Genomic DNA, 252,395 nt, shown 5'->3' with positions numbered 1-252,395 from the left:
AAAAACACTTTGAAAAATTTTTCGCAGTAGATGGTGTATCTTTTGCAAAACAATAAAATTTTTTGCGGAAAATTTTTGTAAATGCTTCTTTGTCTCGAAATCTTCAAAATAGTGGTTTTTCATCAATTTTTCATTTGGATTTTGCTTAAATAAACAGTCATAACTTTTGACACATCTTTTTAGAAAGATGTTCCGCAAAATTTAAAATAGTTCAATTCTTTGCGGACAGTGTAAAGAAATTTTGAAACAAAAAGGTTAATTACCCATTGAAACTTAGCTATTTAAAAATAAATGACATCATTCTTCAATTGCGCAAAAGGTTTTAACAATTTTAGATTTAAACTATAATTATTCTTAATGACATCATTGCATAAATTAATTAATTTTATGATCATGAAAGTAATAAATGATTCATTGCTATTATGGGAATTTACTTTTATTAATGGTGAACACTGTTTAACTTCGAAATGCTTGGCTTGGCTTGGCTTGTAATTATTCTGCCGTAATTAGCTTGATGCATACTTTATAGAGAGTTTTGATTTAAAAAGATGAGGTTTTAGATACCCAAAGTTTGATACTAAATATCTGACGAAGGAATTAATATTTCAAAATTCTGTAAACGCAGTTTTTTGCTAGTTCCTAAAAGGAACCTTCAGCCAAAATATCGACATTAAACTGAAATACTGATTTTTGACTATGGTCAGAGCCCTTAATAGAAAACCAATCCGAATACCAACGACTCACTTTCATAAGCGAGAGGTAACTTTCATACCCTCCAAACCACAGATTCATCTGGTCAGTAATTTATAGATCATATTTTCATCACATTATCACGTCACTAAATACAAAGCGATAAACTTGCATTGCCAAAAAATTAATCCATAGTATAGATCTAGTTGTTGTTGAGCTTAAGCTGAAATAAATTTGTCGCTTGGTTGCGAATAAGTCTTTGTCAATTGTATTGCAGAGATCATTTTTGCACCATGAGACCTAAAATCGAATTGAAACTCATTGTAATACCCCTGTCTATTTGACCTGAGTTATAATTCTTCAGCCAATACACAAATTTCCTATATTAGTAGATCAATGTTAAAAAAAGTTGTGAAAAAAAGTTGAGTGAAGCTCTGCTTGCCTGAGACATACAAACATTACCTCTATACATTTTGAAAAAAAATATGTTAATGTGTGCTTTCAGCACAGATCTGTAAAGCCCGAAGGGCTAGAGTTGCGGCTTTTATCGAAAAGTGAAGCCTAGGTTTGGAAGGATTTCCTACCAAAGTCACATGACTAAAATATGCAATTTCACTGGTTTGAGAGATGTGAAATAGCGTTTGCCGCCTACTTTTTTTTATCTCGCGCTCCGAAAACAATTAAAATGCTAGATCCTATCCATCGGCACAAAATTTAAAAAGTCAAATTTTTGCTTCACTTTTTTTTGCTGGAGAAAGCTTAAAGTTGCCTATCTAGCCCTTCGGGCTTTACAGATATCTGTGGCTTTCAGCCAATCAGAGCTTTATTCGGCGGTTTTTTCGTGACTTTTTTACCATGAATCTGCTAATAGGAAAATTCGTGTATTGGGATAAAATAAATGGGAAATGGACTTACTTCCAATATCGGATTAGATTTTGGTGATTTCAAATTATTTTTCTTTACAGCTCCAAAACACCCCTTTCTCACAGACCCGGTCGAGTGGGACTCGCTCCCACTGGAAAAATTGGCCAAAATATCGCCCCCGGTGGAAAATTATCTTCCAATTTTTGTCCCTACCGAAAAAAAATCCAATAAACCAATCCTCACTGCAAAATAATATGCTATTTTTCCCATCCGCACTGAATTTCCTGACTTGAAAACAACGGGTCTGTGAGAAGTGGGTATTCCAAAAAGCGGTCAGTGTGATTTCTAAAATCAAAGCGTCTTACCTTACCCTGTAGAAATAGGCGTGCGACGATACAGGGTGTATTTTATCAGTCAGTTCAATGCGAAATCTCGTATTACCATATTTGGAAGAAACCATTGTGTAATGTTATATAAATGTTCTACATCACATATAATGCGCATGCGTAAAGTAAAATATTGTTATGGCAATTTCCTGTATGTATACATTTGTAGCATTTCAGTGATAAAACTAAATCAAATGAAATAGATGCAAAATAGAAATAGAAAATGATCTATGATGAAATGAGCTCCCCAGATCGTTGTTTTCTATCAGACCTCTAATTCAAGGTCCATAGTATATAGAATGATGACCTTCGTAATGACATTTTGGTCTTCTTAACCTTTTGGCGGATAATCACCTCAAAAATAATTTTGAGGTATTCTTCGGCTAGGATCATGACATTTTTGTTAAATTTTTGAGCCTTAACGAGGGGTGATTGGCAATTTGCAGGTAAAAATGCTCTTAAAATGGCAATCATAGGTTCAGCTGCTAAACTCCATGATGCTAATATTCTTAGTATATTCTCAATGTTTTGGCCAATTTCTTCAGTATTCTTATACACCCCTGTCTCACAGCCCAGTGGAATTTTTTTTCTCAGTTTCTCAGTGGGGATAAAAATTCCTATTGCAATCCCAATGGGGATAGCAATTCTATTGTTCTAAGGCTGAAAAATCCAATGGGGATCATTTTTGAGTGCAGTTTTTAAACATTCAATTTTGAGTGGGGAGGAAATAAAAGTCATTTTTCCAGTGGGGCTGAAATTCCAGGGTATTTTCCCACTGGGGACAAAATTTTGGCTAAATTTCCCAGTGGGGCTGGGGTCTCAGCGGGTCTGTGACAATAAAGTATAAGCCCGAAGGGCTAGAATCGAATCTCCTTGGTAGGATTTGAAGCCAACAAATCCTACCAAAGTTGCGCTGCCTTGAGCGGATCGCCTGGTTTTTACACAAATGACAGATTGAAACTAAAATTTACCGCTAAATTTCGAAAAAAATATCAATCGTAAACAAAGGAATTGCTAGATTCAATCTGTCGTCAAAAATACAGTGCATTTTTTAAGGCTTCACTTTTTCTTGCCTGAGAAAGGTTAGAGATTCTATTCTAGCCCTTCGGGCTTTAAACTCAATGGTCTGTGACACAGGGGTGTTCTTATTAGATATATATAGAGTATGTAGATTCTTTTGAAAACAAAGTGTCTAGGTGTGCCGTAAATAAGCACAGAAAATTGCCAGCCTTACCTCTCGACGATACATTGAGTAGCACCAACAGGATATTCACCAATCTTCGTCTCATACTATTCCATCAAGGGGAAGAAGATTACCCGCATCAGATTTGGAATTATTCTTTAATTCATTTTCTAGCCATTCGTAAAAGTTCCATTAAAAATAAAGATTTCAGAAAAGCGCGAAAGTGTTGTTGAGTAAAATTCGTGAAACTTAAATTTTTTTATGATATTTTATAAGCTCGATAATCGTTTCAAAACGAGGTATGAGTTTTCAGTTTTTCCTGCGCACGAAACAAGCAAAATGTCTATGCTCCTTTCAACTTTCGTATTATCCTAGACTATGCTATATAGTCTAAAACAAATCACTATCTAAGAAATAAGCCCAAAGCCGAAGAAAATTTGCAAACGGGCTTTTTGCCGAAAATAGTTTACAGCCGGTAGAGTTTGCCAGTCGTTTCTTCAAAACTCTCCCGCCGATTTTTTCCGTATACCGCCATAACGCCATACCATAATGCCATACCACCATATTTTTTCCGCCTTTACTATCACTGTAACGGACGATAACATCGTCTAGTATATTCCCTGATCTAACTTAGCTAAGATAATTTTTAATAATATTGTTATCGATATCAAAAAAGTTATACTCCTATCAGGAATATCCAGACGACCTGGACAAGACAACCAATGAGATAAATGAAAAATAGTAACAAAACTACATTTCTATAATCCAAATTAATTTTTTTTAATCATCGAAATTTCAGACAGTGACCTCATTTATCACACGCTAGCACAAAAAAAAAATTCTGAGTTTCCATTTTAATATAATGAATATTTCATTTCTACTTTTTATTTTACGATATGATTAAATATAAAGTTCTCACGCGGGTACTTTTAATTATAATTCATTGAAATTCATCACGAAGATATAATTTTTACGAAGGTCTTGTCCGTAATGAAACCATCGTCAGGTTAAACCAAAAATGACCTAACTGCAAAATAGAAAAATGTCAATGATGGATGAAAAATCCCCTTTTCTTGATGGATTTTTTTTTTCTTTTGTGCACTTTTAAACTATTACCATCAAAGTTTAAGATGGTAACTTTTTCAAGTTCCAGTCCCTGTCGATTGCCAATTCTTAGCTTTTTCGTGTTTTATATACTCGATACAACCTTTATATATTGACTCACAAATACCAAATAAACACCTGTGTTGTGTTTTGTGCATTGTCCATTTACATACCAAGTACTTGTTTTTGTTTACGTCGTTGCCATGCCAATTTAATGACGTCAAAAAAGAAGAATAGAAATTCGAATCCGGTGATGAAACTGAATCCGAGACCAAGCCCGATAGCTCCACCCATGGTCGCTGAAAGAAAGATTTTGAAAAAAATTCCATAAGGGAACATTAGAGAAATGGCCCATTATAGTAGCCAAGCTTGTCTACATTTTGACATTTTAAAATCGTTTAAATAATTTTCATGAATGTTTTATATTCATTTCAATATCTTTATTAGTTTTAAACCTAAAACCCTCTTAAACAAAACTCAAAACCACACCCACTTCTCACAGACCCACTGGAAAAATTGGCCAAAATATTGTCCCCAGTGGAAAATTGAACCCCAATTTTTGTCCCTGCTGAAAATAATTAGAAAGCGAATCCTCACTGCAAAATATTGTGCTTTTTTATCTATCCCCACTGAATCTTCTGGCTAATATCAATCCCAATCGAGTTTGGGCTGAAAAAATCCTGCCGGGTCTGTGAGAAGGAGGTGTTCCTAAATGCGAATGACCAATATACAATTAAGTAAACCACTATTCGCACCATAATATTACCCGAAAGAAGTCTAAGGGTACCAGGGTGTGACGCAATAAAAGGTGAGAACGAACACATTTTGGGCAATTTTTCCAGTGGGAAGAGGTTCTTAGTGGGCCTGTGAGAAGGGGGTGTATTGTTATATCTCAATAGAGAAAGAAATCCTATTGATTCCAGGTCAAAAAGTCTACTGGGGATGGTTTTCAGTGCAGTTTTTTCATTGAATCTCAAATGGGCGTAAAAACAAAGTCAACTTCCCAGTGGGTCTGAAACTGTGGGGTATTTTCCTCAATGGGGATGGGGACGAAATTTTGGCTAGAATTTTCAGTGATGTTGGGGTCCCACTGGGTCTGTAACACAGAGGTCTCTTTGAAATAATCATTTGATTTGTTGAAAGGTAAACTACACAATATTCGTAGCGAAGAAAATTGATTACATTATCGGCCAAAAGTGACTAAATTTTGGCTTGGTGACTAAAATTAGGGCCAGCTAAAAATTTGGGCCAACTAAAATTAAGGCCGACTAAGTTTTGGCCGATAAGGTATAAATTTACCTATGAGAGAATTCCAAGAGACGGCTGGTTGCATTTCCTCTGTCTCAACCGTGTTGTCGAAAAACGAAACATGGATTTTCAAGATATTATCACTAGAAAAAGAATAAAAAAGAATTAACAACTCTTTACCAGAGAGTACTGTCACATGCTACAGGAGTAGTATCACACGCTACAGGATGTAGCAGCTAATTTAGTCAGGAAAGATTAAATCTGACTAGAATAATAGATTAGGGTTTTTGTTCAAGTACATAACAATCTCCAGCCTTCCCCTTATCCTGTCTCCAAGGAAATAAATATACGGAAAATCCGGAACAAGTAAAATATTTCCATATTTTCCGAGCAAATGTCTGATGACTGGTTTATCGGTGACCCAAAAATGCACTTTTTGTGTTATAAAAGCGCAGGGCACTTTTGTAGCAAAATGGCGTTAGATTGCTGCTATATCTCTACATGCAACAACATCTTCTCGTCAATTTATATTTTGTACATGTAAAATACGAGATGTATTATACTCTTTTTAACCAATCAGATTGCTGATATTTTTTGGATCGCCGACATGATTATTATCTACCTGACCTGATATATTTTTCAATCTCGTTGATACTTCTGTTATTGAACTTTGGTATTGTTTTCTTCATTTCTTCATATACAGATTGACTTCCGATTCGGTATGTAGATTTTCGGACGGTGTACGACTTTCGGACGCATTCATTCGGACATGTATGGTAGCAAGTGTTTTCGAGAACATCGCCTTCTTCATACAATTCATCTATGAAGGTGATGAGTGAGAGTAATAGGGGAACTTTTAGGTTCAAAGAATGTATAGAATATATTCAAGAAAGTGTTCTATACCATCGGTAGAGTGGTATATCAGCCAAGAATAAAGACAAATTTTTTTCCGATACTCGGAGTTTTGTGCCGTTTCAGGCAGTCTTCGGTCAGTATAGAATACACGCTTTTCTTTTTATAAGAATAGTAATTTTTGGCTGAGGGTGAGCATTATTCTTATTTTTCTATTGTTCTAAACAATAGGCCTATTGTTCTAACTCTGAAATCTCACCTTGATATTCTTATGGAAGTTATTCTTTTAAAAGAAAAGGCGTGCATATTCTGTATTCTCTATGAAGAACTTGCATTTCTACATGGATATCAAATGTGTAAAATCACTATTTTTTGCGATTCGCTTTGACAGTACTTGACAGTGTATATTTTTACAAGCCATGCTTCTGCTTGTCGTCTACACGTTCCTTTTATATACACGTTTTTTTTATATAAGGAACACGTTTATAAGGAACTCGAGGCTCAAGATGGTCCAAAAAATAAGGAATTGTTTAGGAACTGCTCAGGCTGAGAATAAGAAAACAAGTTTTAAGGAACAGTAAGAGATGGTTATCCAAACTTAGCAGCTATGTAAATAAGGAACTCGATAAGGAACTTTGAGGCTGAAATTCTCTGTAAAAATAAGGAACTCCAGGCTCAGAGCAAAGTTAAGGTTCCTTATAAAAAAAAACGTGTAATAACATCAAAAAATTTTGAAGCCTTCTGATATTCTTAACTTATTCTTAGTTTTAAGCGCCGTAAAATGTTCTTGAAATTATTCTCAAATATCTGTTTTAGAGTATTTTGTACAATTTCCTAAGAAATCGTTTTTTTTAGAGTTCTTAAATTCAAAGTCTCGAATAGTTCTTACATTCTTAATATTTTAGCCATCGAAGGCTTATGTTTTTGTGTTTTTTGTTCTTATAAAAAACGTATAGCAAATAATAGATGTCGAATCAAACCTTGAATGATCTAGAAATACTAAGAATACACGTTTTTTTTAATAAGAACAAACTTTATAAGAACATAAGGCTTCGATGGCCAAAATGTTAAGAATAAGCTAAGAACATTTTAAGGCTTCACAGACTTTAAAACACATAATTTCTTAGGAAAATTGACAAAAATACTATAAAAATGGCGAAAATACAGTAAAAACATATTACAAACATTTTTAGGCTTAAACCTCAAAAAGTTAAGAACATCCGAAGGCTTCAAAATTTTTGGATTTATAAAGGAAACGTGTACTTACTCAGAACTTGATAGTAGGTTGGAAGATCTTTAAGCAAACAAAAGTCATAACCTAAAACATATAAGCATGGAAGTTTTATCATAAACTTTTTTCTATAAGAACAATTTAATAAGAACAATGAGGCTCAAAAATGCCAAAATAAGAACAATTTAAGAACAGTGGAGAGGCTGAAGTTAGAGAGTTATAGCAAAAAGAATCACTGGTTTCTAAAATCCTCTAAATAGTAAAGCAAAAAGCCAAAACTTGTTTTTAACCTTAGAAAAAATAAGAATAAAATAAGAACATTTGAAGGCTCAAAGTGCCAAAAAATAAGAACAGCCGAGCCTCAGCAAAAATTTACTGGTTCTTATAAAAAAAAAGTGTAGTTTTACCACAATGGGTATTATAGGGACTCGGTAACATTTTATTCTGAAAGAGTAAAGAACATCGAAATTACTGTTCGTCCAAGTTTTGATCCCATCATCCTTTGCATTAATTGCTTTTGCAAGTCAATTACACTTATTGACAATACAAAAGTAATAACTTGCACGCATTACAAATCAAGATGAAAAGGATTGTAGGATTGAATTTCGGTCAAATGTTAAAAGTAATAATCATGACGTTTGCATAGCGGTGTGCTATTTAATTAATCACCAGAAAATTTAGACATTTTCATAAATTACGTCACGAACATCACTTACCTCGTATCCAGATAATTTCCATGGTGATCATATCCCTTGAGACATTAAATGATCTTTTTTATGAATAGAAAGTAATTGTAATAAAATACGCTGGGAGTTAATCACCATGGCAATAATTTCAAAACGAGGCAAGTGATGTTCGTGACATAATTTATGAAAAGGTCTATTTAGACAGAATTGCATAATTAAGATCCACTGTTAGAGACCAAAATAAGCTTTGTCTGTATGTAGAATCATATTTTTTAGATACTTTTAAATTATGTCTAGTAATTTCAAATGGTTATTTTCACAGAAATCTGACAAACTGCATAATTCATGGATAGTAGTCAAAGCTTCCAAACAAAACTCTAAGCATAGAGGTATAAAGAAAGACAGGAGATGAATTTGTCGGTAATTGGTCGTTGAAGTCTTTTGATTTCTTTTATGTAATAAATCAAAAGAAATTCTAGGCTCGCCCGACGAAATACGACTTTTTAGTAGAACTCAAGTCTGTTCTGAACATTCTTACTATCAGCATCGAAGATTTCTAGCCTTCTAATATACGAGAATAAAATAAAATTTAGCTCCACGAAATAAGTTTGCGTTCAATTTTGGCATCCATTAAATTTTGTTTTGAAAAGATATTTTCTCCAGCCAGAAAATAAAAAGTTCTTTATAAGCACACACAATTTCAGACCAAATTTGTAGACAAAAAGTTGCTGGAGAATTTTGGAGGAAAGTATTAAGCAATATGGTTCACCTTGAAGAAAATGTTGATCGAAAAATCTTGTCATTTGATGAAGGATTGCAAAGTTTACAGGCCCTTTTTTAGTCCAAATATTTTCTTACACCAATGTCAGAAACAATGAATCTCGTCTCATCTTATTTCCAACACTTAAGTTAGCCAATAAGATTTCACCTATCAACAAAAGAGCTCATTAAAAATGCACGATATATGAGATTATGAGCATGCATACCTCGTAATTTTTTTAATCGTAGGGCGAGCATGGTTACAATAGCATACTTCTCCTGTTTCTTTATACCTCCATGCTCTAAGGGAGAACACTGTGTTTTTTTTACCCCTCTATTTAAACAGAATGGAAGAAATTTATATTTTTAAAAGGCTTAGAATTTATCACTAGGTTGGACCCTTGCTTCGAATTGTTTTGTATCTTTAGCAACAGAGCAACAGAATATTCACTACCATAAGCGTCCACAGTATAGCTGGCACACAACGTTGTTTCAACGTTCATCTAACGTTATATGGACGTTGTGAACGTTAAATAAACGTTGAAACAACGTTGTGTGCCAGCTGGGAGTATAACCGACGGACTATAATTAAATATTCAGTTTTTCTACTATTCTGCTGAGGCTTATAAATAATATATAGAAATTAATTTCCTTCAAGTGGAACCCCATGGGATCCTCGCCCAGAAAGATGGGGGGATCAACTTTTGTCCTGGTGGAGGGGAAGTGGATATTTTCACCTTGATGGGAGGACTAATGCAAATGGGGGATCTCAGGATATTTTATGGGAAGTGGGGGTAGAAATTGCAGAAGTTAGATATAACATTTCAAATAGATGATTAAATGTTGGGTCTCAAAAATATTTTTTCCAATGGGGGGAGCCCCGGAAAAAGAGTAGGTGGGGGAGAATACCAAATGGGGGTTTTAGGCCCCAAATTAAGATTCAATACCTCTTTTTCGGTGATCTTTGCAAAAAGTTTTGTTCCAGTGGAAAGCTGGATAACTCCATTAATAGGTATGTGATCATCACGTGTCCCGAAACTCTCAAACATGGTAATAACAGCATTAGAGTAGGAAGGGTTTGCTATCATGGCTTTTCCAAAGTCCAATACTAAATTAAAACCGTCAAAGTAACCAATTCTTTTCGGTGCTTTTAAAGACAGCGATAATGACGATTCCAATCCATTGAATTGGTAACAAGAACCTAAAAATTAAAGAACGAAAAAATTAATAAGAAAAACCTGTATTTGGAACACTCAGAGCTCTGGCAATAGACCTTATCGGAGTTTTTAATTTTTCTAAAACAGCGATGCATTGTGGGATTGTTTCGGGGGTATTACAATAGATTTCCCTCGAGGAATTCTTAAGAGATTTCTATTGTTATATTATACCCCCAAAACAATCCCACAATGCAAAAAAATCTCCGATAAGATTTATTTTCATAAAATTTACGGGCTACTTAGGCAAGTGCACGGATAGTACGGATGTGCTGCCCCTTGATGCTTTTTTGGAACGTTGCAGTACCTGAAAGGGTAGGAAAATCAGAAACTTAGATTTCAATCCCAGGAAAAATAGGAAAATGTTTAACTTTTTTTCCCCAGAAAGATCGAAATTTGGTCAAATAAGTCTCAATAAAAGTATTCGAATTCAAAAAAATTTCCTTTTTTCCTCCGTTTTAGTCCTGCTGTAAGGATCCGTCGGGAAGCACAAACCGGTTAACTTACAACTACGGAAGCCCATTAGTGCCATTTAGATTTTCCTTTAATTTTTTAACGACGAAACTAAAAAAATTGACGACGAACTTAAAAAATTGCACTGGGCGAAATAAGAGATTTCCAATCCTGGAAATATCTTGAAAATATGATATTTCCATATACTTTTGTAAATATGGAAATATGACTTTTTTATATTTCCAAAGTTGTGGAAATATCATATTTCATGATATTTCCAAATCTGAAATTCATTGAAACATCATATTATCAAAATATTACCAAAAGTTGGAAATATTTTGAAAATGTGATATTTTAGATTTGGAAATATCATGAAATATGACATTTCCACAACTTTGGAAATATAGAAAAGTCATATTTCCATATTTACAAAAGTATATTGAAATATCATATTTTCAAGATATTTCCAGGATTGGAAATCTCTTATTTCGCCCAGTGTGACGACGAAACTGAGAAATTGACGACGAAACTGAAAATAAATTATCATTTCGTTTCGTCGTTGAAAAAACTGACAACGAAACTAAAAAAAAATTGAAAATGGTGGCCCTAATGGTTTCAAAATGCAAATATCGTTGATTCTGGTGGATTCTAAAGATGGATTTGATAGTTCTGGTGAATGCAATGCTGGTGAAGATGGTTCTTATGAATGAGATGCTGGCAATGACAAACTAGAATAAGTATGTGATGGTGGAGATTGTTGGAATCACCAGTGTCATTGGAATCATTGGAAATAATCAATGATGAAATGAATAGTGCAAATGATAAAATCAATGGTTGGTTCTATCACCCGCACAATGGATTCCATCATTTGCACCATTGATTCCATCATTTGCACTCATTGATTCCATCATTTGCACCATTGATTCCATCATTTGCACCATTGATTCCATCATTTGCACCATTGATTCCATCATTTGCACTATTGATTCCATAATTTGCACCATTGATTCCATCATTTGCACTATTGATTCCATAATTTGCACTATTGTTTTCATCATTTGCACCATTGATTCCATCATTTGCACCATTGATTCCATCATTTGCACCATTCATTTCATCATTGATTAGTTCAAATGATTCCAATGACACTGGTGATTCCAACAATCTCCACCATCACATACTTATTCTAGTTTGTTTCTCATTCACAAGAACCATCTTCACCAGGATTGCATTCACCAGAACTATCAAATCCATCTTCAGAATCCGCCAGAATCAATGATATTTGCATATTGAAACCATCAGGGCCACCATTTTCAATTTATTTTCAGTTTCGTCGTCAATTTTTTAGTTTCGTTGTAAATTTGTTCGACGACAAAACGAAGCAACAATTTATTTTTAGTTTCGTCGTCATTTTTTTTAGTTTCGTCGTTAAAAAACTAAAGGATAATCTAAATGGTACTAATGGGCCTCCGTATACAACCCAAGTATATGTGAAAGCTGTCAAAAGGCCAAAGGATGATAAAATGATTTCGTTCTAATTGGGCTTTTCCAGAAAAAAACCGTATACCCCCTGTTGAGGAGGTCCATTTCCGTTCCAAGGGGGTAAGGTTTGATGTGTGGCGGAATTCCATAGGGAGATACAAAAATCTGTCAAAAATAACTGGAATTCCATGGGGGTAGCCTTTTAAATCCTACTAAAATTCAGAATTCCAGAGGGGTTTAAACCTGAAATTGCCTGGAATTCCAGAGGGTTACAGCATTTCCAGCCACAAAATGATGGACCTCCTCAACAGGGGGTATACGGTTTTTTTCTGGAAAAGCCCATTTCCTAAGGTGAGATAAATTTGCCTTCTAACTTCTGATTCGGACGGATTCCACTGTGTGCAAGTCATTTTTCGTCTGAAACGTTCCAAGCAAATATTGTAAGGTGAGCTCAGATTTTTATTTATACTTCGTCTTAATCATTTCTAAGCTTTCTTGGCTGACTTTCCAGCGCAGCTGGTTTATCCATCTTTAAGTCAGAAGAGAATTCACACAAATTTAACACTACCAACTTTTCCAGGGCTAACTAACTTGAGAACAGATTGTGTATTTTCACCTCTACATAGATCGTCAGTTAGTTCAGCATCTTTCTGAAATTCAATGTAAATGTTACAAAAACTCCACATCTGTTATCAGGTTAGTAACTATTTCACATACCGCAAAAAAAATTGTTACCTCCTTGAATGTAACGAGCTGTGAACCAAGAGCTGTTACATTTTTGATCATAAAAGTCACAGCTTCCTGCTGGTTCTAAATGTTCCAACACGTCTGATTGGAAAATTTCTTCAAACGGAAGATTGTAAGAGTTGATAAACTTTGTTTTCGTATCAATCCCTTTTTGAATCAAATCCTGAATGAAACGGGCTGTGTTGCTGCTGTTGTGGTCCTTCTCCTTATTGCCTGACGAAAGATATCTTTTCAAATTTTTAAGATCATCGATTCCAATATCAATTGGATAGTTGTCATATTTTGTTGATGATATAGCCTTACCTAAAGGGCATATAACGATAGTTGGAAAGTCAAACTTTCCAGTAGCGTATCTACGGCTAATGCTGGTATTAACTTTATGAGCAAGGTAGTCATTTAGAAGACTTTCGAAAAGGTAAATTGAGAAAGCAAATACTGCTGAACAGATTATGAACCAGGTGACGCGGCGATAGTTTGTACCTTCAAAGAGAAATCGAAATCCATGAAGAGTTATGCCAGAGTAAAATTCTTCCACTAATTCTTTATGTGTTTTTAATGGTTTATGATGGATGCTTATATCCGCTTCTGTCTTCATTTTTTCTCACTGTCTTTTGGTTCTAAAAAATTCAAACAGCTCTTTATTGTAGCCTGGATATCTAGGTGGGAACCTTTTTTTGATATAACCCTGTGTCACAGACCCGCTGGGACCCCCAACCACCGGAAGATTACCTTAATTTCATCCACATTCGAAGTTAAATGTTTAAAGATATTGCACTCCAAAACCATCCCGTTGGATTTTTTAACCTTGGTACAATAAAATTTCTATTTACAATTGGCGCTGAAATATTTGGCACAAAAGGGAAATTCCCTTGAAACTTAACAAGATTCGCACAAATGCGACTAAATATTTCCCCTTACACTTGCAGATGGACTGCCAGATCGAAAAAAAAACGTTTCAACTTGAGGCCGTCCAGGCTTGCGCACCGCACTGGGCTCGACTTCAGTAACTTTCGAATTATTTATTATTTAAAGGTCTGATTGTAGCAGTTTAAGATTTTGAAAAAAATGAAAACTCGACCCCAGGCCCAAAAATCAAAATTTTTAAAAAAGAAATATGGTTTGTCTCTTAGCCAATCAGATTGCTTATATTTTTCAAGTTCAGGAAAGGAAAACAAAATTCGAGTTATGGAGCCAAAAAACGGGAACATTCGATATATGGAGGTTTTTTTATAAGAGTTTATTAGGAGATTTTCATGCTGCCAACGAATTTGTTCGAGTTAAGGAGACGTTCGAGTAATAGAGGTTCGAGTTATGGAGACTCTACTGTATTTAAAAAAGTAAGCTCATCTCCAGGATAAGATGATAAAAACTTCGGGCATTACGATACGCTTATAAAAAAGTGTAAGCTAAAAAAATAGAAAAAAGGGCTCGGTACTGAAACGGTTAACAGCATACACTCTTTTTTATAAGAACAATCAGGCTTAGACTGAAACAATAGGTCTATTATTCTAGACAATAGAAAAAATAAGAACAAGCCTAGGCTTAACTCAAATTTCATGGTTCTTATAAAAAAAGAGCGTAATGAGGGTTCATAACAAGAAAAATTCAAAGTGAGAAACGTTGCATATTGTAGTCATGTGTTTTAAAAATTACACTGAATGTAAACCTCAGATTAAGCACAAAATGTATATTAATATATAGAAAATATATATATATGAAAATATAAATGTTTTCTCCTGTCAGACCTACAAACAACAAAGAGTGGCCGAATTCTTTTTCCTCTTGGAGAGACGATGTTACAATGAGAAGGTAGCCAGAGGTAGCAAATCTTCTCTGGGTCCCTCTGTCTTTATCCTGGCTTGGGACAGGCTGACTGTCATTTAAGATATATATGTATATAATGTATATTAAAAAATGTATAACAAAAGAACAGTAAAGCTAAGTTTGTTAAAAATCAAGGAAACCAGCACAAATGGGATAGGCCAAATCAGCAGTTTTTATTGGAGTCATAAAGGCAAAGGTCAAGGAATTGCATTGTGACCGTTTTGTCATTTTTTTGGCAATGACTTCTTTAAGGGGCCATTCAAAAAGTACATTCGTCGCTGAGGGGGGGGGGGGAGGGGTCAGCCAAAAAGCGAACGAAAACGAACAGGGGGAGGGGGCCAGAAATCTAAGATTAAAAACGAACGTTTCACACATTTCGTGTGCTTAGGTTGAAATTACCTTGGATTAGCTTCATGTTTATATTTATGTGGAAGTTTGTTGATATATGAATCTCTTGACACCAATCTAATCCACAAAAGAGGAGATGCTTTATTCTATCGACCTCTTTGTCAAGAATATATGTCAACCTGAAATATTGGACAATAGCTTTTCTATCGACTTCTTTGTCGAGAATGTAAATCAATCTGCTCAAGCAGACAAGGTTTATATTTTTGCCGTGTACGAAACATTGGAGCACTAAGAGGTTACTCACATATCGATTCTTCCCACGACTAACGTTAAATTGACGCGAAGGGGTGGGTGGGTTAGAGTCTTTGATGCTAAGAAATTTCACCAGAAATATTGATTTTTAATACGTTTATTCCGTAACAAATGTTACTTTCCATATTTCTTTTCCTCCTTTAACATACCTAAATATTCGTTCACTTCGCTATTTTACAGAAATTTTAACCAAAACAAACGGCCCGATGTTTACGTCTCGAGTTCCTTTTGTTCAGACGGTCCGCATGGCCCTTGAATTTCGCCCACGGTCTGTCTTTTTTTGTGAAATGCGGCTTTTCTGTTGATTATGATTATGGAGATAATAATTCCGGCAACTTTCTGAAAACAGTTTAGAAATTATCTGCCTGAGCAAGCCGTAGCGAAATTAAAGATGGCTGACGACAAAACAACGATGAAAGTGAAGGAGAAAATTTTCATCGATTTTTGATAATTTTTGAACTTTGACGTTAAGAGTTGGGGGTGGGGGGGGGTTCAAATTAGCGTCAATTTGACGTTAGTCGTGGGAAGAATTGATATGTGAGTGGCCCCTAAAAGATAACACTACAACAACAATCCAACAAGAAATGACGTTGCCGTTAAAACATTCAAAAATATACTCCAAGCCAAGATGCAATATGTTTATTAAATACACGCTCACAATATCTCTAGTCAGGGAAAACAATCACACATTCAAAGTGTCTTTAGCCAGGAAAACAACCAAAACAATCACACAAGTTTCAAAAGTTTAGAAAATCCACAAAACCTCTGACCTCATGAATCATGAATGTAAGAACCAAGCACTAAAGACTTTGTTTTGGGGTCACTTTGTAAACAAATCTCATATAACTTGTTCCAGAGATATTGTTCATATAAGAGTTAGTATTTCAAAGCAAAAATATTTCTCGTACTGCCAGTTTTTCTCATCAATTCTTCAACTTGAACCAGTTTCACATCTCAATAGAATGTTAATACCATTTGGCAACCATTTAATGTCCAAAGTTATTGGGATGTAGCGTTTTCTTCATGTCAAGCAAATGTCTCTGAAAGCTTTAAGTTGGTTGGTGTTGGTTTGGTATTCGGAAGAGGTAATCCATGGATATATTTGTAATCAATGATGAAAAACTCTTGAAATTACTGATGATTACAGTTGAAGTGTTAGCCTCACATTTCATGTAATTATTGGTCGACAATTTAGATGAAAATTGTATGTTTTTTGTTCGTCAGAAAAGAGTTATAACTTTTAAAAAGCCAAGAGTGAATTTTCGTCCATCTTGTATTTTGATCTGAATTATTCGTGTCTTGATTACTCAAAAACATGCGCGTAACATCAAGGTAAATCCGTGCGATTTTGTCTGAATAACTAAGGCAAATGAAAACAAAAACAAGCTTCGCAATGTGGTGGCGGATTGCCCCTTTAAGGGCGCAAAAAGGGCGTAAGTAGCCAAGGATCGGAGAAATGCCTTTTTAACTAATATTTCCCCTTATAGCGGGGAAATATTCAATAACTGCAAGTGATTTTTAAGTGCTTTGAAGCGGAGGGGCAAATCACTAAAATAAATCTCGTACAAAATTTTATAAATCAAAAATAAATCAGAAATAAATCAGAAATCAAAAATAAATCAAAAATAAATCAAAAATAAATCAAAAATAAATCATAAATCTCGTACACCATTTTTCGAGTGATTTGCCCCTCGCTTTGAAGTACAGTTCGGAGGTACAGTTTTAACTTTGAGTTTTAACATTAGACTTAAGTCTTGAACCTTAGAATATCAGGATCTAAAAGCTCAAAAATGTTCCAATAAGGCTGAGAACATAGCCTGGAAGCCACTTAACCCCTCCCAAGTCGAAAAATCCAATAAAGCAAAAACTGAAACTGAAATTCTCGCCCGACCTTTAACCTTTTCGCTCCTAAGGACGTATATATACGTCTTTGATACGTTCCTAAGGACGTATATATACGTTTTTAAGGTGACCTTTATATTTGATCGGATTACGCCCCAACCGTCAGAGGTACGGTAAAACCGATTAAAAAATCGGAATCAGCGTGAAATTTCCGATAAGAAACAATCGGGGTTTGTTTTGGTATGACGCAACATTTTTCAAAAATAGAAATGGTAGACCAAGCTGTGTTGCGTGATTTTGTGAAACTGGAGGAGGCAGAAAGTTAGCTATGAAAGTAAGGGTTTATAAAAGTGTTTTAGAGTTTTATTTGGCTTTTCAAAAGTATGGAATTGTATTACCTAACTATAAAGAAACCTTCTAAAGAAAAAAGTAAGTGTTTTTATCAATTTTTCAGTTCTCTATAATTTTTTGAAGTTTTGCACCAAAAAATGACTTTTTCGCGACATTGTTTTTTCATATACCTTTTGTCTGGCTTCATAATTTCTGTCCAAAATTGTTTGAAGTACTCAGTTAAACATATTTAGAAAGGGGAAAGGTAGGGCTTTCCAAAAATATAAGGGTTTTTTTCTGAAGTTAATTTTTCAAAAAGTTATAACGGTTATCGTGAAAATTGCATTTTCATCAAAAAACGTTGCGCGCAGACCGCGTAAAAATATAAAAAACAGCGGAGGGGAAAGGTTAAATGCTTAAAAACGTTAAAATACCCCAAATTGCCAATATATTCCGGCACTGACTGTAGATTGGAATTTCAGTTAAAGAAATGATCCCCGCTTGTGGGAAAGATTACCACCAGGGCTGTGAGACAGGGTGTCTTAATATTTTGTTGTTTCTGGTTTACCGCCTTGTCTTCATATATTAAAAATTTTGAAGGCCTTTGATTCGCGAAAATTAGTCCACTCAGAATAAAAACATACTGGTTTAAAATATTTCGCTCTCTCTTAGAGCATCTTCAGTTTTTTTGAATAACAAAGACGTTTAACAATAGGCCATTTCACGGTCGAAATGGATCATGGGTAATCAGGACTGATTGCGCCTCCATTACGGCTTCCCGTTGGCTAGACGCAAAAATCTTCAATTTTTTTCAAAACTTTGGACCAATAGTAAGTCGTTATTAGCGCGCAGTGGTCCTGATTACCCATTACGCTTTGCGACTGTGAAATGGCCTATTATATTTAACGACGCTAGAACGGCATTACAATGACTTCTTCAGTTTTTGACGTCACGGAACATCTGGTACACTTCTTTCGCGAAATATAATCCACGTGAAATCTTTAATTTCTCGTCTTGCGAAAATTAGTACACGCGAAAATTTTTCCACTTGAATTCAAATATTGCAAAAACCTAAAGATCAGCTAACCCTGGGTTTACAATCATTTAGGTAGACCAAGCTGGCTGTAAATAGCAGAAACATCAAGATAACGATTAACCGCTTGGATATTGAGGCTACCATTACTGAAAAAAAAAAATAAAACGAAAAAATGAAATCTTAACACTTCTGTCGAAAGAAATGTTATGTCAGACTAATTGACTAAAGTGAATAAAGGCGTGTTACATGACTTTTGGGACAGCTTTCGTGTGTCAAGCTAAGAACTTTTAATTAACTAAGAGCTCTGTGGAAATTTAAAACAAACGAGTCAGGGTGATTTTCAGCAATATAATAGAATCAAGATTAAATGTTTTGAAAAATTACATGGGAAACTATATAACTCCTATCAATACTAAGTACTTTTAGGGGTGGGTTCAGAACTATAGGGGACTTTTTTGTACAACCCCATTAATTTTCGTACTTTCAACTGTCACACAAAAATTGTAAACCTATATATAAGGAACAAAATGACATAAACATTTTCGATGACGTCATCAATGGTAGTAGGTACGCAATGCATACACCTTTTCGATCGTAGCCGCCAATTGCCGCTCGGGCATATTTTTGTCAGTTTTACCAACCTAAAACCGTCCCAGTCTAGACAAAAGAAAAAGGTGTAAAAAATGATCGGATCGAGTTTAGTGGGATAATTAAATAATAAAGTGGCACGCGCCTGACGGTCAAAAAGGTGTATAAAACATGTTAGTAAGAAACCATGCTATGTAAGACTAATTAACTAAAACTGAAAGAAACTTTTGCATGTTACATGATTTTGATTGGACAAATTTCGTGTGTCAAGCTAAGAGCTTTTAATTAACTAAGAGCTCTGTGGAAATTTAAAACAAACGAGTCATAACCTACAGGTTGATTTTCAGCAATATAATAGAATCAAGATTAAATGTTTTGAAAAATTACATGGGAAACTATACAACTCTATCAATACTAAGTACTTTTAGGGGTGGTTCAGAACCATAGGGGACTTTTTTGTACAACCTCATTAATTTTTGTACTTTCAAAGTGATGACGTTCTTTAAACAGTTAAAAGTCGATCGTACACACGAATAAAAGAAAGACGTATTGATATACACTTTTTTATAAGCATAACGTTTATAAGCATACTTAGGCTCAATTCCGGTAAAACAAAGGACAATGCTAAACTTCCAAGCTGAAATGCAAAAAAAAAATCGTGAAAGCTTTTCTAAAAAGCTGACCTTTTTAGGGTTACTTGTTGAGCTTTTTTTGACTAAAGATGAAGCAATGTTCCGACTTAAGAATTCGAAAATTTTCATGAACCCAAAGAAAATCAACAAATCGAAGTCTAGGCATAAAAATAAGTATAAATTAAGACTGAAAAATAAGACATTGCTAAGCATATTGAGCCTCGACCCGATTTTCCTATATGCTTATAAAACAAAAGAGTGTATGTGGACAAACAATAACATATTCTGGAAGGCGTGTCCGCCCAACAAACAATCTTATCGCTCAAAATTGAGATCGAAATCCCCAAATTATCATTCACGGTTTAACAAAGATATGAGATATGTACCTGCTAGTCACGTGTTTAGGCGCAATTTACCATCAAGTCCATCGTGGAAGTAGAAGTCTAAAAATCACCTTGATGGACCTAAAAAGTACCACGTCATAACAGAAAAATTGGATGTTCTTATATCTGTTGATGTTCTTAACTTTTTGGGTAAAATCATCCGCCTTAAATTAGTAAGCAGATGGTCTGTTGATGTATAGACAGTATGTGGTCCCCAAAACGTCGATTAAATCTAAAATTTCTCTCAAATCTAGAGGAAAAGAAGTTTTCAATTTCAACAATATTCTTCGATCGCTTAAAGATAGGAAACTTCTAATAAACCCCCCCCCCCCCCCCAAAAAAAAAAAACAAAAAAAAAAAAACGTAGGTTTGCAATTTTAACGATTTCTTTAAAATATGAACACAAAATTTTGACCATATAGTTTGGAAATGTGATTTAGAGGGTTTTGGGCATAAATTTGTTTGATAAGATTTTTAACAGTATAGCCCTGGTTGTTAAAAACGTAGGTATGGGCCCCCGTAAAATCTAATCATGAAGCCCGGTGGTAATATGGTGAGAAACTATGAACATATTTTTGTTTTCCCTTTAATTTACGTCCCTGTGGATGTAGAATTTATGACTTTTATAAAATACTTCAAGATTTTCAGTGATGTAAAGTCCAAACTGAAAATTTTGAAAATTTCAAAATGACATTTTGATTGAGGACGTCTTAATCAAATTTCCTTGCAAAATAGATTTGCTGTCCTGTGTGATGATAATGACAATATTGATGCCACCCAGCGATACGACTTCTTCATTCAAGCCAATGATGAGGCAACCAAAAGCCTTATACCAAGAAAAAGGAATAAACACAAAAATGAAACATCCTCCGACCCAAGAGTAGTTCAGGCCAAGAAAAGATGTTCAAGACGCTTTCAAAATCTTCCAAGAATCTCAAACTCCAAACAATAAATGCAAACTTCAGAGAAATAAAGCGGCACTTCAAACAGCTTACGAAGCAGTGATGGGAGACGAGCTTGCCAACGAAATCTGTCGTCTTGAAGAGATGGACCATTCTAAAAAGCACCGTGAAGCATGGAAATCAAACAGCATCTCCGGACGTAAGAAAGGGAAATCGGGCATTCTTGAAGGCAAAAATAAAGAGGAACGTGTGAATAATTGGCATAAGCACTTTAAAGATCTGCTTGGACGTGAGCCTATTATAAATGACGATCAAAGCGAAATCAAAACCATTCTCAGCGATCTACCTTTCAAAACAGGAGCATTTACACAGGATGAGCTTGTTAAAGCCAGATCAAGCCAGTCCAATTAATTCATGATATTCATGATGTAATCTTTTCGTTGATTGACACTCCGAATCAAAACATTTGGCTGCCATTATTGGTGGCAAAACAAATGCATTCCCCAATGTTTTCCAAGCAAGGACCCCCGGAAAAAAATAAGAAAAGATTAATACAGAAGTCCAAATACTCCAAATCAAAGAAAAAACTCTTTCATTGAAATTCTTTAATTATCTGCAATAGATTTCCAAAAGATATTTAATTCTATTATATTACGTCACAAGATATTAAGCTTTCTTTTTCGTAAACCCCCGGTTTCAATACAAAATAGGTTAGCGGGACAATTTTTTTGCCACCAATAATGGCGACAAAGTTGTTACGTCACATCTATTGTTTAGGCTCAAAGATTACATCGTGAATATCATGAATAGACAACATCCCTCCTGAAGTAATGAAGCTCTGCAATATTGAACAACCTCTTCTAGACTTTGCGAACGATCTACTCATGAATGCTAATAAACCTGATCAATGGTCAATCAGTAACATTATCCCAGTACCAAAGAAAGGCAATCTCAGCAAAGGTGGAAACTACCGTGGTATATCGTTAAAATGCTATTGTCGCCAAACTGGTAAACCGTATGATCCTTAATCGTATCCAACCAATTCTTGACCCCCATCTAAGCCCAAATCAAAACGGATTCAGACCAGGTAGATTGACAGCGTCCCAGATCCTTGCATTGAGACGACTTATTGAAGGTGTGAAGTCAAACAATCTACCAGCAGTACTACTTTTCCTAGACTTTCGGAAGGCCTTTGATAGCATACATAGAGTCGGAATGTTCAGTATATTAAAAGCCTATGGCATACCAAACGAGCTTGTGCAGGCAATCAAACTTTTTTACAAGAACACAAGAGCAAAAGTTCAATCTCCTGATGGAGAAACAGAAGAATTTTCCATCTTGGCTGGAGTACCTTAACTCTTCACTATCGTGCTTGACTATACCATGCGAGAAGCTACATCCAAAACAGGGCATCTGGGGTTCACCTTAACCAGTCGCAGAAGCAAAAGACACCCTCCAATCAAGATAAGTGACCTGGACTTTGCAGATGATATAGCACTCACACTCGATACTTTGCAAGAAGCATAAAACCTTCTCTCAGGAGTGGAAATTGAAGCCACAAAAGTTGGTTTACACTTGAACGCTGCCAAAACTGAAACGATCATTTACCATCAGCAAGATATAGTGGGTGTCAGTTCATTAAATAGTGATCCGATAAAACATGTAATTGACTTCAAGTACGACTCGGCTCTTGGATTGATTCAATTACAAAGGATATCAATGTCAGAAAAGCACAAGTATGGGTTGCATGCAATAAACTTCAGGATGTTTGGAAATCTAATCTCGCCAGGAACCTAAAGATAAGGCTGTTTGTGTCAACCGTTGAAAGTGTACTCCTCTACGGATGTGAGCCATGGGCAATGAATAGGACAACAACAAAACTGATTGATGGAACCTGCACTCGACTACTAAGATCTGCATTGAACGTCAGCTGGAGGGAGGTAGACCCAGCAGAGGTAGAAGACGAATAACTCCCATCGACACATTGCTCAACGACACTGGCTGCAGTACAGCACAAGAACTAAGCACTGCAATGTTGGACCGCGAGCGCTGGAAGTCCCGAATTCATGAAGTCCGGGCTGGCGCCCGGCAGAGGTAGGAGGTAGGTTAATCAAGTTTCTGAAGACCAATTTCTTTTAAAAATCGTTCCATTCACTCATGTATGGAATATGCTGTAGAAATTTCAGAAAAACTGAAACTGAAAATATTAAGCTATAAGGTTTTGTTCTCCTACATTTTGCAAATAAATGACAGGATTTGCCGTTTTTGCTGATTCAGCGAAAATCTTTATACATAATGTTAATTTTTTGTTATAAACTATTAAGTCAAGCTAGAAGGAATTCTAAGATTTTTTTCTGTTACTCATATTTAGAATTTTCAGTTTCATCATGCTGATTCTCGGGCCCCCAAAATACTGGTTGACCTTTAAGATGCTATATCTTTTACTCATCTTCTTAAGTCACAGATCTATCTGTATTTTCTGAAAATTAGGTGTAGAAAGTTTTCTATATCCCATTTTCATAACTTATTTTCAATATCCAAGGAGCTTTAACGCTAGACTTAAGTGGATCCAAACGTTCAAAAATGGTTCGGTAGGGCTTGAAATATAGCCTAGAAACCAATAAATCCCTCCCAGATCGAAATAATCGATGAAATCAAGTTGAAAGCCCGAAATTAACATTCTCGCTCGAACTTCAATTTTCGAAAAATGGTAAAATAGCCAAAATTGCCAATATCTTTAATGGGATAAACTTTCGCGGGGATTAAATTGTGCGGATTTCGCGGATTGGGTGTCATCCGCGAAAATCCGTGAAATTAAGTCCCAATGGAAATTTGGAAGGGCCTCATCCGCGAAATATTTCTAAACAATATTCAAAATATATCAAATAAATACTATTTGAATGGTTACTTGCATTAAAGAGGCGCAAATAATGTGTATTTCAACAACCAATATGCATGATTTGACAGTATAAAGATACAAAATCGTGAAAATATTGCCGACCAATAGTGCCACCCGCGAAATTAAGTTAGATAGGCCCAACCGTGAAATTTAATCCCCACGAAAGTTTATCCCATTAAAGTATGGCACTGATTGTAGAGTGAGTTATACACGCTTTTTTTTTTATAAGAATGGTGTTTTTTCATTTCATCATGGATATTCTTCACTTTTTGGAGAAAATCATCCAAAAATATTCTTACGGTATTCTTAGGTTAAGATCGAAATTGGCAATCTACAGGTTAAAATGCATTAAAAATGGCATTCTTAAGTTCAGTTGCTAAATTCCATGATGGTGATATTCTTACCATATTCTTAATTTTTTGACCATTTTCATCATGGACATTCTTATAAAGTGTATTCTTATAAAAAAAAAGCGTGTATGCGATTTTTATCTAATTTTGGTATAGTAATATTTCCTTCAGACGCAAGCATACTCATTTTAAGTATAACCATCATCAATCAATTCTCTCTCACAAACTTAAAGAACACCCTACTATTTTCAATTCCTCTACAATATAATCTGTTTCAATTTCTCGGTCCAACTAAATTTTATGACTACTGTACACTCATTTTGTTTTATAAGCATAACGTTTATAAGCATACTGAAGCTCGAATTTCCAGAAAAATTAAGCATGTGCTAAGCATACCTTAAGGCTCAGCCAAAGAAATTTTTAGAATCGTAATTTCCAAAACTTTAGAAAATAACAGAAGAAAGAATCATATATCATATCATATATGGTAAACATTCGAAAGCATAGAATGTCTTCATTTCTCTCAAGATTAAAGAGAGGGGAAAATGCGCGAAAAACTTACCCCCCCCCCTTCATATTTTTTTTACCAAGCATAGGGTTAAGCATAGTCGAGGCTCAAAATTGAGCTTTACTTAAGCATAGTGAGCTTCAGCCGAAATTTACCGTATGCTTATAAAACAAAATGAGTGTATTATATTTTCTTTCGTTTTTCACTAAAGAATAAATGACGAAAGAAACTGATAGACTCCATACAGAAGAAAAACCCTCAATTATTTTTAAACATATAGTCAGCTCCAACCTCAGATGTAAAATAGATAGAAAATAGCCTTACTAGAGAATCACTCTTTACCCATTTTCGTCTTTATACCTTATTCGAAGAAAAAAGTTCTTTATCATAAATCATATCTCTATGTCTATGTTTGGAGACGAATTTAAACGTTGTCAATGAGTTCATTTTCATTTTCAAAAACCTTGTTCAGCATAAAATTTGTTTTTCTAACGTATTGCAAGATGAATTTAAAAAGAAATCTAAAGCAAAATGTTGTCAATCCTTTCATATTTTTGAATAAGAAACTCAAGATTTTTGCATTTTGGATAAAAGCTAAAATACACCACTTCAAAAAAACTCATATTCAAAAATACTCAATCTCAGAAAAATGACACCTGGCAACTGGCTTAACTGTCAATTCAAGGCAAGAAATTGTATTATGTACAGATAGAGAACCCCACCCCCCATTGTACCCTTTGTTCTAGAATAAAAATGACTTATAGTTTATCGTCAAAGTTTTTGAATAGATTGAATCAGAATTCGCAAGTAAATGTGTGTAAAAAAAGGAGAGCGCGACAGCAATTAAAAAAGGGAAAAATTAATGATCGGGAAAAAATCAGACGATGAGAAGTTTTCGTCACAGAAAGATTTTATCACTTTTTTAAAATTTAGTCACTTTCGCCCAACTTTTCCCAGGAAAGAGACCCTATTTTAATGGGTCAGGATTTGGAATTCTAAAATGAGTAGGTCAAGTGCGTCAATTTTTGGTAGAGAAATAAATATGCATATCTATTGATTATAATAAGAAAATCTAAAAAAGGTAAAAACCACTATGTACAAATGTCTCTGAACTTATAGAAAAAGGTTAATAAAATTATCTTACAAAATACATGTACATCAATCTATTTATTTAGTACACATCTGAATAAATTAATTTGCAAAATATCTAAAAAGCAGTACTAGGTATAAAAATATTAAGGTTTGAAATTATAAAACATAATTTCTTTTGCTCCTTTCAGCTTGGTTGGGCGATTAGTGTTGTCCCGATTTCTCGGATGACTTATGATGTTTGTCCTTTAATCCATTTCGTATATTTACTAACACGTGCAAAAACAGTATAACGATTCAATCCGTTACATTGTGGTGATCCCCAACTAGTAACACCGTATAATTTCCAGCTTCCGTCAGTTTGTTGACATGCAAGTGGGCCACCAGAATCACCATGGCAACCAGATTGGTAATTCATTCCGTCGTTATATCCAGCACAAATCATACGATCATTTACCGTGTGACTATTAAACGTATTACGCTCAACGCAATGTTGACGGTTGACAATTGGTAGAGCAACGTGTTGTAGACGTGTAACAGCGCTGCCACCGCTATGTAATTTTCCCCAACCTGTCAAATAAAAATAAAAATTATGAAAAAAGGCTTTTTCGAAATTTGTGCTCGCGTTGCACCGAAAGGGGAGAAGATTGTTCTTTCTTATGTTTAAAAATGCTTTGTAAGCAAATGGTAGGAGATTGGTTAAATAGTATCCTTTAAGCTTCGTTTTAAGCTGGGATCCTCTTTTATATAGAATATTCAAATCTGGTTTCAAAAAAGGAGTTAAAATTTAGATCTCATAAATCTACGTCACTCTTAAAACTGACAATAACAAGATATATGCCAAGTGAGGTGAATCCATAATGAGTAGTGGAGACGATAACCAATAGAGACACATAATTCAAGACCATGCTAGGTTTACTTTCAGAATTGCCTGGTTGTAAAGAAGTCTCGACATACCTGACATGAAACATTTGGTTCCTTCTCTTAACACTTCATTTTCATTTGGTAAACAAATAGCATTGATGTCAGCTCCAAAGACGACTTCTTTGTTCATTTCCATAATGGCGACATCATGAGTATCTGATTCGTATTGGTAAGATTCGTGTTGTGTGATACGTGTGACCTGGCGTTCTTCTTCTGTACCTAAAATTTTAAGTTAGGTTTTTATGTTAGATCATGACGCTGTATGACGTCACGCTACAAAAGAAAAAACGGATCGAAACGGTTTTGCTTCACTTTTTTCATCGGAACGGAACTGCTCCGAGCACTCTCGATCCGTAACGGAAACCATACCGGAGCGACATGAAACCGTAACATCTGAACATGGTCTAAGTCTAGGTCCTCTACTGGAACTTACTTGGAAACACAGAGTTCAACTAAATAATTCCTTTAGTTTACTTGACCATACCTTACATGAAAAGAGGAGAGTAAGCAAAACGCTCATATTTTGAAACAATCCCCATATTTTGAAAAATTCGATCAAAAATCACAAGTTCAAATCAAAGTTGTCAAAAATTCAAAATTCATTAATTAGAAACACATCTTACCTTCATCTGCATCACGATTATGTTCTCCGAGGACGATTTTATACAAAGTGAGATCTGTACTCAGGTATTTGAAACAATGAGCTGCAGTTAGGACATGTTTATTATCAATGAGTGAACCACCGCATAAAAAACTTCCATCGAAATAGATTGCCGCTTGCCATGGGTAGTGTCCCTTCTTTGCATCCTCTCCTCCAACAATTGGATTATCAGCCTTTGATCCACGTCTTTCAGCAACACCACAGGCTAGCGTCTCTCCACAGAGTCCACAAGTAGCCGGGCAATAGTTTGTCATGTAATCTTTGTATTGACTGTAACTGCAGTATTTTTTAAGATTTCCGCAATTGTATTTGTCTTTGCATATTGGTTCTGGCTCCTTTGCTGTAATGTAAAAATGAAAAGTGTTATGTGAAAAATTTAAAAATGGTCTAAATTTTTACTGGTTGTCTTCAATTCGTTTTTTTTATCATCCGTTACAGGGATAGAAAACGAAGGAAATTAAAAATACGAAGATTTAAGAACTGGTAATGGCTTTAATGAGCTTAGAGAGGATAATTAGTAGGAGAAAAGTGATGAGACTTTTCGGAAAGTCAAGAAGTTTTCCCCGGCCAAAAAACCTTTCTGGTTCCAAACTTCAAGGGAGTAATGACAAACAACGAGAAGTTTAATCAGACATACGAAGACCTTTGGAGAGCAAGAAAGGAAAGAAAGAACGACTTCCCAAAAAGGGGTAATAAACAAATGAGGAATATGAACTTACGACAAGAGCCACATAATTTCTTGCAGTACGTTTTAACGGTCGGATGTGAACAATGGTCTTTGTAATAACTACACCAATCATATTCATCTCTACATTTTTCTAAAGGAAAATGAAGATTTTTTCTTTAAAATGACAATAGAATTTTATTCTCTATTATTCACAGAAGGTAAGAATTAAATCCAAGTCCTGGTAGCTATAGACGGATTTCTGAAGCAGTTCAAAATTGTGTAAATTAATTGGTATAAGAATGACCATAAAAATGTATACAGCATTGACATCAAAGAATTATCTAAAGATAGACAGAATGGCTATAAGTAGACCAACGTAGCTAATACAGGGGAGTCTCCATAACTCATAAGCTCACGGGAAACGCAAATTTGTTCGAATCATGGAAATTTCGAATTAAAGAATTTTTTTTATAAGTCATTGTTGAAATCTGTTCACTTACCGGTATTGACTTCTCCAATTTTCCATGGGTTTTGTGCATCTTCCAAATTGGTCTTAATTACTCGTTGCAGGAAACCTTTCAAATCTGTTCAACAAAAACAATAACAACAAAATTAAGATAATGACTAAAAAACAAAACACTTTTCTCAAATTTCAAAACAAAATACAATAATAAACTCTTAAGTGGTACTTATTACAGTGCAGTCTCCATGACTCGACCACGCGCGGGGAATCAAAATTTGTTCGAGTTATTGGAATTTCAAGTTAAGGAGACATTTTCGAGATTTAGAACTACGAATAATAGAGACTATAAAACTAATCGAACTTTGAACATCGATTTTATACTACCTTATCGGCCCTTTTTACACCGGCCCTTATTGGCGTTATTTTTGGGCTGTGGCGTAATAAGGGCCGGCGTAAAAAGGGTCGATAAGGTATTTAATAAATAATCTACAGTATCGAAAATTATTTGATTTGTGGAAGAAATGTGATTGGAATCAGTTAAAACTCAAAAGCCCTCTCAAAAGAGATTATGTTCTTACCGAATTCTTTGATGGTTCGAGCATCTGTAATGGCGTAGAGAGTGATCACCAGTAATAAACATATTAAGTTCTTCATTTTCTTTTTGTTGTGATAGATTTTTAAATCTTCAATCTGTGGATAATGAAAAAAGAAACATTTCAAAAACAGACCAAAAAAGACAACGGTGACATAGACCTTTTGCAAGTTCGGATGTCATGTTGAATAATTAAGAAATCAAGCATCAAAACAATGATGAGAAAAAATTAAGACACGCTTAAAATAATTTTGGAGAATTTGATTATTCAACATCCTCTCAAAAGGTCTATTCAACTTCAAGCTTTGCAATGATAAACATAGTAACCATATTGCAATTATCAAACCATAATGTAAAAGTTTTCAAGTATTGCTCTTGAAGCTCTTATCAAGCTCAAGTTCTTATTGATAATGAGAAATCAAATAAGGAACCATGGAATTTATACGGTTAGAATCCAATTAAAATTGTTTGATGATATCAGCATCAAAATCATCATTGAATGAAACTGAAACTATTTGACGCAATAAAGCGAAGCGGAAAGGACGCCAAGTTTTTTTATTTCGTGATGTGACAAGACCTTTAAAAACATAATTGTTATTTGAATGACATCTTATTCCATTTCCTGTTTTTTTATTACAATGTGTTTAGATTCTTGATTGTTGAAAAAACCGCAAAACATATTGGCTTAAGTTCTTAACTTGCATGCTCGACAGCATTAAGTTAGTTAAAGCCAGGAAGCATATGTTTTGACTAATTTGCAAGCAGGAATAATTATTCTGGAGAATGAAAAAGAGGCGTACTATACATCCTGACGTAATACGTCTGTTTACGTTTTTTTGGACATGGCATACATGATTTTAGAAAAAGCAAAGATTTCAGCATTTATACCAAAATGTAGGAAGATTTTTAAGAATAACACAGGAGCTTGAAACAAAATGATTTCTCATTCACATTAAAAGTCTTACAATAGAAGACGATGATAATCTTTCATCAAATATGTAGGATTATATTTCAAGATGGGCGGGTAATCTAATGTTTTCTTCTTTATCCCTTCTATAGGTCACTTCAAGGTCGAAATGAATCATGGGTAATCAGGACCGATTGCACCCTAATACTGGCTTTCCATTGGTTAGATGCAAAAACATCCACAATTTTAGAACGACAGAAATCGTTATCAGAGCGTGGTGGTCCTGATTAACTACGATTTCCTTTCGACCGTGAAATGTGGCCAAATCAGAATTACCGATAAAAGTTTTCCAAATGTAGGAAGGTTTAGTCTACTCTTATACTGGAGGAATAACTTACAAACTGAAGAAAAGTGATACTTACAAGTTCAGACAGTTATATCCAGGTGACTCTGTTCTGCTCTTTTCTTCTCTCTTTAGTGTTTTTCCAGCTGTGCAGTTTGCTGTGCTGTACTTGATTTAAAACTGACAAACCATTCCATCCGGCGGCTATTTATCTAAAAACGAACATGTTATCGCTCTCCATCGCAGTGATTGAAAAATGATGATGTCATCATATGTCAAGAAAAAGTTATTTCTTTTGGCATAGAAATAAGAAATAGATATATCAAAAGAGAAGAAAATATTTATTCCTTTATTATCATTAAACGCGGTATCAACTTTCTAATAAAACCGTATTAGATATCGCTATAATACACGTATTTTAGATGCGAGAACAAAGAACATAAGAACATAAGGCTTCGAAGTCAAAACATTTATGAGCTTTATAAGAACATTTAATGGCTTTGCAGACTCTAAAAATGCAATTAGTTAAAAATTTAGAACGAAATACTTTCGCATGGCAAAAATGCTGAAAATAAGACCACTTTAACAATATTTCTACGCTGGAAACCCAAAAATTTACGAACATCCAAAGGTTCAAAAACTTTGAGACGTTCTTATAAAAAAAACTGTTTAAAGAAAAACTATTTTCATGTAATTAGCCTACGCGGTGAACGTGGGACGCAATTAAAGCAGCAAATCGTCAATTGGTTTTGACTGTCCCTCGGATAAAAGATAAATTAGAGAAGCCCCCAAAGGAGTAGAACGGAAATTTGGTCATTTAATCAAATCAATAATAAGCAATCTGATTTATCAAACCAAATTTCGCAATGAAACGCCTACAAGGCTTTGGTAGTGTATAACCATGGACGTGGAACCTTGTGGAAAATCAAGACACTCCCTATGTCCATAAAGCAATAGAAACTAAAAATCTGTCAAAGAACCAAAGAGTATGGTATAACGATTACCTTATATGGTTAATTAGCATTTTTGTCATAATTAATGAATAAAAACAACAGATGTATGGTTTTCGCTTGATGAGGTCATCTCTCTTTAGCAACAGACCGCAAATATCGATTTCGTATGTTATTTTGACAATACGCATAATCCCTCTAATTAATGTTTCTCGATTCTAGTTTCTCTTTTCGAGTGCTGAAAGTAATAAATAACTACAAAAGGGTAAATTTTGACGAATACGAGGCAAAATTTATGTCAGCCGATGATATGATCAAACATCTGTTCATGTTACAAAAGTTCCATCGTGAAATCGAAAAATTAAGCTTTTTTGCGTAAATTTAATATAGTGGAGTCTCTTTAACCTTTACCACGCCGAAGCCGTAAATTTACGTTCTAATATATAGCCGAAGCCGTAAATATACGTTTTTCATGGGGTGTTAAGAAAAGCCGCCCTACCGCCTTAAAGACGCCTTTAAATCCCGGGAAATGTCTTATATGACGGAGAGAAAATGTAAACAAACTATTTTCAGTAGTTTGAAACCACCTACTTTCGATTTTAACTGTCAAAACAAACTGGAAAATCAGGCAAAATATTCTTTTGGAAATTATGAGCTCATTGACTGCTGTAACTAACTTTTTATGTTTATTTAGTGGAAAATGGTTTGTTTTATTGGTTGCAAATGTTATGTATTGCTTGTTTGTAGTTTAGTCAGTGTTTGAGGTAAGTTTCTGCCTCCTTATTCTTTAGTATGACGGTACATTAAGGGTGAGGACTGGAGGCTTGTCGGCCGTCACCGACCGTCACCGAAACTTAAGTTAAGGCTTCTGATAAGGCTGCAAAGAGTTTCAAAGTGTATATACTATGTTATTTCTATTGCTTTCATGCTGGTTGATGATAGGAAAGTCATTTTTAGCTGTTTTTAGTGATATTTCCCATAAAAATTACCTCAAGGGGCCTCTGCCTTACGTGCCTCTGATTTACGTGGAAATTTTCTCGAAAACCAAGGTTTTCTAAAAATGAATTCTGCCTTTTCTAGTAAAGGTATGATTGTGATTTTTTGGCTAGCAGTTGTAGTTATAATGGTCGAAACAATGAGCCAGAAAATTATGGTATCGCAAATGTTCTCCCCACTTTTTTTTTAACCGAAACGTAAAATTTTGAAAAATATGACAAATTGCGTTTTGAATTTTTTTCAACTCTAAGGCAGAAGACTACTGTGTCCCCATTGATAGAGGAAAATCCTTTATTTTAACATTTTTGGAAAGCAGGATAGTTGGGCTTTCCAGATTGGGCTTATTTTTTTTAATCGGTTTAGTAGATCAAAAGTTATGACGGAAAGCGTAAAACTGTCATTTTTCCCAAAACGACAAGGCGTGCACGGGGTGAAGTTCCCAGAGAGAAGGCGTGGTAAAGGTTAACTCTCAAAGATTTATAGCTCCATAATGTCTGTATAACTTGAACAAGGTTTATGGTCAGTAAAAACGATGTCTCATAAACCTTACTACATATCTCGAAATTTCCTTAACTCAGACAAATTTGCATTCCCCGCGCGAGTTATGAAGACTCCACTGTATTTAAATAAAGTTTTATTGCCAGATACGATTTTCTCTTTTCTGATATGGGGTTATGAACAGTTTATTACTTTTTAAATTCAAAGGGAAATTTGCTTAACTAATAATGTACTTCTTACGTTTAAGGTAATTTCAGCTCGGTATTAAACAGGGAGACCATCATTCACATATGAAAATAATACGAGATCCGATTTGCCTAAGATAATTTCAGCTCCGTATTCAAGTGGGAGGCGATCAAAATATTTGAAAATAATACAAGATCAGATTTGCAAAGTAATGTAAAACTTTAGGACAAAAGCAGAGGAAACAACGAAGATGCTCTATATCAATATCAGACCTAAATAAGAGGTGTTATGTGGATAGTATCAAATTTTGACAAAAACGTCCTCCACAAAACTAACCACGTCAATAAAATTTACAAACAATGATGGTTATAAAAAAAGTGATAAAAATAAGACAGAGGTTGTCATCAGTCATCAGATCAAGGGCTACAATTTGGCTAAAATAACAACTAAGTAACACATATTTTGTAAACAAAATTCAGTACAGTATTGAAAAATAAATCAGTCCGTAAAAAGTGTAGCAAGACTTTAGCGTCCTGAGGACGGGGAGAGTATTGTCTCTAATACAAATTTCAGCTCAATCTTGACTGTTCAAGGTTGCGATTTTCAATAGGTTTTGGCGTTAGCTCAAATATGAACAGTGGCAGATGGATGCCGTAAAAAGAGTCGGACAAGTTAGCTAGGACAAGTTTGCCGCGCATATAGAGATGCCATACTACATCTATTGTGAGAACAATTCAATATTGATAAAACACGCACTCACTGTCTTGAATATCAAAAGTCTTAATATCAACAATGCACTTAAGCCCATGATGGTGATCGAAAACACCCTTCAGTCTTCAATCAAACTATGTTACAATAGAAGCCTCTCCAAAAGCTCCAGGTATCATGGTCTTGAGGCACGTTTACATTTTCTTGTACAAGCTGTGAAGGTTTAAAAACCTTCTCACTGTCAAACTGTCTTTAATTGTAACGGTCAACTATGCATTACCTACGCACATTCAATTACTGTGAAAATATTCAAATCAACTCAGTCTTGCAATGAATGGAATAAAACTTAGCAATGGAGGACCTGCAAAGAGAATCGAACACAGAATTTTAGTCAAAGGACAATGGACCTAATTCACTTCTGATCATTCACTAAATAAAAAGGGCAAATTATTTTAGTCAGTTTTGGCTTTTATAAAAATAATAAACTGTTAAAGCGACGAAGGGTCTACTGAAGTTATCTCGATTATGTGATGAGAGGTTTTAAAGAAAATATTGCACGGTGGAAATGCCCATACAGTAGAAGATTTTTATTTCTACAGCAGAAAGCGGATATAAACTATCATGTATTCACCCCGTCTCTTTCAGACAGTGTGACCTGATGAAGGAGCTAAATACACTAATGAAGATTTAGAAGTCCTAGTTTTTAATGAGGGGGGAAATGAGGCGAAATTTTATTGGATTTTCTTAAACTTCTGAATCGGGAAGTTTGTCTTCTTTGTTTACATCTTTTTATCTTCCTATTTTTGTTTTGGAGAAATCAAACCTTAATAAACCGGCAGATCTTCCGAATTGGGAAGAATTCTCTAGCTTCCCGTTTGGGTGCCAAGATATTTTCGAAACCTAATCGGGAAGATCTTCTCCCGTTCGGGAGTCAATTTAACTTTCCGTTCGGGAAGTTTCTTTCCGATTCGGAAGAATCTTCCCGATTGGGTTAGTGGCGTAGACTGGGAGGGTTATCTTCAAAATGTCGTATTCATTCCGGATTCTCAAAATTATAATGACATAAGTATATGCTCAGGTCATCGATGGCAGAGAAAAATTCAATCTTATATACTGTTGACAATTTTTTTCAAAGGGGATGCACCAGTACTGGGAGGGGCTAAGTTGGGTTTGTGAAACGGACTGTGCTTTTCTTAGTTGTGAACATCAAGCTCCAAATATCCGACAGTTTTCCCAGCTCGCACGCAACGTTGTTTTAACGTTAATGTAATGTTCACGACGTCCATATAACGTTAGATGAACGTTGAAACAAAATTGTATGCTAGATGGGTTGATAATGTAACACGTATTTTTCATTGAACGTGGCGTAGTTGCGTATACGTGAACAATGACGCTGACAAGCTGACTATGGGTTTTCGGAGACGATATTTTCTTACGTCATTCTTATATAATTCATATAAACTGAGAGCATGGTCATTGTAAATGACTGATATTAAAATGATCACAATAGATAAATTAATAAATCAAATCAATAACTAAACGAGCATGCATAATAGTTTATTCAAAATTTCCTAGTTGTCTTGACCGAGTAATATGAGTGATTGAATCAGTTCTTTAAAGGAATAGTGTATTGCTACAGTTGAACTCGACAGCAAAGAAACTCGCTCATGTTTTTCCCGCAAAAAGTAAAACTACCCGAGTGAGTATTTCCCGTCAAGGGCGCGAGAAAACCGAACGAGTGTCTAGTCTTGCTCAAAAAACGAGCTAGAAGAAAATGGCGACTGGAAAATCTTTATTGAGAAAAACTGTAATGTTTACGAGATCTTTATTGATCATTTTATGGCTGAGCAGTGTTAATATTAACTGAAATAGGTCATATTATTATTGAACTATCATTATGGAAAGTTTCAAAGCATATTTTTCAGTGATGCTCGAGATTCAGCTGGATATGATTTTTAATGTGAAACTTTTAAGTGTCAAGCAAATAGGTAAAGCACCAAAATCATAAAGTGTTTTTATTCAACTATCTTTGTGCAAAGTTTCAATGTTTATTTTTCTATGATGCTGAAGATACAGGAAGATATTTAATATCAAGATTGAATTCTTTTGCTAACCAATTTATACAGAACTATCTCTTCTCTTGCTTTCAGTTAAATAACAATGTAGTCAATTTTGAACACTCAAGAGGAGAAAGAGATTTCTATTTTCTCTCGAAAAAGTGTGCATATGGATCTGAGAAGTGAAATGAAACTCATCAAGACAAGAAAGTCTTGTTCAAAGAAGATTTTCATGGTTCGTACTTCAAAATATGGGACATTTTTGTTCATCCAATGACTTGAAAAATCAACTCTGGAGACTGTAGTCTACATAACTTCAGAATACTTCGATAGAATCATGGAACGCAGGTATTATTTTCTCGATAAAAGCACTGTATCATGAGATTTTGCACGAACCAAATAAAATGAAGCAAAAAGTAACTCTCCGAATCGATGAACGAAAAACTCTGGTTCTGAGCATCATATTGTACTGATTTGGAATTTTATGAAATAATGTTGAGGAAGTAGCAGTAGGACACATTGATTTGATTAAATTTAAAATCCTGTAACTATCATTGAAAATTAAGATCAAACCATCGATCAAGGGACTTTGTCTTCTTGTGCTTCTGGCATGGTTCGACTCTGAAGCTACATATCTCTGCATCCTTTTTGAAAGTCCTCGTACATGCTATGATTTGGGAACAGTTGAACATATTTTTCATGTACCAGTTTGTTTCGTTATGGATGGACATAGCTGCATTTTTTACAGTGGTATGGATATGCTGCTGTAAGAAGAACTGTTTACATTTTATTTACGTTGTTAACTTGAGTGAATGTGGAATATTGTGACTGGTGTTGTATGAAGTGACGATAAATACATATACTCAATGATAAAATTTTAAGATATTAAAACATTTTCTGCTAAAAAAAGGATGTATTTTTTCACCAACAGTTTTGATAAAATTTTATTTTCTAGGTAACTTTTTTCCCTATGAAGTGCTACTGTGTGAAAAACTCTGAGGGTGCTTTAATTGAGAATTTTTTTTTGAACGGAAAGAAATATTTTGGAAGGCAACTTCAAAGAGGAGGTCATATTATTATTCAAATACTTTTGTATCACTCTTGATAAAAGTGAAGCCATAAAGAATTTGTAAATACTTATATAGTTTTCAAAATCCAAATGTATATACAGGAATTTTGTAATGTGATGTTATTTTTTTCAAAAAATGTTTTATGCATTATTTACTATTTGTTATTTTGTTCATCTGCTCTTGATGAAACACAAAGAACACAGGAAAACAAAAAAGAACTGTTTGTATCTTCTCTTCTCATCTCACAATCTCTTTGTGTATAGAAAAACTCTTGTGTAATATTTACATTTGTGAATCAATTTTGGCATAGCAAAACAGAAAATTGCCTTCATATAAGTATGATACAAGACAGAAGAAATTACACGAAAGATTTTTCATTCCCCTCCCAACTTTTTTATGTCGCAAAGTATTTTTCGGTTTGTTTACATTACAAAAACGAAAGTGAAATCCCGTTCGACCAATCAAATTGTAAACTTTTATCGCGCTCGACCAATCAAATTCCAGACACGTGACCATAATATTTTGATTTGCGTAGCAATACACTATTCCTTTAACTTCTTGAAAAACTATTTTTATAAATGACTCTAAAACGAGACGGAAACCATGTCATCCAGGTTTCACTTTTTATGTTTCGATCATATGCAGCTTTCGCAAAATAAACAAAATGAGTCATCCATCAAAAAACAGTATCGCTAGACCTATTTTCCGCTATAGCTGGAAACCACCAATTTTTCAGACCTTATTTAGGCTATAATTGGAGTCATGACTAATTAATTTCTTTGATAACCGCCAATTGCTGATCTAAAACAGGAGTAAATGAGGGTTAATACTGTTGTCTCCTCCTTCGTTAGGGTGATTTATTATTGACCATAAACTTTTGCCTTGCTAATTGTGCTTATGACCACAATCTCTTTAAAAGCCTAATCCGAATTTCTCAGAAAGTACTTTAGACGAGTTGGTCAGAATTTTATTACATCTCGTGTCACAGACTAAAAAGGATCTCTCCCCACGGGGAAGTTGACTTCGATTTCATTGACATTTATAATTCAAGGCGAAATTGTAGTTCAAAACCATCCAAATAAATTTTTTGAACTAAGAACAATAGAATTTCTATCCCCATTGGGACTTCAATAGAAATTTTCATCCAGATTGTGAGACAGAATTGTTTTATTGGACTTGGAAAGAATCATTCTCTATAAAGAGAAAATGACGTAAGTAAACACTAAGTACTTTTGGATAAAGTGGACTTATTTCTCAGAAAATCAAAGGACTTTAAATTTTCTTAGAGAAGCTGTTTATGGACTCAAAAGCAAAAACAATGTTTCACCATAAAATTCCCTTACTATTTATCAAATCTAAATTTCTGTGAAATTCAACATAGTAGAGTACATTGACGACGCTTTCCTTTCAGTTTGAACTTAAGACATTTTCTGTGGTTACATTCATGTTTTGACCGTGTCGTCATAATTGGCACAGCTGGTGATTGTCTACAGAGATCATGAATGACCACCCTAGTTTTGCTATCAGAGCCATACCACATGGTCTTGATGACTGGTAATGGATATTCCGTCACTTATTACTCTAGGGAACTACATCAAATCTAACTAAGATGTGAACAACCACACTTCTTGATTTCCCCCATAAAATATACAGACCAGACCAATAAACTGTAACAGACAGGGTTCGGAAGATCATACAAAGTGGCCCTCCTGACTTATGCAGCTTTTTGAAGAGCACAGGGGCGTTTAATCGAAGTAAGAGAGTAATTCAAGTCGTCCTCCGACAGCAAGTTCTTACTCAAAATAGAGAACATTTTAAATACATAATACATTTCCCATTCACTTTACAATGTTTATGAGGTCATCATCAACAACAAGACATCATCACCGGAAATATCAATATCTTTCGTTTCGATCATAAGTCCTAACACTGTAATCAAAGTAGACCCCGAAGAAGACTTTCGACAGCAAATGCTAAGCGGACATAAAAATAAAAGGACATAAAACGAGAATATTAAGACCATGTTCGCACGTAATGGTTTCGTTTTGCTCCGAAACGAAATGAAGCCATTCTATCGGTTAGAATTGACGTAAATCTTGAATTCTAACCAATAGAATGGCTTCATTTCGTTTCGGAGTGAAAAGGAACCTTAGCGTGTGAACGTGGTCTAAAACGTGCTAGATGAGATATATCGAGCTAAGTTCCTTTAAATTTTGAACATTCTTTCTTGAACACGAGTCATATTATCTATATGGTTTAGGCTGTTCCAGAAAATGTTCGCACATGGAGGTGGAGGATAAAGTATCCAGGGGGTAAACTTGCTCTGTTTGGGGGTAATTTTGCTCTGTTTTGAGGGTAATTTTGAATGTCCAGGATTTTCACCGTTTTGTGAGTAAGAAATTAGGTGTTTTGGTGTCTGTGGGGGTCTGTGAAGCCTTAAATTGTTCTTAAGTTGTTCTTAATATTTTGGCCATCGAAGCTTTTAGTTTGTTCTTATAAAAAACGTGTATTAGCAGCAGATCGGGATGTCAAACTCAAATTTACATTCTAATATCCTGGTACTTGCTAAAAATATTGAGAACAGTTACGTTAGTTCACAAGCTTTTGAAAAGCACTTGTAAACATAGTGGGATAAGCTGCTCTTAAAAGATTTGTCAATCGCGCATTACTAGACAGTTATGTTAAGCTTGACGTAGTAGCGTAGTAGTATAGTGGTTATAAACCTCCTGTCTGGGAGGTCAGGGTTCGATTTCAGTCGGTGCTATGATTCACTTGGCAAGTGAATGTACCTTCGCCCGGGTCGACCCATGCCTTGTGAGGGGAACTGATTGCCGTCACTCTGATAGGATCACCTGGGATTTCAAACCTTAATACTCTAAACCCTCAGTGTCAAGTAAACGCCCCTGTACTTGTTATGACGCATTACCGGATTGATCAAAATTTGGGCAAACTGGGAAGGCAATTTTCGAAAGTTTTGATTTTAGCGCCCCCTTTTAAAGTAAAAGACCTTTACAAAATAACGCGAGCGAAGGGAACAGTTATTCATTCCAAGAAATAAAAAAACGCAAAGTGGGGCCAATATTAGCGACCAGAGTGCGCCCTATGGTCCCTACATCGGCCGCTGGGGGGGGAGTTGCCCCTCCCCCTGCTCTCTCAGCCAGAACGCTACTTGTTATAAGAGAGCTCTAGGCAATCCTGATTTCCAGTCCCTTTCTTAAACGACCTGTCCTTTGTTACTTTACACATCTTCAGGGAAAACTAGTCCTCTCTCCGTTTTTTGAAAATCGCACCCTCTAAAGGAAGAGAAGCTTACTTTAACTACAGTATGATACCCCGTGAGTCCTGCATCGAAAGTGAGAAAAAGAGGGGATGGTCCCAAAATAGTTAATGTCAATAATATATAGAAGAAAATTTGATCTTATGAGACAAATAGTTTTGATAGTCGGTAGAAGGCTTTGAAGATCTATTTGCAGTAAAAATACCAGTGAAAAGTGCATCAAATTGGCAGCTTGCACAGATAAGCTATTAGTGATAAATTGAAACTTTTTGAAAACATGTGTCATATAAGGTGAAAAAGGGCGGACAATAAAGTATGACGTGAAAAGCTTCCAAGAGCTCTGAAAGCACGTCAAACTAGCGAAAATATGCTCTCCTAGCAGAATAATAATCTGTAAAAGTTATGACTGAGACAATTTCTAGTTACACAATCATGTTTCTAAAGAGACATATTTCACTTCAATTTCACTCCTATTCTAATCCGTTGGGCGCACATTCCTGAATTAGTTTTTTTCACAAGGGATGCGTATGAGACTCGAAAACGCTTCGCTTTGCAAAAATGTGGTGCGAAGTTATATGTCTATAGTCTAAGACAAATCACTATCTAAGAAATAAGCCCAAAGCCAAAGAAAATTCGCAAACGAGTTTTTTGCCGAAAAGAGTTTACAATCAGTAGAGTTTGCCAGTTTCTTCGAGACTCTCCCGCCGATTTCTTTCCGTATATCGCTATAACGCAACACCGCCATATTTTCCCGTCTTTACTATCACTATAACGGACGATAACATCGCCTAGAGTTTTAATCCAAACATTAGAGTTCTTGAAAGTGCCAGTCCAGTGCTGTATTTTGGCAGCTACACTTACTTTTAAACACGATCGTTTGGATATAGAACATTATTTTCTTCTCTAAGGATTTTGATAAATCAACATTTACTCCAGCTTTCTAATAATAACTCTTGATACGTTTAAGGTAAAAATGCCTTTACAATGCTAGGTAAGCTATTTGGCAACAAGGTTAAAATTCTGACGTGACGGCCGACGACTACAGGACGATAAATGACGTCATTTTCTCAAAATTCGGCATGTTTACAGAGATCTGTATCTCTCTTTTTGAAAATAAGCAAATTGGAATGTCATTTCAAGACAAATACAGTTAAGGAAATTGGAACAATGCCAAACATTTGGTAATTAGAAGGATGCAAGGTATTTTAACAGACATAGTAGCAGGGAGTTATGCTTTGAAGAGACAAATTGAAAGTTTCGAAAAGGAGTTTATGGCAAGCCTATAGGAAATTTTAATAGTACAACATAAGGTACTAGCCCTTTGAGTGCCAGGGTCCTTTTTTCTAAGTTTTTTTTAAAAAATCGCTAGTACAAACTTTAAGGGCTTATATCTCCTGATCTAGAAGGAATTAGAAGCTCGTATATAGCTCGTTGGATAGCTTAGAGTCTCTTCTTTCTTTTGGGCGCCTTCGGCGCCGCCCGATTTAGGAAGGGCGTGGTGGGCGGCGGCCAAGGGGGGGGGGTAGGTTAGGGAATTAAAGCAGTCAGGCCCGCTGCGCGGACCTGACTGAACTGATGAAAAGGTGCCCAGTGATAAAATTTCAAATCAATTCACTAGAAGACAGAATAAAGTAAAACAGGGCCAAATTTGGAGGTTCTTGGATCACTCGTTGACCAAAAATAGTCAAAAAACGGTCAGAATCTCAAAAAAGTGAATTTTTGTCAATTTTTTGCATTTTTTTGACTTTTTTGCTTAAAATTTCGCTGGAAAGACTCACTTTTGAATTTTTTTTTGCTTGACCATAAAGGACAATCTAATTCCCACGAGTTCGACCAAAAATAACGATTTCTAACTCAAACTGGGCATTACAGGAGGGCTTCGCCCTCCTATATAGCCCATGTCGTATATATACGACATCGGCACTTAAAGGGCTAGAAAGACATTTTCAAAGGTAATTGATACGGATTTCAGATTTCGCAATAATGGAAAAAACTGAGAATTGCTTAAAAAACGTCATTAATATAGAAACAGGAAGTAAAGTCGACTTGACTTCAGCTCATTAATTAGTTAATCATTTATTGAGTTTTAATTAATCACGACACGGGTTTAATTACGTCTCCTTTTTAGTTTGAAAGGCTTTTGAGAAAGGTATTGCAGACGCTTTTCCTATGAGTGGGGTGGTCTATCATCAGGTTTACACGTATTTTTTATAAAGAACAAACTATATAAGAACATAAGGCTTCGATGTCCAAAATAATTGAGAACAAGCTAGATACTGAATGGACCTACCTGACGATAAAAGTTAGATAGCAATGCAAGGAGAAAAAAATCAGTCAGAAAATATAGCGTTTAGCGAAAATGCATAACGCAATAAATTCATCATTGATTGTTGATGGGGGGAGAGGGAAGGGTTGTAGGGAAAAAATAAATAGAAAGTTCTGGTCGCAAAAAACAGTTTTATTGACAATTGAATCATGCTTGATGGTGAGCATTATTATCAATAATGTTTTAGTGTGAAAAACATAGAAATTCAAGGAAAAAATCTAATGAAAGTCTGCAAAAACGGCGATTTCCGGCATTTTCAACCGGAAAAAAAAATTTCTCAAAAATCGAACTCAGCCATGTTTTGAGCATTGAGAATACGCATCTTTCTGCAAAAAAAATCAGAAAAAAATAAAGGTGAAAATGCGAGAAAATGTAAAAAACCCGTTTTTTTCGGCATATTTCCGGCATTTTCGGCCGGAAAAAATGTTTTTCGAAAATCGGGCTCCGTCACATTTAAGGTATTGTCATATTGCATCAGTGTGCAAAATTTCATAAAAAAATATAAAGTACAGCTCGAGAAATTCAAGAAATACCGTTTTTCCGGCGAAAATCGGCTGTTCCGGCGATTTTTAGAAAATTCCAGCTTCAAAAATCAGTTTTATCGACAATTGAACCATGCTTGATCGTGGACATTGCTATTAATAATGTTTTTGTGTGAAAAAACAACAAAATATAAGGAAAAAGTCCGATGAAAATCTACAAAAACGGCGATTTCCGGCATATTTCCGGCATTTTCGGCCGGAAAAGAATTTTTCTCAAAAATCGGACTCCGTCACATTTTGGGCATTACCATTTTGCATCATTGTGCCAAAAATCAGAAAAAACTAATTAGCCAATCTCGAGAAAAGCTGGTAACAGACGGACGGACGAACGGACGAACGGACGGACGGACAAAGGTTAATTTATAGGACCTCTGGGTAGGTCCAACAAGTTAAGAACATTTTAAGACTTTGTGGCCTAAAAAAACACCCTTTTTCTTAGGAAAATGGGTAAAAATACTCAAAAAATGGCTGAAATAAGAACATGTTAAGAACATTTTAAGACTTAAAACTCAAAAAGTTAAGAACATCCGAAGGCTCCGATAATTTTTGATGTTCTTATAAAAAAATGTGTATGGGAAAATGAATGGGGTGTCTGTTTACTTTTTTGTTGTTTTTAGCAAAGGAAAGTTAAATGGAAATTCATTTTAATACCTCCGTTTAACTAACAATGCATCAATTTCTGTTGGTTTGAGCAAATAAAAGTTCGTTTGATACTTTCGCTTCATTAACAATGCATCTATTCATCCCCTGTGGTATATCATTTTGGTATAGAGCTTAAAGGGTCTTAGGAATGCTCCACTTATGGCTTGATAGAGTAAGTCTTGATCGTTCAACAATTTATACCTAGTGTAAGAGTCAATCTAGCTCATATATATTTAAACTTATTAGCAAATGAAAGTTCATTTCATTATCATCGTCTTCTTCGGATCTAGATCCGGAGGGACCTAGACCGGAAACAAACAATAAAAACCCTCCCTCCACAGCTCTCGATCAGCCATTGCAGTACACAGTTCCTCAATCTCTAGCCATGTTTACTGTTTCAAAATACCGTAAAATATGCGCTAGTTCATTTTAGTAATTCTGGTTTCTTCAACAATGCCCCTATTCATTTACTAAGGTATATTATTTTGGGCCTTAGGGATCGACTTATTCGTAGTTGTTTCTTAGGCAAATAAATCTTGATCGTTTCACAGCCTGGATCTAGTGAATGAATCACTCTAGTTAATATTTTAGGTTCTGCACTTTTTTTTATAAGAACAATGAGTCTAAAAATTGAAAAAAAAAGAATTACAACCAAAACTAACCAAAATGTTATAATGGTTATTAAAAATAATGTGTGTTTACGACTTAAGACCTAAATAAATAGTTTTGTTCAGCTAACAAAATTTTACAGAAAAATGCATAATGAAAATCTTTAAAAAATGTTTGGCATGGCTAAACAGTCCCACATAAATGACGTTTATATTACTTTTACAAGAATTTCGCGAGGTCATGATAAATTAACAAGAACCATTCAACACCTTACTGTTAAATGCCTTATGGTCAACGTGGATCTTGATGATTTATAATCAAATAAAGAGACTCTTTGTTGGTTAATTAATTGGGAAAGGATGGAAACTAGTATCAGGTCAGGACAGGTCAATCCCAATCCTACCTTTGTTTGAAGGACCAGGCTAATCATCTTCAGAATTTATACAATACACCCAAATTTTAAGATTGAGTCCTTTAAATAAGGGTCAAATAAAATCGGTTTAAAAACGACATGAAACGTAACGTAACCTACCTGAAACATACCGAAATACCGAGTAAATTCTATTCACAACACTCAACTTGCAACTTGCAAGAACTAATAGTTCTGTATAACCCGGTTCGGGATCAGAAGGCTTTTCATCGAGTTGCAGTCCCCATGTTTCAATTTGTTTTACCAAACCCTTTACCCAGGTCTTATTAAAGACCTCAAATCAAAAAATCTTTTTTTAAATATATTTAAGATGGCTATAGAAATTTCCTTAATTTTCTCTTATTGGGCTCTTCCAAAGATATTTTGTATATGGGGAGTGGCGGATATAATTATTGGATATTTTGTCTGGGGGTTGTGAAAAATCTGCAAAATTTGTCTTGTTTCGGGGGCAAACTTGCTCTGATTAAGGTGATTTTGAATGTCCGGGGGGGGGTGGGATCTGTTATCCGGGGGGTAAATTTCCAAAAAATGTTACATCCTTCACCCCCCCTCCATATTCAATTTTTTTCTGGAAGAACCCTAGCCTGATTAAACTTATTTTTCGGGGTGTACACTATGCACACTTCCAAAGCCCTTCAGTACTGTAGTTAGCCTTCCCGTACAAAACTTTATTAATCTCTAACCCTTTACCCGGTTTATTCCATTCTAGACTATTATCTTATACAAAATCTATTCTAGAAACCAACAGACTTGTTCAGAGAAAGGAATGCGCTCCCTCATAGAGTGCAAAAGGTTTGACAAATCATTTTGATTTTGATCGTGTTAAAATATTTGTACTGTTTACGTCATAAGTCTGAACTGTATATTGGAAAATAAAACACATTAAAGACTAACACATAATTTTAATACGTGGGCTTTTGGAAGTAGGATGAGAGCGGACATTAATACCACGTTTCGACATCATAAAATAAACCGCGTGTAGTGTAGGCGAAATCAAAAAAAACAAAAACACTCTCACTCTAATTTGATCTTCAAGAAAAATTAAGAATTTTCTTCGAATTAGAGAATAATTCCAGCTTGAAAGGTAAAAGCTAAAATTACAAAACAAAAATACGCCCCCTTTTTGCAGGACTGGCAAGACTTTTTCAGCCAGTGGGGATAAAAACAACGGACTGAAACTCGATGGTGATTGATGTCCCCATATTTTTATGGCTGAGGATTTCAATACTTTTGTTTTTAAGTCAGAAGGTTCAGTGGGGATGGGGAAAATAGTAAATATTTTGAAGTGAGGATTGGCTTTTAATTCAATTCAGTGGAGGTAAAAATTAGAGAATAATTTTCCACCGGGAACGATATTTTGTCCAATTTTTTCAGTTAGAAAGGACATGGGGTCTGGCTCCAGTGGGTCTGTGAGAAAGGGGTGTAAAAATAATTCCTGTAGGACTAAAAAGAGGTTCCATGTTGTCATTTGACTTAAACATGTGATGTGATGTAAATATAATGTATTGCATTGGAAAAGGTTCAAATCAATGAAGTACTAGATTAGTCAGTTCCGATACTCACTCACTCTTAAATCCCGGATCTTAGTTGTAATACTGAGATGAGACTTTGATAAAAAAATGTTGTATAGCTTATTTTTTCCTATGAAATGAGTAAATTTTTCCTGTTCCAAGTCGAAGCATGGCTAACCTACGATGCAATGAAGTTTTTATTTAATCAAAGCTTAGCAGGAGTACTTATTTTTTCTTTGATCCTGGAAACTGTTCTGAAAGGAAATTCGGACAAGGGAACTCCAGCTAGGAAGTAAAAAAATACCAATTGAGTGTCTATTACTAATAACAAGAGTATATGATCAATATTTCCGTTAAAATATTTACGTAGCATGGTTACGTAGGATAAGAAACATGCAATACGTAACATACAACCTAACTTTATCAAATTGTGGCACGTACACGTTTTTTTATAAGAACATCCAAAATTTTTGAAGCCTTCGGATGTTCTTAATATGTTCTTATTTTCACCATTTTCGAGCATTATATTTTGTCCATTTTTCTAAGAAATCGGGTGTTTTAGAGTCTGCAAAGCCTTAAAATGTTGTCAACTTGTTTTTAACATTTTGGCCATCGAAGCCTTATGTTCTTATATAGTTTGCTCTTACAAAAAAACGTGTACAGCAAGAAGGAATCAAACAGCGAGAATATTCTCGAAGTGAAGTGGCTGACTTGACTCTACACGTGTAAAAAGTATGAATGAAATATATTACTCAAATCAGTTCGTAATACATGTTAAACATTTGTAACCACAGAACTCTAAAAATAAAGACTGGAATGGTGGACATTTATATTTGAATATAGCAGTCCCAGACGTCGACACAGACGACTTTTTTCACAATCTAAAATATTTGTAATAAGTGCTAAAGCCTTCCTTCAAATCAAATCTCAATTCCAAAAAAAATTCTTAAAATGATGAAATTTAATTACATGTTTTTTTTTATAAGCATACAAAAACCCGAAAACAGGCTCAGAGATGCTTAGGTCGAAAGCTTAATAAGGCTGAAAAATGCTTGAGGGGATGCTTAAATCTAAAGCATAAATTTAGGGAAATACTGAAAATCCGTAAAACTCCAGCCAAAAAAAGCCAAAATCAGGAAAAAAACATTTTTTGTAAGGATCAAGTAATGCTTGCCATATGCTTAAATTTTTCCCATATCTGAGCCTAGATATGCTTATAAGTGCAATGCTTATAAAAAAAAACATGTAGAGCATTAAACATTTTTGACATCCTCGGTATTAGAGACCCGATTTGACCTCCACTGCACTGGAAACTTTGACGGAAATTCTATCCCTGTTTAGAAAAATACTTTATTTTCATCTCATTCATTTTTTGAAATTCAACGAATAAAACTGCATCCCCAAAAACAAAACCATCCCCACTGAATCTTTTTACCCAGGAAAAATAGAATTCCCATTAGGATTTCAATAAAAAAATTTATGCCCACTGCTGGAAAAAGTCCCATCGGGTGAGACATGGGTGTATTTTGGAGACACTGAGACGCTGAGTTTGCTGTTTTACTAGAGAGATTTTGATGAACCTATCTACCTCTGGCGATAAAAGGAGGGAGGGACTATATTAATGTTTAGTAGTATTTTGTAGTATATTTTCGTAGTGTACCCTGTGTTTATGATTATCAATAAAGAAAAAAAAAGCATATCTATTGAGAGAAACTATCAACACTATTGAAAAAGATTTTTGAAAAAGAAATAAAAAAGCCATTAAGCGCTTTTATCCGTTTTTCTTTATAAAAACCACTATCAGAAAAATGCACAGCTTAATAAATAAGGTTTCCAGAAAACTCAAACCATCGCACTTAATAATAATAATAAAAAACCAATTTGGCTAATAACATTGATCTATGCTCATAATTAGTGATTCTTATAGATAAAGATTCGTTTTTCAGCCAAAAAAATAATAAGTGTTTACAAAACTCAAATCATTACCATACACCGTGACATTTTCATCTTAAAAAAAACTAATAAAAATAATAATTATAATATGGCTAAGAACATTGATGTATTCTTATTAAAAGTGGTTCTTATAGATAAACATGCGATTTTTGAGCCAAAAAATTTTTTTTGCAAAGATCTGCTTGAGCCATCCTTTAACTATGATTGTACCCTACTTTCATGCTAAAAATCAGAAAAAATTAATGATCCAATTTTTCACAAAGTCCAAAAAACCCGTTTTTAAGCCGTTTTTTGGCCCAAATTTGCCCAAAATTTTTTTTTTTCGAAAATCAGGCTCCGTCACATTTGAGGGTTTATGGTCATGCACATTTGTGCCAAAAATCAGAAAAAACTAATGAGCCAATCTCGAGAAAAGCTGGTAACTAACACACTAACTAACGAACGAACATGGGTTAATTTATAGGACCTCCACCCCACCGGGGTAGGTCCAAAAAGAAAAAAAAGAAAGATTTGATGGCCTCTCTAATCTTTATTGTAGAGTTCAGTAATTTTGTATACGACATGCGGATCTACAAAACCTCTTAACAAAAAGACCATTTCACGTGGCGTTACATGTTTCCTCAATACAAATGAAACGTTACAAACTTCTAGAACAATCCAACAGCGATATTGTCTAGTAAACTTTACATTTTAATATAATCGAAATTGTATCGCTGAGTAATCAGCCTCAGGCACATTAATAAAGCATGAAGATAAGTTTGCTTTTTATAAGAACAATTTTATGCTGAGACTGCGATTTGGCCGACACCTTCTTAAGGACAAATTAAGAACAATCTTTACCTCAGATTTTAGAAATTACTAGAAAAGTTTTAAACTGATCTTCAGGAAGCTTGTGAAGTACATTAATATTTAGTTAAAGTCTCGAAAAGTAAACGCTGCTGGCTCTTATTAAAAAGATACAAAACATTCTTATAAAAGGATGACGGAATGATCACGAGATAAAGAAAAATTGGATTCGAGATCACAGCTTCTCCATGTTTCTGACTGAAAATAACCGTTACAAAATTCCTTACAAAATATACTAGATTCAAGCAGCGTAAATTGTTAAAACCTTTAAAAGAAAACAGCTAGAAACAAAACATATTTCCTAAAAGGAAAAAAATCCTCAAAATAACAACAATATCCTGGTTAACTTATGACGTAATGGTCAATTATCCCAGCGGTAAACTGTGGGCTCAATCTCCAGGTAGTCCTATTTTACTGGTTTCCATAAGTATAACAGTCCTGGATATTTCCTGTTAATCAGCAGGAAACAGTGGAGGTTTTACATGCACTGACATGCAGGTAACCTTTGGCTCTTTCTTTAAACGTTCTTGGACTCCAACATTTTGTGAGTGTTGTGTATTCCAAGTGAAAATAGCACGCCCATGTCCTTTTTTATTCTATTACGTATCTGGGTATATCATAAAACACAACAATGTTAATAATTCAATTTACAGTTTACAGTTACTATATTCCCCAAAAAATGGATTACAGTTTCATCTGAATGGATGGCAACGGTTCTTCCTTGTCATGTCTGAGCCAATGTCATGTCTTTAAGCCTCGTTTCCACAAACCGCGAGGGCGGTGCGGTGCGACCAAGTTACTATAAATAGAATCTGGTCGTAGAGACCTCGCGAACGTGGTTTAATTTCCACAGAGCGAGAGGCCAATAGAAAAAAAAAGTAATATAAAAAAAGAAAAAGTTAGTGACTATCGATTTACGCACAATCTGTACATTTTCATATTTTATTTGCTTAATCAGCAGATTTTCTCTCTTCTGATTGGTTCATCAAATTCTGGTCGCAGAGAACGCTTTGGGAGTTGAAAATTTTCAGCTCCCAAAAGAGCTCAGTTGCGCTCGATAGAGCTCACACTTTGTGTACAAAAAAAATTCATTCGTGACGTCAATGAGCTATAAAAGGAAATTTTGATCGCACCGCACCGCGCCCAACCGTTCGCGGGGTTTGTGGAAACCCGGTTTTAGAAAGCACGTGAAAATAATGATTTCTCAAAGCTCTTGTGAATGATGTACCGCCTCTGTGATGAATTATTATATTCATTTCGTAAGTGTCTTTCATTCGATTACCAAATGCAACCTCAACAGAGCATATTCCCAACGATCAAACGTAGCGTTACTTCCAAGGAGAATATTTTTGGTTACATCAGCAACTTTTGCCCTTAAATGTTATCCAATCCAATATCGTATCATTGTCTCCCCGAGTTATTTTAACAATCAAATGAACAGCCTCAATTTGTTCATGATTTGTCATGAGCCAATGTATAGAATAAAAGAAAACGAACTCAAACGAAATAAAGGATAAATACCTTTCCAACGAATTCTCTTCACAATATTTCGAATCTCCTCCCCTCAAGATGGTTTTGTGTGAGAATTTGATAGTCCGACAATAAATTCCAAGATGTACATTTGTATACGAATTTCTTGAGGGTTATTGGTGATGAAGAACAATGGTAACCCGGCACGCTATACAAAAGAAAGAACGATCTTTTGTTGCTTTTTTTTTTGATCGGGTAGAGTTTATCCATATAAACACACTTCTCTAGAAATGTATCAAAACTTTTTTGAGGGCCTCCATTTTAAACGACATTTACTCAATCCCAAAAAAAATCCGTTAAAATTAATTTTGATACTGAAGTAGTTTTTTGCAACAACACTTCAAGTTTTAGGAGTAATTGAAAGACGAGGATCTTTGGTGTCTTTTTACTCAGGAAAAATAAAAAAGTACTCAAACGAGGGCAAATTTGGATTTTTGGATAAAAAGTTCGTCTCTTTGCTGAAACACTACTATTTTGCGAACAGTTTCAAAAATATTAATTATATATATTTATTTCAAACATATTTCAACACTCCCTGTTTGGACGAAAAAAGAAACCAGAGACAGGTCAAACTAAATAATCTTAGGAACATGTGACGTTAGTAGTAGCGTAGCCAAGAGTTGTGCAGAATTTGAGCAGAATAGATTTTTATAACACAATTCGCTTTTTCCAATACGAATTTGGCATTCCTATTAGCTACGCTACTGATCACAGAGCACCTCATTCCACCACCAAAACTATTGTCCTGCTTGTAGTATAGGTAGGGGAGGGCGTCACTCTTTCTCCCTGGATTTCTTCACTTACCCTTGATCCTTCTCTTAATTGCTGAGCATCAAGCAGAGAGGATTTAAGTACCATTTTGAGAATATTTGGTATGACCCGGCTAGCCGGATGCTCTACCACTGCACTACGGTCGCTAAACAATACAATAAAAATAAGAGCTGTTAAAAGAAGACTTCCAGAAAAAACTATGAACCTCCAAAGTGACTTGTTGATCCGATATCTGTTGATCCAAGTCCAATACAATCTTTTGATCCATTTGAGTCAGTTCTTTATCCACTCGTTCATTGAAAATCTGAGCAGAAAAAACAAATAACTGACTTAGAGATCTACGACTTTATATAAAAATAATCTCATATCCATAGCCTTTCTAGTAATGTTGGATCACCCCTCCAATACACTAATTTATAATTATACTTAAAACTTTCATATAATGCAGTAAGCTATCTCCACCAACGTTGGTGGGTAGCAAAATAAATGTAGGTTTCAATATAATCCATTATAAAATGACAATACCAACATTGAGCTGGGGTACTAAATTTCAAAAAATCCTATTAAAGCATTCCTACTATCAATCTAGTCAGTCATTTTTAGCTTCCGGAGAGTTACCCTAGTTTATTTATTTTATCTGATTTTATTTCATTTTATGTACTTGATTTATGTTTAGGAACTGAACTCACATCCACCCTAAGGGTTGGTTCTTTCCGTAGCCAGCCGCCCGCCTGGGGTGATTAGTGTTAGTGATGCGAGAGGTGACTTCGTTACATGGTTAATTTGCATGGGGCTCAAACCCACAACAATCCGGTTAGGAGGCTACCAGTGGACCACTTCTTCCTACCTTCAGCTCTTCAGCATGCTTTTTCTCATAAACCAGAATCTGATGTGGTCTTGACTGTGAATGCTCAATCTCGGTTTTGTGTCGCTTCTTGATCTCTTGCTTCATAGCTTAAAAGTTAAAGAGAAAAATAGATATTATGAAAACCATTTAAGAAATGCTCTTAAAAGAGCATGAATGTGAGAATATCATAAACATAAGGTTCCCCTGATCATTTCTGATCCATCTTATGGTAGTGAATAAACAATATACTTGACATTCGTATACATGATATTGTCGCAATCAATTTCCATTTGTTTATGTACTAGATTTCGTTTTTTAATTACAAAATGAAAACTGAAAGAAATACGAAAAGGATTTTGAAAGCTCAACAACTATGTAGCTATTCCAGATGAAGAGGTACGTTCTTTCACGCTTTTTTACTAACTGCAAACACCAATAGGGAGGGTTTTAGGAGCGCTTCATACGAGATGGTTCAATATCGGGCATAGACTACAATAGGGTTAACATTTTCTTGGAATGGCCCTGACATGAGTTTTTACCTTTATGTTCGTTGACAAGCTTGCTTCTTTTTGCATGTAAGCTCTTCTCTGTTATTTTTTGAATGTCCTTCAAACCATTGGCTATTTCAAAAACAGTTCCATCCAACATGGCATGTGCTAACTGGCAAATGATATCATAAGGTAGCATCTTCTTGTAATCACTGAACATATAAAAAGCCAAAAACCATCAACAATTTGTTTCAATTTTTTATTGCAAAATCTTTTTGCAAACATTCTTAAAAAAAGCAAAAGATTTTTGAGAATGTCAAAGCGAAAAGTAATAACATTCATCAACAGTGAGTCCTTTGTACATCTTGTTCTATTTTTTAAATAGAGCCCCATAATATCTCAAACATCAAAAGCACAACACGCATAAAATTCTGAGTAATGGTTTATCTTTAGCCGCATATGGCAAAGATTAATCCCAAACACAAAACAAACTATGTTACTGACGTTAGCATAAAAATATATACCAAGACAACAAAAATATTTATCGATCTTACTATGGTATAGGCCTAATCATCTTTTGAAGCATGCTGATAAAATGGCCGAGTTTTCTTGGATCCGGTTGCTCTTTCTTTGGTGTGGGTGGCTGATTGGTAGAGGAGCCACTAAAACTGGGAGCCATTGGGTCATACTCGTCAACTTTTCGTTTCTTCTCAACAATAGATCCATTGTTTGGCTGTTGATAAGCATTACCATTGAATGATGGTGTATAAATATTTTCTGGATCTGGGGTAGGATTATAGAAATCTTGTGTTTTGTATGTATTTGAGGTGGTAGTTGGTTGGTAATCAAAGCTTCTGTATTGATCTTCTGGTTCTTGTTTTTGGTAATAGTTTTGGTCTCCATTGTTTTGATCATCGAGTGTGTCGTAATTTAGCCATCTCCTTGGATCATACGCCATACTCTAAAGAAAATAAAAGATATATAGTACACTCCTCTAGTTTATATTAAAAGAAAGATAAATTCTTGAGCTTCAAAAACAGCTTTGATCCATCTTTTATTTATTAACTGCACTGCAGCTGAATACGATGGTCAGTTTTAAGTACTATTTTACTGGAGGTTTTGGTTGGAGATTTCTTTTCTACAAATTTAGATTTTCATTTTTCATTTTTACTGTTTGTTGGCTTTGAATGCTGTAGAGTCAAGAACATACATTCAAAATATCAATACAGTGATCCCATCCTATGTATGATATTAAACATCCAAAGCTCAAAGATCAGGAGTCACCTTGAACTAAAAATGTTGTTGTTGAATTTCAATTGTTTTCCGGCTAGTTCAAAAGGCAGGTCACAGGTCAACAGGTCAATAGGTCAACAGTGCAAATTGATATGTTTTGAAAACATTAAATGCTCCTAGACAGCTGTTTTAGAGATACGAAAATGATGACGTCATTTTCATCAAAAATACAAACATAGTGTCCTAGTCGGTTGGTTCCCCTCCCTTGAAAATTGAAAAAAGTCCCTCTGCCCCAATATACTGCTTCTATTCATGTTATCTCGTCCCTATATACAAAGAAAAAATGTAAATTGTCATCACCTCAAATATAAAACACTATTACATGTTTTTAGCTTGAAGTTGAACAGATATATTTTATGTTTTATGTTTGACACCAGAGAACAGAAAATTTTTTTCCTCAGATTTTTTCTCCCCAACCTAGACTTTTTGGAGCTATTTTTTCTCCCCTTACTTTTGTTTCCCCCCACCCTAGAATTTTGAAAAAAATTTTGCCCACACTTTTCCCATTTTCTGAAGAAAAAACTCCCCCTACGATGGCCCTGAAGGTTCAAAATTTCTCTTCGAAAAACAACCGGAGTTTCCCAAATTTTAGACGGAGTTTCCCAAAACCAAGTCAGAGCTTCCCAAATTTTAGACGGAGTTTCCCAATAATTTTAAACGGAGTTTCTCAAAACCAAGCCGGAGTTTCTCTAACTTTAGACGGAGTTTCCCAAAATCAAGCTGGGGGTCTCCCAAATTTTTTTTAGTTTCTACTAAAAAATACACAGGTTGCAAAATTAAAGTCTGAAGAAAAATCACGCTTTTACTCGAAATTTTTATGTGCTTGTTACATGACATTTATTTCTGATTGGTTCGAATTTATTGACACTATTAACAAAGTTATCAGCTGTAAAGCAATTAATTAACATGGGAATAAGATCACGTGAACTTTTTTGAGTAATCACATGTTTTGACTGCATTGTACTTGATTCGATATAATTTTACAGCCCGTGTATTTGAGAAACTCCATCTAAAATTTGGGAAACCCCCTTTTAATCTGGGAAGCTCTGGCTTGGTTTTGGGAAACTCTGTCTAAAATTTGGGAAACTCCAGCTTGATTTTGGGAAACTCCGGTTGTTTTTTGAAGAGAAATTATGAGCCTTCAGGGCCATCGTACCCCCCTTATAAAACTATGACAAAGCAGGGGATAAAAATATTGAAATATTTATAAAATATAACCCTTTTGACGCTATTTTCATTAATTTTTGTTATCAGACCCAAGGTGCTGCAGGAGGTATGATATAGCGATTGCAAAATAGCTATTTTCCTGTCGGGAAGTGAGGTTAAAGGTGAGATTAATAATATTTTAACACGTGTATAAAATATGTAACATGCACATAACATTGAAAAGATAACTGCTATTTATGTGTGATATGTGTGTAATATACAATTACAATTAAATATAATAAGTATTACAGGTCTGTGTTATACACAGCACATATTGCGAAAGCACGTGGTAAGCACAACTAAACACATGGTGGATAGAGATTGACCTTTAAAAAAGTTCTAGATCAATAAAATATATACCTTCAGAATGATATTTTTGACAGTTTTTGACAATTTTTTTTCAAACATTTCCTTGGTGTTTTACAGTAATTAAAGCTGACCTGTCAGCACTGACCTGTGACCTGCGTTTTGAACTAGCCCTTTTAATGTCAACTGCTTTAACTTGGGACTATCTGACAAAACATGGGATGGCAATTCGGCCACCATTTCACCGAACCTCCAATATAAATGAACGACAATGAACGGCGTATCAAAAAATGCATGATTTCTCTTTCACACCAAGTAGGCTTTTAAATTGAAATATGAAAAAAATTCCGTAGTGAAACACGCGCGTACTGCAAACCAGATATCTACAAAAATCCATAAAATCTAGCGTCATATTTTCAGATCTGTTAACTTTACACGGGGGTGGTTTTCTAAATATATGCACTAAATTTTATTGAGCGATTCATGTCCGCCTTCCTTTATTATACCGTGAGTGATCCTAAATCCAACAGCCCTGCCTAAATCTGATGGTCTTTAAAAGATAGGAAGATACAAAATAAAATAAAAACAAACCTTTCACTGTGACGCAATGAAGATACCAAAGTGTCAACTAAACTGAAAGATTTGATACACATTGATTTGAACCAAATTACAATAATTGTGCTTCTTATACAAAAAATAATTTTTCATTACATAAATTGTTAACATCTTAAACATGAGCAACAGATTCAGCTGGATTCAGAATAATAGAGGTAATCATTTTTACAACTCACACTTTTAGGACCCTCCCGGCGCTCTGGAAACGTCCTGAGCAAAAAGTGGTGTTTTTTTCGTGTTCCGGAGCACGATTTTTGCCGATTGGTCTGCACCGGAACTCCGGAACGTTCTGGAGCAAGATATCCGCAATGTTATTACGATAGCGCCGACTCATGTGACTCACTGAAACCTCACGTTTTTTTTATTTTTTCGAAATTTCAACTATGCTTTCGAATATAATGTGACAAATTCAATTTCATTAATGGGTGAACCATCATCCTCAAAGACTGTCACGGGGCATACAAATTACAGACCGGAAAAAATAAAACGATATCATGACGTATAATTCGTTCATAACACGTACTACATAACACATATAATAGTACTACTACCATTGTATAGTATGTCTGAAACAATTATATACGAATAGTATTATCATGAGAATTTTTAAATAATATGTCACCCACAAATTTTGACAAAATGATATTGAATGACAGAAATATTGTCAAAATCATGAAATATAAGGCCTCTGAACCAATTTACAGCAAAATATTTTTTCATACTCAATAGGATGCTAATTATGTGACTGGATATAGATTGACATGTTTTAAAACGATTAAATGCTGCAAGATAGTGGTTTTAGAGATATGAGTATAATTACGTCATTTTTATTAAAAATTCATAATGGTAGGTGGAAAATACTGACACATTTATAATACCATCATTTTTACGTTATTATCCATTAAAATTATATTCATACTGAAGGTGATGGAGGGGATATAATGAGATATGATTTAACAATAGGCGGACTATTATTTTCTTGAGAAAGCTTGGTTTTCAGGCGATGGGAATTGTAATATGTATATTACTTACGTATAACATATAACATGCATATAGCACTAAAAGTGTATTTATTGATAATATAAGCTTGTTATATGTATGTAATATGTTGCGGTGTTTTCTGGTCTGCGTTGTACACGACGCAACTTCGAAAACACGTGGAAAGGACGTGGTTATAGTCATTCGTGGATAAAACACCTTCAAATAGATTTTTTCGATAATTTTTTGCGTTTTTAAAACATTTTCTGTTTGAATTACTTTGATCAGAGCTGCCCGATCACTCCATGCCCCGTGACCTGTGCCCCGTAACCCGTGCCCCGGACCCGGACCCGTGACCCGTGTTTCGAACTAGCCGTTTAAATGTTTTTTTAGAACATGTTAAAATCACTTGCTCCGGAAGCGCTGGAAGAGCTCCGGAACTTTCCGGAGAGAAAAATAGTGTTTTTTTAGCTGCTCCGGAAAACTCCGGAAGTTTCCGGAGCGCCGGGAGGGTCCTACACTTTTTTGATCACATTAATTGACCTTGACATTATTATAGCCATAATGTTAGATGTTTTGTTTCGAGAGTCATTGCAATAGTCTATCGTTCAACTTGGAGAAGGAAGGTTTGTAAACATAGAATTTTTTATAACAGTTTTTAGTTATTTGGGGTGTCGGAATACTCGGATTAGGACCATACTCACGGTAATGAACACAACACAGGCACGACACACTCCACTTACATCAACTAAATCTTAGAAACCAGGCTCTTGCTAACATATATTCATCTCATTGCACAGGCTGTTAGTTAAAAGTCCCTTGAGCGAGAGAGGGGTTTAACGGGGTTTAACAGTTACATCAAAATGCCTCGAAAATGTCAATATGAAAATTGCGTAATCAGAGAACGTATGTCTCGCTCATTATAAAAAGGCCGAGACAAACTTTCAATAATTGGATTGTAACATCGAGTTAAGTTTCTTTTGTTAAGTCACCAGGGGGTAAATAAAACAGACCTTGATACATTTATCGTTCGTTTCAACTTGACGATTCGTTTAAAACTCAGCCTCCTAAATATTTGGGGTAGGTAAAATATGTACAAAGAAATTCATACTTTTCCAACCCGGCAAATCTTTAAAAAAGAAGCAAACAATAAAATATAACTACCCTTTCCAAATAAACCTCTTCGGTGGCAAGCGTAGTCTACTCTGACGTAATTGTAAAATTTATGTGATGGGAGTTTGAGATAGTAATGTAATGTTGTTTGGGGAATTATGAAGTTCTCTGGAATTTCGATTGCATTTATTCAGGTTGATTTTTTATGACTTCTAATGGTACTTTTTCTAACGAGTTTGATTACTCTGTTCTCACACTTATGTCTTTTTTTTTCGCGTCCTTTTCCGTGATTACTTTTATTTATATTTTTAAAGACAGGTAAGAAGGCATATTGAATTGATGTAACTGTTTAACCAGAGGTTTTAACGAAACTAAAAGATGACGTGAATTGGTTGAATACTTTTGTCAGATGCAGCTCTTCTAGACATATACCGTATCTATTTTTTGACAGAAAAAGTGTGGTTGATAAATTTGGTGGAAGTATTAAAAGAAATTTTTTGTCAAAGTGATTTAACAGTAAAAAGTAAAAATAGACCTTTTTTCAAAGAGGATGTCATGTTGAATAATTATGTAGTCCAGCCATAAAAACAATGATATATCCATGCATAATTACTGTATCATGCATATTGTAGTAATTATTCATGGTTCATCATTGTTTTTCTGCTGGACTACATAATTATTCAACAGGGTGGCCTCTTTGAAAAAAGGTCTATACACAATCCCATGTTACGATACGACCAACCCAACCACCCCAATTGGAGACATATTCTCAAGACAAGGTCAGATTAGGTCAAATCAAATCATCATACCTTAAGAGGGAGCACGTATGATCGATATGAAGGTGTGATCTTTCAGTCTGAAAGTACGTGAAAGTACCTGGCAGTTCTGTATTCTCTACTACGAAAAGTTCTCTACGAAATTTCTCATCACTATTTTTGATACCATTTTGTTTGTTTTCGTCCACGGCATCACATGCCCTCTTTTCATAAATCCACTGAAATATTTTATCCAATCAGGATCTTTGATTTATCGATAAAATTTGTTGCGCGGGAAATGGTAGATAACACAACCACGTGCGAGCGTGCTACATGGTTGTTGTAAGAAATCTCGTAGGCGATAGGACAGTAGGAAAAGGTGGGGTACCTCTTATCCTAGAGTAGATTTGCTGGAGAATAGTAAGTATGTCAATCTTTTTCCTGCTATAGAGTTTCCTTAGTAGCTTGTTTTTAGTTGTGAGTCCACCAAGTTTTGAAATTTACAAAGCTGATTAGGAAGATCAAAAAAGTTTTATCCAAACAGTCAGTACTAATCGATAAATTCGATTATCAAAGTAATCAATAATAATGGTCACTGACCACCGCACCTTCGATCATTATTGATTACTTCGATCACAATCGAACTTTCGATTAGTACCGCCTGGTTTTATACGAGGTTCGATTGTAGTCTGGAGATCCATACTCTCTATTCAAACTTACACCACTTAAGCAAAAATCCCATCAGAAGCTATTCATTGAGTGTATGGTATTTCTAACCCAGTTTGAATTTGTTTACATTTGGCTTGAATTTCGTGCCAAAAAAGCCGTTGATAAGGTTAGCCAATCAGGGTCGCGCACTTCAAATCAAAGCAATAATATCACGTTGTAGCTAAAAATAGCTAATTTTAAATGTACATAATATTTTTAACGCTAGTTTATTATTACTACCTGGTGGCTTTGTGAACCTATAAAGGTTGTTTCACCAGGTAGGTTTTGTAAATTTTCTTAGGTAAAGTTCACAGGAAAGAAACTTCAATTTCATTTCAAAACGTGATTTCAACAATTGTTTAACAGCCAATAGAATTCTGTGACCAGATTTGACATTTACAAAAATACCCGTCTACTCTGTTGTTTCTATATTATTATTCGTCTTAACTAAATGTTATACTTCGAAACCACACAAACAGAGTAGGCGAGCTAGGCTGGATCAATTTTAAAAATCTGATATGGGATGAATTTTTTAGCAGAACAAATTTTTTAGCAGAACAAATTTTTGTGGAATTTGATTTGCCTTTTGTAAAATCAACTTTTGCAAAACTTCCAAATTTAGAAGTAATACTTTGTAATACACCTTGACGCACTTTGTGATAAAAACTGATACACTTTGTAATAATTAAAAAATTTTAAAAAAGCCTGGTAAATTGCACAAAGTGTGGGGTTATTACAAAGTGCCTTAGTACAACATTTTACTATTACAGTAACCAAACAGCTGCATTTGATAGTTTGAGGGGAAAGAAATTTCAGAGACAGATTTTAGCGATACAAAAGTAAGATTTAGAATGGCAACATTCCCCACTTGGATGTAGATTATGGTTCACTTACAAAATTTCTCATTCCTGGTTTATTGAGCTCTAGGGATTCTCACTTCTTGAAGGAATCAGCCTGGAAAAGGGGCATTTCTAAATAAAAAATATTGGTTAAGAACTAAGTTTTAGAACAGCTCGAATAACTAATGAATGACAACAGTTGAATGGGATCGAGGTATGCCTAGGCTACGTCATATATCTTCCTTCGTTTCGAGCGTAAAACTCCCACTCTTCGGGATATGAGCACTGCTCTTATTTTGAATATTGATAATTCTTCGGATAAATCGCATGCGCACTGAGGTTTTAATGATACAATAGAGAGTTATGAAACCTAAGCCAATCAGCTGACAGGGTTCGAATTATAGCTTCGCACTTCGCAAAATGCGAAGTGAATTTTAGATTTAGCGACCGAAAAAGATTTCGTAACTCAAAAATGCGAAGGTAAAAAATTATAAGAAAACACCTATCTTGCTACTTCTTTCAATTATTTATTATCTATTTCTTTGTCAACTTGCCACTTCGCTACTTTATTCATTCGCTTATCTATTGCTTTATCTACTCGCCACTTCGCTACTTTATTCATTCGTTTATCTATTGCTTTTTATCAACTCGCTACTTTGCAACTTTATTCAATCGTTTATCTATTGCTTTTTTATCAACTCGCTACTTCGCAACTTTACTCATTATTTTATCTATTGCTTTATCTACTCGCCACTTCGCTACTTTATTCATTCGCTTATCTATTGCTTTATCTACTCGCCACTTCGCTACTTTATTCATTCGTTTATCTATTGCTTTGTCAACTTGCTATATTGCAACTTTATTCAATCGTTTATCTATTGCTTTTTTATCAACTCGCTACTTCGCAACTTTATTCATTATTTTATCTATTGCTTTATCTACTCGCCACTTTGCTACTTTATTCATTCGCTTATTTATTGCTTTATCTACTCGCCACTTCGCTACTTTATTCATTCGTTTATCTATTGCTTTATCTACTCGCCACTTCGCTACTTTATTCATTCATTTATCTATTGCTTTTTTATCAACTCGCTACTTCGCAACTTTATTCATTTGTTTATCTATTGCTTTATCAACTCGCTTATTCAAAACTTGCTTCATTCGCTTATTTATTGCTTTATAAACTCACAACTTTACTCACTCGTTTATCTATTGCTTTATTTGCTACTTCAAAACTTCACTATTCTTTGCTTTGTCTATAATTTCTTACTTCAAGTCTTACTTCGCTTTTCTCGAGAAATGCATTGAAGATACTTTCGCATTTTCTTCTAAACAACATCGCAAAATAATGAAAATGCTTCGCAAACAGTGAAAAAAATTCGCCTGCGGCGCTTCTTTTTTACCTCACTTCGCTCGAAAAAATAGCGAAGCTCCTAAAATTTATAATTCGAACCCTGAGCTGTGTTTTAAACATTCTTTTATTTTAAATCTCTATTGATAAACATCTTTTGTGAAAGTTGTCTATTATGTTTAAACCTATTAATAAGCAATTCCCGGTGGGGGCTACTAGTGGCCGTCTATAGCAGTGCCTATAGACCAAGAGTAAGGCCTAAAAGCCTGGAGCTGTCTATTGTGTAGACTACTTTAATCGTAGAAATTTTAGCGAGATTAATTTTAGCGAGTCAGGAAAATCTTGATTTTTTTTGGATTTATTTTAGCAAATCACGATTTCAAAAACTTTTGCATGGATAAATTTTAGCGAATACTCATCTGACAAAAATTTCGCGTGGATTAATTTTAGCGAGGGCAATGATTTTGAAGAAAAAAATAATGTTTTTTAATACAAAAATCAATATCAGGGGGGTTTTCAGGGGTCTTAAATACCGTCATACCGACAAAATTTTGGGTCAAATACCGTAATACCGTCGGTGAAGGAAGCCTAATACCGATACCGATATTATATTTATGTTTTTTTTCGAAAATAATGAATTTTCAGTTATCAAATCTATTGTGTAGTAACAAAATAGAAACTGTACAAACAAGTCTTGTACTTTATGAGGCCCCCCCAGTCAACCCTCAATTCAGGTATTCACGCACAAATTTTTGCCAATTCACGTATTCACGCGCGAAAAAAACCATTTTCACGTCCACGCACCAATTTTGCTTTTACATCTTTGGTTAAACGATTGTGACCTTATTGGGCTAAATTTAACCTTTTTATGGCTTCTTTTAAACAGATTGACCTATTCTTATACCAAACACTTTCGCCAATATAAAGTTTTTTGCTAGTTTTGTGACCTTATTCTCGATATCGTCGACTTTTTAAGGCCTCTTTTACAGCTATTTGACCTTTCATAAAGCAAGATTTTAGGCCTGCCGCGCCAAAGTTACTTGCTTGTTACGGGAGGCAAATGCAAAATTAAGCCTTTCCCCCAATAATTTCTTCCACCCGTAATATTTCTTTTATATTGAGAATTAATTTAAAATCGAGGTTTGGGGCAATCATGGTCTGCGAAGCCGTAGACTTCAACACAGGCTTCATAGAGGTGGTGCTGTGGTGCAACTAGAGGACACGAATTTGGAGGAAAAAAATAAATGGAAACTAATAACGCGAGCGAAGCGAGCGCGAAAATTTTTGACAATTTTCGCTCTCCTTTGTTATTGAAAAACGGCCTTAATACGCTATTGTTAGCCAAGTATGCCTTGTTTGGTCACAGAATTTTTGATTTTACTTAATACTAACCATTTGTTGGCAAAAGTATGGTACAGCGAGCGACGTACCTGACGTACCCGGTGCGGCGTTTCAAGAGTTTCGCCCAAGAAAAAATTTAAATTTTAGAATGCCTAGATTGCCTGAAAACGCATCATGTGCACCATGATGTGAATTATTTTTTAATCGTTCGATGCTGCACAAGATGTTTTTAGAACTACCTTCTTTCACTAATTATTGAAGGAGTAAATACCGCCTTTACTGTTTCTAAGTTACTGCAGTATCAGTGTATTGTATTGTAGTAGCAATATAAGTGAATACGGAGAGACGACCATATCATTTAGTGCTGACGGAGAAAATTTTATCTAGACTCATTTGTTGGATGCAGTATTTGCATCACAAAAGTTGTCATTAAAAAAATGCGCCCGCAGAAAAATAACAAAAATATTTGTTTAAATATCGTAAAGTTTTGCTTATTTAGAATAACCTCACTATGACAATAAGTCAATATGACATCCAAGATTGTGCGAGCGAAGCGAGCAAGAAAATTTTACTGGTTAAAATAGCGGAATAGACTTATCTTTTTTGAAAGTTTTTCTGCATGAAACTAATGAAAAAACTAAAAGGTAAATAGTTTTATACCGAATTACCGTTTTTTATTGATAAAAATATCGAAATACCGACAAAAAAACAGTGAATTTACCGATACCGGGAGAAAATGAAATACCGTAATCCCGTCGTTTTTTTCTCGTAATACCGATTTACCGGGGGTAAAAAGGCCCAATACCGTCATACCGTAAAAGTGAAACCCCCCCCCCCCCCCAATATAGTCACATGTCTTTGTAACACAATTCTTGACTAAGAACAGAAAAACTTGGAAATTTACGAAAATGATAACAAAATGATAAAAAATGAAAGAAAAAACATACTGGATTTATTTTAGCTAATCAGCTTTTTGAAAAATTTCGCGAGGATAAATTTTAGCGATCTGTCAATTCGGCGCGTTTTAGCGAGATTTATTTCAGCGAAAATAGGGAAAACTCACTAAAACGCTAAAATTAGTCTCCTTAAAATTTCTACGATTAAAGTAGGTATGCCAACATCTTGATTGTTTCAAATGTATCACTACACTATTAAGGGAACTTATTTTTCAAAATTAGTTCAGATTATTTAATATATTTAAGGTTCAACCAATAGCAAAACAAATTAATCTGTCACAATGGTCAAACGAAAGGTTTCAACAAATGGTGATGTCAAAGGCTCAAAGAAAACAAAAAATGAGAAGCCTGGAATGGGAAAACTTCAAGTTACAACTCCTGGAGAGACTTTTGGATCTTTGCTGGGCAAAGTTTCCATTGAAACTTTCATGAAAGAAAACTGGGAACAGAAATTCCTGCATATTAAACGTGAAGATCAAGGTAACTGTTTACTCTCAGGCTCCTATAACCCCAATTAAAAGAGGCTGCAAATTTTTCAAATACAAATAATCAAGATGATAATATTTAATAATTCAAGATTCCTCTCATCTGTTATTTCAACATAATAAAACTAGTTTATTCTTCTGCAATGACAGTTTTAAATCTTAAAATGTTTATATTTCAGAATATTATGGCAGTTTGTTCTCACTGGAGGGCCTCAAAGAAATTGTAGAGGAAGAGGAATTGTTCTTTGAGCGCGATATCAACTGCTGTCGCTATGTTGATGGGGAAAAAGAACTATTAAATGAAGGAGAAGAAATTTCACTTAAAGATTTAAACGAACTTCTAGACAAGAAGAAAGCAACCTTACAGTTTCATCAGCCACAGCGATTCGAGGTAACTTGAGACAAACCCTGAACATAAATTGTTTGAAGGACATTATCTTGAAACAAACATAACGTTATTTTCCAATGGGGTTGTCCTTGACAATAAAGGAGAGGTACTTCAAACCAAAACATACTCAATCAGACTAAATCTTACTTTTTGAATGCTCCCAAATGTGAATGCTTGTAAGATGCTTTTATTTCTCTATTAGGATGGTCTATGGAACCTCATGGAGAAATTAGAAACTCATTTCAATTCACTGGTCGGAGCAAATGTTTATATCACACCTGCAGAATCACAAGGATTGGCTCCTCACTGTGATGACGTTGAGGTACTGTTTTGATTTTAAAGCTCCAGCTGGCTCTAGTGATACAGAAAAGTCTCTTACATAAAATTTGACAAATGCATCAAAAACAATTTGTTGTGTTTGCAAATTACTATATATCTAAATTTTGTATCTCATTCTCACTTTGAAAGCCTTTTCTCCTGAGCAATGATGATTCAGTAAAAGGTATGATCAGAATTTGATGGCAGTTCTCTTTCTCGGTTTTGGCATCAAGTTTTAGCCAAAACCATTTTTGCAACCTGACATTAAATTGTCTGTATATGGATTGGGTTATGTAAAGTCAACAAACCCAGCAAAGGGCAGACAAATATTTCAACACTACAAAAGGTTTGCAAAGAAAAGAGATTTTGCCTCAAATCTGGACATGACTACACCGTGCAAGCTGAGCTCAGGATAGTCAAATATGTTCTATTTTAACAAGTGATGTAGTAGGTTTCAGTGATAGACTAGTAATATAATCCCTTTTGGACATACCCCAGTGTGGGGTGGAGGTCCTATGAATTAACCTGTGTTTGTTCGTTCGTCTGTTACCAACTTTTCTCTGGATTGAATCATAGGAATCTTTTGATTTTTGGTACAAAAGTGCAAAATGGTGGTGGCCAAAATGTGACGGAGCCCGATTTTCGAAAAAAAAAATTGGGGCAAATTTGGGCTAAAAAACGGGTTTTTTTGGACTTTGTGAAAAATTGGATCATTAATTTTTTCTGATTTTTTGCATGAAAGTAGGGTACCATCATAGGTAAAAGATGACTCATGCAGATTTTTGCAAAAAACTTTGTTGGCTCAAAAAATGCATGTTTATCTATAACAATCACTATTAATAAGCATACATCAATGTTCTTAGCCATATTATTATTCTTATTAGTTTTTTTAGATGAAAATGTCATGGTGGAGGGCAATAGTTTGAGTTTTCTAGAAACACTTATTATTTTTTTGGCTGAAAAACGAATCTTTATCTATAAGAATCACTATTTATAAGCATAGATCAATGTTCTTAGCCAAATTATTATTTCTATTATTATTTTTTCTAAAAGAAGAAAATATCACGGTAGAGCGCGGTGGTTTGAGTTTTCTGGAAACCTTATTTACTAAGCTGTGCATTTTTCTGTTAGTGGATTGTTTTTATAAAGAAAAGCGTTTAATAGCTTTTTTATTTCTTTTTCTAAAGTCTTTTTCAATAGTGTTGATAGTTTCTCCCAATAGATATGCTTTCATTTTTGGACCTACCTTAAGGTAGCGTCCTATAAATTAACCCGTGTTCGTTAGTTAGTTCGTTAGTACGTTAGTTACCAACTTTTCTCGAGATTGGCTCATTCAATTTTTCTGATTTTTTGCACAAAGGTGCATTACTATAAACCCTTGAATGTGACGGAGCCCGATTTTCAAAAAAAAAGTTTTTCCGGCCGGTAGAACCGGAAATGTCCTGAAAAAAGCGGTTTTTTGAGATTTTCTCAAGATTTTATCATTAGTTTTTTGCGATTTTTTGCACATAGATGCACATTAGTACTGCCGAAAAGGTGTCGAAAACCGTTTGCCGAAAAAAAAATTTTCCGGTCTGTAGAACCGGAAATGTGCCGGAAATCGTCGTTTTTTCACATTTCCGTCACATTTTTTCAACTTATTTAATTGTTTCTTTACAGAAAAATGTTCTTTATGATGATGCCCAAAACTTAGCATTGTTTGATTTCCAAAAAAATCATCCTTTGAATCCGGAACTCCTTAAAAATCGCCGGAACAGGCGAAAACCGGCGTAAAACTCTGTAGAAGGTTGTTGCTGTTTTCACAGCATGCTATCAGTGGTCACCAGCTCCGTTCCAATAGATATATAAATCGAAATTTAAAATTATACATTACTTCCATTAAATTCTAATTATTCGTTTCATCATCAGGTAGGTTCATTCAGCATGTTGCTTTCATTTTTCTTTATTTTTTTTGTATTTTGGTCAGTTATGTCTTATGTGTTTCATTGTTTAATGTTCATTGATTAGTTTGATAACCAGGTAGGTCCATAAAAGTATCACTTGTTATGTTTAGATTTTTGTGTTGCAATTAGAGGGCAAAAAGACTTGGAAATTGTATGAACCACATGTCAAACTATCTCGTGACTACACTCAAGACCTTCTTCAGGATGCTATTGGTGAACCTATTTACGAATGTACTCTAGAAGTAAGGATTTGAGAATCTTTTTTGGACCTACCCCGGTGGGGTGGAGGTCCTATAAATTAACCTGTGTTCGTTAGTTAGTTAGTTAGTTAGTACGTTAGTTACCAACTTTTCTCGAGATTGGCTCATTCAATTTTTCTGATTTTTTGCACAAAGGTGCATTACTATAAACCCTCGAATGTGACGGAGCCCGATTTTCGAAAAAAAAAATTTTCCGGCCGGTAGAACCGGAAATGTCCCGAAAAAAGCGGTTTTTTGAGATTTTCTCGAGATTTTATCATTAGTTTTTTGCGATTTTTTGCACATAGATGCACATTAGTACTGCCGAAAAGGTGTCGAAAACCGTTTGCCGAAAAAAAATTTTTTCCGGTCTGTAGAACCGGAAATGTGCCGGAAATCGTCGTTTTTTTCACATTTCCGTCACATTTTTTCAACTTATTTAATTGTTTCTTTACAGAAAAATGTTTATGATGATGCCCAAAACTTAGCATTGTTTTTATTTCCAAAAAAATCAGCCTTTGAATCCGGAACTCCTTAAAAATCGCCGGAACAGGCGAAAACCGGCGTAAACGGTTTTCCTTCATTTTTTCAACTTATACTCGACAGATTTTCATGATTTTTGCACATGATGTAAAATGGCAATGCCCAAAAGTGACGAGCCCAATTTTCGAAAAAAAAAATTCTTCCGGCCGGTAGAACCGGAAATGTCCCGAAAAAAGCGTTTTTTGAGATTTTCTCGAGATTTTATCATTAGTTTTTTGCGATTTTTTGCACATAGATGCCATTAGTACTGCCGAAAAGGTGTCGAAAACCGTTTGCCGAAAAAAAATTTTTCCGGTCTGTAGAACCGGAAATGTGCCGGAAATCGTCGTTTTTTCACATTTCCGTCACATATTTCAACTTATTTAATTGTTTCTTTACAGAAAAATGTTCTTTATGATGATGCCCAAACTTAGCATCGTTGATTTCCAAAAAATCATCCTTTGAATCCGGAACTCTTAAAAATCGCCGGAACAGCCGAAAAACCGGCTAAAACGGTTTTCCTTCATTTTTTCAACTATACTCGACAGATTTTCATGATTTTTTGCACAATGATGTAAAATGGCAATGCCCAAAATGTGACAGAGCCCAATTTTCGAAAAAGAAATTTTTCCGGCCGCTAGAACCGGAAATGTCCCGAAAAAAGCGGTTTTTTGAGATTTTCTCAGTTTTAATTTTCTCTGAATGATTGATTAAAGTGTCGATATTATTTTTCTTTCACCGTTAAACATCGATGCGTTTCTTAATTGCTTTCTCCGTTCCAATAGATATATAAATCGAAATTTAAAATTATACATTACTTCCATTAAATTCTAATTATTGGTTTTATAAATAGGTAGGTCCATTAAAGTATTACTTGTTTTTTGTGGGTTAATTAAGCCCTTTCAGGGTTATTCAAGATTTCCAATAACAAATGTTTTTAAAGCTAACAATATGGTTTGAAGATTCAATTAGACAATTAACTTTGGACTTCTTTTTCCATAGCCTGGAGACATGTTATACTTTCCACGTGGAACTATCCACCAAGCAAAAACTTTTGGGGATAGTCATTCTACACACATTTCAATGTCGACCTTCCAAAACCAGTAAGTCCATTAATTAGGGAGCATACTTCTTATTCCACTGTTTTAAAATGGTGACCTGAAGGCTCTTTTGATATCTGCTCACCAAAAGGTAGGTGGGATGCTCTATCTTCATGTTACGGCTACTACTTTATGCGTACAAGCTTTTGCGAATGTAAATGTCTTTGAAAATTAAATTTTAATGTCCTTATTCGTGAAAGTTTATGCTTGAAAAAAGGTTTTTTCGTCGAATTCGCGAAAGTAAATGTCGTAAATTTCGCGACTTTTCGACCTCGTGAAAGTTTGTACGTCTAAAAGTAAGGTTTATTATTTCAGAGCAGGTTTGTTCAAAATAAACTGAACAGTTAAATTTCAATCTATTCCATACATCTAAAGGAAAAGGTAATGCTGTTATTCTATTCTTAATCTCTTTCCAGTTGTGTGGGTGATTTTATGGATCACGCAGTTCGTATGGCAATCGAGAATGCTATGGAAGATGACGTCACTTTTAGACAGGGTCTCCCATTAAACTATCGTAACTTTCTTGGCACTCAAAGAGACATGAGTAAATACGTTGAGGATGATAAAGAAGATAAAATGTCAAACGAAAAAGATACAGAAGTTATGAAATTCAAAAAGAGGATCAAGGATTATTTGTCGAAATTAGTTGATCACATTGATGTCAATAAGGCTGCTGATGCAATGTCATCTGACTTTATCGGAAGTCGACTACCTCCCTTTGGCCATGCTCCTCCAGAAGGTATATTTTTTGGGATATCACCTCGCGTGTATCTACGTCACAAACTTAAAACCTTTCCAATTTGTAATATCATTGAGAATAACACAGCATTAATAGTACACTTCAGTTACTGAACCTTATACTGAAACTAGTTTTCATAGAAAACACCTTTTTCCATGAATGACGAAATGAAGGGTACGTTTTTTGTAAAAATGATTTCCTGAAGAACGTCGACTTCCCCTTTCCCCTTTTGAGATTTGCAGAGATCAAGTCAGTATCTTATTTTTACAATAGGCGCTAACAAAAAGAGGCTTATTAGTCAGCCCCGGTGACTCTTCAAATCGGTTCGACGATTTTTTTCCCGCTGGTCGTCGTTAAGACTTTCATTTTTAATTCCGATTTCGGATTATGTTCGGGAAACAGGATTTCGGGATTATTTAGCGCGCGAAAATAATTTTTTCTTAGCAAGATAAAATAAGAAAAGAAAAAAAAACACATAACATAAAAAGAAGCCTTATAATTAATAATAAGAAAAAAAATTCATATCCAATAGTTAATAAAAGATGCTTTTGCATTGTAAATAAAGAGAGCTAATTATAGAGAAAGCATATATGGAGAAAGTGAGTATATCAAAGAATTTTTTTTCCTTCGAATAATGTTAAAAGTTATATACTACTTGTAGACTATTTCTTCTATCTGGGTCTTTTATTATTGTCATGGAAAGAGTATAACAACAACGGAATAAATCTTTTTCACCGACTTCTGCTTTGGATACGGATTCCACTATGCACTGCTCTGTTTTCTTCTGAACGTTTCAAGCAAATGGTTACGTTCTTTCAAGCTGCTCAGATTTTAACAAAGCCAGATTTCTTATCTGTACTTCCTATTAATCATTCTAAGCCTTCTAAGCATTTTGGGCTGACTTTCCAGCGCAGCTGGTTTATTTGAAGTTCTCTTTTTAGGCTATTGCTATTGTCACGTCATTCTCTCTCCTTAGTTGATGAAAATGAAGCTGAACCACCCACCTTGGATTGTCAAATCAAGATGCGATACCCTGAACACGTTCGAGTGATGTATCTAGATGAAGACACAGAAGATGATGAAGACGATGAACTCGAAATTGTAGAAGTGAGTAAAATAGAAAAATAATGCCTCTCTAAGGTTGGTTCCCGCAAAATCTCATTCCTGAGGTAACTCTTCAGTAAGTCTAGAGCAAGAATCTAACATGGTTTGAAACCCGTAGAAAAACCAGGGGACTAGATGTAGTTAGGTCTTTGTTATATTTGCACTTCTTTGAAACAATTTTCGGTTTTTGGGATAATATACACCAGCTTCATTAGGCCACCAAGTAGTTCATAAGATATATCAAAGCTGAGCCCAGAGTAACTCGTATGCTCTTCTTCTATATCGCAAAACATTTTAACTGTGGTCTACATTTCTTTCACCTCGTGACAAATTGTAGACTAATGAAAGCACAAACAAGACTCACTGGAAATTGGTGCAAGCTCCTCTCACAAAAATAGAAATTAGGTTTGATAGTTTTCGTATCTAAAAACCAAAGAGCAAAAGGAAATCATTTATGATAAAACTATTCTTCTTTTATAAGGATGACGAGCAAGGTGACGAAAGTATGGAGCAAGAAGAAGAAGAAAAGAAACCTGCTAAGGGTGCAAAGAAAAATGGCAAAGAAGAAAAGGTTTGTTCAAATACGATTACGAATACGCGCTATTTAAAGTTTTGAATTTGAAAGCACTTAAAATTCTTACGCGGGAAAATGATATGATGATGATACTTTCTACTGAAATTTACTGCAAATACTACGAAGGCGTGTAGGATTGATAAATATTGAAAGCTAGTGTTTCTTCTCAAAAGTTATCGTCTTTATTAGTTGATAATTGCCAAAATGATTCACTGCATTTGCGCGTACTGTAAGAATTGATAGAAAATACAAATTAATAAGAGCGTCTTGTTATCGTGCCTGTTAGGACGAGAAACCTAGCGATGAGAAAACGTCATCAGCCAAGAAGACAAAAGAGAAACGCCGTTCAAAGACCGCCAGTGAAGTTGAAGATGACGAGGATAATGATCAAGATGCAGAAATGACTGAAACCGAATACCCCTGCATTGCTTTTGTACACTCGCTCAATAATGAACGTGATGCTCACATGTGTGGACCTCAGCCTAAGATGGACGTAAGTATTCTGTTTGTCTACCTTCGTAGGTGCCCTCCAGTGCATGGCCCCCGTCACCGCAATATTTTGCAAAGTAATTTTTTTTACTTTAAAAAATCTTATATATACCGTTTAGAGGGGTGAAATAAGGGTAAAAAGTCGAAAATTTTCTTTGTCGCCCAACCGTGGTGGGCAACATATTTTTTGGCCCCTCAATTCGATTCGCACGCCGGGGGCCATGCAGTGGTTTGCGTGAATGCATGAATAGACTTTTTCACTTGTGTGAATGCGTTTATACACTTCCTTTAAATGTGTCACTCTGAAAAGTTAAAGAGGGTAGGGGATAATTGGCCCTTCCAGAGAAAAGGTACGTTACGTCACGCTGATATTTAAATGGTTATCGCCAGTAAGGACCTTGGAACACCACGACCCATGCACCATCTGCCTCCATTCTCGGAATGGTCCTAATGTAGATACCCAGTTCGATATTTTGTTGTCCCTACCAGAATCCCTCTCTGTTACATTCTATTGTACATGACTTACCCATTCCGCAATGAATATTTCGAAGCGCAGGCCCAATAACTAAATTTTTTCGTTTTCGCTCTTTCTAGCCCTCCATGATCAAGCTTCCAGTTCACTTTGCACGTGCAGCCAACTTCATCTTAAACGCCAAAGATTTCGTCAAAGTAAAAGATATTCCCGATTTGGAAGAAGACAACGAAAAGCTCCTCCTCGCTACCAGCTTGTTCGCTGATGACATCATCGAGATGAAATTTTAAGACCGTTGATTACAAGATATGATAGAACATTATGATATCTGAACTTTCGTTTTGACAAAAACTAAAAAAGAAAATCACATTTGTGAACAAAAAGAAGATCGTTTCTTTTATATTATTTACACACAAACATGTACATTTTTTATGTTTTCTACACAAAAAGATACCGAAATTAGAAACTTTTCTTTGAAAGTTGTGCAAGTGATTTTTATCTTTGTTTGGACCCTGTAAAGTTAGCCTTTTAGCCTAAAAAGTACCATTTCAAAAATAAAGCAAGAGAAATATTCTTTTATCTTTCTTTGATAAAAAGCCCTTTGAGGTAGGGCGACTTTGGCTACTTTTGGCAGTTTTTCCCGTATGTACGTTTCGAAGGTAGGTCTGTAACCTTTTATCCATGAAAGATACGAAAAATCTGAATACATATTTTAAATCAAGGTTCAAATATTCTAAAAAATTGTCGTAATTTTTAAAACAATAGAAAAAATCTTAATTTTTTCCTTCTTCATTATTCAACTTTTCAAAAATCTTCTCCTTGGAATTATCTTTCCAACGGTGTATAACATAGAATGAATGTGTCAAAAAAACTGTCAACAAATTTTTACGGACTTCCAGGAGGTTGAAAAAAATCGCTAAACTAACAAGCGGGAGGCGGTTATTTAAGGGGGTAGTCATATGAGATTTTGAAAATTGGTGAAAAATTTATCAATTTCGGAATTTAGGGCTTTTTAGGATCCTTTATCCTTCCTGAACATACCCTGAAAATTTCAAGGCCGTAGCATAAATATCTGCCGATATATTGGGTTTCTTATGAGCCCTGATATACAATTTTCTCCTTAGCAACGGGAAATCGCATCCGTTGCTAGGGCCTCATTTCCGTATGGCTGCTCTAAACATAGCATCATGACATACCAAATGAAAGCTCTTTTTACGCCCTTTTTGGGCGTCTAAGTCAATGCCGCCTTTTTTCCCGGGATTTCTTAATATGACGTAATTAAAGATGGTAACCGAAGAAGTGGTATTTTCAAAAAAATTCACATTTTGGAGGCAGTCAGCTGTGTTTTTGACATGGATACTGAGCTTATGTATTGTTTTGGATTGAATTATGATATTATTTAATGTTTCATTTCATTTCTCACATCTGGGAAAGCTTTGGAAGCCTATATTTTGAGTGAAAGCAACAATTTGATTCTGCGAACTGATGTTTTCGAACAGTAAAACTTGTACATCGAAAAAAACTTTTCAAAGTGATGGACTATAGACTTTGAATAAAGTTTGAAGCAAGGAACCAAACACATTCAATGATGTATCCATTATGAGTCTTAAATCCAGTGGAAATCTAGTCTTTGATGAATCATGGATCATGGCACTCATGGCGCCAGAGGCGATCCTGGAAAATTGAGTAAAACTATCCAGGCGGTGTCAATCGAACTGTTCGATTATCGAACTTATCGAACTTAATCGAACCCTATCGAACGATAGCTGTTCGATTACCGAACCCAATCGAACACCTATCGAACCGGGATTTTTTCGTAAAGTTCGATGACTGTTCGATTATACTATTATAGTTCGATAAAGTTCGATTGATGTTCGATAGGGTTCGATGAGTTCGATTTCCGTAGGACGGGGTGAATCGGATACCCGGGGTGAATCGGATAATTTGTTTAATCGCCTCTCATACTTCACTGACGATGTCTTTTTCCATTCTGTTTTCAGATCCCGTTCACTGATCGATCAAGCTATCGGAAAAATATGGCTTCGAAGATTTGGAACATAGTCTTTGGAAATTGAAGAAGAAAACCTTCTGATTTTCGAGATGCCGAATAAGAAATAGTGAAGCGACCGTGATTGGAGATTCCTTTGGCATTGTGTTCTACGAAAGCCAGTTGTACATAATCTTTGGTTCACTAAACGAAAAACAATGTCTATTCTTCGTGTTTTCATTCTAAAGTTAGGGCGGAAAATTGTTCGCGTTAAAACGCGAATCGCCTATTTGCGCCCCTAGTTGAAGGCGTTGTTAAGTGATACGGAACCGAGAAATGGAAAGGAGTTAATTATTGAATAATTAAAAAATATCAAATGCCGTCATCATGTCATTTTTAATTGCTGCCACACTATCCCAAGAGGCTTGTTAGTGTTCAGAGTAGCTAGGAATAAATGTTCAAATGTTATTAATCACTCATTGTTCATTGTTGTTCATGTGAATACAATGTCTTTGTATATTTTGTATAGTGATAATTTAGGAGTTTATATGTTATGTATTATTTTCCAGAAGAAGATAGTGGGAAGGGTAAGGTTACAAACACTTTACAACAGGATAAGAACGTTTATTAAAGAAATGGACGCCTCGATCTCTCGTCCTTCCTAGGAAATGTCTTTGACGAAAGGGATTATTTCTAAAGGCTTGATAATGAGACATGGTACAGTATGAAGCAAGACATAATTTCCCGTTCATTCATATGCTGTTCATTCTCTCGGAGGTCTCGCATCCCCTGGCTTAAATCATCTCTGACTCTGAGACAGGGGTGCAAATATTTCTGCAAGCGGAAATTGGAAAAAGGGGCAAAAAAGTATGACACGGTGGATCCCCTTCCTAGTGGAACAATTGGCAATAAATAATCGGCCCGGTGAGAAAATATGCCCCAGACATTTAAGAACCCGAGAAATTTTTATTTTCTATATTCCTTACCGTTTTTTTATCCTTCATTTTCCCAAAGGGTATAAAAGTTCTCACCGGGCACTGAGAGAGACAATGTTATAAAGTATTTTCTTTCGCTAAGAAAAGAATAAAAAGTACATATTTTCCAAATAAGATCTTAAAAAGTTTGCTGCCAACTACGAGTATACTATGCATCTGAGCATTGAATACAATATAGAATTAATACTGTCTCCTGTTTTTGTGTTCATGGCGATTCCACGCTGGTTCTGAATTCTTTAAGTGCCACCGTAATACCCCTGTCTCAGTAACTCAGTGAAAATTTGAAATCGACCATCGGAGAAGTTATGAAACAAGTAAAACGTCACACACACACCGGGTCTGTATTTGTAATCTCTTAATACTCGCTGGAGTACGGAAAAATTCACTTTTAAGCATCATTCCTAGAATTCATTAATAATATTTTTTTCGATTTTGACCGGGTTGACCTTGTTGCAGTAGAGGTGTCAAAATACCGACAGTTCTCCAAGGGCCATAACCTTTGATACATATACTTTAGCTTGCTTCGTTTTTGTATTTTTGGAATCTTCCTTAAATTCTGCGTCGGTCGGTAGGCAATTTGTACGCACTTAAAGCAGAACCAAGGCCACCGGAGCCTCTGAAAGTCAAACTTTCGATGAAATTCAATGAAGTCAAATTTCTGAAAATGGCTTGACAGTGAACTTGTTAGAGTTAGGTCATTCTTTGTAATTGTTTCACCGGTTTCCATCGGACAGGATCTGTGACCGGGTCACTGATACAGGGGTGTATCATACGTTTTCTCTTATCAATTTGTCGACAAATCTTAGAGTTAACCAGAGCGTTATTGATAATCTTCTCCCTCTCTCAAGTATCTAAGATTGTTCAGTACCACCTGAAATAACGGGAAAACAAAAATATACGATGATCAGGTTAATTTCTCTACTCTTTTTATCGGCTCAGCTATAATACACCCAGTATCGCTGCGAAAGTGGAAAAAGTTAGCTTTTCATGGGGCATTAGTAGAAGTCCAGTGGATACTTGAGACAGGGGTATTCTATGGACACTAAACGTCAAAACAATGTTCTTTTATAACGTCCGTAAAACAACGGGATATGTACACTGTTTTTTTTCGGGCGAATTACTATTAACCTAACCTAGCCTGTGAATGTGAAACAGAGCTGTGGGTATGCTAGACTCTTCTGGGATTAAAAGAAATACGCACCTGCTGGGTATGATATATTTCTGCAACCGCGGAATATAACGACCATATAACTAACGACCATGTGTTTGTTGACTCTATCGGTCGATGCGTCGATGAAAATTTGATATTTTCGTAAGTTGTCCAGTTTCTCTAATGCTCTTCTTTTTTAATCATTTATTTAATTCTCCCTTTTCATTTTCTCTGAAACGAAATGCAAGCGTTAGATAAAAAACAAACTTGGATTTAGCTAATGTAGTCAGACCTTTCAGAGACGTTTCATTTTCTTACATTGCACTTTCTATCGTGTATTCAACCAACACTTTCCATAGCGCAAACTAATCAAAATTTTATTATCAATGATACTAAACGTACTACCCAAATATATATCCCTTAGGTATTACCTTTTTATGACGCTCCATCTAATGAATAATTACTTTGTGAGAATTGCATGAATTCAAATTATAACTTCGGCAAAACGTAATTTTTGAAAAATGGTATTGCTCCACCACAAAATATAGAGAGTGTTTGTTTATGTTCCGAATGGCGCCCCGTCAAATTCTATCCACTTTACCCCGAAACGAGTGGCTCGATTTTCATGTATTCGATTGAAGATTGTTCCTCGTAGAAGAAAATTTTGAAAATGAAATTTTCTGAACTCGCGAATTAGACCCCACTCGTCAAGTTCTGCGGTATAATTAGGTGGTAGGTTTCGTCGGGAAGAGGCAATCTGCCCAAAACCTTCCAATTCTATCCGATTCACCCCGTCCTACGGTTATACTTGCCGCCCAATTTTTTATTTACGTATTGGCAGTCGCCCACGGGCCATTCTCGCTGGCCATCCCCTATATCTATCCCATCGGATGGGTCAAGAACTGGTTCAACAAAAAGAGGTTCAGAAATCCCTTACCAAAACCAAAAGAATAAATAAAATTATTAGAATAGAATCGTGAAAATCTTCTTTATCTCTCTCGAACATTATTATTCTTACACCCACCCGACGGATAAAATGTCCTAGGATCCCGCTAGATAATTCAAGACGATCGTCTTCAAAATTTTCGACATTTTCGCGATTTCCACTTCTCTCTTGAATTATCGTCCACACGAGGATTTCCGTTTATATTGGGCGGATAGGATAGGATGTGATGTGCCGTATCTCCAAAATAACCAGAATAGGTTTTGAATTTGTACCACAATCACTGACAGCTTCTTGACTTTGACTTTGTGTCTACTCAATTCCTCCAGTCATATGAGTTGGCCAGTGCAAAGATACATATATTTGCCATGCGAATTACATCACTGTCTGACTGGGAATCCTCATATTGAACGGCAAGATTAATTTCCACTGCACAATTACGGCGCCGGCGTTTTGATTAAACCACCTCGTAATTTTCTGAAAGGTAAAAAAAGTAGAATTAACCCGACACAATCATCGAACCACATCGAACTTAAATCGAACTCATCGAACATCAATCGAACTCATCGAACATCAATCGAACCCTATCGAACATCAATCGAACTTCATCGAACAAAGAACAGTCATCGAACTAAATCGAACTTATCAAGAAATTTTCGTAAAGTTCGATAGCTGTTCGATCGGGTTCGGTAATCGAACAGCTATCGTTCGATTTTGTTCGATAAAGTTCGATGGTTCGATTACGAAAATCGGTTCGATAGGGTTCGGTTGACACCGCCTGGAACTATGCATGATTGACGTTCAACCTGAAGACACGTTTCCCTAAGATCAACACTGAAATCTGTAAATGATATAAACAGATTTGAGTTAGCACAAGGTTGATATATTTTGTTGGCAATATGTTTTTTGATGAGAAAATGCACTTTTATTGACTTAAAGCAATGTTTACGTGTTGTACGCAGAGTTGACGCAAAGTACTTGGAGATTCCCGGAGCACGTGGAAGGCCATTTTTTTCAAAAAACTTGGACTATTTTAGTATTTCCAGTACCTTTTCAACATTAAAAGTTATGTGTCAATCCATTTTGGTCAACCACAAAAAAAATTTTGTAAAACGGTCTATGTATCGCAGAAAAATTGAGAAAAACCTCTATTTTCAACTTTCTGCGTCGTTTTCTCAAAACACATTTTAGGGGGTTTTCGCGCACCTTGTCAGCCTTTTCTCAGGATTGAGAAAAGCTATTGACTTGAAATTTTCAGGGTAGTTTTCCATTATGGTAAGCCTCAGGATGAATGAAGCAGTTTTTCAAAAAAATCATTTTTTGACTTTTAAACTGAAAAAGTACAAATTTTAGGTTCCAGACCCCCTGGCTTGAAATTTTGAAAAATTTTTCCACTCATTCTGGAGACTTTCATAATATTAACCTTCACCAGAAAAAAATTTTTGAATAGCTTTCTTAGCTTTTCCTAAAAAGGTGACACAATATTTTTATAGCTTTTACCCCCAGGACGATATTACCCCCGTCTTTGCTATTTTTAGAATTTTTTTTTAATTTTTCATATCCTTTATAGTTGTGCTACAATTATGGAAAGTTTCATTGAAAAATATTTACTACTTCGCAAGATATAACAAAAAGTTTAAAAAATGACATTTCAAATTTCTCATATGACTACCCCCTTAACCCTTTAAGTGCCGATGTCGTATATATACGACATGGGCTATATAGGAGGGCGAAGCCCTCCTGTAATGCCCAGTTTGAGTTAGAAATCGTTATTTTTGGTCGAACTCGTAGGAATTAGATTGTCCTTTATGGTCAAGCAAAAAAAAATTCAAAAGTGAGTCTTTCCAGCGAAATTTTAAGCAAAAAAGTCAAAAAAATGCAAAAAATTGACAAAAATTCACTTTTTTGAGATTCTGACCGTTTTTTGACTATTTTTGGTCAACGAGTGATCCAAGAACCTCCAAATTTGGCCCTGTTTTACTTTATTCTGTCTTCTAGTGAATTGATTTGAAATTTTACCACTGGGCACCTTTTCATCAGTCCAGTCAGGTCCGCGCAGCGGGCCTGACTGCTTTAATTCCCTAACCTACCCCCCCCCTTGGCCACCGCCCACCACGCCCTTCCTAAATCAGGCGGCGCCGAAGGCGCCCAAAAGAAAGAAGAGACTCTAAGCTATCCAACGAGCTATATACGAGCTTCTAATTCCTTCTAGATCAGGAGATATAAGCCCTTAAAGTTTGAACTAGCGATTTTTTAAAAAAAACTTAGAAAAAAGGACCCTGGCACTCAAAGGGTTAAGGCCAAGGTAGACGATTCCAACGTACCATTTTTTCTCTGATTAACTTCTATTATTCGAATTTATTCTCAGTCCCATATCAGGAACAACCCGCACACCTAAAATGCTTCCCTTTAATTCAAAAGAATTAGATTCCCATTCGAGTTTGAATAGACTTTTTCATAAAATACGTCACCAGTAATGCTTATTTTTAATATTTCTATGGCGATTGATTCCCAGGGAAAATTCATAAGACTTGTAAGCACAATGGAATGGGCTCTTCCAGAAAGTTTTTGTACATGAGGGGGGGGGGGTGGAGGATATATTGGATATGTTAGCGAGATTCAACTGCAGACATTTGATCAGTAACTTTAGTTTCTCACTACAAATGCCAAAAGTTCCTTGGCAATACAAGGAGCTATGTAAATTTACTTAAGTAGATCTTTGTATAATCTTTCGTTGACCTTATATCCCGTCAAACAAGTTTTATGTCAGCATGTAGTATTTTTGTGTGAAATTGGAGAAGCAAAAGTTCCGCAACTACCTTTTTCATTTGATCATGTAATTCGAGTAGCTCACAAAGACGACATTCTTTCTATGCATGCAAAATTGATGTCTCGTTTACTGCAATATGATAATGTTTTTTGACAACGCATACATTGAAATCATTGAGATGACACGATTCCACACTCGGATCATGCAAAAAATAATGGTTTTCTTCCGCCCAGCAAATGAAAATGTGAAGCCAAAGTTGAAATAATTTCGTGTCGATGAATGGGATAGAGCATCTCTATTGCTTTTAAAATGCGAAATACATACCGATTTCCTATTGTTTCCTTATTAAGATTCTAATAGCGCTTACTGTTGTGAAATCTGGCTTAGGGGTACGAGACTGAGTCAAAATTAGAAGGCACCCGCAGTAACACCAATTCTTCCTACCCGACTGTTATTTATGCCACTTTCTATTTCTATTGTCAGCTATATATTGAAATATAAGGAATCAATAACAACTTCACTGGTCAACTTTGGTAAAATGATTCTTTCTTTGGTTATCCACCGTTGGCACAAAAATAACGGGCGAAGTTTATAGAGGAATTCTCAGCTCTGCTAAAATGCTTCAGAAATAGTTCAAAATGCATATTTTCTCGGCTTTTTATTGGCTTATCCACCGTTGGCCAAAAAATAACGGTATTAAGAGCCGAAAAGAAAAATAGCCTAAGGCTAAAGAAGAACTTTCAGCCGTTCTCAGAGACGCAAAAGTAAAAGTAAAACTTCCCTGAAATGTATTGAATTATGTATAGCGTTTTCTTCTTGCGTGTTTTGCGAGGCACATTTATTTTGCTGTCTTTTCTTTTGAAAACGTGTCATTCTGATATTTTTATCAGTACGGCATCAAATTTGACAAGACTCCATGTTGGTAAAAAAATAAAGTCACGACTAAGAGGCTATGAAAACAGATTTCAAAGAATGCGAAAATTCACCCCTCTTTTGTTACAACTCTGTCTAAAGGGTATCAAAGACAGTCAAATTTCATCACTTAGATTGCTTGCACAGAGAAAATTATCACAATTGTTTTAGAATGAAGATCTTTGACTATGAATATACAGTAAAAGTCAATCAAGGCTCAATGTCTTGTCCATGGTTTGCAAATAAAGTCTAAGTATTTCAAAAAGCTTTTTGAGACTTTTTAAGGAGGTTTGAAGGGGAGGATATTTCGAAACAGCCACCACTGAGGAGCTCATCTGAAGGAGACTTTTTATACTTTTGCGAAATGATTTCGTTTATTTATTTATTTCTTTTTTAATCCAGTTTGACCTGTTTTTTTTTATTGTTTTTTGCACACTGTAAAATAACTGAGGATTAGATCTTTTCACACTCGCAAATTTAGATATCATTTCAGGCTTGCAAAGTGAACGAAGTAGGGACCTCGGTTTCAGATAGAGAGGAACCTTAAATTGTGTGTTAATTAAGGACTTGATTTTGTGGATATTTTGTAATGTGTCAAGCAATTTAAAATCATTTTGATGTATTATCAGTTTCGACGATTGCGATCATTTTACATTGTCGATGGTTCTGTCTTTAGTTTGCGGTAGTAGGTTGTATTCTTTTCCCACATTTTAATGTATTTTTTAGACGTAAATAAATAAAAAGCGATCGCAATGCTGCAAGCCGTTCGTAAGCAAATCTTGCCAACTTCCAACCGAGTCCTAGCTGCTTGTTTCAACACTTCAGCAGCACAACATTCAGAAGTTCAATATGGTGTTCCTACTAAAATGATGGCAACAGAGGCTCTGGTTGAAGCTATGGTTGCACAAGGTGTTACCGATATTTTCGGAATTGTTGGCTCTGCTTTTATGGATCCGTTAGATATCTTCCCGGAAGCAGGAATCCGGTTTTTGCCAGTTCAACATGAACAGAATGCAGGGCACATGGCTGATGGTTATTCTAGAGCAACCGGAAAACACGGAGTCTGCATTGCACAAAATGGCCCAGGTATCTAGCAATTTTTTTGTCATCGTTTCTTTCCTTTGGTTTTCTTTATCTAAACTAATGTCAATAGATCTTATCGGAGTTTTTGATTTTTCTAAAAAAGCGATGCATTGTGGGATTGTTTCGGGGGTATTACAATAGAAATCTCTTAGGAATTCCTCGAAGGAATTCTATTGTAATACCCCCGAAACAATCCCACATCACAGTTTAGGAAAAATCAAAAACTCCGATAAGGTCTAATGAATAACACAATATTCTAGTGATTAAGACTTCTCTGCACATCCTTTGAATATTAATATGCAAGAAAATAGCGCTGCGTTGCCTCCCTGTTCTGCGTGTAAGCCAAAAGCGTTGTGTGGAATAAATATTGTATCATCGTTAATTTCTTTAGTCGAGTTTATAGCACCATAAAAGGTAAAACTCAAAGCAAGATGATTTGTTGACCAGTGAAAATTTGTAAAAATGTGTTAACTTTCTGTTTTTTTATGGACACGCTACATACTCTAAACCTTTCACTTTATTCTTCTTTTCAAAGGCATCACCAATTACGTCACATCTGTCGCTGCTGCATACTGGGCCCATTCCCCTGTCGTTTGCGTCACACCTGAAGCTGGTACAATGACCAAAGGCCTTGGTGGTTTCCAAGAATCTGACCAAATGGAGATCTTCAACAGCATTACAAAGTTTCAAGGACATGTTAATAACCCTGGACGTATGGCTGAAATCACATCACGATGCTTTGATATTGCAATGAACGAACGTGGCCCGACTCAATTGAATATCCCACGTGACTATTTCTACCACGAAGGTATTTTAAGATAATTTAAAACCAATGCTTTACTCTTTGATCATGTATTTATCTTAGCTAATTTAACTGAATGTTGTCAAGAACTCATAACGATAAGAAATTACAAATAGTATTGTAACTATCACGCAAAATTAACGTCCTTGGACTGCTTTCGTAACCTTACTTTTTTCTGTCTTATTTCCTACAAAGAAGAAGCATTGTAGAGAACGTTCTTACGAGATTTCAGCTATTAACTTTAAACACAAGTAGAGTTTTTCAAAGTGCTTTATTTTAAGTACACTGCACGCCTATTCGGTTTTGTTGATTTTTTTCCTACAATTTCCTCGTTTCAGACGATTACATCATCAACAAACCACTCCGAGTAGAAAAATCTGCTGGCGGACCCACATCTTTGGAAAGTGCCGCTGAACTACTTCGTGGTGCCAAGAACCCAGTCATCTTAGCTGGTGGTGGCGTTGTCATTGGTGGAGCCACAAATAGTGTGAAAGCTCTTGCGGAATATTTACAAGCACCCGTTTGTACAACATATTTACACAATGATGCTTTCCCAGCATCTCACCCACTGTGGTGTGGCCCTCTCGGTTACCTTGGACACCAAACTGCCATGCGAACAATCCACGAAGCTGATGTTGTCGTTGCTATAGGAACAAGGTATACGATAATCTCAATAAAATGATCACTTTTTATTTATCGGGAGGTAATTTACTGCTTATTCATAACCCAATTTTACAAGATTAAAGTTATCTTCAAACTTGCATGACAAAGCATAATTGAAAATTCCAAACATGTAATAACTCACATTTAGAATATTGATTGCTCATGAAATACAAAGACCTATTCTGATAATTTCCTTTTCTTGCACAGATTGGGACCTTTCGCCACCCTACCACAATATGGTTTTGACTACTGGCCTAAAAACGCCAAAGTCATTCAAATCGAAGCCGACCCAAGACGTATCGGATTGGTGAAACCAATTGCTGTCGGTGTAAATGGGGACGCAGGGCTTGCTACCGATGATATCCTTGCAAGGCTCCAATTACACGGTGATGCACAAGCTTTGGCTAACAAAAATGAACGTATCACAAAATTGAATGAAGTCCGTGAAACTTGGGAAAATTTATTGAATGATATGACTCATGACCAAACCAATGCACGAGAAGGTACTTTTTTGAAACTATGATTCTGCTTGATTGATTTCGGAAGAGTCCACGCTCTCTAATTCGACGTTCTATTATTCGATACACTCCATTATTCAATATTGAAAGTCACCGTCAAAAAGAAACTCTTATAAACGACGCTTTACCATTCGATAAGCTCCCTTATTCGATGAAAATTCAATTTCCCTTTGAATATCGAATTAAAGAGTGTCAACTGTATGAGGAATCACAGTCAAAAAGAGCCTGTTATGAATTTGTTTGAACCATACATAGCTTAGCTAGAAGATATCTTATCTTCCATTATTTTCTTTCCTCAGGTAAGATCAACCCACGTGAGGCTTTACGCGAGTTAGAACTAGCCACGCCCAAAGATGCTATGGTTTCTACTGATATCGGTAATGTTTGCTCAGTTGCCAATGGATATCTTCGCTTCGAAGAATCTCCAAGCTTCTTTGCCGCTATGTCTTTTGGTAATTGTCAATACGCCTTCCCTACGATGATGGGCGCTAAAGTTGGACGCCCAGACCGCCCAGCTATTGCATACGTTGGTGATGGTGCTTGGGGAATGAGTTTCAATGAATTGTTGACTTGTGTGCGAGAACAAATTCCAATGATCGCCGTCGTTTTCAATAATGGACAATGGGGGGCTGAGAAGAAAAACCAGGTAAGGTTTCTCGTTAATTTCTCTTCTGCTTGTGCCCAAGAGAACATTTGAACACTTTAACTTTATTTTGATAATTTCACGAGGCACTATCATGGTGTGATAATCTAAGTTTCGTTGGAAAGATTAGAACTATCTTGAGGCTATTTTGCCCTTGAGAGTAGATCTTAGGGGGACTGAAGAGAATTCGGTATTTTTCGGTACTTTGTTATTTTACCGGAAAAAAACGGTATTCTGATATTCTTTACCCTCGGAAGCCTCACAAGATAGTGAAGTGATCAAACATTTCTAACGTACACGTTTTTTTATAAGAACAAACTATATAAGAACATAAAGCTTCGATGGCCAAAATTCTAAAGAACAAATTGAGAACATTTTAAGGGTTTGTGGACTCAAAAACACCCGTTTTCTTAAGAAAATGGGTTTAAAAATGGTCACAAAATGGTGAAAATAAGAACATTTTAAGAACATTTTTAGGCTTGAAACCCAAAAGGTTAAGAACATCCCAAGGCTTCAAAAAATTTGGACGTTCTTACAAAAAAACGTGTAATGATACTCAACGGTCTGTAAAGAATAAAAAAAGTGTCACTGGTCAATCGTGTCACTATTTGATGATTTTCCGTCTTTGGAAAGTTTAAAAATAGCACACTTTTGATGAAATGGATTTATTGTTGTTATCTTTACCCCAGTGGTCTTTACCAAAACTTAAGATTTGTTATCGGTTTGTTGACGAATTAGTGAATATACGAACTTGTTTACTTAAGAAAAATGTATTTTGATTCAGCCAGACGTTCCATAAACAATCTCTAAACGGAGGAGTGCTTTTTACTAGTAAATTCTTAAGTAATATCCCTAAACTGTAGCGATTATGTAATACGATTCCAGTGGTATAGAATGTTTTTTATGATTTATGAGGAGTGCGATTTGATTCATTCCCCGATATTGACATGAGGAAAATTCACGTTTTAAAAAGGTAGTAGGGGCCACTATGTCGCGAAAAAGCTTCCCGTGTGATGACGTGACATGACGATGACGTCATCGAAAAACAAAAATTTGCCAAAATTAAAAAACTTTTGGTTTTTTGGAAAGAGTACCTTCCAGTGAACAAAAATTATTATTACGAAAAAGTCTGAAAATCCTTTTTAAGAAGTCTATGAGCCAAAATTGATATTTTTAGATTTTGCCTGTAATGTGTTTGGGCAAGCTCCAACCTTCGACAGGCAAAAAATGAAATTGTCAATTTTGGCCAATAGACTTTTTTTAACGAATTTTCAAACGTTTTCGTAGTAATATTTTATGCTCCCTGGAGGGTCTTTTTTCCAAAAAACCAAAAATTTTCGAATTTTGGCAAATTTTTATTTTTCGATGACGTCATCGTTTTATGACGTCATTTTGCCTTATTTCTTTAATATCTCCTGATATATTCATTTTCAGATATAGGTTGTGACCTTTTTCTTTATCAGTTTTTCATGCTCTTTCGACTGAAACAAAAAATTTTCAATTTTGACGACTTTTTATTTTGGTTGCCATAGTAACCAATGACGTCAGTTTCCATGGCAACGGGTAGTCACACCCGGCCCCACCTCTCAAATTTTGATCTTCTACATTCAAGGAACAATATTCAATCATAAAATCCCTTTGCACAAGCTGCTGCACACGGGAAGACATAGTGGCCTCTACTAAGGCCATAAACCTTTGCTGGCAGCATCCTTCAAGAAAAACAGTCTCGGAGCTACTGGTTAATTAGCCCAAATATTGTCTCCTCTGACTCTAAATTATTTTTTATAAATCCTGCACTTTTTTTGCATTTACCCTTCCTTTGTTGACAATTAGACAGACGATAGAACACCCCTGTCTGGAACTTTTTTTCTCAATGGGGATAAAAAATTCCTAGTGAAATCCCAATGGGGATAGAAATTCCTTTGTTCAAAGGTTAAAAAATTCAGTGGCAATTTTTAAAAATTGAATTTTGAACGGGGGATGAAATTAAAGTCAATTTCCCAGTGGGGCTGAAATTCAAAGGTATTTTTTCCCATTGGGGGGCGAGATTTTTGTCAAATTTTCTAGTGGGGCTGGGGTTTTAGCGGGTCTGCGACACAGGGGTATGATAGAGGAGAAAATACACTTATTTGCGTTATGGTCGAAAGATCCACCAAAATATTTAACTTATATGAGTAGTATTTGATACATTCTTTTACAAAGAGGACTCCCCTACCGTCGTTTCCCATTTCCACTTCTTGCGATTCTTGTCACTTTTCGGGAATCTTTCCGTTACTTTCCCCGGGATAACCGGCATGAGATTGAAAAGGGTTTGCTTTAAAGTACGGAAAATCTTGTGTTTACTCACGAAACTGCCAAACTTTCCGAAGCTCATTTCTTCAACTACCCGAAGTCCTGGTCATATTCCGCTAGTAAGGTGACAAAGGAATCTTAGTACGGGAATGGGAAACTTATAAAAAACGACGGTAACCCGTTTTACATGCATAAATCCTGTTTTTATAAAATCTAACTAAAAATTACACATCCATTAACACAAAGAATTAGCAGGACATAAAAGATTCACACACAGTTTAAATAGTTGGGGAATTAAATTTGACTTCAATTTTTTTTTCAAAGGTCTTGTGGTTCGGTGATCGATACATTGGTGTCAATTTAGACAATCCATGGTCATATGCTGAAATTGCACGAAGCATGAAATGTGAAGGTATCACTTGCACACACAAAGATCAAGTTGGTAGTGCGTTAACCCAGGCTCTTCAACATCAACGTGACGGAAAAACTACAGTTATTGAACTTATGTTCAGTCGCGAACTTGGAGATCCTTTCAGACGTGATGCTATGAAATTACCCAAAAGATATTTGTCTAAATATCAAAGCACTATTCAGTCACAAGAATCGTCCACTGGCCAACCTACCGATAATTAGGATTATGGGTAATTTGTTGGGATGAAAATTAAAAGATTTTATTGAGAATTATATTTTTAATAGAAATTTTAAAAATCTTTTTTGTATAAATTTATTATTAAATTCTTTTGGTTTTTTTATATTAGGGGCCTTTTTCTACTTTTTTTAATGTACAATAACAACATTATTTTTTTCTTGAAGGTAAATATTAGAATAACACTGAAAAAGTGAATTTAAAAACTAATTTGATACTGTCTATAGTGCTACAGTGTGAACCTCATGTTTCTCCATAAATGTTACGCTACCGTCCGTGTTAAAGGAAAGAGTGATAAACCCGCCGATGCGAACACAATTGGCCCTATCCCAAGGTTATTCCCTGTTGTAGAGAATTTAAAGCACCTGTTCACCATTGATACTTTACTCGTCACTCAACAGAGCTATAATATATCGGTGACACTACACAAACAAGCGTGGGAGAGAGATTTCTCTCGCAAATGCTTGCTCATACGAATAACGTCACCACCACAGAGCACAGATACAATGTTACACTACTTCTCACAGGAAAAAGTCATCAAATCACACCGTTGTGAAAGTGAAAATCACACGGTGTGAAAGTATACATTTCACACTGCTATCCCACGCGTGGGAATCGGTTCGTTTTTACGCCGGTGGGAAACGCAAAATCACATGTGTATAATTGAATTTCCGACGTTGTTAACGCAGGATCACACGCTTTAAACATTGTGTGCTGAATCGAACAAAACACGTGTTAAATCGAAAATCCCACATCTAATTTCGTACTTCAGGCCCTCTCTCCTCGCGTGTTAAATTGAAAATCCCACGTCGGATTTAGCATTTTACACTCGCTTATCTTATCGAAAACCACACACCGAAAAATGACTTTGATTTGTATTTGATAAATTGTTAAATGTATTCGATCATTCGTGAGCATTGGCTCGATAGCTCCCATTCGTTCTGTCATGTACTTGCGCTACTTTGAGAATCCCGGCACTTTTGTCACAACAGTGGAGCTGCACTAGAAAGCCAATTTAATGACCTCAAACCCGTCTCACCGATCCACTGAGCCCTTGCGACGCAAGTCCATTGCGAACGAATGAGGCCGCCCTTGCGGGACGCCTCACCTTTAGCGTTGTGTTACACACTGATCGAATATACCCTTATAATGTTATGATTTGAATGCAATCTGAACAGTTTCGACCCAATTTTCACTTGTGGTTTTCTTTACGCATGCGTAGTACAAGGTGGGAATTGTACCTTCCCACCGTGTTAAATTGACTTTCCCACCCGTGGGAACTACTAATGACTGCGATTTCTTGTTTCTTTCTTGTCCTTCTACGTTTTTAGAGTTTTGTAGTGTAAGTTTTATACTTCTTGGACTATAGTTGCCAGTGTTTGACAAAGTGTTAAATTGGATTTCACACGCCGAAAATTTATAGTGTACAACATACTGAAAAATTTTATTTGCCTGCAGAAATTAGAATTCACACGTGTGATTTTGATAAAGCCTTTTCAGTGAAGTTTAAAAGTGTTAAATTGAATTTCACACGCCGAAAATTTAAAGTGTACAACATGTTGGAAAACTTTATTTGCCTGCGGAAATTAGAAATCACACGTGTGATTTCGATAAAGCCTTTACAGTGAAGTTTAAAAGTGTTAAATTGAATTTCACACGCCGAATTAAAAAAAATAAAAATAACTATTTGAAAAATTCCGCAGTGTGATATCGGAAATCACACTGCCGAAACAATCACACCTTATCAGTTTATAAAATCAAACGCAAAAATTGATTTTTGAAAATTACGGCGTCGGAATTTAAGTTTTCCAACCCGTGTGATCTGATGACTTTTTCCAGTGTCTCACAGATTTGGGGGCCATGCCCCCCCTAATTTAAAAAATATTTTCCATAGCGCTAAGTTTTGAGATTGCGTTTGACAAAATACATCGAAATTATTAGGCCGTAACTTTTTTATAACGTGTTTTGTGAGTACTTAATTTCCCGATTGCCACTTTCTGGAATTTTTCGCTTGAGTTAAATTTCGCGATTTACTAAACTGATAATGTTTTTTTAAGAAAAGTTGGAATTGAAGGATGGGAATTCACCAGAGGAAATTGTCCTGACACGCACAACGTACAAAGTGCAAAGATAGCATCAAATTGTAACAAAATGGTGACAAAAACAACAACACAATGTAAAAAATAAGTTTCCCGATCCTCGGCCTATTTTTAAATTTTTCGCTTGTATATTTAAAATTTCGCAGTTTTGTGTTTTTGTAAGATTTAAACTGTAAATTTTGCCTAAAAACTCGCAAAATCAAGTACACGCGAAAACTTGAAACTTTGGAGAAATATTGCACCCCCTTCTTTCAGACCCGGTCGGATTTTTTCAGCCAGTGGGGATAAAAATAACGGACTGAAACTCGTAGGAGATTGATATTCCCATGTTTTATGGCTGGGGATTTAAATTCTTTGTTTTAAAGTCCGAACATTTAGTAGGGATGCGGAAAATAGCATGATATTTTGCAGTGAGGATTTTCTTTCTGATTATTATTAGTGAAGACAAAAATTAAAGGATAATTTTTCCCCGGGGACGATATTTTGGTCAATTTTTTCAGTGGGAAGGGGTTCCAGTGGGTCTGTGAGAAGGGGGTGTAATATTATTGTCTTAAAGAATGTCATATCAATATAGACCACTATAGAGGCGTGACAACTAACACAGGGTTCCCAGCGGTCAGGGAAAACCTGGAAAACCTGAAAAAAAAAGGCTGTTTTTGGAAAAAGTCAGGAAAAGTCAGGGAATTTTCTCAAAGGTTGAGATATAATTTCAAAATCAACAATTAATTTTAATTTATCCATTTCATTTTTTAGGGTTATATGAAGAGTGACATTGTTATAGATACAGTATAGGGTTAATCAGCTTATTAATTGATCGATACTTAATATTGAAGTCGCAGGTTGTTTTTTTCGTTCTTGTGGAAATAATAGTCAAGGAAAAAAATATGGAATTTAGTCCAGCTCAGGGGAAAAGGCACATTTTCACGTGTGAAGGTCATGGGAAAAGGCCCTTTTTAGGGAAAAAGTCAGGGAAAATATTTTCTCTAAAGCAGTGGGAACCCTGTAACACACCTTTTACAGACTTGAGTAAATAACTGAAATCTAAATAGAAAATGGGCAGGATTGTAGGTGTGGATTGGCTATTCTCACGTAATGTAATGTTGGTGAATCAGGTCACATTCTGGCTAGGGTATGATACGTGGACATGCAAGCGGTTTTCGTCCTTTTGACGTAATCGTAGTAGCAATTCAATATTTATTCATATAATCAAATTTCAAACTAGTGTTTAAGCTGTAAAAATTCAAAATTGCATATTTCTTGCAACGGCTTTCTATTTTCTTTGACATATATAGCCAATATTTGTTTCTCGTTTCTCATAGAGCTTTTTAAAAAGCGAGAGAACGATGAATACGACTTGTATGACCTAGATGTAGTTTTTGAGCACTGAGTTATTAGCCTACTTTGGAAGGAGAGCTTGGTCTCTTCCAGAAAAAAATCCGTTCATTGGGGGTGGAGAATATATTATTTTTCAATGAATTACCACTGGACATTTCCTTTTTAATCCCATGGACATGGGTTACACCCATGGACAATCATCAATTTAACCCCCTGGACATCGCAGATTTACTTCCCGGACAATGCAATTTTTAGAACATTTTTTGGGACGTCTGGACAATTCATCCTCCACCCTCCATAAACGGATTTTTTCTGGAATAGAGCCCCTTGCAAAAAGAATTTTACTTTTTGAATTTACTATAAAGAATTAAGCCCTTTTCATAACGAAATCATCCAGGGTACCTTATTTCTGCTGCTGGAAGTCCTAACTAACCGATAAGAAAATGTCTCAGCGAGGGTTTAAAAATAGACCCTATACGCTGGTCCAAAGAATTCTTTCTGTTTTATTTTTACCAAACTTTCCAAAGAAAGTGGTCATATAAGAAACTCAATTCTAAATTCTTATTCTGGAACTGATTTCATAATTTTAGAGGTTTTGCCGAAACCGTGGTACTACATATCCTTAAAAAGTTATAAAATGAATTGAATATTCTGCAAGGAAATCCTGAATTTACACATTTTAACTTGCAAACGCCAGACGTGTATGTTATTATTGAGTTTTTTTTCTCCACAAAATGCAATTAGGTTCCTTTAGACATAGAGAACAAATTATGAAATTAAGATGCGTTAAAATTCGATACTTTAAACAGATGTATGTCTCCTAAAAAGTCAACTTAGAAATTCTCATTTTAGTGAAATATCCCAGTGAAATATAGTCTCAGCCTTATTAGTATAAGAGTTTTTAAACAGCTTTATGTAATTACATATTCTCAAATATTCGATTAGAAATCCCCCTGATGTGTTTTATCTCACACGTGTTTACACAAGCAGTCTGGGTACTAGCTACTTAACACGTTATATATACAGAGGATTTGCAAGACAGACATTCACATTGTTGTTGGTATTTGTCGTCGTAGCATCTCATATTTTCGCAGAGCTCTTTATTCATCATGAATAAGTTTATAATCATCGCTTTGGTAAGTTGACTTTGAATATGGCATAGGGGATAGAGGATATAACATTTTTTGGAAATTTACCCCGCGGACAAGCATTCCTAGACATTAGCCTCAAACAGAGCAAAATTACCCCAAACAGAGCAAGTTCACCCACCGCAAGTGAACTTTCAAAATCTGCAGCAAGTTTGATGAAATATTTGAGATAAAAATCTCATTTGCTCAAAAGTGGGGAGGCTCAAGTCTCTCCAGTCTCCCCGCTTCCTTCCACCGGGCCTGAGAATGATCTAAAATTGGATCTTCATTTTTTTTTAGAGTTTTATCCTTTCATTAAATGCAACTTTTCTTTTTATAATCAGGTTGGTTTGGCCTGTTTGGCTTTGTCAGAGGCTAGCAGTAAGTAGAATTGAAAATTTGATTTCATGTCGCTTACAAACACCCCTTTAGTGTAGTGGCTTGGCTTGAAAAAATTCATTTTTTCATTTTTTATATTTTCATCTTAATTGCCATCATAAAATACAACTTTGGGCCAAATATATTTTGAATTTCCGGTTATGACATCATCACTAAAATGGCCTAAAAAAGAGTATTCCACCGATGAAAATTTAGGGGAATTTTTTTATGTGGTTAAAGGATACTATAAGGAGGTGCAAAATTTTAAGCCGGGTTATTTTGAATTTCCTACAAAGAGTGCTTTTTTAGCTGGCACGACCATACTACCTTTATGAGTGACCAAAAGAATTTTGATTCCCCAGGTTGTCTATGCATGAAAGGTTAGGATGTGTGCCGCCCTTAAAAATACCTTTTTGGACCTGGAAGTCGTTGCAAGGATTGAAAGTTTCAAGTTTTTAATTTTTGAAAGATTGAAATTTTGTTAAATTAGTCCCAACAACAGTCGTAAAAATTCACAAAATTTTGCAACATTATTTTTCATAAAAACACGCTATACATTATTTTTCAGAATGTAGTCCAGTTATGTGCAAAATGTTTTGCAAAAATGGATTCCAAAGAGATGCAAATGGTTGTGAAGTCTGCAAATGCAATCGTAAGATCATTGATTTCAAACTCCGAATAGGCAAGACCCGAGACTCTTGGATGGGAAATGAATCCACTTATTTCTCATCCAAAATGCGTGACCCCGTGATTTTTACATAAACGCCAGAAAAGTTTTCACGCACCTGCCCACGTGAGTACGTTCGAAAAGGTTTATTGAGGGGCATTACGCTAAGGTTTGTAACAACATCTGCATGGATACGAGCGCTTACTAAACTTGCCTTTATTTATAGAATGTCCACAACAGCAATGCCGTATGTTCTGCAAGAACGGGTTCAAAAAAGATGTCAATGGATGTGAGATCTGCAAATGCAACGGTAAGGGAATAACTATTTAGAATTGATATTTATTTAATGGATGCACATCCTGTTTTATGGGAAATACGAACTTTAATATACCTGAGCTTTGATTGGATTTAATTTCGCGAGCCAAAAAATCACGAAATTTTCTGGATTTATTTTGACGAATTGGCGTTTTCAAATATTTCACGTTGTATTTTTGTAAAAACGCAAATAATTTTATCTGATTTAAAGTATGTCTCAGTAAAAGATTTCAGCCTATGCTGAACTAAATGTCATCACTGTAATACTTATGTAAACAGCGTTAGTGCGTTGATTCGGTAAGCGGCAAATTGTCATCTTCTTCTCATTCTTCGTTCTAGAATGTCCAATGCAAAGGTGTCGTATGAGATGTGAATATGGCTTCAAGAAGGATGAAGAAGGCTGTGAAATCTGTGAATGCAATGGTACTAAAAAGATCGATTTTTTAACAATTGTACCTAACTTCTGTATTTCTGCATATGATTTTTATGTGATCTTAATAGTTCCAGGGAGGGGAGAGAAAAAAAATATTTTGGGTTCCAAATGTCCTCTTATGCAGTTTTACAGCGTAGGAAAAATTGAATTTATAATGTTTTTAAGGGAGGTATCTTATTCTTAAGTAACTGGTGGAATGGTCGGTGGTGACTAACATATCCCTTCAACAATATTGCAAATAAAGGAAAGGATTCACAGTTCATGTCCTAAATATCAATTTCTTTTTGTATTTCACAGAATGCCCACAAAGACAATGCAGAATGCGATGCCCAAATGGATTTGAGCAGACAAATTCTTTTGATGCAAAATTGCATTAAGGATGGATCAGTTCATAAATATCAATTTGATTTCATTTGAAATATTCAAGGAGATCTGACAAATGCAAAAAAATGGCAAGGTCAGAAAAATAAGAAAATGGCCCTTCATGGTGTTAAAAATATGTTAAAAATATTTCATAAACAAATTCAAAACTTTGCAAAATCAAAAGATTTCTGAATTCAAGATAACTGTTTTTCTCCAATTTTATTTCAGAAGTCGCCCCAATGATGGACGAAAAATGTCCAGAAAGACAATGCCGTATGTTCTGCAAGAACGGATTCCAAAAGAACGCCAACGGATGTGAAATCTGCAAATGTAACAGTATGCAACTATATCAATTATTTTAGTTTAATATTTGTTAGATTTGTGAAACTTGTAAGCCATTGGCACTCTCTAACACTCTGCTACTTCATTCAATTCAAATGATCTTCAAAACTTAAATAATGCAAATCTGACACTTTTTACCGAAAGAAAATCACTTTTCACTAAAACTAAATTTTTCATCCTGACAGAATGCCCACAAAGACAATGCAGAATGCGATGCCCAAATGGATTTGAACAAGACAAAAATGGTTGCCAAATCTGTCAATGCAAAGGTTAGAAAAAAGTTTTTAAAAAATATTGTTCAATTTCTATGAGAAAAGCGTTCACAGTATTTTTTCAGGTTATCTAACGGTAAGAAAGCAACCCAAATTTGATTTAGGTCCCATAATCTGACTTATGTTTTATATTACATAAACAGGCAACCGAACTCTCAATTATATTTTAGAAGTTGCTCCAATGATGGACGAAAAATGCCCAGAAAGACAATGCCGTATGTTCTGCAAGAACGGATTCCAAAAGAACGCCAACGGATGTGAAATCTGCAAGTGCAATGGTATACAACTATTAAACACGCCTAATTCCAGATAGCAATAGTATTTTGGAGAGAGGCTGAATGACATAATTCAAAGTCAGGGGAGAATTTCCACGCCTGACAAATAATACTTGATACAGCTCAAAGCTTCAAACAATTTTGAATTTTGAATTACCATCTAGCCTAAACTAGCTGTTTGTAAACCCGGGGTCTTCGAAACACAAAAATGAAAAGTGAGAAAAAGTTGACACCCTGGGTATTCAGTGTACTGTTTCTATATCATTTAATTTATCCATGTCAGTGTACCAACCCCTTTCCACAGACCCATTGGGATCCCTTCCCACTGAAGGGAAAGTCCAAAAAGTCGTCCCGGTGAAAATTATTCTCCAATTTTTATCCCCACTGAAAATAATCAATTAAACCAATCCTCACTGCAAAATGTTATGCTATTTTTTCCATCCCCACTGAAATTTCTGACTTGAAAACAAAAGAATTGAAAGCCCAAGTCATAAAAAATACGGGAATATCAATCCCAATCGAGTTTCAATCTGTTATTTTTATCCCCACTGGCTGAAAAAATCCTACCGGGTCTGTGAGCAGGGGGTGTAGTGTACTGTTTCTAAGAGGCTATTATTATCAGTGCTTGGGCAATGTTAATATATCTATATTGCATGTTTTTTAGAATGTCCACAACAACAATGTCGTATGTTCTGCAAAAATGGATTCCAAAAGAACGCCAACGGCTGTGAGATCTGCAAATGCAACGGTAAGGGAACTGTTTAGTTGATTCAACTTGCCTGTATCACTAACCAAATAAAAGGGAGTAATCGAAAGTGCTAAATCAGGAATAATGGAATATATCTTGCATGTTGTCCAAGAATAGGACAATCCTAATGCTGAAAGCTCAGGCGACTCTTATATGAAAGCTTAATCTAAATACTGTAGGACAGTTAAACTTTCTCGTTCCCAGGGAAGTTTTCCTATAGCCACTATAGCGGAAAAAGGCCAACACGCGGGGAATGTAAAAGTGATTTAAATTTGTTAGGTGTTGTGTATTATCTACGTGTTTGTACGCAGCAAAAAAGCAGGTATACCCTTAAAAACACCGGAAAGATCTTGGAAATGCCACCAAAAATGTTTCCTCTGGATTGGAGAGAGTTTAGCTGTCCTACGGTACCTTGGGAGGTGTAACTTGTTCTCTGCAACAAAATTACTTATAAATATTCTCTACAGAATGCCCACAAAGACAATGCAGAATGCGATGTCCAAATGGATTTGAACAAGACAAAAATGGTTGCCAAATCTGCCAATGCAAAGGTTAGAAAAGACATTTGATTTGGTTAAATATTTTCTAAATATTCTGTGGTCTGAATCTAGCCTAGAGTTAAGGAGATCTTTGTAAGTTAAAAAGCTGAGATTTTCTTTTACTTCCATCTCATTCCCCTCTAAAATTTACCGTTTCGTTGAGATGATTAAAGGAAAATTCAATCTCTTTTCTCTTTTTCAGAAGTCGCACCAATGTTTTAAGAAGTGGACGAACTTGCGGAGTTATATAGATTTTGGCTATAGTTTTTTTATACATTTTAGCAAATTTTGAGATATGACAAAATATAATAATATTCGAAATAATATTAAAATTTTAATCTTTATCTTCGAAGAATTAGACTTCTTGTGTATCTTGTGTAGTTCAAAAATCTTTTAATTTTGAATGGCCAGGTTTTCAGAGGATCTTGCACAAACTCTTTGTTATATAAAATCTTCTGTTATATTGTTAGCGAGAGAACCAGATTACACCTACACACCCCTATTCTCATAAGGTTTTTGTTAAAAAGTGCTCATCCGTTTCTTTGATCCTTTGGCTTTTGACGTGGAGTATAGAGAATTTTCGTCGCGTAATAATTGCTTTCTTAAGATTTCTTAGCCAATCGCTGTCATAAAAATCAGCAAACGTGATTTCGGCCCTTCAAGGTTCTAAAGGCTAGTATAAGCATATCCTGGATAAGATTTAATATGTTCCAGTGAGGATTATTTTTGAGAAATTCCTCTGACTCGCTTTTTTTAACTCCCGCCTCCCTTTCGAAGAAATTTTGGCGAAAAGGATTTTGGCAATTTTCATTATTTCAAAATGAAAATTTTGGAGAATTTAGCGAATTTTTGGAGGCAAAATAATATTTAAATTTATTTACCAAAGGTATTTTTGCAGTAGTCAATAAAAATACAGCTGATTATCAATTAAGTAAGAAGTAAGAAGCAATAGTTTTCTGTGTAAAATCGCGTCGATTGTGATATGTTTTGAACTTTTTCAAAAAGTAAATTTTCACTTTGAATGTTTATAAATTAATATTCCATAGTATAAGTAAGCCTTTCCTCTTTACAATGGAGAGAGAAATTCAGTGCAGAAATGTCGGACAAAGCTAGCCATCAAACTCGTACAAATTCTTGAGGTCACCTCGGTAATGTAAAAACAACAGCAACAATTAATGTAGACTATGTTATAGTCTAAGACGAATCACTATCGAAGAAAAAAGCCCAAAGCGGAAAAAAATTCGCAAACGGGTTTTTTTGCCGAAAAGAGTTTACAGTCGGTAGAGTTGCCAGTCTGAAACTCTCCCGTCGATTTTTCCCGTATACCACCATAACGCCATACCGCCATATTTTCCCGCCTTTACTATCACTGTAACGGACGATAACATCGTCTACAATTAATGTTCTTAAACGTTCCTATCGAAATTGTCCACAAATTCACCTAAAATTGGTCAAATTCTTAAGAAGGTTATAAACAAACACAATATGTTTTAAATTGTATTTTGATCGAAAAAACGTTTTGTAAAATAAAAAGTTCAAAGAAGTGAACATTCTTTGTTTGTTTGTTTGTTTTTGTATTAAGAAATTTCAATACAGTAAAATAAATATAAATATTTTATAAAAATCACATTTTCCTCCTAATTTATGAACAAAAACTTAGCATCGTGCAAAGTGACCCTTGAAGTGAATGACGCCCAAACCGCTCAAAACATTTGAAATGCATCACGGAATAAAAAAAAGAGACCAAAAACGATATGCTACGAAGGGAAATATCTAGAGAAATCCATCAGATTGTACAATAACACGCTTCTTTTATGGGACGAGTTGCAGTTTTTTACAAGCTCTTACTTGATTTGGTTGGTCATTGACCTGTAACAATATTGTTGAAACTTTTTCTAAAGAACGCGTCATCAAATGACCAATTAGTGAAGTATCTTATAAAAACTCCATCCCATCCCTCTTTTATAAAAACCAGTAAATTTTTGCTCAGGCTGAGCCGTTCTTAATATTTCCAAATTCTATATGTTTTAAATATTCTTACGATATTCTTAAAAAAGGGTTTAAAGTCTGTTAAATCTGTTGAAGATCAGTTCTTTCTTAGTATTTTTGAAATCTGAGGCTCAGATTGTTCTAAATATATTCGTATGCTTTGGCCAATTTTCAGCCTCGTGTTCTTATAAAGAAAAGCGTGCAATGCAATGCAATACAAATGTATACAAAGTCCATATGACGTGGCCTGGTCTTTAAATTAAAGGGCCTTTGGAGATGCTTCTAATCGACAACAAAACAATAAGTGTAAAAAATAAAATCAAAATTCAAATCCTTAAAACGTAGATCACCTGAGTCTAACTGATCTCTGCATTCGCCAGTTTGGCAGTGATTTCACCTAATGATGTTTTCATGGGTTGTCCGTTAAATTCAGCTCGTTGTTCGTCCGATACTAAGAGGTTGGGTTTCAATGTTTCGAAGACTTTCTTCTTTGGGTTAAGTTGTTCGTCAGGTTCTGTCAATGCAAAATATTTTGAAATTATTTTCACGTAAAATCTATTTCAAGGGTCAGGGGGGGGGGCCTCGAAGGAAAATTTTGCATTTATTTTTCAACCCCTTAAACTTTTTGAATTTGTGAACATTCCTAAACGTTCATTAGAAAAAGTAGATGAAATTTGCCCCTGTGAATAAATCCCCTGGGAAATTTACTTTTTAGGAAAAATCACCCCATTACTATGAAAAACAAGTGATACTTTTATGGACCTACCTGGTTATGCATTTAACACATATATAATTGATATCTACGTGAGCGTGACCATTAAACAATCATTCAGAACACAAATAGTGACGATCTTTTAAAATTAGTCGTTTGTTTCTTATAAAAAAACCGTTTAGAAACCAAAATTTCATGCTCTTTGAATATTCTTTCATTATTAAGCATTTTTTTTCTCGAAAATCGAGCTCCGTCACATTCGAGGGTTTATAGTTATGCATCTTTGTGCAAAAAATCGGAAAAAACTAATGAGCCAATCTCGAGAAAAGCTGGTAACTAACGAACGAACGAACGAACGAACGAATTAATTTATAGGACCTCCACCGGGGTAGGTCCAAAAAGGAGTGTAGGACTTACCACCATGTTGTTCGTGTGAGAATCCTTCAACGTAGACACGATCTCCAGGTTTGCTGTCGGAGGGTGGATCTAACGGTACTACCACTCGCTGTCCATCCATACTAAAAGAAAAGAAGACGGTCAGTAGGTTACAAAACAGACTCTAGCAAAAACAGAGCTTTCTCCACAAAGAGAAACTGTCATGGCGGCAAGGAAAGGTTTTTAAGGTTGAAGTGAACATTGTCGGTGTCGACATTCAATTTCTTATACATAGCACTTTTGCATCTTTCTCACAACTTAAAACGTCATAACGACTTATAATAGGCAATTGAATAGACGAATCTCACTATCACAGAAAAATCATAAATCTTCGATGAGTGATTTTCGATAAAAAACGAAATTAAAATGCTGCAAAAAATTATCTAAAGAGGCAAGGAGAGTGAACAATAATCTCATTACTGCAGACATCGCTAGAACATGGGAAAGCGGCAAAAACAGTTACTTGGGTTAAGTTTAATCAATTGCTTTAATCAAAACGTTCTGACTAATAACATGTTCGGAGTTCGATTTATTAATTCGATCAACAATTGTTGTTTTGAAGAGCAAGTAAACCAAGTTTCGCCATTCGCCTCGAAGATACACTTACTTTGTTTTAGAAGCAGCCAGCAACATTCCTTCCGATTTCACACCTAAAAATAAAAGAAAATTGATAAACTGAAAAGCTTGCTTCACATTCGGGCATTTACGTAACATCTCCTTTAATTTTTATTGCTATCCACACGGAACGATCTTAAACTGTTCAGTTTCTTTTGCAATATTTGTGGGAAGTATTTCGTTAAGCATTTCACAGCCTCAGTGTTGACAATACCGAAAAAGAAATTAGATGTCAGCTTCATTCTCCAAAGTCAGCCAAATTAAAAAGAAAACTTTTTTCTCGTTTCTACATACCTCTCATATTAGCAGGTTTGAGATTGCACAGTAAAACAACAAGACGATTATTTAGGTCATCTAACGTAACGTATTGACGTAAACCACTAACAACAGTACGTGGTTTCTCCTCTCCAACGTCAATTTGTTCGACGTAAAGTGATTCGGCGTCTGGGTGCTACATGGGAAAAGGGGGAGAATATTGATTTTTTGGTAGAAATTTGGATAGTAAAAAGATGAAGAAATCAGTCAGTGATTTAAAAAGCAGTACCCTGTTGTCGAGTTTTAAGGAGAGGTTATGGTGGTCAAAGCTGTCTGAGACGGAAGAACTTTTAACACTGAGTTTAGAAACTTACGTTGGAAACGGAAACGATTTTGCCGATTCTCAAGTCAAGTCGTGCAGGTGTGACTTCTCGTTGTGGTGTAGCACCTCCTTTCGGTTGCTCTAAAACATTAAGAAAATTAATCATAAAACATCATTTCAATGATTACACTGGTTGAAAATTTGTACAAGTGTCATATCACTTTTTGACAGCGTCACACCGAATCTAATAATAACAAATCTGCACAAATTTATTCGTTTGTACGACTTGCGATCCCAAGTTAATTTAATTACAGAATCAAAAGAAAGGTAATAACTTTCACGGTTTTCCAATCATTTCGAAATGAACTAGGGGATTGGAACTAGTACAAATTTCTAGTTGAAATAATCATGACGTATGAGACGCGGAACGCAATGGGATTTATGGTAATATTTGATGAGAATGCTCCCATATCAATGATGGTGAAAATGTCAGTAGTATGGAACCATTTTGTCTTGGCAAGATTTAGTGCAGAAATATTTACGAATTGTCTGACTTACTTTCTTTCTTTGGTGGTGGATAAGCTTCGTTTGTCAATTTCTTCAATTCTGCACTTTGAAATTTTGTTCGGATTGGTTGCAATAGCTTAGGAAGAACACAGATGGGGAATATTTTAAAGTAATAAATAAATTTTCATGCAGTTAGCATTCGTAAGAAAAGAGCTATAGCTATAGCTCAAATCACTATTACCAAAGAAATCAGCCAGAAAGCTTGCAAGCAAAACCTTTTAATAATCAGTTGCCCGGTTGTTCAAAAGTCGATTAGATTAAGTCCCGATTACCGCTAATCGCGATTAGATTTCGATTAGTTAATCCCGGCGATTAACTTCCGTTGTTCGAACGTCAGATTTTAACTAATCGTGGACTTTTTGCCTGTGTTTTTAAAGATCTTAATCCTGACGTCACATTTCGAACGTTTCCAAAACATTCGAAAAGCTTTTTTTCGTTCGAATTTATCACTTCAATGCAGCGACTTCACTTTTTTTGCAGAAAAAAGCTTCTTAATCCTCGTTAATCCTGGGTCAGAGCAGGATTAAAATTTGGCCAATTTAATCGGGATTTAATCCAGATTAAAGCGTAATTTTTTTCGAACAACCGGCGGTTCTGCGTTAATCGGCGCTAATCGAGATTTAATCGAAAATTAAGCTAATCGGCCGCTAATCCACTTTTGAACAACCTGATTCTTAATATCAGTGTCTCATTATGTTTAGCATTATATTGTTCTCAAACAATAGAGCCATTGTTTAGGTACTAAAACTGGGTCTGCATATGCTCAATACCGATATTAATGTCAATCAAATAAATACCTGGTTTAAATAATCACTGACTCCATTTTTGAAATCTCCTGGATGTAATTTCTGAAATCAAAATTATCCAAATATAACTGAATAGAAATAGAGAACGCGTCAAAGAAATAAAGCACTTTCACAAAAACTCGCAAATGCTTTAGCTGAGATAGAGACTTTTTTCTTGTTTTTTTTTTCGCGTCTTGGAGCTTTTGATGAATTGGACTTTTGATTTTGATCGTCAAAAAGAGTCATTCTTAAAGTTTTTAAAAACTCGCTTTGTTTCCATGGTTGAAGAAACCAAATCTCTTTCCTTTTAAAATGGTGTGAAAATCGTAGTGACGATACCTTATCGGCAAATATTTGTTCCAAGTCTTCATATTTCTGGAAGACAATATCACCGCCATTTTCTTCAGAACGTTTGATAGACAAACCTGAAATAAAAGAGTCACCAGTTCAAAATTTCTTGTTAAATTAACAAGTGATACTTTTATGGACCTAATTATGCATTTAACACATATATAATTGATATCTAAGTGAGCGTGACCATTAAACAATCATTCAGAACACAAATAGTGACGATCTATTAAAATTAGTCGTTTGTTTCTTATAAAAAAACCGTTTAGAAACCAAAATTTCATGCTCTTTAAATATTCTTTCATATTGAATCAAGCAAAAAAAACATCTATCTCATAAAAAAATTGAGTAATTTGACTAAGAACATTGATGTATGCTTATTAATAGTGATTCTTATAGATAAACGTGCGTTATTTGAGCTGAAAAATTCGTTTTTTACAAAAATCTGCTTGAGCCATCTTTTACCTACTTTCATATAAAAAATCAGAAAAAATTAATGATCCAATTTTTCACAAAGTCTAAAAAAAACCGTTTTTTGACCCAAATTTGCCCAAAAATTTCTTTTTTCAAAAATCGGGCTCCGTCACATTCGAGGGTTTATGGTTATGCATCTTTGTGCAAAAAATCATAAAGAATGAAAGCGCCAACCTCGAGAAAAGCTAATACCTAAGTAATTGATAATGTGCTTATAAAAAAATATCGAATTTGGCCAGTTTTTCTATAAAAACACGCCAAGCAGCCAAAATTTAATGTCTAAACACACATATTCTTCAAAAGTAAGCCCTCGTGAGCAAAAAAAACATCTATCTCATAAAAAAAATGAGCATTTGACTAAGAACATTGATGTATGCTTATTAATAGTGATTCTTATAGATAAACATGCGTTTTTGAGCCAAAAAAATTTTTTTGCAAAAATCTGCTTGAGCCATTTTTTACTTTCATACAAAAAATCAGAAAAAATTAATGATCCAATTTTTCAAAAAGTCCAAAAAACCCGTTTTTTAGCCTTTTTTTGGCTCAAATTTGGCCAAAAAATATGTTTTCCGAAAATCGAGCTCCGTCACATTCGAGGGTTTATAGTTATGCATCTTTGTGCAAAAAATCAGAAAAAACTAATGAGCCAATCTGGAGAAAAGCTGGTAACTAACGAACGAACGAACGAACATACAACGGTTAATTTATAGGACCTCCACCGGGGTAGGTCCAATAAAGGCGTACCCAATACAGAGTGTGTCATGCTTTTTTCGATGTAAAAAACATTCAATATCAATAACAATAAGAAGTTTTTCATCGAGTCATGAATAAAAAAATATTTAAAAAAAACACATGTACGAATTCTATTTACCTTCTTGTCCTTTGAGTTCCATGATGGGATAGAGCACAAATTTACAGAAAGAAAGAATTCCATTTTCTTTGATGTTTCCTTCTTCGCAAAATGCCTTAAAAAGGAGATATACTTTGTGAACAAAAAAGAAAAGGAACAATTCAGATGATAAAATACCTGCGAGCCAGAAGTATTTTTTTTTTGCAAATTCAATATCCTAATATTATGGAATCTACCAAGTATGTATAAACAAACCTTAGAAATCTTTTTCTTTAAGGCTTTGGGCTCGTCCAGTAAATCAATTTTGGAATCCTGAAAAAAGAAAGAAAATTAAAGCAGGTTATAATTAGAGTAAAAGTTTCATTGTAGTTTGTACTAGAAAGATGCATTTCTTTGGGGTTAAACTAGCATTTGAAATAAAATGAATTCTTGGTTAATCAAGGGGAAATTTAAAGAATTTAAAAGACAAAATACAGAAACTTAAAACAAACTCAAAACTTACAGCTTCTGATGAGCTCATTTTAGCACCAGTCAATCCAGGTACTAAAGATTTAACGAAGAAAGGTAATATCATTAAACTACAGTTAAATTTCGTAAAACAAATTGGATTGAAATTTTATATTACATCTTTTTCAGAAAAAGAGCAGACTTAATGGAAAAATTTGTCTCAGCAAATTGAATCTATCTTAGATAATCATTATCGGCCCTTTTCATAAATAAGATATTCAGTAATGGTGATAGGTAGAAAACGCTTGGTCTTTCTTATTACCCATTGGATTCATCAGGTGGATCCTCTTCTTGTACCCCAATGCAGGTAAGTACTAAAGTAAAAGAAAAAAAAACTTCTACAGACATTCCACTCCATATTATCTTTTCAACAAGCACAATACCACTATTTGATTTGATTTGCCTTCTTTGAAACAGACTTTAATTGCCTTTTTTCGTTGATTGAAAAATGAGCTTTGAAGATAAAATCTTAAGAAAGGAGAAAGTAACAAACCTTTTCAGCAAAAGTGAAGATCTTTCTTTGATCAACACCACCAAACTGTGCATCAACCTTCAAGTATTCTTCATCAAGTGCCTGAAAGGGTAGCAAAAGTTTTTTAAGAATTACAAAAAAAGTATCTTATAGGTTTTTTAACTATACAAATGATTTTGGTCAGCTACAGGAAAAAACTATTGTTCTATTGTATAGATAAATCACTGGAAACCTTGGTCAACTTGGTAATTTTCTAAAAAATCTTGAAATTACTTTTCCTATACAATTAAAACTAGCCTACCTGAAGTCCTGGGTACAAAAGACCACTCAATAATGGATATTGGACTTGCTTGACAACTTCTGATCCAGCTTTCTTACAGTCATGCTGAAATAGAAAAACATCATAATCATAACATAATCCTGCATAATCTCATGCCATTTTAAGTATAAATAAAAGTTTACACATATATTTATTTATAAAAAGAAAGCTACCTGTCAAATCATATAAGTTAATTACCTCTGTGGCAACTGTTGTCAGTTTGAAAACATCCAGAGTATACTCCCTGAAATAAAAAAGGACAAATTGATTGATTGTTGCTTTAGTAATTATAATAAACAAAACTCTGTACAACCAGGTACAACCTCTATCAAAGAACAAGTTTAATAAAAAATAAAAGATATAAAGTCATACCTTGAAAGTTGATAATCTGTTCCCTTTACAAACTTCAATTTTTCCAAAGGAACATCTAATGCCTCCAACATAGCCTATGTATGAAGAGAATTAGAGATTTATCAAGCAAAAAGTTAAAATTTATAGTTTTTCAATCTTGATACTCTTGCATGATAAAATTTTGTTCAGGCTATGAAGTTTCTTCCCTTTGATAAATTAGAGGATTAATAATAATGATAACACATCAAACTATCAAACTAATGAGGGCACCTTGATGATTTCTTGGTAGTAGACCACTCTTTTCTCCAACAACTCCCATGGTGCTTTCATGTTATCCAAATAAGCATGGAGGTCAGCAAATAAAATTGTCACCTGAATGATTGTGAACAAAAAACATGTTATTATCAGTTCTATTTTCTTACAGTGTAAAGAATGTGCAAATTGTCTGTTTTATGATGATATAAATACAAAATCAGAAAAATATTTGATACAAAAAAAATTATACGATTTTCTGACATGATTTTTTTACCTCACAGCCAGCTTTAAGAAAATCGGCAATTTTGGTCATTGGAACAAAGTATGCAATATGTGGTTTTCCCGTGGTTGCTGTTCCCCAGTATAAGGAAAGAGGTCGTTCATCTACGATGGCTTTCATACGGTCCATACCAATAACCTCCTAAGAGACGAAATGGGTGAGAAGTATCTTTAGACCAATAGAGCCATTGTTAAAGTGGCATTTAAAGAAAAAAGGTTGAGATCATTATTTAGCGTAAAAGACAAAACCAAAACTGAACACAAACACAACGTTGTATATCGCTTAAAATGCCCTGACTGTCCGACGTCCTATGTGTGTGAAGTAGAAAAGAAAATTGCAAGAAAGGGTGGATGATCATGGTGGTAGAGATAAAAAATTCATGTTTTAAAACACTCAAACACTTGAGGAAATGCTGAGGTCAAAATGAAAGATTTTACCATAGTAGGTAACAATAATAAGTATAAGTGAGTCATTCTTCATATGAAGACACAAGCCAACGATAAATATACAAAGACTTTCAAAACTGATTTTATTAGTCAATTGATTAGTACTTTTTAGTGACCCATTTGACCTGTAGAAAACTCTCAAGTTATATTACTTGAGAGCTTTCTTCTTTTAACTATTTCATTGTTAATTTATTGTAACTGCTTTTTTACGCAAATTTTATTAAGCAATTATCGATTAAGCAATTATTGATCAAGCAATCATCTCCTATTATTATGCACTCAATTTTTGAGCAGTTTAGGCCGTGGCCAGTGGATTGTTATTGTTTCAAAAATAAATAAAAAATTCAAAATGTCGGTGAATAAACTTTTGATATCTTTTTTGGTCAATTTGAGGGTGCTGATTCGGAATTTGAATGTTACCAAGCTTGAAAACCCGCAGTTTTTGCGTAATTTGCGATTTTTTGCGTTTTTAGGCAAAATTGTAAGCCCTGAAAATTTGTGATTTTTGGGGGGTCTTCAAAATCAAAAAAGACCTATACCACGTGATAGAGCTCTTCAAACTGAGCAAAAAAATGTATTATATCAAAGTCTCAACTTTTCTTAATCAAAAGTTATGGGCGTTTTTGTGGTAAAAAAAGTGCTTTAATTTTGCATAAATTATGCAGATTGTGGGGAAATTCCCTGTTTTCAATCAATTTTTGACCATAAAATCGTCTATAACTTTTGATCTAAAAAAGTTGAGACTTTGATATAATACATTTTTTTGCTCAGTTTGAAGAGCTCTATCACGTGGTATAGGTCTTTTTTGATTTTGAAGACCCCCCAAAAATCACAAATTTTCAGGGCTTACAATTTTGCCTAAAAACGCAAAAAATCGCAAATTACGCAAAAACTGCGGGTTTTCAAGCTTGGTAACATTCAAATTCGAATCAGCACCTTCAAATTGACCAAGAAAGATATCAATAGTTTATTCACCGACATTTTGAAAAAAAGTGAAACGTTTTGCAGGCTGCATCATTTGAGGCGTGCGATAGCACGCGCACACCTCCACACACACCTAAAATGTCTGAGGTGTGCGATCAATCACACCCCATTAAGTTAGTTTCACAACTGAAATTTGTGCATTAGCACTCCTTATCACACACCTAAATTACTAAAATTAAGCTTAAGGAGTGTGATTGACCACACGCCTGGAATTTTCAAATGATGCAGCCTGGTTTTGAGGTACCTGGCCATGGTCTAGTTTGTGAACATTTTAACTTAGAAAATCTCATTTCAATTTTTACTGATGATGGTGATCGGAAGACACCGAAACGTCTAAGTATATGTTTTAAATTTTATTCAAATAAAATGAAAACACTTGCTTGAACTTCATGTTGAAAATATTCAGAAGGGTCAATTAATTTTATATTTTAGACCAGAATGCAGACCATATTTTAGAAAGGCAGGGCAGTGTTTTTTTTCCACTGAAAAGGCTGCTGTTACGAAAATTTTGGTGATTTCAGGAGGGGCAGCATCTCATAAAAGGCTGGTCATTAAAATACAAAGTCAGAACAAACTTGATTTACAAAAAAATTGTGGGTGGTAAAATGTATAATATTTCCTAATCATAAGTGATGTCATGAATAATTATGTTTTAAATATCATTATTAAATTTGAGGTTACACGCCCAGCAGCCATGGATTTGTTGATTTTTTTCTGAACTTGTTTTTCTTTCCATCATAAACTTTACTATGGAATGTCTTCTTTTTAAAAAAGTTTTCTGAGAAAACTGTGTGTGTGCTGAGCTATTCCTAAAAATTTGTGCAATAGCACATCTTCATATTGTTTTCTAAAGATTTGTGAAATAGCACATCTTCACTATAGATGTAAACAGTGCGCATGAAAAAGTTTCTCAACAATCAACATCAATTACTGAGAGTACTACATAAAACATAAAACGGCACAAAGCTAAATATATATCTTCTTTTTCTAAGAATAATACTCAATTTATGAAATAAAAAAGAAACTAACGGCTTCTTCTGGTAAACAAGCTCCAACTAATGGCTTCGACGGGTTAGAGGAGAACAGAACAGAATAAAATCTGGCATGAACCTTCATTACCTAGCTTATCTCCTATTTCTTGGGGCATTTATTCTATTTAGCAATAAGCTAAACTAACTGTTGTATTTGTTTGATTGTTTGAAAAGGATTTTCGAAAAAAATTGACGTGTCATTGGCTTAGGGGTCACCTAAAATATTAGGCAACCAGTGATTACCTAAATCTTAGGGGTCACCTGAATTCTTAGGGGGAGCCTAAAACCTGCTGCCAAGCCATGAGTTACCTAGAGACAAGATAATTTATTACGTTTCTATTGGCTAAGGGAAAGGACAGTTAGTGGAAATACCTCCATTCAAAACATGTTCAAAGTTCACAATAACAACTCTCTTTTTATTACGGAAACCAAATAAGTGAGAACAAGTCACTAAAACTTAAACTCAGCCCTCCATGGTTGTGACATAGGTTTTGTAATTGATTTTCAGTTTCTTGTTTCTACAGTATGTCATTTTTCAAACCTCCTAGTAGGAGAACGTGTCATTCAATAAGGAATTTTATAACACTTCATGGCAGATTAAAAAGACAATCAGAAAACAAAAGTTTTTTCGTTTTACATTTTTGCATTTATGGGGAAGGACATTTTTTGAAGATGCTTTTATTCGATATGTAGATTCCCATTTCTGTAAAATCGCGATTCCCCATGGTTGCAAAATGTTAGCTATGGGTAATTCCTTTGTTCTTTTCTTTTGTTTTGTGTCACCATGTAAATACGCTTTGCAAATCGAAATACTTCCACTAACTGAAGTAATGTATGTGGAGTAATTTGTTACTCAATAGGCCTTCGCTTTCTCCAAAACAATTAAATGTCAACATCCGTCTTCTAATTTTGACACCCTTCTTTAGAGATAGGAACAATAGAAACTAAGGAAGGTCGGAATTGCTGATTGACTTTGATTAGCGCGATGAGAGGACAAATCTTTAGTCTATCAGTGATTTCGACCTTCTTATTATTCCTATCTATAAAGAAAGGATGTCAAAATTAGAAGACGGATGTCGACATTAGACCAACTTACGGTAACTCATCAAAAATACTAGTGTGAAGCAAATGTGACATTCTTAAATAATAGGCGTTGTGGTATAGTGGACATCAACCTTGATAGACCTTTTTTCAAAGAAGACGTCCTGTTGAATAATTATTTAGTCCAGCCATAAAAACAATGATAGAGCCATGCATAATTACTGTATCATGCATATTGTAATAATTATGCATGGTTTTATCATTGTTTTTCTGCTGGACTACATAATTATTCAACAGGGTGGCCTCTTTGAAAAAAGGTCTATTGGGTAGTCAGTTCAAGGTGCTGACGGGATGCTTACTCAAAGCATCTATAGTTATGAGAATGGGCTCCCAGAGCCTCCTGTAACTCAATCATAATAATAGAATAGATAATAGAGTAGAGCTGAGAGTGGAAACATTTGTTTTGAAATTTTGCTGCTTTGGTTGGTATGGTCAGGCATTTGACGATGGCTATGCAAGCAAGTTTCCCTCCACCCACTGATGCAAAGTGACCCAGGCAGTCTCATGGTATGAGAGCTTATTTATATCAAATACACCAGGCATAGTTAATCGATATAATCGATAATCTTGAGTAATCGATATATAATCGATAAGTAATTGATGGATTAGATATCGATTAACTGATAGAATCGATAAGTAATCAGACCTTCAAAAAATCTTGAGTATCGATCAGCAATCGATTATTTCCAAGCTATCGATTACTAATCGATCACATATCGACTACATACAACCTATCGATTACTTATCAATCATGTATCGATTGTTAACAATCATCGATTACTTATCGTTCATGCATTGATTACTTATCAATAGACCTTTTTTCAAAGAGGCCACCCTGTTGAATAATTATGTAGTCGAGCAGAAAAACAATGATAAAACCATGCACAATTATTACAATATGCATGATACAGTAATTATGCATGGCTCTATCATTGTTTTTATGGCTGGACTACATAATTATTCAACAGGACGTCCTCTTTGAAAAAAGGTCTATTATTTACTTATCTTGGATCACGTATCGTTATTGATTATATATCGATCGTGCCCGACTATTGACTACATTGCTGGCCCTTTTTACGCCAGCCCTTATTCCACCAACGAGCCCAAAAATAACGCTAATAAGATTCGGCGTAAAAAGGGCCAAGATAAGGTATTTAATGAAGTAAAGAAAATTTCTGGAATTCGCCAAATCTCATACCGATCGTATTACTTTGAATAGACGCCCGCTTTCGAAATAATAATGCTCCTCCAAAAAGGCAAACCATTCAGTAACGCCCCTTCTCTAAATAAAACGGTAACTTTGTTTTTTTTTAACTTTTTTTTTGTTCAGCCTTTCAGAGGGTTTGAGAATGCTTCAGCCAAAATTTACCGTATGCTTATAAAAAAAATGAGTGTAGTAGCTTTTCTAGGCCCTATGCTACCAGGGAATTGGATTCAATTCAAAAGTACATCCCAATCGAGATCAGCGAAAAATGTTGCTTTTAATTTCACGAAAATGGTGAAAATTTAATCTCGTAAAGGCGAAAGTTAATCCAATTAAGTATTACCACTCCCTCAAATCTGATAAATAATCGATCACGAATAGATAGTTGATCGATTAACTATTTGATCGATGATTAATCAATTCTTGATCGATATGTAATCGATCAAAAGCTGTGATCGATAGTCGATCAATCTTTAATCGATACTTAATTTAATTGAAGTATAATCGATGTATAATCGATAAACAATCGATGACAAAATTGATCGATAAATAATCGAGCTTTGAAAAAATCTTGAGTATCGATTACATATCGATTCTATCGGTTAATCGATATCTAATCCATCGATTACTTATCAATTACTCAAGATTATCGATTATATCGATTAACTACGCCTGGAATACAAAACACACAGTATTTCTCAAGCTTTCAAAAAGTGAACTTTCACATTGAAGCAAGTGTTTTCAATTCACACATTCAAGCATTTTTTTCAGCTTTCACGCATTCATAATCATCACCCAAACTAAAAATCCCTTTTACTGTACCCATTCATACAAACTGCTGCTGGGGTGATGATAATCTATATCAATTGAAGGGTGCCGTTATATCACCAGAAAAATGTATTCTTTTGTATGTCAGTAAATAAATTCTTTTTTATGTACCTGAAGATTTTTAGTTATAAGCTTCATGCTTTCTTGAGATGACATCTTGTTGTTGTCTTCTTGTGAACTCTTTTTCAAAATATTAACAGAAATATTGCGCACTGAGTGTTTGTAAAAATTACCAGCAAACAAACGAGGAAGATGAATGAGTCTTCCAAACATAAACACTTCTCAGTTACTAATGATGTAAATCAAAAATAGTAACGATTAATGGGAACTTCCTGATGCAACGTTTAGCGAGAGAAAACGTGAAGGAAGTGATGATGAAATTCTGAACGAATATCGAGGATAAATCATATCGGGTTGAGTATTAAAAGGCGTTTTTTCTTCAAGGCCTGTTATAGAAGGGGCGGTTAGCCGGTAGAGAAAATATGGAAAGTAGTCAGATGTGATTTATCATTTTAGAACGAATAACATAGAAACTTCACTTTCTCTCAATTTACTAGATTCAGCCGACAGGTTTTCAAACCATTTTTTGGCAAATCTTGAAAGATCTGAAAAATAAAATGTATTGAGTTTCTTTACTGGTCCTAGGCCGAAGTTCATCTTTTTGCGTCAACAGGATTTCACAGATTTATCTTGCACTTGGACTTTTACAGAAGAATTTGGAAGTTGCTAAAACCAACTGTTACTTGAAGAAAAGAGAAGGTAGGTGTATTATTTTGTCAATTTCTCTGGTTTCTATCGATATCAAAATGGGCTATTTCGTATTTGCATTCCATTTTTTAAAAGACGGGGGTACAGTATCTATCTACAAATTTTTCCAGGGGGAAGGGCCTGGCTGGGCTCGGTGCTTGAATTTTCCAAGAGGTTTTTGTTCATTTTTCATACTTTTCAAGGGGATCATTGAGAAGGTTTTCAAGGGATTCTTTTCTTTTCTTGTAAGCTGGCATCAATTGATCTTTTTTTGAACGTACCTAACATTGTACGTCATTGTACCTATATATAGACCTTTTCGCCTTTCCGTCCGCCATCTTGAATTGTATGCAAAAATACAGGAACGAAAATGCCGTGGTTGGATTTAGTTGGAATGTATGAAAAACATATGCAAGTTTACACAAAGATTAAAAAGACAACAAAGCATCTTATAAATAAATATTATAATCATTAGAACAATAAAAAATGGAATTTCTTAATCCAAAAGGAAATATTTACAGAACAACAAAAGCCTTTTAGGAATTTGTTCTTAAAGACATTGCATATTCTGTTTTCATGCCATAAAAAAATTCCACGAAGACGGAGTACACACATCAAACTTTCAAAACATGCAAACTGAAAGCAGTAATTATGACGTCAGACTTTCTCAATGTTTTGATTTAAGATCATTTGGCGGCTCTATTCCCAGGAGAATAATTTGCCGTCAGCCGAATAAGGATTGTATTTTACCTTCGCGGGTGATTTTTCAGTTTGAGTTTCTGTCTAATGTTATGGTCTTTTGAAGTGCTTGTTCTAAGAGATGAGTGAATATAATTGTTTTTAGTTTTCAAGAGAAGCAAATTTAATCTTTCTTCTACAAGATTACACTTTAATATAATGCCAATTATGCATGTAAGTTTTTAATTCATACTTTCTTTTTGCATATGTTTTGCATACTTTCTAAGGGAATTTCATCACGGCAATTCGGCCACCATAATTTATGCATACAATTCAATATGGCGGATGGAAAGGCGAAAAGGTCTATTTGTTGTGGCTTCTGCTTGAATAGCTCATCTAACTCGTTGAGTCTGATGCATCCACATTTCCTTGAGGCTGTTTGACTCTTGCTTAAAGGGTGAAATAGTGGAAGTTACATCAAAATGCCAAAAACATTTTGTTCAACCACCTTCACTTCAAGATAGGCCACCATAGAATGAACTTCCTTTTATAGGATGAACCATATTCATGTGGCTTTCAGCCTTGCACTCCATCGCAGAGGCTAATCAATTTTAATGACTAATGACCAAGTTAAAATTTTTTAATTTTTTTATATTTGAGTATTAAAAAGGCATGTATTCAAATAATAAAGGTTTAAAAATTTTCTCTGGGCTAGTTAGTAAAATATCTCAAGCGAAGAGAACACAAAGCGATTCTAGCTTTACGATAGTACTGCAAATCATCAGTGGATAGTTTTCAATTATCATTATATCTTTATTTTCATTCCTAGAGCTTTTGCAAAAAAAATGAAAAATAGAAAAGTTGTATTTTTTACTGCTCTGTTCACATACTGAATTTAAATAATCTTCTATGTGGCGTTTTTCTGCAAACTTAAAAAAAACTGATTTTTGTCCCGCTTTTGCCGGACTTTAGCTTAAGTGCTTGCGTGCAGCATAGGGTACAAAGTCCAAATATGCGTTTCCCATAATTTTTGTATGAAGAGTTAGGTCTTATACTGAGGAAGGTAAAAACAAAGTTAAAAGTTTTCCCAGCAATTTAAAGAACCTGAAAATGTGACCAATCTTGGGACATATTTGTAAAGGTTTACCGTGAGATCTGGTAACTTGCATCAGTGGATGCTAACATGCATAGCCCTCAAATGAATGACCTGCCTGGTCATTGAAATAGTTGCATCAAAACAAACCTGATTTACAAAATTTACAGATTGTAAAATGTATATCATTCTCCTAATCATAAAAGTGATATCATGCAGCCATCGAGAAACATCTGAGTTCCTGCTGAATTCCTACCATCTTAAAATTTATGATCTTGCATGACTTTTTATTATCCAACCGCACTGTTTTTTTTTACCTGCAATACTGTCGGCGAGTAGCCAGAAATACTCGCACAGTAAATATGAGATTCTAAAATGGTAAAATAGAGCTGTGAGCAGAGCTGCATAAGTGCATATTTCTCGAGCACTGTTACATTTATTTTGAAATTTAGCTGCTTTGGTTGGTATGGTCAGGTATTTGATAGCTATGCAAGTTTCCCTCAACTGATGCAAGTTACCCGATCTCATGGTACTGGAAGACTTTTGTCGGACTCTTGTTTAAGTCATTCCAAATCTTCCATTACAACAATTTGACTAGTAACATTCTTTAAAAGATGTCATTTTTACTGACAAACACATCTGACCAGTAAAATGAAGGGGCAGGTCAGGTTCACATCCAATTTTTTGATACTTTGAAGGTTGTTTTAAAACTTGGATGATGGAAATTTTATATTTGATTGCTACTTGACCTTTCTTATTACCATTCCAAAACCAGTCAGATTTTAAGTAATTTAGAAAAGGAGGGGTTAGAAGGAGCCCAATTTGGCATAATAATCAGCAAGCAAGAAGGAAAGGTTTTCAAAGCCCAGGGATGAAGTGATTTGTTACAAGTACACCTCTCCTATCAGTTTTTCTCTGATATTTTATTCTCATTTCAGAGTGTTGTGCTCGGTGGTAACAAAGCATGGAGCCTATTACTTTGTTGTACTGGGCAATGTTGTATTTAATTGGCATCTTTTTTACGGTAGTCATACCTGCAGCTTTCAACATATCACTTGGATTGAGAGACAAATATATTCAATTGCTTTACAAGGTGTTTGAGGTAATTACTTTTATTTCGTACCTCATTTTTGAAGTCAATCTAGTGACTTTTTTCTCTAAATAAATGATGAGTTTATTTTATTCAACTTTTTATATAATAAATTAGCCCTTTGATTTTAAAAAAGTAACATGTTTTACAGGTATATGTACTGCAACCTAAATGCCTTGATTTCATAAGTGACTTTTAATAATGAAAAAAAAAATGTTTGTAAAATTGTTTCTTTCATCATTATTTTGGATAGATCTGTTTTCTCTTTTCAGTTTGGTTATGATAGGATGAAGAAAAACAATAACCTGAATGAGGCAGCTAGTGGTAAATTCATTCCCTTTTCTTACAATATTTAGAACCAAGATTTTAAGAGTTTTCTAACATAATTTTTCTGCTACTAATTGGAATCAATTTAGATGTAAAGAAGCTTATATATTTTCATTCTTAGGTATCATAGACCATAATCCTGGAACACCTGGAAAATCACCAGCCATTCCAAAGAATTTCTCTTTTAGAACATTAGAAAAACAATTTCATCTGGGAGATATTTGTGAAATATGCAAAGATGGAATGGAGGTAATTTTGAAAATAATAGAGCATCGCTCATCCTAGAATATTTAAAGTATGTATTAATCTTTTGCATTGTAGGATCGGGAGAATATTCAAAATTGACACACTCAAGCCTTATTAATTAGACTTATTAAAATTTATTTAACTCCTTCATCAAAAAATGCTTCCTATAGGCATGCATAAATTGCTTTTTGCAATGGATCATTTAGTTGGCAGTCATTGAAACTCTCTCAGTTTGTGATGAATACTTTGTTTATTTTGTAAAAAAAATAGCGTAATTTTGTAAACAGTACACGTAATTGATATGTTGTTATTTCAAAGAGGATTTAATCTTGTGGTCAATTTCTTTATGAAAAATAAACAATGGCTTGTCATTTATGACAGCCTTCTTATTGTTTGTGACCAAAGTGTGATCTTTGCTGGACAGCTCAGGGTTTGCACAGAGGTTTTCAAAGACATGAAAAAAATTATATTCCTTCCCTAAAAATGATATCGCTAGTCAAACAATCTTCTTTTTAGCAAGCTACTATAGAGATAAAAACTCTTCTTGTAAACTTTCAATATAAATGACCTAAGGTTATCTTTTTAAATTTAGGGGGAAAGTGATTATAATAAGTTACAACCCTTTTTAGACCCAAGTGCTATTGGCTCATAAAACATAGAAAACCAGTTTGGTCAATTTTATTTGTTCTGTGACATTCCATTTGAATTTTTATTCCACAGTAATTTGTCATCTCATTGTAACGACATCAATTTAAATTTGAATCACAAAATATTGAGATATGATTTATTCAAACGAAAAATAAAAAGAAAAGGCCTCACCTATAATAGGTACTTTATGAGATTTCTGCTGGGATTAAATTTCGCTGATTTTGTGGATTTGGGTGTCATCCACAAAATTTATGAATGGAATTAAAAATGGCATCAAAGATGTGCTAAAATATGCGTATTTCAACAATAACATGCACAATTTGGCAGTAAATGGCAGATATTTTGCAGCAAAATTTAATCCCCGCAAAATTGATCCCATTAAAGTATTCAAAAAAAAGTTTACTTTAGCTTTTCCTTTTTTCAATAGATGAAAGCTTAGAATGTTACATGGTAACATGGTAAAAATGATATAGTGTCTTGCATGGCATCTCTTCAAAAATTACATTGAATCCTCCTCTAAAAAATGTTATTTAAACTATTCAGGTCATAATGGAAGATGAAGTAACAAAACGTTTTTCAGCGGCTGGTAAGGCTTCATACAAAATCTAAATAACTCTCTTGATTCAATTTTTTTTTGTCAAACATAAAATTAGTCTACCATAAGTTGGTTTTATGTCGAAATCCCTCATCTAATTCGGACAACCTTCTTTAGAGATAGGAATAATAGGAAGGTCAGAATCACTGATTAAAAAAGATTTCTTTCTCTCTACCGCTAAGCAGATCAATCAGTGATTTTGACCTTCCTTTTATTCTCATCTCTAAAAAAAGTTGTTGGAATTAGATGAGGGACGTTGGCATTAGACCACTTTACGGTACTTTCTGACTGCTCTTCTATTGCTAGGGGCGGGAGACTCAGCCAAAAATGGGTGCTGAGTATTATCCGGAGGATAAGGGTTGATTTTTTACCTTCCGAAGTCTTTAAAAATAACAAAAAGACAAAAAAAGAAAATAGTGTCTTTGAGATAAAAATCATTACTGTAAGGGTCACATTTTTTACTAAAATTTAGTCTTTCGAAGGCTCTGTTTTCTGAGGTCTGAGGTTTTTTGACAAATCTGCGAAATTAAATTCCGCAAACAAGAATATTCTCATGATTTAAAAAAACACTTATAGAATTGGTGTTTTTGGGGCAAAATAAGCCATATTTTAAACAAAAAATTCCTCTCAACCGCGAAATTAAATTCCGCGAAACTTCCGAATTTTGAGCTGTGAACCGCAAAATTAAATTCTGCGAAAATTTCTTCCCTTAAGGTACCTTGAAATTCCTATTTCTAATATTTGCTTTATATAATTTCTTTTAGAACTCCCTTCCTGGAATCTACTAACAAGAACAAATGTACATTATCAATTCATTAGGTAAAAATTAATTTTAGTTTGAGGTAACTTGAGGTAATTTTTAAATCTTTTGATAAAGATAGATGAATAAAAGGTGCATAAATTAAATGATTTTCGTTTTAGTATGCTAATTGAAGCGTTATTGATTCGTTAATACAGTTTTAAGAATTATCTTTGAATGAATAAAAATAGCAAAATCATTCGATATGAGTAAACCGCATGTATTTTATTTGCATTTCAGCTTACGTCTTACAATCATTTGGGCACTTGGATTTTTTGTTCGATACTTCATTTTCTTACCTGTTAGGTCAGTTTGATGCCATTATTAATTATATATTGGAGTGTCTTTAACTCGAACCTCTATAACTCGAATGACTTCTTAACTCGAACAAGTTTTATAGTCCCTTCACCGAACAATGCCTTATTAATCTAGCTCCAAAAATACACTTTTCTACTTTATGAATTACTATCATATTACAGTTTGCTCTCACTAATTCAAACTGAAATGGGAAATCTTATTTTGTTTAAAGTACAGACAGAGAGATTCGAATTAGAGATAGTATTTTAAGAGGAATTTTCCTTGAATGTCTTTTATTCGGAATTGAATAATCGAGACATGAAGAATGACTATATTGTAATCTGTTTTCAATGAATAATCTAAAATGTACTGGAGATGACATGTAGGCGTTAATAATGTGCGCGCGCTCTTTCGCGAGCGTGATGCGTGATGGAAGGCGGTCGTTTCAGTGTGGTTTAGATCCACACTGTGACCTAGTTTTAACTTTCGTTTTCAGTCAAGTTTTCTTTAAATAGAACTTTTCAATGCCCTTTTGTAAGAGAATGAGAGAAGTCTTTGTATTTGAAATTCTCACAGGTCACTCACTTTTATATGGACTGTCTGGCTAATTAAAAAGAATACTTCCAAATCCAAAGTTTAAATTTTGAGAATTTTGAAACGATACAAAATATATTTTGTCTCCACGATAATCGCGGAATTTAATCCAGTCAGATTGTATATTTGTCATTTGAACTATGGGATAATTTTGTATTCACAGCCCGTTTCGATTGGATTGTTGTAAAAGTTGCCCAAATTATATTAAATAAGAAATTTATATTATCTTATTATATTAAATTGTATGAAATATAACGAAGTCATTTGGCTTTTTCTTTTCAATTGTAGGTTATCTCTCGTTGTATTGGGCTTTCTCATTATTTTCATATCGATGGCCCTGGCTCCTCATATTTCCAATGAGGCGTAAGTATACCTTAATCCCATTAATTTTCCCATACCTTTTACATTCGCACCTTTACTTTTTGCGCTTTTTACTTTTGCGCACCCGTTGCGAATAGGGTATTCGCGCACGCTTTTTCGGCAAAGAAACCATAAAGTCAGAAGTTTAATTCACTTTTACTATGCATATCTTACATACCAGAGGTGTATTTAACTTAATACGTTGACTTTTTTAACTTTCCATACACAACATTCTTCCTTTTATTGCCTAGTTTTCTGTTTGTTAATACGATGCTTTAATGATATCAGTATCACATCTTTTTATCGTTTTTCGAGAAATCATTTTGTCAACATTAAGTTCATTAAAAGATATGTTGTTCTTTCTTCAGGACTCGCAAGACGATTTCGAATTGGGGTACACTCCTTGGATTTCGTATTCTAGCACGTGGAATTTCTGCAGTGGTTCGATTTCATAATCGGTATGATAGTGAAGCTTAGTGTTTAGAATATTTTTTTCAGGGTAATGAGGAAAAGGTGCAATTCGACAAATAGTGACAAAGTTCGTTAAGTTTGAACTTTTTGTTACACTATAGAACATTATTGAAGTTCCATTTTAAAACTATAAAAATAATACCATATCGGCCCTTTTTACGCCGGCCCTAATTTAACGCCGGCCCTTATTACGCCACAGCCTGATTTTGGGCTTACGCCAATTAGGACCGTAAATAACGCCAAAATTTGTTAGAATGGCTATTTATGCTTCAATTTACATTTAAAATATCGTTTTCAGTAGTAAACTGTTGAAAATTCCATTAAAAATCACTGAAGTTTTAGATATGGAATAAAACAACGGATAATGATTTATCTTCGAATCATACCCAAAATCCTTTAACTAGAGAAAAATGGTCAAAAATTAACGTCACTTTTAAGTAAAATTTTCAAAATTTTGGCCCTTTTTACACTGGCCCTTTTAACGTCGGGCTTTATTACGCCAAGAGCCTAAAAATAACGCCGGTGTAAAATGGGCCGATAAGGTACTCGTTTACCGTACTGCTGCTTACTCATACCTTCGCAATTTGTATGGTACAAGATCGTAAAAATCCTAAAGAAAATGATAGAAAACTGGAAAAATGGAGGGAATTGATATTCTGGCAATTTAGGCAAATTTCTCGCCAAAATCATAATAAAATATTTGGACAATAACATTATTTTTGCCTATAGTTGACGCCCTCTAATTCGATTTTCAAGGAGCATTAGATTTTCATCAAATTATATATATAATAGCATTGTTTATGAGAGTTTCCGCAATATTATCGAATAATGGAGTGCATTGGTAGAATGTCGAATCTTAGATGTTGTTATATGTTTACAGGGAAAATATGGCTCAAGGTGGTGGATTGTGCGTTGCTAATCATACTTCACCTCTGGATGCTATTCTATTGGCATGTGACAGAAACTATGCATTGGTAAGAGAGCTTGTTCAATAGATTTTTCGTGTCGTATTTAGCAATCCTATTTTTGCCACTTAAAGTCTTAAAAATGCAATTCTCCAAACAGATTCCTTGCACATACCTTATATCTCGAATAAAAGAAGGCAAGTAATTTAACGGCCTTGAAATCAACACGCAAAATATTAACACGAATTTTTCTGTCTTTTCAAGGAAACAGCGGCTAATTTTAAGTAAGGGGTTTTTAATGACTAGTAATATTCGTGTAATACGGTGTTCACTCTAAAGGTCATTGCTCTGGAAAAAAATCTGCCCAGGTTGGCGTTAAGATCGATCTTTTTCATCCAGATTTGTCATGTATATTAAATAAGCTTTTGAGCGCTGTTATTGGCTAAAGCAAAACAATCGGACTAAAATCAAAAGCCAATCATAAAGATTAGAACGCTTTCGCTTTCGTTTTTAAACAAAAAGCAACGCGGCTTTGATTGTTTTAGTTGAACAGCCAAGTCAGACTGTAGTATCTTCGATGCGTGTACTGTTCTCCAGTTGAGCTAGAATCTGACAATGTCTGTATGTCCGTCCGAAAACTTTGGGGCAGCCTGGAGACTTCAAAAATTGTTCGATTTGGCTGAAATTTCGCACACTTGTTCCTTGGGTGAATATCTGGGGGCGTTTTTTTTTTCATTTTTCAAAAATTTAGATTTTTGGGGCCTGGGGACGAGTTTTTCGCCAAAACGACTGTAAAGCTATGATGGTAGACTTTAAGAATAGGGATATATGTAAACATTTGTGAACCCAAGAAAACTTTAATATCTTGATTAGTTTTAAATCAATTTTCGTATATGATAAATTGTGGGAAATTAATTTTGCAAAGCAACGTGTAAACAAAAACCACAAAAGGTTTTCTTTCCTCCGAAGTTATTTATTTTGAAAGGCTCTGAGGACTAGGACACTATTTTAACGTATATAAAAAAATGAAAAATGAAGATAAAAACAACCCCAGGTATTCACCCAAGGAACAAGTGTACCAAACTTCAGCCGAAACGGACAAAGTTATAATATTTGTTACCTAATACTAAATATTTGAAATGTTACAATTGGGCTTTCGAATAACAAAATATCTGAAGTTGAGCCCAGTGCGGTGCCCACGTTCGACTATTTGTAAGAATAGCGGCGCTAATGATTTAGACTAAACGCTGATCAGCCTCTATCATGAAGGTTACAATCATTAACAAATTTTTCAACAATTCACTCATAGATTGGTCAAATGCAAGGTGGAATTATGGGTATGATGCAGAAAGCCTTACTGAAAGCACAAGATCACATCTTTTTTGAACGTGGTGAAATGAAAGATAGGATGTTGGTGGTTAGAAGGTAGGTTAAGTGGCAGGAAAATGCCCTCAAAATGAAATTTTGTTTTGAGAAAGAGAATGAAAAATGAGTAATTGATCAGAATTTTTTTTTTTTGAGGTTTTTGTTATAATAAGGGACTTTTTCGATGATTGAAGCAAATTTAAGTCTTGGATGCTTGACAGTTTGAAATGTGTTATCTCCTTCCGGACTCCCTTGGACTACTTTGTAGCAAAGTGTATCTCACGTTTATCATTTCGTAGTACACTCTGCACATTGTCTGTTTGATAAAAAAATTCCCGCACGGAAGCCTCTGCGATGAAGTATGATTTATAATTAGCAACCCTTCTCTCGTCGTCTCCTCTCTATCAACCGCACTCCATCGCAGCGGTCGGTTTGGAAAATCTCAAATCAGAAAAAACAATGACAACAGACCCTGTACAGGATAAAAGCAAGTCCGAGAAAATTCATCAAGGCAAGATATTCAAAGCAAAAGATGAAAATTTTGATTAAAAAACAGCTATATTTCGTATAGTATCATATACATCATTCAGGCAAAATCAGACCCTGTACAACAATGAATTTTGAAATTAGCCTTAGATATCGGGTCTGTGTGCAGACTAGGTGATGACTGGTAGAATAGTCAGAAAAAAATGATAACAATCGAACATTTTCTTCTTTCTTTTCAAAGGATGCGTGAGCACGTGGAAGACCCAAATAAAAATCCCATCCTTATTTTTCCTGAAGGTATGTAGACTTGGTTTATGATTGGCTTATTGCTTAAATTTGTGCATTGTTGGAAATATTTTTCTTTTAATCATTAAAATCAATGAAAATAAAAATCGTTTTTAAATGTAGAACCATGCTCTGCCATGCTAACAATCATACAAGTTTGATCTGGTTTGATCATGTGAAAAAATTTACAGAATTCAAAAAATACTAGAATCGAAAAGTCGTTTTATTACGCACGGAGCGAGCGTTAGCGAGCGGAGTGCGACTCTTTTGGCAAACGCATGCGCGTAAGCAAAATTTACAAAATTTCAATGATATGGGGGCACTAAAAATGGAAATTCACCTTTTTTTTCGTCTAGCCGCTATTCCGCTGTGTTTAGCCTCTGGAATGTTTCAACTTTGAAAATTTCGTGAAAATTAGCGTTTTTTTAAAAGAAGTCGCTGCAGTGTCAATCTTTCGCAAATTTAAAAACCCACTTTCCCTTGGAAAAAATTGACGTTTTTTGGTTTTTTGGGACCCTTGGGGCATAAGGTACCTGTTGACCGCAAAAATTTCAAAATTCGCGAATTGACCGTTGACAACATTAGGGGTAAAGAGACCCACTGACGTCACAGGTTTGGGAAAAACTTCAAAATGCGATATCTCGAGTTTGAAGAAGAGTGGAGAGGTCGTTGACCCCTCATTTTATCGGGAATTGTATGGGGAATGAGATGGAAAGGTTTATAAGGCTTGAATAGGACTTTAAAATTTGAATGAATCATTAGCCATTTTCAGTTGATGACGTCATCAAAACAAAAAAATGCGATAACTCGAGATTGGAAAGGAATTGGGAGGTCGTTGACCCCTCGTTCTATCGGGAATTTTATGGGGAATAAGATGGAATTGGAAAGGAGTTTGGAAATGGCTAACCCCTCTTTGGATCGGAAAATTTATGGAGAATGCAATGAGAGAGGGGTGTTATGAGGCCTTAGGACGACTTTAAATAAAACTTGGTTAACATTTGGGTAAGTTGTGAAGTAAGTTTGGGTAAGCAGCATGAGAAAATCAAAACAAAACAGCCGAAAAGAACTGAACTCTCTGAAAACGTAAAAAAAACTATTTTTTGATGAGCTCTTACTCCATTCTTTCCAAAAAGTCAGTGAAATTAAATCTGATGAAATATAAAGAAATTATTACAAAACTGCTCGACACCACACGTGACACGACCCAAAGCAAATAAATTCAGCTTTCGGCACTTTCGTTCGTGAAAACCAAACAATTTTTTTTATCAATGCATGCATAAAAACTTGAAATTCTTTAATACTTGTCTAGAATATTTTCCATGTAAAAAACGAATGAAATTCAATGTCTTTGATTAAACAAGGTAACTAGGGATTTTTGTAAAAAGTCTCTTGTGTCTCTCCCAATCCACTGTGTCTTTGACTTTTCAGCATCAATTCTTCAACAATCAATACTTCTTACTTCGAAAATTCGACACGTTTACAGCTTGAAGATAGTTGAAAGTCGAGAAGTTCGCCCCAATTAGTTTTTGTTGCAAAATGTTGTTTCAGACCATTCATAGCTTAAACCAGTATATGCATTTTCTCATCTCTATACTATGCATCGAAACAAAAGGAAACAAAAACATCCAAAAGTGTTATCAATCTGATAGAGAAACGCAATAATGAAGAATTTCTCCTCAATCGAAAAAATACAATACATCTTCTTTTTCTGTGTATAGTAATGTATACAGTAATCATTTCACATCTCTAAAAAAGCTGCTGCATTTATTTTGAAGCTTCTGAATGACAAAGTTTTTCTTTATTTTGATGTGCATAATTTCGGCTGGGACTTCAGTCGAATGTTTTTGTTCGAATCTTAAATTCGAATCTAACAAAATTTTCGAACAAAAACATTCGAAATTATCTAGAGACCCGGAAGTTATTTTTCATTTTTTAACTTTGGAATTTTTGCTTTCTTTAGCTTTCTGAGTTATTTTTCATTTTCTAACTCGGGAAATTGTGCTTCCTTTAACTATCCGAGTTATTTTTCTTTTTTTAACTCGGAAATTTTTGCTTCCTTTAACTTTCTGTAAATACATAGACTAAATTCTCTTAAATTTTATGTTTAATAAAAGGGTTCGCCTCGCTCCTAAAATATTTCTTGTATTGCACTCAAAGTCATGCGATAACTATTACTTATTGAGTCTTCATTGGTTTGATAATCATCGATAGAATCTATCGGATCAATTAGAAATCGATTTTATTTCAGTGAAGTTAAAAATTTATTACCCTTTCGGTGACGACATTTAGAGCCAAAATGACGTCCTCATCACAAAATTCACAGTATTTTGAGTTTTGATCCGTTTTAAGTTGTAATTTTTAGATTTATGGAATTTTTGATTTTCGGAATTTGTTTGGGGTTTGGGATTTTCGGAAAAAGAGTACGATATTCTTTTGAGCAGCGGATTGATTGATAGCCTCGGCCTTCACCTCTTAATACATAACTAGTGTGGGCTTGAGGCGTCTATAGAATCCTTTCGCTTTGCGAACACGAGACTCGTTCTCCGTGCGTAACCCCTTTTACGATTGATACTTTTTGAAGAAAAAAATTGAGATATATTGCTCCTTTTCCGTAAAGCACCTCTGCTTCTTGGAAAAAACCTTTACCTTAAAGGAACTAATTCTTATGGTCGGAAAAAAATCCGGAAAATCACATTTTGCGGGAATTAATTTTTGCGGTTTTGCCTATTTTGGATACATTTCTTTCATTACGCACGGAGCGAGCGTTAGCGAGCGGAGTGCGACTCTTTTGGCAAACGCATGCGCGTAAGCAAAATTTACAAAATTTCAATGATATGCGGGTGCTAAAAATGGAAATTCACCTTTTTTTTCGTCTAGCCGCTATTCCACCATGTTTAGCCTCTGGAATGTTTCAACTTTGAAAATTTCGTGAAAATTAGCGTTTTTTGAGAAGAAGTCGTTGCAGTGTCAATCTTTCGCAAATTTAAAAACCCATTTTCCCTTGGAAAAAATTGACGTTTTTTGGTTTTTTGGGACCCTTGGGGCATAAGGTACCTGTTGACCGCAAAAATTCCAAAATTTGCGAATTGACCGTTGACAACATTAGGGGTAAAGGGACCCAATGACGTCACGGGTTTGGGAAAAACTTCAAAATGCGATATATCGAGTTTGAAGAGGAGTTGGGAGGTCGTTGACCCCTCATTCTATCGGGAATTTTATGGGGAATGAGATGAGAGGGTTTATAAGGCTGGAGTAGGACTTTCAAATTTGGCTGAATTTTGGCCATTTTCAGTTGATGACGTCATCAAAACAGAAAACATGCGATATCTCGAGTTTGAAGAGGAGTTTGGAAATGGCTAACCCCTCTTTGGATCGGGAATCTTATGGGGAATGAGATGGGAGGGTTTATAAGGCTTGAGTATGACTTTCAAATTTGGCTGGATTTTTAGCCATTTTCAATTGATGACGTCATCAAAACAAAAGAAATGCGATAACTCGAGATTGGAAAGGAGTTTGAAAATGGCTATACCCCTCTTTGGATCGGAAAATTTATTGAGAATGCAATGAGAGAGGGGTGTTATGAGGCTTTAGGACGACTTTAAATGAAAATTGGCTAACATTTGGGTAAGCAGTTTCAGAAAATCAAAACAAAACAGCCGAAAAGAACTGAACTCTCGGAATAAATAATGGGAAAACGTAAAAAAACGAACTATTTTTTGATGAGCTCTTACTCCATTCTTTCCAAAAAGTCAGTGAAATTAAAACTGATGAAATATATAGAAATTATTACAAAACTATTCGACACACACGTGACACGACCCAAAGCAAATAAATTCAGCTTTCGGCACTTTCGTTTGTTTTGTGAAAAACCAAACAGTTCTTTTTATCAATGCATGCATAAAAACTTGAAATTCTTAAATACTTGTCATGAATATTTTCCATAACAAAACGAGGGAAATTCAATGTCTTTGATTAAACCAGGTAATGAGGGATTTTTGTAAAAAGTGTCTTGTGTCTCTCCCAATCCTCCACAAAACTGTGTCTTTGACTTTTCAGCATCAATTCTTCAACAATCAACAGTACAACACTTCTTACTTCGAAAATTCGACACGTTTACAGCTTGACGATAGTTGAAAGTTCGCCCCAATTAGTTTTTGTTGCAAAAATGTTGTTTCAGACCATTCATATAGATTAAACCAGTATGCATTTTCTCATCTACTATGCATCGAAACAAAAACATCGAAAAGTGTTATCAATCTGATAGAGAAATGCAACAATAAAGAATTTCTTCTCAATCGAAAAAATACAATACATCTTCTTTTTCTGTGTACTGTAATGTATAATAATTTCACATCTCTGAAAAAGCTGCTGCATTTATTTTGAAGCTTCTGGATCGACAAAATTTTTCTTTATTTTGGTGTGCATAATTTTAGCGGGAACTTCAATCGAATGTTTTTGTTCGAATCTAACATTCGAATCTAACAAGATTTTCGAACAAAAACATTCGAAATTCGAAATTATAGAGTAGAGACCCGGAAGTTATTTTTCATCTTTTGGATTTTTGCTTCCTTTTGCTTTCCGAGTTATTTTTGATTTTCTAACTCGGGAAATTGTGATTCCATTAACTATCCGAGTTATTTTCCTTTTTTTAACTCGGGAATTTTTGCTTCCTTTAACTTTCTGTAAATAGATTAAATCTATTAAATTTTTACGTTTAATAAAAAGGCTCGCATCGCTCGTAAAATATCTCTCGTAATGCACTCAAAGTCATGCGATAACTATTACTTATTGAGTCTTCATTGGATTGGTAATCATCGATAGAATCTATCGATCAACTAGAAATCGATTTCATTTCAATAAAGTTAACAATTTATGTCAATCCATTTCGGTGACGACATTTAGGGCCAAAATGACGTCCTCGTCACAAGATTCACAGTATTTTGAGTTTTGATCCGTTTTAAGATGTAATTTTTAGATTTATGGAATTTTGGATTTTCGGAATTTCTTTGGGATTTGGGATTTTCGGAAAAAGAGTACGATATTCTTTTGAGCAGCGGATTGATAGCTCTTCTTACATAACCAGTGGGCTTGGGGCGTCTACCTGGCGTCTATAGAATCCCTTTCGCTTTGCGAACACGAGACTCGTTCTCCGTGCGTAACCCCTTTTACGATTGATTTTCCTAGGGATTTTTCAATTTTTTTTGATGAAAATTGACCAAATTTGTAATTCGTGGTTTCTAATTTTACTTTAGCAGTTTTGCAGAAAAATCGAAAATTAGTTCCTGCGAAAATTAGTTCCCTTAAGGTACTTATTCCGATTCGTCCTTACTTATATATACATCAGCAACCGTAGTGCAGTGATAGGGTTCGAAACCCCAGCCGGGTCATACCAAAGATTCCCAAAATGGTACTTGATGCCTCTCTGCTTAATGCTCACTTAAGAGAAGGATCAATGCTAAGTGGAGCAATCCGGGTTAAAAAAAGTGGCTCCCTTCCTTACCTTCAGGTAGACAGAGCTATGGAAAGAGGAGCTTTTGGGTCGCCTCCGACTGCGGTCGCTGACTTACTACTACTTTATATTCTGCCTCAGCTAATAGTGTTTGTACTAACTAGCTTGTATAAATCGATTTTTTCATTCTTTCCAGGAACTTGTATCAATAATACCTCTGTTATGATGTTTAAGAAAGGTAGTTTTGAGGTCGGTGGCACCATCTACCCTGTCGCTATTAAGGTAAGTGTATAATTTATTTCAAAACGTTGCTAGTTTCTATGGAAACACGTCATTCATTAACAATTTGCAATAATTTACTTTCTAACGACTTTTACTTTTTCACTACATCGATGTTTAGAAAGTTGTTTTATTGGCCAAATTTCGTCTTTTGTAATTGTATTTACTTGATCGCAATTGGCATTATTTCAGAGTGTTATTTTTTACGGTGTGTATTCTGGATATGCAACACTGCTAATTTTTAGATATTTTTTGGACCTACCTCCGGGTGCCCCGGTGGAGGTCCTATGAATTAACCTCTGTCTGTTCGTCCGTTCGTTCGTTCGTTCGTTCGTCTGTTACCAGCTTTTCTCGAGATTGGCTCATTAGTTTTTTCTGATTTTTTGCACAAAGATGCAAAATGGCAATGGCCAAAATGTGACGGAGCCCGATTTTCGAAAAAAAATCATTTCCGGCCGAAAATGCCGGAAATATGCCGGAAAAACCGGTTTTTTGGCATTTTCTCAAGATTTCATCATTAGTTTTTTCTGATTTTTTGCACAAAGATGCGTATTAGCAATGCCCAAAACTTGGCCGAGTCCGATTTTTGAGAAAAAATTTTTTCCGGCCGGAAATGCCGGAAATATGCCGGAAATCGCCGTTTTTCTGGATTTTCATTGGACTTTTTCCATACAATTGGTTGTTTTTTTCATTCAAAAACATTATTAATAGCAATGCCCACCATCAAGCATGTTTCAATTTTCAATAAAATAGATTTTTGAAGCCGGAACTTTCTAAAAATCGCCGGAACAGCCGATTTTCGCCGGAAAAACGGTATTTCTTGAATTTCTTGAGTTGTACTTTATATTCTTTCATGAAATTTTGCACAATGATGCAAAATGTCAATACCTAAATTTTGACGGAGCCCGATTTTCGAAAAACATCTTTTTCCGGCCGAAAATGCCGGAAATATGCCGGAAAAACTGTTTTTTGGCATTTTCTCGAGATTTTATCATTAGTTTTTTCTGATTTTTTGCTCAAAGATGCGTATTAACAATGCCCTAAACATGGCCGAGTCCGATTTTTGAGAAAATTTTTTTTCCGGTGGAAAATGCCTGAAATATGCCGGAAATCGCCGTTTTTCTAGATTTTCATTGGACTTTTTCCTTATAATTGGTTGTTTTTTCATTCAAAAACATTATTAATAGTAATGCCCACCATCAAGCATGTTTCAATTTTCAATAAAATTGATTTTTGAAGCCGGAACTATTTTAAAAGTCGCCGGAACAACCTTTTTTCGCCGGAAAGACAGTATTTCTTGAATTTCTTTATTTTTGCAGATTTTCATTGGATTTTTTCTTTATATTTCTATATTTTTCACACAAAAACATTATTGATAACAATGCTCACCATCAAGCATGATTCAATTGTCAATAAAACTGAATTTTGCGACCATAACTTCCTATTTATTTTTTCCCTACAACCCTTCCCTCTCCCCCCATCAACAATCAATGATGAATTTATTGTGTTGTGTATTTTCGCTAAGCGCTATATTTTCTGACTGATTTTTTTTCATTTTTCTTTTCGCATTGCTATCTAACTTTCATCATCAGGTAGGTCCATTCAGCATATAGCTTGTTATTTTTAATTTTTAATCTTTTAATCTCATGGTTGATTGAAATTCGATTGACGTTTTTGCTTACGTTAATTTGTAATTTCCCGCGAACTTGTAATTTCCCTCCTAGCTTTTGTAATTTCCCTCCGAGATTTTGTAATTTCACGCAAAAAAGTGAAATTTCCATCGTTTGGAAATTCATCACCTTTTTCGAATCTCTTACTAACTTCGAAGACTTAAGTAAATGGAATACTATCCAATTAAAACTCGATTCGCGTTTCTATAACTTTTTCTATTTTCCAGTGTTAAATTGACGTCTTTCAGAATTGTTAGAATTTCAATCCAAACCATGAGATTAACCAGGAATCCCATGCTTGTTCTCGTGAAATTCTGGATAGATTGCCCTCGGTCAAATTTCGAAATGTTTTAAATTTCAAAATTGACCTCGGTAAATTTATCCCGAATTTGTACTAGTAATCGTATGGTTTGGAGTGCAATTAACGATTAATCACGAGTAACAAAGGAGAAAATAGTAATTTGCACGAGTCCGAAGGACGAGTGCAAATTACGGTATTTTCTCCTTTGTTACGAGTGATTAATCGTTAATTGCACGACAAAACATACGATTCCGAGGTAATCGTCAGTAAACATTCGAAAACCTCCTTTTTTTCTTTTGTTTAAAAAGAAAACATTGCAGTGTAATTTTTCTTTGTTTTCAATTAAAAGAAGCTATTGTAACGTAAAATATCTTTGTTCTTTTTTATATTGAAGAAAAAAAATGTCTTTGTTTTTTATTATATAGTAAAAAAAAGTCTCTGACACAGGACTTGGGAGAGAAAAGAATAAGGGGACAAAAGTGTCCCCCCGCCGAAGAGTGCAAAAAGTGGTAATAGTGCAATTAACGATTAATCGCACTCCTCTAAACCAATCAGATTCGAGTAATTTTGCACGGCTGACGATTACCCTCATAACCATGAGATTACTAGTACGAGTTTTTCCAACCATTTTGACTCATTGGTCTTGAAGACATTGCAATGTTGCATATCAAGAATTCGAGATGAGCTGGAGATTTTATAAAATACTTCACTAATTGGTCATTTGAAGTAATAGAGATTACGCGTTCGCTAGAAAAAGTAACAAAACTTTTTATTAAGGTAAATCCCAACCAAAACAAAATAAGAGTTTGTAAAAATTTCAACCTGTCCCATAAGATGAATTCCAGCTCTTATGTATGTTTCAACTTTCGTTCTTAGTATGACGCAACTTTTGGTAATGCGTTTTGGAACTCCATGAAAGAACCCATGTTAACCTATTTGATCAACATGATGACCAGTTGGGCCATCGTATGTGATGTATGGTACATGCCGCCAACTGAAATCCTAGTAAGCTCTTTTAAACAAATCAGTTAAATCGATGTATTTCCAGGTACACTGTATTGCTCACTACTTCTAAATCTCCAGGTAATTTGAGCAATTTTGAACGCCTTTACAAGTATTCGGTCACAAACCTTCTTCCGGGAAAGATTTGATAACCCCTCAATTTTTCATTTCACTAATATTTCGGGGATTTTTCCAAGTACTTTGAGCTGGGGCCGTTTTTGTAAACTAAATTGAGTTTCTAATATGCCTGAGAGGGAATTTTTTCAGCAAAGCTATATATTGATGAAGCTGAGGGTCTGGTCATGGTGTAGATAAAAGATAGATGAAATTAGTGATTTTTGGTTGTAAACAACAAAGTAGTTAAATCTTAGATTGATTATTTTGGCCGGTATAAGGACATAAATAAGTGCTAAGAAAAATCCCTGTATTTTAATTTAAAGACTTTTCTGATTCCACTGTTAATGTGGTTGAAAAAAGCGAAAGTGAGAGGATGAAAATTTATTCTTCTTTTTCTTTTAGGAGAATGAAAACGCGATAATGTTTGCTAATCGAGTGAAAAGTGATATTGCGAAGAAAGGCGGCTTAGTCGATCTTGTTTGGTAAGTCAACCTAAAATAATGTTTTGACTGTCGATAACATCTTGTGCAATATAGTGTGAGGATTTCATTCTCAGTTGAGCTTGCTAGAAACTAATGTGTTTTGTTGAACAACCATTAAAAGAGTGCTCAATACTCTTTGTAGAGCAAATTCATAAAGTTATATTTCAAAAATTTCTTGCTAGAATCTAAAAATGTTTGCCAGTGTTTATTTTTGTATTTGTACAAGCCTTGGAAAATGGTTGGGTTTTCGATGAAATTTGATACACTTTTTTAGGGTAAAATGTCTAGTAATGTTTTGTTTTTCACAAATCGAACGCATAATAGCGGTCCTTTGAATCTAGGTTTTACAGCTACAGTGCACTCTTATGCACATGATTTGCAGTCTTCAAAATTATGCTGAACTGTTCTACTTGACATCGAATTTCTCTTTTTCTTGCAGGGATGGGGGTTTGAAACGAGCAAGTGTACCGACCAAGTTAAAAGAACAAGAACAAAAGAAATATGCCAAGAATATCAAAACGGAATGATGAAAATCTATGATGGAATTCATTGGACGAATGGAGAGGGTGTGTAGGCTATTTATTATGATGATTGTATTATGGTGATTGAAATGGTGATTAAAATGTGGTACGTTTACGTAATTTTGGTTACGCTGACCCACATGGGCTACTGTGACAGTGCAAATCAAAAAATCGTATTGTCGAAAAAGTCGTATTTGAGTTTGTTTCGAAACTAAAATTCGAGGTGGTTGTTCATGGTGTTGACCTCAAAAGACTAAATACTGTCAAGATAACTCTTTGAACGATATCAAGATATTATTGATAGTTATAACAGATTTTGAATATTTTTCCGAGAATTTTTAGAATATTCGTATTAAAATTTGTATCAAAATATATATTTAAGAAAAGCTAATTTTTTTAACAAATCATTTAAAGTAATAAAGTTTTAGTTAGTGTTTATATTTTGACCCAAAATTGAGCCAATGTCCTTTCACTATTTTTCAATGTCTTTGGAAGAACATTATTGCGCATGTGCACGTTGTTTTATAAATACATCAAAAAGTTTGATAAAATTTAAAATTAACTGTTCCCGCAAAATGCTGCTATTTTCAGCGTCTTGTGATATTTCAGAGTGGTTTTGTTCGGGAAGATCTTGAAGCTATTGGGACTTGATTGAAGCCTTTATATCCGCGTGAAATGTTCTGTAATTATATAAAAAAACATTGTCTTTTTGACAATTGATTTGAAAGCTGGAATTTATATAAGATACCTCACTAATTAGCATTTGAAGTAATAGAGAATTTTTTTTTAAGTTTTTATTCCACGTAAGCAAACCACCAACTCAAATAAGAGCTTTTCAAGGAATTTATATAAGATACTTCACTAATTAGCATTTGAAGTAATGGAGAATTTTTTTTTAAGTTTTTATTCCACGTAAACAAACAACCAACTCAAATAAGAGCTTTTCAAAACTCCAACTTGACCCTTGAAATGAGATGTGACAAAGGGAACTTTGTCAGCCAGTCAGATATGATAAACATAAATGAATAATAATCGAGTTTGCGAGAAAGCGAGAAAACTGTGAATCACCTTTTGAAAATTTTAGTAATATACCTTTTGATTTGTAATAGTGGTGAAATGTTAAGGGTACACTACCTTGGGGTAATTCTTTTGTGAAAGATCGTGATAAGACAGGTTTTTTCAAAGATATTTTGATATTCAAGTAAAAGAAAAATTACCCTTTTTCTAGGAAATATCTCTCAAAGAATATTCAATTATGCAGTGTGTCCCAAAAAAGTGGATACATTTTTTATAAAGCAAAATCCTCATAATTTATGCCAAATTTTATCACTTGTGTATTTAATATTTCAATCTCAAATATATATTCATTCATCTTGAGAATTGAATATCAATTGAGAGGATTGTAATCTTATTTTAATTATTCTAAGCCCACGAGCTTTTGAGGATTTTAACGTTTATTTGGGGACACACTGTAGGTGTTCTAGAAATATTCAATAAATTCTGTGTGGAATTTTATAATAAAATGTTTTTAAATGAAGCATGTAGATGATTTTTACTTTGTTCTCTTTGTGATTATTATTTCATATCATTTGTATAAAAAATATTTGACTGTCCATAAAAACTTTAAATATATTATTACAAATCTCAAAAAATGAATTACCTTTCCCTTCAAGTAATTGGGTTGATATTACGTGGATAACAACCAACATTGGCTTATTATTTGTGCACTTAAGTTTTTTGTTGCAGTCTTGAGGGTCTTAAGAAAAATTTTTATATCGGTAATTAACCGGAAATAAATTGCCCCTTTTTAAAGTTGAATTACTCAAGTTCTATGCATGTTGAGAGTGAAACCTTTTTCATTATAAAGAGAAATGGTAGACTCTAATTTTGACAGATCGTTTATCAAATTGGGTCTATTAAATAAAATCTTAAAAGTTCACGTCGAAGAGGGTAACTTCTTTCTGGCACACGGTATCAATCAGTATAATATCTATTTGGTACATCGTCCGTTATAAATAGCTAAATTTTAGGAACTTTTAACTTTTCTAAAAATACCATATATTATAACAATTCCAAAAGTAATCTGACCAAGGGGCCACCAGTACTGTAATATTCGAGCTGACTACAAAAGAATTCAAAATTTCTTCAAATTAAAGTAAGAGATTTGCTATCCCCAGTAAAATTTGACTCTCCAATTCATTTTGACTGGCAACTCCAATTTTCGGATCAGGGCAAACCCAATCCCATGCTTAGATTATTTAAAAAGCTTTTACTTTACGACATAGTGGTACAGGGGTATTACCTTTTGAATTAGATCAATCTTCATAGTATATTTGGCCTATTTGCAACTGGCATCTCTCTGGGAATTCTCTTGAATTTCAATGGTTAGCTCACCAGTCTACCTTTTAAGCAAATAGCAAGTCTCAACATAAGTAAGGGCTTCAAGTTAAGCAAAAAAAAAGAAATTACAAAGCTTTTAGACCACATCACTAACCGAATGACTCTTTTATTTTTTTCTGTGAAAAAGTTACATGGTCATCTTTTCGTTGTTTCAAGGTCAAAGCAAGTCAAAAAATAGGGTAATTTGCTCATCAAGGACATAACAATTTTCAGTAATGCAATATTATCAAGTAGAAAAAATTCGAAAAAATCAACAAAAAAAAAGAAGATGAAATAAAAAAAAATTTCATTTAATCGAAAATTGACTTTATAAAACCATCAATTTTTTTTTAATCAAGACAAGAATTTTAAGTTGTATTTTTTGACTAAATAAATGTTTTTTTTAAATATTTTCAAAGTATTGTACACCCTTTGTCAGAAACCCAGTCGCACTATTTGAAAATCTGGCCAAAATTTCTTTTCAGTAGGAAATTTTTTTCTCCTGAATTTATTTTTAAAGAGCACAGAAAAACACCATCTAATTCGAACTATATACAAGATAACCTGGATTATTTTGAGGTAAAGTTTATTGAATAGACAAAAAAAGATACAAAGAGGTTGGAAAATTGGCAGTTGGCAATCAATTCAAAATTTTAGGTAAAAATCCAAAAAATCTCAAACCAATCTTGGTAATATTATCCCAATTCATCTATTCTATTGATTGTTTGAATAAATGAAAATTTTGTACCCTCTATTCGTTTCCTGTTCGGCCTGTAAAACGTTGCAGGCGCGATGCGGTTAACCAAACAAAAACATACTTGCAGTCTATTTTACAGACCAGACAAAGAATAAAGTGAAAAAGTGGACCGATCCGGTTTTGTCATCGTTCAATTGATTTAGATATTTTATTTGGAGTGTATCTTAATTGTATTTATTGGTCTGTAAAATAGACATAAGTAACTTTTTTTAATATGAAAAACATGGCTCCTGAAAGGGGGTGTGATGAGGGTAGTTTGGTCATAAAAGTTAATCTACGAAACTTATATCTTGATTTCCAAAGTTTATACTTGGAAAAAACCTTTCAAATAAAATCTGTAATATCTAAACTATCGAATAGAGCTCTAACATCGCTGTAGTCTAACAACAAAGTAAACTAACCAAAAAAATGCATTACCGAGTATGGAATAATTCGAGCGACTTTGGCTGAATAAAAAAACACCCCTATGTCACAGACACGCTGGGATCCTGTCTCACTGGAGAATTGACTATGTTTTCATCGCCCTATTTAGAATTCAATTGAAAAAATTGCACTCCATAACCATCCATTGGATTTTTTTAAACCTGAGAATAATAAAATTTCTAACCCCATTGCCATTGAGATTTCAATAAAAAATTTTCATTCCAACTGTGGGAAGAAGTTCCATCTGGGCAGCGAGACAGGGGTATAAAAAACGGTAAATTCCTTAGTGGCCAAACTTTTAACCAAAAATATCAAATCAACCTTTTCTGACTGTGATAACTAAACTAGATAACTACTCTTTATTTTACAATTTTAAGATGAGCAAAACAGCTAAAATATTTTTGTATAGAACTAAAAACATCAATTTCACAGCTTAGACACGATATTACAGCAGTGGAGTCTCCATGACTCGAAATGCACGGGGAACACAAATTTTCGGGTTAAGGAAATTTCGAGTTATGGAGTAAGGTTTATAAGGCATTGTTAACTGAAGGATAGACATCTGAGTTATCGAGGTTCAATTGAAGAGACTCATCAACTGTAGTGTCATTTAAGAAAGGATCATTCAAGACACACTATTTTTACAATAAACTTTTAGACATAATTTTGGTGTCAAACACCATCATTCTATTAAGTAGCTTGACCTAACATTGGTTTGTTTGGTTTGCCATTTTTTCGTCTACAACGCGAGAGGCTTGAGTACACATTTTTTTATAAGAAGAAACTATATAAGAACATAAGGCTTCGATGGCCAAAATGTTAAGAACAAGTTAAGAACATTCTAAGGCTTCATGGGCTCTAAAACACCCAATTTCTTAGAAAATTGCACAAAAATATACTCACAAAATGCGGTGAAATTAAGAACATTCTAAGAACATTTTCAGGCTTAAGACTCAAAAAGTTAAGAACATCCAGATTTGAAAAGTTTTGAATGTTCTTATAAAAAAACGTGTAAGTCACTTGCTATTGACTGGTTAATATAAAAACTCCTAAATTCAATTTTGATGTTAAACATGTGTTAAACAAGAAATAAATTTAGTCTTTCAAAAGTCTATTCCTCTTTTCTAATCCTTTTTTGATGTATCATCTGAATTTAGGGTTGTATAACTTAAAAATTATAATTTTCAAACAATTCTAGGAAAAGGGAAGATCCTGAAGGGAAATTTTTTAACAAAATTCCCCAGTCAATTTTTTTTTAGATTTTTTGAGGGTAAATGTCGAAAAAGTAGTATTTTCTTGCCTTGGATTGAAATTAAATTGTTCTTATTTAAAAATTAAAGATGACGACATTTCTTCAAAATTTATCAAAATAAAATTTAGGGAAATATATATGTTTCAGTTTGGGGACTAAGTAAATAAATAGTCGAAGGAACATCTTCAGTACAACTTCAATGATATTAAAACAAAACTTTTCGAGATAAATGCTGCCAAAATAATGTGATGTATCGAATTATAAGTGACATAAACAAAAAAGACAACATTGATAAAAAAATGATATTTACAATTTGACGAATTGGTAGACCCATCACTAAAATTCAATAAAACGGGACTTAATATATATAAATTTTGTCCTTTTTGATTAAAATTTTCCAATTTGAAAATGTCTTTTGTATTTTGAAATCGAATCCTGATTCAAATTCTTGTCATTAATGTATACTGTTTATACCATAATATTTTCTTCATGAGATTTATATCTTCAGTTTAAAAATTCCAACAACTTTCAGTGTTAAACTCTACCAGATAGTTAATTTCCTTATTTACAGGAGCTTCAAAATGATTCCAGATTTCCTTGAAACTAGGAAAAGTTCAGTATGATTTTCTTGGTAACTTTTATCATAACATAATAAAATCATTTCAAGGTTTCGATGAAGCGGCAACTTTAACCAATAACAACTCTCTTAAGAATTCAGCTTCCTTTTGCATTGACTCAGCTTGGATCTGTAACTCCGCATTTCTTTTCTCTAACTCGACTTTTTTATCGAATAACTCTTCATATTTTCGTTTCTTCTTGGCACGGTGAACACGTGAAGCTTCGTTGTTTTTCTTTTTTCGAATCTCCTTCTTTATGATTGGTTTACTCTCTCCATCTGTGTTGGAATTTGGTGAATCAGTACCATCAAATCCTGTCATAGGGTTTGTTGATTCACTTACATTAGAATCGGATTCGCTAGTTGTTGAATCTGCCTCCATAAGCAATGGTTCAAAATCTTCAGGACCTTTGATGGAAATCTGTGGCAAAGCTTTATCAGAACTCCAAGCCTCAGCTGCCTCTTCTACCATTTGGCTCCAGGTCCGTTTTTTACCAACATTCAAAGTGGTCGATGTGGTTCCTGTTGAATCTGCTGGTAATGGTGAATTCGATGCATTGATTTTATTAACGAAATTCCATATATCGTCCTCGGGGGATAGATTAACTGAGTGTAGATCAGTGAAAGTTTGGCCCTCAGTTGTTTCCACATTCATGACTGATTTTCCATTAGCCAAGACAAGGCCTGTTGTAACTTTCAATTCTTCTGTATTTGACATTGTTGATACAGAGTTGACAAAAATAGGTTCTGAAGATACTTTTGATTCTAACTCAGCAATGGTTCTGGCAAGCATTTCTTCATCATTAGAAGAAGTTGGGTATTGCTGCTCAGCCATACAATCCAGATAAGATGTCGTCTCATTTTTATTACTGGTTGTAACAGTTTCAGAGTCAACTTCAAAATCAATTTTAACTTCTTTATTAAGTTCAGCAGAAGATTCGTCAGAGTTCTCTTTCAATTTTTCTTGGATTTTAATTAAATCTTCCAAGTATAAATCACTGACATCAGAAATATCAGGAGATAAGGGTGGTTTGATCAGCACGCGGTGGCGGCTATATTCATCTAGCTCTTCGATGACATCGGTTAAGAGATCTTTGTTGGATGGTTTCTTGTTTTTAAGACATTCAGGAGGTTCAAGACTCTCATCATTTTCACCTGTAATAGAAATGTTATCTCCATTATCCACCATAAACGTGAAAAGTTAACAATCATTAAAACAAATCACAAATTCACAAGATACTTCTTTCAAAGTTATGCTCAGTTGACAGAGGAGCGTGGGCAGATAGGTGCAAGCTTGAAACTCAAACACTTTTAAATGTTTTACGGTCACACTTTAAGAGACTTGACCGGAGGAAAATACAATCAATAAAAACCGCTAGCGAGGCACTTTTTGATAATCCTATTATCTAGAGATGAATGAAAAGTGCTTAGCTAAGCAATTTCCTTTGTAGCTTTTGTTATTTCTGTAAAGAAAAATTTTCTCTTATTCTACATAGGAGAACCAGTAAAGTACATATAATATGGAAATTATTCCAGAGACCCGAAAAGAAAAATAAGAATCGAAACAGAATATCATTAAAAATTGATCGTTACTTTCTGATTGCTTTGAAAACGAAACCACACTCCTATATTGTTGTTGTTTTTATTATTGATTTATTCTATTGATTCAAAAATGAGCTGTCAATCAAATTAGAAAAATTCCGACGCGTCGTCGATATTTGATATTGAGTGAGAGGGGAAAATACACGTCACTGTGGCTTTTCCTCTAAAATTACATTGGGATTAGACAGATATAAAACATATTCATCGTATCTTATAGATAAGAACAGAAGAGAAGCTCTTTTAAAGAATATGTAATCGTTCTTTAAAAACCGACTTCAACCTTATCGCTTAGAAGCTTTACCAGAAATGTTCACAAATGGATTGCTTTGGAAAAAGTTTTAAAAATCTGGCAATTAAAAAAAAAGTCTAGAATTTTCTGTTAAGAAAATAAGAGCTCCCAAACATTTTTTTATGCTTTTAAGAAAAGTTTATCGTGACAAGTTGAAAGATTAGATCAAATAAGAATTATTTTGAATGGTTGGTGTTGAGGCATAATGTAATAGCGATGACGTCAATGGGTTAACAGTCTACTAGCATTTCCCGATATTCATTTTCTGCCTGCCTGTTCAAAATGTTGATGAAGATGCATTTAATCCTAAGAACAGTTATAACACTATAGATAACCTTTAACAAAAATGCTCAGAGGGATTAATTCTCGACTAATTCTAAAGATTCTTATAATAAGGAGTTCACTTTTACTAGTTTTTACTATGTGAAAAACATTTAAAATTTTTAATTCCAGCTTAAACACAACTGATGGAAAGTAATTTTCAATCTCTATTATCCCATCAGAAATACGTCAACTGGTCGAAAAGACCACCTATGGATTTATTTCCCAGGACAGGTTTTCGATAAAACGAACATAGCAAAGCAAAAAAGAACACCCCTGTTCAGACATTAGCTAACCCATTGACACACCCTGTCTCACAGCCCCGGTGGATCTTCTTAGAGCATTGGGGATTTTAACCGGAATCATAATGGAGACAGAAATTCTATTGTTTTCAGGTCAACAAATCTAGTGGATCCAATCCTTTTTTAATTGAATTTTTTAATATTTTATTTTAAGGCTAAAAATGAAATAAACTCTCCGGGTTTTGAAAACATTTTTATGATCATTGCCCTTGGGGTACTAGGCTTGGAGAATGTCGGGTCGAAAAAGTGACCCTTTTCGAAAACTTTCCTAACCTTGTAAAAATGTTCGACACTTAATGGTTTTCGTATCCTTAAAAGGGAAATCACTACCCTTTAGAGAGACTTTTTTGTTGTTTTCATAACCCTTAGAGAGACTTGGAAGGATAAAAAACCGACCCTTGTCGTCCACATCGACTCAGCACCTATCCCTCCGCGGATCATTGCGAACGGTTAAATTTGGTTCTAATATTGACATGGGGGTGTGTCTTCGGAGGTTACTTTTTTGTGGCTGTGTTGTCGTCAACAAGCCAATTGGAAAGTCATCAAAACAATTCGAGTTAGTTATTCTTAATCACTTTCAGTTTCAAATATAACTCGTTTGCAAATACCGTCAAGCTCAGAACAATTTTTAGGCTTAAAAAAGATAAGAACATCCGAAGGCTTTAACAATTCAGGATGTTCTTATAAAGAAAATGTATACTCTACTTGCTTTTGAATCTTTTTAGATTCTTAATTGAAACACTGTATATAATTTTCATAAATTGTTGGATTGTGTCAACCTTTAAACGGTGTAGATAAAATAATTCCAAAAACAAGAACTCTTAACTCGTTGAAACCCGAAAGACGTGTATATGCGTTCAAAATCAGCCATTATACCGAGTCTAAGACTTAAGGTCATAACTCTTGACAACTTGATTTTAAAGGTTTAAAAATGTTTTTTTGGAAGGTTATAAAAAAAGTTTCAATGCCATCATAGCCTAACTCTCAATTTACAAGCTATTATGCCAGTTTGAAGTATATATTTGAAGTTGAAAAGTTTCATATTTTTCAAAAAATGAAATTTATTTATCGAATCTCAAAAAGCACGAGTAGCAGATTTACTAAAATGCCCGGGCGGCTAAAATGATAAAGATCGGTCATCATGTAATGACCTCATCACCCCAATTTTTTGAGAGACGGAAAAAAACAGCAAGGGGTGATGATTCAGGATAGGAAGTTGAAATGACAGATGGGATTTAGCTTATTAAAATTAGTCAAATAAAGATAATTAATTGGGATATTTAAGTGGTATGAGTCCATTAATAACATTATTATTTCTATTTCTTTATTGATACTTTTTAATTTCAATTTCACAAATTTGGTTTATTTGATTTTATTACACCCCTGTCTCGCAGCCCCGGTGGAACTTTTTTCCTCGATAGGGATAAAAATTCCAATTGAAATCCCAATGGGGATATAAATTTTATTGTTTCAAGGTTAAAAAATCCAGTGGGGATGGTTTTGGAGTTTTTTAACATTGACTTTCGGATAGGGATGAAATCAAAGTCAAATTCCCAATGGGGCTGAAATTCCCGGGTATTTTCCTACCAGAAACGAAATTTTTGCCAAATTATCCAGTGGGGCTGGGGTCCCGCCGGCGGGTCTGTGACACAGGGGTGTTTTATTAAAGAACCAGTAAATTTTTATCAAGGTTTGTATTTTTATTGGGCACTTATCCTCGCTAAGACTTTGATGTGATCCTTTACCCGGATTCACTTTCATGAAACTGCATGAAAGGTTGAAAGCCCAAAATTCAGTTTCTGCTGCTAGTAGGCAGTTAGTTCTTCAGAAATCTTAAATAAGTGACTTGGAGAGACCCTAAAATCATGGAATCTCACAGTAACATATAAATGGAAAGTCATTAAGGTAGGAGCCATGAGGTAAGATTTGGGCTCTTCCAGAAAATTTTTGTACATGGGGGGGGGGTGGAGGATATATTGGATATTTTGTCCGAGGGGTATTTAAAAATCTGAAAAATTTGCCTTGTTTTATGGGTAAACATACTCTGATTAGGGGTGACTTTGAATGTGCGGGGGTCAACTGATGCTTGTCCGGGGGTTGAGTAAGATCTGTTGGGGGGTCATAATTCACATGTCATATCCTCCACTCCCCATATTAAAATTCTTCTGGAAAAGCCCATTATGGTAAAAACCATTATACTTCAAAGAGCCATGTTTTAAGTCGAGACCATAAAGGTCAAAATGTCACCTTTTTAAGGTTACCGAACTTCTCATAACCTTTTGACACACGACGAATGACACGTAGTTTTACTAAAAAAACTCCAAATATTCTTATAGAACAATGAGATGAGATTAACGTTGGCATAACATCAGCTCTTTAGAAAGTTTCCTAATTGCTTCACAATCGTGGATATCGAAAGGTTATTAAGGTCAGAAGGTTAACTTTTTCTTTCCGACCTTTTCTGTGTGTACCGGGTTAATGATACAACTCAATCAAAAAGATTAAAAATTCATTACAAAGTTATTTATATTTGACTCCGGCTAAAAGGTCAAGAGGTTAATTATCAGATTTTTCTACATCTCCTATCCTTTCATTTTATCTTAAAATTGTTGATTTGACGTCATGGACACTGCAATCTTTTCCCATACCAAGATTAAATTTTTTGCAGATTTATGCAGTTTTTTGGCTGAGCAGGCTTTATATATCTTTTAAAACCTTTTTAATCCTTTTATCTCATAGGAGCGACAAATGTTTGTATTTCTGTCAGGACGATTGATTACTTACGTTGGATTCAATAAAAGAGGAAACTCTTTGTATATATTTTTTTGACATAATGTCAAAATGGCAGAAATGACGCTGTAAGAAATTGGAGTATAGTGACCTCTGAACCTTGAATTACAGTTTTTCGATTTCTGAGAATTCCCAGATAACTTTGAATTGTTGTGATGATGTGAAACTTTGTATCAATCAACATTCAACATCTTCTACCTGCAGTCACAAGTACAGGAAAAATGGTATAAACAGCGAGGCTTGGAAAAAACTCATTAGAAAAAATGAAGGGCTCCAATAAGATACCATACACATTTTATTTTTATAAGATTTTTGATTTCTTTTGAGTTTTTTAAGCCTAAGAATTCTCATTTTTAGCATTTTGATGTAATTGTCTAAAATATTGTATGTTCTAGAGACTGCAAAGCCTTAAAATGTTCGCTTAAAAACTTTAGCCCTTGTGTTCTTATATACTTTGTCTTTATATAAAAACACCTCTGTGTCACACACCCGCTAGGACACCAGCCCCACTAGAGAATTTAGTGAAAATTTCGTCCCCGGTGGGAAAATATCTTGGAACTTCAGCCCCACTGGGAAATTGAATTTGACTTCATCCCAACTCGAAATCAATGTCCCATGCCCCAATGGATTTTTTAACCTTGAAAATTGAATTACTACCCCCATTAGGATTTCAATAGGAATTTTTATCCCAATTGAGGAAAAAACAAACACTGGACAAAACAGCTGTTTCTGGCTGAACTGGGCTGAAAAACACTGTTTTTAAGGGTTAATATCTCGAGTTAGGTACAGAAATCACCTATGTTTGCAATATATCTCTAATCTTAATTTTTTGAGAGCTTTCCAAAAATATACAACAGGTCTCCGTTTTCTCAAGCTAAAATTTTCATTAATTTTTCACCCTATGATTTTTGCCTGAGACCGTCGTATTTGTCCGAAAATCACACCAAAGTGTCCGAAAAAAATTGGCACCCAACTTATTTTGATTCCCCTACCCCTTACCTTTCCAAAAATGTATAACAAGTGCTTTGACTAAAAAAATCGAGCGACCTCAAAAAACGAACAAATTTCCCCCTACTACTGTGAGACAGGGGTGTCACACCTTAAACAATGTTTTTTAGGTTAGTTTTTTTTTAATTTCAAACTTTATACCAATGGGGAAAATGTATCTGTAACTGTACAATATATCATTCAAATGCCTTATTAAGAAATTATCCAAGATCGATTGGGTTAGACTTAAGTTTTGGTATTAATGGAGGAGTTATAGTTGATTTATGACATTTATGATACGTTGGCTTGAAGTATAAAGGACTGAATCAGCCATGTGCAATCGAAAATTGGGCATTCTCGCCGTCTAGAGGCTGATGGAGTTATACACCCCTACATCGTCGCAGACTCACTGGGGTCCCATCTCCACTGAAAAGATTTGGCAAAAATTTGGTCCCCGAGATGAGAAAAATATCATAGAATTTCAGCCCCACTGGAAAATTGACTTTAATTTCATCCCCGTATGAAATGTGTAATAATTGCACTCTAAAACCATCCCCATTTGATTTTTTAACCTTGGAACAATAGAATTTTTATCCCCATTAAAATTTCAACAGAAGTTTTTATCCCCGCTATAGAATATTTCACCAGGGTTTTGAGACAGGGGTTTAGTTATTGTTACAAAATCTCTAGACCTATCTCAGTGATGACCCATTTATAAGATAAAGAAGGTAAAGGGGAAACCATTTGCTTTAAAAAATAGAATGTAATTTTTCATATTGTTTAGTTTGCTTTAAAAAAATCGCAGGATGGCAAAGGCTTTAGCATGCTTCTCAATAGGGCTCAAATTTGGATTGGATTTAAGATAGAATTCAAGTTAGACAGAGGATTACATATAAACATTCAGGTATTGAATATTATCAAAAAGAAAATTTCGGGAAATGAAGATCAATAGTGTAGAAGAAGGAAATTGAATTTATGTAAAATTATGCTACAAATACCACTTTCATATCGATAAATCTTTTATTCTGGTAGTAAAAACTTTTAATTTAGTGAGCTCCCAGTTTGCACATTCATGAAAGTGAAAAATCCAATTCACGCATTCGTTCAAACTACTGGGGGGCCTTTAGTCACACAAAAAATTCAATTCAAAACTTTGTTGACGATATTTTCTATTATTTTAGAAGTCAATTAAACTTCGGGCTGTTATATCTTTCAATTTAATAAATATATTTGAAATCTTTTCACAGTGACGATGCTCTAAGATTAAAGAATTAGTCTTGAGAAAATGGTGACTTTCTTCAGGAAGTTGGTTTCTTATTTTTTATTTCTTATCTTCATTTCCGGTTATTTTTTTATTTCATAATATTCCACTCCTGAATATTTTTTCAACAAACACAAAACCTATCTATATCGGATTCGATCCAAAAATTACAATCAATTTTGTTTCCACTGCAGATTATTTTGATTTAAATGAAAAAGACTTACAGTTTAAATAATCATCCAGAAACTGGACAAGTGCTGGGTCTACCATTTCGTTATTGTTCTAAAGGGTGTCGTCTTGAGATATGGGAGGGTCTGAGAAGTCAGAAGTAGTTTTATCAAAGGATCGAAGTGCAGCTAAAATCAATTGTTGAAATCCTTCTTCGAATTGTTGAAATTGCAAAGATTGATTTTGTTGAAATTGAAATTGAAGTTGTTGGGTGGATCGAGTCTGAATCTGTTGAACTTGCTTCATTATTGGTTTAGTAGAGTCTGCAAAGATTAAGTAGTGTCCATACACTCGGTCTTGTGATGATGTGGTAAATCCTGAAATAAGATAGATCAAATTTATTGAAAGTTTACTTGTCATATATGGCTAAACTGACTTTTGGGTAAAGTTTTGCCCTTATGATATCATAAGCATTTGGGCTCGATTTACTCACATTCGGTACATTTTCAAACTTTTTCGTATGCAAAAAAGTTGTTCAGTATTAAATTTTCGAGGGAAGAAATTTTCGCGAGAAGAAATTTTCGCAGAATTTAATTTCGCAAATCAGAGTTTCAAAATGACAAATTTCGCGAATGAGCCGATTTCAAAAGTTTCACAGAATTTAATTTCGCGATTGAGAAGAAGTTATGAACTTTGATTGACTTTTAAGCATCACGGAGTTGTTTTAATTTGTTTATATTTAATAAAAAACACACGTTATATGCTTAAAAATCAATTGTGTCCATCTTTTTTGGTAATACCTGGGTCAATAACAAGAAAATAAAAGAAGAAAAAAAAATCGAATTTCGCAGAATTTAATTTCGCGATTTAGCCATTTTGGTGTGTTTCGCGGAATTTAATTTCGCGAATTACGCCCAAATTCGCGAAATTAAATTCCGCGAAAATTTCTTCCGCGAAGATTTCTTCTCGCGAAAATTTCTTCCCTAAATGACGCTTTTGTGACATTTCTTAACCTTAAGTATAGTAAAGAGATTCTTTGAGAGGTTTTTTAGTCAGGTTCTTTATCTTTTGAAACAAACTTTTATATATAGGTAGAATTTTATTACCAAATCCTTTAAAGCTATAACTGAAAAAGTTTATCCCTATTTAATAAAGAAAACACTAATTAAATCAAAAACATTTGAATCTTTATTCAGAAACCCTTTTTAGATTGTATTCTTTCTTGGATTAAGCAAATATTTAACATGACCTCCAGATATCGGCTAAAAATCCTATTCTGATATTATGAAATATGCAAAAACACCCTTAAAAGATGATTTCTATGGCATATTTATTGAAAAATGGTAATAAATTCAATTAATTGAATTAAAACCAAATTTTGTTGACTATTAATTGAAATACTGGATGACAAAATTTAAAACTTTTTTGACGACAACAGTATGTTTAATAATATATGAGAATAAGGAATCAAAAAGTATTTTCAATTTTAGGCTTATTCATTATTCTGTGAGAAATATCTGAAACAGCTTATTCTAGTAGCAGCATAATCTGCAATTCAAAAGGGAATTTTTGAACTTTTTATTGAAGTTTTTGCCTTCTGTGTAAACTTTGTGCTACAGAGACCTTAAATCAGCCATTTCATAGTTATCAATTGAAAGATTTAACAATAACCTAATAGCTGCTCAATTTCTCTTCGTGCTTAATGTTTATCTTTACTAATTTCGTTATCCAAGTGTCTGGGCACTAATCTACAGAGTGCATAAACAGATTTACTATCTTGACCATTTTTTAGGTATTATATGTATTATATGTCCAGGCGTCATCCAAGACGACCCTTTATCATGATAATTACTTTAATTTACTCTTTGTTATTTTGAGAAATTAAATTTATTTTTTAAATTTTTAAGAAAAATCGAACAAAAATATTTTCTTGTATATTGAATGGAATGCTGATTAAAACATTCTCCTGTATTTCCCAAGGAAAATGATTTTAGTAGAGAAAATTTCTTACACATTTGAGGAAAATTAAATAAAAACAATGTTTTTGTATTTTCAAAGGAAAATTAACTTAAATCATATCATTTCTTGTACTTGGCAAGGACCTAAAGACTAAAGCAAATTGTTGTACTAAAGTCTGTCCAGATATAATTGGCAGTGGAAACAAGAATGCCTGTAACTTTTGATAGTCAAATATAGTTATGGAAATTTATTTTGCTTGTTTTAGAGAATCAAAAGCGCTATATTTGAATGTATTTTTGGTTGAAAAATTCGCGATTTTTAGCGGTTAAATTTGCGATTGCAAAAATTGAGCTTTTTTTCTACTTATGCTAAAACGTTCATTTTTACACCAGTGGTAGTTCGACCTTAGTTTAAGAAGTTTGTTAAATTTCAAGGCAAAAGGAAATGTCCTTCGGAAGATATGGGACCCGAAATACCCCTTGGTAGCACTTTTTTGTGAAATATCAAATCTCCAACTTATTACTAAAAACGGGGGTAGTGATATGATTGATAAAACAGTTTTTCGATCATAACACATTTTACGATCTTTTTAATGACCTCATAGCCAAACTGTGTTTAGTGTTTTGGGAATTAGCAAAGTTCTTTAATGACTTAAAAATAACAAAGACAATATAAGTTCATGCCTATCTTTTCAATAAAAGCAATTATACTGTGATTTCACTTCGTTTCGAAACAATCAATGATACCAATAATACCGATGAACCAACACTTAACATTTTCCAACTTTTAATTGCACTGTTCAAAAAAGATAACATATAACCCCCGTTTTTAGTAATAAGTTGGAGATTTGATATTTCACAGAAAAGTGCTACCAAGGGGTATTTCGGGTCCCATATCTTCCGAAGGACTTTTCTGTTTGCCTTGAACTTTAACAAACTTCTTAACCTAAGGTTGAACTACCACCGGTGTAAAAATAAACGTTAATAGCATAAGTAGAAAAAAAGCTCAATTTTTGCAATCGCAAATCTAACCACTAAAAATCGCGAATTTTTCAACCAAAAATACATTCAAATATAGCGCTTTTGATTCTCTAAAACAAGCAAAAAAAAATTCCATAATTATATTTGACTATCAAAAGTTACAGGCATTCTTGTTTCCACTGCCAATTATATCTGGACAGACTTTAGTTGCACTGCAGAAAAATTTCTCTCTTTAAAACTAATTTTCTAGAAATCTAAACATTTTAAAAGAACCATTCCAATTTCATTGGAAAGAAGAAAGATAAACTTAAATTTTGATAGGTCATTTATTGAATTTGATTCATTAAATCAGAAGTTATGCTCAATTGAATAAAAAATTTACTTTCAGAAAGTGCTCAAAAACGTAAAAAATCGACCTATCAAATTTTTATTTCAAAATTGGCAATCACAATAGCCTTTAATTGATTAAAAGCGTTTTTAGTAATTAAACACGTAAATTTCAAAACTGAAGTGTCCATAAGGGTTTAAAATCTTAATCAAAATCACTTTCATTTACTTTTACCAATATTATCTTCAGATTTTTGGTTCTAGACCTGGATATAAAGTCTATGTAAGGCGGGATGTACCTCGAAACCCATATTTGATGTATTTTTATGAATTTTACCAGATTTTTTTGCCTTTTTCGACGAATTTTCTGCCTTTTATTGAAATTCAACCTTCCTTTATATAACAAGGGTCATTTAGACAGTTAATTATCATTCTTAATGACTGAAACGAAAGTACTGATGTATTGAATAATCATGCTTCTGTTACATTTGATAGGTCGATTTTTAACGTTTTTGAGCATTTTCAGAAAGAAACATTTTTTTGATCTAATGAATGGAATTTAATAAATGACCCATCAAAATTTAAGTTTATCTTTTTTCATCCAATGAAATAGGACTAGGAGCGGTTCTTTTAAAATTTTTAGATTTTGAGAAAATTAGTTTTAAAGAGAGAAACTTTTTTGTGGCGCACCCGGTACTTTCCAAGGAAGATCAACTAATACAGTTTCTCGTATTTTTAAGGAAAATTACATTAGATAATCTTTATATGCTCTAAGAAAATTAACTAAAGTAATTTTTTGCTACTTTCGCTAAGTTGATTTTTCAAGAAAAATTGCTCTCTTTATGTCTTAAAAAAGATGAAGAATAGTTATTTTGAAATCTAATCGAAAGCGGAACTGCCATTTTTAATCTATTTGCAAGGAAAGAAGATCTTGCATTGCTAAAATCTACCACAATCAAGAATCGTGTAAAACAATTCTCATGTTTGGAGTACATTTTAGCCATTGTGGCTAGCAATCAGGCGTAGACATTCGAGGGTGACTCTGAAAGACTGTGAATGGCTTTGAAAATTTGATTAGATATTTCAAAATGCAAAGGAAACAGATAACGAGTGTTCAATTTCAAAACACTCTTAAAAATGTTCAAAAAAGAAGATTAGGAATACATGAATTTTGCAAAAAGTTGCAAAAATGGTTGAATCCCCCTCTTCCTCCAAATTTGGGCCAACTTCTTCAAGTTTCTGAAATTTTCTAAAAATTGAATTATTGAAAAAAATAAGGTTTGTAAGGATTTAGAAACTTAAGTATATTTGAGTTAGATGGGGGACCTTAATATTGAAGTTAGAAACTCTGTGAAGAAGTGAGCTTTTATGAATTTTTCAATGTCTTGTCAGTCTAGACTTAAACTCGTATATCAAGATTACGGGATTTCCAGTCCGGGCCAATTTTACTTTTGTTTTCAGTGGTTTCATTTTCGATTTCAAGCCAACACCTTAGCAATGGGGTGCTCACCAATAGTTGAACAAACGTGACGGTCTTTTGAATTACTAATTACTCCACAGCAGTTACCAAGAGACAAGATAATTTATCATGTTTTTATTGACTGAGGGAAAGAAATGTATGGGTGAATTAGTTATTCAAAAGACTGTCCCATTCGCCAAAACATCTATAGTTACAGGAGTTTGTGCAAAAAACCAAACATAGAAAATTTTCCAAATCCCCCATTTTGATTAATGCAATGAAAAATGAAACTTTTTCTATGTTTTACTTTTTTACACCGCCAATTCTTCAAAATGAAAATATCTAAGATTTTAAGTTCTTCTTTTATTCAATGATTTTGTATGGCACTTTGTTGACAATCTAACTCTTGCATCAAATTCCTGCTTTCTTCAATAAATTAAAGATGAGAAAAAACCTAAGCTTTAGGATCCTGGATTGAAACAAATATATGAAGGGTGGGATTTTACAGCCGCCTGTCGTGCAAGCCACGGGTGCCAAAAAAAAAGGGCCGTGTGAAATGTGGTAATCTCATTGGTGGAAATTTGATAAACAGCTGCAAACGAGCCCTGGGAAGCAATCAGTAGAAGAGACAGATTTCGATATAAATTTCTCTCTACAAGGATTACTTGTGCTTGTCAGTGGCGGCCTGGCAGGGGGTGCAGGGTGTGCAGTGCACCACCCAGAAAGATCTGAGAGGGGCGCCAAAAGAGCTTTTCAAGGGGGCGCCAAAATTTTGTTGATGTTTAATTGGGCAATTTGGCACCCTTCGGCACGTTTATAGCGCCTTCTATGAGTACAATGTTAATTTTTTTCGCCTGCGGCGCTTTATTTTACCCTCTTGCATCCTTTCTCTTCAATTTTTTCAACACTTCTATCAATATTGAATCTGAAGTAAGACAAGTGTTGTGTATCCACCAAGGGTTAAAGAGAATGTGTCGCCCTTATGAATTGGGCGTATGAGAGTGCTCTTCCGCGGCCCGCTAGAAATGTTTGTTTGACGGATACGAAAGTCAGTTTTGATGGAAATCCAAGATGGCGGCTGTTGTTTCATTCGACATCTAAGTTTTGTTGCAAGAAGAGAAATTTAACATTATTTAGCAAACTCGATTCGACTCAACTTTATTTCTCACTTTCCCCTAGTTACAAAAATGCTCACCCCCAAAATGAGAGATTGCCAAAATAATCAAAACTTGTTGATTCTCGCTTTGGTTTTTGTGGTCTTATACTGACTAACTTTCTCCGTTTTAGAAGATCTTTTAAGCTGTTTGACCTTCCTTACACCAAAATTTTTTGCCTGCGGCGCCAAAATTTAAAGATTATCAGGTAATTTTTCTGATAACAGTTTTAGAAAGCAAAAATATAGACTAAATCGACTTACTACGTATAAAATTTCCATTTCAAAGCGGCGTTACTTTCAACCAGTCACTGTTCTTACAGTTTAATATTTTCACTTAATGATGGTGGGCGCAAATATTAAAGGACAAAAAATACCAGGGGCGCCAATTTTCATAGTTTGCACCACCAAGAAAATTAAGCCAGGCCGCTACTGGTGCTTGTCAATGTGTTGTGTCAACTTATCAGCATTGTATTGTTGTAAAGGGAAAGATAAAAGAGGTAAGATTAGCCTAGTTTCTAATACTGATATATCGTGAGATCGGGTAACTTGCATCAGTCTGTCAGTGGAGGCTAACATGGATATCCCTCAAACAAATGACCTAGCTGGTCATTAAAAAAGAAAGTTAAATCAAAACAAAAATGGTAGAGTAGAGCTGCGAGCGGAGCTGCATAGATCATTGTTTTGAAATTTTGCTCCTTTAATTGGTCAGCCATTTGATGGCTATGCAAGTTTCCCTCCACTGACAGACTGATGCAAGTTACCAGACTTCACGGTAGGAGTGCTCAGTATATGAAGTATGCAATAACAGAGAGAGCTTGGTAGAAATTGGAGTCGGCAAAATATTGCAACTTTGATTTTGATTAGCTGGAAAGAAATCTGTTGAATATAATAAAAAATCCAACCTTTTTTTCTCTTTTTTTCTTGTCCACAAAAATACTTCTCCAGCCGGCTAGAAATCGCAGCAAATAAAAATCCCAAAAAAACTGCTGACTTGTTGGTACTTCACACTGACGAAAGTAACTAATAAGTGAATAAAAGTTTAGTGAATAAATATTAAAATTGTACACTACAAACTTTCTGATTGGCAAAAAAAATTTCTAGAACAGTCTTGTGACTTTGTTTTGACTACTTTCGATTTCAATTTTGTTTTGATGCAATCGTTTCTAAGAATAGATCATTACATAGTTTTTGGCCAATCAACAGCTCCGCGATTTATGCCGCCCAATGGCGGATATTCGGCGGGCGGACATTCCTGAATGATTTATTTTTTGGCGGGAGAGTTACTTTAGACTTTCAGCAGCAGCCATTCTGTTCGGTCGTGGCTTCTTCGTAAAGACAAAAGACAGATCTGGACTTATTTCGTACTTTCCAGTCTCTTGTTCGTAGTTTTTCTGACTTTCTGGTTCTGTGTGAGTTATTTACTATGTTTTCTAACTTACTGAATGACTTACCGACAGATCGCCACCGGTGGGATTCGAACCCACTAAATGCAAAGTTCCGATGTTTGGAAACCTAATGCCTTTTACACTGTGCCACGGATTCATGCCGAAAGAGCGTTTCTGATGGCTATTTATATTGTACAAACTGCAGACCAGACTGTATTGAGAGAAAATCACAAAAGAGTGCTTTTTTCGAGCTCCAACCCTAACCCTAACTGATAATAACCAAATTCCTAGCCAATCTGATACGTAACCACACCCAAACCACACCCAAACCACACCCATACCCAACCCTACCAGGTCGCCTGCAGGTCCTGACACTATTCCCGCATGCCGGATCCGAAAAATAGATACATGTCTTTCGCGTTTACGAAGAAGCCTTCACCATTCTGGTCATCGGAGTCCAGCAGCTCTCTGGCTCTGGTCTGGGATCACCAAATAGGGAAAGAATTTCTGGATATTGAACGACATCAGTTGTTTAAAAAAGGTATATTTTCTTAATCCTACAAGCTACAGGAAGCTTGAAACAACTTTCCTATTTAGCAATTACCTAGAGCTTTATTTTTTTTCTCAACTTCAGTTTTTGAGCCAAGCGTTTTATTCTGTCTGTCTGTATTGTGGTCTACTGTGTATGTTGTGTACGTCTCAAAACCTTTGGGAAACCTGGAGACAGGTTGAACAGTATGGCCAGATTTGGTTTGGCAAAACCAAAATAAAAAAACAAGTGTTTTTGGGTTGAATGATGCCAGACGATCTCAATCGAACACGGAATCGACGATCGAACCTAGTCGAACCAGCCAAATCGAACGCAATCGACCGATATTTGATTGGTTCGATTGTTGTTCGACTGGCTGGATCTATCGTCGATTCCGTTTGATTGAGATCGTCTGGCTTTATTCTTGCAGCTTCCCAACATCCAAGCTCTCATAACTCAAACATCACACCAGTGTGGAATCCATGCAAAAGCCACGCCGAAGATATTTTGAGGATCAAGAAGGTTACACCCAATTGAGGACATTCTCACGCCGAATATATTCGGCGTACTGTGCATGAATTCCAGACTGGACATCACAAGCCGAATGAAATTACTTTCGATTTCCCGTAGAAATTATGCGATGAACAATCAATCCAATCAATGAATCGAAGATCGAACGCTATCGAACATCAATCGAACGCAATTAAATATCAATCGAATCTGAAAATTGCGGTAATATTCGATTGATATTTGATTGCATTTGACAATTGAATTTCAATCGGTCGATTGCTTTCGATTTGGTTCGACTGGTTCGATCGTCGATTCCGTTCGATTGAGATCCTCTGGATGATGGCATGACCCGTCCTGTATTTTTATAATCTGATGTATACAGTACGGGTATGACCTGTGATATGGTGCGCGGAAGCGCCAATAAATACTATCTTCGTTTAAAACATACTATCTTTTTAAAACATACTATTTTCGTTTAAAAACATATATACTATCTTCGTTTATAAAACATATATACTATCTTCGTTTATAAAACATATTATCTTTTTTAAACAATACTATCTTTTTTTAAAACATACTATCTTTGTTTAAAAACATACTAGGCGGTCATCTAAAAACTGTTCTATTCGCGTCACCCGCCAGCATCATATTTTCCGCTGATTTTCCGGTGCCGAGATGTGGAAAAAAAATTCCGGGAAAAGCAATTTGTTCTTTTAAAGTATAGCTTTTTTCTCAATTGCTCTGACGGCCATCGAAAATAGTTTGACGGCCATCGAAAATAGTTTTGCTCGCGTCACCACCCGCCCCTGAATTACTGGCGTGATTAAAAAAAAACTGGGAATTTTTTCGACTGCCCATGCATTTTTAACACCCGTTGCGACGCGAACAGAGCATTTTTCCGATGACCGCCCTATCTCATTTAAAAAGAAACTATCATATTTAAACTGAAACTATCTAAGTTAAACTTTTCTTCTTTCTTCAATAAGGCCGAGTTACCGTTGTCGAGTTATAGATCAACTAATTTGACTGATTATAAAAAATTCTGAGTTATAAATCTTTCTTGTCTCGCTTATCCAATTTCCAACGGTTATCCAATTTCCAATGGTGCGTATGCGCATTACGATAACATGTGGCCGATCACCAAAGGCATGGGGTAGAACTTATTTCTTAGTTTCTTGACAAAGACCAAAAATAAAATGGAGGAAGGAAAAAAGGCCAAGCTAATGGAACAGTTAAAAAACGTCAAGTTAATGGAACAGTTGAAAAACGTAGTGGATAATGTGTGTTCTACTGGTTGGCCTTCCCCTCCTCCTTGACGCCATGTTTATTTGAAACGCTGCTATTGCGTTCACTATGTGTCACTCTCCCCCAAGGTACCCACTCTCCACCGTAGCCCCTTGGGTAAAAGAGACAAAACCTTAATCGACATTTAAACAATATATTTTTTAACTCGTTAAACTGTTAACTCGGCTTTTCAAACCGTAAGTTTCTTTTTAAATGAGATGTATGTTTTTAAACAAAGATAGTATGTTTTTAAAAAAACATAGTATTCTTTTAAACGATAGTATGTTTTTAAACGAAGATAGTATTGTTTTAAAAATATAGTATGTTTTTAAACGAAGATAGCATTGTTTAAAAAAAAAATAGTATATATTGTTTTAAACAAGATAGTATCGTTTTAAACAAGATAGTATTCATTAGCGCTTCCTCCGTGCGCCATACTGTGAGGCAGATTTCTGCCTCAAAAAATTTACAGTGAGAAATTCGAATTTAGTGCTGTCCTCACTTACTAAAATAAAAACCATTCGAAACTTGCGCCATGGTTTCATCCATGTTTTCCAGTCTCCCCTTAAACAGCAAATTACCCTTTATCCATTTCTCCCCCCTCAATTTAGAATTCCATTTGTACTGTGCCCTTATTTCCTATTCCCCCCCTTTTTTTTTTTTTTAAATGTTCTTCTGTTTTTCTAAAGTACCCCTTAGATTTTTTGCTTGCAAGATTGGGATTTGTCTTCAATATTAGATTGGAGCATGGAATTTCTTACAGACATGGCCCCTGGCATGCAAATCAGATGAGGGGGCTGTACCAACGCACTTTGTTATAATGCCAGCCTTTGTATTTTTTACAACTTGACACACTTTGTTATAAAAATCAACACACTTTGTAATATGAAATGAAAAGCTGACAGGATTTTTTCAGCCAGTGGGGGTAAAAATAATGTATTGAAACTCCAATGGGGATTGTTATCACCATATTCTTTATGGGTGGGGATTTAAAATCTATTGTTTTCAAGTCAGAAAATTCAGTGGGGATGGGAAAAATGAAATAAAATTTTGCATTGAGGATTGGTTTAATCGATTATTTTTAGTGGGGACAAAAATTGGAGTATAATTTTCCACTGGGTCTGTGAGAACACCCCATGTGTTTTCAATATGAAAGTTAGAACATTTGATGTCTATTTTTCTTTTCATAGCCGCGATCAAAACATTCGATAACTACAATATTTTAAAATTTGGTTGGTTAATAAAGTCGATTGATTATTTTTCTTCAGCCATGTAAAGCTTTTTCTTTAATTGTGTCATAGAAATTACAAAAACCAGGGTTATGACTACTCTATGATAAATGTAACTATAATCGGCCCATGATTAAGACAGTAAGATCATTCATTATTTAGCATCTTTAAAGTATTTAGAACTGAACCCAGTTTATTTTGTTTACTTAAAAGTCTGAGACTTTGGATCTAAATCTTCTTTTTTCTCTGTTTTAAGTGTATAGTGAAGCAATTTACAGGGCTTTTATGGCATTTAAATTTATATTTTATTACAAAGTGGGCCAGCTTTTAGTGTTAAAGAAGTGTAGAGGTATGCAACTGTGGCGTTTATTACAAAGTGTGTTAGAATAGGGGCCAAAAAATTTTTCACCCACTGGCTGGGTGACAGAAAATTTTCGAATTTTCATCCTTAGTTTACCACCCACCTTATTAAATAGTATCTTGACCTTTACTACGCTGAGGCCGTAAATATACGTTTTTTGTGGGGTTTTAGGAAAAGCCGCCCTACTGCCTTAAAGACGCCTTTAAATCCCGGGAAATGTCTTATATGACGGAGAGAAAATGTAAGCAAACTATTTTCAATAGTTTAAAACCACCTACTTTCGATTTTTTAACTGTCAAAACAAACTGGAAAATCAGGCAAAATATTCTTTGGGAAATTATGAGCTCATTGACTGCTGTAACTAACTTTTTATGTTTATTTAGTGGAAAATGGTTTGTTTTATTGGTTGGAAATGTTATTTATTGCTTGTTTGTAGTTTATTCAGTGTTTGAGGTAAGTTTCTGCCTCCTTATTCTTTAGTATGACGGTACATTAAGGGTGAGGACTGGAGGCTTGTCGGCCGTCATCGACCGTCACCGACCGAAACCCAAGTTAAGGCTTATGATAAGGCTGCAAAGAGTTTCAAAGTGTATATACTATGTTATTTCTATTGCTTTCATGCTGGTTGATGATAGGAAAGTCATTTTTAGCTGTTTTAAGTGATATTTTCCATAAAAATTACCTGAAGGGGCCTCTGCCTTACGTGCCTCTGATTTACGTGGAAATTTTCTCGAAAACCAAGGTTTTCTAAAAATGGATTCTGCCTTTTCTAGTAAAGGTATGATTATGGTTTTTTGGCTAGCAGTTGTAGTTATAATGGTGGAAACAATGAGCCAGAAAATTATGGTATCGCAAATGTTCTCCCCACTTTTTTTTTAACCGGAACTTAAAATTTTGAAAAATACGACAATTGCGTTTTGAATTTTTTTCAACTCTAAGGCAGAAGACTACTGAGTCACCATTGATAGAGAAAAATCCTTTATTTTAACATTTTTGGAAAGCAGGATAGTTGGGCTTTCCAGAATGGGCTTATTTTTTTGAATCGGTTTAGTAGATCAAAAGTTATGACGGAAAGCGTAAAACTGTCATTTTTCCCAAAACGACAAGGCTTGCTGGGGGTGAAGTTCCTGGAGAGAAGGCGTGGTAAAGGTTAAAAATTAAGTATATTTAAGTAAAAAAACTTTGCAAGGTTATGAAAAGAGATTTGGATTCACATGAATTACTCCCCCCCCCCTTAAATTCAAAATTACTTTTTCTTTGGTCCCCTTAAACATAAGTCTCCCCTCATTTCTGAAAATTTCAAAAAATTTGCCCTTAAAATTTTGCTTAAAATTCAAGTCCCTCCTTATTTTAAGGGGGGCTGAAACCATGAGTGCTTTCTCTAAGAAAGTATGACCAGTAAAAGAATAACAAAATTTGATTGGCTATGTTTTCAACCGTTATTAGGATCTGGGAAATTCAAACTCTCAGCCCATACCATGCTATATATTTCGCCATCATATAAAATAAGAAATCATAGCATGGATCTCAGGCTAGACATGATGCTGAATTAGACCTTTATGTTTTCTATCCGCCATCTCAATTTTGTAGAATATGGCAGAAACCGTTTTCAATTTCCAAAATTTCTTGAGGACAGCCAAAACATGTTCTGAAAAATGGCATCTTGTGAATCAAAAATGCAGGAATGAATGTTTTTCTGATCCATAAAAAGTTTTTTTGACGTTAGATTGAAAGATGCAAATGAACCCGTACCTTTCAAAAAATTTGATGGTTTGATAAAGAAGGTAGATTTAATTTTAAGGCACTTTTTTTCGTTTTGTGAAAAAAGGTGAAAACGTAAAAAAATTATTCTATTCTCTCACTAAGATTCAATTGAAATGTCTTGAAGTTGCAGCAAAACCAAAAAAAACGTTTTAAAGTTATATATAAAAAAAGTTCTGTCTTTAGAACTAAAAAATATATGCTGTTTTCAAAATTCGATAGACTGTCATAATTTTAAAAGAAATCACAACCAAATGAATTTAAGCATTTTAAAAGTACATGATTTGAAGAAGTGATTAAAAATTTAACCACACACACACGCTGCTCACCATTGACTTACAAGCCCGAAGGGATAGACTCGGGACTCCTGGATAGGAAATGAAGCCACTTATTTCCCATCCAGAACGCTTGGGCGTGGTTTTTACACAAACGTTGGATTGAAAGTAAAATCCATCACTAGATTTAAAAAATGCAGTCCTCAATAACAAGGGAACTGCTAGATACAATCCGTAGTCATGATTGTGATGTGTTTTAGGCACGTTCTGGATGGGAAATAAGTGGCTTCACTTATTCTTGCCTGGGAAAGGTTAAAAATTCTACCCTAGCCCTTCGGGCTTTAACCTCAATGCTGCTCACATTATTGACGCCATTTTTTGTTTTTTGTTGTTTTTCTCTAGAGAGAACGCGTGATCACATTTAAGCTTTTCTCATTGCAAAGGTTTTCCTTTTGTGATGTGAAAGCCTACCTGGTGAGAGAGAGAGTAGCCCTCATGATCTCTACAGTACATCTACAAGTTCCAGCACAACGCATTAGTGCATTAGTAAAAGCAAGTATTTTGCTGCTACCATAACTTTGTTTAATGCGAACATACTTTGTCTAAGGGATCTTCTCAAAAATAAATTTGGGGACTAAATAATCATATTTAAGCGAAAAATTTGCTTAAATAATCAAAGTACTTCGATTATTTAACAATCGAAATTCGATTATTTAGTCCCCTCGGTTCGATTATTTAGTCCCCTCGGTTTGACTATTTGATCTTATTATTCGATTAATTAATCCTTTTGATTCCAAAATATAATCAAATTTTTTCCAAAACATAGTCGAATATCGGTTATTTTTTCTTACGTAGATCGAAAACAGCGCAAACAAGCCTGTGTCTACTGTGGATTTGAAAGACAGAAGAAAAAATATTTTCAAAAAGCCGTAGTCAAATCAACCAATGACTGCATAATTCTTCTTACCTTTAAGGATTTTTGAGCTACCAAGGGGCATCATAAATTATGAAATGATAGAATAATCCTTTAGTGAATCACATTATCGCATCATCTTTAAGTTTCTTAATGTTTGGATAACAATTCCACGATCTCTCCACGATAAAGTACTTCTATCTTTTTCTATCTTTTTAATTTCCACACACTTTCCTCTGTTATCAACCTCTCAACACAGTTGCTTCTTATGTCTTTGTTATTGTTTTTTGATTCGAAAATAGCACTCCATCGTTGTGTTCATGTTCAAATCAAAAAGGCCAAACAAAAAAAAAGATAAAAGGACTAAAGGGAGAGCGCTCACAAGATCAAGAATACGTCATTACGTCATATAAAAGCAGGAAGAAAACATTCTTTTGCTCTATTATTCTGTTCGCAAACGTCAATCATGGCGTTTTGATTGGTCAATGCAACATTTTTTTCTTACAAGTTACGTCATGCTCTATTATTCTGTTTGCAAAAATGGATTCGAATTTTACATCCAGGTTTTTTTTAATGGCTAGATAAGAGATCGAATCATCGCGCAGAATTGATGTTGCACTTTTTGTCATCTAAAAAATGAAGTCGTTGCATTGTTTTTTGCGGGAGTTCTATTTTCTGCAAATCAAATTGCGTCACGCATTCGAAAGATTCGAAAATGTTGCAATCAAAACATTGAATTCATTTGTGAGTTTGGTTTTGAGAAGAAAACATTTTCTAAAAATTAAACCTAAAATATTGTGATCTTATTAATATTTTGAAAAGACTTTGAAAACAGAAAGTTATAAAATTTATTACATTGAGATATGGTTGTAAGAGGTATGTATGTATGGAAATGGAATGCTTTGTTTGCTTCAGTTTTCACTACAGACTTTCCTCACTTCGAAATTCAGTTTTCGATGGGAGCCTTTATTTATCTAAACTTTGTTTTTATTAATGGTGATTCATTTTTGGATATCAAAAACTCCCAAGGATAACCAGTAAGTTTTATTTATTTTGGAGGTAAAAAATGCTAAAGAGAATGAGTAGATATGTGTCGGTGATTTGTAAAATAAAAGGATTCTTTTTCAAAATTGCGCTTCCATTGAAACGTGAAGTTAAAATTGACGTTACAGCATTTGAAAAAAGATATAACTTCAAGGCAAGAAAATCGGATTACAACCTGTACTTTTTTATATATCATTTTTTAGCATTTTTTATCCTCTTTCACTTGCGATGGGTGGGAAAATTGTCCAAAACAAACAGCCGAATTTAACCGAAAACCATTTTACCGAAATTCGGTATTTTTGAGAGGATCCCTGAGATATAAGCGAAAAAGGATTAAATAATCGAATAAAGGAGATTAAATAATCGAATATAGGAGATTAAATAGTCGAAGCTATTCGAGTAAACGACGGCAGCTATTCGATTAAATAGTCGAATCATTAATCGAACTTAATAATCGAAAATCGATTATATTTTTGAGAAGATCCCTAATTCCGTCATAGCAACTATCTAGTCTGCAAAATAGTTGGATTGATATTTTAAACAGCTTACTCATACTCAGAAGGTTTTATTTATACATTTATAAAACCAGATAGTTGCTATGACGGAATTAGACAAAGTATGTTGGCATTACACAAAGTTACAGTATAAACCAGGGGGTTCACAATAATATTTTGATTTGAAATATGACGTCATTTTACCATGCTATTCAGTGCTATTCCCAGGAGAATCATTTACAGTCAACTGAATAAGGATTATTCTTGCACATTTTGCTGCTGATTTTTCAGAATGTTATGGTGGAAGTGCTGCACTTCTAAGAGATGAGTGAATATAATTATTTATGGGTTCCAATTATGCATATAAGGTTTTATATTAGTTCCGGCTTTTTGCTTATGTCTTGCATACTTTCCCATGAAATCTCACCATGATAGATTTACTGTATCAGCCCTCGAATTTCAGGTCGGCATTCGGCAGTGCCGACCTAAAAGCCGACCAAAGAGTGCGTATGGTCGGCAGTTCATTGCCGACCATATTCATTGATTCTCTCGGCAGCCGACCATAAGTTATCTTTTAGGTCAGCAAAGCCGACCTTAACAGCAAAAAGTATTAAAAGAGAAAAACAACGTTTTATTATTTTATTATTCTTTTATCCTGTAACTGTAAAATGAAAGTCTCTAATAAGAACCATATCGCACTCAAATAAAAAAACAAACATTGCCGTAGCCTTTAAACAACTTTGCCGACCTAAAATATAGCTCAGATCGGCATTGCCGACCTAAAAACAAGCTTAGGTCGGCAAAATTTTGCCGGCCTTCGGCCGGATTTGGACGGCACTTGCGTGCCGACTTACTTTTACTTGAATTTCGATGGCTGCTGTATAAAGATGGCGCAGGATGGCGAATGAAAAGCTAAAAGGTTTATCTGCAGGGATATTTGTAAGCACTCTGAGCTGGGGCTGTTTTTGTAAATTAAGATTGAGTTTCTATTGCCTGAAAGGCCATCATTGATGAAGCTGGGGTCTGGGGGAAGCTTCAAAGCCCCCTAGTGGGCAAAGCCCTGGTGGGGGCTAAGAGGGCTAAGCTCTCAAATCTTTTTTATTAATTAGATGATATTAGTTTTGCTTGGAAACAGCAAAAAATTATATTTTGCTACAAAATAGTTTTTCTATTTTGGATTGAATATATATTTTGGCCAGTACTAAGGACATGAAAAAGTCTTCACAGGACAGTCTTCTGAGGGTTATTTTTTACATTTTCACTAAATGGATTTTTGGGAGGCGGGGAAAACTTCACGCTATAAAGTAAAACTTTTAAGCTTTGCTTTGGGGCAAATACAGCTTAAGACTCATCTATCACCATTACAGGATTTTGAGTGGGGAACAATTTTATATTCATTTTCAATAGTTTCAGTTTCAATTTCAAGCAAAAATCTTAGCAACAGGTTGCTCGTCCATAGTTACAGAGGTTTTTTTTAAAAGATCAAACATAAAATTTTTAAAATCCCCCATTTTGATTGAACCAATTAAAAAATTTGGTGGGAAATTTGATAAACAGTCCGCGAAGGAGTGCTGCAAAGCAATCACTAGAAGAGATCAGTTGATTGGTATTTTTTGTTTTTGATCCATTACACTTAAACTATCCAGTAACAAATTTTACACTAACTTGTAGTCGGAAAAATTCTCATCACAATGACAAGTTACTTCGAGAAAATTTGCAAGAAATACATTAAAACAGATTTAATTTCTTAATTTTTTGCACTTAAGCTTTTTATCTAATTATGCTGTTATACTATTAGAATTGCTAGAATATTTTGAGCAAGAAAATATAGGTTTATTTTGGTCTGAGTGAGGTGTTCTCAAAATATAAGCCCCTGAAGTCTACGCATAATTAGACTCAAAACAAAAGAATCTCGTCACATGCTAATTATACAGATTTTCTTTTGATCAACAATAAAAGAAATCCATTAACAGAAACAAACTCCCATTATTCAAATTATTGAAATTGGTGTCAGCAGCATGGATTCGGAGAGTGTCCATATTGACGATGTAAAGCATATTTAAAAGCAGTATAGTTGAGTCTCTATTATGATGTTGGGCCTTGGAATAGTTGAAACATACTTATTTCTATTTCTGTAAATTAATCCGCAACATTTTCTTTGATTGGTTTAATTTTTTACTACTTTCTTTTTAGCCCTCATTATTTTTCTTTTATTGTAATCATTTTCCATCAATAACAACATTGTCTACAAAAGTTTCATACACTTTGGGAGGTGATAAGAAAGTACTTAAAGCTCTTGTGTTATGACTTAGTATAAGTCAAGCTTGTCGGTCAGTCGTCAGTCCTCCCATTACAAGCACTGTCATACTTCTTGTAAAACCTTCTGAATTTAATCGTTTTACTTTACTGAAGAAGTTCAATAAAATTTTTTTAGTGATAGATAATATAATGAATGTATCAAAAAATATGTCAACACCATTATTAATGTCACCAGAGTTATCAAATCCACCTGAAATTGAGAAGATATTGGATACAACCCTTACAAAGGTTTTGTCATTTATATTATTTCTGAAAGCAGTTGGAAGATATGTTACTTTCACTTCCTTGAGAATAGAGAGCAAAACTCACAGGGCTTCAAAAAATGGTCGGACAAATCACTCCTTATCCTACCCAAGAGTCATCATTTTCAAGCTAAAGCAACTGTGGTCAGACATTTGTCCAAACCACTTGAAATCGTTATATCAACCCATGAGTTCAGTCTAGAAATCTTGTGTTTCTGGAAAGCAGCTTTAAAAATGTATACATAGAGATAAACTACTGTTCCAAAATTTAAAACATCTGAAAATTTATCCTTCTTCTAGGACAACAAAAGATACTACAAAGTTAAATGGATTAAAGTCACTTGGGAATCGGAAGATGATATTGCTTACTTCAACAATCTCATAGAAGCATTTTGGACAGAGTACACTAAAGAATGTTTATTGCAGTCAGAAACTGAAAGCTGCTCAAATGTAATACTCTATCAGTATTTACAAGGAATTTTGTCTAAGAAGTTGATATATGTGCAGCAAGAATTTTTTTTTCTGTTAGCAATCACTAATTTTTCTGCTAATTCAAAAAGTCTTTATGTCTAAAGAATTTGAATGTCACATTTGCTTTTCTTTTAAATTATACAGTTAAATCATTTTAATTTTATTATTCTATAAAGTTGAGATGCTAAAAGATTAGTTTAGATATAATGCTAAATATGTAATGTACCATCTACCACCTATAGGATTTGACCAGCAAAGATGCTTGCCAGTATAACAACTTGGACAATATTGGCAACAAAGAGATATACAATTATAATCTATTGCAGCAACATAACGATGTTGTTCCTGACAGCCATCAAACAAGCGACAAGCATCTGCTATCTCACACCCCAGTAGAATCAAATCTATTATCCATATCTAGTCATGAGATGTTGTCTCCTTCAAATTGTAGCTCACACCACGTAGCAGCGCCATCTGACATGCTACATTCTCACATCACCAATAATGAGCTTGACATGATCCCATCGTTCTCTCAAGATTGTGATTATAGTTTAGATGAATCAAACTTGTTAAAGTCTAATGAAGAACAGAATCAAACAGCAAAAATGATTGGTACATAATTTTCATTGTTATAGAGAACGGGAAATATTTCAGGAAAGTATATCAAGCTAAATTTACATTATTTTCAGATAGGAATTCATCACTTTTATACCTTAAAGCTACTTTTGAAAGCATTAGGGCTGATTAGAGTTTTTTGACTTTTCCATTATACTGAGATTTTGTTAGAAATTTACTTTTTAAACTTTCAATTTTTTGCCCATAGAAACTGATGTAACACCAGCTAAACAACTCTCTCATACACTCTTATGTAAGGATATAGAGAAGACAGAGCCAAACAAATCTTTGGTTGTTTACAAATGTTCATTTTGTGCCATCAATTTTGAATCAAAAGAAAAATATTTAGAACATGAAAAATCACATGCAGATCGAAAGTGCATTATTTGCGGAAAGGAATTCCAACGTCTGGGTCACTTGAAGGTGCACATGCATTCTCATAATAATATAAGACCCTTTGAATGCAAAGAGTGTGGAAAAGCCTTCCATGAGAAATGTTCGTTAAATAAACATCAGCAAGTACATTCTAATGTGCGCAATCATGAATGTTCCACATGTGGTATGAAATTTAAGCGAGCACAGCATCTTCGAAGACATAATGAAGTACATAAACAAAACAAACAGTTTACTTGTCTTTTATGTAATAAACAATTTTTACAAAAATCTGCCCTTGAAGCTCATATCAATGTTCATACAGGAAATAAGCCATTTAAATGTAAGGTTTGTTCTCATTCGTTTGCTGACAGGGCAACGTTAAGAAGACATACTTTAACGCATGCTAAAGAAAAACCTTACCAATGTTTGTTATGCAGTAAAGAGTTTTGCCGGCAAAATTCTTTGAAACTTCACATGGTGAGTAAACACAAAGATTCAGAAGAATCTGCAACTTCTTCAGAATCAACTGAGAAGAAAAGCCAAGATGATTAAAATTAAAGTAATATTCTATCATAATTTATTTTAGACATTTTAATGATTTTATTATGCCTAGTTTATTTATGCTCAAGTTTCAGATGTAGATAAGAACTTGTTTTACATTCACTCACCATCAAGATAAGGTTATCACTGTTTTTTACTAACATTCTGCCGGTTGGTAGGGTGAAGGTTTAAATTACAGGCTTGCGCCAAAATGGACTTTGTTCGAGTCCTAAGCACTTCCAGGCAGGGAAGTATGGTGAAATATGGTGATGGACTCTCTACCTTCACTTATTTTGTTAACTTTTACATTTTTTTGTTTGTTTATGATTTGATGTGTTTTTGCTTGTCCTCTCAGTCTCATAAACAATTTAATTATCTGAATACCAGGCTCAATATTGAAATTCAATAATTTATATCAGCAAAATATTTAAAAAAACTTGATTCTTAGATTTCAGAAATGAATTTAAATGATTTTAGACTAGTAAGTAAATTCACTGGTGTAGTTTCTTATAAAAACATGATTTGATCTGATTTTTTATTTCCTTTCTTATTTCAATTTTTTAATGCTAAAATTTTTTTTTGTAAATTTTGTAAATATCTTGATATAGAATGAGAATTGAGAATGAGAATATTTATTATGAGAAATTGAAAACAGGGATTTACTTCGAGTAACCTATTAATATCATCAAACTAAAAGAAAAAATAGTTAAGAATAAAGAAGAAAATTAAGTTATATTCCAATATTGATTATATTTTCATGAGCACGAGACAGATTCGAACTCTAAGACCAACTTAAGTTAAGAGCTGAAGCTACAATCTTTTTCTATTTTATTTTAGTTTATAAAAGTACAAAAAAAACACGAAATAAAATCAAAATGAGTGTTGATGAAGATACAGAACTACGTGATTTGGTTGCACAAACACTTGAAACAAATGGCGTTCTCAACAAAATAAGGGTAAGGCTTTTTTGACATTCATCACTTAAAGATTATTGGATCTTAATTTATCATTCAATCATTGTTCAGGTAATATTAATCTAGCTGCTCTAAGATAATCATGGGATCCTCCCCCCAGGAAGATGGAGGGAATCAACTTTCTTGAAGGGGGAATTTTATGGGAAGTGGGGGTAGAAAATGCAAAAATTAGGTATGATATTTCAAATAGATGATTAAGTGTCTATATTTCCAGCATTTGTGTGTTCATTTCAGGAAATTGTAATTTTTGTTAAGTTATTATGCAAAATATAGCGAATCGGTTGGTCACAAAAATATTTTTCCAATGGGGGAATCCCAGAAAAAGAGAGTTGGGGAGACCAAATGGGGGTTTTAGGTCCCAGATAGGGGGATCTGAAAACCTGGTGTCCCATGACAATGATAACACTTTACGGATTCTCTTTGTACCCAAATTAAATGGAATCCTTTGTTTGTTAAAATGATGTTTCAATGTCACTTAATAAACCAATAGAAAAGTATTCTTTCTTATTAAATTTAAACCAGGGCATATATTATGTGGTCTAGAAAAATATGGTATTTGTTTCTGTTACAAACCTTTTTTCTTCCACCTGACTTGGCAATGTTGGATTTTCTAAACGTTAATTCATAAAATAATATTTTTCTTTGTGATTGCTTTTAGGCAGAATTGCGAGCAAATGTATTTCTTGCGTTAGAAGAGCAGGACGCGTTAAAGGTATTCATTCTAGACTTTCTTTTATTCTTCTTTTTTAAAAATTCTCCAGCTGGTTTTATAGAAAGAAGTTAGCTTCAGAACTAAAATGTTTGACATATATGAGAACTATTAGTTTCAGCATTATTACTAACCTGATTTTGAAAATGTACTATAATATTTCAAGACATTTTGACATAGCGCCGTTGACAAATCAAAAGGGCAAATCACAAAATTAGTGTTGGACAAAGCTAAGAGTTTCTCTGACTAGCTAGCCTTAAATTTGAGATTGGCCCATTTTGCATAGCGAAGAGGGTCCCATCTACATGAAAAAGGGTCAATCTCAAAATTTATGCTCAGACAAACAGAAAAATTCTTAGTTTTGTCAATGGCGATAGAAACCACTGTATTTTGGTCTTTTCGGGACAGTTTTTCCAAAAATACTGATATTTGTAACATAAAATTTCACTTTTCATCATAATACTTCTTTAAAAACGGTACTACTTTTTGAATTTGTTAAAAAAAATTACTCCCCCTTCCCTTGTATTGTATTAGTTTTAATTTTTTTTAAGTTTTAGTTTTCATTTTTTTAAATCGGCGGCACCACTATTGAGACTGATTTCCTACAACGGCTAACCAGTCTCAATAGTGGTGAAACCCTAAAAGTTTCCCATAATTTTCTGATTTTTCTTTTTTCATAGAAGAAGACTCTATCCAACAAAACATTGAAATCATTCTTAGAAACTAAAGAAGGTATTAATTCTTATCTAAAGAAGGTACCTTTTAATTGTTGAAAATTGCAATGGCAGACGCAGATCCTGAAATGAATTTTTCATTGAATATCTAAAAAGTGTTTGAAAACTCTTGTCAGCTCCTATTTGAGAAAATAAGGGGGTGTATTGTACACTAGGTGTTATCAACCTTAGTTTGGTAAATAATAGGCTGACCAGCTAAAAATTCCGGTGGGGTAGAGGTCCTATAAATTAACCTGTGTCCGTTCGTTCGTTCGTTCGTTCGTTCGTTCGTTCGTTCGTTCGTTCGTTCGTTCGTTCGTTCGTTCGTTCGTTCGTTCGTTCGTTCGTTCGTTCGTTTCGTTCGTTCGTTCGTTCGTTCGTTCGTTCGTTCGTTCGTTCGTTCGTTCGTTCGTTCGTTCGTTCTTCGTTCGTTCGTTCGTTCGTTCGTTCGTTCGTTCGTTCGTTCGTTCGTTCGTTCGTTCGTTCGTCTGTTACCAACTTTTCTCAGGATTGAATCATAGGAATCTTTTGATTTTTGCTACAAAGGTGCAATATGGTGGTGGACAAAATTTGACGGAGGCCAAAATTTTTTTTGGCCAAATTTGGGCCAAAAACGGGTTTTTTGGACTTTGTGAAAAATTGGATCATTGATTTTTTCTGATTTTTTGTATGAAAGTAGGGTACCATCATAGGTAAGAGATGCCTCAAGCAGATTTTTGCAAAAAAATTTTGTTGGCTCAAAAAATATCTATAAGAATCACTATTAATAAGCATACATCAATGTTCTTAGTCAAATTACTCAACATTTTTTATGAGATAGATGTTTTTTTTGCTCACGAGGGCTTACTTTTGAAGAATATGTGTGTTTAGACATGTAATTTTGGTTGCTTGGCGTGTTTTTATAGAAAAACTGTCTAAATTCAATATTTTTTTATAAGCCGATTATCAATTACTTAGGTATTAGCTTTTCTCGAGATTGGCTCTTTTATTCTTTATGATTTTTCGCACAAAGATGCATAACTATAAACCCTCGAATGTGACGGAGGTCGATTTTTGGGAAAAAATATTTGGGTAAATTTCAGCTAAAAAACGCCTAAAAAAAGGGGTTTTTTTGGACTTTAAAAAATTGGATCATTTTTTTTTCCTGATTTTTTGAATGAAAGTAGATAAAAGATGGCTCAAGCAGATTTTTGTTAAAAAAGAATTTTACAAAAAACGCATCTTTATCTATAAGAATCACTATTAATAAGCATACATCAATGTTCTTAGCCAGATTACTGAATTTTTTGATGAGAGATGTTTTTTTTGTTCACGAAGTCTTGAATATAAAAAAATATTTCAAGAATTTTCATGAAATTTTGGTTTCTAAACGTTTTTTTATAAGAAACAAACAATTAATTTTAATAGATCGTCACTATTTGTGTTTTGAATGATTTTTTAATGGTCACGCTCACGTAGATATCAATTATATATGTGTTAAATGTATAACCAGGTAGGTCCACTTGCTCTCATTGTTTTATTACAGTTTATAGGATGTTTAGCTGTGTTTAGTTGTAGGTTTCTCTTGTATGATCCCTCTTGAAAAAGTAAGTTCTTCTTGAAGCAAATCATTTTTATTGAAATTTTCAGGAATGCTTGCATTTAATGCAGTGTATGAATTTTTGGAATTCTTCAATTTGGATTTCACACTGGCTGTACTGAAACCCGAAAGTAATGTGAGTTACTAGAATCAATTAATTATTCTAGAATTTTAAGTATATCATATGTTTCAGAAAAATCTTCACTTTCAGTCTTATAAACAGGCTTACGAAATTATACCCAGAATTATCTTTCCAACGAGGTATTGCTTTTACTGATATTTTCTTTCCCCTCTAAAGCAATGTTTCAAAATGTACAAACTGCTGATGTTTTTTTTAACATACTTTCGTAGAGGATCAAAGCAAAAAATCACAATTGAAAATTTCTTTGAAATGTGTTTATACCCCCTGGAAAATAGCAAAATTAGTAAAAAAGAGCCTTGAAAAAAAATTCTTTTCATGTCTTAATATGAGGGTGGACGAACTAATATCAGTCGTTTACCCCTTGGAAAGTTTAAGAATGGCTTTTTAACCCCTGGAAACATGAAAAACAATTCTTTAGACCTCCTACAGTCCTGGAAATTCTTCACGGATTATCCCCTGGAAAAGTTCATCCACCCCCTTGTATGGTTGTAAAATGGAATTGCCCATCGGAGAAGCAATCCAAATATTAATGAAATCATCTTGTCTTTTTATTAGGTCTCAAAGCTCAGTCCCCGTGAGAAGTTGATCAATGATTTCAATATGCAAACGGTTGACCCTAAACAACCTTTACTTGTGGAGCTTCTGAAGAAAAAAGTAGGTTTATTTTAACGCCAGTGAGCACAATGTTTTGAAGAAACATACATGTTTTTTTTTATAAGCAAGTGTCTACCCCTTGGTCAGGCTCGTGTATGCTTAAGTTTTCAAAGCATCCCGGTAGACCTTTATGCTTATTATATGCTTATGAATCATGCTTTTTTATGATTCACACCAAGCCAAGTTTTTAGTGAAATTTCAGAAATTTTGTAAAAATTTCTTCAGATTTTGGGAGCAGTTGAATGAAGCTAGCCAGGCTGACATATATGCTTATGTTATGCTTAGGAATTCTGCAAATCTGAGCCTTCATATGCTTATAAAGAAAACATATAGTCCTCTCTATTTAAGCTCTGTAGTTAGTAGCCTTTGCAGGTGACTAGTTTACGTTCTTCTTCACGTTTCGTTAGCTTTGTCAGAAATTTATTGCTTCTTCGAAGTATCAGTCCCCAGACAGCTTTTGTAGCTAATTGGTAATTTATTTGCACTTGGATTCCTTCCTCTCTAGCAAACTTTGAAATATGAATTTACACCAATAAAGGAAGACATTGTTCTCACCTTTGAAGGAGAAAATTTGAAGATTCTTGAAGATTCGTTTCGCTTTTCTGAATATAAATTTTTATTTCGTACATAATAATTCACATTGGAATTTTATTTAGGTTGATGGTAAACCAATATTATCGCCACCTTCCTCGCCAAAGGTTAGTATTTTCTATTGAAAATCTAAAAAGTGTGATGTTTTTAAAACAAAATTTTATCGGAAATAAAAAAAATGTACGGTCTGCATATCCAGGCTGCTATCTCAAAACATTGAGTCAACTTTTCTGAACCTACGGGATATAATAATGTTTCATTTAGTCAAGTTAAATAGATTTTCCGACATATCCCATACCTTATATCATCGAAATATCTTGTCTAAAACAACGGATGGTTCTTAATTTAGACCATTATCTATTTTCATAACGAGTTTGAAAAAAGGCAGGAGGGACAAGGAAACAGGATCCTTTAGAAATAAAATGATATGGTAATAAAAACATAATTAAGAATTCTTTCCCATTATATGCTGATTGCACACAGGGCTAACTTTATTTGACCTTTACTAATTATTTAAACTTTATCTGTGTCATTCAGGTATCAAAGATCCCTCAACGTGTAGATAAGAAGCCAACCACAGCAGCTTCAGATAGTAAAGAGTAAGTTAACACCAAGTTTTAGGGCTAGTTGAAACATGCCAATCTATGAGCTTTTAAAGTCAAAATTCACATTTCGGAAAGTGTATTTTTACTTTAAAAGCTCATAAGTAGAGAACAAGTTGGTCAAATTTAAAAAGTGATAGCTTAAATTTTAAGTTAGGATATCTACTTTCTAAATATCAAAACTCCGAGCACTTTGTTCGGCCTCAAGATGTCGGGAAACGTCTTAACTTTTTCGTGGGTCACCCGGTAGATTGGAAAGAAGTTACGAATTACAAGCATTTTAAAATTATCTCAGTAAAATTGGTCCTGGGGCGCAGTTTAAGGCGCATAAAGTATGATTTTTAAGATTGAGGCGTTTAAAAAAAATCTCTTTTGGCGCCTATGCTCTTCGGCGCCCCTTCAAAAAAGCTCTGCTGGGGGCCAAGGCCCCCCCCCCCCGGCTCCCCCTGCCACAACGCCACTGACAAAAACCGGAGTGTTGCATTTCCTCCTCTCTTCATTTTTACGAGAACAGAATTTTCAGCGATCTTTCCAAAATATTCCAATATTTATATTTAGCTAACATCCGGTAGTCTACACAATAAACAGCTCCAGGTTTTTAAGTCTTACTCTTACCCTTACCCTTACTCGAAGATAGAGTAGGAGTTTTACGCTCGAAACAAAGTAAGATATGACGTAGCCTAACATCCGGCAGCTTACTACCAAACCTCTTTGACAAGTTTTTTTTCTGTACTATTTTAAGTTCTTATTAAACGTACATTGTCTATAAATTTAATACTCCGGCGCCGCATTTCGCGTTCATTCAATTTATTAAAATGCAAAGGTGGCCGCTATAATTCTTTAATTAATATGATGAGAAATTTGATGCAATACCGGAAAATCATTATCTTTTTTTCTGGGAATTAATTTACCATTGATATATAAATAGGATAAGATGGTCTTGACCATCCTACTGAATATTCAGACTACCATGATTATGTTTTTTTAAATAGACTCTTTTTATTATGACCAATAAAACTGAAGAAGACGTTGCTGTTCTTTAGATTTCTTTGAAACTGAGTTTATTGAGTAATAGATTTAATAACAGAAGCTGCCTCCCGTTCATTTTGAAATTTATTTTTATTTTAAACGTTTTGCCTCAACAGAGTACCATCATCAGTAAGAAAATTTGTTATAATGAAAAATAGCTATCTGCAAAATGTACAAGTTTAAAAGAAATTTTAAATAAAAGAGGCTAATTACCTATCATAAAACCTAAATCAAAGGACAATGAAAAGGACAATAAAAAAAGTTTATTGAGCGAATAAAGGGAACTCGAGATCGGAATTTATTTACCATTCTTAAATTTAATTAAATCTTAGTTTTTTTTCAACGTAATCTTCTAAAATAGTTCTCATAAAAAACAGATTTTTGAAAAATTCGGATTCCTTTTTGCATTAACATGGACTTTACCAATACACTATTCGATGTCTCTATCGGTCCAAAGTTCGACTATTTCTAAATAGAATATAATACCAACCACTCAGAGGGAGGAACTGGCATTTTCTCTAGTTCAATACGGCCGATCAACTAATTTTCGAGGTGCCGCACTAAGAATGAGGGGGAATAAAATTACTTTCAATTAATTTTTGGGTTTTGTCCTACAATTGTGGTGATTATTGATAAAGACTTAACTGAAATTTAATTTTCTCAGTCTGCACTCAAATAAGAGAAAAATTTGATATTATCAGATGATATAGCTTTTGGGCTTTTCCCGAAAAAATCGGTATACCCTGTGTTGCAGTGTCCATTTCCGTTCCAAGCTTACCCCCTGATTTGATATGTAGCGGAATTCCATAGGGAGATACAAAAATCTGTCAAAAATAACTGGAATTCCATGGGAGTAGCTTTTTAAAAATCCAGAGGGGTGTAAACCTGAAATTGCCTGGATTTCCAGGGGATTACAGCACCTCCTCCACCGGGGGTGTACGGTTTTTTTCTGGAAAAGCTCATTTTCGAAAACCAAAATAGCTAAAAAAAAGTAAGCAAACTAATTTATAGAGGAATTTTAATCGGTTTAAATTTGTTGTTAAAATGATCTGTCTGCTTGAGAGAACATATTAAATTATGGAAATTGCAGCTTGAAATAAATTACTCACCACCTTGGCAAAACTCTAAATCAAAAGCTCCAATAGAAGCTAGCTCCTGGGGATCTATACAAACTATACAAATCTGTTTTCATGGAAGATAAACACAAGCATCCAGCGACGACCTTTTTTTGAATATTTGCTGTTCACGTATATTCGACCTAGAAATTTTGATCTGCTTGTCTCAATGCTGGAAAAATTCTACTCCTAGAAATTCACATCTGTTGTTCTTCGATTCCTGAGACCCTAATAGTTTTGTACCCTGTCTCATGAAAATAACAAAACGAAATGGATAAAATATTCATTGTAAAGTAATTTCCTAGAAAAACCTTTCTGCTGTTCACCGATGACGTCATTACCTAAGAAAAACCTTTCTGCTGTTCACCGATGACGTCATTACCTAAGAAAATACTATCTGCTGGTCACTGATGACGTTCACCTGTAATAGAACAACATGTTTTGAAGTAAATTGACCCTCCTAGAAAATGAGACCTGTTGTTCACTTTTTCATAAAAAACCGTCTCCTAGCAAAGAACTGCAGATATTTCGTAAAAATGGCTCGTCGAATGCTTCTGGATAAATAATGATGTGACTGAATTTTAGAAGTACACCTTATGAGAAAAAACAAGGCTAAAGAAACAATTAAAATAAAAACTGTTATGAAAAATAGCTGATTTTCAGCGCTAATTAGCCCCTCAAAGTAAGGAAACTTCGTGTTTTAAGAGCAAGTTAAGAAAATTTATTCGTTGTGCTCCGCTGGATAAACAGATCAATGCATAGACTCATACTAAAGGGATTTTTGTAATGAAACATATGACAGTAAGCTGCAGAAAGGACAATTCATATATTGAAGCCACAATAAGTAGACTGCTGTGAATTTAATCCTATAATAATGTCTCTAATTGTTTCCATCAAAATTGGTGTAAATCCTTAAGGAACAAAAACATCATTAGTAATTTTGCCATTACCGCTTTTTTGATCTCCCTGATTATTTGATTTATTTTACTCTTTTTTCCAGTGTCTGATTAACATACCTAAGATTTTATAAGAAACACATTTTTGTTTTGAACAGATGCTCGAAAAGAATTGAATTGAATTTTCCTTTATAAAATTGTAGATTTTTGTCGATAACACTGGTGGGTTGTGTTGTGGTTTGGTTTCTGTTTTGACTGTTGACTCAGTGAGGAATTGACGGTTGTGGTACCTTTTTGGGGAAAAATTATAACGCGATTGGTATCTAATTAAAAAAACCTAACTAAATTTTAGCCACTCTTAGTACCCAATGACCTTTTTGGAATAGTCTATTATTATTTCCCCTACCAATTTGAGAAAAATACTCATGATATGCTTTAAAAAATCTACCCACAAAGATGCTTCATGGAATGACTTTTTCTTAAAGACAAGCTTACTTAAGTTCTTATAATAAAAACACCTGCAAATCGGCCTATCCGGTGGCGTATTCAATCATTACTCTAAAAATGGCTTGGAAACTCTATTTTTTCTTTATACAATGAAATAGATTTTTCTTTTAATTTATAATGATGATTGAACGAGCTTTAATCATCACCGTGTCTGATAATACATCACGAACATGGCGTTCTAAATTCGCTATGATCACGAATGATTGGTTGATGGTGAAGAAGAGGGTGGTGCATACTATATTCTCATATGGATTGTTCTAGTTGCTGATCTATCATAGCTGTTACGTTTTTGGTTCTTATGTCTTCTAGGCGGTCTGTTTTTTATTGAGATGAGCGTTTTCTAATCGTCACTCGTTCGTCTGATTTCTTTTGTTTTTGTACTTTCCCATATTGACTTATAATATTTTCCTTACCACAAAAATTTTAAAATAGATATTGTAGGAGGACAAGTACATGAAGATATGATGTTGTTTTTCTTTATTGCAGTTGTCATATTTTTGCTGAATTCACATTCATGATGTTAAAGTCTGTCTGTAAACAGCTTTTTTATTGGCTAAGCACCTTTCTATTAGGTGGCTCCCAAGATGCCAATCGGTTTTTTAGTCTGTCTAGATAAATTTCTGACATGTCGGTACTCGTCGGATGTTTTCATTTCAAATACGTCGGCATTGGACGGAAAATGACGGAAGTATGACGGTATTTTGAAATTCAGGAGACCTATTCTTCTTCTTCTTCTGGTAATCAGTAACAGCCATCTGATAAATTTCAACATCTTGAAGATTTAGATTACGGAATTTTGCAAGACGGCGTCAATGATTTTGCAGTGGGAGGCCTGATCTCGTTTTCAGGAATTGCCAGGTCCAACCAAAATATTCATGCATACGCACATGCTCCCCGATGGGAGATTGGTCTGCTCCTTTAGAGCTTTAGTGTAGGTGGCCACCAATCCGCCAATCAGATAAACATAGCGATTGTCATGACATGAGGGAGTCGAGAATGTTTACTATTTATTAACTTTCAGTATAATTAATTCGACAAAGGAAATTTTCTTTTTTATCGTTTCTATTGTTATTGGACCTACCCTGGTGGAGGTCCTATAAATTAACCTCTGTCCGTTCGTTCGTTCGTTCGTTAGTTACCAGCTTTTCTCGAGATTGGCTCATTAGTTTTTTCTGATTTTTTGCACAAAGGTGTGTAACTATAAACCCTCGAATGTGACGGAGCCCGATTTTCGAAGAAAAAAATTTGGGCAAATTTGGGCTAAAAAACGGCTAAAAAACGGTTTTTTTGGACTTTGTGAAAAATTGGATCATTAATTTCTTCTGATTTTTTTGCATGAAAGTAGGGTACCATCATTGGTAAAAGATGGCTCAAGCAGATTTTTGTAAAAAAATTTTGTTGGCTCAAAAAACGCATGTTTATCAATAAGAATCACTATTAATAATACATCAATGTTCTTAGTCAAATTACTGAATTTTTTTTCTGATATAGATATTTTTTTGTTCATGAGGGCTTACTTTTAAAGAATATGTGTGTTTAGACATGAAATTTTGGTTGCTTGGCGTGTTTTTATAGAGAAACTGGCTAAATTCGATATTTTTATATAAGCACATTATCAATTACTTAGGTATTATTAGCTTTTTTCGAGATTGGCTCTTTATAATATGAAAGAATATTTCAAGAGCATGAAATTTTGGTTTCTAAACGTTTTTTTTATAAGAAACAAACAACTAATTTTAATAGATCGTCGCTATTTGTGTTCTGAATGATTGTTTAACGGTCATGCTCACGTAGATATCAATTATATATATGTTAAATGCATAACCAGGTAGGTCCATAAAAGTATCACTTATTATTTACTGTTTCAGTAAGAGGGTAACCAGCCCTGAAATCGATGACGACAACGACTTACTCAAAGAGCTTGGTGTGTCTCCTATCAACTTTAACAAACCAAGCGAAAATACAGCAAAGTCCAAACCAAGGTGAGCTTTTGGATATCGTAATCTCACTTTCTCAGACCTTTGTATCATACTTAGCCTTGTGTGGCTATTTCCACGTATATATAAAATACTAAATAGAGTCTTTCCCAAGTCATGACAATTAAACCAAAATAATACCCCATTTTCGCAGTGCGAGGATACTAAATTAACGCATTTTGCGGAACTGATTTTCGTGGCTGTCACCCACTTTTTACCGAAATTCTTTCATATTCCTATGCGTTTTTGTAGATTTAGTAAAATTTGTTTGAACGATATTTCGACGCTTGAGTGTCTTTTTCAAGTTCATTGTTGTTTATAAGATATATGTGGCTAGTTCCCATTTGCATTCTATTTTCTCTCTTTAGTTGGTTGACGGGTGACATTTCGACGAATTCGCCTCCATCCGCATCAGCAAAGAACGATAAAGAAAATAAACCCCCACCTTCCAGTCTGGGATCATTGAAAGGCGCACCGCCCTTAACGGGTGGTGGATTCAACAAGAAACCTTTGGGCGAACCGGCAATAGGTATGTTTTCCCTTGAGATAGGAGAAATTTTTAGACCACCTCTTTCATGAGTTTCAAAAAAAGTTTAACTTTATTCGTTTATTAATACTATTGTGTCTTCAGAACTCAGAATTACTTGAATGTCTCCTTAATTCGAACAAGTTTAGTTGTCCCTTTAATACACGATGCCATATAAACAAGTCTCTACAACTCGAAAATTTTATAACTCGAGCAAGTTTGAGTTCCCCGTGCCTGTTCGAGTTATGGAGACACCATACTGTACTGAAATTATGCAAGAAAAATAAATTTGACCCGACGATATTCTTATAACCTATTTCCAATGCATTTCAGCCGAACAGGTTTTTAATTAAATTGAAACATTGAAAAATTTTCTCAGAACACAGCATCTACTTGCAGCACATTAAAGGCTAATGATTTTCGAATGCCAGTCTCGCTGCCGGCCTGACAATGTGAACATTTCTCAATCGATTTCTTTCTCTCTATAGACGTTTTATCACCAGAGTGGGATGAGTTGATCAATATTGATAAGAAAATTAACGAACTTGGATTCGGTAAGATATCCGGCTTTTCTTTAACCGGAGTGGTTCAAATCCTTAAACTGTCAAACTCATGAGTCTAAAACCCCGAAGGGAAAATAGAGAATTAAAAGCAAGTAACAAAATTTTATAGAAAATCCTTTGCCTTTGCTTTGAGAATATTGATTTCCTTTTATCTTTTCTCATTTTCCAGAAATACCAGCGGAGGATAGCACACACAGTTCAACTAAAAGCCATACCAACACCTTCAGTCATACGCGGAGTAATAAGAATGCGACCGGGGCCGCCGGCGTGGGTGGAGCCGCAAGTAAAAAATCACAACAAGATGAATACAATTATGATGATGACGATTTTAACAGGTAAGGGGTTACTCGAACACTCGCAGCGAATGCAAATTTTGTTCTAGTTTTGAGACCATGAGAATTTTGAGATATGAAGTAAGGTTTGAGGCATCGTTAACTGAAGGGACGAGGAAACTTGTTCCGGTTAAGGAGACATCCGAGTTATAGAGGTTCGAGTTAAAAAGACCCCACTGTATCTGCCAATTTGTACCGAATTAAAACGAGTTCCATGGGAAGTTGGTACTAAATAAACCTGATTAAAAAATATTTGTAGGGATGTATTTCGATTTCCATGTCTCGGCTTGCTGAGAATTCCGATTCTAAATACGTGTTTTCAATTCCCGGAAATATTGCTTTTTCTTTTGCATCTGTTGAGAAGAAGAAATAGTTGATGCCAAAATAAGGAGACCGCGAAAACCAACACTCCGGCAAAATTCTGAGGTCGGCGAGATATTTTGACTTTGTAAGTCTTGATTGAAATAAAGCAAGAAAAATAATAACAGTCCAACCATATTTTCTTAACCTTTCCGACCTTTGACTTTGAAAACTTGAGAAGTTAAGAAAAGTAAAACCTCTACAAAATTTATTTGGATTTCCTTTTGATCAAACTACCTGGTCTTAAGATAAGCGTACATCATTTTGCTTGACTTCCTTCTTCTCATTTTTGGAAATTGACTAATTGTCATTTTAAGTCGATATACTAAATTAAGCCTTCCTTTTAGCTTCAATTAACTAATATTGTTATTATAGAAAAAAGTGTAATCTGTTTCGTCTTTCAGTGTAATTACTTATAAGTACATGTCGGATTAAGAAGTAATACCAAAAGATTATAAGATATTAAACGCATGGAGAAAATGTGTATTCCAATGAAGAATCTTTGAAAACATGCTTACTCTGGCTTACTAAATCAATTATCGATGTTTGTATTATCATCAAAAAACTGCTGGTGAAATCTGTTGAAATCGTTCTCCAAAATGGGGAAAAAGTCATTAGACGATAAAGAGTAATATGTTGTTTGTCCCTTATAGTAGGGGGGAATTTGTAAAATCGCTCGATTTTTTTAGTCAAAGAACTTGTTATACATTTTTGGAAAGCTAAGGGGTAGGGGAATCAAAATAACTTGGGTGCCAATTTTGTTTCGGACACTTTGGTGTTATTTTCGGACAAATACGACGGTCTCGGGCAAAAATCATAGGGTGAAAAATTAATGAAAATTTTAGCTTGAGAAAACGGAGACCTGTTGTATATTTTTGGAAAGCTCTCAAAAAATTAAGATTAGTGATATATTGCGAGTATAGGTGATTTCAGTACCTAACTCGAGATATTGAGCTTCCGAAAGCACAAAAACAGGACAAAATAGCTGTTTCTGGCTGAAAAACACTGAAAAACACTGTTTTTAAGGATTAATATCTCGAGTTAGGTAAAGAAATCACCTATACTCGCAATATATCACTAATCTTAATTTTTTGAGATCTTTCCAAAAATATATAACAGGTCTCCGTTTTCTCAAGCTGAAATTTTCATTAATTTTTCACCCTATGATTTTTGCCCGAGACCGTCGTATTTGTCCGAAAATCACACCAAAGTGTCCAAAACAAAATTGGCACCCAAGTTATTTTGATTCCCCTACCCCTTAGCTTTCCAAAAATGTATAACAAGTGCTTTGACTAAAAAAATCGAGCGACCTCAAAAAAACGAACAAATTTCCCCCTACTATTAGTAATATGAACAAATATGTTGTATACATTTTAAATGGAGCCCCTCTCCCCTATCCCTTATCCCAAGTATTCACCATATACTACAATTTGAAATATTGATGTCATTATTGTGGTCAAGATGACAGTGGCGAGTCTCCATAACTCGAGCACTAAAGGGGAAATGAAATTTGTTTGAGTTATTGTTTGAGTTAGAGAAATTCAGCCTACTTTAGGCGTACAAACTTTCGCGAGCAGAAACTTTCGCGAGGACGAAATTCACGACATTTACTTTCGCGAATTTAACGGAAAAATATTTTTCGCGAGCATAAACTTTCGCGACTCAAGCAGACTCAAGACGTAAAGTTGACAATTTTCGCATGAAAAAATGACTTAGAGCATGGACGAATACTTCTTGGATTGGCTTGAAACATTTGTCCTTTGATTTGTTAGTCTTTAAGTTACATATTATTCAAAGTTTTACAGATTTTCTATTGTGTCAAGAATTTTTCGCGAGCATAAACTTTCGCGAATGGTCCTTCCTAGAATTTATAAAGACATTTACTTTCGCGAAAAGGGCCAAAAGTTTCTGCTCGCGAAAGTTTGTACGCCTAAAGTATATTCAAAGACTTGTTCATAATATGATACATCTTCATGTTACTTAAATGGACTAGGAGTTATAGAAATTCGAGCTTTAGACACTCTACTGAATATCATATCCATAAAGTCCCGTAGTGTGGAAAATAAAGGTTAGCTCTATCCAGTGTTTTGATTAAGATATCTGTGTTAATACTAGTTAGTTTCTGCATTTACCCTCTTGAGGTTTGCGGAGTGAACGAAACGATTTAGAACAACCCACGCTTTTGAGCCGCAAAATCGAGGACGGTTAAAAAGCTGATTTACCGTCGTCCTTAGTAAGACAGGATTTAGAAAAATCAAAACTAACCATTTCTGTTGCAGGAAAAGCGACAACCATAACTTGCTGCTTTCCTTGAAAGATGTCTTCATGTTTTTGACCGTCTTCTTATTTTTTTATAGTTCGGTGAAAAGTGATGAAAATTTGAGTATAACTGAAGAAATTGAAGAAAATTTATCAATCGGATCTTTCGGTGGTAGTAAGGTGAGTGATAAGTAATATCTCATTTTATATTCATTTTATATGGCCATTTCAAGAAACAGTCAAACAAAAATTGAGTGTATTATTCAATAGTACATGTCATGGCGCACCATGGCCTGGGCGCACCCAGGTACTCTACTATTACCAGAGTGCGACACCTAAACTTATCTAATTAGCTTCTGAAGTGGGCCTAGTATTAATTTAAGAGTATAAGTGTCATGCATTATACCGCTTGCACAGAACGAACAGCTTCTTTACCTCTCGACTTGTTGGAAGTCCTATATGTGACTCCCCAAGCGATTTAAAGTGCCTCAAAATCGGACCGGTCTTAGTACGGTATTACGAGGAGTCTAGTAGCTGTCAAATATTTGTTTTTGTTTTAGAAGAGCCTTTAGACCTTCTGAAAATCTGAATTCGAACGGTCCTGGCCTCATATACGCTTATGGTCGCTCGTTAGACCGGTCCGGGCTGCTCGTTAGACCGGTCCTAGCCGCTTCTTAGTAGTTTTTAGTAACGATTGCATCAAAAGATTGTCATAAAAAGATATCGACTGGTCGATCGAGGCCGGTCTGGGTCCGGACGCTTCCAAATGGCAGTTAAATTAACTGGACTCGGAGGAGCTAAGCAAGGATTTTTCACATTTATCCTCCGGATCCTGAGGATATCCTCACCTTTTTTTGTATTTTCTCAAAATATGAACCTTAGGATCCTTAGGGTCCTCAGGCTTTTGCGAGCATAACCTGAGGATCCTCACATTTTTTCTTTTTTTCTCAAAATATGAACCCTAGGATCCTTAGGGTCCTCAGGCTTTTGCGAGGATATTCTGAGGATCCTCACTTCCTCGCAAAATCCTGAGAACCCTAAGGATACTAAGGTTCATATTTTGATAAAAAAAGATAAAAAATGAGGATCCTGGGTTAGCTAAGGATCCTTGGGAAATTAAAATATTGATGTTTTATCAACCCGTATCCAAGGCAAAACAGAGGATCCTGAGGATATCCTCTAAAAGCCTGAGGATGCTCAGGATCCTAAGGATATAAGTGAAAAAACCGTGCCTGAGTGACTCGGAGCGGCCTTTTGGTCATTTTTAACCGGCCATTTTTACCGGTCCATCTTACCTCGTCTAAAAACCGGTCCGATTTTCAGGTATTTAAGATAGCTTTGGGAAGACGCACATGTGCCATGATATACATCGTTCTAATTATCTTTAAAATTCATGTAAGATTTATCACTCGCCCATTATTTTTCCTCCTGATCCTTTTTATAATCGAAACTGTGTTTCCTCTGTCTCTAATAGATGTAAGATTTGTTTTTTTCGCTTGAGAAATTTTAATGTGCTGACAGATGTTTTTATCTTTTCACAGTCTAAAGCTAATAGTAGGTCATCTGTATTAGAGGCTCAAAAACTGTTCTATGTAAGGTCATGTTTCTCTTCTTCAACCAATTTATCGTCTAATTATTTGGCGGGAAATGTTCATCTCCCCACGTTCAGGGGCGGGTATTAGCGAGTTTATGTGTCCGAGAAAAACTGAAGGAGACAGTATAAAGCAAAGTTGACATATGTCACCTAAAGCGCTGTCCACTTTGCTCGACAACGGTAAAAATACCAAAATATTGTCGTCTGTTTAGTTGAGCAAAGGCGTTATGGAGCCGTACATTAATTATCAACTTTGTTTTGCATCGATTTCACTTACCATCGTCCTCGATATCATCCGATACACAAACTCGCTATTATTATAAGAACGGTGGTGCAACCTCGAAAGTGGAGCGACTTAAAGGTTTAGGAAGAGTGAAGATCCGCTTGTGAATTGAAAACACCACTGAACAAGCAATGAATCGTGTCCTAGGTCATCATTCTAGTAAATACTCTTACAAACTAGTCATAGCTTTCACTAAATGCCCCCACAGAAAGGTCATGTCATGCACTTATAAAGCTTTTAATGCTTTAAAAATTAAAGCATAGAAAATAATCAAGAATAATTGATTGATTTAATTATTTATTGATTGGTTGAAAAAAAAATCATATTCCGTTAACAAAATACTTGAAAAGAATTCATGCAGCTTGACAATTTAATAAAATTCAAGGAAAAGCTGGAAAAAATTCTCAAAAACATATTTCAAAAATCATGGTGTCATTATCTTACTGACTTACTTCACATCTCCTTGTTTGTTTTTTTTGTCTTACAACAATATATGTCATGATCATTCACTAAATAGACCTTTTCCGATAATGCTGCAGACATCTTAGATTGTAGGCAAAATATATAGCGGTGAATAAATCAACAAGGTAACTAACCAATCAGAAATAGCTTGTTTATTTTTCATTTGCTGCTATATATTTCAACAATTCTCTTTGCTACTTTGCCTAATAAACAATAGACCTTTTTTCAAAGAGGACGTCCTGTTGAATAATTATGTAGTCCAGCCATAAAAACAATGATAGAGCCATGTATAATTACTGTATCATGCATATTGTAATAATTATGCGTGGTTTTATCATTGTTTTTCTGCTGGACTACATAATTATTCAACAGGGTGACCTCTTTGAAAAAAGGTCTATAGTAAGATGATAAGATGATAAAATTTATCAAAAAGTTCTGCGCCATCTGAAATAGACCAATCCTAGTTAAGGCCCGGGCTCCACTTGCGTACGCTGTGATTGCAGTCAAAAGAAAAATAAAGGAAGTCATTGTGGTCCATTCAGACTTACAGTCGAAAAGTTGAAATGTGCCTAATTCTTTTTCAAGTGCATAGTACTTTTTCATGATGCAATCTTTTCTCCAAGCTGAAAGGATTGAAGCCATTAAGATATTATTGCAGCGCAGACAATGAAGAGACGGGCCTTCAGGAAAATAGACTTTTTGAGTTTTCAGCTATATACTCTCACTTTATGGTGTTCCTGTATGACTGTCTGTGTTTCTAGTCTAACCACCGTTAAATGCCTTAACTTGGAAAGCTAGAATTGGAGCTATTTCACAAAACCCCTGGAGCGTAAAGTTATTTAGGCTATCACAACTGCATGAAAAAGTTGAATGTGCGCATGCAAAGTTAAACGAATGTAAAAAAACTTTTTTCAGGTTTTTAAAATAGATTTACCACACTGAACAAACAGTGAAAACACTCTAAGTGAGGTAAATCTATTTTGAAGATCAAAAAAAAAAAACATTGACATTCAACACATTCAACCACTTTTGGATTCAACTTTACTTATGTGTAGATTCAACTTTTTTGTACTTTGCCGGTATCTTGTTTTACCAAGTTAAGAAGGACTTTCTCGAGTTACGACTATATGATGGTATTTAAAGCTCAAGAAGCTCTATAAACAATAAAGCTAATTATTAATATTATAATAACAGACAAAGATAAATTACAGTTTGAACAAAAACATCAAATGTACATTTGAAAACTTAAGCAAATTTCTTTAAAGATTCCAGAAAAAGAATTGAAATCATTGCTGAAATGATCTTCTGACTAAATTACAGTAGTTAGTATTCAGTTTCAAGACTAGAAACAAAATTTGACATACAAAACACTTTTTCCAGTCAATGAATCAGCTCATCATCATAACCAGTCTGCCATTTTGTTTGTTTTGATTTGCACAAGTAATATTGTAATTCGTGTTATGGTGTAATCACTATACTTTTTCTATAATTTGCATTTATAACACTCGCTTCAGCTTTTCAATTCTTAATCAAAACTAATAAAATGTAATACGCAATAATGGTAATAGCATATAACGTAATATAAAAATATGTATAACATTTACCGCTGTATAATTTACCGCCATATTTTTGCGGAACACTTAATTGGCCGGAAAGCCGATTACGACGCAAAAACAAAAACAATTCGCAAAAAATCGAGATTCCAGTCCAATATATTGCGTGAAGCTATGAATGCCTCCTCAGTCGCTACGCTCCTTGCGGGGGCAATAAGGACCAACCCCTTTGTGTTTATACTAAATGAACTTAAGATCTCATATTATTGCTATGTTTTCCTTGTAACAGTTCATTATTAGAAACCACCTCTTTGTTTTAACTCTCGAAGTAAGGTCACACAGTCTTCTTAAAAGGGCGGGGTTTTTATATGATTTTAACCTTATCTTCACCAAGTAATATACTCTTCATTTAGGGTTTGAAAAGGTTTTAAAAATGTTTTAAAAAGGTCATTAACCTCAACAGCTATAGTTGAACTGTGAAGTCTGTTTTGAGTGATCGCTCTCTGTTTTTGTTGAGTACCACTTAACCTTTGATTTTGAATGCCCTGTCAAAACAAGGTGACCATTTTTATCCCACTCTTTGTGTAATTATGGGTGCAAAAAAAATGTATAAAAGTGTGAAAAGTGGCAGCCGTACTTTGCATTTGGAGCTCATTCGTTGCTTGTTACCATCTTATTTCATGTGTTCTCAATAAATGCAAATTTGTATTGCATGGTGTTTTTTTTTTCGTCGAGATTTTGTTTCTGAGTAGGCTCCGTAATAGACAGTTCCAGGATTTTAGGCTGATGGTTAGATATGACGTGCTCAGCCTACTTTCCATGTATACTGTAATTACTTAGATCTTAACGTGAGCATTTGTAAATAGATTTCTCAAAATTTGCATGGGTTTTGTTTTTTGTTGAGATGATATTTCCAAGTAGATTTGCATAGATCTTGACGTTGGCGTTTTTTTATTGAATTAGATGTTTAGGATGACGAATTTTTCACCATAATCTCTGATGGAGAGTGTTGCCTTTGCTATAATTCCTTTTATGGGAGTCAGTACTCTCCTCCATAAATTCAGAACAACCCCTTCACCCGCCACTAACTGCTGTTTGATTGAGACTTAATCACATTTGTTTATTTTCAATGATATTTTTTTGAGAGCCCTCAAAATAAAAATATTTCAAATTTGTTCTTTCAAAAGCTTTTATTAGCTTTGCATTATGGGTTGCATAGGAATGGTTTCCCTCTTGAAATCTCTTTTTGTTTATGTCTCGGACATTGTATTTATTGGGTAATAATTGGCAATTATTATTCCAGGATATTGTAGTCTAAGTACTATTGAATATATTCTTAATAGTCTAATTATTTTGTACGTTGCAAGTTTCGAGAGTATTCTTCAGGAAGGTAATCATTTTTTTCAAAATGTTCAAACTCTACTTTACAGTGTATTAGATAAAGCTTCGCTAAACATTGTCAAGGTTACCGCCATTGACAACGATGGCACCGTTTCTGGTACTCTACTCCATACCTTTTAGCCTAACTAACAGAATTCGATAATAAAAAGTGGAATTTAATGTTGTTTGGAAGTAAATCCAAAATGGCTGTCTTAAAGGTTTTGTTTTTAAATAATTGTGATATCGTTTGCTTATTCATCAATTTTAATCATTTCAATTCACAAGCTTTTTAACATTGGATTGACAAGGGTGCGGAGCAAGATTGGTCAGAAAAAGGAAAAGAAAAACATTTTTTGCTTATATCAGCATAATATAACAATATGCAGACACTGATTTGAAATATGTGTCTGATATGAAACGAAAACACTTATGTAAAGATAAAACCTTTAATAACTTTTTACTGTAAATTTTGATAAAGTGAAAGTTGCAAGGGAAGAGAGAGTCGCCGGAAAGGAGTACTGTACAAAATATTGTCTCTTATTTTTACCAATAGAATGAAGATTTGATGACGTCAGACCACACCGTATCACAAATCAGTGAGACTGGGGTGGATTATGCTGAAGATGCTGATTTCTATTAGCCAATCATATCTTTTCGTTTGATTTCTATTATTAACCAATCAGTCAGATTCTATAATTTGTTTGGTTTTGTATAATCTTGAAAACATCATTTTTTATGATGGCTTTATTTTTAATTTATTTCAGATTTTTATTTAAAAGTCTGACATGTAATATATTTTCATTATTCTATCCTGGCCTTGACGGCGTTTCTTTCAATATTGTTTAAAATTGTGTTTACCCAACTTAAAATTGTTGCAGTGCACAAAGGACGAATCACGATGTGATTTAGCTATACTTACGCCTAGGTTTTAAGGATTTTTATATATAGTACCGGGTGCGCCACAAAAAAGTTTCTCTCTTTGAAACTAATTTTCTCGAAATCTAAAAATTTTAAAAGAACCATTCTTATTTCATTGGAAAGAAGAAAGATAAACTTAAATTTTGTTGGGTCATTTATTAGATTCGATTCATTAGAACAAAAGTTATACTCGATTGAATGAAAAAGTTACTTTCAGAAAGTGCTCGAAATCGTTAAAAATCGACCTATCAAATTTTTATTTTAAAATTGGCAATCACAATAGCCTTTACATGATTAACCGCATTTTTCAGTAACTAAACACATAAATTTTGAAACTGAAGGGTTGAAAGGGGTTAAAATCTTCATCAAAATCACTTTAATTTACTTATACCAAAATTTTCCTCAGATTTTTGGTTCTAGACTGGATAAAGTCTATGTAAGACTGGATCTACCTCGAAACCCGTATTTGATGTACTTTTATGAATTTTACCAAATTTTTTGGTCTTTTTCGACGAATTTTTCTTCATTTCATTGAAATTCAACCTTCCTTTATACAAAAAAGGTCATTTAGACAGCTAATTATCATTTTTAATGACTGAAACGAAAATACTGATGTATCATGTAATTATGCTTCTGTTTGATTTGATAGGTCGATTTTTTTGATTTTTTTTTCAGCACTTTCTGAAAGTAACTTTTCTATTCAATTGAGCATAACTTTTGATCTAATGGATCAAATTTAATAAATGACCCATCAAAACTTAAGTCTATCTTTCTTCTTGCCAATGAAATAGGAACGATTCTTTTAAAACTTTTAGATTTCGAGAAAATTAGTTTCAAAGAGAGAAACTTTTTTGTGGCGCACCCGGTAGAAAGACCGAATATTTGTACACTGCAATTCTTTGAAATGAATTTATGAGGGATAACGGGACCCCTGCAAATAAGATTTAATATTTCGTTCTCGGTCTTTTTAGAATGCATAATATAGATAAAATGGAAGTTGATTCAAACAATAGTAAAAAAACGACTAGTGCTACTCGAAAACGACATGCCATTCGATTATTTATCGGGTATGAACAAGATGCACAAGAACTCGTTAAGAAATTCATCGATATGAAACGACAACACGATTTCCAGAGTACTGTCGATTTGTTTTCATGGTTATTGGAACTTGGACACAGCGCTGAAAAACCTTTTCGACCAGCTAAAATAAGGAGATTGGCAAAAGAATGTGATAACAAGAACACGAGGCCTGGTCCCCATAAACACGAACAACAATTAGATCCTGAAAACGAGGCTTCGAAATCGGGGAACGTGCGTCGACGTAAACAACAGAATCCGTTGAAAGCGAATCGAACCAGTTCTGAAGAACATGAAGAATATTCACCGACACAAATGGATGAATATGAACTGAAAAGTGATTCTCCTGTTTATCCACGAAGGCGTGAATTCGATTCAAAGACTATTGATTATGGACATATTGTTTCCAGCATTGAAAGAAGGAGAAGTGAACATAACCAAGGTTTTAGTGATGGGAAAAGATCTGAGATGAACCCAGACTTGCATGGAACTACTAAGAAATACGATACCCATCCTGATGGAAAAAGATATGTCTTTAACCAAGATATTACTGGTGAAAGGTACCAATATCATTCAACTGTTGCTGTAGGTAAGAGATTCGAATATCCTGGCTGTATTGTGGTCAAAGAGGAATCATTTGATGAAGAACTATCGAGTTGTGATGGATCTGAAACAAGTTATCATGGACCTTGAGGAGAATGACTTATGGAGATTTATTTGAGGTTGGTGGTAGATTTATCCCGGTTAAAGTATTCGTTGGTTACTTCCTTGAATGAGAAGCTGTTGGTGCATAGATATTTACTTGTGATGGTGCATAATTCTTACTGAGTTGAAAAATGGTCTTGGAGTTTTTTGAATGTTTGTCAGTTAGTTCTTAGTGGGTGTTAAATCTTTTTAATGACATATCTGAGGAAAGAAAGAGATCGTCTGAATATGATGCATCAGACATTAATGTGAATGCAAACCAAAGGAATATTGATGAAGATATTTACGAATAATATATGCTTTTAATTTAAATTTATATGTATACTTTTCGAATTTCAATGTACATTATGGTTGATGCTAATCAGTACCAGAGATGATGCATCCAGAATTTCTTTTGATACTTGATATCTGTTAGTTTGTAATAATTATTCCCTGTGGGAATGTATGTCAGAAAAGAATTTATAAAGGACTGTATAAAATTGGCTTGCTTTAAACTTAAGTCAACTTTTTCCAACGTTTATTTTAGGCAGCTAGCTCTCGCGTGGTTGGCGGTCTAAACACCGATTTTCCTGTTTAGGGTTGTCTGTTGTTATGAGTTACGGATCTAAATTAAGTCAATCTGTCTTTAACGATTTTCTCAAATTTTTCTTTAGCATTATTGCCAAAACTAAAACCTTATTCATTAGCCACCTAATGATTTGACAAATCCATGATTTACCGACTGGTCTTTACGAATCTTTGAATTAAAGATTTATTCAGCTCTACTTTAAAACCTGTTAAAACTAGTATTTTCCTGTTTTGCATGAAATCCAATTTTAAAGCATATTTTTTCATCATAATTAGATTTACTTTTGCTACACGTTTTTCTTTTCCTGAGAACATCCAAAATTTTTGAAGTCTCCAGGTGTTTCTAGTTTTAAGCCTAAAAATGTTCTTAAGCTCTGGTTTAGACGGCCCACTTTTCGCCCTGACTTTTCTAATTGTGAACGATGGCAGAAAGCGGGCAAAAGGTTGGCAAACTATTTTTTACTTTAGACAGCCGTCTGTCGGCCAACTTTCATTCACAATTAGAATAGGTAGGGCGAAAAGTGGGCCATCTAATACAGAACAAACATATTTTTGCCATTCTTTGAGTATTTGTGTCCATTTTCCAAGAAATTAAGTGTTTTAGAGTCCACGAAGCCTTAAAATGTTCTTCACTTGGTCTAAATATTTTGGTCATCGAAGCCATATGTTCTCATATAGTTTGTTCTTATAAAAAACGTGTAATAGATATTGACATTTTTGTTCTTATTTAAGGTAACCAAAATGCACTGTAGGTAAGGGTCGACAAAAGAAAGATAGACTAAGAGACTAAGCTTTGTTCTTAGGTTATTCTTATTTTTCGACGATTTTTAGTTTCATTGGTCTTGTGAAATAGTTTTTATTGAAAAAAAAGACAACCTTGGATTCAAACAGCTACACCTTTGTTATAAGAACAAACTATGATAAGAACATAAGGCTTTGATAGCCAAAATGTTAAGAACAAGTTAAGAACATTTAAGACTTTGCGGACATCGCCACATTTCTCAGGAAATTGCATATGAACGTCTGGTGAAAATAAGAACATTTTAAGAACATTTTTATGCTTAAAACTCAAAAATTTAAGAACATTTAAAGACTTCAAAATTTTTTAACGTTCTTATAAAAAAAGTTATTAATATATGAAAAAGATGAAGTTGAAATTGAAATTAGGGCTCCTTCTCATGTGACGGAGTCTACAGGTATATAATCTTCATCTATATGATCTTCCTTAAGCAAATGTCTTTCCTTTCATGAGCATAAAACAATAGATCCATTTATTTGAGTTCAAATTATATGCCTAAGTTTAGTAATATAAGTCTTATGCTTATAGAAAATATATAATTCTATCATCTGTAATCGTTAGACTAGCTCTATCTTTCAAACTTAGTCACATGACAATGATTTCCTGTCTCGTATTCCAAGCACTATCATTGGGTGCGGACCCGGGGGGGGCACTGACCTTCACAGCCGACGTGGACGTGCCGCAGGAGATTGAAAAGTGGACCCTGTCAGATATGAAAATTTTGGACCCTGTCGGTTTCCACCCTGAAAATACACAGGCTGCAAAATTAAAGTCTTAAGACAAATCACGCTTTTACTCGAAATTTTTATGTGCTTGTTACATGACTTTTGGTTCGAATTTATTGACACTAATAAAGAGCTGTAAGTTGTAAAACAAGTAACATGGGAGTAAAATCACGTGAACTCTTTCGAGTAATCACGTGTTTTGATTGCACTGATATAATTTTGCAACCCGTGCACTGTCCAAATAACCAAAAGTCGACCCTGTCAGATACAAATCTTCAAAGTTAGTAAATTTAGGACCCTGTTAGATATCTTAAAAAAGGCCTAAAAAGGAACCCTGACCAGCAGCACATCACCGTTCCTAATTTCGCCTGAGTACCTCTCTGTTCCAGACACCATCATTTTCAATGATATGTTCTATTGTACTTTTCCCAGATTTATTTGGAAAAGTGACATTGAACTAACACTCTAAATTTGAAATCAAATATCTTCTCCTAATTAAAATGGACTTTGGATAAAAACTTTAACACAAGTAAAGGCATTAGGCCAGTTAGTAAACTGAACCCGTCCGCCGACAGGCCCACATACTCTACGTTTTAAAAATAATTAAAAAGATAACCTTTAATAATTAAAGTGGTCACATTTTTTTTTTAGAATTGAAAAAAAAAAGAATGAAAGAATTATAGAATAAAATGGTATTATGACTTGATAATATTTGGACAACCACTCACCCTTCCTTAAAACCATGTCTCGTAAAAGGTAGGTGACTTATTTTTGTAATTAGACGCTTCAAAGGCAGGTAAGCGGGTAAATTTGAGAATTAAGGCTTGGGGACACGAGCAGTTTTTTTCGCGTTGGTGCAATGCAATATGCTCTATCCCACCAACACAAGAATAAAAGTGCGTGTCCCATGGTTTCTTTTTTTGTTTCATGGGACAAAATTTGAGGGAAATACCAAAAGACACGCTGATTTTGTCCCAGGGACAAAAATGGGGTGGAGACACGAGAAAGCGTTTCAGATTGGTAGGATGGAGTATGTTGCATTGCACCAACATGAAAAAAACGTCATCAAGCCTTCAGAGTTTGGAGAGCACTCCATTGTTCAGCTCATATATGGCTTTCCTCCGCTAAATTTTTACGTACCAAATTAGCGTTTTGATATATTTTTATTGAAGTCGGGTATATTTATGGTATAACTACTAACTATCACGCTTTTCCTGCCTGTTACAATCCGTGCCATAATATATTTGCACTTTTGGCTAATTTACCATTTTTCGAAAATTGAAGTTCGAGCGAGAATGTCAATTTCAGGCCCTCAACTTGATTTCATCGATTATTTCGATCTGGGAGGGATTTATTGGTTTCTAGGCTATATTTCAAGCCCTACTGGACCATTTTTAAATTTTTGGATCCTCAGATCCTAAGGTCATAAGACTTAAGTCTAGCGTTAAAACTCAGAGTTAAAACTCTACCCTTCGAACCTACTTTAGAGCACTTACAAATCGATTGTGGTTTCAAAACACCCCGGTGAATTTCCCTTTTGTGCCAAGTATTTTGTCCCTGATTGTAGTTTCATTACTATCTATCACGATTTTTCTGCATGTTAGCTAACAATTCATTTGAACTTTGTGCAATGCATTTTCATATAAAAATAGATTTTTGTATAATAAGCCTTTAGTACTAATTTTTGATTTATTTCACAGCAAGTCTTTAAACTTGTTCGTCTCGATTGAATACAGGATAATTAGTAAGGCATTTGTTTTTACATTTCCTTTCGAAAATATTGAGCAAATTAGTGTTACGTGCTAGGCTCAATTAATTGAAAAGTGACTTTAATATTAAAGGTTAGGCATTCGTCATAAATCATAAAGCATTCGTGACAAACGCCTCCCTGTTAAAGCGTTCGTCGCGAATGAGTCAAAATCTAAAAAGCGTTTGTGACGAACGCTTTAAAAGAAAGTCGCTCGAAAAGCATTCGTGATGACCGTTCGTGTGTCCACGACGAATGCTTTTCGTTCCAGTAGTTAATTACACAGCGTTCTACAAAAACAATCTTAATTACGCAGCGTGTTATATCATTACATTCAGTCTTGACTCCATTTTTTTGTTGTTGATTCAATTTAAAGGAGATAATCGGATTAGATCTGTAAATATCTGAAATGTGCATAATCATTTTCCCTCTTCCTACAGCCCTTACAAATAATCGTAATTGCTCATTAACTTACGCTAAGGCGTATACCCCTAGCCTATATCCTACACGTTTTTTTATAAGAACATCCAAACTTCTTGTAGCCTTTGGGTGTTCTTAATTTCAAGCCTAAAAATGTTCTTAACATGTTCTTATTTTTGCCACTTTCTGGGTATTTTTGCCCATTTTCCCAAGAAATAAGGTGTTTCAGAGTCTTTAAAGCATTAAAATGTTCTTAACTTGTTCTTAATATTTTGACCATCAAAGCGTGGTATATAACCATTTTGATACGCTAAAGCTCTGAAGATTGGGATCTGGAAAATCTGGACGGTTTAGATTACGGAATTTTGCAAGACCGCTTCAAGGATTTTGTAGCGGGAGGCCTGGTAACCTAGCCCTCGTTTTCAGGATATTTTTAGGTCTACGCGCAAGGATAGTTGAACCCGATTAGGGATGCGTCACGTCAAAGGTCGACTATCAATCATCTCCTACCATATAGGAAATTGGCCCGCTCCTTTAGAGTACCGGCTTGTATCTTTTATTGACTGAAGATTATCAAAAATGAAAATGATAACATTTTTACCCTCCATTGTTTGATTCCCATACACGTTTTTTTTAGAAGAATACACTTTATAAGAATGCCCATGATGAAAATGGCCAAAAAATTAAGAATGATGCTAAGAATATCACCATCATGATTATCAAATATGAAAACATTATAACATCTTTATCATCCATTGCTTGATTCCCATACACGCTTTTTTTTATAAGAATACACTTTATAAGACATGCCCATGATGAAAATGGCCAAAAAAGTAAGAATATGCTAAGAATATTGCCATCATGGAATTAGGCAACTGAAGCTAAGAATGTCATTTTTAGAGCCTCTTATCTATATATTGCCATTTACTCCCAAGCAATGCTAAGAAGTTCTAAGAAGTTCCCAAATTCTTCCTTGAGGTATATATTGCATGCTAGATTTAGATTAGGTTTTCATCTTAATCTAAGAATACTGTAAGAATATTTCAGAATGATTTCGACCGAAAAGTTAAGAATATCTATGATGAATTGAATATACACCATTCTTATAAAAAAAGCGTGTACATCACATATTTTCTTTATTACCTTTACAGGGCGGGACTATCACAAGGTATTTTGTCATTCAACGATGGCGGATTAACTGACGAGTAAGAGAGATTATTTTATTTCCATTTCAATATCAATATCCCTTCTTTAAGTAATCAATCAAATCATCATTAGAGTGCCAAATGATTAAAGCCACGCTGACAAAAACATCTGACTAAAACTACACAATACAGCAGCATTTCTGTGTGCCAGTTTGTCCTTGTGTAAATATTTATGGTACATACACCATGGCGTCCTCCAGCTTTTTGGTCCCCCCTAATATGAGCTAAAATCCCCCATCTGGCCTCCCCCCCCACCTGTCTTTAAAATTTGTGCTCCCGCCAATTGGGAAATCCCCCTAGCCGTATTGTATAAGGGTTGCGAAGTGATGATCCAGACTCGCCTCAATTCGCAAGCTACTATAGCAAAAAAAAGACTCTCAAAATCCCTAGAAAGACAGGCTCATAAGCCTGAATGCCCAAACACACCAGGAAGGTCTGTATTTATCACATTACTCCCCCCACTAGGTAGAGGACTGAATATACCCCCTATTCGCCTTTCTCCCTCCATCAAGCTTGAAATTTTCACTTCCCCCCTGGCACCAAAATCTGATTCCCCCCCCCCATCTTCCTGGGGGGGGGATGATCCCATGTACACCTCGACCTTTTAAGCATACCTAGGCTTAAAACCCTCGAAACTTAAAGAAAAAGCCTAGCTGCAAAAAAAGTCAGACATTGAATTGATTAAAAATTTCCAAAAGCATGCATAATTATGTATTTTTTTTCTATTACGTTGCATGGCATATTTCATGCTAAACCTAATCATGGCTCGCGAAAATTCCCCAACCCCTCCCCTGTATTGGGTCGTACACCCAGAGCCTTTATTTCGTGGATAACTAGAAACTTACCCCTATATGGCCCTAACTTAATATAAAAAAAGGGCCTGGGATAAAACTCTAGAAAAGAGGCTGAAAGCTCTACTTTCTTTCGCTATAATTGTGGGGAAGCTCAGGAAAAACAGGAAAAACATCAGGCTATTCCCAGGCCAAACAGAATCTTTCAATACATATTTCACAATTGTAGTATGTGTATAGTTTTCTTGATTTTTGAGATAGTCTTGAGAATTAGACCAAGACAATAATATTTCTTACATTTACAAAATTTCTTATTTTGTAATAAAAAAAAACAGTTAGGCAAAAAATAAAAAAATATAGTATTTCCGGAAACCGGCCGGGTGAAAAAATATAATTTTCTGACCCGGCCGCAGACTTCGTTAAAGTAGTTGATACATTAATATTCAGGGCGTGCTTCATACCGTTTGTACATAAAAGTTATCTATTTAAGTTCTATTTAAATGATCTTAAGTTATCAAAAATAGCAACAAAAAAATTTCCGGCCGGCCGCATGAAAGCTTTTTTCCTTCACCCGCATTCCGGAAACACTACATTTGTTTATTTTCGCCTTATACACAATGTTTTTTTTTAATTTTAGTTCCGTGTCTTTGCGTGACGAAGCCAGAACTTCCCCAAGATTGTAAGTATTTTTTTTTTAATTTAAGAAATTTTGGTAATTGGGTCTGAAACATCGGAATGACTGTTTAACTTTTTCCACCCGCCCCTTTCCAAGCTTTCTCTCCTGTAAAGAAATTTGAGTGCATTTCATGAGGTGAACAGATTTTTGAAAGTGTTTCCTCTTTTTTATATATTTTCTTTCTTTCTATCATAGTAGGGGGGAATTTTTTCGATTTTTCGAGGTCGCTCGATTGTTTTAGTCAAAGCACTTGTTATATATTTTTGGAAAGCTAAGGGGTAGGGGGATCAAAATAACATAGGTTCCAATATATTTTTTTCGGACACTTTGGGGTGTTTTTCGGACAAATAAGACGGTCTCAGGCAAAAATCATAGGGTCAAAATTTAATGAAAATTTTAGCTTGAGAAAAGAGAGATCTGTTGTATATTTTTGGAAAGCTCTCAAAAAATTAAGATTAGAGATATTTTGCGAGTATAGGTAATTTCGGTACCTAATTCAAAATATTGACCCTTATAAATAGTGTTTTTCAGCCAGAAACAGCTATTTTGTTCACTTTTTGCACTTTTTGAAGCTCAAGATCTCGGGTTAGGAAGAGAAATCATATATACTCGCAATATCTCTTTTCTTAAGCTAAAATTTTCATTAAATTTTGACCCCATTTGACCTACAGTACTCTCACATTTCATAATTACCTTCCATGCATCAAAACTTTCTATTCAGTAGAAAAAGCTAGGAAAGCCTTCCGAAACAGACGCTTTAATTTGTGTTTTGATCGCATTGAAAAATTTGTTTATGGTGTGGAACAGTCTGAATTTTAAGAACTGTTCCACTTTATTACCCACCACTGACCCCTTTCTAAGCTTTCTTCTCCTGGAAAGAGATTTGAGTGCATTTCATAAAGTGAAGCAACTTTTGAAAGTGTGATATTTTCTTTTTTTATTTATTTTTTTTTTTTACCACATTTCAAAGTTGTTCACCTTCCACTTATCAAAACTTTCTATTCAGTAGAAAAAGCTCGGAAAGCCTTCCGAAACAAAGTATTTTATTTTGTGTTTTGATTCGCATTGAAAACTTTTGTTTTTGGTGTGCAACTGTCTGAATTTTAAGAACTGTTCCACTTTACCCACCACTGACCCCTTTCTAAGCTTTCTTCTCCTGGAAAGAGATTTGAGTGCATTTCATAAAGTGAAGCAACTTTTGAAAGTGTGATATATTCTTTTTTTATCTATTTTTTTTTTTTTACCACATTTCAAAGTTGTTCACCTTCCACTTATCAAAACTTTCTATTCAGTAGAAAAAGCTCGGAAAGCCTTCTGAAACAAAGTATTTAATTTGTGTTTTGATATCATTGAAAACTTTTGTTTTTGGTGTGCAACAGTCTGAATTTTAAGAACTGTTCCACTTTACCCACCACTGACCCCTTTCTAAGCTTTCTTCTCCTGGAAAGAGATTTGAGTGCATTTCATAAAGTGAAGCAACTTTTGAAAGTGTGATATTTTCTTTTTTTATCTATTTTTTTTTTTTACCACATTTCAAAGTTGTTCACCTTCCACTTATCAAAACTTTCTATTCAGTAGAAAAAGCTCGGAAAGCCTTCCGAAACAAAGTATTTAATTTGTGTTTTGATATCATTGAAAACTTTTGTTTTTGGTGTGCAACAGTCTGAATTTTAAGAACTGTTCCACTTTATTACCCACCACTGACCCCTTTCTAAGCTTTCTTCTCCTGGAAAGAGATTTGAGTGCATTTCATAAAGTGAAGCAACTTTTGAAAGTGTGATATTTTCTTTTTTTATTTATTTTTTTGTTTATCACATTTCAAAGTTGTTCACCTTCCACTTATCAAAACTTGTTATTCAGTAGAAAAAGCTTGGAAAGGCTTCCGAAACAAACGCTTTAATTTGTGTTTTGGTCGCATTTAAAGTTTATTTTTGGTGTGGAACAGTCTGAATTTTAAGAACTGTTCCACTTTACCCACCATTGACCCGTTTCTAAGCTATTTACTTCTTTAAAGAGATTTGAGTGCATTTCATATTGTCAAACAACTTTTAAATGTGTGATATTTTCTTTTGGACCTACCCCGGTGGAGGTCCTATAAATTAACCTGTGTTTGTTCGTTCGTCCGTTCGTCCGTTCGTTCGTTCGTTCGTCTGTTACCAACTTTTCTCAGGATTGAATCATAGGAATCGTTTGATTTTTGGTACAAAGGTGTAAAATGGTGGTGGCCAAAATGTGACGGAGCCCGATTTTCGAAAAAAAAAAATTTGGGCCAATTTGGGCCAAAAAACGGCTAAAAAACGGTTTTTTTAGACTTTGTGAAAAATTGGGTCATTAATTTTTTCTGATTTTTTGTATGAAAGTAGGGTACCATACCAGGTAAAAGATGGCTCAAGCAGATTTTTGCAAAAAAAATTTGTTTATCTATAAGAATCACTATTAATAAGCATACATCAATGTTCTTAGTCAAATTACTCAATTTTTTTATGAGATAGATGTTTTTTTTGCTCATGAGGGCTTACTTTTAGAGAGTATGTGTGTTTGGACATGAAATTTTGGTTGCTTAGCGTGTTTTTATAGAAAAACTGGCCCAATTCGATATTTTTTTATAAGCACATTATCAATTACTTAGGTATTAGCTTTTCTTGAGATTAGCTCTTTCATTCTTTATGATTTTTTGTACAAAGATGCATAACTTTAAACCCTTAAATGTGACGGAGCCCGATTTTCGAAAAAAAAATGTTTTTGGGCAAATTTGGGCCAAAAAACGGCTAAAAAAGGGGTTTTTTGGACTTGGATCATTGGATCATTGTTTTTTTCTGATTTTTTACATGAAAGTAGGTAAAAGATGACTCGAGCAGATTTTTGTAAAAAAAGAATTTTTCAGCTAAAAAAACGCATCTTTATTTATAAGAATCACTATTAACCCTTTCAGTCCCACGCGACCGCACTGCGGTCCCTTTGGACCCATCGTTTTTTCCCAGAGGACTGCATAGCGGTCCCTGATTTATTTTTCAAATTGTGATGTTTTGGCGGGAAATAAAGAGATGTCTTTAAACAGCTTTCAAAGAAGATAAGATAGCGCGTCGTGTGCAAAAGACCGCGTGAAAAAAGCTTGTTCGAGTAGAAGTTTTGTTTACAAAAGNCTATTTCTGTTCTGAATGATTGTTTAACGGTCATGCGTATATATCAATTATATTTGTTAAATGCATAACCAGGTAGGTCCATAAAAGTATCACTTGTTTTTATTTATTTTTTTGTTTACCACATTTCAAAGTTGTTAACCTTCCACGCATCAAAACTTGTTATTCAGTAGAAAAAGCCTGGAAAGTCTTCCGAAACAAACGCTTTGATTTGTGTTTTGATCGCATTGAAAAATTTGTTTTTGGTGTGGAACAGTCTGAATTTTAAGAACTGTTCCACTTTACCCACCACTGACCCCTTTCTAAGCTTTCTTCTCCTGGAAAGAGATTTGAGAGCATTTCATAAAGGGAAGCAACTTTTGAAAGTGTGATATTTTCTTTTTTTATCTATTTTTTTTTTTTACCACATTTCAAAGTTGTTCACCTTCCACTTATCAAAACTTTCTATTCAGTAGAAAAAGCTTGGAAAGCCTTCCGAAACAAAGTACAGTATATGGCCCCCAAAACGGAGGTTGTCATTAAAATGAGGATTCTGACTTGTAGATTTATCAGAATTAAACGATTTTTGTTTATTTAGAAAGAATGATGGTTATACTAAAAAATGAGCATGTTTTTGATGGTTTGAGACAGATTCAAAATAACATATTTGCGTATGAAGGAGATATTTTAACACCAAAATTAGATAAAAATTGCATATAACTCACTCTAGCTCCTTGGATATTGAAAATAAGTTATGAAAATGGGGTATAGGAAACTTTCTACCTAATGCGTTCAAAAATGCAGATACATCTGTGACTTTAGAGGATGGTAAAGATATAGCTCTTAACCCTATTCGTACTAGGGGGGGCTCTTTCTGTTCGGAAGTCAAACTATTGGTAATAGCTCCTGAAATATAGAGCTTTTGCCGTGAATTTTCTGTAATCAACTTTTTTTGCTTTCAAAATAAAAAAAATTTGACACCTAAATATTTTCACACCTTGAGCTGACTTTCTGACAGTAAGGTGTCACAAAAATTGACACTTTTCCAATACATTTTTTTAATGTCAATAGTTTAAACCGAATTTATTGAATATTTAGGATAAATAAGCTTTAACTCAGCAAACTTTTTTCAATGCCTTTGTTAGAATACAATAGCTATTTTATAAGAATGGAAAATTTCGGTTTTTGCTCACTTTGGGCATGATGAGTGACGTCATCAAAAAAAATTTTGTCAAAAGTTACCTTACGTAACAAGGATCGTGTGCCAAATTTCATCCAAAAGACCCACTAGATCAAAAGTTAAGGGTGGTACAGGAAAAGCCCCCCCCCCCCTAGTTCTGAACCGCCCTAAAAGCCTAGTATAATAGGGTTAAAGGTCCCAGTATTTTGGGACCCTAGAATCAGCATTGATAAAACCGAAAATTCTAAATATGAGAAACAGCAAAAAATCTGGAATTCCATCCTATCAGGTTGAGTTATAGCTAAAAACAAAAAATAACATTATATATAAAAATTTTCGCTGAATCAGCAAAAATGGCAAATTCTGTCATTTTTCTGCAAAATACGGAAAAAATACTTTAAAGCTTAATATTTTCAGTTTCAGTTAGCTTTTCTTCTCAAATTTTCACAGCTTTTTCATACAGAATGGAACTTTTTCAAAGACATGATTTTTCAGAAACTTGATTAAGGCGTTGTTAAATCAAATTGTCATTTGAAAATTTCGAAATTTTCAGTTTGGACTTGCAATACGAAAATCTTGAAATATTTCAGAAAATCAAAATTTTACATCTATCTGGTCGTAATTTAGGGTAAACACAAATATGTTCATAGTTTTTCCTCCTATTACCACTGGGCTAATTTTTGATTTAACTACACCTCCGTTTTGGGGGCCCCAAACTGCATTTTGACAACCAGGGGTATACTGTAAAAATTTTATCAAACTAATTTATGCCCAAAACCCTCTAAATCACATTTCAAAACTATGATCAAAATTTTGTATTACTATCTTAAAGATATCGCGAGAAATCGCTAAAATTGCAAACCTCCGTTTTGGGGGCCATTAGAAAAAAGCTACCTATCTTTAAGCGATTGAAAAATATTGTTGAAATTGAAAATTTTGAATAAGAACTTTCGGGAAATAAAGTAGAGATGTTAAAGTTTTACATGCAAGAAAAAATTTTGTAAAACCTCTTTTCCTCTTGCTTTGAGAGAAATTTTAAATTTGATCGCCGTTTTGGGGGCCACATACTGTATTTAATTTGTTTTTTGATATCATTGAAAACTTTTGTTTTTGGTGTGGAACAGTCTGAATTTTAAGAACTGTTCCACTTTATTACCCACCACTGACCCCTTTCTAAGCTTTCTTCTCCTGGAAAGAGATTTGAGTGCATTTCATAAAGTGAAACAACTTTTGAAAGTGTGATATTTTCTTTTTTTATCTATTTTTTTTTTTACCACATTTCAAAGTTGTTCACCTTCCACTTATCAAAACTTTCTATTCAGTAGAAAAAGCTCGGAAAGCCTTCCGAAACAAAGTATTTAATTTGTGTTTTGATATCATTGAAAACTTTTGTTTTTGGTGTGCAACAGTCTGAATTTTAAGAACTGTTCCACTTTACCCACCACTGACCCCTTTCTAAGCTTTCTTCTCCTGGAAAGAGATTTGAGTGCATTTCATAAAGTGAAGCAACTTTTGAAAGTGTGATATTTTCTTTTTTTATCTATTTTTTTTTTTACCACATTTCAAAGTTGTTCACCTTCCACGCATCAAAACTTTTTATTCATTAGAAAAAGCTTGGAAAGCCTTTCGAAACAGACCCGTTAAAATTTTTTTTTGTTTTTATTTTTGGTCGTATTGAAAAGCTAGTTTTAAGTTTGAACCTTTGAAACATTTGATTTAAAAACTGTTCTATTTCATCCACCTCTGATACTTTTGCAAGTTTTCTTACCCTCAATATCCTTTTGTTCTCTTTCCCCCTATCCTTTCGTTCTTGTTTTCCTCCTATCCTTTCGTTCTCGTTTCCCTTATATCCGTTCCTTCTCGTTTCCTCCTATCCTTCCGTTATCATTTCCTTTATATCAGTTCTTTCTCGTTTCCTCCTATCCTTCCGTTCTCGTTTCCCTTATATCAGTTCTTTCTCGTTTCCTCCTATCCTTCTGTTCTCGTTTCCCTTATATCCGTTCCTTCTCGTTTCCTACTATCCTTCCGTGCTCGTTTCCTCCGATTCCTTCCGTTCTCGTTTCCCTCGTATCCTTTCGCTCTCGTTTCCTCCTTATCCTTCCGTTCTCGTTTTCCTTTATATCCTTTCGCTCTCGTTTCCCTCGTATCCTTCCGTCCTCATTTCCTCCGATTCCTTCCGTTCTCGTTTCCCTCGTATCCTTTCGCTCTCGTTTCCTCCTATCCCTTTGTTCTCGTTTCCTCCTTATCCTTCCGTCCTCTTTCCCTCCTATCCTTTCGCTCTCGTTTTCTCCTATCTGTCCCTTACCTTTCCGCTCTCGTTTCCTCCTATCCTTTTGTTCTCGTTTCCTCCTATCCTTTCGTTTTTGTTTTTCTCCTTACCCTTCTGTCCTCGTTTCCTCCCATCCGTCCCTTCCCTTTTCCTCCCATCCGTCTGTTCTCCTCCCTCCCCCATGTCCTAAGACCTCCTTCCTCAACACAGGGGTTCAAATTATTCCTGGAATAGCCCAGCAATAATAAATCTATAAGTTTTTATTCTTTTAACGAAAATTCATTTCGAAATATTGTCAACTGTTGGTTTTTATCGCTTAGTACAGCTTAGTATGATAATAAAGACCTAAATAAGTGACTATACTCTTTTAAAACTACATGACTCTTCTGTAATGGTTTTGTAAAAAAGTTTTGAATGTCTTTTTGTTATAATTTTAGCTTGAGAAAAGAGAGACCTGTTGTATATTTTTGGAAAGCTCTCAAAAAATTAAGATTAGAGATATTTTGCGAGTATAGGTAATTTCGGTACCTAATTCAAAATATTGACCCTTATAAATTCCTTAAATTCCTTCCGTTCTCGTTTTCCTTTCTATCCTTTCGCTCTCGTTTCCCTCGTATCCTTCCGTCCTCATTTCCTCCGATTCCTTCCGTTCTCGTTTCCCTCGTATCCTTTCGCTCTCGTTTCCTCCTATCCCTTTGTTCTCCATTCCTCCATCCCCTTTACTTCCTCCATTTCTCCTCCCCCCCCTTCCGTCCTCCCCCCCCCCCCCCCCCCTCCCCCCCTCCCCCCCTCCTCCTTCCTCCCACCCTCCGTCTCTTTCATACTTTCCTTTCTCGTTTTCTCCTATCTGTCCCTTACCTTTCCGCTTTCTTTTCCTCCTATCCTTTTGTTCTCGTTTCCCCCTATCCTTTCGTTTTTGTTTTCCTCCTTACCCTTCTGTCCTCGTTTCCTCCCATCCGTCCCTTCCCTTCCACCGTCCTCCTCCCTCCCCCATCCATCCGTTCACCTTTCCTCCCTATTCCCCCATTGTCTTTTCCTCCATATTGCTCTGTTCATGTTCCCTCCTTCTCTTTCCTTTCCCTTTCCCTCCCCCTCCTATCTGTCCGGCCTCCTTTCTTCTTATACTTCCGATCTCCTTTCCTTCTTATTCCCCCATTCTCGTTACCCTCCTTATCTTCCCCTTTTTTTCTCACCTTGGTCTCCACCGCTCTTCTGTTTTTTCTCCTATACATCTTTCAATTCTTCCCTATCCTTTAATTCTGCTCGTTACTTCCCATCAATTTGTTTACTTCCCTATCCCCTCCCTTCCCTCCCTTCCCTTCTTGCTACTTCCAATCGTTGCATTCTCACTCTTTCTATTTCCCCTACTTAAAAACACTGTTTTACTGTGAAATAGTTCATTTGAACTTACTTTATTTAAAAAATTTTTTCAAAAAATAATGCGAAAGAGATTATTTTGTTTTTGTTGTAAACCAGTTAACTTTGTATGAAGTCTTTTATTCCTACCTGAAATGGTTTTATAAGTAAATAAAATTTAAATACCTTGCCTATTGAACACAACATACTTTTACAAAAGAAATCTTCATTTGTTGACTACTTCATGATCACTTCCTTGTTATTTTTGCTCTTCTTCGCTTATTTCATTTTTTTTCATTCTCTTTATCAACCAAATTCTCAAATTATATTTGACGTCAGTTTTAATAGTTTTTGACGTCATCTTTTATCAGTTATTGCTCCAACTGACGTCAATTCTAAACTAGAAGAATTCACTAATCCGCGAAATTTTTGCTTTTCGCGAGATCATTCAACCTGAAAGATATCTAGATATAATTTTTTAAACTGAATAATGAAATTTTTCATGACTGTTAATAGATTTTCCTAAAAATTGTTGTGAGAATATATTTTCCGCGAATGAACAAAGTTCCAATCCAACAAATTTAATCTTTTTAAAATTTTGAAACTCAAATTGAAAAGAATAATGCGATGTTAAAAAATTGTCGATATTTCGATAACCTTACCGCATCATTATTATCATTACGATATTGTGGGAATAACTTTTGCGAACTCAACCTAAAATTTGTGAAAAGTTCTCTCAACAGAAATTTCTACCCTGAGACTAATTCCGGGAAAAGCTAACAGCTAGTTCTCTTTTAATTTAAGAACCCAATGATTAATTCGCATTATTCCGTTCCCAGGACAACACCGACCAAAACAAATGCTGTCCAAAAGCCCAACTACCTTTCAGACCTCTCCATATCAGATGACGAAACAAAACTCCAATCATCTCATACGCGGAGACTCTCCCCAGTCCTTCATGAAATACTTTCTACCCAAACGCACGACGACCAATCGAACGTCTGTGGAGAAGTGTCTACCAAAACAACACGAATCAGCTCTCCTGCACGCGTGGTGTGTCACTCTCCTTCGTCACACCGTCACGGTAGTGTTAAAAGAGAAGATCGAAATAAAATGAAAGAACATACGACTCCTTCACAACAAGAAACCAAATCCAGCAGGAGTCTGTCTTTCGATAAATCGATAGAAAAGAAGGGCTCTTTGTCCGCAAAGAAAAATGTATCCACTGATAATAACACTTCTAAAGGTTTGTACACCATTGTGTTTTCTTCCTAAAATATTGAGTGATGAGTGGTCATGTGCCTCAAACTCTCAAACTAGTGGTCGGTGGTTCCAATCCCCGCTCCTTCCAATGTTCTGTTCAGTTCAAAGATATCCGAGCCACCTGGAATTTGACTCCGTGAAAACAATTGAAAGGCTGTCTAAAATTTCTGGATTGCTGGGCTATCTACGTAAAAAAATGACTCTAAAACTCGGCTAGAGCATTTTAATTGTGTTTCGCATCGTGGATTCATGCAGGGTCTTACTAATGGTGAACCATTTCTCTCTTAGCAACTTAGTTATAACTGATGTCCTACAACTAGTGTAATTATTTGCCCAAGGTTCAACTTTTATAGAACCATACATTGAAAAGTATATGAACCTAATATAGACCGACAGTCGTTTTTTTATTTTATCTAATCTATGATAGTTATCAAGTAACATGTAGGTCTGTAATCTCTAAGTCTGAAACAATTTGGCAGCGATCAGTCATGGTGAACACAAATCACACGTTTTTTTTTATCATGACTTTTGTTTTGTTAACCATGTGTCATAGAAGTCATCTTGTCTGCTATGATTCCTATAGATGATGCTATAAATTTTGTTGTCTTTAGATCTTCATGGTAGCGGTGCGAAAAAGAAGAAAAAGAAATACATTTTCGTCGAATCAAGATTTAAACAACCCTCCAAAAAGGTAGGGTCGGCCTCTCAATGCAGAGAAGGTCTGTTATTTTGACCACCTTTGAATCAAGTGATCAGAAATTGAACTTATACCAAGAGGAAATATTCTAGCGGGGTCATCGAAAACATGCAAAACATCTATTTAAAACTTTCATTCCTTTTTTAATAAATAAACACCATTATGTCTCTATAAAACCACTAGCAGTAGGGGTGATTCCATTAGTGAGTACTACTGACCACTAACTACTTGATTGGAGTGAGCTTCCCATATAAAAGGAAGCGAGTCCAGTTTTAGCGCTAAGAAGTCTGCATCTTGTTTTTAATTCTGGTCGTTAATAGCTCTCATGTTTTAACAGTATAATTATAACACTGTATAAGTTATTATATGAGAAAACTTTATTCTTAGGATGAAACCTTACGTAGCAAACCGTTAGAATTGAGCGCCATCACTCCCCACCCCGGTCTTCACCAGACCTCACAAACGTCACAAAAGAAATCCAGGGTGACTTCAACGCCCTTCTTGATGACTTCAATGTATGAACAGCAGGGCGGTGGGGGAGGCGACAATGATGGCTCCATCTTGGATCAAACTCGTTTTCAAACAGTGCCTCATAACGAACCACCAATTAAAGCGCCGCTTGTCAAAAAAGGCGGGAAAACGAGGAAAGATAAGGAAAATGTTGGAGCTAGCATGAAAAGTAAAAGGGAAAGAACGAAAGGTACGATACAATATTTTTCACCTTTCAAATACGAATCTTTCATCGACCCTTGCACCATTTATGGAATGATTCAACATTTCCTTCCTAAACAACTCTGTACTAAAAAAATGAGGAAAAACTAAAAAATGCGAATCTGAAACATCAAAGTGCGAGCCTTAGTTTTTTACTTTTTCCCCACGTTTTAATACTTCTTTTTCATTCTAGACTCTTCAAGAGAAACTTCAGGAAAAGAAAACAAGGTTCGCTTCCTACTGTACCCCTAATTTTAAATTATCCAAAGCTTATGAAAACTAGGGTGAAAGAAAAACCTCCTATTTTTACGTCATAAATACTCGATGTTGCTTCGAACTCACTAAATGTAATGCCTACGCTCACACATGGCCTCTCCATATCGTATCGAAATGAATTGGATAGAATTGTTGTCAATCACAATAGTTTTTGCGAGTGTACGCAAGCGAACCCTATCCCTGCGTTTTTCAATACGGAATTCTTTTCTTTTTGTTTCTTCAGGTGTCAATAGAAAGTGAACAACTTCAAGTAGATTTATATCACGCTCGTTGCTTGCAACAATCCTACCTACATATGAAGGTATCCTTGTTAATCACTCTTTTAAATTAACCAGGAAGCCATTTTTGCTCTCCTGATATACACGATAATATTCACTCTCCCCCCTCTTGCTGTTAAAATGCCTTACAATTTTTATTCTGTATAGAGGGAAAATAGAATTCACGCAAATACTTTTGTATTTGTTAAATACTTTTGTAAAGGTTTTTCAAATAAAACTCTCCAATAAGGACGGGATTTTTGAAAATTGGGTAAAAGTTGAAATTTGAGGATAAAGAGATGAAATAAAATAAAATCATTTATTAAACATTTTTAGGCTATACAAACCTTTGAAAAACAAGAAGTAAAAGCGAAGGTAAATTTTATATTAATCATAGAAAACTTTACACAAATTTCCGTTCCAACGATACATAACAACCCCATTCACTCTCTGGGTTAAGCAAAGTCAATTGAGATGCAGATGCTCAAGAGCACACGCCAGTACAATTAAACATAATATTCGCTCAAGATTTTGTCTCTCTCTTGTAGGGTGTACTAATAGTGTGAGATATACTAAATGATGTGTTTTTTGTGTGTCAGTTCACCCATGTATGCTAAGATCTAAATAAACATTCTTACTCGAACAGCTTGAACATGAAACCACTACCACTTATATATGTATAAAAATCGGTCGGCTGGAAAATGTTTTTCATTTAAACGATTTATGAAAGTTCTGTTTACATTTGGCTAATATTTTGAGCTAGAAGGGAATTCATGATTCTTAAGCTTAAGATAGAACAAGGCAGATACAATAGATGTTTTGATTTGAAGAAAAAGAATTCGTTGTTTAAAATGGCAATAAAACTTTCGGGTCGACATGTTTCGAGGTAGGGTTGATCGGGTGACGGCAAACCGACATTTTAAGCCTAATTCAAGTAAGTTCATTTCTAAGGTTTGTAAACTCCAATTACCTTAAAGGAAGAAGTTTTGGCGGAAAGAAAATTTGGCTTATTTGGCGGATTTGGCCAGAATCCGCCAAATTAAGTTCCCCCCAAAATTTTTTATTTCCGCCATCCGCCAAATTAAATTCCCGCCAAAATTTCTTCCTTTAAGATATAATATTATTACTCCAACTTTCAGTATTGAAAAACTTTGCAAATGATTTCCATCCTTTTCTCTTTCCAAAGAATGAAATGTACTCACTGTGGGCGTTGAATCGTAAACTGGAGAAAGAAATCGAAGCCATCATGTTATCGATACAAACAAAACGCACAGAGATCGCCATTGACCAGTTAATGAATGCGCAGGTTGGTTTCTAGGATCCTTTGTATCTTGATTCGATGACATTTTAATGAAATTTTGAACAACATCCTCTTAGATTTTGTGGATTTTTTGTTTTCGGAGTTGAAAAACTATGTATACAGTGTAAAAATCTGCGTCGAAGGGAAAAGAGTTTTAAGGTATAAGTATTTTGACACATTAACGGGTTATTAACGGGTTTAAAGCAACTCAACAACTCAATTGCTGTAACATCCAACCAAGGAGCATATTTCAAATATTATTCTACGTTTATGTTTCTTTTCTTGTAAAAGAGTACAAAACGTACTCAAGGCTAATCAATATCAACTGAATTTTTAATGTTTCTATGGAGGTGTAGATAGTTCTTTCCTACCCTTTCTACGTCCTACTGCTCTACTCTGGTGAATTCGGTGGTCGATATACCACTTTCCTTCTCGTTCGCCGTCAACCACTAGATGAGGGTACTATACTTGTCTTTTCAGTTAAATGGTATGAAACCTCTTACAAACAAACTAGCCAAGTTGGCTGTCAAGACGAACCAATTTGCTGATTCGTTGGCTGATATTACCAATTATTTGAACATCGATGACATTCTGATTGACGATGAGGGTGAGTAAAAAGTCTTTACATTAACCCTATTAGCCCCAGGGGGGGTAGAATCTACCACGCTGGAGTTCTTTTGTTTATATCTCGGAGAAAAATTTTTCAAATGACTTGAAACTTTCTGACTTTTAATAAAATCTTATTAAGAGTACTTGTACAAAATTTTAGGGTCATAGGTTGTCCAGATCAGGTTTTATGACTTTATTGTGAAACATGAAATAAAAAAACCCAGCTAAAATCCTTAAAACTCAAAATTTTAAAGTGCTGATAACTTCTAAACTATTTATTCAATCATTTTCAAATTTTGACACGTGATAGGCATTGATAATACAAATTTAAAAAATTTAAAGAAAATTTTTGAAAATGATAACGTCATCATTTATGACGTCATCAAATTTTGAAAATTTTACTCATCTTCAGCATAGATTTTAAGAAAAAATCTTCATGGAAATTGCAAAACCGGCAATTATGTTAAAGAACAGTCTTTTACCTTTCAGAATCTTCAAACAGAATCGAAATATCTTTATTGGTTCGACTGTAATAGACATTTTTGTAAACCATATATTTGGGCTTTTTTCCGACAGGTGGAAATTTTGTGATGACGTCATCAGTTTTAGAATGACGTCATCAATGTTTTTTTTCTTCCTGGAAAATTGTATCATAATGGAGAACATCTGTACCAAATTTCATGGCCATAGCTTTTCTAGATCGAAAATAATCGAGGGTGGTAGATTCTACCCCCCCCCCCCTGGGGATACAAAAGTCAAAAAAGCTTGGGGCTAATAGGGTTAAGGAAACTAATTATAGCGGGAACTGATTTTTGCGGTCAAAAAAAAAATCGAAAAAATCACATTTCGTTGTAATAAATTTTCACGGTTTTGCCTTATTTTGGACACATTTTTTTCATTTTTCAAGAGATTTTTACATTTTTTGATGAAAAATGACCAATTTTGCCGGAAAAGCGTGATAATAGCGAAAATTGGAAGGTAATTTTCTTGATCTTTCTCACCATAGGATTACTAAATTTTCTTATTTCCAGGGGAATATTCTTAATACATTTCTGGCATCTTTCCGATGTCTTTTACAGACATAACGTCCTTGAGACTGCCTAAAAAATTTAAGTTACTTTTGTATCTACCCAGCGTGTTCTGTTATAAAGTAGCAATAAGAAGTTTTTCCGGAAAGTTTAGCCAGTCTACATTATATTTCGTAGCTTGCGGGCTACTTAAGGCTTTTTCAAATACATAAATTCTTTCCGAACATTCCGGACATAATTTTATTTTTCGGACCCTAGTTGTCAGTGTACAAGCGTATTTCAAATCTCATAGAAACGTTGCTGAAATCACTGGATGAGAGTAAATCATTGCTGGCTGAAATTCAATCACTCACAAGACGAAATCAGCCTCAGGTGAAAACACGTATTTGTATAGCTTTGTATCGTACACCCAATATTTCGTCCACTGTGGGAAAGTACCCTACAATTTCAACCCCACTGGGAAATTGACTTTCATTTCATCCCCAATTGAAATTCAATGTTAAAAATATTTCACTTCAAAACCATCCCAAATGGATTTTTCAAGCATGGAGCAATAGAATTTCTATCCCCGTTGGGATTTCGGTATAAATTTTTATACCCGCTATGGGAAATAGTTCCACCAGGGATTTGAGGCAGTTACACCATGGCCAGCGAATTGTTAAACTTTCAAAAATAAAGAAAGAATTAAAAATTCTGTGACCAACTTTTTGATGTGTCTTACTCAATTTGGGGGTGCTGATTCCGAATTTGGAATTTGGAAAACCCGCAGTTTTTGCGTAATTTGCGATTTTTTGGGGGGTCTCTAAAATCAAAAAAATGTTAATTTGTTCTGTTGACAAGACGACACAGAAAGTGTTCAATACCTTAGTTGAGCTTATTTTATAAATAATAGCACATATCTGAAATATGAGGATCACAGCTCAAATGTTAATCGTTTCGTTTTCAGATTGAAGAGTTGTCAACATGCAGTGGCGTCTTATTGAAAACGACCACCAACGAAATACGTCAACAACTACAGTGAGTTTGTTTTGCTTTACATACTCTTAGGTTCCAAGAATAAACGGGGGGGGAGGGGGGCTCGAATAAACGGCGGGGGGAGGAAATTCTCAAAATTTTAATAAATGGGGGACCTTATTGCCGGAGGGGGGGCTGGAAATTGTACTTCTTAAAACCCCCAAATAAAGTAAATATAGGCTAAAATCAGGCTATTTAGAGCAAAATAAGGGAACTTCTCTTTAAAAGCTGAAAATTTCCTAATAAGGTCCGGGGGCTGGGAAATTTTCGAAAAATTAAAAAGCGGGGGGGGGCATTTATTTGGAACCTAAGAGTACACGTCTCTAAATTTGTCTCGTTACCAGACTACACGACTTTCTTTTAATAAGAACCAGTTAGTTTCGCCCAAGGTTCAGTTGTTTTTTCGTGATTCTCAGTCTTAAAATGTTAACAGGTAGTGAATTATAGGCTTGGGGAGACGAGAAGTTTCTTTCGCGTTGGTGCAAGGCAACATGCTCCATCCCACCAACCTGAAACGCTTTCTCGCACCTCCACCCCATTTTTCTTTTACCCAAGGCTTATGAAGTTTTGATTTGTTTTTCTTTCTTTAGATGCAGCGAATTGATCGGTGCATGCGAAACACTTTTGAATAACGAATTATCATTACAAGCGCAAGTCATACAGACACAATCTTGACGAGAGGTATTTTATGTACAAAAATAAATCAATGTCATGGTATTTCTTTTCTTTTGATACAAAAAGGACCTCTAGCAATAAAAATACTATAAAAAATAAGGGAGTTTCTAAACATCGACCAGAAATGGCGACCACGACTAGCGACCACGGCCGGCGACCAGATAAATTTGGGTTATCGGGTTAGTCGCTGGTCGCTGGTCGTGGTCGCCATTTCTGGTCGATGTTTAGAAACTCCCAAAAAATGATGACGTTGTTTTTTCCTGTGGTGATTTGATGCACAAAAACATCTTCTAGCGTGCTGTTCAGCTGAAAGAGGAAAATAGTAAAACTTTATTTCAATTTGTATAATTATTATTTTGTAGATAGAGTAAGGCAATGACCAGAATAATACGTGAAATGTAATCATCTTGCGATTAATTTGCTGTTTAAGATGCAATGTGATAAAACATCCTATGTCACTCAAACATAGAAAAATTGCACGTTTTTTATAAGAACCAATGAATTTAGCTTATTCTCGGCTTTTCTTGTTTTTCGTAAGTTCCGAGCTTAAATCCCCTTAATTTGCTTTCTTTATTCACCTATTGACTTGAAAGGGGCTTTCCTTTAAAGGGAAATCCAAATAGGCTATTCCAGAAATAGTCTGTACCCCCTTATGTTGAGGAGATGTAACGTCCAAGGTGATCTGAAAAATAGAAAATCTAGGGGGTTGGGTTTTTCGAGTGTAAAAATCCAGGGCGGTCCAAAAAAAAAAATCCAAGGGGGGTCCTGAAAAGTTGAAAACAAATCCAGGGGTGACCTTTCCCAAAAAAGAAGTTTTTTCTGGAATAGACCAATTGAATCATACAATGGAGACTCCATAACTCGAACTCGCACGGGAATCAATTTGTTCGAGTTAAGGAAATTTATAGCTATGGAGTGAAAAAAAATCCGGTCATGTCATTTTCAACTGAAGGAACTATAAAACTTTGGAGTTGAGGGGGCATTCGAGTTAAAGAGGTTCGAATTAAAGAGAGTCTGCTATATTTACCTTTTTGTAAGCCAATCTCGCTTCTCTACCGGAACTTTAATAAGCGTTGAAAGAATCTTTGAATACTTTCAGACCATCACCCAAGGTACCATCTGGGGTGACACTCTCCTCCAATCGGGAGGCTGCATCTGATTTACCGTTCACCATCATGTGGACGACGACTTTGGGGCGTGAGGGTGGGTTTCCTGGTACTTGTCCTTCTCTATAAATTGATAGTATAGTATATAAAAAAGTCTTTACATCACGAGCAATTGAATACCTTATCGGGGAAAACTTCGTCGGTGAAAATTTTCGTCGGGGAAAATATTCGTCACTTGTCTAAAATTTCGTCACTTTTCCCCGACGAAATTTTCCCCGATAAGGTAGTTTGTACTAATGTCCTTTAAAGGTAGGAAGTAGCTCAAGTTTAAAGAGGCCCCCAGTCACCTTTCAAATCACGCAATCACATAAAAGAAAATTACAAATCACGTTACGACGAGTTGAATTTCCTTTCTATCACGATCACGTTGATCACGTTTGTTGATCATGCAATCACACACTTTAAAATCTTAAATCACGAAATCACGAACTTGAAAAAAGGACAATCATGTCATCACGAAAACCGCTGTTTAAACCTCCTGCATTACATCTTTGAGCATTTATTGTAGTGACTATGATTTGAAAAGGCCGTACTTTTAGCTTAGAAAAGCTTAAAAATGCTGCTTACCTGAAGTAGATATTTGTAACTTGTGCATAAGGATCATGTAAAGCGTTTTGTACCTGTCACATAGAAAATATTATCAACTTTTTACATTTCCCAAGCTCTTTTTTCTAAAATATTCCCAAAGGCGCCCTTATATGTCCCCGATATAAACCATGTGTTTGATATGAAACGGGAACACTTATGTAAAACCATAAGCTTACAGCTGATCGAATAAAAAACTCTTTTTCTTCCCTCTCTCTGGCCAATCTTAGTCCACATCCATGTCACTTCAATGTGAAAAAGCTTGTGAATCAAAATGATGAGTAAAACTTTTAACTTCAACTTACAGCTGATCGAATGTTTCCTTCGAGAATTTGGTAATCTGGTGAAGCATGATTGGTCAATTCTTCGTCCCATTTTTCGACCAATTTGAAGACAATCTCTCCTGAAAAGAAGAGACAGAAGTTTCAACGGATTACCTTAAGGGAAGAATTGGGATGTCCCATTAAATTTCCGTACAGGGGGTAGACGAAACTTTTTAAGGCAAATAAAGATTCTTAGAAATATTTGGATACCCCCTGAAAAATGGCAAAATATACATAAGAACCCTTGGGAAAATTCTTTATATACCTTAAAAGTAAGGGTGGACAAACTAAAATCAGTCTTTTACCCCTAGAAATTTTAGAATAAACTTTCACCTCCTGGAAAATGGAAAAATACTCCGTTATACCCTCTGAAAATTATTTTCCGAATACCCCCTGGAAATGTTCGCCCACCTGCCTGTATGGATATAAAATGGAATGGCCCATTTTGTTTCCACCAAGGGTCACTATGAACAGAACAAGAACGATAAAGGTAGAATCAATAATTAGAGAACTAAATGAAAAAAATGTTCATATTCATGATACTATGGCGTAATGTAAAAGGTACTGGCAAAAACCGGGTCTTTCCGTAGAAAACATTACGTCATGGAATATCATGAATTGGAAATTTATCGTGGCTTGGATGACGAGATTTCCGTTTGGCTAGGTTTCGAGAGATTCTTCTCCCATCATCGGGTAATATGGGTGATGTTTTCTCCACTATTTGTACATTCTTTAGATTTTGGCCACCTAAGCCTTCTATTTTTTATATATTTTGTTCTTATAAAAAAATCTTGGTACCTGGTAAAGGTGCATATACAACTGGATGGTTTGGTGTTTTCTGATATGGCGGCTCAGGGGCGGTCATCATGCCATTGAAACCCATATCCATACCCATACCGCCCATCATTGGCGGAGCAAATTGTGGGACAGGTATAGCTGTGAAAATTAAAATTAAAATCGATTGAAGTGAGCACCCTTTTTTGCAATAATGTCAATACAAAAAGTTGTTTTTTATGACACCCCTGTGTCACAGGGGAACCCCAGCTCATTGGAAAATTTGCCCAAAATTTCAGCCCTACCTGGAAATTGATTTTTATGATTTCATCCCCATTCGAAATTCAGTGTAAAAAAATGCACTCCAAAACAATCCCCACTAGATATTGTTAGCCTTGGAGCAATAAAATTTCTATCCCCATTGGGATTCTGATAGAAATTTTTATTCCCGCTGTGGGAAAAGATCTGTAGCATCTTTCCGCATGTGATTGGTTCGAAAGTAGATAGGATTATGAAACTTTTTTAGAGGGGCCTGCGAATTAAGCGTGGTAAGAGTTTTTAATGGCAAAAAAACTAAGTTGTGAGCAAAATTCCTAACCCCCAAAATAGACGAAAATGACCAATACCATCGAATATATAGCAAGTACAAGCCTTGTACTCAAACATGAAAAGAAATACAGGCTTTCGAAGTTCAAAATTCTCTCACTTAGAGTATGATTGACGTCGAATTTCATCTAAAACGTAACAGATTCCACAGGATTTTGAACTTTAGGGAGTGGTCAGAAAGTAAATACTACTACTAGGGTGGGGTGGAGGATATTTTCGAAAAATCGAAAAAAAATTCGCACCCCCTTCCTTCATATTCTCAAAAAGAATTCAAGCCCGGGGGGGCTAACCAGTCAATATATTTTCCTAATATAGGCCACTTAAAATGTTCTTTGACCTCTCAAAACGATTTGAAAAAAAAAAATGATTTGAAGCTACAATAATAGCTAAAAAAAGCCTTGAAAATTTTGATCTAAGAAAAGTCAAACAGCTTAAACGAGGCCTTAAAAAGGTCAAAAGTAGCCATAAAAAGGTCAAAATAACTACAGGCACCTTCACATTCTAAAAATTTTGACACCCCTAAAACCCGCCACCCCCCCCCTTAGTTATGATACTTTCTGACCACTCCCTTAAATCGTCATATTTGTTTGTGTGTTTGAGTATAAGAATGTTGTAGTATACTTTTTTGCTCAGAATTTCATGCTCCGTCCGATGATTTTAATCAATTTGGTTGAATTCGACTTTTAAAATCCTATATACTTTCGAACCAATCACACGCGGTTTAGTCCCACGAAAGATGCTACGGATCATAAGGATTGGCCCCCTACTATTTTGAAGAAAAAAAATCAAAACCACGAATGATTTTTAAAAGACTTAAGACTTACAAACTTAGGTTTTTAGGATTCCAATACTTAAAAATGTTGCCATAAAACTGGAATATAGCTGGAGAGTCACTAAACCCCTCTAAAATGGAAATGCTGAAATCGCCTGACTTTGAAACCTAAAAATCGTTTAAAAAATCTAAAAATATATTTCTACAATATTGCTAAAATATAACTTTTCTAATATGAAATTTTGCATTTGCTTACCTGTAATTAACGTGGTGCTTACCACCAAGGCAATCGCCCTTAAAATCATGTTGTATATCTATAAGTCAAAAAGAGATGATTTTACATATGTAGCTCTTATCTTATGAACGTTTCAAAGTGTTGTGTACTACAATGATGGCTATAAAATTTGGCTTAAGGGAAATTCCCAGCAAATTGTTAAAACTGCAAGTAGTTTTTAAGTGCCTTAACTTAGAATTGAAAAGTTTTAACTATGAGCATTAACCCGAGACTTAAAACTTAGAAACTTAGGAGCTGAGGACTCAAAAGTTTTTGTGAATGTCCCACTAGGCTGAGAATATACACGCTTTTCAATAAGAATATCAGGGTGAGATTTCGGAGTTAGAACAATAAGAAAAATGCTCACCCTCGGCCAAAGTGCATTATTCTTATGAAAAAAGCGTGTAGCCAGGAAGCCATTATACCCCTTCCCAAATCGAAATATCCGATTAGATGAAGAAGAAAGCCTGAAAATGTCATTCCCGCAAATTTAAGACCCCGAACCTCTGTTTCACTACTTCAGTAGAAGCAATTAGTCAGGTATCAAGGCAAGATTGCTCGTAACTTTTTGGTCTTTTCAGACTAAGAATACATTTTTAAAGTTGCCAGAATCTGACCGAGCAATTATATACATGTAATAAAAGAAAAACGATGCTACAAAATCGTGTTACCTTTCTTCCAACAAAATTAGACGTAAAAATCTATATAAAAATCAAGTAAATATTCGAAATAATTAAGTTTTAGTCGACCTAAAGACAGATATCGAAACAGGCCGCATTCGAAACATATGCACACTTTCTGAATTAATTATGTTTCCAATGTTCCGCTTGGTTGGATTGCAAACAAAACAAAAAACCGTTCATAGCAATATTCAAATATTAGTCTATTTTTGTTTTTAAAGACTTAAAATATAAACAAAATAAAATTATTTGTAAATTATTTTAATTATATGTACAAAAAAGTGTGTAAAATATTCGTTTAGAGATTTCCAAAAAATTGTATTTACCTAAGGTGTTACCCGGCCAGGGAGAGAGTCACAAAAATGGTATGCTGCATTGAATTTAAAGCCTTGAAGCATAGTGTGCAGAGGGGTCTAGCCTCCAGTATTTTTCAGGGGGGGGCTAAGGAAAATAGCCCCCGGCTAAATTCTAGAAACATAGCCCCCGCCCTCACAAAGCAAAATATCAAAGAAATTTTGCATGCAAATTCTCGATAAATTTATTGCGCCGCAAGGAAAAAATTTTCAAGAGGGATAAATTCCTTCCCCGCAGCATAGATCTTTAATATAATAAATTTAAAATATCTTCAACCTATCAGCTCTGCCCCCAGTTCTATTACACAACACTTATCCCCCCTAGCAAGCTAGCCCCCAGTTTTTTTTGAAAAATACAGGTCCCAATCAAGCAAAAATGGTTTAGCCCCCCCCCCCCTAAGCTCAGGGGGGTGCATTCTATGTGAAGGGGCTAAAGAGGGATCTTCAACCTTTCTCAAGCAAAAAATAATTGAAGCGTTAAGATTTGCGCTGTATTTCATGGATTGATTCTAGCTCTTTTTCTGTTTTTGTGTGACGAATTTGGTTTTAATTTGGTGTTTGTGTATTTTGGTGTTTCGGCGTTCGTGTAAAAACCACGTGGATCACGCGTTTTAGATAGGAAACAAGTGACTTCATTTCCAATATCTACGAGTTTCGGATCCAGCTCTCTTGAAATCAATGGTTGCTGGGTATGTGCGCACCTTAAGGATTAGTTTTGCTCATTTTTCCTAGTCTCTCTCTAAGGGCTACAAAAACAATAAAAAGTCAAAGCAAGGGTAAGGGTTTTTACATTAGTTGGTCAAAACAGGCAAGTGTTCTTGTGATAAAGGTCACTAGTGTCTCTAAGGGTCATCTTTTCTCGAAATATTTTTCATAAAGTTATCTCCTTATGGTTCCGGCTCCGGTATGTCCGAAGGTGCTTGGAATACGGACGACTCTACAAACGGAACTGGTAATTCAACCGGAACATCCGCTAGCCTCGGTCTGACGCAACGTTCACCTCTCAGTCTAGTCCGATCGAAAGCGTCAAAATCAAGTCTTCCGATATTTAAAAATCGTTCATCCCCAACTCCCAATAAAGGCCACGCATCCATTGCATTATAGATATAGCACAATACACTCCTCGGTTTATCGGACACATTACGGGCAGACCCGTGAACTACTCGGACATGATGGAAAGTCACGCTTCCGGCAGGCGCTTCTAAATACCGAATGTTTGTAGGTTTAAAATTTGGATCAGTGACCGAGTTGGCGAATCTGGTCTCATTTTCTGCTAAATGTGTTAATACAGGTCCTTTGTGACTACCAGCAATGATTTGTAAACAACCTGAAAGAGAATGTCAAATTATCAAATTATTTAAAGTTTAAAGCACTCCTTTTCCGTGGTCCAGTGAGATTAGGTAGTTTTTACACTCTCTTGGTGAGAGAGTTCTGGAGGGTTGAAATGCCATATTTAAATGGAAAACATATATTTTACTTTTTACAGCTCGTAAAAACCAGTGTCATTCTCAGAATTAAAGCGTCCTTCACATATGGTATGTATGTTCAGTGTAGTCTTTCGATGATGACGAGATGAAAGCTGTTTGGGGCACCATCGAGTATGTTCTGCGGGGTATTTTGAAACATTAGCTCAAGCCTTTGAGAAAAACAGTCGATAGTCTGTTGTAGTTTGTTTTTAGGTACAGCTATTGAACTTCAGGGTTTCTCAAATAGGCCGGTGCCAACGAATTCGTCCGAGTTAAGAAGACGTTCGAGTAATAGAGGTTTGAGTTATGGAGACTTAACTGAGCTTTGTACTTGACGATACTCCTTACTCACCGTTCTCTCGCGTGACATCGTGAAGTAGTACACTGGCTGTTAGTACACTATCATTTGTATGTGGAAAGAAAGCCCAATCTTGATGCCAACGTATAGCTGCCCCATGACCAGCTGGTTTGACGTTCAATTTGTCTTGCGCTATGTATCGGAAGGATGGGCCTATCTAGAAAAGAGAAAGTTTTGTTTAAGGGCTCTGACCATAGTGAATTTTTCATAACTGCCGTGTTTAAAATGTGTTTTCTGACTGATGTAGCCAACAAAACTATGGCATGTTATACATTTTCAGTTAGACAAACTATTCCTGAATCTGAAAATTCAAAAATTGCATTGAAAAGATTTGATGAAGAAGAAAATGAAGACTTTTGCGAGGAAGAGTATTTCAACTTTGAAGAGCTTAGTTTCGGCGAAGAAAAAACATTTTGAAAAATTTTTCGCATTGGATGGTGCATCTTTTACCGAACAATAAAAATGTTTGCGGAAAATTTTTGTAAATGCTTCTTTGTCTCGAAATCTTCAAAATAGTGGTTTTTCATCAATTTTTCATCTGGATTTTGCTTAAAAAAACAGTCATAACTTTTGACACATCTTTTTAGAAAAATTATCCGCAAAATTTAAAATAGTTGAATTCTTTGCGGACAGGGTAAAGAAATATTGAAACAAAAAGGTTAATTACCCATTAAAACTAGGCACTTTTTGTAAAAGAGGGTGATGCAACATATAATTAAGATCTTTTTAAAGTTCATAACGTCATTTTTGCAATTAATTTCTTAATTACTCTTAAGGGATTCAATTAAAAAGCAATTTATAAAGGCAATTCTTTGTTAAAACCTGAAATATAACTTTTATGTTCAAATACCAAAATCAATTTTTGGACTATGGTCAGAGCCCTTAAACTGGCTTCCAGCTTGAGGGTAGAGCATCCGGCTTTGGTGCGCTTTGATCCATAGCCACCTGATACCAAAGATTTAAAAGTACTACTTGATTTGATGCCTCTGTAAGAGTAAGTGATGAATCTAAGAAAAGGAGTGAGGCCTTCTCCTACCTTCGGGTAGACAATTGAAGCCCCTAGTGTCCTATTAATTTGTTTGGAGGTGCAATAAGTCACAGATCCGCTGGGACCTCTGCCTCACTGGAAAGTTGGCCAAAATTTAATCTCTAGGTTGTAAAATTACCCTATAATTTCAGCCCCACTAGCCCCATTTGAAATTCAAGGGAAAAGTTACATCCCAAACTCCTGACAGTGGGAAAATTTCTTATCGAGGTTGTGAGACAGGGGTGTACTCTTTAATAAGACGATTGAAATAACCTAAAGAATTTACCAGATCTTCGATGCAATCCAACAATTTTGGATGTTTCATAAAATGATCGAATGTTTGATGTTGTTGTGATGGAAACCGAACGCGATGGATTCTCGGCTCGTCGTAACAATGTCCCTCGCCGAACTCGTATATAACCTTTTCTTGATCTGTTATACTACGACCTCTGAGAAGTGAATAAATAAATGAAGACTCTTGTAAAAGATTCTTACGGAACATCAGTGCTGATTAAATTTCAGCTCTTAACGCTGACAAATGTTTTTCTTATGCTTACCGAACTCCTACGCTCACTTCTCCCGCCTGATACCGTTCCATCCCGATTGGCGTGTCAGTTTAGTTTATTTATGCTTTGTCAGCATATATGTGCGCCTTTTTTCTATATCACACTACATTAAAACGAAATCTTTATCAATAACCTCATGAGTCGCAGTCTTTTTTAAAAATTAGAATTTTTAACAAAAAAACACACTTACCGCTCAATGAGTTGGTGGAGTGCTTTTCTTCCTTCGTCAACTTCTTCTTCGCTCAATAAATTCTTCGCAATGGTATATCCATCATCTTCATACTGTAAAAAGATAGAAGAGATATCTTTGTGATAGCCTTGATAGTAGGGGGAATTTTGTTCGATTTTTTGGAATCGCTTGACTGTTTTGTTAGAAGCACTTGTTATACATTTTTGGAAAGCTAAGGGGTAGGGGAATCGAAATTACTATGTTTCCAATTTTTTTTCGGACACTTTGGTGTGATTTTCGGACAAATATGACGGTCTCAGGCAAAAATCATAGGGTTAAAAATTAATGAAAATTTTAGCTCGAGAAAACGGAGACCTGTTGTATATTTTTGGAAAGCTCTCAAAAAATTAAGATTGGAGATATATTGCAAGTATAGGTGATTTCTGTACCTAACTCGAGATATTAACCCTTGAAAACCGTGTTTTTCAGCCAGAAACAGCTATTTTGTCCAGTTTTTGCGCTTTTTGAAGCTCAATATCTCGAGTTAGGTACTGAAATCACCTATACTTAGGTACTGAAATCACCTATACTTGCAATATATCTCTAATCTTAATTTTTTGAGAGCTTTCCAAAAATATACAACAGGTCTCCGTTTTCTCGAGCTAAAATTTTCATCAATTTTTAACCCTATGATTTTTGCCTGAGACCGTCATATTTGTCCGAAAATCACACCAAAGTGTCCGAAAAAAAATTGGAAACATAGTAATTTCGATTCCCCTACCCCTTAGCTTTCCAAAAATGTATAACAAGTGCTTTTAACAAAACAGTCGAGCGATTTTACAAAATGCCCTCTACTATGATGAACTTTGTTGTAAAGTTGCCAATTGAGTAATTCTGATGGCGCTCGTCAAAGGATTTGGCTTCTTCCATTAGTAAAATCCAAAATTGTGCTAAGTTTCTCTGTTGGGTACGAGATTGGGTTACAATTTTTACCATTTTTAGCCCAGTCCTAATTTCAAAATTCTGATCCCTTATGTAATTAGTTTTTGGAAAATTTTCCACCCAGGACATTCTTATTCCAACCCCCACCCTGCTTATTAATTTTGGGGAAATTTCTTTTGACAGTTCCCTCATTTTCCCTTATTCTGCTGTATTAGCCTCATTTTCAAAAATCTCACCCCCCCCCACCCCCGGCTATTAGGTACCCGAGAGTACGTCAGAGACGAAAAATAACGCCAATATAACGGCCTGCGTAAAAAAGGCCTATAAGGTAACAAACCTGTTTTTTCTGCTCCTCTTGCAAATATTTTAACCATGTAGTTGAGCTTGTTCTCAATCCTTTTGTTTGAAGATATTTGCTAATCTTGTGAGGTGAATATACGCTTCGAAGACGAATTACTCTTGTCGTCACCGAATTCATGATACAACAGTTAGCTTATTCTATCTCTCCTTATTTTTGAAACTGCTTATCCTATCTTTTTATAATGCCTATGTAAGATATTTGGAGATATAAATCTTACTAAGTTTTTTATGACAAGACAGTCAAATGGTGTCGAATTCTAGTTTTGTTTATCTTTCGAAATAAATCTTTCACTTCCCTGCGCGAGATATTTTGTTTTGTCAAGCCAAGCAGGATTTTCAGGTTATGAATTATTCAACAAATTTCTTTCAAGTCATTTTAATTGCTTTTCACCAACCTCGTCCCCGTGTATTCCAGGCTTTATTTACGTTACTTGATACTTGATAGTGCTATCAGTAAATGAGTAAAGTCACGAAGGAGCAAGAGATGAACTTTTGGGTGAAAAATGAACCCCATTTTTTCCCATTCAAAACCGGGGTTATCCTAAAAACACCAGATACAATGTAAAATATGTTGTGAAACTTCGAAAATAGGCCACGTGAAAACAAAGAAAGTGCTAGATTTAATCCATCGTTCTAAACACGGCGCAAATCTTAAGGCTTCACTTATTCTTGCTTGATAAAGGTTGTAGATAACTGTCTAGCCCATTTGGGATTTGTAACTCAATCATTTATAAACTGTAATACCCCTCCCAACATAGAACTTGGGCCGATAGTAGAAAAGGGATACTGTGTAAAAAGTTAGAAAAAACAAAATTGATAGCAAAAATTGGCAGATAATTTTATAAAATATTATCATTTTTACCTTCTATACAATTTTTTAAATAGCAATCCTCGTAGCCTAGCTCGTAGCAATCACTGAGTTCAAAGTATTCCATTTGATTTTCAATGGGGATAATATCATTTGGCACTTTCCTTTTTTCTAGTGGAGTTGAAATTTTTTCCTCCGGCCCAAAGACCACTTTTTGGCCAATTTTTCAAATGGGGCTCCACCAGTACTGTGACACGAGGATGTGATTGGGATGAAAATTTTCGAGGTTTCAAAATAGTGATATAAAATATTCCCGGGAAATAGTTTGGTTGTTTTTAGCAAGTGGGTTTTGTAGGGCAATTTGGATAAAAAGATTATTTTTTTCTTCTTCATTTAAAAAAAATTTTCAAATTATTTTTTTCAAAGATTTTAGTGCTCTGAATTATTTTTTCAGCAGTGTATAATATGTTAGAATTGTGCACACTTAAAAGCGAATGGACTCACAGAAGTCCGGAATTAATATTTGTTGAATATTTTGGCTGAAAAAATGCGTAAAAAAGTATGAATATTTTTTTCAAATTAAGTGAGCTTTTCAAGCAATTTCCATATTTCGCCTACTCAGTACTAGAGTGTATTTCACGTTTATCGTTTCGTAGTACAATGAATTTTGAAATCAGCCGTAGATATTGGGTCTGTGTACAGACTATATTTCGAAATGTGGTCCAGATTTGGGGGGGGGTACGATGAGGGGCCACCAGCGCCAAATTACCGACGTTTCACCGTCAACACCGATTGACGATGGATCTACAACGCTACATAAATTTCTACCCTTGTATTTAAATCATGGTATGCCAGATTCCAGGGATGCGTAAAAACGCACTCCTTCGAAAAAGACGTTTTCTAGCAAAAGATTCGTGATACGTTATCATATATACACTTCACAACAAAAAACAATATAGACAAGAGGGTATACACCCTGGGATCCAAAGTCAAGTTTTTACTTCAGAGAAAATAATTATTTTTTTATTATTCGAGCTGTGGAGGAGGTCTGATGGCGTGAATCTTCGCGAAGAATCTGACGTGATGAAGCATGATTGTGAAATAAAAAATTTTAAGGCATGATGGCGTGAATTTTTCAGTTCAGCGTGCGTGAAAACCACAATCATTTGGGGAGAACTTCAGAATTTTTCTCCTCTTTTAATTAATTCCAACTTTCAGGAAAAGTGGAAAAGTACTTGCAGCCTTTCCTATTCCTTCCTCCAATGCGATGCCTTCTTTTGACGTCAATGAAATGTGGGGGGCGTACGGGGTTTGCGATTTCCGAAATACCGAATAATCTTGCCAAAATTTCCGAAATTCCGTAAAAAAAGTACTTGCAATTCCGATACCAATTTTTTGGGGTATTTTTCCTCGTTTTGACTAGTAATTTTTCATCAAATTTGAATTTTCATGTATGAATTCCGAAAAAGGGGGATAAAAAATTTATAATAAATACCGAAATACCGAAGGAATTTTGCCCGATTTCCGAAATTTCGAAGATAAAAGGGTCGATTTCCGCAATTCCGAAATACCGTACGTGAAATGACTTCTTACAATATTTTTCAAGCAAAGATTTGAAACTGCAAACTTTCCGTCGATCTTTTGCTGTCTCGGTTAAGACCAACTTACTTAGAGATTCTGTATAACCAGGTTTTCCTCGAAGGTATTTCGCAACATTTTTGCAGGTGGCAAAAAAGGGAAAGTCCTAGATGGGATATCCCACCTCAAAGTACATATCTTATTTATTTTCCATCAAAATAAAACGATATGTACAGAGGTGGGTGAAAGTGCTCGGAAAATTAGTCCGTTTTGGACTACTGCGTTCTGATTGGTCAGAATAAATTTCCATAATTTTCAAACTTCCCGCTTGATCATTGTTCGTCTTTACTTGAAAAATGTTTTTGCCGTGATGAATGTCTTAAATTTTAGTAAGTGTGACCAATATCTTTGTTTATATCAAAAATCATAACAGACGACCGAGAAAGATTGCAAAATGGCTTCTCTAGTCAGAGATGCTGTGGAAACTTGCATTTCTAGAGTCAACCCAGCATTTTCTGTGAAGCCAAAACAACTGGAATCCATTAAAAATATCATCAATGGACATGATACGCTTGCAATTTTACCTACATCTTACGGTAAAAGCATGATTTATCAGCTCCTGCCATCTGTCTGTAAGATGCTTCCAGGACAGCAACCAGGCAATAATTGTCGTTTTTTCACCACTGAAGGCACTCATCCAAAATCAAATTGAAGAAGCCAACAATTATCTTGAATCTTTAAACCTTCGTGCATGTTCTCTGGATGGTAACTATCAAGATATTGTTTCAGGACGTTTTTTTAACCTTATCATTGACACTCCTGAGGCTTGGCTCAACAATAGTCGTTGGAAGGATATGCTTTCATCAAGTCATTTTCGTAAAAATGTTAAATGTTTTGTAGTTGATGAAGCACACAAAGTTGCTTGGGGGACACCTTCCTCGAAAGATGGAGAAGCTTTCAGAGAGGCCTTTGGAAGAATTGGTACTGTCCGCTCATTTTGCTCCGAGAAAATTCCAGTGCTGGCTCTAAGTGCAACAGTTGACAGGGACTACACCCAATTGATTAAAGTTTCATGTAGTCTATCATCAACATTGAAATATGTCTTTTCGTGTTCAGATAGACCTAATCTTCGTCTTTCATTTGTTAAAATGAAAGAAAAAAGTATTAAATGTTTTGCTTGGGTTTTCAACTGGTTGATAGAACATGCCATCAACTGCCCAAAAATCTTAATTTATTGTTATTCTCAAGAACTGACTGGTTGGTTATTTCAACAGTTCTTACTGTCTTAGCCGAACTTGGAATGAATGCTTTTAAAGATGGTGTTGATTCGAATCAAAATTTGTTAATTGGTATGTATCATGCAGACACGTCAGATTTTAACAAACAAAAAGCCATGGACTGTTTAACAAAAGGAACCGGGAATGTTCGAGTTATTATTGCCACTAGTGCTCTTGGTTGTGGAGTTAACTGTAAAGATCTTTCCTATGTGTTACATTTTGGTCCTGCTCATGGCCTTGTTGAGTATTGCCAACAAATAGGACGTGCTGGAAGGTCTGGTGAAGACATTTCCCATGCAATATTATACTCTTATCCACAAGGTTCTACAGTCATTGCAAAACAGATGAGAGATTACATTTGTGATGGAAATGATTCGTGTTTAAGAACTAAGTTGTTTACTCCATTCAACGAAAATACTAATACTGTTTCATCTATTTCCCCTGCTCACCGTTGTTGCTCTTTTTGTTCAAAATCTTGCGCTTGTGGTGCTGATGACTGCTGTCAATTGTTTTTGTTTGAAGATTTACAAAAATTTAATCAAGAACCGTCAGATTTTAAAATTGTTATTCGTGAAGTGTCTGAAGATGATAAATTTAACTTATCTGATCTGCTTCGTAACTTCCATAATAACTTTGATGATTCTTTGCGTACAGTTCCGTCAGCTTTTCTTAGTGGTCTCACAACCCCTATCTTGAAGAAGATTATTGAGGATTTGTGTTACATTGATTCTCCCCAATATTTGTTGAACACTTACATAGCAGATGAAATCTGGGCTCAACGCATTTATGATGTAATTCAGAATTATTTTGAAAGTGGACCATCCTTACCAAAAAAATCTAAAGTTGATCTAACAGAGACTGTAGAACTTAAGTATGAATTTACAGACTCCTCTGAGCAAAGCTCAGACAATGATTATGATGATGAAAATTTGTAGGTAATTTTTAATCTTTAATGTATATATTTTTATTACTATTTGGGTCAGAACATTTTTAATATATACACTTTACTTTTTGTTTTGCTAACGTTCTAATTTTCTTTTCAATATAAAATACACCAGGTGAAGGTATATAGGATTATTTACAAAAAATATCTCATCAAGTAAGAACAGAACCTACTTTCATAGACTATAACATGAATATCAACTGATATAATCTCAAATGAAAATATACTCAGTGTTTTTATTTTGATTAAAAAACAAACAAAAAATCTTAACTTTTTTGAAGTATTGTGATTTAACAAGAGGATTTTATTTTATTTTTTTTCAAAACTATTTGTACATATTAGAAGTCTTTCATGTTTTTCTCAATGTTATACACTTCAGACACTGCAAAGTTCCATAAAGAAATTAAAACAAACACAATACTTTTCAAAAATACTATAAAAAAGGGTTCAAAAAATTTAAAAAAAAGCCATTAAATAAATTCAAAGATTCTTTGTACTGTAAATAAAAATGCAATGTAGCATACTGATAAATAGAAATAAAAGTTTTTTTTCATTTTTTTGGGTTAAGTTTGTTCAAAGCAAAAAACTCTTTTCTTTTTGTAACCATCCATTCCATAAATGCTGTACAGTCCAGCTTTTGCAGAATTTGACCATTGAAATTCTTGAATGATTCGTATGTCTCATAACTTTCTTTGAATGGATTGTTTTTATGTAGTTCTGATGCTAAATGTCGAACAGTATCTTCTGACTTGAACTTGCGACTTCCAGATTCTTGTTTTTTTACGTCCAACATTTTTTCTGTATTATCAACCATTAACTTTATGTTATTCAGAGCCTTCGAAACTCTTTCTGCGTTATTGTTTTTCGTCAGGTTAGATCTCAGGTTTTTAAGTAGTTCTTTCAGAAAGTTGTTTAAGTGCTCCAAATGTAAATCTAGGGAAATATTTCGGCCGGGGTACCCTTTGTTGTTAACAAAACCTTCCCACAACAATTCGTGAGCAAATTCTGATTTGTGTTTTATGGTGTAAAAATACTTAAGTAGGGACAAAGCATAATTTTTATGCCCATGTGCCTTGAAGTATAACATTGCTACTTTGTAATTTTCCATAAGCCTCTCTCCATCGCCTTCCCTGATTGAGTCATTGATGTTGCGTAGTAACAGATTGAATGACAACAAAGCCTTTTGATAGTCCAGCCGCTTAGTCTCCCACTTTGATCTAAAATGGACAAAATTCCAAATTAAAAAGGCTATTATGTTCTCATTTGGAAGAAGGATGGAATTTTAGCATGGAGATCCAGGCTAGGAAAGTCCCAGATCATCATAAGAGGAATTTAAGGGGATTTACAAATTTTTCGTACACCACGATTGAGTTACGTTTGTTTTATTATGGCGTCAATAGTGTGCACTTTCACCTTAGCCCGAAAGAAATGTGAAATGAAAAGAAGCTGTTTTAATTTTACTTTTTCTGTCTTTGATCAGTTACATGCTTACATCTCTTCCAGACGTCCATTGCTCGGACTCATTGAATGTAAAATGTGTTAAAAATATTTTGGCTGTAACATTTCTTCCTTGTAGCATCGTTTAAACTAGCTAAAAATTGTTAGTTTTAATCTAATCTCACTCCCCATCATCTGTTCTGTTTACTAAATAGACCTTTTTTCAAAGAGGACGTCCTGTTGAATGATTATGTAGTCCAGCCATAAAAACAATGATAGAGCCATACATAATTACTGTATCATGCATATTGTAATAATTATGCATGGTTTTATCATTGTTTTTCTGCTGGACTACATAATTATTCAACAGGGTGGCCTCTTTGAAAAAAGGTCTATTGACAAACGATACAAGGATGCTTTGGTCTCTTATTTTCCCTCAAACCCAATAGACCTTTTTTTAAAGAGGCAGCCATGTTGAATAATTATGTACTCCAGCATAAAAACAATGATACAGCCATGTATAATTTTTAAAATATGCATGATACAGTAATTATGTATGGCTGTATCATTGTTTTTATGCTGGAGTACATAATTATTCAACAGGGCTGCCTCTTTAAAAAAAGGTCTATGCCCAACCGCTTGTGCCAATATGGGACATGGCAGAACATGGTCATTCACACAAATACTTAAACGTTTAATTTAAACCATAACCTTAACGATAATATAACCAAACCCCCGTCTAGCTCTGGGTCCACAGATTGAAAAATTTGACTTGCATCCTGAATTTCCTGAGGGAAGTATATTGTTTGCCGACCCAGGGGGGGGGGGTACTAGGTTTGCGATAGACCTTTTTTTAAAGAGGCAACCCTGTTGAATAATTATGTAGTCCAGCATAAAAACAATGATACAGCCATGCATAATTACTGTTTCATGCATATTATAATAATTATGCATGGCTATATCATTGTTTTTTTTGCTGGACTACATAATTATTCAACAGGGTGGCCTCATTAAAAAAAGGTCTATTTGACGGGTACTGTCAACTGCTCATAACTTGGGACTACCTGACAAAACATGGGACGGCAATTTGGCCACCATTCCACCAAACCTCCAAAGTCATTTGATTATAGAGATAGATAAATATATTTACCAATAAATTTTCTACGTGTAAAATTTACATTTCAGTTGGATGAAATATTTACATTTTAAAAACTTTATACATATGATGTAAATTACATACTACTAGCTTAAGTTGTCCTTCACTATGAAAATGAAAATCATTGAAGCTTAATGTGTACTAGGTATTATTAATGGTTGAATGGAAAAACGGAAGGGAAACAACAAAGATAGTTCCTACAAACTAGTGTCCTCCAGGTAACCTAAAAGTTTGAACATTCAAGTATTAAGTTTGGTATAAGGTCCAGGGTAAGAAGAGAGGGAGAGAGAAAGAGAGAAAGAAAGAATGAGAGAGAAATAACGAGAGAGAGAGAGAGCAAGGGAGAGAGCCTATGAGAGTCAAGTTTCCGCAATTTTAGTGAGAATGAAACGATGCAAATGTTTTTTGAGGGTTTGTTTAGAAGTCTTGCGGAGATCGCCAATGTTAAGTTTTTTGTGTAGATTATTCCGATCTTTAGTTATCTGGGAAGCTATGTTATAGGACCCATACTTTACCGTCTTTGTTTTCGGAGGTTCCAGTTTGTGTTGTGATTGTCTTGTTCCTTCATGGACAGCAGAGTATCTAAGGAAGTCAGCAAAATATGTAGGTAGTTTACCATGTAAAAAATCAAAGGCAAATACACAGTTCTTCACCTGGAGTTGTTTCTTGATAGGCAGAATTGCAGATTTAATAAAAAGAGGACGCAAAGAGTGTCTAGGAGGCTTGAAATGAATTATTCTCAGGGCTTTACAGTATTTTGAAGAACTTTTTATTAAATTAATTTTATTAAACGAGGCCTGGGTCATGAAACCGATAGTCTGGAGACAATAGTTCACATGAGAATCAAATAAGGCATAGTAGATCGAAAGAAGGGTTTTAAAATCAACAAAATGTCTAAGTTTTGACAGAAAGCCTACAGTTCGGGATAATTTAGCGGTTAAATCGTGGACTAACTAAGTCTGAAGTTCAGGTTTTTTGTAAATGATTTTCTGATGCTTCTAAAGAGAATAAGTTCAGTTTTGGAGGTGTTCAAGCTGATCTTGTTAGCTCTGAGCCAGTGGCAAGGAGAGCTTGCCCCTATTTACTCTCCTATTTAATTTTTTAATTGATTTATCACAAAAGGAATACTAGTGTCATCAGCAAAATGAAATGTAGTGGAATTTTCTAGCGCACGTTGGAGGTCATTTATGTAAATGATAAATAAGAGGGGGCCAAGCACAGAACCTTGAGGGACTCCATGTTTAATAGGTATATAATTTGAATTGCTATTTCTGATTTCAACACGATGAGTTCTGTCTGAAAGGTACGATCTAAAAGTTTAAGGGCAGGTCCTTTTATGCCATAGTACTCTAATTTGTGTAGAAGGATGCCATGTTCTACCGTATCAAAAGCTTTTTTCAAGTCAATAAAAACTCCAGCAGCAAACTCACCACCATCTAGAGCTTTTCTTACAAACTCAGTGAGAGCTATCACAGCATGGTTAGTGCTGTGTCCTTTTCTAAAACCAAATTGTTTGTTTGTAAAAGTGGTATTTTTGTCAAAGAATTTGATAAGACGAAGGTGTAAAAGTTTTTCGAAGATTTTGTTAATATTGGAAAGCAGGGAAATCGGTCTATAATTTCCTACCTCAAGTTTGGAATCTTTTTTGTGCAAAGGTTTTATTGTAGCTCTTTTCAGACATTCTGGGTGCCTTCACGAATAGAGCAGTTAAAAATATGAGAGAGGATGGTGCTTGCTGTTGGAGAAATCATTTTCAAGAATGTTGTGGGGATACTGGAGGGCCCTGAAGCTTTTTGGTAGTCTAGTTTATTGATGAGTTTGAGTACTTCTGTAGGCGTTACTCTGGTTAAAAATATAGAGTTTAGGGTAGGATCATTAAGATAGTCTGTGAATGCCTTGTCAGTTTTAGGAATTTTATTTTTTGTATCACCTGCTATTTTTCCTTAGTAATTGTTAAAAGCATCTGCTATGTCTTTATCTCTTGTAACCTGAGTGTTGTTGTGTATAATGAATTTTGGAGAGAGGTCAGAACTCGACTTGATACCAGTTATATCGTTCACCACCTTCCATTTTTGTTTTAAATTATTTTTGTTTTCAGAGAAGTAATTTTTGTAATAATTATTCTTGCTAATTCTTATGAGCTTGGAAAGAAAGTTTCTATGTTTTTTGAATTTGGCATGTTTTTGAGATTTTTGTTCAGGGTTTTTAGCCTTTAGAAATTTTTTGTACAAGAGATTTTTTGTTGAAATTGATTTGATCAGTCCATTCGTTATCCAGGGATTTTTTGGCTGGCAAACTTTTTTCCATGAAGACTTAATGGGAGCATGGTAGTCTATTATGGTGTTAACCTCCGATATAAATGTGTGTAATTTCTCTGAGTTATACTTACCTTCAAATATTTTAGGCCACTCTAGAGTGAGGAAGTCCATTACAAACTCATCTTTGACGAACTTTCTCATATCCCTCTTAATAATTTTAATTTTAGGTATAGTTTTTGGTTTGAGGCTAAGTTTCATAATTTGTGGAAGATGATCAGATATGTTGCAAATAAGGTTAGAGGATGATATTTCTTTATTTATAAAATTTGTAAAAATGTTGTCAATAAGGGTTTTAGAAGTTGGAGTGATTCTTGTAGGCCTGGTGATTGTTGGTAACATGCAATGAGAAAGGTTACAGCTGAGAAAATTGTCAGCCTTTGTGTTCGATTCAACAGTTAATAGGTCCAGGTTGAAATCTCCAAAAATGATAGCTTTTTTATTTTCAGCGAGAATTTTGTCAAGTAAGTCTGAGTAAAGGCTGAGGAAATTTCAGCCAGAGGGTGCTTGTAGATGCATACTATTATGAAATTTTTGTCGTATACAACTTCTCTTACAACAGACTCAATTTGGTTAGTTTTATAAATGCAAGAGCAGCCGCCGGCAGATTTTTTTTAAATATCTGTTCTTTTTTTCCAGGAGAGTAAATTTTATGGGTAAATCTAGGAGAGACTTTCCTCAAAACACCCAGGTAAAATCCAGGGGTCGCCTTAAATACATCTGTTCTTAAAATCCAGGAGCACATTTTAAGGAAAAACACATACAATTTTCCAGCGGACAATCTGTTCAAAAAATCCAGGAGCTAAATTGTGAAAAACACAACCAGATTTTTTTTCAGGGAGCTTCATAATTTTCTTAAAAGGTCTCATTTTCTAGGAGCAGTTTAACTTTCTTAGAGAATAGCTGTTTTATTTTTCCATGAGCATAATATTTCTAGAGAACAGATATACATTTTCCAGGAGTCCCATTTTTTCCCAGAACAGATGATATAATCCAGGAGGCCCAGGATACAGAACAGATCATTTTTTCCAGGAGAAAGGGACCTTAAGAACAGATATTTCATACTTCCTAGCCGGTGGCTGCTCTTGTAAATGCAGAGGTCTGGTCTTGGTAGCGTATCATAGCTATCCGAGATATAGATTCTAGCTCCTCCCCTAGATGATTTGGTACAACAGTCAAAGTGTGTGTAATTGAGAATTTTTGCAGCACTTTGAGCTAATTTTTTGTCCTTGAAACCAGTTTCAGTTATACCTATGAAATCAAATGGTATTTCACAGTTGTTGAGAGTAGAAACTAGTTCAGCATGGTGAAGATTGAGAGAGGCAATGTTAAGATGTAGAGTGGAAATTGAGTTATTGTTCTTGTGTTTTTCATTGAGTTCACTGAGTGATAGATAAGGACATTGAAAATTAAAAGTACTATTGTCTTCATCATCTTGAGTGAGAGCAGAATCTATATTTGAGTTAATCTAGATTTGAGTTAATGAAAGGCGTATTCATAGTGTGCACCCCCCCCCCCAGAATAGTGGGGGGGGTTTGATGTTTTGGGTCGGAAATTTCCAGGTGGGATTTGGAAATTTTCAGGTTTTAGGTGGGAGAAACAAGTTAAGGTGGGGATTAATTTCTTTAGGTGGGATTTTTGGTGTTTTGATAAAAGTTATATAATGTTAGTTTTTTCTTATTTCCAATTTAATGATAATTTTTTCTAAATTTCATATTCTATAAATAATTCTTTTACTATACTAAACTTTTCTCCTTTTTATTTTTAAACAGTAAGAATTTTTGTTTAGTTAATCGAATTAGTATAATTTTTCGTGGGGATAGCATTTTTAGCTGGGATCTGGGAGTTTGGATTGAAGGTGGGAATTTTAGGGTTAGGTGGGACCTAAATTTTTAGGTGGGACCTGGAACCCCCTTGCACACTATGCGTATTAAAAAATACACAATTTCTCTTTCGCACCGAGTAGGTTTTTAAATCAAAATATGAAAAAAATTTGTAGTGGAACACACACCAGTGTCTAGGTGCACTCTAAGAGGAACGAAGAGGTATGATTGATAAACTTGGTGGAGTTATCAAAACAAATTTGTTGTCAAAGAGATTTAACAAGAAGTGAAGAAGAAAATACAGACCAGATATCAACCAGTCCCATGTTTCAACCAATCGTCCCAAGTTAGAACACTTGACGGTATGCCTGAGCCAAAAATCAAAAATCAACACTTAGAGAGTAAAAATTAGCATTTGAAACCGTTAGAGAGATGACTTTTCTCAAAATTTTTATTGATTTTCACTCAAACTTTGCCCAAATTTTAGAAAATCATGACCCTTTGAGAGAGGAAATTTTGAATTTCGTGATTTTGGACCCTTACAGAGACTCAATATTTCTTTTTAATTTTTTTAATGGTTTTTGTACCCCTTTATTGTGAGACTTTTGAGGGTGTGATAAAGGGACCCTTATGGCTTGCACATACCCAGGCCGGCACCCATGCAGTCACAATGTAGCCAAAGGCCTTCTTAGGATCCCGTAGGGGCACCAGTAGGGTTGGGAGCTTTGTTAATTGTGAATGACAATGCTCTGCCATGTCTCATTCGTGCAAGTGGTTAGGCATTGGGTTTATAGACCAAGCAGTATAATAGACTTAAACTCTATATATGTCAAGATTACGGGATTTGGAGTATGGGCCGATTTTACTTTCGTTTTGAGTGGTTTCATTTTCAGTTTCAAGCCAACATCTTAGCAACAGGGTGCTCGCCCATAGTTACAAGGGTTTGTGCAAAAATCTAAACAGAAAATTTTCCAAATTCCAAATCTTTTATTCAATGATTTTTTTGCATTAAATTCCAGCTTACTTTATAAATTTAAGATGAGAAAAAACTTAAGCCACGGATCACGGATTGAAACAAATATGAAGGGTGGGATTTTATGTGGTGGGATATATTTCACGGGTACGGGCGATTTTCAGAAAAATACTAACAAGTTAATTTACAAGAAAAGTACTAAAAAGTTAGAAGAAACACTTGAGAAAGTGTTACTAAAAAGGGTAACACAGGGTAACAGGGGGTAACACAGGGTAACACTGTAACAGGTTGAAAATGATAGCTCTGTGAAAAAGGGGATGAAAGGGGATGAAAAATGGCAATCATAAAACTATGTGCAAAACGTGTAAAACAGCCATTTGAAAGCTATTAAAGCTTCTATCCTTTTGTCTTTTATGAAATATCACATCATCCAGTATCCAACCAGGATTACTCCCGGTAGGATAAAGTTGGTGTGATATTTCGGGACATTTGCGATCGTTATCCTAAAACAGCTATGTAATTTGTAAAATATCAGTGGATGAAATTGATGAACCCCTCAAAGTGTTCGAAATTATGTAAAGTTTTAGAGTTTTTAAGGTTTCGAAGTTTGTTGAATATAATATGTTTCAGAGTTACATCAATAGGATATTTTGTAAATGAAGTATTTTGTGGAGCATGTAAAAATATTTTATTTTAATCGACTTTTGGAAAAGTCCCAAAGCCAAGAGAGTTAAAAGTGAGAATATGTTGAGTCTATGTGAAAAATTGAAAATTAAAATAAGAAAGGAAGCTGTGCTCTGGAGGTGGAGTATGCACAATATTTGCATATTTATTTGGTTGACTTGAGAGCCCCAAGACTGTGTAACTGAATAGCTGCGAAAGAAAAAATCTGGTAGAATGTCTTTGGGGTGAAAATAGACTAGAATTGCAGATTTTATGCAATGAAGACTGCTGTAGCAGAAGATTTCTTAATGTTAAAATGAAATTAAAATGAACAACGGATGAGATGGAGACACCCCCACCAAGGGGGTGGCTGGAGACAGGTGCGGATCCTGGAGTAAGCTCTCCTTGCCACTCTAGAGTCACCCACCATCCCATCCTGACAAACTTAGGTCTGTAGTGCTGCAGCCACTACACTGTGAAATCAAATTGATAAGAGGCAAAAAATTTGCTGGAATTGATTAAAAGAAGCTTTATATTTGACCATAGGATCATTATTTTGTAAAAATAAGCCAATTTGTCAACACGAGTAAGGACAATAGAATAATTGATGAGAATTTATTGTATCTCTAAAACTGCCCTTCCAAGCGTTTGCCTCCTGATAATTTTTATCTATATATTTTTAAAGGCATCTCATTTGGCACAATTAAAATATTTGGTGTAATAGAGCTTACACAGAGCCATCATTTCCAACCTGTTACCCTGTCCTTTTAACCTTTGTAGTAACAAATTTCCTGCAGATGACTGCTGTTGGTTTTATGAAACTTTAACTGATGTTATGACTAAAGCGGTCATCAAAAAATTGCAGGCAGTTGGGTGGACGGAAAGATTTATGGGGTTTTGAAAAGGTCAAAAGAAGGTACGCTTTTTTCTTTCCAGTATTCCACACTGCTGTTATCTTGTTCTGCCCCGCTGTTTGAAATTAATTTATTATTAGTTTTATTTGTTTTGGTTATGTGTTCGTTTGTTCTGCAGAGAAGAGCTAAAGAAAAAAGCTATGTGTTAAAAGCGCAATTTCCAGATTTTTTCCCACTTCTCTGCACCGGAAAATTAGCAAAAAATGTGATGCAGGTGATAAGATATAAAAATGCCACCCTATCATTTGTGATTTTCAATTCCCTAACAAAAGTGGGAATTTGATAGTGTACAACCTAATATTTACTTACATGAAAGTTTCTCTTGGAAAATTAGAAACAAATAAACAAATATATAGAAAAGGAGTAGGAGAAATTCTCAAAAAAGCTGAACATTGAATTTGATCATTTAATAATTGTCTCAAAAAATTTACGTTGACTTTGACAGGTTTTTAATGATTTTGCAAAGTTAAAAAAACTCAAAAAGCTAAAAACTGTCATTGAATTATCTGCTTTATTTTTTATCCATGTTCTTCCATTTTTACAAAAATATGTTTATAATTTGTTTTTTAGAAGGCCAGAAATTGGGTTAAATCAAGCAAAAGATTTTGTCATGCTTTTCTAGGCAGTTTTAAAAACTTTAATGCATTTAAGCAAAATATTAAATACTCAAATGGAAGTCCTTTTTAAACTCTGTCAGGAAATATGTGGAACTAAATTTATCCCTCTTATTAATTATTATATCTGAAAATAAGCTTCTTTAACCACCCCCTATTTTTCTTAATAATAATCTACAATCCGTGAATATTTTTATTTCTTCATCAATAATTTATGTTTTTCAATGTTTTCATATGGAGTACTTTTTTTTAATGAAAAATATTCCCATCTTTATTGATTAAAGAAAGAACTGCTTTTGAGAATCAGAAAAAACTTTTTTGTTGCCACAGTATATATTTAATGGCTGTACCTTTCCTTGGTGTTAATATGAAGATAGATTGAAACTTTAAATCCTGGAACGGTTTAATAATAAAAATAATAAAATCAATAATTTTCAGAATGTTCACAACTTTCAAAAAAAGAAGCTAAAGGGATAGAGATTTTGACTTTGTTGTGATTTTAACTTGCATCATAGTCGAGTTTTGTTTGCATTTTATATTCAATGTAAGATTTTTTATCAGTGGTTTTTTATTTTCAATCTATCCCGAAGAGTTTTCTTTTGAAAAGAAATGCTAGAAATCTCCTCTTTTTTCGTCTTTTTTTGACTTTTTTGAAAAGTGATGTTTTAGCATTTAGGCTATAACTTTTGATCAAGTTGACTTAATTTAATAAATGACCCCTCAAAATTTAAGTTTATCCTTCCTCTTTCCAATGCAAAAAGATTCATTATTTAAAAGCTCATAGAGCTCGAGAAAATTCACTTCAAAGAGTGGAAATTTTTTCTGGGACACCCGGTATGTATGAAATAATACTGAGTCTAGTCTAGGGTATATTATTGCAAAATTCTGTTTCACTCATGGTGCCGTCTGCAATGATGGATTTAGCAATACATTGATAGGTAGGTAAAAAGTAAAGTCAGCTGGAATAATGTTAGAACTGTCTTAAAGCCAGATTGGGCTGTTCCATTAAAAAAACCATACAGGGGGTGGACAAAGCTCTTCAAGTCAAAAAAAAAAAATTATTGAAATTGTGCGGATGCTTGGACCCCCTGGAAAATGGCAAAATTTGCCAAAATACCTTTGGAAAGTAACGAACAAATGTATATACTGTGGTTTAGTTCATCTGGTACACCATTTGGTGGAACGATTTTGATTGATCTATTATTCTGAAAGTGTTCATGATAGAATATTTGGTAATCATACAGCACTTTTAACCTTTTAGATACTATAATAATATTATAATAATTCTTCTTAAAAGTATTTTATAACTACCCTGTGATCTTGACTCGCCTGACATCACCCCCCCAGTTTAATTGAAAAAAAAAGATTTCATTATAGTTACTCTTCTTCTACAATTTAGATTTGAATAGATACAATTAAAAATACAAAGTAATGCAATGGGTACGAAAGATTACGCAGAATATTACGAACGATTGACGTCATACACGAATTGGGCTGGTGATGTCACAATCTATGTTAAAGCTCTAGTCGAAGCTGGTTTTGTTTATTCGGGTGAAAATGATACAGTGTTTTGTTACAAGTGTGGAGTCGCGGCCAAAGGATGGAAAGAAGATGATGACCCCATTAAACGACATGAAGATTTGAACAAAACTTGTTATTTCCTATCCGAGCGGTCGCGCAACATCGTAGGCGGACAAGAAATCCCATGCTCCTCTTTGGCAGATTTTGAAGAACAACAGACTGTTTACGATTGGGTGCCCGGGACTGGTGTTGTGAATCGGAAAGACGGTAACGCGCACGGTTCGGGAGTCACTAAGAATGCAATGGATGATCAGAACGCGACTGTGGGTACGGTGAACTTAGCTGGGTAAGTCTGCCTTCTTGTTGTTGTTTTCGAAGCAGGATTGCCCTTCCCTTTGTAAAATACACTGTAGGTAGATCCACTTTATTTTGTTGCGCCCGTGTTTTACAAAAGCAGAAAATGTTTTTAATGAATTTGCGAAAATCAGCATCCATTTTAAGGTAAACAAAAAGATTCACGGTGTTGTTCATGAAGAAAAAAATTTGGGGTAGCATTCTTATGGAAAGGAAATTCGACAACGGCTTCGTGTAACCGTGATACGTCACGTAATAATACGTGGTCACCATTGAGAAACGTACGGGTGTCACGGTTAGCACGCACACGATAAAAAGCCATTTTAACGTGCCTAAAGCTTTCTTGTTGCGTTTTTTACTTCGCTCGTTGATAGCGTTCCTTGTAGAGCTGCTTATACGACGGAAGAAATAAAACATAAGCACAAGTGGGAATACGCAATCAACGGCCACGAACGTTATAGTTTGATAATATAACATTATATGTTTGGCACTGTAGAAATTTTGTAATAAAAAATGGTGGTATGACAAAGAGATGAGACAAATGGCGAAACAAATTGTAAAATATGAGCGTTTTCTCCATTTTACGGCGAACGGTTTTGTGATGTTTCGATAGCGCAGGAATGATAGTAAAACCAGAATCCATATTGAGATGGTCGGTAAAATAGCGAAAGGTACCAAGCTTATGACATCATCTATTTCTTTGTATGTATAACACAACCATGCAGTTAGACAAATTACAAGATCAACGAAAGCCAGTTGTAGCAATAAGAAATGGTAGCTTAACATTTTGCGTAGTTTGTGAATGTTGGTTTTGAAGTAGTATACCAAAATGGTGAAGTTTCCAAGGATACCAACAAACAACAAATATGGTAGATATTTGTTAAAAAACTTTCCGGCGTCTCTGAAGCCAGACATCTTTGATCTTCTTACTTGAAGACTTGTTATGAATTAGTAAGAGTGAAGATCTTTATCGGAAAGTGCTTCAGCGTGATGGTGAAATTGAAATTGAAAACGTTGATATGATTTTGCAATTCCAATAAATATGATTATAAGGACATTGTGAAGAATACACTATTCTTTTTCTCCTCTCTTTTCGGGAGATATTGGACACCATAGTCATATTTAGGGTTTCTTTGATGTGAAAACGAAGAAATATTTCGTCCTGAAATCTGCTTATTCAAATATTGAATTAATTTTGACAAATGTGAAATTTGATCATTTCCAGGATGCTTTTCGGCTATTGATTTTCAGCCGTCTGGTTATACATTGAACTCGATAATTAGATCGTCTAGCTTAAAAAAAACTGTAAATTATTTTACTTACTATTATAAGAAATATCCAACTAGCTTTCAAGGAGGATCTTGACGTACTGTATAACCTACTTGTAAGGCTTTGATCATTTTTTCAAATGGGAAATTCCATCAAAATGACAACTATTCGAGTTATTTTTCGACCTGCCCGACCTGCTCCTATAGCCAATGTCCGTACATCCGTCCGTCCGTTCGTTCGTTCGTTCGTTCGTCTGTTACCAGCTTTACTCGGGATTGGCTCTAGCTTTTTTCTAATTCTTTACACAAAGATGCGAAATGGTGATAACCAAAATGGAACGGAGCCCGATTTTCGAGAAAAATTATTTTGGACAAATTTATGCCGAAAACTGCTTAAAATAGGGTTTTTTGGACTTTGTGCCAAATTGCTTCATTACCTTAAAGGAAGAAATTTTGGCGGAAAGAAAATTTGGCGGATTTGGCTGAAATCCGCCAAATTAAATTCCCGCCAAAATTTCTTTTTTCCGCCATCCGCCAAATTAAATTCCCGCCAAATTAAACATTTTGAAAATATGATCTCTTTTAAAGGTGTTTTTGCTATTTTTTCGCTGTTTTGACGCCATCTTAAGGTTAATTTTTTTAAGCAATCGCCAAATTAAATTCCCGCCAAATTTAGTTTTTTCGTCCATCCGCCAAATTAAATTCCCTCTGAAAAAACTTTTTTTAAATTAAACATTTTGAAAATATGATCTCTTTTAAGGTGTTTTTGCTATTTTTTCGCTGTTTTGACGCCATCTTAAGGTTAATTTTTTAAATTTTAAGCGACCGCCAAATTAAATTCCCGCCAAATTTAGTTTTTTCGTCCATCCGCCAAATTAAATTCCCTCTGAAAAAACTTTTTTTAAATTAAACATTTTGAAAATATGATCTCTTTTAAGGTGTTTTTGCTATTTTTTCGCTGTTTTGACGCCATCTTAAGGTTAATTTTTTTAAGCGACCGCCAAATTAAATTCCCGCCAAATTTAGTTTTTTCGTCCATCCACCAAATTAAATTCCCGCCAAAATTTCTTCCTTTAAGGTAGTTTTTTTTCTGATTTTTGGCAAGAGATAGAGGACAAGATTCTCTAAAGAGTCGCTGAAGCCATTTCTTCCGGAAAATTCTTTATGGCCGTAAATATCAGATTTTCTTATTTGCGGAAATTCCCTTTTTTCTCAAATTTGGTTACATTTTCTCTGCACTATTTTAAGGGTCAGTTTTCAAAGGCCTAATTTTGGGCCACATAAACAGTTATTTTTTTAATTCAAGTGCCTAGTCTTTTTGCTGATTAGTCGTGGTTACTTTTGTAAATCCACTAGTGATATTATTGGCCTATTGTTTTCTCAGGTATATAGATTTTATATGCAAGTATAGAAGCTTAAATTGTGCTTATTTTGCAGAAATAGCCTACTTTAATCGGATTAACTAAATGAAGTTAGTAGCTTACCGTAAAGTTTGCACACTGCTTTCTAACTTACACATCGTGTTTCGCAATACAGAAACACTTCTCAAAAAAGTACTGAAATCAGAACTAATGACATCATTTGTTTACATTTGGTCACAAGACACGAGCGATTATGATTTCGCATGCAGTCTTTTGAATGCAACTCATTGTAAAATGTTTATAAAACAGAGTTATAGCAAAGTTTGAAATAAATTCCTTGTAAGTTTTCTAGTAAACGTAAATCGAGAAAAGGAATAAGAGAAACAACACAAGAAATAACATCACTGAATTCAACATGTTCAAGAAAAGTATTCATTCGTCATCTAAACCGAAAACTACCAGATTGACAACAACAACTGCTGCAGCTGCTACTGCTAGTACAACGAATTCACCCGCTATAAAGTAAGTAACTTTTGAATTTTGCGCAATTATGCGTGAGAGAGTTTATGTTCAAACTTAATTTTGAATTTATCTGATTTGATTCTCGGTAAAGTAACCGACAAGTTTTCGTACTTGACAAAACGAGATGATATCTGATCAACATGATATTCATTACGTAATGTTTTCTAGGGAAGCACCCCACTTTTTGCCATTAGTGGCAAATTTTAAAGAAATTTTTCTTTAGCTAATATTTGCCACTACTGGCAAAAGCAGGGTGTTCCCGTAGAAAGCATATTGTGTCATGAATATAAAAAACATAGAGGTTTCTTGATTTTGTTTAGGCTGCACGCATCCCCTCTGATATGATTTGATAAAACAAAATAAATTCGTGGGATGCGTGCAGCCTAGATTTTGTTCTGTTCGTTAGTTGAACAATCTGAGCTTTAGAATCAATAACTGATATTTTACTACAAATAACTACTATTCTCTTTTTACGTCAGGATAACCTTTGTCTCGGCAGTATCAAGTGGCAACTTACAACAAGTCAAATCAGCCTACAACAAATCCATTAACATCAACAAACAACATCAAGTTGGTCAAACGCTTTTATACCATGCTGCATTCAAAGGATACACAGATATCGTACAATTTCTATTGGACAATGGCGCCGACATGATGATTTGTGACGATAACGGAAATTTCCCGATTCACACGGCGTGTAATAAAGGACAAGTCCGATGTGTCGAACTTTTGATCAAGAAGGGTGCGAACGTTGATTTATTGAACAGAAAGAATCTAACACCGATGCATTTTGCTGTATGCGGAGACCAATACGAAACCGCAAAATTGCTCCTCAATTACGGCGCCAATGTGAATTCGCGAAACAAAAATAATGTTGGATATTTGTATTTTGCCAGTTCCCATGGCAACCTACAAATGGTGGAATTATTGTTACAATGTGGCGCCATTATTGATATTCCAGGGCGTACTGCTTCTAATTCCGCCCTACATGTGGCGTCAACGAAAGGACATTATAAAGTCGTTTCTTGTCTCATTAACCATGGTGCTTCGTTGAGTCTTAAAGGCGAAAAATTTTCAGCCTTGTTCAGCGCTATTCATCATAAACGGTTGGAAGCTGTTGACGTTTTACTGGATGCGGGTGCAGATCCTAATTTCGTGATATCTGGAGTGGAACAGCGACCTCTTCACCATTTGGCATTCAAATATATCAATGATTTAGATTATATGTCACGCTTGGTTGACCACGGAGCCGACGTCAACGTCGTTGAGGAGAACGGTTTAACGCCTTTACACTTTGCATCCTCTGCTGATAATCTGAGAGCGGCCGAATACCTTTTGTCACACGGCGCTGATGCAAATATTAAGTCGAAAAAAGGTTCGACAGCTTTGACCGTTGCCAAAACTGAGGAGATGAAAATGTTGTTACGAAAACACACTGATGACCAATCTTCAGCTTCTTCGGCTGTTGAATGTAAATACGCTGATCCTTTGAACCCTACAAACTTCGCCTTTGCTCCGCCTCAAAGTTTGCCTTCTGGACCTTTCCAAACTGCCGCTACTGCTCTACCGCAAAATGTTGCCAGTGCACCTCCTCTTGAAGTGCTGGACACCACCGATGATCACATTCAAAAACCAATCCCTTGCTCATTCTCAAAACCACTTGAAGCACTGTTGCAAGAAAAAGAAGAAGAACTCCTTCTGTTGAAAGAAAAAGCAGTCAACGTCGAATCTGAAATCGATGATTTAAAGAAACGTATAGAAGCGCAACGAAATCGAGATTTGGAAGCTACAACTGGTTTCTCATTACCTACAAATCATTTAGAATGTCCTATTTGCTTAGAAATTCCATATGCGCCAACCAAAATCTTTCAGTGTGAACAGGGCCATATTTTTTGTGAAGTATGCAAAGACAAAGGATTGCAATATTGTCCGGAATGCAGAGTTGAGTTGGATGGGAAATTTATACGGAACCGAAGATTGGAAGATGTGATCCAAGGGATGACGAGTAAACCAGAGTGAAAAAAAAACTTCATCATATTTTTTTTTATTTTTTTTATTTTTTGCTTCATTCATTGTAAATATATCTATGAATAATCAATCATTCTCAAATTAAATTTTAAATGAATGTTTTAATTAAAATTTCATTCGAGTATTTGGCTCGTCTAGAAAATTGTTGTACATGTGGGGTGGAGGATATAGTGTCCGGGGGGGGGTAGTGAATAATATACAAATTTTGCCTTGTCCGACGGTAAACTTGTTTTGTTTGGTGGTGATTTTGTTCTTTAGTTACGATCATGTCAATGTGTTGTTCATTATCCAATCGATTTCTATAGTATTTTTCATTTACTATCGACTTTAATTACTTTCTACACTTATTCTCAAGAAAAAATATAAAATTGAAAAATTTGGTCTAGTGTATTATTATTTAAAAACTTTTCCTGATTATTTTACCCATAGAGGTATAAAGAAAGACAGGAGATGAATTTGTCGGTAATTGGTCGTTAAAGTCTTTTGATTTCTTTTATGTAAGAACATTCTTACTATCAGCATCGAAGATTTCTAGCCTTCTAATATACGAAAATAAAATAAAATTTAGCTCCACGAAATAAGTTTGCGTTCAATTTTGTCATCCATTAAATTTTGTTTTGAAAAGATATTTTCTCCAGCCAGAAAATAAAAAATTATGTATAAGCACACACAATTTCAGACCCAATTTGTAGACAAAAAGTCGCTGGAGGTTGTTGGAGGAAAGTATTTAGCAATAGAGTTCACCTTGAAGAAAATGTTGATCGAAAAATTTTGTCCTTTGATGAAGGATTGCAAAGTTTACGGGCCTTTTTTTAATCCAAATATTTTCTTACACCAATGTCAGAAACAATGAATCTCGTCTCATCTTATTTCCAACACTTCAGTTAGCCAATAAGATTTCACCTATCAACAAAAGAGCTCATTAAAAATGCACGATATATGAGATTATGAGCATGCATACCTCGTAATTTTTTTAATCGTAGGGCGAGCATGGTTACAATAGCATTCTTCTCCTGTTTCTTTATACCTCCATGTTTTACCTCATGTTTTACCCGATAAAGCTATAACTACACTACCTCTAGAATGACTAAAGATCCTTGAAATATCCAAATTACAAAAGCGAAATAATAAGTGTTATTAGTCGAATTTTGGTCATGAGGGATAAGATTTATCTTTGTTATACCTTCGCTCTTGAAATGTCTAACATAGTATAATTTTATTTGACAGGTTTCAGATGAAAAGAAAAACTTCAAAACAATTTTGCTTAACTATTTTCCAAAGTCGATTAATTTTAAGTTGCAAGTTTTTGACTTAGTTGTAAAATAATAAAATTTCATCGTAAGAACGGTGCAAGAACCCATTTTAAGAAAATTTGAAAAATAGTCGGATAAAAATGCTTGGAGGTTTTTCTCAGAACTATAGAAGGTTTCTGAAGGCCAAATATCTCAGACCCACTGATTATCCCTTTAATGGTTAATTTCTTGCGGGGTCATTCATAAAACTGCGCCATTTTTAGAAAAATTGAAAAACAGTTGGACAAAAATGATTGGAGGTTTTACTCAGAACTATAGAAGGTTTCTGAAGGCCAAATATCTCAGACCTACTGATTATCCCTTTAATGGTTAATTTCTTGCGGGGTCATTCATAAAACTGCGCCATTTTTAGAAAAATTGAAAAACAGTTGGACAAAAATGATTGGAGGTTTTACTCAGAACTATAGAAGGTTTCTGAAGGCCAAATATCTCAGACCCACTGATTATCCCTTTGATGGTTAATTTCTTGCGGGGTCATTCATACCAGTACATCATTTCATTTGATAGGCTTCACAAACGAGAGATGCGATTCGAACGATCACGTTTCGAAGGTTACGCAATGTGTGACATCCACAAACATTGGCCGTCTCCTGAACAACTCTCCTCCAAAGGGTTTTATTACGACGCTAAACGGAAAGTGACGTGTTGTTTTTGTTGCGGCGCTACGGTGGAGACGTGGGAGAGCAGCTCGCAAGATGTAGACCAAAAACATAAGTAAGAAATATTATATATGTTTTTTATAAGGAAAATTTTCTAAACATCACGAGGCTCAATTTTGACCAATATCTAATAAATTGAGAACAACTTCGGCTTGCTTGAGCCAAAAAGTGAACAAATTAACCATATCAAAGACAATGGAGGGAACGAAGGAAAATTCCAAAAAAGAAGTCCAAAGGATTGTCTTTATTTTAGTCATCGAAAATAAACTTATTAGTCAATCGATGATCATTCATTCATTCATTCATTCATTCATTCAATTTCAGATCAATGTCACCAAACTGTCGATTTTTGAACAAAGAACCATGTGGAAATGTTCTTTTGAACGAAGATATGGAAGAATTTCGAGACGAACGTAAACTCTTTGATGCTCTTTCAATCAATAAAGAAGCTGAAAATAAACGGAATGCAATCGATCCTTATGTAGCCTTCCCAAATCAAAGACAAGAGTCTTACCAAAACAACGCACATCAACAATATCAACCGCCCAGATACTTAGGGGGTCAATATGCTCCCACTCATACGCCCACCATACGCCCAAACGGGTATGTCGATCCGCCCAAATCACCTATGAAGAAAGATCCACGTAAATCGTCTGGCGATTACTCCGATGAGACAAAACGTTTGAATACATTTTTCACTTGGCCACAAACGGCTTACATTGAACCTATCGAACTTGCCAGAGCTGGCTTTATATACAGTGGAACGGGTGATGCGGTCAAATGTTATAAGTGCGGCGTATCTTTACGTAACTGGGAACCGAACGATAACGCGTGGGCGGAACACGAAAAATGGTCTCCCAATTGTAAACTAGTCATCGAATGTATACAAGAAGCGCAGAGGATCAAAAACACACCTCCACATATGATACAAGAGAGTTCGTATTCCAGTCTTAACGAAGCACAAATACGACAAAACCATTTACAACATTTGCTATTACAACAGCAACAACATCCGAACGAAAGCTCCCGTTCACTACCAACTGGTGTTGGAAACCAATACGCGTTGAATCAATACGCAAGACAAAATAAACTCACTAATACGGAACAGCCAAATTACGATAATTACCGGAGCTATATGAACGACAGGCAGACACCTCGTATGCAACACATGTATAACGTGCACCATCCTGTCAATCAACCTAATATGACGTCACAAAACCCGTCTTATCATAACCCTCTCTCAAATCACATCAATTTGACGTCACACAAACACACGACCATCTTCGAATATGACGTACAATCAAATGAAAATGACCTCTCATAACCCAAACTCCCCGTCCCAGTTTTATAACCCTTCAGTAGCTCACCCTTCAGCACCTCGGCCTTCAGCACCTCGGCCTTATAACCCGTCTAATCATATCTCTAATAGGAGTTACGAAGACAATCTGCCGAGATATGAACCTAAACAATCAAGTTACAGTGACAATTTAGAGCGACAACGACAATATTTTAAACAACCTAGCGAGAGTTCTTATCATTCATCGCACGGTATGCGAACGCCTCAAGAGGCAGAATATTCTTTCCGGTCGGGCGCTCTGCCACCGGTTACTTCGCCTACGGAAATTTCTATTCGAAAGGAACGGAAATCGGTTTCCCAGGAGGAAATTCAATCTCTCTCTACTATGGGATTTAGTCCGGATGTTGTACAGCAGACACTCGACTGTTATCAAGAGTACGCTTCTAGAAGTTTTTCAAGCGTTGATGATCTAGCACAAGCTGTTTTGTATTTTCAAGACCACGGGACTCTTGAGGGGACCCCTTTCGGCCGAAATTTGAACGTTTCACCGTCAAAAGCCGGGGAAGAAATGATCTTTGATCGTGCAAAAAGTGAAAAACAGTTATCTGTTAAAGATGATTATTCAGAGACGGATCGACAGAATTGTAAAATTTGTATGGATAATGATGTAGAAGTGACCTTTGTACCCTGCGGACATCTGGTTGTTTGCGAGTCATGCGCACTGGGTGTTAAGATATGTCCGATTTGTCGGGACGCGATTCAAGAGACAGTACGCACGTACTATTTTGGCAACTGATAGTCAACTAAATAAATTTTTTTGTTTAAAATTTTCAGATATTTTAATTTAAGATATTTTCGTCGCCAGAAAATTTCACACGAGTCATGCCATTAACGAAATTTTTCGTATTTTTAACTTAATTTCGCAAAATTTATTTGTTTTGATGATTGCTAAATCATTACTACCTTACTATAAATTCTTTAGTAATGGTGAGTATGTGAACATTTTTTTATAAGTGATCTAGAATAAGTAAAATACTTTCGCGATTTTTTTTGGCAGGAATTTAATTTCGCGAATCAGCAATACAGCATTGATTTTTTTTTTCTCGACCGTTTGATTGAAAATTTGTGACCACGAAAATTTCTGACATTAAGGTAATATGTTACGTCTTTTTAATGCACAGTAATTTATTTATGAAGATTCTTATCGCGTTTTTTTCTTACGGCAAAGATTTATCCCTGAAGTCATTTATAGAAATTATATCTAAGTGAAGTAATTTATAGATAATGTGAATAAGATTAAAACAAATTTTATGGTTTTCTTCCAAAGGGGCCTCATTAATCTGGATCTAGTTACTACCAGACCATGTTACTACGCAAGTATTGTTAAAAGAACTGCTTTGAAGTTTTTCTTCAAAACTTTGGATAAACATTATAAGAAAGGCACCTCCTTATATCATAAAAAAATTGTTAGGCACATGATGGTGTTCCATCAAATGTCAAATCAAGACATGCCGAATTTTACCTTATATTATCAAATTTTGAAAAAAAATTCAAAAAACACTTAAATTTGCTTAAATTTCTTTATATGTATTGTTGATATCTGCTGAACATCAGCAAAATTAAAAAGAAATTGACAAAATATTCCTGTACTCTTAGGTGCCAAATAAACGTGGGAAACTTTCGAAATTTTAATAAACGGGGGGGGGCTAATTGCCGGGAGGGTTGGAGATAGTACTTCTACTTCTGAAAACCCAAAAATAAGGTAAATATAGGCTCAAATCAGGCTTTTTGGAGCCAAATAAGGCGACTTCTTCTTGCTAACTGAAAATATTCTTAAAAATTAATAAACGGGGGAGGTCCTAATAAGGTCCAGGGGGGTTGGAAAATGTTCGAAAAATTAACAAGCGGGGGGGGGCGTTTATTTGGCACCTAAGAGTATCAATCAAAACTTTTGTCTCGTTGACTAAAAAAAAGGGCTTATTTTGTTGATGAGTTTTAAGGTCAATCTGTGTCACCTCATGGGTTGAAAATTTGTCGGCAAAAAATGACCGAAACAACCGCTTGGTGACGAAATTTTAACCAACGAATTTTATAGTTTCTTTTGATACTATTCCACTCCTGATTCGGTGGTGAAACTTATGTTAGTTAGTAACTTTTGAAATAATAAAGCTTTTGACATGCAATTTTCTGTAAATTCCTAACCTTTATTTAGCATCAAAAATGAAAAAAATTTTGACACCTAAAATTTGTTATTTGACATCAAAAATTTGTTACTTATAAGAACAAAGGAAATTTTTTGTCTTTGCTCACTTTCGGCATTATGGGTGACGTCATCAAAAACATTTTTTTGTCAAAAGTTACCTCACAAGATCCTTATCTTGTGTGCCAAATTTCATCTAAAATTGCTGAGACAGAAATGACTGTAACTTTTGATAGAATTCGAATAAAGTTGCTCGTTGAAAAGACATTTGTGAGTGGAATATTATCAAGCAAAAAAATTGGAAAAAAAGAAAAGAAATATGAAAATGAAAAATGAAGAAAAAAATAAACTTTTTGTAGAAATGTCGTATAGTTACCATTTTTCACAGGAGTGATTCTTCAATCTTTATCACTGTGGAAAAAAAATTTAAAAATATTCAGTGAATCAAAAGATATCAAACAAAGTTTATTGCTGGTTGACTCTACAAAGTAGTAAAAAACGACAAAAAACAGCCTACCTTATTATCGGGGAAAAAATGTCGGAGTTTTATTCAATCGGGGAAAAATTTCGTCACCTAGTCTAGAGGCATTTTCGTCACTTTTCCCCGACCGAAATTTCAAATTCGCCACTTTTCCCTGACAAAATTTTCAAATTCGTCACTTTCACCTGAAAAAACTGTCCAAAAGAAATGGTTTCCTTCACTAGCTCGAAAATAGATCTTGTAATTCGACGTTTAAAGCACTAACTTCGGTAAATAAATGTGTAAAAATACCCTCAAAATTTTCGTCACTTTCCCCGCCGACATTTTTTTTCCCGATAAGGTATTAGCGAGGTTAAGTATGCCGGGATAATTGCAACGACAGACGAAAAATGTATAAGGCTAGTGAAAATACGAAATTTGATTGGTTGAAACTCGCTAGCCTGTTAAATTTTCGTTCGTCGTCGTGATTTTACCGATTTACTTAACCCATGAAGGTAATAAAGATAGATAGAGAGTCAATGCCTTTTGTTCTATTCTGATTTATGATCGGAAGCAAACAGCCGTTTGGTTGCTTTGGGAATATTTAAGATGAATGAAAAGACATTACATTTTAACAAGTATATTAAAATATAATAGCCTTGTCATGAAAAAATTGAAAAAAACTTCACATAATAAGCACAATACTCTAAACTTCTAGGGGAAAAGCCATCGATAGATTTAAAAAAGAATTACGCGTTGCGATTAGGAACCTTGTATCGATCATTTTGTCAGAGTATGAAAACCGCTGCCCACTTAGACGTGAAGATTTTAAGATAAGAAACTTTATCAATGATAATGTGATGCGACTCTCAATGTTCACAAAATGCCAGCCCAAAAGTATATCCTTATGAAATTAATATATTTTTTTATCCTTAAATCAGTTGAAACTATTTTGAATAGCATTTTAACTAAGATTTCTTGCAAAATTAAGTTTTTCAAAATCAACGGATCAGCCTCTTTCTGTTCTTATAAAAATTGATGTTTTTTGCTTCCAATGATGGTACATAAAAGAAAAACCGCTTTGAATAGATTTATAAAAGATTTCAACGACCATTTAGGTCATTACCGAGACGTTTTCTCTCCATCTGTATCTTTATTACCTTCATGCTTAACCTCACTATTATTGTCAATCAACCAATAACAATATATAAGGCTTTTTCATTTTTTCCTTTTTTTCAATTCTTAATTTCGCCTTAGCGAAAGTATTACGATGGGCATGGTGCGGCGGCGATATCGGAAGAAAATTTAGAAAACGAAAGTACTTGATACGGTGGACGAACTCACTAAAATCAATTTACAAATTACACGCTCGTATAACCACGAAAGATCTTCGCAGGTTTTCTTTGGATTGCGTCATTATATGTTTGCGTCTTTAGCTTCACAGTTTTGATTTTTCTTTATTTTCTTATAAGCATATACTTTATAAGAATCAAATCAATAACTCTTGATAGATGGTTATATACCTTTCGGTGATTAGTTCTTACAAAGTAAACAAGGGACGGCGCACAATATGAGCATATATATTTTTCTTATAAGCATTTACTTTATAAGAATCAAATCAATAACTCTTGATAGGTGGTGATATACCTTTCGGTAATTAGTTCTTACAAAGTAAACAAGGGACGGCGCACAATATGAGCATATTTATTTTTCTTATAAGCATTTACTTTATAAGAATCAAATCAATAACTCTTGATAGATGGTGATATACCTTTCGGTAATTAGTTCTTACAAAGTAAACAAGGGACGGCGCACAATATGAGCATATATATTTTTCTTATAAGCATTTACTTTATAAGAATCAAATCAATAACTCTTGATAGATGGTGATATACCTTTCTGTAATTAGTTCTTACAAAGTAAACAAGTGACAGCGCACAATATGAGCATATATATTTTTCTTATAAGCATTTACTTTATAAGAATCATAACAATAACTCTTGATATACGGTGACATACCTTTCGGTAATTCGTTCTTACAAAGTAAACAAGGGACGGCGCACAATATGAGCATATTTATTTTTCTTATAAGCATTTACTTTATAAGAATCAAATCAATAACTCTTGA

The 252,395-nt window shown here is 34.8% G+C and overlaps 16 protein-coding genes and 1 pseudogene across 20 annotated transcripts; 9 read left to right on the top strand and 8 right to left on the bottom strand.

The window, feature by feature from the left end:
- Nucleotides 1-3,969: 3,969 nt before the first annotated feature.
- Nucleotides 3,970-13,589, bottom strand: LOC136803766 (acid-sensing ion channel 2-like). The gene is made up of 8 exons (XM_067060493.1): nucleotides 13,380-13,589; nucleotides 12,888-13,112; nucleotides 9,951-10,204; nucleotides 7,966-8,002; nucleotides 7,595-7,645; nucleotides 6,103-6,295; nucleotides 5,527-5,618; nucleotides 3,970-4,526 (listed from the first exon to the last, which is right to left on the bottom strand). The coding sequence occupies exons 1-8, from the start codon at nucleotides 13,492-13,494 to the stop codon at nucleotides 4,393-4,395; spliced, it is 1,101 nt and encodes a 366-aa protein (XP_066916594.1). The 5' UTR covers nucleotides 13,495-13,589; the 3' UTR covers nucleotides 3,970-4,392.
- Nucleotides 13,590-25,387: 11,798 nt separating this feature from the next.
- Nucleotides 25,388-30,863, bottom strand: LOC136803697 (elastase-1-like). The gene is made up of 7 exons (XM_067060413.1): nucleotides 30,579-30,863; nucleotides 29,236-29,347; nucleotides 28,695-28,778; nucleotides 28,247-28,345; nucleotides 27,490-27,867; nucleotides 26,900-27,085; nucleotides 25,388-26,512 (listed from the first exon to the last, which is right to left on the bottom strand). Exons 2-7 carry the CDS (start codon nucleotides 29,309-29,311, stop codon nucleotides 26,175-26,177), a joined length of 1,161 nt encoding a protein of 386 aa, XP_066916514.1. The 5' UTR covers nucleotides 29,312-29,347; nucleotides 30,579-30,863; the 3' UTR covers nucleotides 25,388-26,174.
- LOC136803698 (protein DGCR6-like) lies at nucleotides 30,625-59,217 on the bottom strand. Of its 5 annotated transcripts, none has more exons than XM_067060417.1 (7): nucleotides 59,057-59,217; nucleotides 53,291-53,697; nucleotides 52,788-52,948; nucleotides 52,249-52,355; nucleotides 51,607-51,705; nucleotides 50,622-50,778; nucleotides 30,625-30,711 (listed from the first exon to the last, which is right to left on the bottom strand). In XM_067060417.1, exons 2-6 carry the CDS (start codon nucleotides 53,692-53,694, stop codon nucleotides 50,665-50,667), a joined length of 885 nt encoding a protein of 294 aa, XP_066916518.1. In that variant the 5' UTR covers nucleotides 53,695-53,697; nucleotides 59,057-59,217; the 3' UTR covers nucleotides 30,625-30,711; nucleotides 50,622-50,664. The 5 variants fall into 5 exon arrangements, 4 of the variants coding, with proteins under 4 accessions (XP_066916518.1, XP_066916516.1, XP_066916517.1 ...); XR_010846189.1 differs by lacking the exon at nucleotides 30,625-30,711 and adding an exon at nucleotides 49,264-49,847 and having other exon boundaries at nucleotides 50,271-50,778; XM_067060415.1 differs by lacking the exon at nucleotides 30,625-30,711 and adding an exon at nucleotides 56,133-56,169 and having other exon boundaries at nucleotides 49,264-50,778.
- A 5,207-nt stretch (nucleotides 59,218-64,424) lies between these two features.
- Nucleotides 64,425-73,049, top strand: LOC136803695 (ribosomal oxygenase 2-like). The gene is made up of 10 exons (XM_067060411.1): nucleotides 64,425-64,677; nucleotides 64,862-65,073; nucleotides 65,273-65,392; nucleotides 67,442-67,573; nucleotides 69,095-69,195; nucleotides 69,609-69,931; nucleotides 70,908-71,038; nucleotides 71,517-71,606; nucleotides 71,896-72,102; nucleotides 72,693-73,049. Exons 1-10 carry the CDS (start codon nucleotides 64,479-64,481, stop codon nucleotides 72,858-72,860), a joined length of 1,683 nt encoding a protein of 560 aa, XP_066916512.1. The 5' UTR covers nucleotides 64,425-64,478; the 3' UTR covers nucleotides 72,861-73,049.
- An 8,764-nt stretch (nucleotides 73,050-81,813) lies between these two features.
- On the top strand, nucleotides 81,814-88,184 carry LOC136803689 (sulfoacetaldehyde acetyltransferase-like). Its single transcript, XM_067060406.1, has 6 exons — nucleotides 81,814-82,413; nucleotides 82,946-83,218; nucleotides 83,551-83,869; nucleotides 84,083-84,378; nucleotides 84,693-85,039; nucleotides 87,653-88,184. The coding sequence occupies exons 1-6, from the start codon at nucleotides 82,080-82,082 to the stop codon at nucleotides 87,959-87,961; spliced, it is 1,878 nt and encodes a 625-aa protein (XP_066916507.1). The 5' UTR covers nucleotides 81,814-82,079; the 3' UTR covers nucleotides 87,962-88,184.
- A 4,169-nt stretch (nucleotides 88,185-92,353) lies between these two features.
- On the top strand, nucleotides 92,354-97,205 carry LOC136803688 (antistasin-like; annotated as a pseudogene).
- A 1,212-nt stretch (nucleotides 97,206-98,417) lies between these two features.
- On the bottom strand, nucleotides 98,418-112,343 carry LOC136803686 (tyrosine--tRNA ligase, cytoplasmic-like). Its single transcript, XM_067060404.1, has 19 exons — nucleotides 112,109-112,343; nucleotides 106,398-106,544; nucleotides 106,139-106,240; nucleotides 105,890-105,963; nucleotides 105,716-105,761; nucleotides 105,500-105,583; nucleotides 105,220-105,300; nucleotides 104,989-105,040; nucleotides 104,722-104,762; nucleotides 104,475-104,531; nucleotides 104,241-104,334; nucleotides 102,887-102,972; nucleotides 102,560-102,610; nucleotides 101,754-101,838; nucleotides 101,248-101,336; nucleotides 100,913-101,069; nucleotides 100,611-100,653; nucleotides 99,986-100,086; nucleotides 98,418-99,370 (listed from the first exon to the last, which is right to left on the bottom strand). The coding sequence occupies exons 1-19, from the start codon at nucleotides 112,268-112,270 to the stop codon at nucleotides 99,213-99,215; spliced, it is 1,710 nt and encodes a 569-aa protein (XP_066916505.1). The 5' UTR covers nucleotides 112,271-112,343; the 3' UTR covers nucleotides 98,418-99,212.
- A 302-nt stretch (nucleotides 112,344-112,645) lies between these two features.
- LOC136803687 (glycerol-3-phosphate acyltransferase 4-like) lies at nucleotides 112,646-133,219 on the top strand. Its single transcript, XM_067060405.1, has 16 exons — nucleotides 112,646-112,756; nucleotides 115,454-115,617; nucleotides 115,878-115,929; nucleotides 116,054-116,181; nucleotides 117,370-117,412; nucleotides 118,186-118,240; nucleotides 118,461-118,526; nucleotides 119,400-119,474; nucleotides 119,840-119,929; nucleotides 120,823-120,916; nucleotides 122,157-122,272; nucleotides 122,940-122,995; nucleotides 128,629-128,714; nucleotides 131,559-131,687; nucleotides 132,204-132,283; nucleotides 132,723-133,219. The coding sequence occupies exons 2-16, from the start codon at nucleotides 115,480-115,482 to the stop codon at nucleotides 132,808-132,810; spliced, it is 1,296 nt and encodes a 431-aa protein (XP_066916506.1). The 5' UTR covers nucleotides 112,646-112,756; nucleotides 115,454-115,479; the 3' UTR covers nucleotides 132,811-133,219.
- Nucleotides 133,220-137,697: 4,478 nt separating this feature from the next.
- LOC136803685 (uncharacterized) lies at nucleotides 137,698-146,330 on the bottom strand. The gene is made up of 2 exons (XM_067060403.1): nucleotides 146,008-146,330; nucleotides 137,698-139,386 (listed from the first exon to the last, which is right to left on the bottom strand). Exons 1-2 carry the CDS (start codon nucleotides 146,051-146,053, stop codon nucleotides 138,278-138,280), a joined length of 1,155 nt encoding a protein of 384 aa, XP_066916504.1. The 5' UTR covers nucleotides 146,054-146,330; the 3' UTR covers nucleotides 137,698-138,277.
- A 17,697-nt stretch (nucleotides 146,331-164,027) lies between these two features.
- Nucleotides 164,028-166,595, top strand: LOC136803684 (zinc finger protein 1 homolog). The gene is made up of 4 exons (XM_067060402.1): nucleotides 164,028-164,164; nucleotides 164,479-164,628; nucleotides 164,892-165,261; nucleotides 165,473-166,595. The coding sequence occupies exons 1-4, from the start codon at nucleotides 164,066-164,068 to the stop codon at nucleotides 166,189-166,191; spliced, it is 1,338 nt and encodes a 445-aa protein (XP_066916503.1). The 5' UTR covers nucleotides 164,028-164,065; the 3' UTR covers nucleotides 166,192-166,595.
- A 420-nt stretch (nucleotides 166,596-167,015) lies between these two features.
- On the top strand, nucleotides 167,016-187,787 carry LOC136803682 (centrosomal protein 43-like). The gene is made up of 13 exons (XM_067060401.1): nucleotides 167,016-167,135; nucleotides 167,812-167,865; nucleotides 168,543-168,594; nucleotides 170,205-170,290; nucleotides 170,852-170,950; nucleotides 171,607-171,648; nucleotides 172,079-172,140; nucleotides 177,559-177,672; nucleotides 178,035-178,195; nucleotides 178,681-178,746; nucleotides 178,925-179,090; nucleotides 181,805-181,886; nucleotides 187,532-187,787. The coding sequence occupies exons 1-13, from the start codon at nucleotides 167,055-167,057 to the stop codon at nucleotides 187,616-187,618; spliced, it is 1,152 nt and encodes a 383-aa protein (XP_066916502.1). The 5' UTR covers nucleotides 167,016-167,054; the 3' UTR covers nucleotides 187,619-187,787.
- A 4,631-nt stretch (nucleotides 187,788-192,418) lies between these two features.
- LOC136803679 (uncharacterized) lies at nucleotides 192,419-212,760 on the top strand. The gene is made up of 14 exons (XM_067060398.1): nucleotides 192,419-192,525; nucleotides 195,088-195,141; nucleotides 196,570-196,611; nucleotides 205,372-205,778; nucleotides 206,407-206,486; nucleotides 206,880-207,192; nucleotides 207,397-207,431; nucleotides 207,703-207,780; nucleotides 208,073-208,111; nucleotides 208,923-209,042; nucleotides 209,517-209,643; nucleotides 210,966-211,045; nucleotides 211,620-211,690; nucleotides 212,278-212,760. Exons 1-14 carry the CDS (start codon nucleotides 192,512-192,514, stop codon nucleotides 212,360-212,362), a joined length of 1,545 nt encoding a protein of 514 aa, XP_066916499.1. The 5' UTR covers nucleotides 192,419-192,511; the 3' UTR covers nucleotides 212,363-212,760.
- Nucleotides 202,559-204,104, bottom strand: LOC136803674 (putative uncharacterized protein DDB_G0271982; the record flags this gene model as incomplete). The annotated part of the gene is made up of 2 exons (XM_067060395.1): nucleotides 202,559-203,278; nucleotides 204,035-204,104. Coding segments are annotated over 2 exons (450 nt in total), but the record flags the coding sequence as incomplete, so codon positions are not given.
- LOC136803681 (uncharacterized) lies at nucleotides 212,391-217,650 on the bottom strand. Its single transcript, XM_067060400.1, has 7 exons — nucleotides 217,534-217,650; nucleotides 216,845-216,902; nucleotides 215,235-215,372; nucleotides 214,419-214,516; nucleotides 214,096-214,148; nucleotides 213,390-213,591; nucleotides 212,391-212,668 (listed from the first exon to the last, which is right to left on the bottom strand). Exons 2-6 carry the CDS (start codon nucleotides 216,891-216,893, stop codon nucleotides 213,426-213,428), a joined length of 504 nt encoding a protein of 167 aa, XP_066916501.1. The 5' UTR covers nucleotides 216,894-216,902; nucleotides 217,534-217,650; the 3' UTR covers nucleotides 212,391-212,668; nucleotides 213,390-213,425.
- Nucleotides 217,651-217,732: 82 nt separating this feature from the next.
- On the bottom strand, nucleotides 217,733-223,012 carry LOC136803680 (probable alpha-ketoglutarate-dependent hypophosphite dioxygenase). The gene is made up of 5 exons (XM_067060399.1): nucleotides 222,761-223,012; nucleotides 221,503-221,594; nucleotides 221,033-221,195; nucleotides 219,714-219,876; nucleotides 217,733-219,222 (listed from the first exon to the last, which is right to left on the bottom strand). Exons 1-5 carry the CDS (start codon nucleotides 222,899-222,901, stop codon nucleotides 218,783-218,785), a joined length of 999 nt encoding a protein of 332 aa, XP_066916500.1. The 5' UTR covers nucleotides 222,902-223,012; the 3' UTR covers nucleotides 217,733-218,782.
- A 15,669-nt stretch (nucleotides 223,013-238,681) lies between these two features.
- On the top strand, nucleotides 238,682-249,004 carry LOC136803678 (E3 ubiquitin-protein ligase XIAP-like). Its single transcript, XM_067060397.1, has 3 exons — nucleotides 238,682-239,151; nucleotides 246,159-246,365; nucleotides 246,635-249,004. Exons 1-3 carry the CDS (start codon nucleotides 238,721-238,723, stop codon nucleotides 247,632-247,634), a joined length of 1,638 nt encoding a protein of 545 aa, XP_066916498.1. The 5' UTR covers nucleotides 238,682-238,720; the 3' UTR covers nucleotides 247,635-249,004.
- LOC136803677 (ankyrin repeat, PH and SEC7 domain containing protein secG-like) lies at nucleotides 242,102-244,742 on the top strand. The gene is made up of 2 exons (XM_067060396.1): nucleotides 242,102-242,310; nucleotides 242,790-244,742. Exons 1-2 carry the CDS (start codon nucleotides 242,204-242,206, stop codon nucleotides 244,327-244,329), a joined length of 1,647 nt encoding a protein of 548 aa, XP_066916497.1. The 5' UTR covers nucleotides 242,102-242,203; the 3' UTR covers nucleotides 244,330-244,742.
- Nucleotides 249,005-252,395: the final 3,391 nt, after the last annotated feature.

This window comes from Clytia hemisphaerica, unplaced genomic scaffold (assembly GCF_902728285.1).
Source record: "Clytia hemisphaerica strain Z4C2 unplaced genomic scaffold, Clytia hemisphaerica genome assembly, whole genome shotgun sequence".
In the NCBI taxonomy this organism is placed as follows: Eukaryota; Metazoa; Cnidaria; class Hydrozoa; order Leptothecata; family Clytiidae; genus Clytia; species Clytia hemisphaerica.
The sequence above is the reverse complement of the archived record's forward strand: the minus strand, read 5'-3'. Positions and strand labels throughout refer to the sequence as shown.

Bases quoted from the DNA above. Each gene is read 5' to 3' on its own strand.
- LOC136803684 (XM_067060402.1), top strand. From the start codon at position 164,066: ATGAATGTATCAAAAAATATGTCAACACCATTATTAATGTCACCAGAG. The intron at 164,629-164,891 runs GTAATACTCTAT...TACCACCTATAG, and splicing joins AAACTGAAAGCTGCTCAAAT to GATTTGACCAGCAAAGATGC. The intron at 165,262-165,472 runs GTACATAATTTT...TTTTGCCCATAG, and splicing joins TCAAACAGCAAAAATGATTG to AAACTGATGTAACACCAGCT.
- LOC136803679 (XM_067060398.1), top strand. The intron at 195,142-196,569 runs GTAAGAGAGATT...TTTTAATTTTAG, and splicing joins GATGGCGGATTAACTGACGA to TTCCGTGTCTTTGCGTGACG. The intron at 209,043-209,516 runs GTTGGTTTCTAG...TTGTCTTTTCAG, and splicing joins ACCAGTTAATGAATGCGCAG to TTAAATGGTATGAAACCTCT.
- LOC136803689 (XM_067060406.1), top strand. From the start codon at position 82,080: ATGCTGCAAGCCGTTCGTAAGCAAATCTTGCCAACTTCCAACCGAGTC. The intron at 83,219-83,550 runs GTATTTTAAGAT...TCCTCGTTTCAG, and splicing joins TGACTATTTCTACCACGAAG to ACGATTACATCATCAACAAA. The intron at 85,040-87,652 runs GTAAGGTTTCTC...TTTTTTTCAAAG, and splicing joins GGGCTGAGAAGAAAAACCAG to GTCTTGTGGTTCGGTGATCG.
- LOC136803685 (XM_067060403.1), bottom strand. From the start codon at position 146,053: ATGGTAGACCCAGCACTTGTCCAGTTTCTGGATGATTATTTAAACT. The intron at 139,387-146,007 runs GTAAGTCTTTTT...TTTCTATTACAG, and splicing joins TCTGGATGATTATTTAAACT to GTGAAAATGATGAGAGTCTT.
- LOC136803766 (XM_067060493.1), bottom strand. From the start codon at position 13,494: ATGAAGACAGAAGCGGATATAAGCATCCATCATAAACCATTAAAAACA. The intron at 10,205-12,887 runs GTAACAATTTTT...TTTAATTTTTAG, and splicing joins AGCTCGTTACATTCAAGGAG to GTTCTTGTTACCAATTCAAT. The intron at 4,527-5,526 runs GTAAATTTATAC...TCTTTCTTTCAG, and splicing joins CTCTTGGAATTCTCTCATAG to CGACCATGGGTGGAGCTATC.
- LOC136803687 (XM_067060405.1), top strand. From the start codon at position 115,480: ATGGAGCCTATTACTTTGTTGTACTGGGCAATGTTGTATTTAATTGGC. The intron at 117,413-118,185 runs GTAAGGCTTCAT...AATTTCTTTTAG, and splicing joins AAAACGTTTTTCAGCGGCTG to AACTCCCTTCCTGGAATCTA. The intron at 122,273-122,939 runs GTAGGTTAAGTG...TTCTTTTCAAAG, and splicing joins AGGATGTTGGTGGTTAGAAG to GATGCGTGAGCACGTGGAAG.
- LOC136803682 (XM_067060401.1), top strand. From the start codon at position 167,055: ATGAGTGTTGATGAAGATACAGAACTACGTGATTTGGTTGCACAAACA. The intron at 167,136-167,811 runs GTAAGGCTTTTT...GATTGCTTTTAG, and splicing joins GCGTTCTCAACAAAATAAGG to GCAGAATTGCGAGCAAATGT. The intron at 181,887-187,531 runs GTGAGTGATAAG...TTTTACCAATAG, and splicing joins GATCTTTCGGTGGTAGTAAG to AATGAAGATTTGATGACGTC.
- LOC136803678 (XM_067060397.1), top strand. From the start codon at position 238,721: ATGGGTACGAAAGATTACGCAGAATATTACGAACGATTGACGTCATAC. The intron at 239,152-246,158 runs GTAAGTCTGCCT...TTCATTTGATAG, and splicing joins GGTACGGTGAACTTAGCTGG to GCTTCACAAACGAGAGATGC. The intron at 246,366-246,634 runs GTAAGAAATATT...ATTCAATTTCAG, and splicing joins GATGTAGACCAAAAACATAA to ATCAATGTCACCAAACTGTC.
- LOC136803681 (XM_067060400.1), bottom strand. From the start codon at position 216,893: ATGATTTTAAGGGCGATTGCCTTGGTGGTAAGCACCACGTTAATTACA. The intron at 215,373-216,844 runs GTAAGCAAATGC...TAATTTTCACAG, and splicing joins AAGCACCACGTTAATTACAG to CTATACCTGTCCCACAATTT. The intron at 214,149-214,418 runs GTAAGTTGAAGT...TCTATGTGACAG, and splicing joins AAGGAAACATTCGATCAGCT to GTACAAAACGCTTTACATGA.
- LOC136803695 (XM_067060411.1), top strand. From the start codon at position 64,479: ATGGTCAAACGAAAGGTTTCAACAAATGGTGATGTCAAAGGCTCAAAG. The intron at 67,574-69,094 runs GTAAGGATTTGA...CTTTTTCCATAG, and splicing joins TTTACGAATGTACTCTAGAA to CCTGGAGACATGTTATACTT. The intron at 71,607-71,895 runs GTTTGTTCAAAT...CGTGCCTGTTAG, and splicing joins AAAATGGCAAAGAAGAAAAG to GACGAGAAACCTAGCGATGA.
- LOC136803680 (XM_067060399.1), bottom strand. From the start codon at position 222,901: ATGAATTCGGTGACGACAAGAGTAATTCGTCTTCGAAGCGTATATTCA. The intron at 221,196-221,502 runs GTAAGTGTGTTT...TTCACTTCTCAG, and splicing joins CTCCACCAACTCATTGAGCG to AGGTCGTAGTATAACAGATC. The intron at 219,223-219,713 runs GTGAGTAAGGAG...ATTCTCTTTCAG, and splicing joins CGATGTCACGCGAGAGAACG to GTTGTTTACAAATCATTGCT.
- LOC136803698 (XM_067060417.1), bottom strand. From the start codon at position 53,694: ATGGCGTATGATCCAAGGAGATGGCTAAATTACGACACACTCGATGAT. The intron at 52,949-53,290 runs GTAAGATCGATA...TTATATGTTCAG, and splicing joins ATGATTAGGCCTATACCATA to TGATTACAAGAAGATGCTAC. The intron at 52,356-52,787 runs GTAAAAACTCAT...TTAACTTTTAAG, and splicing joins GCTTGTCAACGAACATAAAG to CTATGAAGCAAGAGATCAAG.
- LOC136803686 (XM_067060404.1), bottom strand. From the start codon at position 112,270: ATGTTTGGAAGACTCATTCATCTTCCTCGTTTGTTTGCTGGTAATTTT. The intron at 105,762-105,889 runs GTATGACTTTAT...TTTTTATTTCAG, and splicing joins ACAGATTATCAACTTTCAAG to GGAGTATACTCTGGATGTTT. The intron at 100,087-100,610 runs GTAAGTGTATCT...CTTTTCTTTTAG, and splicing joins CTGGCTGCTTCTAAAACAAA to TATGGATGGACAGCGAGTGG.
- LOC136803697 (XM_067060413.1), bottom strand. From the start codon at position 29,311: ATGAAGAACTTAATATGTTTATTACTGGTGATCACTCTCTACGCCATT. The intron at 28,346-28,694 runs GTAAGTGAACAG...ATTTTCCTTTAG, and splicing joins AATTGGAGAAGTCAATACCG to AAAAATGTAGAGATGAATAT. The intron at 27,086-27,489 runs GTAAGATGTGTT...TTAAAATTTTAG, and splicing joins TAATCGTGATGCAGATGAAG to GTACAGAAGAAGAACGCCAG.
- LOC136803677 (XM_067060396.1), top strand. From the start codon at position 242,204: ATGTTCAAGAAAAGTATTCATTCGTCATCTAAACCGAAAACTACCAGA. The intron at 242,311-242,789 runs GTAAGTAACTTT...TTTTTACGTCAG, and splicing joins ACGAATTCACCCGCTATAAA to GATAACCTTTGTCTCGGCAG.